This window comes from Polypterus senegalus, chromosome 16 (genome assembly GCF_016835505.1).
Source record: "Polypterus senegalus isolate Bchr_013 chromosome 16, ASM1683550v1, whole genome shotgun sequence".
NCBI classification, from domain to species: domain Eukaryota; kingdom Metazoa; phylum Chordata; class Cladistia; order Polypteriformes; family Polypteridae; genus Polypterus; species Polypterus senegalus.
Genome location: NC_053169.1, coordinates 15,766,710 through 16,055,067, shown reverse-complemented (window position 1 = coordinate 16,055,067; position 288,358 = coordinate 15,766,710). Strand labels below are relative to the sequence as shown.

Genomic DNA, 288,358 nt, shown 5'->3' with positions numbered 1-288,358 from the left:
AAAAAGACTTGAGGCTGGAATTGCTGCCAAAGGTGCATCAACAAAGTATTGAGCAAAGGCTGTGAATACTTATGTACATGTGCTTTCTCAGTTTTTTTATTTTTAATAAATTTGCAAAACCTCAAGTAAACTTTTTTCACATTGTCATTATGGGGTGTTGTGTGTAGAATTCTGAGGAAAAAAATGAATTTAATCCATTTTGGAATAAGGCTGTAACATAACAAAATGTGGAAAAAGTGATGCGCTGTGAATACTTTCTGGATGCACTGTAGAATAAAAGTAAGGTCCGATGGCCAGGGAGGACAGAAAAAACAAAAAAACTCCAGACGGCTGGAGAAAAAATTAAATCTGCAGGGGTTCCAGGCCATGAGACTGCTCAGCCCCCTCTGGACATTCTACCTAACATGTATGATCTGTCCTCATGGTTTTCAGGGTTCTCATGGAATGACTTGATGATAATGGTCATGTGGACTTCTGGCCTTTAATCCATCAATGTAAGGACATCATGGTGCTTTGATCGGGTGGTGTTGGCACAGGTCGCCACCACAGAAAACCGGGAAAAGATCAGAAGAGAGAGTAGGGGTTAGTATGGATTTTGGAGCCACCATGAATAGTAATGATAATTAATCGAATATACAGAGCATCAGGATTGAAGTAAGATGAAGTTATGAGAAAGCTATGTATAGTAAGTAATGTGTTTTTAGCAGTTTCTTAAAGTGCTCCACCGTATCAGCCTGGCAAATTCCTATTGGCTGGCTATTCCAGATTTTAGGTGCATAACAGCAGAAGGCCGCCTCACCACTTCTTTTAAGTTTAGCTCTTGGAATAAGAAGCAGACCCTCATTTGAAGATCTAAGGTTACGATTTGGAGTGTAAGGTGTAAGAAAATTCTGAAATATAAGATGGAGTGAAATTATTTAAGGCTTTGTAAACCATCAGCAGTATTTTAAAGTCAATTCTAAATGGCACAGGTAACCAGTGTAGTGACGCTAAGACTGGCGTGATGTGCTCAGATTTTCTTTTCCTAATTAAGATTCTAGCATCTGCATTCTGCACTTGTTGTAATCAATTGATGACTTTTTTGGGTGGTCCTGAGAGGAGTGCATTACAGTAATCTAGTTGACTGAAAACAAAAGCCTGAACTAATTTCTCAGCATCTTTCAATGATATAAGAGGTCTAACTTTTGTTATATTTCTTAAGTGAAGAAATGCTGTCCCAGTGATCTTATGAATATGCAATATAAAATTCAGGTCACAGTCAACAGTTACCCCTAAATTCTTTACCTCCGTCTTGACTTTTAATCCTAATGCATCGAGTTTATTTCTAATAATCTCATTATATCTATTATTGCCAAATAACTAAAATTTCTGTTTTCTCTTTATCTAGCTTGAGAAAATCACTATTCATCCATTTAGAAACACAAGTAAGACATTGCGTTAGTGAAACAACAGAGTCGGGATCCTCAGGTACCATTGATAAATACAGCTGCGTGTAATCAGCATAGCTGTGGTAGCTCACGTTGTGCCCTGAGATAATCTGACCTAACGGAAGCATGTAAATCGAAAAGAGCAGTGGACCCAGGATAGAGCCTTGTGGAAAACTTTATAGAATATCATTTGTCTTTGAGTTATAAATACCACAACTAACAAAGAATTTTCTACCTGCCAGGTAGGATTCAAACCAATTTAAGACCCTGCCAGAGAGGCCCACCCATTGACTAAGGCGATTACTAAGAATATTGTGATCAATGGTATCAAATGCGGCACTCAGATCTACGCAATTTATTTTGCGTCCAAGTGTAGTGACTCTTCAGGCAAAAGCAACTTTCATTGGCTGTGCTTCCTTGTTAAAGATTCCAGTGAGCCAACAGATAGCAGGGATTCTGTTAGTTAGAGTGAAAGTCGTCCTACATGATAACCCTCCTCCTCCTCCTCTCTCTCGTCTCCCTCACACCAGCCACAATTCTTTTCAAAGGTAAAGTGCAGGATAATTTACTTTATACTTTATATTTTGTATTAATCATTTTTATATGAATATTTTTGGGTTGTTAAACAAATCATCTGAGTTTCTAATATTTCTTATGGGGAAATTCACTTTGATATACGAGTGCTTTAGATTACAAGCATGTTTCCGAAATGAATCACACTCGCAAACCGAGGCACCACTGTATATCTTTTTTATCACTGAAGAGTGCTGGTGCAGCGTGTATGATGCATGAAACATGAAGGAGCTATGTGGTTGTGCAAATTTCCTTATTTCTAAACACAAGGCTGTTCCCGTGCCAAGATAAAGAGGGTGTGTTTAAGCCCAGGCTTGAGCAGCACCAACATGTCAGCTTTTGATTTTGCTTCATATTCAAAGTTGGCTGTCGCAGCACACACAGGAAAGGCTGCAAGCAAACTACCCTTTAAACCACAAATTGTAATCTTGTTGATTATTTTCCTACCAAATGAGCTCGTTTAGATGTGAAAACCGCAATGAATTGATAGATATCAATGCTCACATTTTCAGAAAAAATAAGTAATGCTTCTGATAACTGGAAAAAAACAAAATGCCAAGGATGAAAGAAAAATTAGGGGAAAGCTTGAGAGGTGCTTTTTACATCAATAACTGATGCAGCTTTCATAATGTATATTTATAATAGTCATCTTTCTGCACTGTCAGAAAACAAGCAAAAAAAATAGATCTAACTGATAGTATGCCCTTCTTAGAAAGGAAATGTTCTAAAAAGAACGAAAACCCCTGAACACTTTTATTTTTTGGTTGCATTTCCTGCTCCTCCTCCTCTGAGCCCAGCTCCGCAATGCTGACAATAAGGGGGAGAGTGTGACAGGATCGTTCTGGAGACAGGTCTATGATCAGTAACAAACCGTTACTGCCAATAAAGGGACACGAGGAGTTACGGGAAGTGATGAGCTTGTCTGACGCTATTTGAACGGCAATGAGTTGAGCGGAGACTTGCCCATAACTCTTGAAAAAGTGGTGTTGATGATTTTTCTGCTGCCTTGCAGTTAGGAGACCAGGGTTCACTTCCCGGGTCCTCCCTGCGTGGAGTTTGCATGTTCTCCCCGTGTCTGCGTGGGTTTCCTCCCACAGTCCAAAGACATGCAGGTTAGGTGCGTTGGTGATCCTAAATTGTCCCTAGTGTGTGCTTGGTGTGTGGGCCCTGCGGTGGGCTGGCACCCTGCCCGGGGTTTGTTTCCTGCCTTGCGCTCTGTGTTGGCTGGGATTGACCCTGTAGTTAGGATATAGCAGGTTGAATAATGGATGGATGGATGGATGATTTTTCTATGTCGCTCTTTAGGGGGGTGTCTGAAATAATTGAATTAATAATACCTGCTAAAATACTACATAAGACTTGACCAGAGATATTCTAAGGAGGGAGTAACCACACAACCAAATTTCTCTCATTTTTGAAGCCTTTTTCCACTCTTTGATCAAGCTGTGGTTAATTCCCCTAAAATGTGATGTGACTGCATGCTGTCATTTACATGTGGCAAGGTTGGATGACATGATGGCTGGTGCAACAAAGGTTGAGGTTGTGTGGTCGCATAGGAACAGTGATGTGAGGTGTAAGCACGCCTGATGTATTGGAAAATTGCCCAAACATAACTCTGTGGAGGCAATGCTGCCATTATATGTTGTGCTTGTGCAGTAACTGGGCAAACTAAGATTTGTGTAATGTATGCCAACTTGAGGTCAGTATTGTACTTGACATCCACAATGAGTCTAGAAGGAGAATTTATTAAAAAAAATATATTTGGATTTGGAGTTGTAGACAGATTTATGTGCAGAAAAAAACTTACATGGTTCTAAATTGAGGACTGACATTAAAGCCATTAGCCATTTGTCATGTTGTTATGTGTTCAAAAGTCCCATTAATATGTGTACTAGCTGTCCACTGCAGCCTCTCCCTCGTGTTAGTGAAACAGGACAGTAAAGAGAACTCCTCCTGTCGTCACTTTTCCCCCTCCCCTATGCCTGCAGCCTCTGTCTCGGATTAGCGTGAATATATCGCTCCTGCCAGCGAACTATGATTTTTAGCGCAATGAAAGAGTTGCTAAGTTAACAGAATGTTCAAGCAAATTATAGAGAAAAACCCGATCTAAATCTGTTAAGCAGTTCTCTCGTTCGCTAACTAAGCGGAGTTAAGGTTACGCCCCAAGACAGACACGTGAGTGAGGAGGGCCACGCCCCCCTCCCCACAGCCCAATGAGTCTCTCTCAAATTTGTGCTAATAAATTGGAACCGCATTCGAAATGTAATACTTAGAGCGATGAGAAAGTTGCAAAATCAACGGAATGTTCAAGCAAATTATAGAGAAAAACCCGATCTAAATCTGTTAAGCAGTTCTCTCGTTCGCTAACTAAGCGGAGTTAAGGTTACGCCCCAAGACAGACGCGTGAGTGAGGAGGGCAAACAGCCCAATGAGTCTCTCTCAAATTTGTGCTAATAAATTGGAACCGCAATCGAAATATAATACTTAGAGCGATGAGAAAGTCACAAAATCAACGAAATGTTCAAGCAAATTATAGAGAAAAACCCGATTTAAATCTGTTAAGCAGACGTTCGCTAACTAAGCAGAGTTAAGGTTACGCCCCAAGACAGACGCGTGAGTGAGGAGGGCCCTGCCCCCCCTTCCCAGAGCCTGATGAGTCTCTTTCAAATTTGTGGCAATAAATTGGAACCGCAATCGAAATATAATACTTAGAGCGATGAGAAAGTCACAAAATCAACGGAATGTTCAAGCAAATTATAGAGAAAAACCCGATCTAAATCTGTTAAGCAGTTCTCTCGTTCGCTAACTAAGCGGAGTTAAGGTTATGCCCCAAGACAGACGCGTGAGTGAGGAGTGCAAACAGCCCAATGAGTCTCTCTCAAATTTGTGCTAATAAATTAGAACCGCAATCGAAATATAATACTTAGAGCGATGAGAAAGTCGCAAAATCAACGTAATGTTCAAGCAAATTATAGAGAAAAACCCGATTTAAATCTGTTAAGCAGTTCTCTCATTTGCTAACTAAGCAGAGTTAAGGTTACGCCCCAAGACAGATACGTGAGTAAGCAGGGCCCCGCAACCCGATGAGTCTCTCTCGGATTCACGCTAAAAATCAGTACCACAAGCAAACTATGATTCTTAGCGCGATGAGAGAAGTCGCAAAATCAACGGAATGTTCAAGCAAATTCTAACAAAAAACCCGATCTAAATCTGTTAAGTAGTTCTCTCGTGAAAAGTGGACAATACAAATGGGTCTATAAAACTATAAGAAATTTCACGCTTGGATCAAGAAATTTTTAAAAGTGTTTCTTAGTGAGCACCCATGGGTCGAGGGTAACCTACTGTGACAGACGCCTGGCGTCCATGGCCAGTCAGGACGCCTCTGCACACTACATTCAGGGGGAGCAGCCCTGGACAGTGCAATACCTCCCCCTGGACGCTAGATGGCCGCCCCCCTGGGCTGGTGTAGTGTCTCGGTTTCCCACAGGGCTCCCTGGGAATTGGAGTTGGGGGCAGCCCTGTTGGGTCCCGCAGGTACCGCCAGGGGGTGCTGTGTTTGGGACTCCTGAGCCCGTGTGGGCAACAGCTTCATCACACCTGGAAGTGCCGCCGGATCTTGGTGTTCAAAAACATGGAGCACTCCCAGGTGACCTATAAAAAGGGAGCCAGCAACCACCACTCAGCGACCGGAATCAGGAGGAAGAGGAAAGGGTTGCCTGAGAGGAGTGGTGGTGCGAGGTGGAAGAGTGTTTGTGTTGGACTAAAGTGCTTTTGGGACTGTGCTAGGCCTGTGGGACACGGGGAAGACGTGTGCCCACGGTTGAAGACTGAAATAAAAAGCCTGTGTGTTTTGTACACGTGCCTCTGCGTAGTCTGTGCCGGGTCGGGCGCTATATAGCGTCTTTCACACTACATTCCAAATTTCAAGTCCCAAGTACTCACAGTTCGGGGGATTTTGTGATGAGTGAGTCCGTGGTATTTGGCTTTTATATAAATAGATTTTGTTCACATTTTATGTTATGTTGTTTATTTAGTTTCTATATGTCAAAGTACTGTCTGCTATGTTCCTTGTGTTTGTGGGCGGTTGCCATAGAGCAGGGGTGCCCACACTTTTTCGGCTTGCAAGCTACTCTTAAAATGACCAGGTCGAAATGATCTACCTCAGCATTTCTCAACCTTTAAGTATTTGCGACCCGAGTTTTCATAACAGTTTTAATCGTGCCCCCCCTAACATTTTTTTGAAATGTAGATGCATATTTTATTATACCTACTTAACGTTTATCGACATTTATCTAACTCTATATTTATTGTTCTAGTATCAGAATGTAGTTTAAGTTAATTTGTTTTGGTTTCAACAGATGTTTTTCATATTTTTGATTCTTGTTTTCTTTTTTTCTTCACGCCCCCTTTTTGTTACTTCGCACCCCCCTAGGGGGGCCCGCCCCACAAGTTGAGAACCACTGCTCTACCTACAATAAAAATGATATATCTATAAATACTGTATATATTATGAAGTCTGAATCACAATCTGATTGTATGGGTGGTTACCTGCCAGCTAACGCATGTGGTTGGTCTGCAAGTCGGCAGACATGTGCCAGGGGTGCTCTCGCATTGCGTGAAGCAGATCATAGAATGTTACATAGTTAACTGTCAAATAATGCAAAGAGTACGGGACACGTGTTTCGCCCTATTTTGGGCTCATCAGGCTTACACACTCCATTGCAGGGACAATTTTTCTTCAACCAAAGTCCCTCTTGCTTCCAGTTATTAGTACTGGTGCTATGAAATATATAAGGATTGGAGGTTTTATTATTTTTAATCAGGCTTTTAGTGGCCTGGGCCTTGTTTTATGGAGTGGATCTTCTTGATCACAAGTAATACATTAGAGGCCCACCCTTGGTGGAAATGGTTATATGATTATGTTTGGCTGCCAGAAGTAAATTTCCACTCTTTCTTGGAGCATCTCTTTAACACGCTTTTACATTCATGTGGGGGGGTCACATGACTGAAAGTGACAAACTGTGCCCCTGGTTGTAAGCCCACTGGAAGGAGCCACTTCCCTTTGTCCTTTCACTGATGTTTCCAGTCTTTTCTTGGAAAGAGAGATGTTCATGCTTTGAGGTATCTGAAGTCCATTGTTCCCAGGACAGTTCTGGCAAAGCAAACTTAGATAGATAGATAGATAGATATGAATGGCACTATATAATAGATAGATAGATAGATAGATAGATAGATAGATAGATGGATATATAGATAGATAGATAGATATGAATGGCACTATATGATAGATAGATAGATAGATAGATAGATAGATAGATAGATAGATAGATAGATAGATAGATAGATAGATAGATAGATAGATAGATAGATAGATAGATAGATAGATAGATAGATAGTGTGGTAATCGACCTGGACACAGACAGGCGGACATCGTTATAAGTCACCCAACAAGTGCAGCACACAACCCCAAAACTCCCCCAAAGTCCAGGCCTATCCAAAACGATGCCTCTCTTCTGGTCGCCTCCTTTCCACTCCTCCTGAGCTCCCATCCTTCTCCACTCCTAACTCAAGCCGCTGAACGGAGGGAGAAGGCCCCTTTTATAATCACCCGGACGTGCTCCAGCTGCCTCCCGATAATCTTCTGCCGGCACTCCCTAGTGTGGCGGAAGTACCAGCTGCACACCTGGAAGCACTCCGGGTGTCCCTGGTCGTCTTTCCCTGCGCCACCTCCACCTACTCAAAGCTTCATGATGCTCCAACAATGATGGATGGATTGAAAGGCAAAAGTCTACATGACCATCATCATCAAGCCCTTCCGTGAGAACCCTAAATCCAAAGAGGACTGTTTCATTTATGTTAGGTAGAAAGTCCAGAGGGGACTGGGCAGTCTAATGGTCTGGAATCCCTACAGATTTTATTTTTTTCTCCAGCCGTATGGAGTTTTTTTTTATTTTTTCTGTCCCCCTTGGCCATTGGACCTTACTCTTATTCTATGTTAATTAATGTTGACTTATTTTGTTTTCTTATTCTGTCTTTTATTTTTTTCTATTCTTTATTATGTAAAGCACTTTGAGCTACTGTTTGTATGAAAATGTGCTATAGAAATAAATGTTGTTGTTGTAAATCGGGTAAATCTATCCTAGTGAAAGAGTTTAATTTGTTTATAACAGAATGCTGGGGTTTAGGTGAATCCTTAGTGTTGGGGAGATATACTCTGTTATTTCTAATATCATTAATTTTTTGATTGAAAAATACAGCGATAGCCTCACAGGTTTTACTGGAAGTACTTAGGAGGCATTCCTTTGAGTTACCTGGTTTAGTAGGCGATCAATTGTAGAAAATAAGACTCTGGGATTACTAGCATTGTTATTTATAATCTTAGAGAAATAGCAGCGCCTCTCAAGACGGACAGTGTTATTGTATTCTGTTATTTTAACTTTTAATATTTCATAGTGGATAGTGAGTTTAGTCTTCCTCCATTGACGCTCAGCTCTGCGGCATGTTCTCTTTAAATCAGACACTCTTTGGGTCTTCCATGGTATACCAATGCTAGAAGATTTTTTCACTGTCTTTTCAGGTGCAACTCTGTCAACAGCAGCTCTTACTTTAGTATTAAATCTTTCCACCTTACTATTTACATTATCCTCACTATTATAGCTGGCACTATAAACGGACTGATTGCTTAAAATGTTTGTAAGTTTTAAAGCTGCTGCCGAATCAAAGAAGCGTTTTTTAACAATATGCTTCTCATGGGTGTTTTTTATCATTATTTCTACATTAAAAGTAGAAGAAAATGGTCTGATAGACCGATATCAATGACCTGCTTTATATCAACTTTCAGTCCTTTAGTAATCACTAAGTCTAATGTATGACCTGCTTTATGTGTAGGCTGATTTATGAGTTGTCTCAAATCAAAAGAATCCAGGAGGTTCATAAATTCTTTTACTTTTAGATCACACTGATTATCTATAAGAAAATTAAAGTCGCCAACTATTAGGAGTGTGTCATAGTTAGTAATTAAAATTGACATTAAGTCAGAGAATTCCTCAAAAAAAGACGCGTTGAATTTTGGAGGTCTATACACGGATAATACTAGAACTTGAGAATCTCCATGGATAACAATGGCGAGATACTCAAAGGACTTGAATTTACCAAAACTGACATCTTTACATTTTAATCGGCTCGAGTAAATGTTTGCCAAGCCGCCTCCCCTTTTTCCCTGGCGGTCTGCACGAGTAAAACTGTAATCCGGAGCGCAGATTCGATTAAAACAGCCGCGCCGTCTGAGTTAAGCCACGTTTCACTTAGTGCAATAAAATCTATTTTTTTATCACTAATAAGATCGTTGATAAAAGTTTTGTTGGTTAAAGCTTTAACATTCAATAGTGCCATATTTAATGTTTCGGAGGTGCAGAGATGAATACTATGTGCGTTATTGATATTTGGAATAGGAACTAAATTATTATTATTAGCGCCGCTCTGTGTGTATTTTTTATTTAATCTGTGATCTGTTTTTATAGTTTTAATACATTGTTCCTCTAAAATAGTAATTTTAATTAGATTATTGGAGTTTATGCCGTATTTCCTAGATTTTCTACGTGCATTGAGATTGCTTATTACAGTATTAAGGTTGTGCACTTTAACGGAAGATTCTATTAAACACTCATCATGTCCTGGCACAACAGTATCATTTCGGAAGGGGTTAAGAGCAGAGATAGATAGTCAAGAAAAACAAATTACCTTCGATATGTTTTCGGAGAGGACCGGGCAGGCCATCACGCTTGAAGAGACGCGGCCTTTCCAAAAAGAGATTCCAATTGTTGATGAAACCGACATCTTTCTTCTTGCAGAAACCCTGCAGCCAGTTGTTCATTCCTAGCAGACGACTGTAGTACTGCAGTCTGTAGAAAGCGATTTAATCACGCCGGTGATAAAGGACAAGTATTGTTTTTACAAAAGTTTTAAAGTAAAAGTGAAAATAATGCATATATAGCAATCCCCATGAAAATAACAATCTCTTTAAATTGTATATCCGGTAAACCAAACCCAGGGGTGGGCGAAGCGTAGCGAGCAGGGGCAGAGCCCCCTAGTTTATTAAAAAAAAAAACAAGAGCTGAAGTCTGTCATTTCTGTAAGTATTCAGACCCTTTGCTGTGGCACTCCAGGTTGTGATCAGGTGCATTCTGTTTGCTTTTATTGTCCTTGAGATGTTTCTAGAACTTGATTGGAGTCTACCTGTGGCAAACAGAATTGATCAAATTTCATTAAGAGAGGCACACATGTACCTCTGTATGTAAGGTCAAACAATACACGATGCAGAACAAAAACCAAATGTGAGGTCTAATGATCTCTCTGTAGATCTCCATGGTCAAATTGTGGTGAGGCATAGATGAGGCCCAGGGTATGAAACCCTTCCCAGGAGCTCATTGACCTCAATAATTATGAAATGAAAGAAGTTTGGAACTATCAGGACTGAATAACTGGGCAAGAATGACCATGAGCAAGAATCCAATGGTCACATCAATTGAGCTTCACAGGTTCTCTCTTAAGTTGGGAGAACCTGCTGGATGGACGACCATCATAACAGCACTCCATCGATTGGGTGTTTACGGTAGAGTGGATGAACGGTAGCCAGTCTTGGCAAATATTATTTAAAGGACTCTGACACCATAAGGAAAAAGAATCTCTGGTATGATGAGACAGAAGTTAAAGTCTTTGGGCAAAACTCTAACCACTATTTCTGTCAAAAGCCAAGCACGGCTCATCACCTGCCTAATACCATCCATCTATACAGTGAAACATGGCAGCGGAAGCATCGTGCTATGGGGATGCTTCTCTGTAGCCGGTAAAGGGAAATTGGTGAGAACTGAGGGAACGATGAATGCAACCAAATACAGAGAGATCTTTAAAGACAACCTGCTCCAGAATGCATAGCACCTCAGACTGGTTGCTCACCTTTCAGCATACACGGTCAAGACAACACCAGAGTGGCTTTGGGACTGGTCTCTGACTGTTCTTGAGTAGCCCAGTCAAAAGCACAGACTTAAACCCCATGGAACACGTGTGGAGAGACCTAAAGACGTCAGTTTACAGATCCTTCTCATCCAATCTAATGGAGCTTGAGAGGATCTTCCTGGAAGAATGGGGTAAATGGTCCAAATCCAGATGTACAAAGCTAATAGAACCTTACCCAAGAAGACCTGAAGCTGTACAAATTGCCAAATGGACTTCAACAAGAAAATAAAATGTAAATAAAAATGTTGATGTTTGAATGACTGTGTGTTTATTTCAATTATTTTATACACAAAATATGCAAGTTAATTGTAAATTTGCTAAAATAATAATACTAATAACCTATTTTTTTCTTTAGATGACATTATTTACATAACTAATAATGCCTTGATAAGAAATAAGTTTTGCTATTATTATTATTTTGCTGTAATGATTGCTTCGTATATTAAATTATCCTTGGGGTCCCCAGGGACCCCATTTTGGCAGTTCATGTATGTAAAATATGTCGGTAGGATGAATGTTAAAGGTCTGAATGCTGACAAGTATGAGAGATTTCAGTTTCTGAATTTTAATAAATTTGCAAACTTTCCTGAGCATACGCTTTTGTTTTGTCATTATGGGTTATTGAATGTAGATTGATGGGCAGAAATGGAGAATTTATCGATTTAGAATGAAATTTATACAATAAAGTGTTGTCACACACGTGCGAATAGAAGACAGCTAAAGGGCCTGAGTAGTGATAATACCATATGAGACCGGGGGCGGCAGGGTGTGCTTACTGTCTTTCTCAGTTCCTTGCAGGCCATTCCCAGGACATCCCACCAGGTTTTGGTGCCTTGGATGACATCACTTCCATTTCTGACGCCTTGGATGATGTCACTTCCAGTTATGCCGCTTTAGGATGATGTCACTTCCGGTTCCAGCCACGATGACGTTACTCCCTCTCTGCTCCTTTAAAACCGCCATCTTATCTCCAGTCTGGCAGTTCTGTTTTGGACTCAGTCTTGTGAATATCTCTGTTCAATTATTTTCAAACTTTTGCAGCCAGGATATAATATACGGGTGGCTGCCCCAAACCTTTTTAATGTCTGGAGAGTATTTCTTCTCACAGTGTGCAGGAAGTAAAGTGGTCTGAATACTTTCTGAATACTTTTTTTTAACCTTTCTTTGTGGATTATTTGAGTAGGCAAATTTTATGATTTCTTGCGCAAATATGACTAAATGAAAACCCTCACACCTAAATGCTACATGTGAGGAAGGTTCCAGTACGGTAGACTTTAATTTCACCAGGTTTCTTTCCATCTGCTTGTCCAACTCAGGGTCACTGGGTGTTGGTGCCTATTCCGGCTTCCATATATTTGAGTGAAGAAGCAGCCTTTGATGAGGTGCCAGTCAATTGCAGGGCACGCTACATCAAACACTTACACTCACTTCTTTTCCAATAGGATTAAAAATGTAATTTTTGCATCTGTTTGAAAAAGTATATCCAGGTATGCACCCACCACACACTGTTGTCACAAAGCTTTTCATGCGTAAAGTTCTAAGTAAAGTGAATTAGCAGTCAAGAGTGTAAGCATGCAGGTACAAACTTAAATCAGTGTTTTGAGCACTTAAGGGATTTCCCATGTGCAGTGAGTCAGCATTGACTTCATGTACTATATATATGTACTATATCGCAGGAGGTGACATAGTGAGGAATCTTTACCCCAAATAACAAATAACATATAAATAAATATGATGTCACAATGGTTTTTCTAGTGCAACTGTTAGCTGCTTGAAAATTCTAAAATCCTGGCCTGAGTCCCACACTCAGTCGTTGTCTGTGTGGAGGTTGCATGTTCTTCCCATGTCTCCAGGTATTCTGGTTTGCATTGTACATTCTCAAATGGCATGCAGTTTTGATTAACTAGATTTTTAAAAATAGCCTGATGTCAGTGTGTTCTGTGATGGACTGCTTGCCTTTTTCTTGTATTGTGTCCAGATCAGCTGAGGTAGGATCTGGCGCCCTATATTTGCTTTTTCCTTCTTCATTATAGCAAAACATGCGCATTTAAAGACACAGACATTTAGTCTATAGTTTCACCTTTTGTGAAATTTAAAAACTGCTCTTCAGAGACAAATATTTTGGAAAATGCCAGTGGGGCAGGACCACCAATAGCTCACCACAGTACACGGCTCCAGTCTTTAAAGGCAAGCTGGGAAAGAGAGTTCCTCGCAGTTTGTAGAATGAACTTTGGTTCTCTATTTTTAGTGCCTTTCACATCTATCTATCTATCTATCTATCTATCTATCTATCTATCTATCTATCTATCTATTTATCTATCTATCTATCATATAGTGCCTTTCATATCTATCTATCTATCTATCTATCTATCTATCTATCTATCTATCTATCTATCTATCTATCTATCTATCTATCTATCATATAGTGCCTTTCATATCTATCTATCTATCTATCTATCTATCTATCTATCTATCTATCTATCTATTATATAGTGCCTTTCATATCTATCTATCTATCTATCTATCTATCTATCTATCTATCTATCTATCTATCTATTCTATAGTGCCTTTCATATCTATCTATCTATCTATCTATCTATCTATCTATCTATCTATCTATCTATCTGTCTATCTATCTATCTATCTATCTATCTATCTATGATTTGATTCAAGACAGCAAAGCAGTATTTTCAACCCATTAGCGGGTCATGTTTTCAGTATATCAAGTGTGAATCAGGACTGTGACGAAGGGAGTCAGAAAGTGTATATGCAGCATGTTTGATGTGGATACGCTTGAAAAGAGGGCTGTAATCCTTTCAAGATGTAATGAAGAGCATATGAGTATTTACTACACATGTTTCATAGGAGTCCCAAAGCACTAGAGGGGGATATCACTATGAAACCCTGGGTAGTCTTAAGGCCAATCACCATATCTTTATAAAATAAAAAGTTTATTCTCAAAATGCTCTTTAATGACAATGAAGCACCATGGAGCACAAGAAGCAAAGAAATTGCCCAGAAACAGTAAGGTAATCCAATGCCTTCACAATATAGTAATCCAAAAATGTAGTCAAACATAAAGCATAAAGGTCAAGATTCCAAAGGCAGAAGCGCAGCAAAAAACACAACTTAGCTCACCATTCCCAGGCATTTTCAGAATGAACCGCCAGTAATTATGGAAGACCCTTTGGATTTATAAAGCGGAGGGCAGTTCCTGGACGTGACTGGAAGGTGGCCCTGCATCTCGGGGGACCACCCACAAAACACAAGGGACATAACACAGGCAGCTTATATATGTAGACAAATTCAAAAATAAAAAATGATGTACATAATCAATATAAATAAAAGAACACAAAATAAGCAAAAGACAAATAAAACATGATTTTGAACACCAGCTAGGAGAGGAACCCTGGCTGAGACACGACAACATGTCAAAGCAGGTACAGTATGGCCTGGCACTGGTAATGCTTTGGAGGAGACAGAATCGAGTGCAGACTGTAACTTAGGGTTTTATCCATGAAGGCTGATGTGAAAGGCCAGTACTGCATAGTAAGCACAGTGTCTGGATTTTGCTCTTAGCATCTTTGTAAAGTTTTAAAGGTCAAACCAATCCCACTCCATGCAGGCAAGTCCCTTCAGTTTCCCTTGCTCCCCATTTTTGCAAGCAGATTCTTGTCATATATTTGTTTTTTTTTTTTTTTGTTTTGTTTTGCCATCATTGTAGAGTAAAACGATATTGGCTAGAGGCTATACCACATTGTGTCAACCAATATGGAAACTAGATAATCCAGCTGGGTATGGCTCTGCATTGGAAATCAGATATTAGTGATCTGTAAATACCAATCAGCATGGGACTGCATGAGTGAAGCTACCGTATCCACCCAGGAGAACAAAGCTCTCATTGTCACCCATCTGCTCGTTTAGGTGTCTCAAGCCATCCCATTAAGAGAGCAGATACTAATCTGCACTTCTCACAGATTTGCATTGGACAGTAGCCATTGCTTGATTCATAACTGAGTGAATTCAAATCATTTCTGAGAAAGTCGTTCTATTTATTGTCATTGCGGAAACAAAATTTGAAATTGAACTTGACAAGAGAGCATGTGGAACTCTAATGAGCCACAGCAAAGCTGTGATATGGCCCTAGAGGCACCAGAGGGATTATAAATATTTTTTTTTTTGTGAAATAAAGGAAAGTAATCTTAGGCCTCATTTATACTTCACGCTCAGAATGCGTACGCACACACATCATGGCTGCCACGCGTTCCCAGCGTTCATTTGACGCGTCCTCGGAGCAGGTCCTCAGAAATGACGTGGCGCGCGCGAAGTTGCATTTCCAGCAAAAAGTCGGGGGGCGCAGTGTGCTAAAAGTCGGAACGTGACGTCAGAGTCTCTGTTTACTATCCACTTGTGACAGAAAGCCACTATGCGGAACCTACGGGATCGACGTGCGCGCTTCGATGTTTGATGAATGGTTCGATGTGGTGAAGCAAAATGCCGACATACAGATGCATTTGTGGTGCTTTTATATTCAAGCGTCGCATATTCCTGATCATAATGACACGATGATACATTTTAAATGTCTCACATACCATCTTTTGAGTCGTCTTTTTTTTCTGGGGCTTCCTCCTGACCTGACAGCAATACAGTCGTGGTCCAGGTCTAACTATGCCGATCCAGATCATCTGGATGATTCCAGTTCGGCGCGAAGGCGATTCTTCATCTCATCAGTTTGCACACTTCTCGATGGTCCGGGATTTTGCGGGTGATTTTCTATGTAATAAACTTAATAAATTATAGCATAATGAAAATTGCATGATTAGATCTGGACCACCCTATAGATCGCCACACTGAGCACATTAAATGTTTGATATTCCAACTCTCTGTAAATTTAGAATCCTTAGATTTATACTTGATATCACTTTCATGACGAAATGCATTAAAGTATGTATGTTACATTTTACAGATAAATCGTTCATTTCTTTTAAATAATGAATACTGTTAATAATTACACACATGGGGGTGACACGGTGGCGGAACAGTAGCACTGCTGTCTCGCAGGGAGTCACATCGCTGGTATTCTTTGCCAGGAGTTCACATGTTTTTCCTGCTGAGTTTCCACAATGGGCTCCGGTTTCCTTCCAAAGATATGCAGAGTTGGTGACACTAAAATGACGCCAGTCTGTGTATGTGAGTGCTTGTATTCACCTTGCGATGAGCTGATGCCCCGTCTAGGGATTGTTTCTGCCTCGTGCCCAATGCTAGCTGGAATGGACACATCCCTGGATTGATCATTAAACATTTCAGAATATATAACCTTTTCAGAGATATTATGGTAAGGTATCATTGGAATTAGACGTAGAATTACTAGACGCCACATGACCAGCAACATTGTACGTGAACGTCGCCGCCATATTGCGAGTGGCACTGCTGTGGAGTGAAGTAATGAATAATGAGCTGCTTGGGGTTGTACAAACCGCTGTACGCTCCAAACCAGATCCCGGGGGATTACATTTCATAAGCAAGGCTGAACAATTGTTTTGGTTATATTTGGCCATTAGAAAATCCCGTTTTATAATCTTAGCACTCAAGGTCACCTTACAATAAAATTAAACAACATTAGTAAAATTAAAACAAGAGAATGATAAATCAAAAGCAATAATTAGCAAACAAACAAAGATAACCGGCAGTAACAGTGCAAAATTCACAACTGGTATGCCAGTTTGAAAAGATAAGTTTTGAGGGCAGTTTTAAAATATGTTAGTGAATCGAGCTGACGGATATGAGAGGAAAGAGAATTCCCGAGTTGAGGAGCACAATGAGAGACGCTCGAGCTCCCAGTGCACTGAGTCTGATGTGTGGTACAGAAAGTCGAGCTGAAGATGAGGATCTGAGTGAGGAGAGGAGTGTCAGTCTGGAGGAGATCAGTGAGGTCGTGGAGAGCTTTCAATGTTCAGAGCGGTACTGTGTATTGTATTCTGTAGTTAACAGGGAGCCAGTGAAGTTGAGAGAGAGTAGGTGTGATATGTTCAGTGGATTTAGAACAGCAGGTTATTATCCTGGCAGCAGAATTTTGAATAAATTGTGTTTATGGATACGTTTTAGTGGGATGACAGATAGAATAGCATTACAGTAATCTATACGTGAGGTGACTCGGGCATTAACTAATACTTCAGTACTGTGTTGTGTAAGAACTGGGTGAAGTCTAGAAATGTTTCGAAGATTGAAGAATGCAGTCCGAGAAATGTTACTTATATGGGAGGAAGTATTTAATAATAATTAGTATTATCATTATTTAATAATTGCCATTATTAGTGTATAAATGGATATAAATAATTGCATGTAAACGATTTGCCAACATCTGTTGTATGTAAACGATACCGTTTTAAGCGTTATTGTTTTTTCATCAGAAAACCCGGTTTCCACGTCTACCTGTATTAGTTTAAATGGCACTTTTGCCACTCGCAAAAGGGTGGACTCGCTGACGTATCGTGTCGACTGGGCAACACAGTGAATACGGCGTCTATCTTTACATATTTTTACATATTTACATACAGTTTGTACGGTCTGGAACAGATTAATTGTATTTACAAACAATCCTATGGGGGAAACTGCTTCGGTTCACGACCAACTCGGTTTACGACCAAAGTTCTGGAACGAATTATGGTCGTGAACCGAGGTTCCACTGTATGTCTATGGCTGTTCCAGGTAATTCACAACACAGAGAAGCCGAACCTGTTCTCATCTTGATGATATCTCGCACTGCCACCTGGTGGATTCCTCCAGATTTACGTAAAGTACGCGTGCAAATATAAACAGTGAAACGCTTGTGTAGCAGGAGCGTGCATCGCGTTGCGTGAAGTATAAACCCGGCCTAAGAGTTTAAAAACACTAAAGGAAGAAAATGTATGTGGAAATGCCCGACAGATGCTAAACACCCTAAATACACACGTTTAAAATTCACACACTTTTGTTGTATTTTGTAGGTTTTAGTTTTGTTTGCTTCATGTTATGTGTCACGAGACTGCAAAGGTTTTCCCTGCCATGTCTGGGACAATTAAATGATCATTTTTCCTTTCTATTGGTTTTCAGTGGCGCTTTAGAGCACCGTGCTTTCTGATTGGTTGGGTTCCTCGGCTCCATGGTTCAGACCAGGGATCAGTCCAATTACCTCTGGGTTAAATACAGTGAAAAATTCCAAGCAAAACAAATGCGAGAGCTTCGCAGACGTTTCTGAAAACATGTTTCACTTTGTCCTTATGGGCTATCAAGTATAAACTGATGGGCAAAATTTTTTCAAAGGTATGCGGTTCACCAGGAACAATATTGTAAAAAGGGGCGTGTCCTTATGCAAATATCGTAACCAGTTTTACTGAAACAGTGATTTACCGTTTTACATTTTACGGTTGTTTACCTTCGTTATTTAACGGTTTTACACTGTAAAATTAACAGATTTTTTTCAGTATAACTGTAATGCATCAATAAACGATATTTAGCATATTTTGAAGGTAGAAAAATATTGATTTTACAGAACTTGGCTGTAAAAAATAATCAGATTTATTGTTTAAGATATACAGGCAATTTTCAGTAGAACATAAGGTAACTTTCCTTTTTTTCAGAAAAGGTCTTTTACCTTCACCATTTACAGTATTTGTACCGTTAAATTTACTGACATTTTTTACAGTGTATGTTTGTGCGTAGTATATAAACAGTGTGTTTACATACATAATTTCAACGAATCTTACCTAATATCTAAGAGAATATAAATGGTTTATGCTGTATAACTGTGTGGGAAATGTTTATAAGAGTGTGGGAGAGTTTATAAGGGATTAAAATATATAAAAATAACCATACAAACATATGGTTTTTACTTTGCAGATTTTCACCTTCGATCGAGGAGGGATTACTGTATTAATATCTGATTAAATCAGTCAACACACCGTACTGTCCAACTTCTCTCTTTGGACCTGTTGTTACAGGGTCTGGATGCACAAAACACCACATAATGTGTTGTTATCAACTGTTATTTATTCCAAAAAAGCAAGAACAAATCAAAAGATTTCCCGGACGTGTCCGTATTGGTTTTCTGAATGTTTTACTGGAATGCGGTTAACTCGGGTGTGACGTCATTCGCAGCTCCGACATCCGAATTCCGAGGTAAACAGAAAGCAGCCTCACGTCCAGAATGTATCATCCTCTTCTGTATTAAAAGGGCAACATGGTGAATATTATGTGTGCCACCTACAGAGCAGGAGTCTTCCCTCTCTCGTTACCTTGCAGTTAGTAGTAGGGTGTTGTACCGTGTTAGCCATTATGCATGTAGTGAGAAGTCAAGACCCCATTTATTGGCTAACTAAAAAGATTACAATAAAGATTATAATATGCAAGGCTTTCGCTGAGTCAGGAGACGTGTGACAAAAAAAAAAAAAAAATTTCAAAGAGTTCATAAGTATGATGGCCGAAATCCAAATCCTATCATGTAATATCATCTGCTGTTGAATTCTGCGCTGTGCTTGTAATATTTCTATTGCATTATTATACTGTATTGAGGACTGGCTGAAATACTCAGCGTTGCCCGGGAGGAAAATAAAGTGTTTTTTTTTTTGATTGTTTGAGAAAATATAATTAAAAAAAAAACACAACTTTAAAAATAAAAATAATTTAACAAACAATGAAGAGTCACTAATGTGCTTGTCTTGCGGTCTCTTGTAAGTATGTTATCATCCAATTGACGCTCAGAACCGCCCAACTCTATTTAATTTCAAAAGTAACAGGGTGTGGTGTTATGGGTCCACAGCTCGCTGAGCAAAGGCCATTTAAATAATCACCGCGCTCGCGGCTTCGTGAGGGGGCGTAGTAGTCGTAGCAAGCCGCGGGGCGATCTGCGGTGTGGGTGTTTCTCAACGAGTGCACAGGTGAGGGACTGCCCACATTCGTGATTGTACCCGTGGCTTATGTGCTGCAGCTGCTATGGCCCCTCGCAATATAAAAACAAGCGCGAGTCGGTTGGGAGAGGGGAGAAAGATCTGGAAAAGAGAAGAAAGGAAACAAAGAACGGCAGTTACAGGGAGTGAGAGAGAGAGCAAGTCGGTGAAAGAGAGAGACACACGGAGCGTGTGGATGAGCGAGCAAACGAGCGCTCATGGGCAGCTGCAAGGAAGCCTGGGTGTTAGGCCCACACCCAGGAGTTGGAGTTGGAAGTCGTTCCCACTGAGCGATTAGGTAGCGGGATTGACCAGGGAAAGGCGACTGGCCGCAGAAGAGCAGCGGGAGTCGCGAGGCTTGGAGCTGCAGTCCTTGGTGTGGGCGTCCTGGAGACCAAGGAGTCCAAGTCTCAGGCGTGGGATGAGTGCCAGACCGAAGCCAGGATCGGGAGGTCTCCAGACCTGTGTATGTGTGTATGAGAAAAGGGCTCCCGAACAGCTATGGGAGCATGGAGCTGAACCCACATCGTCACACAGGGGCGCGGTGGAGCTCAAACATAAAGAATGCTGGCAGTCACCTCCAGTTTGTCCTCTGGTGGTCGTTCCGAGTGTCAACTGGATGATAACATACAAGCATACAAGACCGCAAGATCACCCCCACCCTACCCAGAACGGGGTGGGTTATGGCTGATTTCACCCTACATTGTTTTTAGTCGACCAATGAGAAACATGTACCAAGTTTCATGAAAATCACTGCAGTCGTTCAGAAGTGATGCTGGAACATACATACACACATACATTAACACACACACACACACATTGACTTTTATTTATATAGATTACTTATGTTCTGTTCTGTTCTGTTCTGTTCTGTTCTGTTCTGTTCTGTGTATTGTGTTGTATTGACCTCCCTTTTTTTTTGACACCCACTGCACGCTCAACCTACCTGGAAAGGGGTCTCTCTTTGAACTGCCTTTCCCAAGGCTTCTTCCATTTTTTTCCCTACAAGGGTTTTTACCTTGTCTTTATAGAGGGTCAAGGCTGGGTGGGGGGGGTCTATCAAAAGGCAGGGCCTGTTAAAGCCCATTGCAGCACTTTATGTGTGATTTTTGGGTATATAAAAATAAATTGTATTGTATTGTATTGTATTGTTTCCCTGAGCAGCATGGTGGCACAGTGGTAGCACTGCTGCCTCACAGTAATGAGGCCTGGGCACGCTTCTTGGGTCCTCCCGGTGTGGACTTTGCATGTTCTCCCCGTGTCTGTGTGGGTTTCCTCCTGGTGCTCCGGTTTCCTCCCACAGTCCAAAGACATGCAGGTTAGATGCATTGGCGATCCTAAATTGTCCTTAGTGTGTGCTTGGTATATGTGTGTGTGTGCCCTGTGGTGAGCTGGTGCCCTGCCTTGTGCCCTGTGTTGGCTGTGATTGGCTCCAGCAGACCCCCGTGACCCTGTAGTTAGGATATAGCGGGTTGGATAATGGATGGATGGATGGATGGATGTATTGTTTCCCTCGTATCCCATTAGGGGTTGAACCCCAGGGGTCAGTTGATGTGGCCTGCACAACTTCAGCTTCTTCTGATCATTTCTTCTGATGACACCTGTTTTCTCTTTATCTTTTTCTTCACAAAATATGATCCAAACATGACCTAAAAATTAGAGTTATTCAAAGTCTTCCATAACTAGAGATCAAGATGAGTCTGTGGGGGATTTCTTGTACTGTTGAGTCAGGGGACGTGTGGCAAAAAAACCAAAAACTAAAGTGATTTCAAAGAGTTTATAAGTAATTCTTATGAACATAAACAGGAATGATCTCTTTTCTTAAAACAGGGGATTCTTTGTGATTTTCTTTGCAACTTCCTGCTTTCTAATGTCAGAGACTGAAGTTACAGTTTTTTCTCCATCGCTTTGATGCAATTCTCACATCAAGAACGTCATTCTCACCCTAACTCTTAAAGCAGCTCTCAAAACACTTAAGGCATTTGTCAGAACACAGACTCGCCTGTGCAAAGGACGCTAAAAGAATCCAAACCTTTTTCCTCCTGTGTCAAAACATGCAGAGTCAGTCAATCACTTACTTCAACACTAAAGCCAATGAATAAAAACCTTTCACCAAATGTTTTTATACTTTTAGCAAAACTTTACATCTTTACTGCTTCTGAAAATTGTACTGCAAAAAATGTAGGCCTAACGTAGAGCACAAAATGTTTGGACACAAAAATGAAATGTGAAGGATTTGTTTGAAACATTACACAATATAATTACTGAAACTGAGAAAAGCAAAATGATACACGTGACGTGAAAGTGTATACATCAGAAAACAGAAAGAAACAATATACAGTGGACCCTTGACTTACGAACTCAATTCGTTCACGAGGGCTGGTTGTAACTCAAGTTGGTTGTAAGTCAAGACTATTTTTCCCATAAGAAATAATGGAAATACCCATAATGCGCTCTGAACCTCCCACAGCAACACTTACTTAACCTTTTCATAATAAAAAAGGGTTGTGTAATGCGCATAATTTACCAAAACACCAATAATTTTTTAATGTACTAACCAAAAACTTATAAAAAGTGCCTAGCCTACCAGAAACAACAATTTCATACTGTACTCACCATTTAATTTGACATCTTTGGGCTGCAGGAAGGGAGGAGGAGGAGGAGAAAGAAACGGAAGGTGGTTATTGTATAGAAGGAGCCTCCTTATGCAAATCTTTTCTTTGTAAAATTATCGAGATGGTGGATTTCGACATGCTGTACATACCGTTTTTATTTCCCAAAAATTAGCATTAGAAAATCAGGTGCGCGTCATACACGAGGAAACTTTTTCTGCTTGGGCTTGCTTGCCCACTCGCGCTCTCTCTCTCTCTCCCGCTCGCTTGCTCGCCCACTCGCGCTCTCTCTCACTCGCTTGCTCGCCCACTCGCACGACAGTGCTCACTCTCTCTCTAAACGCTTCCTATACAATCACAATGCGCATCGTACACGGGGCAAAACTTTTTTCGCAATTTTCTTTGTAGATATTAGGGTGCGCATCTTACACGAGGGTGCGTGGTACATGAGTAAATACGGTATTAGCGGGATCGGTCACATGAACACCAGTCTCATGTTTCCGCACAATTTCCCTCTTCGTTTCGATTGTGATCGCTTTCTTTACCTCCGTTACCTTCTCTTCCTTCCTTAGCAATTATGCGTCTTGCTTGCCATGGTCTTAGTGAATTATATATACAGATAAATCACTGCACTGACCGAAATTACGTCCACAAACAGCTGTATCTGGGCTCCGACTGACGCTTATGAACGCTCTCGGCTGTTTGTTTACAATCGCACAAGCGGATACACGTGACCACATTCGGGTCGTAACGCAAGATGTTGGTCGTAAATCAAAACAAAAATTTTGGTCGTAAATAAAGTTGTTCATATGTCAGGCTGGTTGTATGTCAAGGGTCGACTGTACAAACTTAGAACACGGTACCCACTACTGTATAGGACAGTAAAGTCACACTTTATATATGTATGTAGATGTAAATGTCAAATTACTATAAAGTGTAAAATATGAAATCTCTTAAGGAGCACCCTGTCTCTCACATTATCGTGTTTACATCATACCTGATGTCTTCCCTTCTGAGTCACAAAGGGTAAAATCTTTTCATAGCCTTGACAAGCTTCAGGTGTGATGCCCTCACAGCCAGCATCCTTTGCTTCCTGTAAGGAAATCTGATTATGAGACTGTTGGTCATGCACCTTCCACCTCCAAGAGAAGAATTCCTCAATTGAGTTGAGGAATGGTGAATATGGTTAACACCATTACCATGTGTTAGTGGAGGTCGGAGAGGTCACAGATTCTACTATTTACAGTCTTGTTCTTTCAGTTTCTCCCGTTAGGGGTTGCCACAGCGGATCATCTTTTTCCATATCTTCCTGTCCTCATCATTTTGCTCTGTCACCCCCATTTCTTCTCTCAACATATCCATAAACCTTCTCTTAGGCCTTCCTCTTATCATCTTCCCTGGCAGCTCTATCCTTAGCACCCTTCTCCCAATATACTCAGCATCTCTCCTCTGCACACGTCCAAACCAACATGATCTCCCCTCTCTGACTTTGTCTCTAAACTATCCCACCTGAGCTGACCCTCTAATGTCCTTATTTCTAATCCTATCCATCCTCGTCACACCCAATGCAAATCTTAGCATCTTTAACTCTGCTACCTCCAGTTCTGTCTTCTCCTTTCTGGTCAGTGCCACCGTCTCCCACCCATATAACATAGCTGGTCTCACTACCGTCCTGTAGACCTTCCCTTTCACTCTTGCTGGTATCTGTCTGTCACAAATCACTCCTGACACTCTTCTCCACCCATACTACCCTGTCTGCACTCTCTTCTTCACCTCTCTTCCACACTCTTCATTACTCTGTACTGTTGATCCCAAGTATTTAAACTCATCCACCTTCATCAACTCTACTCCCTCATCCTCACCATTCCACTGACCTCCCTCTCATTCACACACATATTCTGCCTCGGTGGTCCTACTGACCTTCATTCCTCTCCTCTCTAGAGCATATCTCCACCTCTCCAGGGTCTCCTCGACCTGCTCCCTACTATCGCTACAGATTACAATGTCATCAGCAAACATCACAGTCCACAGGGACTCCCGTCTAATCTCGTCTGTCAGCCTGTCCTTCACCATTGCAAATAAGAAAGGGCTCAGAGCCGATCCCTGATGTAATCCCACCTCCGTCACTCCTACCACAGACCTCACCATGGTCTCACTTTCCTCGTACATATCCTGTACCACTCTAACGTACTTCTCTGCCACTCCCAACTTCCTCATACAATACCACAGCTCCTCTCTATTCACCCTGTCATATGCTTTCTCCAGATTCACAAAGACGCAATGCAACTCCTTCTGGCCTGCTCTATACTTCTCCATCAACACCCACAGAGCAAACATCACATCTGTGGTGCTCTTTCCTGGCATGAAACCACACTGCTGCTCACTAATCACCACCTCCCTTATTAATTGAGCTTCCACTACTCTTTCCCATAAATCCATGCTGTGGCTCATCAGTTTTATCCCCCTGTAGTCCAGTTGTGCACGTCCTCCTTATTCTTAAAAATCAGTACCAGTACACTTCTTCTCCACTCCTCAGGCATCCTCTCACTTTCCAAGATTCCATTCCACTATTTACAGTAACCAGCAGAATTGTGATGTTGCATATGATACAGAAATGTGGGATCAGATACCTGTTCTCATTTCTTTCTTTTTTTTTTTTTTTATTATTTTTATTAATTTTATTTCACTCCATACAAAGCAATCAAGTTTTTACAAAAAGAAAAATAGAGTTAAGAACAGATCGATCCCCACCCTTGAGAGAGAGAGCAAGCCAAACGGCATAAAATTTAAGGCTTTAAACATACCTAAATTAATAAATTCTCTGTGCTTCATGAACTTATTTTAAAATATTACTGATTAGATCCTGCCATGTTTTGAAAAACGTCTTTACAGATCCTCTAACTGAGTATTTGATTTTTCCAATTTCAAATAATATAACACATCAGTTTCCCACTGACTTAAAGAGGAGAGTTTGGGTTCTTCCAGTTTATCAGAATAAGTCTGCGTGCCAACAGTGTAGTGAATGCGATCACAGTTTGTTTGTCTTTCTCCACTTTAAGCCCCTCTGGAAGAACCCCAAACACAGCTGTTAATGGGTTAGGAGGGATTGTGAGTCCAAGGCTGTCTGAGAGGTAATTAAAAATTTTTGTCCAGAATAATGTTAATTTGGTGCAGGCCCAGAACATGTGACCTAGTGAGGCTGGGACTTGGTTTGCAGCGTTCACAGGTTGGATCATGCCCTGGAAACATTTTGAGAGTTTTAGTCGAGACAGATGTGCTCGATATATAATTTTGAGTTGTATAATTGTATGCTTTGCATATGGAGCTCGAGTGAATTCTCTGCATTGCTACTTTCCACTCCTTTTCTGATATATTAATTGAGAGATCTTTTCCCAGTGTCCTCTTGGATCTTTGAAAGGAAGGGATTGTAAAATGATTTTATATATTGTAGAGATGGAGTCTAACTCCTTGAAATTGAGCAATATTTTTCCAGCATGGATGAGGGTGCAAGATGAGGAAAATCTGGAAGGTTCTGTTTAACAAAGTTCCTGATTTGAAGATAGTGAAAGAAATGTGTAGCTGGAATGTTAAATTTGGAATGTAATTGTTCATAGGATGCAAAGACGTTGTCTATATAAAGATCTCTAAGCAAGTTAATTCCAAATTTTTCCAGATATTAAAACTGCATATGTTTGTGAAGGTTGAAAGAGGTGGTTCTCTTGCAGAGGTGCCACAGAAAGAAGCTTCTCCGTCTTAAAATGCTTTCTACATTGGTTCCAGATTCTAAGTGAGTGGAGCACAATTGGGTTATTAGTGTATTGCCGATAGCGTGTGTTTATTGGAGCACAGAGCAAGGAATACAAAGAAGTACTGCAGGATTTTACTTCTATTGTGGTCCAAGCCTGTGTATGTTCTTCTATTTGTGTCCAGGTTCTTATCGCCTGTATATTTGCTGCCCAGTAATAAAACTGGAAGTTAGGTAGAGCCATGCCGCCTTCTGCCTTTTGTCTTTGTAGGGTCGCTCTTTTGATGCGTGGATGTTTTGAATTCCAAATAAATGAGGTTATTGTTGAATCTAATTGCTTAAAGAATGATTTATTAATGTATATTGGATGTTTTGAAATAAAAAGGAGCTTAGGAAGAATATTCATCTTAACAGTGTTAATTCTTCCAGCTAGTGTGAGATGAATGGTTGACTATCTATGCAAGTCTTGTTTAATTTTTTCCATGCAGACGCGAAATTTTGTTGATAAAGAGCTTTATGTTTACTTGTGATGTTTACCCCGAGGTATTTAAACTGTTCTGCAATGATAAAAGGTAGGGTGTCTAATCTAATATTATATGCTTGAGAATTCACTGGAAAGAGTACACTTTTATTCAGATTAATTCTGAGACCAGAGATCTTTTGAAATTCTGTGAGTGCTGCTAAGACTGCAGGCACAGAATTTTCTGGGTCCGATATATACAGTACCATGTCATCTGCATATAATGAGATTTTCTGTTCCAGTCCTTCTCTGCTAATCCCCTTTATCTGATCAGTATTTCGACAATGTATTGCCAGTGGTTCAATGGCAATTGCAAACAGCAGCGGTGACAAGGGGCATCCTTGTCTAGTGCCACGTTCTAGTTTAAAGTAGTCTGAGCAAATGTTATTGATGCAAACTGAAGCTTCTGGGTTAGTATACAGTAATTTAATCCATGCACAAATGTTGGGCCAAACCCAAACTTCTCCAATGTAGTAAAAGGTATTTCCATTCAATCATGTCGAATGCTTTTCTGCATCCAATGATAATAATATTTCTGGGGTGTTTGATTTAGTTGGTGAGTATATTACATTAAACAGGCGTCGAAGATTTGAAGATAAGTGTCGGCCCCTAATAAATCCAGTTTGGTCTTGTGATATTACGAGGGAGCACTTTCTCCATCCTTCTAGCTATGATTTTAGAGAGTATTTTAACGTCGTTATTCAGAAGTGAAATTGGTCTGTATGATGCACATTGTAATAAGTCCTTATTTTGTTTTGGAAAACAGTGATTAGTGCTTGGCGAAAGGTTTGTGGAAGAGATTGGTTATCTCTGGCTTCTGTAAATGTTGCTAATAGGAGGGAGCTAGCTGAGCGGAGAATTTCTTGTAAAACTCTGCAGGGTAGCCCTCAGGGCCTGCTGCTTTTCCACCTTGGAGTGACTTTATAGCATCTAGTAATTCTGATAATGCCAGAGGTTTATCAAGTTCCTCCACACTAAAAGCGTCAATTTGTGGTATCTGTAATGTATCCAGAAATGCATTAGATTGTGTATTGTCTTCTTTAAACTCAGTAGTATATAGGGATTTATAGTAGTCTCTGAAAGTGTGCATTATATTTTTGTGTTCGATGATTTTATCTCCGTTAGTGTTAGTGATTACGAGATTGCGTTGCACTTCTTGCTTGTGAATTTGTTGAGCTAAAAGCTTATTAGCTTTCTCTCCATGTTCATAATAATGATGTCTGGATTTGTAAATTAGTTGTTCAGTTTCTTTAGTTGTCAAGAGGTTTAATTCTGAATGTAGAGCCTGCCTCCTCTATGTAGAGTCTCGCTTGGTAGTCTGGCATGTTCTTCATCTATTTTAGTAATTTGCTTTTTATCTCTGCTACTTTCTTGGCTTCGGATTTATTTCTGTGGGAAAGATATGAGATAATCTGTCCTCTTAAGAAGGCCTTAAGAGTTTCCCAGAGTATTCCTGCAGAGATCTCAGGGATGTATTTGTCTCTAGAAAGAATTTGATTTGTTTGGATATAAATTCAGTACAATTCTCGTCAGCTAATAGAAGCGGTTGAGGCCATCTGCGGGTGAGTGTATGGGGCTTAGTAATTTCAGCTCCAAGATCATAGGTGCATGGTCAGAAATAACAATAGCATCGTATTTACAAGATTTAATCTTAGGCAAGAAGTTATTGTCTATAAAGAAGTAATCAATCCTTGAGTAGCAATGATGTACTGGTGAGTAGAAAGAATATGTTCTTGAATTTGGGTTTAAAACCTCCAGGGATCTGATAAGTTGTGATCAGTTATAAACTTTGTAATTATCTTTGCGGTGTTAGATGCTGTTCCCCCTGTGGAGGAAGTCCTATCTAAAAGTGGATTTAGAACACAATTAAAGTCCCCAGCCATTATAACTTTATGAGTGTTCAGATTGGGAATGGATGCAAATAAATTTTGTATAAATTCCTTATCATCAACATTAGGTGCATAAACATTTATCAAAATCATTTTACAGTTAGATAAGTCTCCCATGACCATCACATATCTCCCTTCAGGATCCAATACTACATCTGATGCTACAAATGGTACTGTTCTATGTATGAGAATTCCCACCCTCTAGTTTTCTTTGTAAAACTAGAATGGAACATTTGGCCAGTCCAGTCTTTTTGCAGCCGGAACTGATCCTTGCTTAGTAAGTGGGTTTCCTGTAAAAATACTATTTTAGCATTTAGACCTGTTAGGTGAGAGAGTACTTTCTTTCTCTTTAATTCGTGATTCAGGCCTTTAACATTCCAGCTTACGAAGTTAACTGTCCCATCATGGAGACACTGATTCTGAGTTTTTGATGTCATTTTATAGTCTTAACTGGAAGTGAGACAGTTTAGGTCTTAATTTCCTATTTCCCCAAGTTGTTGCCATGCAGCTTATTATTACGTTGGTAGTTATAATTATAAAGATTGAGATGGATAGATTAGGTATAGATCAAGCCTGCTCTCTTTCTCTCCCCCTTAACCCCCACCCTCCCTTTTGCCTCCCCAAGTGAGGCTAAAACCCACTTCACATAGTCCCAGTCCTCTGACATACCCAGAGACAGAGCACGTCCAAAGCAAAACAAGCCCCATGCAGCGGCGCTTTAGGGTTAAAAGATAGAGATATCTGTTACCAATATAGTCTTTAAAAAGAAAAAAAAAAAAAAGAATTTTGCACTTAAAATATATATATAGTCTTCAGCAATTTTAGTGCATTAAGATGATACACCCAGATAATAAACCCGGTTGATGGTGTTAAAGATGTGTCCAAAATAAGCATAACAAGTCTTAATGCAGTAATAGCAATAACAATAAACCAAGGGTATGATATTGAACAGTCTTGTTTAGGGTAGAGATGAAATAATTAGAAAAGAAAAAAAAAAAGAAAGAAAAAGTAATTAAGCACAATAAAACATAAACAGATAGCGCCTAGTAATACTAAGTAATAATGAGAAAAATGAGAATATATGCTGATAAAACCCTTATTTTAAAACGAATAGATCAGACAGTAGATTATTAACCGCCATGACTCACTATTATGTATCAGAATAGTCCCGGGATCAGCTTTCTTAATTCCTTTTCTGCTTCTTCCTTGCTAGCGAAGACATAGAATTGACCCTGCCATTCCACTTTCAGTTTTGCGGATACAAGAGGCTGTATTTGACGCTGGCTTGCCGTAACGCTGTTTAATGTTGTAGAAGGCTCGCGTTTAGTAGCTGTTGCTGGAGAGAAGTCAGGAAGATACGAATGTGGTTATTTTCATATGTAATATCTTCCTTGTTTCTGAGGAGTGCCATCACCTCTAGCTTAAATGATAATCGTTCAAAACGAACTATAAAAGACCTTGGTCTGGGTCTAACGGTGTTTGATCCGCGTACGCGGTAAGCTGCTGCTATCTCAGATTCTGCTTTAAAGTCGCCCCGATTATTTTAGAAAAAGTTCAGCAGCAATTTCACAGGGTTTGAACTTTCTCGATTCTCAGGCAGACCTTCAATTCTGACATTATACCTTCTACTTCCATCTTCCAAAGCAGCCAGTCTTTCTCCGAGTTTTTTGCATTCGGAGCTGACATTTTCTGCTTTTTCTTCAGCACTGGTGGCTAAATTTTCGCTAATTCAATCCTAGTCGTGAATGTCTCCTTGAGATCCTCCAATTGATCAGTAAGCGTTTCAATTTTACCCAGCACCTGTCGGATTTCCACTTGCATTTCTTGTCGCAGCCTTTCATTTGCCTGTTGCAGCATCAGCCGTTGCGTTTCGTTTGCTTGCTGCCATTCCTGTTTCAATTCCAGCAACTCTTGTTTCAGCCTCTCATGTGCCTTTGCCCTTGCTTTCTCATTTGCCTTCTCGGTTTTCTTTATATCTTGTATGATCTCAGCGAACATCACCTCCAGTTTAGACATTTTAATTGTGTCTTCTTGTACGTAGGTGAAGCGTCAGACTCTACTGTAGCCAGTGCTCCCGCTATTCCCGGCTCGCGTGGAGTAATTGAGATCGCGGACTGTAAGGCCCCTTCCAGTTTCAGGTGTTCTCCGATCAGCGAGCTATCGAGATCTGCACTCCCGATCTTACATTCGCTCCCCTTTTCACTCTCAGCCGGCGACGATGTAGCGGACCTTGGTCCCGAAGAGTCTGTACTTTCGCCCAGCTGTTCCAGCTCTCTCTCTGAAAGGCCATATCTTGAACTAGGGCTTCCTGATCTTGGCTTGGGTGCAGCTTTAGTTTTCTTTTCTTTCGGACCCCTTTCTTGCTGGCCATATTTATATATGCTTACATATATAATGTAGCAGTGTCCTTGGGTTGAATAAATGCAGGATATCTCAGGATAATAAGCAAATAATATGAAAAATAACACCGCTGCTAGCGGAGCTCCACTTCAGACGTCCATCTCTCGCATCGGACGAGACCCACCTGTTCTCATTTCTGAATGTCCATATTATAGAGACCCCTGTAGACCGTGTCACCTGAGGCTGCACCTATCGACCAGCTTTAGCCAAACCTAGGCCATGGTTGATAACACTGTCCACAATTGTTGCCTTTATTTCATTAGACACCCTATGTAAGAAACTATTCACTCCTCTCCCTCTGCTCCTGCCCCTAACTCTTACTTGTTCTCTGTGTGTTCCTCTCCCTTTTGCCATACCACGCTTACGGACGCCACATCCTCCCACAAAAGCCCGTTTCTTGTATGCATGACATCTTCTTCCTGCTCCATTTTCAGCGTTGTTCACTGGGTGAAACATGAGCATCATGTTTACTTGTGTATAATTACTGCATTACCATGACACGCACCTGTGATACAAGATTGAGCGCATGTGTTTCTATTAGTTTCAACTAGACCTCTTCTGAGAACACGTGTTTCTGTTAGCTTTGAATTGAAGGGCGATTTACTACTACTGTAACACTGACACTGTTGGCATTGGCCTTACTCATTCATATATATATGTTGTGGTCTTTGGCCGGCTTGCCATCCCGGCCAATACCCCCAGGCCGCCAGATGGAGCCCTCCCTGCAGTATGGAGGTGCCCCAAAGACCAGCAGGGAGTCATGGACAATGTAGTTTTTATACACAGCCCTGCTGGATACCTCAGGGGCCGCAAGAGGGAGCTGCAGGGAGGACTGAAGAGTCATATGTGCCCTATAACCCGGAAGTGCGTCATAGGAGGAGCGACGACAGAAGTGACGTACTTCCGGGGTGAAGAAAAGGACTTGTACCTGACCCGGAAGTGATAAAGAATCACATGGACTGGGGATTGGGAACACTTCCGGGTCAGGGAATATGAAAGGACTGTGGGAGCTCCCAGACGGTGAGCTGAGCTGGTTGGAAGGGTGGCAACACGTCTGGGAGAGGTGGAGAGTTTATTATTGTGTATTGTGATTGATTGGATGAGTATTGTGGAGGAGAGGGTGCTTTGTGCACTGTGGCATAAAAATAAAGTCAAAATTTAGACTTTTATTTGGTGTCTGGAGTCTTGGACAGGGGTTCAAGGGAGCAATAGCGCCCCCCTATCTGTCACAATTTGAAAAAGTGATTTGATAGAAAACCCCAATGCAATGCTGGACTGTATTAAGGTGAGTGAGAGATCCGTACTTCGGACTGATGAACGTGCCAAGTGTTTTAATGAGTTGTCAGAATCAGATGAGAAAAGCATCAGCACAAGGACAAAACATCTCTAGTAGTCAAGTACGAGTGGAAACAGCAGCCATGTGAGACGCGCCAACAGGTGACCAGCTAAACTGGAACGTCAAACATCAGCCAGTTTCACTCCAACCAGTTCCTTAATGAGAAACCAGTTCTTGCTGTTATTGAATATCAGGACTTGCTGCTGCTCTCATTCCACCACAGCAGCCTGTTGATTTTTTGTTTTTTCTAAGACCACCGTCAAGATGTTTCGGTGACCTGAGCAGACCCACATTTATTTTCAGGTTAGCTGGTCATGTGGCGGCTCATTTTATGTCTCATTATTGTTTGGTTGCTCATTAAAGGAAAAAGAAACAACTAAGGGGTCTGAGTCACGTCAATTAAAATGAAGGCAAAACAAGTGAATCAGCAGCAAAAACGGCTCACTGATTAAGAGCATGGTTAGAATGAAAACCTGCAGGCACTGCGGCCCACCAGGACCCGAGTTGGACACCCCTGCTGTAGGATCTATCCAGTACTGGCAATATGAACATTTTTCTACAGCTTCAGATAGTCTGCCCCTGTAATTACGTAAGTCTGCTGAATACAGACTGAGACTGAGATTGGGATGCACTTGTTGCCCAACTTCTCTCATTGTTACGTAAGCCATAGACAAGCACCCAGTCAACCACAGTAGCACGAATATCATCTGATATTACAGTTCTTTACTTTGCTTTGCTCTTCCTCTTCCTCTTCCGACTCCCTGTCTGTTATCCATTGTAGGTTCAGCCAAAAACAGCCCCAGTAAACACACACGGCTTCATTTATAAACAGTGTGAAGCAATTTGACACACAGTGTGTTCAGATGGAGAGCAGTGTGTCGCTTGAGCGTCATTTATGACACCTTGTGCTTGATGTGAGAGACGAGTGCTTTCAGGTTGGTTGTATGGTAATAAGCGTGTATTGCCAATGGGATTTGTGATGTGACACTAAGAACAGGAACATCCATCCATCCATCCATTATCCAACCCGCTATATCCTAACTACAGGGTCACGGGGGTCTGCTGGAGCCAATCCCAGCCAACACAGGGCGCAAGGCAGGAAACAAACCCTGGGCAGGACGCCAGCCCACCCCAGAGCACACAGACACACGTACACACCGAGCACACTTGGTTCCAGCAGACCCCCATGACCCTGTGTTAGGGTTGGAAAATGACTGACTGACTGAAAGTGATTTGATTGAAAACACTAATGCAATGGTGGACACTACTATCATTTACATGCTACACCGATCCCTCTCCCACTTGGACAGAGGCAGTGGTGCTGTAAGAATTATGTTTCTGGACTTCTCTAGCGCCTTCAACACCATCCAACCTCGGCTCCTTAGGGACAAGCTGACAGAGATGGGAGTAGACTCACACCTGGTGGCATGGATCATGGACTATCTTACAGACAGACCTCAGAATGTGCGTCTCGGGGACTGCAGGTCTGACATTGTGGTCAGCAACACAGGAGGGTCACAGGGGACTGGACTTTCTCCGGTCCTGTTCAGCCAACATACATCGGACTTCCAATACAACTCGCAGTCCTGCCACGTGCAAAAGTTCACTGACGACACTGCTATTGTGGGCTACATCAGGAGTGGGCAGGAGGAGGAGTACAGGAACCTAATCAAGGACTTTGTTAAATGGTGCGACTCAAACCACCTACACCTGAACACCAGCAAAACCAAGGAGCTGGTGGTGGATTTTAGGAGGCCCAGGCACTTCCTGGACCCTGTGATCATCAGAGGTGACAGTGCAGAGGGTACAGACGTATAAATATCTGGGAGTGCAGCTGGATGATAAATTGGACCGGACTGCCAATACTGATGCTCTGTGCAAGAGAGGACAGAGCTGACTATACTTCATTAGAAGGCTGGTGTCCTTCAACATCTGCAATAAGATGCTGCAGATGTTCTATCAGACGGTTGTGGCGAGAGCCCTCTTCTACACGGTGGTGTGCTGGGGAGGCAGCATAAAGAAGAAGGACACCTCACGCCTGGAAAAACTGGTGAGGAAGGCAGGCTCTATAGTAGACATGGAGCTGGACTGTTTGACATCCGTGGCAGAGCGACGGGCACTGAGCAGACTCCTGTCAATCATGGAGAATCCACTGCATCCACTGAACAGGATCATCTCCAGACAGAGGAGCAGCTTCAGCGACAGACTGCTGTCACCGTCCTGCTCCACTGACAGACTGAGGAGACCCCACACTATGCGACTCTTCAATTCTACCCGGAGAGGTAAACGTTAACATTATACAAAGTTATTGTCTGTTATACCTCCATTGCTATCACTCTTTAATTTTTTTTTATCATCAGTATGCTGCTGCTGGAGTATGTGAATTTCCCCTTGGGATTAATAAAGTATCTATCTATCTATCTATCTATCTATCTATCTATCTATCTATCTATCTATCTATCTATCTATCTATCTATCTATCTGTAATATAGTGCCTTTTATGTCTATCTATCTATCTATCTATCTATTTATCTATCTATCTATCTATCTATCTATCTATCTATCTATCTATCTATCTATCTATCTATCTATATACATTCCCCAAAAATCCCTTTTGGTGCAGTAATACTCAAATTTCCAGTTTAAGAATCGAGGAATGTAAAACGACAAATCTAGGGTTAAGCAACAAACCTGCAACAAAGCTATCAATAAAATAAATTGGATTTTAAAGGCCTCAGTTCAGGCAACTTTTTTTATGAGAACAGCTGCTGTTATTTCTAGCCAGCAGCGCAAAAAAAAAAAAAAATAATAAAAGATAAAACTGAACGTCTCACATCGGCCAAGAAGTTTGTTCTTTTCTTTTGATCCGCATATGCCCTGAAACAATTCACTTCTCCGATTTTTGTACTCACTAGACTGCTTTGCATAACATTTTAAGGAAAAAATCAACAGATATATTATTAATTGTAACTGATCTCTATTTTAAGTATGTAATTTAGAGTTGAGTATGTGAAGAGATACGTGATATTTCAAGGAGAGCTTATTATTCTGTTCTAAATTACAAACTTACAGCAAGAACCTAGTTATTATTGTAGCTCTTGCAAAACCTCTCAAACATAACTGATGTGAAATCAATAAAAAGCATCAGTTCTATCAAACAAAAGGATGTCATTTTGGAAGGAAGGGACCAACTGCGGGCAGGACAAGGGGCCTGTGGAGGCCATTCCCAGTCTAACTTGTTGAAATGCCACCTCACAAAGCACCATTATCTCAGGTTGATTTGATGAACATGACAGTAACTTGGGTTTGCTCCAATGGCCAGCACAGTCTGCACTTCATGATCCAGCAGAGTTCCTTTGAAATGAGGTAGAAGCATGAAGGAGCAGCTGTTAAATCTGCAAGGAACTGCATGATGCTGTTGACTCAGCATGGATGAAAATCCCAAAGGACTATTTCTAGGACCTTGTTGAACTTGAACCTAGAATAAATGACAGTTTTTTTCTGAAGGTACGCAGTGTGCCTTTCCTGGTGCTGTATAAGTGGACCTAATAAAATGGCCAGATATTTAAGAGCGACTCCTCCCCAACCCCAGTTTTGCTAAATAAAACTGAGGCTATAAACAGTCAGTGCAACACACTTACTACATTAAAAGGTGGCTGATGAAATTTAATGTCAGTAAATGTCAAATATTACACATAAGAAGTAAAAATGTTAGGTTTGAATACACAATGGGTGGTCGGAAAATTGAGAGTACACCTTATGAGAAGGATTTAGGAGTCGTAGTGGACTTCCAGACAGTGTTTAGAAGCCATTAAGAAGGCTAACAGAATGTCAGGTTATATAGCGCCTTGATGTGTGGAGTACAAGTCGCTGGAGGTTCTGCTCAAGCTTTATAACACACTGGTGAGGCCTCATCTGGAGTCCTGTGTGCAGTTTGGGTCTCCAGGCTACAAAAACGACATAGCAGCACAAGAGAAGGTCCAGAGAAGAGCGACTAGGCTGATTCAGGGCTACAGGGGATGAGTTAGGAGGAAAGATTAAAAGAGCTGACCCTTAAGGAGATGAAGAGGAGACCTGACTGAAGTGTTTAAAATAATAAAGGGAATTAGTCCAGTGGATCAATACGGTGACTTTAAAATGAGTTCATCAAGAACACGGGGACACATGTAAAGGTCACCATATGAGAAGGACTTAGTGTCGAGTCCACTACGACTCCTATCAACTGCCAGACAGTGTTTAGAAGCCATTAAGAAGGCTAACAGACTGTCAGGTTATATAGCGCCTTGATGTGTGGAGTACAAGTCACAGGAGGTTCTGCTCAAGCTTTATAACACACTGGTGAGGCCTCATCTGGAGTCCTGTGTGCAGTTTGGGTCTTCAGGCTACGAAAAAGGACATAACAGCACAAGAGAAGGTCCAGAGAAGAGCAACTAGGCTGATTCCAGGGCTACAGGGGATGAGTTAGGAGGAAAGATTAAAAACGCTGAGCCTTAAGGAGATGAAAAGGAGATCTGACTGAAGTGTACAAAATGATGAAGGTAATTAGTCCAGTGGATCAAGACGGTGACTTTAAAATGAGTTCATCAAGAACACGGGGACACATGTAAAGGTCACCATATGAGAAGGACTTAGTGTCGAGTCCACTACGACTCCTATCAACTGCCAGACAGTGTTCAGAAGCCATTAAGAAGGCTAACAGAATGTCAGGTTATATAGCGCCTTGATGTGTGGAGTACAAGTCACAGGAGGTTCTGCTCAGGTTTTATAACACACTGGTGAGGCCTCATCTGGAGTCCTGTGTGCAGTTTGGGTCTCCAGGCTACAAAAAGGACACAAAAGCACAAGAGGAGGTCCAGAGAGGAGCGACTAGGGTGACTCAGGTACTACAGGGGATGAGTTATGAGGAAAGATTAAAAGAGCTGAGCCTTTACAGTTTAACCCTTAAACTGCCACATACTTGGGGGTTAATGCACCCCTGGGAGCCAAATACTTTTTTGCCGCACTTTTTAAGGAAACATCACAGTTCACCAAGAAAAGTGAAATATTAATGGAACCCATTTTTTTCATGCAAAGCGCATCACAATTACTGTACCACTGATCATTTTACAAACTGCCAATGAACTGTAAAAACTATAAAATAAACTATTTCAATGATCTGTTATTATATGTACAAGGTGCCAGTGACGCCATTGATGAAATTGAGTAAATCGCCCATCACTCTATAATCAATAACCCAAGACAAAGTGAACACCTTTTTATCAAAATGGTTTTGAACCAAAAACTGAAATTTCTCATTTCTAGAATTATTCAGACTATTTTCTGTGGCACGCCATATTGTGCTCAGGTGGTCCTGTTTGCTTTAACTCCTCTTGAGACGTGTTTAGAATTTGATTGGAGACCACACTGAACTGATTGGACATCGTTGAGAAAAGCACACGTATACCTGTGTATAGGAGATCCAACAATTCACCCTGCATGTCAGGTGAAACACCAAGCCATGAAGTCCAAGGAACTCTCTGTGGACCTCAGCCATCAAATTTTGGTGTGGCATAAATCAGGGCAAGGGAATAAAACCATTTCTACAGCTTTGGGTTTTCGCGGGAGCACCGTGGCCTCAAGAAGTGTGAAATGGAAGAAGTTTGGAACCTCCAAGTCTCTTCATGAGTTGGCGATCTACCAAACTGAGTAACCAGGCACAACGTTATATGGTCAGAAAGGTGACCGTGAACACCGTGATCACACTAACAGAGCTTCAGAAGTCCTCTGCTGGGATCCTGTCAGAAGGACAGATGGCCATCTCAGTAGCACTTCCATCAATCACACAGAAATCACTCTTGAGGAAAATGCATGTGACAGGCCACTTGGAGTTTGTCAAACACCATTTCACGGAATCTGGGAACATGAGGGAAAAGATTCTATGGTCTGATAAGACAAAAACTGAATTTTTTGGGCAGAACTCCAAGCAATATGTCTGGTGAAGACCGGGCACTGCTGATCATCTGCATTATACCACCCTGCAGTGAAGCATGGTGGTGGAGTTTGTATTGTCATGCTATATGAGTGCAGAGGCAGGGAGCCTGGTCAGATATGAGAGAAGGATTATTGCTGCCAAATACGGAGATGTCCTTGAAGAAAACCTGCCACCTCAGACTGGGGCAAAGGTTCACCTTCTGTCATGACAATGACCCAAAGCATACAGCCTAGACCAGGGGTGGCGAACTCCCGGCCTCGAGGGCCGCAGTGGCTGCAGGTTTTCATTCTTACCATCTTCTTAATTGGTGACCAGTTTTTGCTGCTGATTACTTCTTTCAATTAACTTCACTCAGGCCCCATAGTTGTTTCCATCTACCCATCCATTGTCTAACCCGCTGAATCCGAATACAGGGTCACGGGGGTCTGCTGGAGCCAATCCCAGCCAACACAGGGCACAAGGCAGGAACCAATCCTGGGCAGGGTGCCAACCCACCGCAGGACACACACAAACACACCCACACACCAAGCACACACTAGGGCCAATTTAGAATCGCCAATTCACCTAACTGGCATGTCTTTGGACTGTGGGAGGAAACCGGAGCGCCCGGAGGAAACCCACGCAGACACGGGGAGAACATGCAAACTCCCATAGTTGTTTCTTTTTCTTTCATTAGCAGCCAAACAATAATGAGACATAAAACAAGCCACCACATGACCAGCTCCCCTGTGCCCATCACACAATATCTGAAATTAAAGAGAGGTGATGGTCTTGGTAAGGCTGATCATTTTGACATTGGTGCTCTTAGAAAGAACCGAAAAGCAACAGTTTTGGAAATGTGGGCTGTGGCAGAATGAGAGCAGCAACAAGCCATGGAATTAAAGAACGAGATTAATTAACAGCAAGAATTGGCTTCTCATTAAGAAAGTGATTGGAGTGAAATTGGTTGGAGTTTGAAGCCCCAGATTAGCTGGTCATCTGTCAGCTCGTTTCATATCTCATTTCTGTTTGGCTGTCATTTAATGAAGAAATGAATCAATTCAGAGGGCTGAACTCCTCTAACAGGGCTATTAAAAAAGTTAATTAGCAGTGACAACTGATTAGGAAAAGGGTTAGAATGAAAACCTGTAGCCACTGCGGCCCACCAGGCCTGGAGTTTGCCTCCCCTGGCCTAGACAATAATGCAGTCTCTGACTGCCCTTTAGTGGTCCATCCAATGCCCACACTTACTGTAAATGCTATAGAACTCCTGTGGAGAGACAAACAGGTACATCCCATGCAATCTAACGGGGCTTGAGAGGCTCTGCCAGAAAGAATGGGATTATCTGCCAAAAATCCAGGTGTGCAAAGCATGTAGAGCAGGGGTGGGCAGATTCAGTCCTGGTGGGCCGCTGTGGCTGCAGGTTTTTGTTCCAACCCAATTGCTTAATAAGAAGCTCTTATTGCTCAAGTATCACTTCTGCTTCACTTTAGTTGTCTCGCTCGTTAAGATTTTGAACCCTTATTACTTATTTTAGTCTTAAACAGCTGTAGTCTTGGTTTTTAATGGCTCCTTATTAGCAACCAGTAAACCTCTGATTCTGTACAGAATCGGAAATCCAAGAATGGCAATCACTTTCTGTTCCCTCTGATCTTTACAGGGATGAAAAATCATGGAGGCTGGGAGCGTCCTGGGAAAGTTTTCATTTAATGAAATAAATATATTTGTACTAAAATTAACCAATTTATTAAAACTAAAATTGACATTTAATTGTTATATCATTTAAGTCCAAAATGTGTGTTTGAGTTGCTGCACTCCTAAGTAAAAAAAATATCGGAGTGCAAAGGTTTAAATGAGGTAAATTGGAAATAAAAAATTAATGTTAGGAATCATAATTGAGCTTACTTTTAACACTGAATTACCCTAATGTGATTCAAATAAGCCACACTGACTGCTGGCACTGTGGAGTAGCTGACTGCTGGCACAATCAGTAGTCACCGCTACTTCAAGTTTAAATATGTCACCATGGCAACTTGTTGGCGTGCATTGTTTACCTCAAGTTTAGTTTACAGGTTGTGTTGTGTTGTTTGGGCGCCACCTACTGACTCTGGGCTTGTTTCTGGCCTCTGGCATCCGTGCCCACGGCTTGCTTCTGGCCTCTGGCATCCATGCATATATACAACCTTCGGTGTGTTGTGTTGTTTGGGCGCCACCTACTGACTCTGGGAAGCCGCTGGGTTTGGCTCTGGGGCGCTAAGGTGCTGTGCACATGCGCTTCCGGCACGGCTTGCTTCTGGCCTCTGGCATCCGTGCCCACGGCTTGCTTCTGGCCTCTGGCATCCGTGCCCACGGCTTGCTTCTGGCCTCTGACATCCGTGCATATATACAACTTTTGGTGTGTTGTGTTGTTTACTGGTTGTGTTGTGTTGTTTGGGTGCCACCTACTGACTCTGGGAAGCCACTGGGTTTGGCTCTGGGGCGCTAAGGTGCTGTGTGTGTGCGCTTTCGGCACGGCTTGTTTCTGGCCTCTGGCATCTGTGCATATATACAACCTTCGGTGTGTTGTGTTGTTTGGGCGCCACCTACTGACTCTGGGAAGCCGCTGGGTTTGACTCTGGGAAGCCGCTGGGTTTGGCTCTGGGGCGCTAAGGTGCTGTGCACATGCGCTTTCGGCACGGCTTGCTTCTGGCCTCTGGCATCCGTGCATACAACCTTCAGTTAGTAATATAGATAAGATGGAAATGACAAAAGAAACCAGCAGTCCTCCATTTAGCTTGTTTCCATTTACACCTCTGTGTGTTTATCGTTCACTATCGGGTTTGATTAAAAACTTGGAAGGAAAGTGAAGAGAAATAAGTGAAGCACTGAGAATAACTCGTCTGTTTTAGACATCAAATCATTTGGATGATATCCTTAGAAAGGAAAAAAAATCTAGGATATGAGAATGACCTAACATGGCAAAGTTAAAGCACTAACAAGCCATGAAATTAAATTATTGGCAAGGATTGTTTTTTAATTAAGCAACTGAGTTGGAACAAAAACCTGCAGCCACTGCGGCCCTCCAGGACTGAATCTGCCCACCCGTGACGTAGAGACCGAGAATATGTGAAGCAGGAATAGCTACCAAAGGGGCTTCTACAAAGTACTGAATTAAGGGTCTGAACACTTAAATCAATGAGAGATTTCAGTTTTTGATGTTTAATAAATTTTCAAGCGTTCCTGAAAAAATGTTTTCACTTTGTCATTATGGGTTATTGAACGTCGATTGATGGGCACAAATGACAAATGTATCCATTTAAAATGGAATCTACAACACAATCAAGTGTGCAGAAAGTGAAGGGGTCCAAATGCTTTCTGAATCCATTGTAATATTTAGTCAGCAATAACCAATTGTTTTATATGAAGTATAAAGATATAAATGCTGCCATCATAGTGACAGTGTGTGCTGTTGACCAGTAGGTGGCATTGCAGTACCTACACCGCAGGCACAACCACGCAGGCACAAGTCCCAGGTCCAAATGTAAAGTACGTTATAATAAATTACCTTACAAATGGCTTCCTTGAAATAGTGGCACAAGCCCAACACAATTATTTTTCTCGTCTCTCTTTCTTCTCCTCCTGTACCCCTCCTAGGTGAGTCTTTTCCATTCTCCGTACCACCCTGATGAGGTCAAGCAGCTTCTTTTATCTTAGGCCCGCCTGCATTTTGGCATCTTTTATCAGTCTTCTAGGGTGGGTCGGGAACATCTTCCTCTTCTTTGTGACCACTCACTGCTGGAACCTGATGTGGATGCCAACACACACCTGCTGTCACAGCACAAACACACATGACCGTTTAAGCAGAGCATTACTGATAGACCTAGACGGCTGTAGACGGCACTACTGCTGATAAGTGTGGCAGGCGAGTGTGTCTGTTTAACCCTAGGAATTGTTTTCAGCAACTGTTAAACAAGTACTTATTCGTAGACCATCGGAAATGTGGCTTACCATGACCAAGCTCTTCTTTTACTTTCAATAATGCAGTAGTTCTTTGAAGTACGTCCTTTTTCCCTGGAAAAGGGATGAACAGAAAAGAAAAAAAAGCATAAGTTACGTTTACAAGAGACACCACCAGCTTTTTATTTTTATGACGCTTTTCCACAGTGAACACCATAACAAGATGCTTTACAGTGCAGGACTGTAGTTAAATTATTTCCTGATTGCTGCGATCGGAAGCTTAGCTGGTTATGTGACTCATTTTGGGTTCCACGGTGAGGCAGAGGTGGGGACTGAAGAGGGGCTTTCTACAGTATAGCACCTTCCCTTGTAAATACCTTCTCTCTATTAAATAAAAAAATCTTGGGACGAGATGAGAGATGTAGAAAAACAGCAGTGACAGGCACCTGTTGGGCTCACATGTGCTCCCTTCAGGGTAGCACAGTACTGTCTGCCTCACTCATCTTGTGCCTTTTCACTGCGGTTTTATGTCCGATCAGCAAGACTAAGAATGTCACACGCATTCATTAAAGATATTACGCTGCCACACCTCGTGTTTATCCTTATTTGAACAGGAAATGTGCCAATTCAGTGATCTTGACTTTAAAAATGATCAAAGTTATTGGAATCATACAGAAAATAAATTTACAGCACAGACCAGTGGACAAATTTACTATATGTTATCATTATTAGTTTTTTAGCTTTTCATAATGACAGGTGAGGCTCTGCCCCACCTGCCTCTCCTGACCGCACGTCCCTGCTCGATATATAATTCTGAGTTGAATAATTGTATGCTTTGCGCATATGGAGCTTGAGTGAATTCTCTGCGTTGCTACCTTCCACTCCTTTTCTGAGCTGTTGATTGAGAGATCCTTCCGCACTGTACTCTTGGATCTTTGAAAGGGAGGGACTGTAAAATGGTTTTATATATTACGGAAATGCTGTCTAAGTCCTTGAGACTGATCGATATTTTTTCCAGCATAGAGGGAGTTGGGAGGTGAGGAAAATTGGGCAGGTTCTGTTTAACAAAGTTTCTAATTTGAAGAAAGTGAAAGAAATGTGTTGCTGGGAAGTTACATTTGGAATGTAATTGTTCGTAGGATGCAAAGATGTTGTCAATGTACAGATCTCTAAGTGATTTAATCCCGAATGTTTTCCAGGCATTAAAAACTGCGTACATTTGAGAGGGTGGAGAAAGGTGGTTCTCGTGTCGAGGAGCCACAGATAAACGCTTCTCGATCTTAAAACACTTCCTACATTGGTTTCATATTCTGAGTGAATGAAGCACAATTGGGTTGTTAGTATATTGGCGATAACTTGTATTTGTTGGGGTACAAAGAAATGAATATAGAGAAGTACTGCAGGATTTTATTTCTATTGCGGACCAGGCCTGTGCATGTTCATCTATTTGTGTCCAGGTTTTTATAGCTTGTATATTTGCTGCCCAGTAATAAAACTGAAAGTTAGGTAGAGCCATGCCTCCTTCTGGCTAAGGTCTTAGTAGGATCGCCCTTTGGATACGTGGATGTTTTGAATTCCATATAAATGAGGTTTATTGTTTCACTTTCAGGTGGTGTGCAGGACAACGAAGAGCAGCAGGAAGTTGTACCGCTTTGGATGGACCATTAGTAGGATAGGGAGGTTTTCTTAGTCTTCATCTGGACCTCACCACCAACCTTCCTACCATGGGTGGCCTTACCAGGAATACATGACACCTAACGGCTTTACTCAGGGGTCATTGATCACGCAAACCACCCCGCCATGTTAAAGTGCTGACTCAGAGAGAGGGTCAAAGACAACAAATAACCATAAAATACAGAAATACATGTACCTTGGTATGAGCTTTGTTGACACGAATAGCTTGTTCTCATCAAAAACTGTTCTAATGTTCTCACCTCAGTGTGCACAGGTTCTGGGCAGACATGAGTGCCAATTTCATATACTGGCACTAGAGCTGACTCATTGCAGAGTGCAGATGATCCACAGGGGTTACGTTCCTAGAGCAACCGCGAATTGTGAAAAAGCGTGAATTTTGGATGTGGTCAAACAAATGTCTATAAATGCCTATTTTTATAGTTTAAACCCTAGATTTGCCCCCAAAACACTTTCATTTCATTTCAAACTCGGCTTAATACATTACCCTAAAAAAGTATTTAAAGGTAAACCCGTCTACTGTACAGTACTGTACTGCTGTGTCTCCCGCAGTGCTAGAATGTAAATTACCGATGTTACCGCTATATGTACTGGAATTCATGCAAGCACGTTTTCTTTGGTATGCGCTGTCATTCTCTTTGGTATAAGTAGGGTAAATATGTAATAATTGAATTTAATTAAAATACAGGGGGTCCTCAGGTTACGACACAGATCCATTCCTACAACAGTGATTACAATATGCAAGCTTTCGAGGCAACTCAGGCCCCTTCTTCAGGCAAGATGTAATACAGAAACTGAAGTTTCCTGTGTTTATATCCACACACTAGGACAAGAAACAACAATGGTAAATTTTTAAATGAAAACTCTTAAATGTAAAAAATTAATAGGTTCATTCAGGCTAAGATTAATTTAACAGGAGATAGAAGAACAATGTATGGTCAAGATCTTTAGATAAGATAACTGTCCAACAAAGTCCTTTGAAGTTTGTGATGAGTTTTTCAAAACAATGCAGATCTGTAGTCAGGTTGTCTGTGTCAGTCTGAGAGATGCAAACAGTCTTCATATCTGGCCATAAGACCCATGTCTCTGTTCAAGCCATGCTGTAATGTATTAAATTTTAACATGAGCTTAACTTCCCATTCTTTTCTCTCTTGCTGCGTTTTGAAGTTGCCCATAAGCACTGTGACTTTAAAGTCCCTGTCACAGTGTCCATGGCTGTTGAAGTGGGCCGCTACAGGAACATCTGTGTTGCCACGTCTAATGTGGAATCTGTGTAAATTCATTCTCTGGCAGAGTGTTTGTCCAGTTTCTCCCACATAGAGTGAAGTGTCAGGACATTTCATGCAGAGAATTAGGTAGACAACATTCGATGATCTGCAGGAAAATGATCCCTTTATGTGATGTTCAAGTCGGGAGTTTGGTATAACTATACGGTCTGTATTGTAGATGTGGGCACACATTTTGCATCTTTTCTGTAGGCAGGGAGATGTGCCATTTTCTGTTGGTTCATTTAGGGAGCTTCGGACAATTAGTTGCTGAAGGTTTGGTGGTTGTCTGTATGCCAGGAGGGGAGGTTCAGGAAATACATTTCTCAGTGTTTGGTCATTGTTTAGTATTGGCTGAAGTTCTTTTATAGTTTTTCGAAGTGTTTCAAGATGTGGGTTGTAGGTGACAACAAGGGGGATGCGGTTCTTGTTGTCTTTGTTTTTATATTCCAGAAGGTTCTCTCTGGGTATGGCAGTAGCTCTTCGTATTTGAGTGTCTGTTGTTTTGGGGGTATAACCTTGTCTGAGCTCCTGCAGTTGTTGATCCTGGTCTGTCGGGTCTGAGCAAATACGATTGTACCGTATTGCTTAGCTGAAAATAATGATGCGCCTTATATGCTTGGGGTGGAAGCTATCACTTCTTACATAGGTCCGTCTGTCTGTTGGTTTGTGAAAAACAGAAGTTACATGGGTGTTGTCTTTCAGTTGAATGGTGGTGTCAAGGAAGCTGACTTCTGTTTTTGAATAATTCAGCTTCAGCTTTATGTTGGGGTGAAAAGAATTATATTCATTATGAAAATGGAGGAGGCCCTTCTCACTGGCAGTCCAGATTATGAAGATGTCATCTATGTAACGGAGATACAACATTGGTTTTAAGATGCACATTGACATGAAATCTTCCTCCAATTTTGCCATAAAAAGGTTTGCATAGTGAGGTGCAAACCCACAGCCCATTGCAGTCCCCATTTGTTGCAAGTAGCAATCTTGTCCAAAAGAGAGTAGATTATGTGTCAGAGTGAATTTTATCATTTCTATTACTGACTTTGTGGGTAAATCATGTTGTCCGAGGTACGTTTCACATGCCAGTATGCCATCATCATGGGGGATGTTTGTATACAGGGCCTCAACATCCATTGTGGCCAGTAAGGTTCCCTTAGGTAAGGGGCCCAAAGCAGACAGTTTTTTTAAGAAGTCAGTGGTGTCCTGGATGTAGCTGGTTGTGTTGCGGGCGAGAGGTTTAAGAATATGTTCCACCCAACCTGAAACCTTTTCTGTCAGGGTTGCCAATTCCTGAGATGATGGGCTTTTCTCTACATTCATAATGGCTAACACGGTACAACAACCTAGTACTACAACAGTGATGTAACCCGAGTTTTGGTGTAAGTCGAAACACACCATAGCCTAAGTCACTTACCTATCCTAACACATTTGCAAAATTATAATCTAGAACATAAAAACACAACTAAGCCACAGAAAAAGGAAAAGGACATAAATATACTGTACTGTACACTGTACTGTAGTAACAGAAAAATGACAAAAAATGAGTGTAAAAATAAATTCCTTACCTTTATTCCTTTTGATCTCTTTACAATGTCTAATTTCACTTCCATCATGATGGCTTTCCTTTTCTTCGAAACACTACCATCTGAAGACTCTGACTTTCGTTTAGGAGCCATGATAAGGGACAAAAATCGCCAAACAAAGCAACACAAATAGAACACTTCCTCCGCGTGCAACCAAACTAGTTCGCCAGCTCCCTTGCTGTGTTACTTCGTATTCTTCCACTGCGCATAACCAAACTAGTTTGCCCATGTAGTCTGTAAATACGCATGGCATAAGCCGAAAACACTCATGTCTCAATTTTTTTAAGTTTTTATGGGAGTGAGCGTTGTAAGTTCGACTCCCTCACTCATACACCGCATACTTTCACTTTCACAGCATGCAACAAAACTACTGTAGTGCGCAAACTCCCTCACTCATATGCCGCGTACTTTCGGCACCCGCAACCAAACTAGTTCACCCCCCTAAGTCTGTAAGTATGATGCTAACAGCGTAATCTGAAACACTCACGTCTCAATTTTTTTTTTAAAAGTTTTTATGGGAATGAGCGTCGTAAACTCGAAACGTCGAATGTCGCGACGGTGTAACCCGAGGACCCCCTGCACAGTAAAATGTACGGGTTGGCACAAACTCCACAGTCATAGTAAGGTTTGGGGCAGCCACCCGTATATTAATTTCCTGGCTGCAAAAGTTGGAAAAATAAATGACAGCACTGATGTGCACAAACTGGAGTCCAAAACAGAACTGAGGAAATAGGGGACAGGTGGAGGCTTTTAAAGGTCAGGATACAATACAGTTTATTTTTGTATAGCCCAAAATCACACAGGAAGTGCCGCAATGGGCTTTAACAGGCCCTGCCTTTTGACAGCCCCCCAGCCTTGACTCTCTGAGAAGACTCCCAAAAAACCCTTGTAGGGAAAAATGGAAGAAACCTCTGGAAAGGCAGTTCAAAGAGAGACCCCTTTCCAGGTAGGTTGGGCGTGCAGTGGGTGTCAAAAGTAGGGGGTCAATACAATACAATATACAGAACAGAACAATTCCTTAAGACAGCATAATAATAAAAATTTTAGAAGTACGGTTTAACAGTAGATGATATGACATAATTAGGTTTGGATATTTTTAGAGTCCTGGAGACCTCATCCATCTAGCTGCCTCCCCATTTGGCCATGCCACGGCTGAAACGTTGCTCCGATGAAAGGACCCCTCTTTCCCATGATTCCTGTGATCCTCCATCAGGGATGACTTTACCATAGGCAGGCAAACAACTTGGCAGGTGGGCCGTGGCACCAATTGCCACATTTGGGTACCGAGAAAAGAAACAGAATAGGTGAGGGTTAGTATTCAAATATAATTATCATGTTACTTATGTTTTAGTGCTAATGACTAACAACAGAGATGCAGTCTGTACAGTTAATCAGCAGCTCTAGTCAGGGTGTGCTAAACTGAAGTAGTGAGTCTTCAGCCGGGATTTAAAGGCTGAGACTGAAGGGGCATCTCTTATGGAAGCAGGAAGACCATTCCACAGTTTAGGGGCCCTGTAACTAAAAGCTCGACCTCCCACTGTTATTTTATTAATCCTTGGAATCATAAGCAGACCGGCATCTTGAGATCTTAATGTGCGCTCAGGTTTGTAAGTCATGATAAGTTCAGACAAGTAAGCCGGACCTTGGCCACTTAATGCTTTATATGTTAAAAGGAGGATTTTGAAATCTGCCCTAAACTTAACTGGGAGCCAGTGTAAAGATTTAAAGATTTAGGATAGGAAGTGACGTCAAAGGGGCCGGGATCGGAAGGGTCTTCAGCCATAGTCTCGAGCCCGGATGTCACATCAAGGGGGCCGGAGCTGGCAAGGCCTTCCTCTATAGGTCTGGAGCCAGAAGTGACGTCAACAGGGCCAGGTGGATCTTCCTGTAAATGGTCTGTAAGAACGCGAGAAGAAGAGTCAGTGCACTCTGCCCCATCCTGGTCGGATTCGGAATTGCCCTTACAGGGCACTCACCAATAATGAATGATATTGATTGAAGATATTGATGATGATGATGAATTAGCTGTGCAGTACGATGAAGGTATGTAATGAAGATAACGACTGCACAGCAAAGCAGAGGATTTACAGCTCCTCCGGTGGCTACTGAGACATAACTTTTTAGTTCCGGGAGCAAATCCAGTAGTTCAGCCTTCTCTTTGAGTGTCTTAAACTTTTTCTGGCGTTTAGGTTCATTGCCAGAAGCCTTAGAAGGTTCAGGGCGTTTGGGCGGCATCGAAATGAAAAAAACGCTCAGCGAAACACTCGAGAGAGCTACACACGGTAAACCGTTATGATACAGGAAGCATCAGATGTGTCACAGGGCAGCAGCCAATCAGCAGCAAGGAGAAATGAATACTTTCACTGAAGAAGTCAACTTTCATCATCACAATCTGTCTTTTCCTCTACAGTTGCTTTGTGTTCTCTCTACAGTACAGTACAGTATCCATACTGTATATCCTAACTACGGGGTCTGCTGGAGTCAATCCCAGCCAACACAGGGCGCAAGGCAGGAAACAAACCTCGGGCAGGACACCAAACCACCGAAGGATACTCACACAACAAGCACACACTAGAGACAATTTAGGATCGTCAATGCACCAAACCTGCATGTCTTTGGACTGTGGGAGGAAACACACGCAGACAACATGCAAACTCCACGCAGGGAGGACCCGGGAAGCGAACCCAGGTCTCCTAGCTGAGAGGCAGCAGCGCTACCACTGCGCCACCGTGCCACCCACAATACAGTATTGCCATGAAAAAAGCAATAAAAAAATTGCAGAGGATATTTGCGGTTTCCACTAACAATTATTAGTTAGGTTCTAAAGACAAATCCGCGAACGACTGAGGTTGTGAACTCTGAACCGTGACGTCGTGGGGGTCTACTGTATTTGTATTTTAAAAACAGTCTTCCAAGAAACCAAAATAAATGGTGAATAATCTGGCAGTAAATGACACTATAATTCAGGATAAGTGAAAGCAGTTCAGTGCACGAGCTGAATTTTTCAACGCAGCTTCATTTCCTCATTTCTCTTCCAATGCCTGCAGCAGACCATTTCCACAAGTCTCCTAAACAGCTCCATCTATTGGTCATGGTGTGGAATTACCACATTTAAAACATCCATCGCTCCATTTACTAAACCGGTTTCAGATTCCCAGACCTATTTAACTCAATAGAGAGTCACTGGGAGTTGGCTCCCATACCTGGAGCACTGGACACAAAGCAGGAAACAGGTGTGGTGACAGAGGGCAGCCCTGGCGCAGACTCACCCTCACCAGGAACAAGTCTGACTTACTGCCAGCAATGCAAACCAAACGTTCGCTCTGGTTGTAGGGGGACTGGATGGCCTGGTAACCCATATCCTCAAAGCACCTCTCCCACCCGCTCAGGACACATGCTGACTGGTTGGTCATAATCCCAAAATCCCTCAAAATCCAGGTGAGGATAAAAAAGATGGTCTAGTGTGCCGAGACCAGGATGCATGGTCCCTACTTGATCCATCGTTCAACCAACAGCAGGGCCCACCTTCCCAGAGCCCTTCCCAGGGAGGCTGAGAAGTGTAAATCCCCTAAAGCTGGAACACACCCTTCTGGTTCCCTTTCTTAAAGGTGGGGATCACCACCCCAATTTGCCATTGCAGATGCACTGTCCCCTAACTCCTGCAATGCTGAAGAGGTATGTCAGCCAAGAGAGCCCAACAACATCCTTTAAGCCTTTAACTCAGGGTGACTATCATCTGCCCCCAGGTCCCTGCCACTGAGGAGTTTATTAATCACCTCAGCGACCTCAGCTCTAGTGATGGACGAGTCCTCTTCCAGGTCTCCAACTCTGCTTCCTTAAAGGAAGCCTAATACAAAGTGGCCCAGAATTACTGTGCAAAGTGGCTACTTTGGTTCAAGAAACCCTAAATTCAGGATCAAGTCAAGTCATCTTGGGGAGCAGGCACTGGTACAGCGTGTTGCTGCACCCACTACACAATGAAACCAATCGGGGTCACGGTTTGCAACCCCCCAGGTACACCAGTCCCACCCTCCGGCAATGACCCTCTATCTGCCACAGCCAGGTGTTACGTGGACGACCCCTTGGCCAGGTCCAGCCACTCGGGTCCTCAACAATGAGGATCTTACGAGCCGGATCAACTGCGGCGAAACGCGCCACATGGCCGTAGTGTCGTAACTGACAATCCCTCACAATGCAGGTCATGTGCCTCATTCGGGACTCCATGAGCAACACAAAGTCAAACCAGCGGTACACAAGAGTTCTCTGAAGAGACACAGCACTGAAGGAGTCCAGTCTTCGTCTCAGGTCACTGGATGGCGTCCATGTCTCACAAAGAGGGAGCACCAGGACTCTAAAGACTTGGACCTTCATCCTCTTTCATAGATATCAGGAGCGCCACACACCCCTTTTCAGTGACCTCATGACCACCAATGCTCTCCCAGTCCGTCTACTGACTTCATAGGTAGAGTCACCAGACACATGAATGTCACGGCTGAGGTAAGTAAACCTCTCAATGACGAGGTCGACACTCTCTCCGCAGACAGACACACTGCTGATGGCCGTGCCCAAGAGGTCATTAAAGGCCTGGCTGTTTGGTTTTTATCAGGAACCTCACCAGCCCAGACACTCAGACTCCTCACTCAGTCTCTTGAGCGCCCCGATCAGAGCCTCCATTGACTCTGTGAAGATCACAGCATCGTTAGCAAAGTCAAGATCCATAAATCTTTCTTCACCAACAGACGCCCCACAGCCACTGGACCCCACGACCTTGCCCAACACCCAGTCCATACAAGCATCGAACAGAGTAGGAGCAGAACAGACCCCTGACAGACCCCAGAATCAACTGGGAAAAACACAGAGGTCCTGCCTCCACTCTGCCCAGCACTCACAGTACCAGTGTACAGGCCGGCCATGATATCCAGCAACCTCGAGGGGATCCCACGAAGTCTCAGGATGTCCCACAGGGCAGCTCCATCAACTGAGTCCAAAGCTTTACGAAAATCGGCAAAGGCTGCAAAGAAACTCTGCCGATATTCGCGTTTGCGCTCCATGAGAACCCTCAGTGCCAGGATGCGGTCGATGGTAGACTTCTTAGGAGTAAAACCAGACTTTTCAGGCTGCTGGTAGATGAGCAAGTGGTCACGAATCCTATAGAGGACGACCCCAGCAAGGATGAAGAGTTTTTAAAGTGTCTCCTGTAGATGTGGCACCTGATGGCCAAAGGTTTGCATCCACTCGACTGATGATTCACCAATCATAAAAGAGTATATGCTAGAGCCCGCCCTCTTAACTTTGACGAGTGAAAGTGACAGTTTTCATTTCAGGGTTCATTTTATGTTACGTGCAATGCCATGGAAATAAATACACGAAGAAATAACTAAATGCATAATGAAATAAGTAGCAAAAATATATTTTGTCAGTCATTGTCCAACCCGCTATATCCTAACACAGGTCTAGAAGGAGGTGGTGACACATCTGATGGAGCGTTTTACACCCTTCTTGACAGTTGTCTTTTGGGTTAGTTTGCTGCCATCCATCCATTATCCAACCCACTATATCCTAACTACAGGGTCACGGGGGTCTGCTGGAGCCAATCCCAGCGTGCAAGGCAGGAACAAATCCCGGGCAGGGTGCCAGCCCACTGCAGGGCACACACACACCCACAGGACAATTTAGGATCGCCAATGTACCTAACCTGCATGTCTTTGGACTGTGGGAGGAAACCCACGCAGACACGGGGAGAACATGCAAACTCCACGCAGGGAGGACCCGGGAAGCGAACCCGGGTCTCCTAACTGCGAGGCAGCAGTGCTACCCACTGCGCCACCGTGCTGCCCGATATATATTTTGTGACACATTTAATTTTTTTATACTCACATTTCATGTTGTTATTACTTATTGATTGCCACATTTCACAATCCTATTATCTATTTGCATTTTTTTTTTAATTTTGTCCAAAATATTCCTCCATATAAGGGCTCCCTCTTGTGGCATCTGCCTATTAGCTTTCTAGTAGCATTGAACGTCTTAAATTCTAATAGTAGTAACGTTTAAACTGTACCTCAGCCAGGTTTCCTCCCCTGGCTGGGGTTCAATGTCTTCTTTTACGTCTTTTTTGTTCATTGTTGTGGTATTTATTTCTGTTGATGTTACTTTTGTTAATTACCTACATATTTTCTTTGTCCAGGTTATGTTTCATGTGTTTTGTGGGTTGGGACCCACAGCCATTCACCAGCAGGAAGTGCCCTCTGGCCTACAAGTGCAGAGGGTCTCCTACAGTACCTCGAGGTCCATTATGAAGGTGCTCTGAAGAAGATAAGATTACTTATGTTTATTGTTAGTGATTTTATTGGATTTCTGGATTTTTGATGTTCTGCTCTGTGTTTTGACTTCGCTATTGGAAGTTGTTTGGTTTAAAATTACCTTCATGTCACAGTCAATTCCATTTTACCTTAATTCTCAGCAGAGTTTCATTGTGACTAGAAAACATTGTTTGTGAATAATACTTCTTTTATTTTATAAAGCTTCTATAAGGCCCTTTTGTGTCTGCTCAGGGTTTTTTATGGGATTGACCCACGCTGCATGGACAATTTTGAAAGTGCTTTAGGGACTTACAGTGGTGTGAAAAACTATTTGCCCCCTTCCTGATTTCTTATTCTTTTGCATGTTTGTCACACAAAATGTTTCTGATCATCAAACACATTTAACCATTAGTCAAATATAACACAAGTTAACACAAAATGCAGTTTTTAAATGATGGTTTTTATTATTTAGGGAGAAAAAAAATCCAAACCTACATGGCCCTGTGTGAAAAGTAATTGCCCCCTTGTTCAAAAATCACCTAACTGTGGTGTATCACACCTGAGTTCAATTTCCGTAGCCACCCCCAGGCCTGATTACTGCCACACCTGTTTCAATCAAGAAATCACTTAAATAGGAGCTGCCTGACACAGAGAAGTAGACCAAAAGCACCTCAAAAGCTAGACATCATGCCAAGATCCAAAGAAATTCAGGAACAAATGAGAACAGACTTAAGTAATTGAGATCTATCAGTCTGGTAAAGGTTATAAAGCCATTTCTAAAGCTTTGGGACTCCAGCGAACCACAGTGAGAGCCATTATCCACAAATGGCAAAAACATGGAACAGTGCTGAACCTTCCCAGGAGTGGCCGGCCGACCAAAATTACCCCAAGAGCGCAGAGACGACTCATCCGAGAGGTCACAAAAGACCCCAGGACAACGTCTAAAGACCTGCAGGCCTCACTTGCCTCAATTAAGGTCAGTGTTCACGACTCCATCATAAGAAAGAGACTGGGCAAAAACGGCCTGCATGGCAGATTTCCACGCAAACCACTGTTAAGCAAAAAGAACATTGGGGCTCGTCTCAATTTTGCTAAGAAACATCTCAATGATTGCCAAGACTTTTGGGAAAATACCTTGTGGACTGATGAGACAAAAGTTGAACTTTTTGGAAGGCAAATGTCCCGTTACATCTGGCGTAAAAGGAACACCGCATTTCAGAAAAAGAACATCATACCAACAGTAAAATATGGTGGTGGTAGTGTGATGGTCTGGGGTTGTTTTGCTGCTGCAGGACCTGGAAGACTTGCTGTGATAGATGGAACCATGAATTCTTCTGTCTACCAAAAAATCCTGAAGGAGAATGTCCGGCCATCTGTTCGTCAACTCAAGCTGAAGCGATCTTGGGTGCTGCAACAGGACAATGACCCAAAACACACCAGCAAATCCACCTCTGAATGGCTGAAGAAAAACAAAATGAAGACTTTGGAGTGGCCTAGTCAAAGTCCTGACCTGAATCCAATTGAGATGCTATGGCATGACCTTAAAAAGGCGGTTCATGCTAGAAAACCCTCAAATAAAGCTGAATTACAACAATTCTGCAAAGATGAGGTTGCCAAAAGTCCTCCAGAGCGCCGTAAAAGACTCATTGCAAGTTATCGCAAACGCTTGATTGCAGTTATTGCTGCTAAGGGTGGCCCAACCAGTTATTAGGTTCAGGGGGCAATTACTTTATCACACAGGGCCATGTAGGTTTGGATTTTTTCTCCTAAATAATAAAAACCATCATTTAAAAACTGCATTTTGTGTTTACTTGTGTTATATTTGACTAATGGTTAAATGTGTTTGATGATCAGAAACATTTTGTGTGACAAACATGCAAAGGAATAAGAAATCAGGAAGGGGGCAAATAGTTTTTCACACCACTGTACATTCAATGGGACACCCAGTTCATGACAAATAACTACACTACAATACATTCATCCATCCATTTCCTGACCTGAGTATTCAGTTTGCGGTCACTGGGAGCTGGTATTAATTATACATTAACTTTAAATCCTTATTGTAACAAAATATAGCAAAAAGAACGTATGCTATGAAATATGAAATCCGGGAAAAAGATGTCACCAGTGCTGATGTGGGGCACTGAACAGTGCCAACCAGGATCACCCAGAAAAACAGAGAGAGGGAAAGACACAGGTATCCTCACTGGATGAGACTGGTATCTCTGCAGCCCAGAGCCTCCACCCTGGAGCTCTAAGTACCTGAAGTTGATTTAATCCACAGTCGTAATTATTTGAGTCAGATAATCCTCACACAACACTAATCTTAACAATACTGTAACTGAACAGAGCTCTGGAGGTCTGCAGCGAGATTGCTATTGGAAGTCAACATCACCTTTTGATCAGTAGGGAGCTCCTCTGCACAGTGTGCAAAAGACAGGTAACCTTGTGTTTAACTCTAACCGCACGCTCATGCGTATTGAAAGCATCTTTCATCGCACATTCCCCGATACTAAGGCATATTAGAAAGCCAATCACTCCGCCGTCCGGCAGGTGGCGCCATCATTTTTACGTACGGAGTTTTCAGCTGTCAGTGTACACTCTTGCACTTCCTACTCTTTGTAGAGACGTAGTAACGGTTTGTTTTGTGTGAAGTTTAAAGTGCCAGTTGAAAGCGTTACCGCTCTTGTAGGCGCCGGTGCAAACGAACACTGAAAACAGACTGGAAGACCAACCAGTAGCCGGACTTGTGTATGTGACAGCTGAAGAAGTCAAGCGACTGGGAGGTTTTGAGAAACATCCACCGAGATATTGGCAAGTGTTCGACGGCTTCTTACTTAAGGTGTGTTTGTGTAAAATTGTCTCATTGGATTGTGTTAATTTATGTGTTTATTCTAACTGAGGCCGACGTTGTTTATAGCAACATTTCCTATAGCGCTGCCTTCGTGTCATGTTCCTTTCAGACAAGTGGGCACCAAAACAGGAAAATATCTGTTTTCGTAATAACACCGCTCAGTGCTAACGTTACGTTGAAGAACGGCTCGGTCGAATTTTATTGGCCGTTGTTGTTAATTTGAGTTTCCCAGAACGTGACAGTGAGAGAATAAAACCAGTAACACATCTATTGTTTAGTTTCGGAAAGCCAGCCGTTTTTTTGTTCGTGCCCAGGTGCTGCTGGGCTCCCAGGTGACATTTGGCCTCAAATCCCCCGATGGTAATTACTGGGCGTCAGCTGGTTAAAAAATGACAGTCCGCGCTGGATTTTTAAACGGCTCGTTTCTCGGTGTTTTGCAGTCAGCTTCTCACGTTTTCTTTTCTGCACATTTTGCTTGTACATTTAACGGAGAACAATTTGTAAAGCACAGAAGGGTTTTCGATGGATTAAGTACATTAATTGTCCAGTTTAATTTCTAATATCTTTGTGTGTGTGTGTTTTATAAATATTGATAGAAATGTGCGTTGACGTGACTAGATGCGAGTATAAGGAGTGCACGTACTGTGTACAGTACCAGTCAAAAGTCTGGAATCGTCCAATTTTTAATTTTATTAATCCCGAAGTAAATGACTTGGTATTTCGCATACCGCGCGCCATTAATAATAATTCTTTGCATTTATATAGCACTTTTCCCACTACTCAAAGCGCTCAGCAATTGCAGGTACGGGATTCGAACCGGCAACCTTCCGATTGCCAGTGCAGATCCGTAGCCTCAGAGCCACCACTCCACCTGTGCATTATACAGTGTCCCAATTGGACACAATTGGAGGTTGGCCCAGCAGAGTGGCATCTCTTTTGGCAGTGATGGGGATTCGAACCGGCAACCTTCGGGATACCAGCTAGCCTCAAAGCCACCACTCCTTGCTCATGTTTGTGATAGAAAGTTATACTTTTATACTTTGTTAATCAAGATACCATAAAGTTGATTTGAAAGTATTGCCAAATACATTACTGGTGCTGCTTATTGGCTATTACTTCATGAAATGAATTTTTAATTTCTTTTTCGCATACGGCCGTAAAGCCTCCTTTTCAGCAGTCATTCCTTCTAATGGTCACCTCCCTTACTTATCCTTAAAATAGTCGAGGGTTAATATTAGAGAAACCTTTGCAGTTGCATAGCACCACTGACACCTCTTCTTCTGTTCACCTCGGTTGCAGTGCACTGTCATATTCATAAAGGTCAGTTCTGGGTTCAAAATGGATAAAATGAAGCAGCTTTCTCAAAAAACATGTTGGCCCTACTGTTTTGGTTTGCAAAGCAAGGGCCATTTCATATTACAGTTTGCCAAGAACCGGAAGATTTCACACACAGGTGTCTGTTACTTTCTTGAGGGAAGTGAGCAGACTGGGTCGATCGAGGACTGAAAAAGAAGAGGACGGCCGGATAGGCAACTCTATAAAAGGATAAGAACATCAGTCTGTAGTTTGAGAAACAAATGCCTTACTGGTCCTACTTTGGCTTCTTCCTTAAATATGCACTAAATACCAGTATCGTTTCCAACATCGGGTTCCTCTCTGGTCAAACCAGAACAAAAAACTGAGGCCACAGTGGACACTGGCTCACCAAAGGTGGACATCTGAAGACTGGAAGAATGTAGCGTGGTCAGCTGAATCTCCATTTGTGCTGAGGTAAGGTCAGAATGTGGCACCACCAGCATCACTCCGTGGACACAACCTTCCTTGTGACGGTAATCCTAGCTGGTGGTTGTGGTGTAATGTTTTCTTGGACCACGTTGGCCACAGTAATACCAATCAATCATCACTTGAATGCCACAGCCATTATGGGTATTGTTGCTGACCACGTGCTTCCCTTCATGGCCACAATTGACCCATCTTCTAATGTCAACTTCCAGCATGATAATGCACCATGTCTCAAAGCAAAGGTCATCTCCTCCTGCTTTCATGAACGTGGCAACAAGCTCGGTGTTCTTCAGTGAGTCGCCAGATCGGAATCTAAGTGAACACAGGATGTGGTATAATGAGAGACTTGAGGCGCAAATGTGCGGCTGTGAAATCTGCGGGAATTGCATTATGTATTTATGACAGCATGGGCCAGAATCTCAAAGGAATGTTTCCAGCATGAAGAATTGAGGCTGTTTTGAGAGGAAAAGGAGGCCCTCCTCGGTATTCGTACAGTGGTCCAAAGAATGTGGTGTGCATATATACAGGGGCATCTCAATAAATTCAAATCTCATCAAAAAGTTAATTTATTTCAGTAATTCAATTTAAAAAGTGAAACTCAAATATTATATAGACTAGACATTAAGCCCGTTAGAATAACGGGCGCTAGAACCGTAGTGCATAAACATTAGTAGGAACAGTTTATATTAAATGGCAAGGGACCTTGTATGTGGCTGTAATATGCGTCACTGTATTGTGTGCCTTTAATTTACTCTGGTTTGTATTTCCGTAAAAATGTCTGTAATTTTCAGTTGAACTTCGGTTCACAACCATAAATCGTTCCAAAACTCTGGTCAAAACCCGATTTGGTCGTGAACCGAAGTATAGTAATCCCTCCTCGATCGTGGGGGTTGTGTTCCAGACACGCGATAGGTGAAAATCCGCGATGTAGAGACCATATGTTTGTATGGTTATTTTTATATATTTTAAGCCCTTAGAAACTCTCCTATACTGTTTATAAATATTCTCCGCACAGTTGTACAGTAAACCCTCGTTTATAGTGGTTGGTCCGCTCCAGACAGATAAATGGATTTCCAAGAAGTAGGATTCTTTATTTATAAATCTAATATTTTTGCAGTTAGAGCATTGAAAACCTGTTTACGACCTTCTAAATATGTTTTTTAACATCATTAGAGCCCTCTAGACATGAAATAACACCCTTTAGTCAAAAGTTTAAACTGTGCTCCATGACAAGACAGAGATGACAGTTCTTTCTCACAATTAAAAGAATGCAAACATATCTTCTCCTCAAACGAGCGCCGTCAGGAGCAGAGAATGTCGGAGAGAGAGAGAGAAAAGCAAACAATCAAAAATCAATATGTGCTGTTTGGGCTTTTAAGTATGCAAGCACCGCGATAAAGTGGCGCAATGAAGGGATCAACGTGAAGGTAGCCTTTCAGCATTTTTTTACAGGCGCGTCCGTATCTTCTAAGCAAACAGCCACTGTGCAAACAGCCCCTCCGCTCACACCCCCTCCGTCAGGAGTAGATAATGGGGCCAATCATATGCCGCCCTGATGGTATTGCACGATGGATAAGTATCTGCCTGTATTTCTCAGAGAGAGTGAGACACAGAGAAAAGCAAACAATGAAAAATCAATACGGACTGTGAGCGCTTTTAAGCAGCACGCAGGAAGCATCGTATATCATTGAGGAGTTTTAGTTAATACGTAATACATGCTCTGATTGGGTAGCTTCTCAGCCATCCGCCAATAGCGTTCCTTGTATGAAATCAACTGGGCAAACGAACTGAGGAAGCATGTACCATAAATTAAAAGACCCATTGTCCTCAGAAATCCGCGAACCAGCGAAAAATCCGTGATATATATTTAGATATGCTTACATTTAAAATCCGCAATGGAGTGAAGCCGCGAAAGTCGAAGCGCGATATAGCGAGGGATTACTGTAATTTTCCCCCATAGGATTTTATGTAAATACAATTAATCCGTTCCAGACCGTACGAACTGTATGTACATATATATATTTTTTATGTTTAAGCACAAATATAGTTAATTATACCATAGAATGCACAGCGTAATAGCAAACTAAATGTGTGTGTCTCTCTCTCTCTCACACGCCTGTGTGTGTGTCTCTCTCTCTCTCTCGAACACATGCGGCCCTGCGCATGCGCATTTCACCAGAAGACACACAGACAGACACCTGGACACACACAGGGGATTTATTAAAGAGGATTCATTACACACAGAGTGATGCATTTCAAGTATTTATTTCTTTTAATTTTGCTGATTATGGCTTATAGCTAATGAAAACTCAAAATTCAGTATCTCAGAAAATAAGAATATTGTGAATAAGTTCAATATTGTAGACTCCTGGTGTCCCACTGCAGTCAGCTAATTAACCCAAAACACCTGCAAAGGGGTCCTGGGCCTTGAAGGGGTCACTCAGTCTGGTTCAGTAGGCCACACAATCCGACTGCTGACTTGACGCTTGTCCAGAGGACAGTCATTGACACCCACCCTCCACAAGGAGGAGAAGCCACAGAAGGTCATTGCTAAAGAAATTGGCTGTTCACAGAGTGACGTATCCAAGCATATTCATGGAGAGTTGAGTGGAACGAAAAAAATGTGACAGCAGAAAAAGGTGCACAAGCAACAGGGATAACCGCAGCCTTGAGAGGATTGTGAAGCACAGCCCACTCAAGGATTTGGGGGAGATTCCCAAGGAGTGGACTGCGGCCGGAGTCGGTGCTTCAAGAGCCATCACACACAGACATGGGTACCTGGGACTTGGGCTACAACTGTCACAGCATTCCTTGTGTCAAGCCACTCCTGAACCAGAGACAACGTCAGAAGCGTCTTACTTGGGCTAAGGAGAAAACGGACTGGACTGTTGCTCAGTGGTCCAGAGCCCTCTTTTTCAGATGAGAGTAAATTCTGCATTTCATTTGGAAATCAGAGTCTGGAGGAAGAGTGGAGAGGCACAGAGTCCAAGTTGCTTGAGGTCCAGTGTGAAGTTTCCACAGTCAGTGATGATTTGGGGAGCCATGTCATCTTCTGCTGTTGGTCCGCTGTGTTTTATCAAGTCCAAAGTCAGTGCAGCCGTCTACCAGGACATTTCAGAGCACTTCATGCTTCCCTCTGTTGACGAGATTTATGGAGATGCTGATTTCATTTTCCAGCAGGACTTGGCAACTGCCCACACTGGCACCTGGTTTAATGACCACAGTATCACTGTGCTTGATTGGCCAGCAAACTCTCCTGACCTGAACCCCATAGAGAATCTATTGAGGAAGACGAGACAGCAGAGCCAACAATGCAGATGAGCTGAAGGCCGAGATCAAAGCATCCTGGGCTTCCATAACACCTCAGCAGTGCCACAGGCTGATCACCTCCATGCCACACCACATTGATGCATTAATTCATGCAAAAGTATTGAGTGCCTACATGGACATGCAGAAATATTGGCCTAGTGAAAAGTATTAAAAATCTCTTTTTATTGGTCTTATGTAATAGTCTAATTTTCTGAGATACTGAATTTTGAGTTTTCATTACCTGTAGGTCATAATCAGCAAAATGAAAAGAAATGAACGCTTAAAATATATCGCTGTGTGTAATGAATCTATATAATATGAGTTTCACTTTTTGAATTGAATTACTGAAATTAAAATAGCTTTTTGATGACATTTGAGATGCACCTGTGTGTGTGTGTGTGTGTGTGTGTGTGTGTGTGTGTGTGTGTGTAGATATAGATCTATCCACCTTAATGAAAGCATAAGTGTCTGTGTGTCCAACCAGTTGCTATATCTCTGTCATTCCAAAAGATTTAGTAAAGTGCACTGCATTTGTCATGCCAACAGATGGCGCATCACAAACATTAACACTGCTTCTATAGCCTTTGTATGGCATGTTGCACTGCAGCTGTTAAAGCTGAGGTCTACTGTATGATAAATCTCTATCTTTGAAGGGTAACACAACTAGCGTGTATGTGTGTATAAAATGAGAAGTGTTGATTTATGAAAATCTGTATTGGCCCTAGTGTGGGCTGTTGGAAACTGGATTTTCCTTTAAAGTTGGTGGGAGTAAAGCAGAAAACCCTCTAAAACAAATCTTTAATAAATTTGCTTTTACACAGAATTCCTTCCCTTCCTCTTTCTTTCTAGAATGTCATTTTTTTTTTCTTATGATTTGAGCTATTCTTTTCACATGTCATGGAAATATAAACAATTTATGATGCATTGAGAAAAGACCGCATGTAGTAAGCCACCCAGTCCAGTTTGTGACCTCATTAGGCCCTTCTACATTTTTGGTCAGTGTGCATTGATTTTGTGGATGACTTTGGCATATCGTGTTTGTCAAGTGTAGTCCTGTGTCCCAACAAGCTATGTAATGGCTACTGAATCAAATAAAATGTCTCTGTTGTTTGTCATATTTTCCTTTGCTTACTGTATCTATAAGGAATAGTGTTTGTGAGAAGTCATAATTGTTTTGTTTTAATCGCCTTCAGTATTGATCTTGCTAACGGTGTGTGTTTTGTCTTTGTCTTGCAGTAAATGGATGAATTTACCGAGGAAGATGTTAGGGAACAGTTGGCCCTGCTTGGATATCATAATATTCCAAGGCATCGTCTTCTAGAGTTCAAGCAAGGTCAGTTGTAAGCAGTGTATTTATTAACTTTGATTTATACCATAGGAACCCGAATGAGACTGATGTTCTCCCTCAAACCCTCGTGTCCTACAGGAGTTTGTGAGCATTGTGTGGCTCCCTTAGGGTACTGTTTCTCCAAGTGTTTTGGACCACGGTCCATTTTGTCAAAATCAAAGCTGTGGTTTACCACCTGTAGCTGTCACATTCTCACTGTCATTAACACAAGAATTACCAGAGCCTACGAGAAAACTCATAAATCCGGCCCACCTTAAATCTGTTCGCACCTCTCTGTCAGCGTCTTTTGTCCTGTAAATGTGCAGATTAAGGCAAGCAGCCTGCTATTTCCATCCTCCCACCGTCGCAGAGCGTTCAGAGTTCTCCCAGCTCATGCCTTGTTTGATTATCTGGGAGTGAAGTGGAGTTTTAGAGTGGAAATAATAGATCGTTATTTGGAACACACGCATTTCATGTGTGTTCCGCTTCTAAAGTAATCTGTGTAAACACATTGTTAAAACAGAAACTTTTTCATATTTTAGTAATAAATGTTACAAAACGTAGGCATAAACTACAACCCTAAATCAGAAAAAGTTGGGACAGTGTGGAAAATGTGAATAAAAAAATAAAGCAGTAATTTACAAATTTCCCTTAACTTTTATTTCATTGCAGACAGTATGAACACAAGATAATTCATGTTTTTGTTGGTCAACATCATTTGATTTGTAAATAAACATCCATTCTTGCCTTTCAGGCTTGCAAGACATTCCAAAAAAAGTTGGGATGGGGGCAATTCGGGAGTAGTAATGAGGTATAATAACTAAATAATGATGTAATTTGAAACTGGTGATGTTAACAGGTGACTGCAATCATGATTCGGTACAAAAGTAGCATCGAGGAAAGGCCTACTCTTTTAGGAGCAAAGATGGGCAGAGGATCGCCAGTTTGCCACCAAGTGCGGGCAAAAATCTTTGAAATGATGAAGAAAAATGTTTCTCAAAGACAGATAGGAAGAGATTTGGGCATTTCTCCCTCTACAGTGCATAACATAGTGAAAAGAATCGGGGAATCTGGAGAAATTACCGTGCGCAAAGGCCAAGGGCGCAAGCCTAAACTGAATGGCCGTGATCTCCAAGCCCTCAGACGGCACTGCATTAAAAACCATCATTCATCAATAAATGATAGAACTGCGTGGGCTCAGGATTACTTCAGGAAGTCCCTCTCAAGCACTACAGTACGTAGTTACATTAGGAAATGCCAGCTAAAACTGTACTGTGCCAAAAGGAAGCCCTACATAGTGTCCAGAAGCGCCGTCGACTTCTCTGGGCTCGGAGACATCTGGGATGGGCCATTGTGCAGTGGAAACGTGTATTGTGGTCAGACAAATCGGTTTTTCACATCTTTTTTGGAAGAAATGGACGCCGTGTGCTGCGGACCAAAGAGGAAAAGGACCATCCAGACTGTTACTAGATAGAAGTCCAAAAGCCAGGGTCTGTCATGGTATGGTGTTGTGTCCGAGCCTTCGGCAAAGGTAACTTGCACTTCTGCGGTGGCACCATCAATGCTGAGAAGTATATCTCAGTTTTGGAGGAACAAATGCTGCCTTCAAGACGACGTCTTTTCCAGAGACGCCCATGCTTATTTCAGCAAGACGATGCCAAACCACATACTGCGCGCATGACAAAGGCATGGCTGCGTAAGGATGAGGGTGCGGATGCTTGACTGGCCTGCCTGCAGCCCTGATTTGTCTCCTATAGAGAATGGCGCATTTTGAAACGAAAAGTGCGTAAACTAAGACCCCGTACTGTTGCGCACCTAAAATGTTGTTTGCAGGAAGAATGGGACAAACTAACATCTGCAACACTTAGTCACTTGATTTCTTCAATGCCTAAATGTCTCTTAAGTGTTGTTAAAAGACAGGGGAACTGTACAAAGTGGTAAATGCTGTACTGTCGCAACTTTTTTTGAAATGTGTTGCAAGCCTGAATGGCAAGAATGGATATTTATTTACAAATCAAATGATGTTGACAAAAAAAAAAAACATGAATTATTTTGTGTTCGTACTGTCTGCAATGAAATAAAATTTGAGGAGAATTTATAACTTGCTTTTTTCTTTTTTTATTCACATTTTCCACACTGTCCCATCTTTTTCTGATTTGGGGTTGTACATAATGTGTGAAGCCTGAAGTCCAAAGATCCTTTAATTCTGGCCAGAGGACTGTTACCTGGCTGTAGTAATGATTAGGACTCTCCTCAGTCCAGTCATCTCGGACATTTTTTGTCCATGCCTTATTCACTACCAGGTCAATTTGGAAGCTGTAGTTTTATGGATATAGGAGGATATTGGCGCACACAATCATAGAAGAGCGCGTAGATCCCATTGATCAGGGAAAGAATCAACCCGGAGTCCCTGCAGCTGATTGGCAGCTTGACCTTAGCATTTAAAGATCCTCCTTTTGTACAAGAAAGCAAAGTGTCTTTAAGAAAACCAATTCTTTTACAAGCACATGTGTAGGATTTTACATTGCATTTGGACATGAAACAAATTTAAAAATAGATTGTATGAAGTTGGTCTTATTTCTAGCCTGTCCTCCTTCTTTACCCCTGAATAACGTGCTTTCTCTGGATAAACCTGCATGATTAGATGATCTTGTGTGTAATGTTTGTAAAAGTTGACATTTTAATGCATTCACTGTCATTTAACATTATTTGCATTTTTAATGTATATAATTTCTTTTTAAGACCTTGAGAAACTCATCCAACGTGAAAAGGCAAAGAACCAAACTTCATGTGAGAGGGATTCTTCGCTGCCCACTAGCAGTATAAGCAAGGACTCTTTGCCACATGGTATCATCTTCATAACAGAATTGTTTTATTGTCACTTTGATTGTTAATGTACAGTTTGTCTTAATTCATTTTCTTGAATTTAGACCAGTGAGTAGCTTAAGTTCAGTCCTGGGGGACATCTGCAGGTTTGGGTTTGTTTTATTTAAATGGACTCCGTCCTTAAATAAGCACATGCTGCTGTTTTCCAATTTCTGCCTTAACTTGTCAAAGCAGAATTTAAAAATTGGGTTTCTATGAACGTCTCATAGGAATATAGCATGTGCTTGTGTGTGGTTCAGGAAGGTATTTTTTCTTTTTTGAATTGTCTTTTTTTTATATAGAGGCAATTTAAATTTTTGCTGTGATAATGGACACCCAAGTAAATAAGACTGACCAAGCCATTCTCCTTTGGTGTTGACTGCCTCTTTGTCTGCTCTGCTCTTTATTACTCCAACTTAAAAGAATAAGCATCTGTGTATCTGTCCATTCCGGTTGCTGTGTCTGTCATTCCAAAAGATGGCTTATCACAACCATTTTTGGTAATAAAATGCATTGCACTGGTCATTCCAACAGATGGCACATCACAAGCATTAACACTGCTATTATGAATGCCATACCAAATGACCTATAACAGAGACATAAGTATTATATGGTGCACTGCAAGCGTTAATACTGAGCTCTACGGTGATTACTTCGATTTCCGCTTGTCTTGGATGTGGTGCTGAGGTGTCACCCGTTGCATGGCTGCACTTGGGTCCTAATCTGGGATCCTGAGTTGGTTTGTCATGTGGTGGGTGCGGCAATGTGCTAAATCAGCGTGTGCTCCTAACCTCCTTCTCCAATGGGTAGCACAGCTAGTAGACAGTAATGGGATGCAGTTAAAAGACAAAACTCCTTAATTCACAGAAAAGTGAATTAAACAGAAGAAAACTGCAGAATAGCCTTTAAATGGTACAGGAGATGATTCAGATACAACTCTCGCACTGCAGTACTGTTCTCAACACAGAATAAGGCAAGATCACTAACAAGTAAGAATGACCCCTTATTGCAAAACTGAGATATTTTGAAAACCTGCAGCCACAGGGTCTTCCAGGACTAAATTTGAGGACTCCTGATTTAGACTGTTGATCAAGAAAAGAGGAGAGCTTGTACATTTTTGGATAAGAAAACCCTATAATATAATTCACCTGCTTGTTGCATCCATAATGTTTCTGATTGAAAAAGAGTTTCAAGCTTAATTTATGTCCATTAAAGGAATACTACAACCACAAATAATACATTTTATTTGTTCCTTACCCCATATAATTTGTAGTGTTGGCCAAGAAAAAAAAACTTTAGTCTGTTTTCATGCAGAATGGAGATTTCAAAGTTGATAAATATAAGAAAGAAATTTTGGGGGAAATCTTGCGTTAATCATGTTGCACAATCCACATGTCAAGTTATCCAGTTGAATGCTCACAATTTACCCAACATATGTATTTCCATCTATCCATTATCCAACCTGCTATATCCTAACTACAGGGTCACGGGGTGGGGGGTGTGGGTCTGCTGGAGCCAATCCCAGCCAAAGCAGGGTGCGATGCAGGAACAAACCCCGGGCAGGGCACACGCACCAGGGACAATTTTTAGAATCGCCAATGCGCCCAACCTGCATGTCTTTGGACTGTGGGAGGAAACCCACACAGACACGGGGAGAACATGCAAACGTCACACAGGGAGGACCCGGGAAGTGAACCTGGGTCTCCTTACTGCAAGGCAGCAGGGCTACCCACTGTGCCACCATGCTGTCCGGAAAAATAAACCACTTCTGGAAAACGCTCTCATGAACTAAAACGGAAGAAGCTGAAATGCCAACAAGCATTTGAACTGAAGAGCTGCCTCCCCTCCTCATTCATTGGTCACATGTCCAGCCCACTACCAGCTTATTCATTGGCTAACGTACTTCATGTGAAGTCGACACTGCAAACTCGGTGTGCATTGCCGCACACACCACAAACCAACTCAGGATCCAGATTAGGACCCGAGTGCAGCCCTGCAACGGGTGAAACCTTCTGCACCACACCAGTTCTGATGTAGTGGAACAGTGTAAGGTTTTTTATGGTGGTTGGAGTGCCAATTCTGCCACCAACCCCCAAGTTTTTCCCTGCAGGTTGGTGGGCCTACATGCAGGGCTGGATGCAGATTAACGTCATACTCGGGACGGAGCAATTACAGATTAAGGGTCTTGCTCAAGGGCCCAACAGAGCAGAGTCCCATTTGGCATTTACGGGATTCGAACCGGCAACCTTCCAAATGCCAGCACAGATCCCAAGCCTCAGAGCCATTTTACAGTCATTTCATTATTACTGTATATGAAAACCTGACCAGTACTTGACGGGGGAATAAAACAAACACCTTTATCTGTGTTTCAGTGGTAAAAAAAATACAATATAATTAATTTACAGTTTTCCATATGAATGAAGTAAAATTTGTCTTTAAGGTTTATTTTGATTCTTATGATGATTTTTTTTTCTCTCTCCCAGAGGAAAACACAACTAATTTCTTGAGTGAACAGCCTCATTGCTCTAAGGATTTGGATCAACATACAGAGAGACAGGTACGGTAAAACTAAAACTTCATTTCTGGTTTGTAAGTCAAAGGAGGGAAATGGAATAACTGGAAACCTTCCCAGATCCTCTTGCTGTTATTTTGTACCTTCTCCTTCAGGCTTGAGTAAGTTTGATGTTTTTAAAGTCAAAGTTATTTCTTCACAAAATGGTGCACATGCATTTGCCATGCAAAACTGAGTTCCTAAGTTAATGGTTCTCTCTACATGTTTAAAAATATCTTTGCCCGCACTGGAACATTACATGGAAAATAAAAGCTTAAAATCTTACCTCGTACGTCCAGGACAATTGTACAGTACTGGTCCGCATCTTGTGATTATATATACACACACACACGTATTATAAAATAGTTCAAACGTCATTTTTTGAACAAAAATACTAATGTAATGTGATTCGGCCATTTTAAAGGAAACCAGCTGTGCATGCCATCTCAGCATTTGTCATCTTCCGCACTAATCCGGGGGTGGTGTTTTCCTTTTGAAAGACCAAATCACAGTAAACTGTTTGTTTTGATTTACTTCCACATTTATGTGAAAACGTGCACAGCGAATAGCAAACCTTTTTCCTTGAGGTAAATAGCACTCTGTATATGTGATAAAATGATTATCTGCAGATCCCTTTTGTTGACACAAACATGCAAAAACATGGAAGGCTTGTTTTCTTATATCAAAACTTTTTCCGCTTACGTTTTTTTTACGCCTTTATTTCTCAGTGATACCCAATTAGCTTTCATTGTAAAGTGCCAGTGTGGGCAAGATTTTGTTTTTTTACATTTATAGAAAACCATTTAGCTATAGAACACAGTTTCACATAGCAAGTGTATGTATAAAATTTTTATGAAGAAAAAACTTTTGACTTGAGAAATCGTGAAATTCTCCTTTAAGGCTACTCCTCTGTATCGGACATGGTGCTCAATACCCTGGACTTACTATTCAGCACGAGGCATCACAGTGTTGAGACTAAGTGACAGCCGTGGTGTTGTATTGGTAGGTCTACAGTGTGGAGCCCTGTTATAAACATTCATTTTAGGAATGATGTAATTGGATGAGCATGAGCGCATGACTAACATCAGTGAGGCACTGTCTCCCCATCTAAGGCCGTGTTGTCTGTATCTGCTGGATGGCTGCTTCTCTCTCAGATCTCTTGTAGCTTCTTCATTGACTTGTCTGTAATGCCCATTAAGTGACCACTTCTTGGCATACAATATAACGTTTGTGAGCGTGCAGTCTTCACGAAATTCCCCATTATGGATTGATTTGTAATAAACGTATTTCATAAGTTTGTGCATCTCACACATGGAGGTAACGTTCACATACTCACAGCTTTTTGTAACCTGGAGTAGTCTTTGCCCAAATCCTGTCGGGCTTTCAGGTTCAAAGTGCACCAGCTGAACTGAACTTTCATTGGCTATGAAGTCAAACTGTTTAACCATTTCCTTTTGAAGGTCCCGTGCTTTCCCGGAATGAACAACACTCCTGCAGAGCTTGATCCGTATGTTAGACATTCCGTTGCAACAAGATACACCCGTCCCAAGTCTGCACCTAACATGTTGGGTGTGGAAGACAGTCCAAGGAGCAGCGATGGCAGTGTGGAACCGGACACGAGCAGATCAACAAGTCCAGACAGACCACAGACGAGTTTTAACAAACCAGTAATGAAGAGGAAAGTCTTAAGGTAATCCACTCCAGCTATACAGCGCCCATAAAAAGTATTCATGTCCTTGGAAGTTTTAACATTTTGTTCTTATACAACATTGAATCCCAGTGGAGTTAACTTCAACAGAAGAAGATTCTTTAATGTGAAAGTGCATGCTGATCTCGGTGATGTAAATGAATTTAAAAATGTAAAACACAAAAATAACGGATTCCATAAGTATTCACCCCCATGAAGTCAGGATTTAGTAGATGGCAGCCATGACACAGCCTTGAGGGCTCTCTCTTTTCTTTCAGCTCTGCCATTTTACGTCCATTGTTCTATGAAAAATCGCTCCAGTCCTGAAATGATTCTCTCTTCTTTGTGATTTTATTTAAAGATTTGTTCAGGCTGTTGACTCTCCTCTCCCTCTCTCTGGCAGTGGGCTGAATTCAGATTTAAGTTTGACTCGATTGTACAGAATTTTTTTTTTTTTATGCTAGGGACTTTGCCCCCTCCTTGCTTTACTCTATTATAAAGGGAAGTCCTGGGACGAGACTTTTTTTGGAGATAATTTCAGGTCCCGCGAGATGAGACTTTTGACCAAGCGATTTCGACAAGTCCCACCCTCCTCTCAAACATTTTACAACCACGCCCACGGTCCAATCACTTCTTATTCGTGTGAATGCTATTGTCAGACACAGTTCCTGCACTATCCGCTCCAAGCGGGGGTCAGAAATAAAAGACAAAGAGTAGAAGACAAAGTAGAACGTCGTAAAGAGGTTCAAAAACGTTGGCGCGATACACATGCAGAGCAGGTTAGAGATTATGAAAGGACTAAAATTCAAAAGTCTCAAAAAAATGATAGTGAAGCTTGCATTAGTGCAAACAAACAAATTATTACTCTGTGAAATAACGGAACAGAGAATAGTGATCTAATATATGGACACAGGTGATATGACAGTACAGTAATCCCTCCTCGATCGCGGGGGTTGTGTTCCAGACCCCCCCGCGATAGGTGAAAATCCGCGAAGTAGAAACCATATGTTTGTATGGTTATTTTTATATATTTTAAGCCCTTATAAACTCTCCCACCCTGTTAACATTATTAGAGCCCTCTAGACATGAAATAACACCCTTTAGCCAAACGTTTAAACTGTGCTCCATGGCAAGACTGAGATGGCAGTTCTTTCTCACAATTAAAAGAACGCAAACATATCTTATCTTCAAAAGAGCGCCGTCAGGAGCAGAGAATGTCAGAGAGTAAAGCAAACAATCAAAAAATCAATATGTGCTTTTAAGTATGCCGAAGCACCGCAATAAAGCGGCATTTTGTAGAGGAGCGTCCGTGTCCTCTGTGCAAACAGCCCCTCTGCTCACACCTCCTCTGTCAGGCAGAGAGAGCGAGAAAGATAGAGAGAAGCAAACAAGCACCGCGCGGGAAGCATATCGTATATCATTAAGGAGTTTTAGTTAATATGTAATACGTGCTCTGATTGAGTAGCTTCTAAGCCATCCGCCAATAGCGTCCCTTGTATGAAATCAACTGGGCAATCAAACCGAGGAAGCATGTAACCTAAATTAAAAGACCCATTGTCCGCAGAAAGTGGCGAACCAGCGAAAAATCCGTGACATATATTTAGATGTGCTTACATTTAAAATCCGCGATAGAGTGAAGCCGCGAAAGATATAGCGAGGGATTACTGTATGTAGATATTGTTTGGATTTAAACTTTCATTCGGAGACTTGTGGATCGTCTAATTCTTGTTGCCATCAAGGAAAAGTAGTGTTTCTTCCCAATGAATAGGCCTATTTGTGAGAATTAATCACACATTAATTAAGTGAAATCCATACATGTGAGCAGCAGAGACGTGAAGTGGCTGGTGTGTAGCGCAGGCTGGGTGGTTGGCGAGCGAAGCCCCCTAGTCTATACAAAAAAAAAAATTGCTCCACTCGTGTCAGGTGTCATGGTGATTGTGAGTGAACAGCCTTTTTCACGCCCAGCCACAAATCCTCAATTGGATTGAGATCTAGACTCTGACTCGGTCGCTCCAGGACATTAGCATTGTTGTTTTTAAAGCCGTTTCTCATTTAGCTTTGGCTTTATGCCTGCAGCAAATCTTCTCTCAAAGTTCTTCTTTTAAGATTTCTCTGTTTTGCTGCAGTCATTTTTCCTCTCACAAGCCTCCCACAGAATAATGCAGAGAGGCATCCCCACAGCCTGATGCCACCTTTACCATGTTTCAAGGAGGGGGTGGTGTGTTTGTTTAACTACACGTGGCGTTTTAGTCCGATGACCAGAAAGTTGTTATATTTTGATGTCATCAGAACCCAGCTGACTTCAGAGTCCCTCACATGCCTTTTGCGGAGTTGTGCTGTGTTTTTCTTTTCTTTGCCACTCTCCTGTAAAGCTGTGACTGATGAATTACCCAGGCAACTGCTGTCTCCTGCCCAGCCTCTCCAACCTCATTCACTGCAGTCTGTAACTCCTTCAGAGGTCTCTCGGTGGTCTCCCTTGTGAACTGCCCATTCTAGCGGATTTACACCTGTGCCATACTCTTTGATTGACCCAATGGCTATACAGTAACTTGTCTCCAACCCCTAACTTGTGCGTTTTCATGGAAGTTGCTTGGAGTGTTCGCTTGTCTTCATTGTGTGTGTTAGTTCACCATACTGACTCGCCAGAAGGTGGCCCTACAATCAACTGAACCCTCAGATAGGTGGTCTTCATTGAACTCGTTCTGTGACTTCTAAAGCTAAGTGGCTGCACCAGTGATGTTTTAGGGGTGTCCTAATACAGGGGGTTAATATTGATGAGATTTTTATATTTATGAACAATTTATACTACTTTGCAGAGATCGGTTTTCACTTTTGTTTTTGTTGGTCTACGTCAAGAAATCCAAATCAAGTCCACTGTGATTCATGGTTGTATAATAAAGTGAACATTTCCAAGGGATTGAATATTTTTTTATAGGCCATATGCATTATCAAAATACATTTTGTGCTTTTTTTTTTCCCCCCTCAATGAGTTATAATTAAGACCACATTTGCTCACCCAGGAAGCAAAATGGACGGGTTCTCGTTTGTGATGAATCAACTTACAGTGAGGGAGACTCAGGTAATTTAAATCTTCGCCGCCTCAATGTCTGTGTGCTTTGTAATGTGCCCGTTTTTTAGGATTTTGTTCCCAGGGTCAGTATGTAAAAAGACGCATCAGTGAACTTTAGAAATGTTGTGATGAGAACAAGCTATTCAGCTCATCAAACTCATTCATCTCATTCTTCTCGATTGTTGAAAACAATATCAAGTTGAGATCTGAAGATTCTAAAATCCCACACTACTTGGTATTTTATTTGTGTGAAGAAAAAAAACTTTATAACGTTGTCATAGTCGTCTTCTTACCCCACAAAGGTGCAGGGTCCTCATGTTTGCTCGCCTTTCTCCACTTGACCCATCCTTGAGGGATGACATTCATGTGCTGCATGTCTTCTCTTAACCTGTCTATCCAACACTTCTTTGGCTGGCCAATGCAAGCTGTAACATCGGTTCTAAATCTGCCCTTAACAAGTTTCCAACCTTGTCCTCATGTTTTTGTTTCAGAATTTATTTTAATGTAGCAGCTGAGATCCTTCCATCCTTCCATCATGTCCCCTCTTAATCGTGTTCCAGTCCTTCAGTCTCTCCTCATGGCTCATACCACTTAGAATCCACCAAGTCTCTCTCTTCTCTTGACTATCTCTAGTGTTGTCATTTTTTTTTTTTGTAATATGCACACACAGTACTCCAGATGAGCCCTCGCTATTAAGCATGTTCTCCACACGTCGTGAGATCTAAGTTGGCATCCAGCACTGCTTGTGGGTGAATGTGCTCAATACCTCCATTTACCCCAAGTTCCACGTCAATAACTTTGATTCCATTAATATGACCAGATATGTGCACATGTCTGTATGATCTCCACTCTGCCCTCAATTCATTCATTCTTTCTCCTGGTTGAAAATGTAGCTGAACATGAAAAACATCTTAAGGTGTGTTGACTCCTTCCTTTGCTATGTACACTGTATTGGATGCCTGCCTTAACACACACATGGACTTTAATGACATCCCATCCTTAATATGGAGTTGGCCCACCCATTGCAGCTCTAGCAGCTTCAGCTCTTCTGGGACAGCTTTCCACAATATGTAGGGTTGTGTGTTTATGGGAGTTTGTGACCAGGAGAGCATTTGTGATGTCAGGCACTGATGTTGGATGAGAAGGCCTGGCTCGTTCGTAGTCTCCGCTCAAATTCATCCCAAAGTTGAGGTCAGGGGAGGCCATTCAAGTTCCTCCACACAAAACTCGCCCATCCATTTCTTTATAGGCCTTGCTTTGTGCACTGGTGCCTGCGCAGTCATGTTGCCATCCCCAAACTATTCACACAAAGTTAAGAGCGTTAAATTGTCCAAAATGGCTTTGCATGCTGAAGCGTTAAGAGTTCCTTTCACTGGAACTAAGGGGCCAAGCCCAACCCCACCCCCACCCCATAATCCCCGCTCCATCAAACTTTACACTTGGTACAATGCAGTCAGACGAGTACCGCTGTCCTGGCCGGACTCGTCCATCAGATTCACATGCACAGCTCTAGAGTCCAGTGGTGGGTGGTGGGCTTTACACATTGCACTTGGTGATGTCGGGCTTGGTTGTAGCTGCTCAGCCATGGAGACCCATTCCATGAAGCTCTCTGTACTGTCCTTGAGCTTTTGGAGGTCTGTAGCTGTTGACTCTGCAGACAACTGGCGACTTCTGCACACCTCAGCATGCGCTGTCCCCACTCTGTGATTTGACATGGCCCACCACTTCGTGGCTTAGTTGCTGTTGTTCCCAATTGCTTCCACTTTGTTATAATACCACTGACAGTTGACCGTGGAATATTTAGTAGCGAGGAAATTTCATGAATGGACTTACTGCACAGGTGGCATCCTATCACGGTACCAGGCTTGAATTCACTGAGCTCCTGAGAGCAACCCGTTCTGTCACAAATGTTTGTAGAGGTCGTCTGCGTGCCGAGGTGCTCGATGTTATACACCTGTGGACATGGAAGTGATGGGAACACCTGAAGTCAATGATTTGGAGGGGGGTCCCAACACGTTTGGCAATATAACATCTGGACTCCTGTACTTGGCCTTTCCGAAGTATAAATATCTATAAAACATAAAGGCACTGGAATATAAACCACAAGGTTTCCAATTCAAGTTCCTCCTTGGCTTCACGTTGTGACTGATCCAATCATTTAACATGCCTGGGCCCAAAAATGTAAAAACACATGGAAATAACGGTGCTGGATCTTCACCTTGTAGTTTTTAAATTGCCTTGGAAAATGGCATCGGCTAAATAATCGGTAATTACTGACTGTAAACGTTCCATTCCCTGTACTCTAAAAGCACACCATGAAATAGAGAAGATAAAAGGAGAAGTTGGAATAAAGAGAGACTGAAGGAGGTGAGCGTTTTCAATTTAAGCAGATGGAGATTAAAAGGTGACACACGTGAGCTGTTTAAGTTATAATTAGTCCAGTAGATCGAGAAGGTGACTTAAAATGAGTTCAACAAGAACACGGGGACACAGTTGGAAACTTGTTAAGGGGAAATTTCACAAAAAACATCAGGAGGTTTTTCTTCACAGAGAACCACATACACTCGGAGTAAGTGACCAAGTCATGTGGCGGAGAGCAGAACACAAAGAAGTCCATCAGGCACTTGAGGACCGCGAGCCGTTAAGAAAAAGCTGTTAGGGGCCTTCACATCGCAGCTTGATGGTATTTTGGACAATTTCAGTGATTAGGATGGATGAGCTTGTTGGCTTCTCATTGTCACAATTGTTGTAATTTTTTAGTTTTGTGAATGTCAATAATAAGATGACATGAACCTAAGCTGAGCTCTCTGAACTACAAAATGATTCCAATAAGGCATGTCTCCATGTTGAAGTGTCTCCTCCCAATTCTCTTTAGTTTGTATTTATTTATTTACTTATTTACTAGGGGGTTTGCCTCCTGTTTGCTTCGCTTGCCAACCCCCCTTGCCTGTGCTACGTGCCAGCCATTTCAGGTCTCTGCCGCTCATGTTGTAAAGGGGGCTGAACGCACCCCAAGGATATGTGGTCACTTCTCTGACAATCCCTCTTAAATGGTGATACAATGGGGAAACAAATTAGTGGTTTTTTTTTTTTGTTTTTTTTTACCCCTTGTTAAAGCGCTTTAAACATTGAAAAGCCTGCCCTACTCTTTGTCTTTTATTTCCGGCCCTGGGTGTGGTTAAATCTCAAAGTCTCATCTCGTGGGACGCAAGTTCTTGATATTCTTTAGTTTATAATTTAAAAACGGAATAAGAATCTGAAAATCTAACCACTAGTGATGAGCGAGCACCAAAGTATTCGGGTGTTTGTTCCGAACACATCGCGATGTTCGTGTGCTCTACCGAGCACCCGAGTATAATGTAAGTCAATGGGAGACAACCAGGCACCCTCTGCTCTGAAGAGGGGAGGGTGCCTGGTCCATTGGAAAAGGTCAGAAAGTGACAAACACCACCCAAATGGACCGGGAACAGCATGGGGACAATGTCTGGATGCATCTTGGACTCTCAAGTCACTGCTGGGAACCAGTTTGTCCGAGTTGTACGCTACTTTTACAGACTGACAAAAACCTGCCCAAAACCCCCCAAAAAATCAATTTTACAAGAAAAATGACGCTCTAAAACATTATATGCCAGTGCCTGCAGGTGAGCGGATGCTCTAAAACATTATATGACAGTGCCTGCATATATAGCACCCGATGACGTGTTACGGCCAGCCAATCACTGTAATGCCAGCACCTGACATAGCTATTGGCATTACAGTGAGGGCAGTACTTACCTGCCCCTTGATTGGCTGTCTCCAACCCGCGAAACGTGTAGGGCGGAGACTCGAGCATGGCGCACAAGCACATGTGGTGCATGTTCGGCTGAGCATGCTCGCTCATCACTGCTAACAACATCACATTACAGTTAGATAAATTCTGAAAAGAATGATACCAAACATATTTGTAGGTTTTAAAATATGTCTGATATAAAGCGTGACAAATGTGACGTAAAAAGTCACATAAAATCGATGCACTTTTAGGCTTGGGATTTTATATACACACATACATAGTCATATGAAAAAGTCTGGGACCCCCTCTTAATTCTTTGGATTTTTGTTTCTCATTGGCTGAGCTTTCAAAGTAGCAACTTCCTTTTAATATACGACATGCCTTATGGAAACAGTGGTACTTCAGCAGTGACATTAAGTTTATTGGATTAAAAGAAAATATGCATCATGACAAAATTAGACAGGTGCATAAATGTGGGCACCCCAACAGAGATATGACATCAATACTTAGTTGAGCCTCCTTTTGCTCCTTTGAGCCTCCAGACGCTGTCCTCCTACAGCCTGTGATGAGTGTCTGGATTCTGGATGGAGGTATTTCTGACCATTCTTCATACAAAATCTCTCCAGTTCAGTTACATTTGATGGACAGCCTGCTTCAAATCATCCCATAGATTTTCAATGATATTCAAGTCAGGGGACTGTGACGGCCATTCCAGAACATTGTACTTCTCCCTCTGCATGAATGCCTTTGTAGATTTCGAACTGTGTTTTGGGCCATCGTCTTGTTGGAATATCCAACCCCGGCGTAACTTTAACTTTGTGACTGATGGTTGAACATTATCCTGAATAATTTGTTGATATTGGGTTGAATTCATGCGACCCTCGACTTTAACAAGGGCCCCAGTCCCTGAACTCGCCACACAGCCCAACAGCATGATGGGACCTCCACCAAATCTGACAGTAGGTAGCAGGTGTTTTTCTTGGAATGCGGTGTTCTTCTTCCGCCTTTTTGTTAGGACCAAATAACTACATTTTTGTCTTATCAGTCCAAAGCACTTTGTTCCAAAATTAATCTGGCTTGTCTAAATGAGCATTTGATACAACAAGCAACTCTGTCTGTGGCGTGAGTGCAGAAAGGGCTTCTTTCTCATCACCCTGCCATACTGATGCTCTTTGTGTAAATTGCGCTGAATTGTAGAACGATGTACAGATGCACCATCTGCAGCGAGATGTTCTTGCAGGTTTTTGGAGGTGATCTGTGTGTTGTCTGTAACCATTCTCACAATCCTGCCTCTGCATATGCCGCTCCTGTATTTTTCTTGGCCTGCCAGACCTGCTGGTTTAACAGCAACTGTGCCTGTGGCCTTCCATTTCCTGATTCCATTCCTTACACTTGAAACTGACAGTTTAAACCTCTGAGATGGCTTTTTGTAGCCTTCCACTAAACCACGAGACTGAACAATCTTTGTTTTCAGATCTTTGGAGAGTTGCTTTGAGGATCCCATGCTGTCTGTCACTCTTCAGAGGAGAGTCAAAGGGAAGGAAGCACAACTTGTAATTGACCACCTTAAATACCTTTTACCACTCATGATTGGACACTCCTGTCTATGAAGTTCAAGGCTTCACGAGCTCATCCAACCAAGTAATCAGCATTGAGCAGTGACAGACATTCAAATCAGCCAAATGACAAGGGGACCCACATTTTTGCACAGCCAGTTTTTCACATTTGATTTAATTTCATACAACTAAATACTGCGTCTCTAAAAATCTTTGTTCAGAAAACACCGCAGTACTCAGATGTTCCAAGGAAATGAAAGACTGTTATCTTTTTTGTTGAAAGGAGAGTCAATTATTATGCAGGCTGAGAGGGGTTCCCAAACTTTTTCATGACTGCATATAATAGTGAGAGAGAGTAGATTTATTTATTAGCTGTGTAAGCCCATGTTGTAAAAAGCCTGGGCTTCTAGAAACTATTGAAATTATCAGAAAAAAAATTGAAATGCCGAGTCGGCGGTTACATTTTGCTAATGTGCTCGTCTCTGTTGTCCAGCAGCGGCTTAAGGAAGTTTCTCTCCCCTCTAAGGTTTCATTTTGCCGATGAGCTTGCCTCGCTTGTGTGTCATTGGCTAAGTGAGTTTGTCTTTCCTCTGAGGTTTTGCTTTGGTGACAGAGTCGTTTTCTTTCAGCTTTTGCTGTAGCCTTGCACTTCCAGGCCGGGGAGACACACACACACACACACTCTTCCACACGTAGACTTTTATTTATAAGATTGTTGTACTTCAGTGGATTTTAATCGCCGTGCACTTTTCAAATAAAAGCTTCTTGCTGCTAGGGCCGTAATCTTCTTAGTGGCTTTACCTTCTTGCATTATTGCTTTAGCATCTGCTTACTCCTGTTATTCGCGTCTTCACAGAGAACTTGAAAGCAGACCAGAAAAAAATAAAATGTATCGCACGCTTGTATTCAGGGGTCAGCAGTGGAGCAGTGAAAGTGAAGGAGAGGGGGCATTTTCTTCTTTTTGGTCTGAAAATTCAAGTAATGGCGAGCACAAACACAAAGAAGTCCATCAGGCACTTGAGGACAGCGAGCTGTTAAGAAACGACATCCCAGGGAAACAAGAGGATGAAATGAAGAACATGGGTTTGGAGCAAACGGAATGCAGTGCCACTGGAAAAGAAAACATTCAATGCGATTTGGATATTGCAAAGATTATAAGCTGTGATAACTTCAGGACTATCCGGAAGAGAACAAGCTATGGTACATTACATGGAATGTAGAATGACGTGGCGTAAAAGATGTATGGAGATCTGTGTAGAGGGTAGAGAAATGAATTACTGGAACATCTTGAGCACATACGGTAGACCTGTAGTTAGGCAATTCTGCTGCTGCTTTAAATATCATTGTATTCCTATTTTCTACATTTCATGCTACAGCACACTGCCACGTATTGTGAGTTTACCTTGACGTACGTTCAGTTAGTGCTGCTGTGTAAACTCTGAAAAGCAACCCGTGAAGGTTGGACAGAGTGAATACGCCTTTATAGTGCCTCTCCATGACTGACTGGCGAACTGCTCGTGCATCATTAGCAAAGTTGAACGCTTTCATCTATTTTTGTAATTCTTGGTGTGAGGAGGAGGAGGAGGCTGTCACTGTTTATTATTACATTTCTTGAGCTTCCGTAAAAAGTTTCGGTTCCTCTGAGAACAAATAAAGTTCTGTCAGTAACGTAGCTACAGCTACATCTGTCTGTGTTCTAGTGCCTCTCGTGTCTGTCTGTCTGGCTTTAACGTCTGTCTGTAAGGTAGTGGTTCTTGTTGTCCGTCTGTCCCATCTATCATATACTGCTGCCTGTGTCTGTCTCTGGCACTTTAGTATTTTTGCGGTTTTATATCTTGGAGCAGATTTTCCGGTCTGTCTGAAATGGTGCCTTTATTATAACTTCTTTATTAATGCTTTTATTGTGATGCTTTTGTATCTCTCCCCCCATTCAGTGAGTAAACTGGAGGAGGGGATTAGCGCAGTGCAAATCGGCTCTGAAGACGACGACTCCCACGTGGACAGTGAAGACACGCAGAGCTCGAGAGCCGATTACCACAGGCCGGAGAGGGAAAGGCCGCAATCCGCCTTCCAGTTGTACAGGAGGGAGCTCGTGAGTGTCCTCTCAGTTCTCTGCATTGGTACACTGCTGGTGGTAATCCAGTTACATTTCATGCCACACTTTGTATCTTGAATCGTTTCATTGTCCGCTGTGTATTTTTCATTAATGAATTTGTGTTTCTTTTATTATGTAACTGGAATATACCCCTGCATTCTGTAATCCAAGGTGAAGGTAAAGGCTCAAACCTAAATAAAAAATGGGAAGCTGCCTTGCAGATCCCGTGACCTGGGTTTGTATTTCATTCCCAGGCATGTACGTGTTCAGCGTCCCTCAGATTAGGCCAGCTGTCCGTGTCTGCCCTGCCTGACCTGTGCAGTTATATGGTCCACCTTCTGTCTAATGCTGCTGCTGTGGGCACTGCACTGCTCTTGTGATGATGGATGACTAGGGGTCACCAGCTCTGGTCCTGGAGGACCACCATGGTTGCAGGTTTTCTTAATGAGTGACCTGTTTTTGCTGCTAATTCACTTCTTTTGAACTAATTTTAATTGACTTGCTCTTGACGGCTCAAACCCCCTTCATTGTTTCTTTATTCTTTAATTAGCAGACAAACAATTAATGAGATGTAAAATAAGCCAAAACAACTAGTGTCCATCATACAATATCTGAAAATAAAGAAAGATGAAGGGCTCTGGGATGCTGATCTGCTCAGGTCCACAAAAGAGAAAATCCACAATTTCAGAAATGTCTGCTATTGCATAAGGAGAGCAGCAACAAGCCATGGAATTAAAGAACAGGTTTAATTAACAAGACTCGGCGCCTAATGAAGCAACTGGTTGGAGTTTGAGGCCCTGACTTAGTCTTATGTTGGTCACTCACTTCACATTTAATTTCTGTTTGGATGGAATTTAAAGAAAGAAATGAAGCAATTCAGAGGAACAGATCTTAAAAAAGCAATTCAATTAAAATGAATTCACACGAAGTTAATTAGAAGCACAAACAGGACACTCCTAATCAAAAGGGTTAGAATGAAAACCTGCCGCCATGGTGGTCCTCCAGGACCGGATTTGGCGACCCCTGCCATAGACAACCAAGAAGGTTTCCACAGTGTGTGTGACGTCTCCTTTCCCGATGACTGAGGCTCAGCCACATCTAAGCAGTTCCTCCTTTGCGATTTCTAAACTTACTGTAAATACCTACATCAATAAATAATTAAACTACTAAAATACCGCTGTCAATAAATTATTAACCTGATAACATTCCAATCCTGCCCTGTACGAGACTATTCCGGCGACCTCTGAGGGACTCTGATCGGAGCAGTGCTGGACAGGCCTGGACTTTCTTGCATAAATCACCTAATAAACCTCCATTCTTGCCATTGACAGCATTTAAAAAAAAAGTTGGTGAGCGAGGACATGCAGGTGGTGGGGGTGACAAAGCAAGATGACGAGATGGGACAAGATGATCCGCTGTGACAACCGCGAATGGGAAGAGCCGAAAGAAGAAGGATGGCATAATGTAGGAATGATAATTAGAAAACAAAATAATGATGTGAGGAGAAACAGCTGATGTTCTCGTATTAATTCTTTAAAAGCTGCAGCCAGGAAAGGTCTAATTTTTTTTAACAGCAAAGATGGGTTGTGGTTTAACAATTTTTTCCAAAAATGTGTGAGAAAAATCATTCAAAAGTTAAAAAGAATTCTCAGATCAGGAGGGCTTTGGGCATTTCACCCTCAACAGTGCATAGTATAATGAAACGTTTCAAGGAATCCAGAGACACTTTAGTGTGTAAAGGGCAAGAAAGCAGGCCTAACCTGACTGCCAGTGATCTCTGATCCCCCAGAAGGCACTGCATCAAGAACCACATTCATCGATAAGCGATAAAACCACAAGGCCGTGGGGTACTTTGGCAAAACCATCATAAACAAATGTTGTATACAACAGTATTTTGCAAAAAAGGAAGCCATATGTTAACATTGTCTGGGCCCACAGGCAGCTGGGATGGACTATCTAGTAATGGACTGTGCTGTACTGTGGTTGGACAAATTAATGTTTCAGATTTTTTGGAAGAAATGCAAGTGGTGTCCTCTGGACCAAAGAAGAAAAGTATCATCCAGACTGTTAGCAGCTACACGTCCAGCAGCTGGCATCTGTGATGGTATGGGGTTCTGTCCGTGCCCTGGGCAACTTGCCCATCTGTGAAGGCACCATTAAGGCAGAGAAGTACAAAGATTTTGGACCAACACGTGCTGCCTTCAACAAAACATCTCGCATTACAAAGACACGACTGCATAGGAAAGGGGGGGGCGGAGCTCAACCGGCCTGTCCCCAGTTAGAGAGGGGGTGCATTTTGAAACTCAGAATGTGATGAAGACCCCCTAATGTTGGAGACCTTGAAACTTCTTTGAAAGACGAATGGTTCAAAATTACACCTGAAACACTAAGGGGTGTGAGAAGGGAAGACAATATTACGAAGTGGTAAACTCTTTACTGTCCATACTTTTTAAGAATAGTTTACAAGTGTCAAAATCAAAATCAATCTTCATTTTTGAAAAACAAACAAAATAAAACAAATTCCTTAGTTGCAACATCAAATAACAGGATGATAAACTGTTTTCAGGTCAAAGATTATTTACTAATCACTGCTTTCTGTTTTTATTTGAATTTCCCAAACGTCGTTTAGACTGTTAATGTGCCTGTCTGACAGAGATGAGTATCTTCTTTTGTTACGGTGTAGCGGGCTGATCCTCACTACTTGCACAAAGATATCCTCAGAGTTTAAAAATGAACTGCTGCTGCCGCTTTAGAGGTCTCTCTTTACATCGAAGGAGTTGATTCTTACACATTCTGGGGGTTTAAGATTCAGTCACTGCTGACGCTGGGCTTGGCCGACTTTCATTAAGTGCTTCAGGCATCATTTTATCACAATAATAATAATAGTTTGTCTTTAGATAGTTAAAAAAACAAAAAAAACAATCCACTATTTTTTGTTTTTAACTTTACAGTTGAGATCTGCAGATACTGATGGCTCTCACCATTTAAATCGACCAAAGTCCTGTAAGTATTCACTTAACTCCAGCCAAGCATAGCATTGATGCTGATGCCAAACCTACTGACATGTGCATCTGTTCTAAGTTATCAGACCACAACTGGATCATCCACACACCAGGAATATCAAGAAGACTGATCCTGTTGCCAAGTAAGTAAAACAATTATTCTTATTTTTTCCTTTTTTAAAATTTCTGTGCTTCCAGTTAAAAAGACGACCAGCCTCCCAGCACGACTGAAACGGCCTTTCACACAGACGCACAGGAGTCCTTCGCCTTTTGATTCAGAATCAAGTGGTACATAAACTCAGTAAAACATTTTCTAAAGTAATTGTGGGCAAATATCCTGACATATAAAATTTTTTTTTGTCCCTCCTTTTGTTTTAAATCTCCGTAGTTTTAGTTTGTCATTTGGCAGTCATGCATGAGTTAACCGCTCAGGTCACAGGTGCCCAACTTAATATGGCTATCATATACACCAAGATATCCCGACTCGGATTGATTGGTGCCATTTGCATGCTGCACTTTTCACTAATTTAAATAATTAACATTGCAATATTCTTCTTTCTTGTTTTAATTTTCAGCCTCATTTGCTGCCATTTATCCATTTTGCACACTTGGGACGCTCATTTCAACTCTCTGATCACACCCTGTCTGGCTATTTTGTCAATCGCACAAACACATCTGCAGTAAATTTGTCATACTGGTTATCGTGGGTCCGACTTAAAGTACAGGCTGTGTGCCACTTTCAAAAATTTCACTGGGGGTGGAATTGAAGGGCAACCCTAAAACCACTGCATTATCCCAAAACGCCTGGGTCGATCGATCTTTGCACAATTTTGCATGTGTATTCAGTTGAAGTTTATGAAATTCTGCACGAATATTATTGTTGATACAGGGTAACAGTTTGACTTGAAGGCCTTTTAAAGTTTCCAGCAAGACATGGCGGGTGGGGGCTCATAAACAAAAATACATTATCATGGCAAAACAGTTCAGTTGGTAGTCATGAATTTGGCATATTGTTTAGGTTTGGCCCGTATAGGGAAATAAAACAACAAATTCTGTACTCTGGAGAACAAAAGCAAATTACTGTGTCATCTCCAGTACTTCTCTATCAATGACAAAGCGTTAACATTTAATCCATTATGAAAATATGTGGGCATCACCCAGTACTTTGGCTAGTCCTTAATAACAAAAAACTACTATCAAACCTTTTTCTTTTGCTATTTTAATGGGTTTAAAACTTACCAATTCAACGGTGTTCCATCAACGGGCACTTTCACGCCAATCAAATCGGTTGTCGGAGGAGAGTCCCGACTAATTTAGGGCTCGTTGACTCTTTATCAGTGTAGATAACCTTGACGGTCCTCCTCGTCCAGTGTATTAGATGCCATTAAGTCCTAAACAATGAGCTGACATCATCCCTTCAGAAACTCTGAACTGTACATCTCATGTCTGGAAATATGTGCATTGTGGATTTTTTGCATTTTGTCTTTTCATTCTCCCCCTCCACCCCCAGGTATTTCCAGTACAAACAAGACTGGGAGACATTCAGGCCACCTGGAGAAAATGACAGGAAAGCTTTGCGTTGGGGCATAAAGGTAAATGACTAAAAATCTAGAAAGTACTTTGCTAGAACCGGCACTGCTAACGCGCTCAGAGTCGACACTTCAGTGCACACTTAAGGGCCTTTGGAATCAATCGACAGAGAAAAGACTGTGGAGTTCTGAAGAACACCTTCTGGTACTTCAAGCTACAGTGGCAGGGGGTCTGCAAAGTCATTCCATCATCAAAAAATTACAATGAACTGTTTAAAGCTATAGGTGGGGGAAATACAAATATTTGAATATATTTTGATGTATACATGGAAATTGCACACGACTGTGATAAACAATGAGACTCGCTACCAATAAGGTAACGACTCCCTAATAGAAATGTGGTTGAAATGAACAACTAATACAAACATAAAAGTGCGCTTTACAAATCATGGGATGTTTAACTTTTCTTTAATTCACTCCATTTATGCTTTTACTGAAGAGTCAAGTTTGACCCAAAGACATTTTCTTTTGCAGCGAATTTTAAAATACAATTACACAAGTAATCTCTCTCTCTTTCTCTCTGTCTGTCACTTTTCTTTCTGCCGTTATCTTTAGGAGCAAATGCTGTACAAGAGTCAGCCTGTGGTAAGTATGTTCATTGGCACAAGTTAACAAAAGAAGCTAATGAAATGGCTCACCGTAACTGCTTTGTAAAATGTCTTACCGCCACTTTTCTCATAAGATTTACGCCTTGCATTTAACAGAAACCACAACGCATCTTTGTTCCAAACAATTATGTGGTGCCAACAGAGAAAAAACGTTCTGCACTGAGATGGGAAGTGCGCCATGACATGGCCAATGGTGTGATACCACAGAAAATGTTCTTTCCAATCTAACTGAAGAGAGACACTTTTAAACCCGTGCCAACTGTATGCATGTCGCTAATGCTTGCTTTCATTCAAGGGCCACCAGTAAGTTGTACCCCAAGTGTACTGTCCCAGAGGATCAAACCTATAAGCTGAAGGCACAGCTGTTTTCTATCACGAAAATCCAGTTGTACTGCAGTTACTATTATTTAATCACTGACCGTTTTTAATGTAAATACAGAATAAATTTTTATTTTTCCTGAGAAGTGTGTCATAATTCATGGAAAATCATTGTAGGGCAACCTAAACGGGTAAAGGGGAGAGTATCTGTGATCATGCCAAAGCAGTTTCTTCTCCAAGAAATTCACTGCGTCCACGGTGAGGAGAACAGTTTCGTGTTTTAGCATGCTGTACACATTCAGCCCTGTTTAAAAAGAAAATGAACATTCATGAGATGGTAACAAGTTCACACAGCAATTGGAAATGACGAAAATGTAGGATTTATTTACAGGAATCAGATGTAAACTAAAACACTAGTAGTGCTGTATGGAGTCGTGTTAAAGATTGTACTTACCAATGACTGGCATCAAATTTATGGTCTTCAGGTTGGCTGTAGCCTTCAAAATATTTTCTGGCATGTCTTCATGGCTGCAGTTTTAAAAAGACAAGAAACAGCAGCACATATTAGCCTCAGCATAAAAACAAAATTCCTCACAAATTCAAGGCCTACCTAAACTGGCAGCACTAGACACAGGCAGCAAACAACACTGGTAAGGGCAAAAGCCCACTGCAGGACCCACTCACATAGACAACATTAACTAACCCCACAAGTAACCTAACCTACATGTCTTTGGGGATGCAAGAAGAAAACCAATGCAGACACAACATCTGGGCAAAGGATTTGAAGTGGAGGATTCCTCAGACAGCAGTACTACCCACTGCGCCACCGTGCTGCCCTCCTGTCTCTTCTCTCCTCACATTTATTTACCATTGTGGTTGTATTATTTAAGCAGACATACCATCCATTGTATTTACGCCAAATCAGATATCAATAGTTTGGCCTCAAAGTTAATAAACACCTGAGCAACTGGAGTTCAGACTGTAGGTCTTAATATCTCACACACTATTAAAAGGAATAGGAAAAGCAAGAGGACTTCAGTACTTCAACCCCCATTACTTAAATAGTCCTCATGAGAGGCTTCACCAGACCTGACATGTGCCTTCATTTATGATAACCCTGACAACAAGTTGTGCTACAAATTTCACTATAAGAAAACCATTATAGAAGAACTAAAATGTTAGTAGCCAAATAAAGACCATGACAAATGTATATTAATGCTGTCCAAAACATTACTAGATTAATTATAAAATGTTACATGTAAAGAAAAATACAACAGCGTTGTGCTGCTGGCATCCCAAGTACTTTCATTTTAACCCAAGTAGTGCCAGGACTGCAGCCTCGCCAAACACTTACACATCGACAATCAGCACAGATTCGCCCCACTGCCTCTGCTTGGCCAGGTCCAAAAGGTACTGTGGCTCTGGGGTGGGTATCTCAAGAGAGTCGATGATATGAAGATAATCCTAAAAAGATGAAAATGTTGTCACTTCATGGAAGAAAATGCAGAAAACTGTTAAAATAAAACCCTTTACCGACTACTTGAAGTGAGCTTTTCTTCATTAACCGAACAAAGAAATATAACGTACAGGACAGGACTGATCCTTCATACCTGAGCAATCGAACAGACTCCGAGCAGGATCTTTGATGCAGCAATGGGTACTGCTTTATGTTTAAACAATGTCTCCCCCGCCAGGTACACACAATACATTAACAACATTCACAGAAACCAGCACAACGGATAGCAAGACAGGTGCACAAGTCCGATCTAATATGGTGGGATTGAAACGTTTCTGTTCATTAATGACATATACATGAATTAGTGTTGCATGTTTTGCTAAGGTTTACGGATGTGGAGAGAGAGGACATGCAGGTGATGGGTGTAACAGAACAAGATGATGAGGACAGGAAGAGATGGGAGAAGATGATCCGCTGTGGCGAACCCTAACGGGAGCGGCCGAAAGAAGAAGAATGTTGCATGTTTTGCTATTACAGAAAGGCAAATATTAGAAGGAGTAAATGTTTACAAAAATATTGTACAGAATAAATACTACTATATTGGTAGTTAAGGGAAACAAAATTCTATTTTATAGACGCCTTCCAAACCAAATTGAAGAATATGTTTGTTTTAACAGCTGTGAAATGTTGAAAAGCCAGTAGACAGTGGAGACACTTACCTGAGCTAACTTTGTGCTCAAAGCTACTTTCAGTCCCAATACACGCACTTTCATGGGCAACATGTAATAGTAACTAGTAGGCCCTCTTGGTCCATGTGCAATACCACCTTTAAAAAAAAAAAAGAAGAATACTTTAGATAAACGGACTTTTACAATGCCAGTAACACTTCTAAGTTGCATTTGGAGTGTGTCATTTGTTTTTGACGCACACACACACATCACTGCAACATTGGTGAAATCATTCACGGCTACTTCAATTCAGTAAGGCTATTTAAAAGTCAAATTCAGAAGTTTGAGCCCATCACAGTGTTTTCCATAATTTATACACAAACACACACTACAGATAACTGAGCATTATACAGTGTGTACACACTGTGAGTACACTAATACTATACAGGGGGAGCCAAATAAAAGGACCACATTTCAAATGTTTTTTCTACAAAAATGCTACGACATAAAATGAATTTCATGACGACACAAGAAAGGGGATGCAAAATAGATATTGTTCACCGTGTTTTAAAAACGATGTCTTCAAAGTGGTGGCCATCATTAGTGATATGCTCTTTGAGACGATTTCTAAAACACTCACATGACTCGTTCGGCCATTTTAAGGGGAATAGCGTTGATTTCGTGCCAAATTGCATCCTTGAGGGCTTCAAGGTTCTGAGGTCGGTGTGCGTGTATAACCTTTGACTTGAGAAGAAATTGCACAGAGCGAGATCAGGCGAACGTGAAGGTCATCTGACATCACCGCACAAGGAGATCAGCTTCCCCAGAAACATCTCCCGTAAAACATGCATGGATCTCCGCGCGGGCCGTGTGAGCGGTCGCTCCATCCTGTTCACACCAGGCATCCACCACATCCATTTCTTTCAGTTGGGGCTGCAAAAACGTTCTGCAGCATTTCAGTGTAACGTTCTGAAGTGAGTAAGGGCCTACAATACTAAATTTTGCAACGGCACACCAGACTGTAACACGCTCACTGTGCGGGGGTCTCTGATGAAGTTCACGAGGGTTGGTTTCAGCCCAATAGTGAAGGTTTTGCTTATTTACGCAACCACTCAAATGGAAATGTGCCCCATTGCTGCATATGAAGATGGCATCTTGGTGAACGGTTTGCAGAATGTTGGCGCACGGCTCTCCCAGCGAGTTCCTGCACTACCATCATTATGTATGGATGGAAATTAAGGTCCTCATGCAAAATCAAAGACGTGTTGGAAATGCCAAAGGCAGAAGCGCGCTGAACGTCTAGGAGACTGCAAAATTGATGCTCTTACTGCTTGGATGTTTTCAGGTGTTCATACAGTTCTGTTTCTATCTTATACCCGTCTGTCTAAGTTTAGCCCCCCACTGAAGAATTACTTTCCCGATTTGGGATGTCATCGTTAGGAGGAATGCTGAGATGTGATTCGTTGTTTTTGAAGAACGCCTTGTCAGTGAAAGCACGGTGTGCACCGGACCAAGGCATGTGGCAGACTGAAAACTACAAGGGATCGCCTAGCAAAGGACCCCAACCCCAACCCACTCGGCTGCCTCTACCTCATGCAGTGTCCTTGAGAAATGTGGCTCTTCACTTTGACTCACCCCGATATCCATACACACACAGACACAGCCCTACTGTATAATGTAGGGAAACAACAAAAAAAAAAAGACCAGCCATTAAAAAACAAGGCTGGACTTTATCATTTGTTACAGAAATTAACCATGTATCTAATAGAACTGCATTCGAGAGAAGACAGCCATCTACTGCACTCCGTATGCAGTGTGGACTCCAAGGTATGAACAGTGGCCATCAATTTACTGAGACTATACACAAAGTTGAACTCCCCTGTCTGCACATTGATATGGCTAAAATTGTTGACCAGCCTTTATAAAACATCTTCGACCAAGCAAGCATAGACTAGATCCTTGCTGAACAGACACGGACAAAAATAAGACGCGTTCAGTTATTTTTTAGGATGACATCTCACCTCCTCTCCATAATGGTGAGCGAATGCTGCCATGCCGTGCTCTGCCACTTCCTTTCTGCTGCCAGGGTTTCCTTCCTCCACCTCTCACTTCTGCTCGTGTCTTTACTTTAGCATGGCTCTACGATAACAGGAAATCTCAATTGAAAGAAATATCTCATTGTCGTTGGTTTTAAAAACAGTGCAACATTTTCATTTCTTGGTTTGGAAAATTCTAAATTCATCTTGCATCTTGCTGCAAGTCAGTCCCCTCTTGGACTTGAATCTCCAACCCTGTGCTTCCAAGACCATAAAACAGCGTGCTGTACTGAAGTCACTCCATAAGTGTGTTACACCAGTGTTTAGCATGACAAGTGACATTATTATTAATACTGCATTAGGCCACACGCCAACCAAGAATAAAAACAGGCAGTTCGGTTAAAGCTGTTAACAAAGTAGTATATCTCTATATATCGAGTAGGAGGCAGCTAAAGGGCTTGAGTAATTGTAATACCACATCAGACCAGGGGGTGGCGGGGTGCACGGACTGTCTTTCTCAGTTCCTTGCAGACCCTTTCCAGGAAATTCCGCCAGGTTCCGGCACCTTTGATAACGTCACATCCTGTTTCAGCCTCTCTGATGACGTCACTTCCTCTACGGGCCTTTAAAGCTGCCATCTTGCTTCTAGTTAATCAGTTCTGTTTTGGACTCAGTCTTGTGAACAACTCTGTTTGAAATCTTAACCTTTTGAAGCCAGGGCATATTATACGGGTGGCTGTCCCAAACCTTAATATATAAAATCCAACGCCTGTCTGCTTTTCACAAGAGAACTACGTAAAGGATTTAGATTGTTTTTTTTTTTTTAATTTGCTTGAACAATCCGGTTGATTTTGCGACTTCTCTCATTGCGCTATGCATCATAGTACGCTTGTGGTACCGATTTATTTGCGCAAATCTGAGAAACACGCAGCAGGCTGAGGGGAAAGAGACAGGGCCCTCCTCACTCACGTGCCAGCCTCTGGTGTTCCTTACATCCGTTTAGCTACTGAATGAGAGAACTACTTAACAGATTTAGATCGGGCTTTTTTCTATAATTTGCTTGAACATTCCGGATGATTTTGTGACTTCTCTCATTGCACTAAGAATCATAGTTTGCTTACAGGAGTGATATATTTGCACGCATCGGAGACAGAGGCTGCAGGCCGAGGGGAAGGGGAAGCGTGTCGTCAGGGGTCCTCCTCACGGTCCTGTTTTACTACTATACAGGCGGAGTTGCGGCTAGTCTGAAAAATAATAAGACTTTTTAACTTGCATAGAGGTAAGGTGGGTGGTATTAGAGAATTCAACATCAGCCAAGATTATCACTATAGAAAACTCAATTTCACAATTGGTCATTTGACTCAACCTGATGTCAAGAGTGGAGTGTTTAACACAATGTGACCATCAATGTCTAGATGACAAATAACAATACATACGAAATGATAAGAAACATAAACCCTCTTAGACAATCAAGCATTGCCTGAGGTGGCACATGTTTTACTCCCTTTATGTATACTTTTGTAATTTCCCTTCATAAATAAATGAACACTTGCCACAGTTCAGCACATATAAACATAAAGATTTATCTACTGCTCTGGACTGTAGGCAATCGACAAGAGGTCTTGCTATGCAAAACACCTAAAACAGAATCTTCGAATGGCCCCATTTGTTTTCACTGTTCAGACTCCATCATAGAGCACTCCATCTTTTATAGTCCATGATGTCATCTTTACTTACAATTCTTTTGAAATTCCTCTGCCAGACAATCACTTCGTGAAGTATATCCAGTCTGTTGATGGAGAGAAGAAAAAACAATACATTTTAGCAATTGGGTCTTACAACTCCTACTAAGAAACACATTATAGGTGTCTGGCTATTAGAAAGTTCAATAATGTAGAGCAGGGGGTTCTTAACCTGAGGTCTGTAGACCACTAGGGGGTCCAAGGATGCGTTTCATGGGGTCAGTGAGGGTCAGATAAAAAGTAACATTTATATTCACTATACAGCCCGGTACTGCTGATTTAGAGTAGATGTAGTAGTAATGGTAGTAGAAAACATAGTAATAGTAGATCGCTTTTAATTTGCAGAAGAGGATTGTATTTCATAATTATAATGAGTAGTCATTAGTTTTTTTTAGCTTGTTTACTTAAAAGTTTAATAATACTTTGTGTGTGTCATATATGTATGAGACAATCAAATCTCAATAAATAAAGCACATTATATTCACTGCATGCAAAGTTGTGTTTATGTGAATATTTCTGGGGAAGGGGGCCCATAGCTTTCATCAGATTCTTAAATGGGTCCGTGACTCAAAAAAGGTTAAGAATCACTGATCTTGAGGTAACAATCCCACAACACTAGGGGAAACCCCTACATTAGGCCCACTGGATCTTGCCACATAAATGACTGCTTGTTCTGAGACTTGAGCATCACGTGTGTAATTCCGAGTCAGAATCATCGGGCCTAAATGTGTTTTCACAGCATGGGTGTTAGAAGGACAGCCACACTGCCACAGGTGTAAGGAGAATGGGCCGCTGCCCCCAATACATCAAGGCAGCTGTGGTCCAGTGTCAGAAACAGATTCAATGACAAATGTCAGAAGAGACTGGCACAAGTTGTGTCAAGTAATCGATGGTCTACACGCAGTCAAATGACAGCACACTGGTGCCAAACAAAGTCTTCAAAACACACGACTCACAGACGGCCAAGTTCCAATCTTGTTGTCACAAAAGTGGGTGAAAGGAGCTCAAAATGAAAGATTGGAAAAAAAACTTTTTCCTGGACTGGTGAATGCCAATTTCTCTTAATCCTTATATATAATTTGATACTATCCGTATGTATGGTGTTCGCGTCAATACCTCGACTCAATACAATTTAGAACCATGCAAAGGGACTCTGCCTCTGTAGTTAGAACATCGCATGGCAAACGCGGACGCAGTATTGCATGATTGGCTAAGAATGTTCGAATGTTTCAGTGACGCCGCTGGACAGCCGAGTATAGTAAGTCGGTGTTGGTTCGAGCAGATAATAGTAAGTTCGGTTACTTTTTTGGAATGTTGGTTTGGTGGGGCGTACTTTCCAGGACGAACATTGTCGACTGACTTAAACTCTTCGACAGCTCCAGAACAGTAAGTAATTTAGAACGTATCGCCATTTGCTTGGTACGTCGGAATCTATCTTTGGGCAGTTCAGTTTTGGCATCCGTCCTTCTGACATATATTGGCAAAATGAGTAATGACGGCTGGGTATTAACAACAGTCACTGTTTAAATTTTAGCCGATCTCAGATCTATTGACCACGCCAACATAATTATTACTCCGATTCTGATTAGAGTCGTAAAATACGGCTTGTTTTGAAAATTTGTTTGCCAGAAAAAATCAAATGAGCTGCGCCGAAGAGCTGAGTTCACGTCTCGCAGCGCCGTTTAAACAGGAAGCTCTTCATTACATCGGCCGTAAAGGTCTATTTTAAGCACAAATCAACGTCATGATAACAAAATCATTTCAAGGACTTAAAAAAACAAATAATTCTTTGCAGAGAAAGTATGGATGTCACAAACGTAGAATTTATAGCCTGATTCGATCGGGCTCCCAGTCGCTATTCACTCTAATAGGCGCACAGAATCCCCTTCAGTCCACTTAAGTCACCTCGCAGTTTGTGAACAATTCAGTTGGTGGCAGCACAATACTGAAGGATGTTGCCTTCATGGTGCTTACTGGGTTCTTCAAGATCAACTGAAAAACATCAGTGCTGATCACGTGCAGCTCTTCATGACAGCAGCATACCCAATGTATAAAGCGCCATTTTTTTTAAAGGGCTAATGCTTCATGCCATAAGACCAACTACTATCTAATTTATAGAACCTATGGGACACGCTTGTATGAACACCTTGATATGGACCAGCATTCTCATGTCACACTTTGGACACTGGTAGGTAGATGACCCCATGAACACCATCCATCCAGGTTTCTAACAACATCACAAAAATAGACAGTCTGCCTTGACAGAACTGGGCATAAAGTAGGGGTCAGTACTAGATTGGAAGCCAGTCAATTTTACACACCAACATTCAGATCATTTACAGTCATCAATTACCCTATTGGGCTCATCTTAAATATTTTGTCATTCTTGTCCACCAATCTACATTCAATAACCCACAATGACAAAGTAAAAATATGTTTACAGGAAAAGTTTGTAAATTATTATAACAAAAAAACAAACAAAGAACTGAAATTTATCATTCATAGACATATTCAGAGCCATTACTGTGGAACTCCTCCTGTGGTTTAGTGCATCGTGTTTGCTTAAATTATCCTGGAGATGAATCAAGAATTTCGAGTCCACCTGTGGAAACTGTTCGGACATCGTATAGAGAGATACACACCTGTGTATACGGGATAAGGTCCCACAATTTACACTGTATGTCAGGACAAAAACCAAGTCAAGAAGTTCAAAGAACTCTGAAGATCTTCATGATCAAACTGCAGTGAGGAATATGCATCAGACTAATGCATTAACTCTTTTGAGGCGGGTGACGACATATAGTGGTATCTTCACGTAGCTGTTGGCCGCCACACGAATGCGCTAAGCAGTAAGAATAGCTGAGGACCCGACAGCTGATGCTGGTACGTCACTTTCATTTTCAATCTCCACATAACATGCATCAAAACCGGAGTGCAATAAGTCAGAGTCTGCACTGATAAGCAAAACATGTCTGCAGAATATTTTGCTTTGTGCATTAGCTTTGCTCTCTCACCTTTAGCTCCGGCAGCTGGTCTGCTGCACGTTTCTGATGGCCACCGAATAAAAATATTCAGTCCTCAAAGAGTTAAAATACTTCTAAAGATTTGAGTGTGAAATGGAAGATGTCTGGAAAAAAATACAACTCTTCCGAGAGTTGCCTGTCCAGCTAAACTGAGTAACTGGGCAAGAACGGCCATAGTCGGGGAAGGTAACCAAGAATACAATGACTACTCTAACAGAGCTTCAAAAGTTTTAGGCTGAAATGGGAGAAACTGTGGTAGGACAACCATCTTGGCAGCCCTCAAATATTTATGGTAAAGTGGCTAATGTCCATTTGGAATTTACCAAGTGGCATTTAAAGATCTCATGAGGGGAAAAAGACTCTTTGATCTGATCTGACGTTTTTGGGAAAAATTCCAAGCACTATGTATGTATGGCAAAGACCAGGCATCACTCATCACCTGCCCAGTACCCTTCATTGAAGCATTATGCTATTGGGGTGCTTCTCAGTAACAGGGACAGGGAGACTGGTCAGAATTTAGGGAAGGGTGAATGCAGCCAAATACAGAGATGTCCTTGCAGAAACAACGCTCCAGGCTGGTGTGACAGTTCACAATGACCCGACGCATACAGACAGCCAAGACAATGCTGGATTGGCTTCAGGACAAATCTCTGACTGTCCCTGAACCTGGCAAACCCCACAGAAAATGAGTGGAGAGACCTAAAGATGTCAGTTTACAGATGCTTCCCATCCTATCCTGTCTTAACAGGGTTTGACAGAAATGGGATAAACTGCCAAAAATCCAGGTGTGCAAAGCTTGAAGAGACTTACCCAAGGGGCTTCTAGAAAATAATAACTTAATACTTGTTTAAGTGACAGTTTTTTAGTTATTCATTTTTATTAAACCTGCAAACATTTCTGAATACGTTTTCACTTTGTCATTATGGATTAATGAGTGGAGCCGGATTGGCATAAATGTCAGGTTTATCCATTTACAATGAAATCGCCAACACAATAAAGTGCGCAGAAAGCAAAGTAGTTTGAATACTTTGTGGATCCATTGTATATGAGCTGAATGTGTGGTAATAAAGAAAACAGGAGTGATATATAAACAAATTGTCACTCTCATTCCTTCAATTAATTAGCTATTTATGCTATAAATACAGAAAACATCACACAGTCAGAAAAAAAAAAAAAACACTTTACCGGGGAGGCACAGCAAACACATCAGGATGCAGTTCGACTAGTCCCAATGTGTCGTCTTTCAGGGACTCCAGCCACGCTTGTTTAGCACTTAGCTGGGGAGGAATTTCAATCTCACATTTTCTGAGAACAGGCAGTCCTGAACCAACCGGGCTGGGCCTCTCTGTAAAAATAGAAGAGGACAACAAAAGACAAATCGGTTGAAAAACTATCACCAAATTATCCGAGTGCTATTTAAAATAACATTCCCAAACCGATTTATTCCATTTTGTAATCCCGAGATGCTGGAGCCAACTCCAACAGCACTGGTTACAAGGATGAGGCACTGCTGCGCAGAGGGAGCCACTCACACCAAAGTAACTTTGTATGCACTTTTGCCTGAAGTTTAAAATTTCCTGTATCTTCAGTAAACTGGACTTACTTTTACATTTTTGAGGTCTCTTGAGTTCTTGGTGAAGCATATCACATAAAATACTAGAATCATCACTATTGCTAATATGCTGGTAAATTATAAATGAAAAGATTCAAAAGTAAAGAAAATGTATAAGCCGAGAGCAAAACAATGTAATTTATAGTTGGTATTATGTATTAAAAAAAAAAAAAAACTACTGATACATAATCTGATACATTTAATCTGTTTTAGATGGTATTAAGTAGTTTAAATAGTGTTATCCATTTTCTGAATTATTTTTTTCCTTTACAAAACAGCCAGGAGCCAACATCCTTTACTGGACACACTGACTTACTCACACAGGTACAATAGGGAGTTATGAAATATCATGAACCTTGAAGCTTCAGGACCCTAAAAGAATTATACAAAAAGTTTCCTAAAATTTCTATTCCAAAAGCAAGTGTGTTAAGTTGTAAACAAGCCTCGTGGTTGTGTTTGCATGATTGTCTCTGAGACCAACTGATTCTCTATCCAGATTCGGTTCTTGTCTTGTGTCTTATGCTGTTGGAAGAAGCTTCAGTCCACCATTTCCCTGAACTTGATTAAACTGGATTTAGAATGTTAGGTTATAGGGCGGCATGGTGGCGCAGTGGGTAGCGCTGCTGCCTCGCAGTAAGGAGGCCTGGGTTCGCTTCCCGGGTCCTCCCAGCGTGGAGTTTGCATGTTCTCCCCGTGTCTGCGTGGGTTTCCTCCCACAGTCCAAAGACATGCAGGTTAGGTGCACTGGCGATCCTAAATTGTCTCTAGTGCGTGGGTGGGTGTGTGCCCTGCGGTGGGCTGGTGCCCTGTGTTGGCTCCAGCAGACCCCCCCTGACCCTGTAGTTAGGATAATGGATGTTAGGTTATAAAGAAAAATAGTCCCCCACAGTAAATCTTAATTAGCAACACCTAATTCACAATCACTTTCTCCTTATTTGGTGTACTACTGCTATCCATAAAAAGTGAACAACTAACTTCTTCCACTACAGCTGTCATGCAGCACGTAGACAATAAATCTGCACCTTTGTGCTACCTTCAGTCACACGTACAGCCATTTGCTGGCTCTCTTTCAAAAGGAAAACTCTTAAACTCAAAGAGCTGCTAAATTTCTTATTCTTCTTTCAGCTGCTCCCATTGGGGTCGCCACAGCAGATCATCTTCTTTCATATTTTCTGTCCTCTCCATCTTGCTCTGTCATCCCCATCACCTGCATGTCCTCTCTCACCACATCAATAAACCTTCTCTTAGGCCTTCCTCTGTTCCCCTTCCCTAGCAGCTATATCCTTAGCACCCTTCTCCCAATATACCCCTCATCTCTCCTCTGCACATGTCCAAACCAACACAATCTCACCTCTCTGACTTTGTCTCCCAACCTTTCAACCTGAGCTGACCCTCTAATGTCCTCATTCCTAATCCTGTCCATCCTCATCACACCCAGTGCAAATCTTATCATCTTTAACTCTGCCACCTCCAGCTCTGTCTCCTGCTTTCTGGTCAGTGCCACCGTCACCAACCCATATAACATAGCTGGTCTCACTACCATCCCGTAGACCTTCCCTTTCACTGTTGCTGATACCCGTCTGTCACAAATCACTCCTGACACTCTTCTCCACCCACTCCACCCTGCCTGCACTCTCTTCCACACTCTGCATTACTCTGTACTGTTGATCCCAAGTATTTAAACTCATAAACCTTCGCCAACTCTACTCCCTGCATCCTCACGATTCCACTGACCTCCCTCTCATTCACACACATGTATTCTGTCTCGGTGGTCCTACTGACCTTCATTCCTCTTCTGAATTTCTAAATTCATACATACGGTAATAACTATAAGTCAGAAGCATCAGTATGGCTTCCAAGTCAGCTGTCACCTTCAGTTCTGTAGATGCAAACATGTGTATATCAAAAATAAAATTAGTTGCGGCTGAATGTGAATGAGTGAAGATTATTATTTATTTAGTACATTTATTCAAGTCAACTTACAAATGCAAACTACAATGAATACAATTTGAGTCATTACAAAGTTAGCAAATGATTGAGAACAAAGGTCAAAAATTAAGCACAAGATACATAGTAAAATGAAGCTGAGGTGTTTTAAAAGCATCCAACCAATGAATGCTAACATCCAAGCAGTCAGTCATTTTCTTCCTAATCTGTAAATTCAAAAGGGCGCCTCATTTTCTGTGAAACTTTCACTACTTTAAGTAGGAGAAGTCACCTGAAAGCATTCCCATAAACGTCACACAATCCGGCTTTAAAAGGAACAATTCTTTTAATAATTTGATGAGAATAAAGGGCTTTTCTGGAAACGAGGTTGGAGGCATGCACAGAAAGAAAAAAAAAAATGTCACACGGACAGTAGCAATCTCAGTTGAAGGGACTCTGTATCTTTACAGTAATCCGTTCCAGAACCCCCCGTGATAGACGAAAATCCACGAAGTAGAAACCATATGTTTGTGTAGTTATTTTTATATATTTTAAGCCCTTATAAACTTTCCCACATTAACATTATTAGAGCCCTCTAGACATGAAATAACACCCTTTAGTCAAAAGTTTAAACTGTGTTCCATGACAAGACAGAGATGACAGTTCTTTCTCACAATTAAAAGAATGCAAATAGATTTTCTTCTCTACAGGAGCAGAGAATTTCAGAGGGAGAGAGAGAGAGAGAGAGAGCTCGCAAAGAAAAGCAAACAATCAAAAAATCAATACTTGTGCTTTTAAGTTTGCCGCGGCATTTTTTGAAGGAGCGTTAGTATCTTCTAAGCAAACAGCCTCTGTGCAAACAGCCCCTCTGATCACATCTCCTCCGTCAGGCGCAGAGAAAGTCAGAGAAAGTCAGAGAGAGAGAGCGAGATTAAAGCAACAATCAAAAAATCAATAAGTGGGCTTTTGTGCTTTTAAATATGCCGAGCACCGCAATAAAGCGGCATTTTTTTAGAGGAGCGTCAGTATCTTTTAAGCAAACAGCACCTCTGCTCACAGCCCCTCCGTCAGGCGCAGAGAACGTTAGAGAGGGTGAGAGAGAGGCAGAGACAAGCAAACAACAAGCTCCGCGCGGGATGCATATCTTATAGCATTGAGGAGTTTTAGTTAATATGTAATACGTGCTCTGATTGGGTAGCTTCTAAGCCATCCGCCAATAGCGTCCCTTGTATGAAATCAACAGGGCAAACAAACTGAGGAAGCGTGTAGCATAAATTAAAAGACCCACTGTCTGCAGAAATCCGCGAACCAGCAAAAAATCTGTGATATATATTTAGATATGCTTACATTTAAAATCCACGATAGAGTGAAACCGCGAAAGTCAAAGCGCGATATAGCGAGGGATTACTGTATTCAGTCGGTCAGTCATTATCCAACCCACTATATCCTAACACAGGGTCACGGGGGGTCTGCTGAAGCCAATCCCAGCCAACACAGGGTGCAAGGCAGGAAACAAACCCTGGGCAGGGTGCCAGCCCACTGCAGGGCACACAAAACACTCACACACCAAGCACACACTAGGGACAATTTCGAATCGCCAATGCACCTAACCTGCATGTCTTTGGACTGTGGGAGGAAACCGGAGCACCCGGAGGAAACCCACGTGGACACGGGGAGAACATATCTTTATTCAACTGAAAGAGAAACAGTAAAGCTTAAGACAAATTTTATGAAGTGCCTCCATATAAAATGAGAAAGAGGTTAGAATGAACGACACCAGTACCTGACAGAACAAAGAAAATGCACAATTAAAGAACACAACTTCCATACAGGTACCAACGGCACAATGGATTAACCAGATCTAAATGGGAACGCAGCCCATTGCAGAGTACACTCTCCTATACTGGGCTGACTCAGAGTCACAGATCAATCCTAAACTACATTTTTTAGATCAGGGGATGAGCCCCAGAGACATTTCACCTGAAAACATGGAGACTGGGTGAACAGAACACAAGCAGTGACTGATCTGGATTTGTAGCCATGACTATAAAGCTGTGAAGCAGCAGGCCTAATCTGTGGCTCACAAGTATCAATAATTTCAATGCTGTGTGATATTTTCTCCATGTAATTGGGTTGAATGATTTTTATTCATATTGTATTTAGAATTTCTGTACAAGTGTTTTTCTAACCTGTGTAGTCCTGTGTGGGGGTCACGGGGGTCTGCTGGAGCCTATCCCAACTAGCACAGGGCATAAGGCAGGAACATGCCCTGGACAGGCTGCCAGTCCATCGCAGAGCAAACACACACACAGGCCAATTTAAGACTTGCTTTATAAAGCTAATAATAAATTGAACTGAGAAATACATTTTAAAAAGCGAACAAAATTACAAGAAGTACTGACACAAACCTCGCTTTGCAGTGCTGATTAGATTTGGAGGAAGTTTCAGATTGCTGGGTAGTCCAACATCCTCTGGCAGTGTTGATAAAAACTAAAAAAAAGACAGAAGAAGTAATTCATGAGCAATGCCAAAGAGACTATATTTTCAAAGTACTGGATAAAATATTCAATGGCTGGAAGTCATATGCCCAGAGGAGAGAGAGATGGGGGAAAATATGGAAGGAAACAAAGACAGCGAGGAAAGATGGATGAAAAGCTGAAAAGGATGTAATGAGGGACGACTCTCTGGTCTCTGGAACTGCTGATCAGAATTGAAAGGCTGAAATACCGGGTTTGGTATCTGGACCTTAAATGCAGTTATTTTCTTTAGGAATTCACCGACAAGCACATTGTGGGCCGATACAATTAATCAACCTTTCCTCTACTATATCCACCAATTCTGATATTAATACTGTATATCAAGCCATGGACACCCCAGGCCAAATGACATGAACTGTTGACATTTCAGGTATGAATAGTAAATACAACTTTGAGAGTAAAGAAGCTGATACAATTGCATTTTTATGAAAATGTGCATGCAGTTACGATCTGAACTGAAAAAATATTAAAAACATGAAAAAGAAAATGTAGCACATGCAAAAGTTTGGATCGCATTTTGTACACGACCAGTGATTTGTTGTTGTATAATCACTTGCTGCTTTTAAAACAAAATCATTATTATTCATCATAAAACTAAATTCAATTTATAAAAGAAGTTCCACATTTTTCAAGTTGAAGTTATTTCTTCAACACCATGGTATGCTTACATTTGCCAAATAAAACTGTGATCTAAAAGTAAAGCATTTCTGTTAAATACATTTTAGAAGTACCTTGTCAATTCTTGCAGCTTACAATAGGGGTAAAAAAAAAACCCCAAAAGGTCCATAAGTGAATGCAAAAGCCTTAAAACTTACTAAACACGTCTGCTTTGAAGCATCACTTCTGTGTTTAGGAGGCATCCTTGTGATAATGAAAGGAAGCAAGAAATAATTTTTGTATTATAGATCCTTGGAGTTTTTTTTGCATGAGGTAAGACGGTCTTACCTCACGGTACATAAGAATTTACCAAGTGAAACTGTGTTTCAAAGTCCAGTGATTTCTATCAATTTAAAAAATATCTCATCCCCATTCACATTTTAAATTGGAGATAATGGAGAACAGGTATAGCTGGAAAACAAAAGCCTTAAAACTTACTGAATATGAAGGTAAGTCAGTTGTTGAGTTTTGATCTGCATTTTGTGATTACACACAAATAATAAACTACTAGCGGTCCCTGCTGCTCTACCCACATAGTAGTGAAACAGGACAACGTTTAAAAATCTCTCTATTATAAAAAAAAAAATCTTGGGAGGGAGACTAGGGAGACGAGACGTGATCTTTTCCGAAGACAATTTGACGTCCCATGAGACAACATTTAAAACAAGTCCATGGACGTCTAACCTAGCAGTTGTTAGAAATGCTTTTGGCAGACAGACATCATTTGCTCCCAGCTCTTAAAACAACGACAAGCGACAAGCAGAACATGCAGCTCGCCAGCAGCAGCAAGCCAGCAGATGATCCGACTGCTTCTCCTTAGCGTGTGTTCAGCAAAACAGACCCCAAATTCACAACATGAGTGGCAGAGATGCAAAGTGGCAAAAGGACAGCTGCTGTACAGGCTTTGAAATGATCAACGCACAGCACGCCAGCAGCAGCAACAGGACAGCAGATGATCCAACTGCTTCTCCTTAGCGTACGTTCAGCTGCCCCCTTCACAACACGAGTAGCGTTATACGTCCTGCGAGAAAGAGATTTAACCACGCCTGGGGCCGGAAATAAAGGACAAGTATTGTTTTAAAGTAAAAGTGAAAGTAATGCATATGTAACAATTCCCATGAAAATAACAATTTCTTTAAATATATAGATATGAATATATGTATGTATGTATATCCGGTAAACCAAAACCGGGGGTGGGCGAGCGAGTTGAGCCCCCTAGTCAATTTTTTTTTAAAAAAGTAGTAATTTGTATTGAGAAGAATTTATATTGATAGTGTTCGTTATCCGAGGGCCTCTTGATATACAATATTTTTGATTTTGCTATCGGGGCGAAAATGTAGCTGTGATCCATCCATCCATTATCCAACCCACTATATCCTAACTACAGGGTCACAGGGGTCTTCTGGAGCCAATCCCAGTCAACACAGGGCGCAAGGCAGAAAACAAACCCCAGGCAAGGCGCCAGCCCACCACAGGGCGCGCACACACACACACACCAAGCACACGCTAGGGACAATTTAGAATACCCAATGCACCTAACCTGCATGTCTTTGGACTGTGGGAGGAAACTGGAGCACCCTGAGGAAACCCACACAGACACGGGGAGAACATGCAAACTCAAAGCAAGGAGAACCCGGGTCTCCTAACTGCTAGGCACCGTGCCGCCCTAGCTGTGATCTCTTCGCCAAAAATGTAAAAAGGTACCTCTGGCCAAGCGGAAGGTAGGTACACTCCAACGTCAAACATCGCCACTGTATCTGATCGTGTTCACCTCTGACGGGACAGCGTCCCCCACGTGGGGAGAAAGGCATGTGGTTGTGATATCTCTGGTAATCAGCAGCTACCCTCTAAAACACACGTAGCTGTGATTTCTCTCTCAAAAATGTCAAACGTTACTGCTTAACAATCTCTAGATGATGATGTCTGCTGAAAAAACAGGTATCGCTGGCTAAGTGGAGGCATGGTGCGCTCCAACAAGTGGCGAGACGTAGAGTGAGTGACGCGTGAGTGAGGAGGACCCCACTCAGCTCCCTACTCCTGACATCACACTTCCACCTCCCCTCGGCCCACAGCCTCTCTCTCGACTGCGTGCAAATAAATTGGTGCCACAAGTGAACTATGATACTATGAGCAAAATGTTCAAGCAAATTAGGGGGAAAAAACCCGATCTAAATCCATTAAGTAGCTCTCTCGTGAAAAGCATATGGATTTCATATATATATATGCGTGTGTGTATCATTTCTGAACGAAAAAAAAAAAGCCCTCCAATTTTATGAGATTCAGTCAATTTAAAAGAAAAACAGCTGTGTGTGTGTTTTTAGCACTTGTAGTCTTCTGCTAACTTTTCACTCCCCCCCATGGTTTCATTCTTGAAAGACCAAATCACAGTAAGCCGCTCTTGCCACGTGGCTAGTTTTGTTTTGCTACACTTCTGTATTTCTGTGCGTACTCACACAAGTGATTAGAAAAAGTATTCCTACCTTGAGAAAAATGGCACCAGGGATATGCAATAAAAGTATTATTTCCAGATCCCCTTTGCTGTCAGAAACACGCATCAGGAATATGGAAAGCGTGTTTTCTGTCACTAAAACTCAAAGAGGATGCATTTGACAAGTTTTAGGCTTTTAGATTATGGTGGTGCTTCACACCCCATTGCCTCTCTTGTAAAGCGTCAGTTCGGGATAGATACTTTTTAAAATGTGTAGAAATTGCTGGACTATGTAATACAGTTTTATGTGGCAAATGCATATATACCATGTTTGTGAATAAATAACTTTTGACTCCCTTAAGCCCAATTGCAATCATCAAGAACAGACAAGGTATTTTTAAAGTTTACATGTCACACTTCACTTTAGAACACTATTTTATGTGTTATGTGCGCATAAATTAATATATACAGTAACTGTGAAGAAATAACTTGAAATTGAAAAACATCAAACTTATCCTTTAATTCCTGTTATTTTTAGTTTACACAACACAGTAACAAATGGACGTTCCAACTGGCAGTTTGCATCACGTTAATATTTTATCCAGCAATTTCTGGAATCAACAAGAAAAAGAAACGTGTGCTTGTTTTGTAACATTTTTGCTTAAATGAAATTGGATTTCAGCAGATGTGGTGGGCTGGCGCCCTGCCCAGGGTTTGTTTCCTGCCTTGCGCCCTGTGTTGGCTGAGATTGGCTCCAGCAGACTCCCGTGCTCGTATAGTTAGGATATAGCGGGCTGGATAATGGATGGACGGATGGATTTCAGCAGATCTCAAGTCAGCTGTGACATTTTTGTTGTCCACAACCTACACACGGATTTAAATGCTCATTCCAAACTGACTTGGTGTGAACAACGGCGGGGTTTGGACGTAACAACACGGGGTCACGTTTGAAAACCTGTTAAATGTAAATCAATCCATCCATCCATTATCCAACCCGTTATGTAACACAAAATGTTAGAACGTTTTTTCTTCGCAGAAAGAACTACTGACACATGGAATAAACTACCACGTAGGGTGGTGGAGAGCAGAACTTGAGGGACCTTCAAATCAAAACGTGATGAATGTTCTAATTGGCATTCCATATCATTGGATTCTCCCCACTTGCATGGAAATACCGCTTCCATTGGTTACGGTCCCCATGTTAAAGTGTTCCTTTATCTGTCTCTACTCACCGTCCAAAGCCTGGTATTGCCAGACGACTATATTTCATGTTTGTTGAATATAATGTGATTTCTCTTTCAATGTTGACTGCGTTCACGTTCGGCTTAGCTCGTACGTTTAAATCGTGGCGGACACTAAATGTCAGGGAAGAAAAAATGTCTACTTACCGTCTTTCCAATCTGTCTGCAGCACACAGACAATGATCTACGAAACATAACTGCAGCCAAAACAAGACATTCATAGACAGTCCAGCTCGCGTTGCAGAAGGTCAGACGACGAAGACGAGCCGCGCGCCTGTCACCGCCAACAGCATGCCGTCGCGGGATGATGACGTAACACGCCCGCCTCCTCGTCTTCTTCTTGTTTATTGGCGGGTAGCAAATCAACTGTAGAGGTACATTACCGCCACCTTCTGAGGAGTCAGGATAGTGCACCCAATATCTACCTTTCACACACACGTACAGCCTACATGATACTATTCCAGTGAAGGTAACGAGCGATGGCCAATGAGTGGCCACCTTATTGTTAGCCGGCAAGAGAACGCGGAGATGCCGTAATTGAAAGACGAAAGTAAAACTGACATGTGGTTTTAGTGTTTTATATTGAATAAATGTTTGGGATTGGTATCGGAATTTTTCTTTCTCAACTGCATGTGTATTTAGCGCATATGGCACAACTCAGTAAGTTTCAAGTATTTCAATATGTTTTTATGATTTTTTTCACCTCCTTGACCATAGCCAACCAAACTATCCAGCGTGATGTGTTTATTTCAGTTTCAGGGTTTAAACCAGTGTATCACATTTTGATTCGGGTTACTAGGATTTCTTTCTCCCTCCAAAGCGTTTTAACAGTTTTCTGGATGTCACATAAATGTCTGCCTTTTATTTGTGTATCTCACAACTTCTGCCAGAGTGCATGAACATGATCTTTAATTAACACCTTTCCCTCCTCCATACTTTGAATTTTTAAACTTCATTGACTATTTGGCCAGCGCTTTCTGACACTGACCCTCTCTGTTGCCTTGGGACCGGCAATACGTCGAGCTGGTTCGCCCCCTGGTGGCTGCATTTCATCTGCACATGGTGTTTATTGATTGGAGAAGGTGTCACATCAAGAGGTCTGGAGGTGCATAAGGGAAAAAAGGAGGAGCACAGAAATGTGTGAGGATTGTCCAGGATATGTATGAGGGAGTGAGGACTTGTGTCGGGGTAACAGACAAGATCTCATTTAGAGGAGGTCTGCACCAGGGACCCCCTTTAAGTCCTCACCTCTTTGAGCTGGTGATGGATGTGTTGGGTCATGGGATGGAAAAAACAGCCCCACCTGGTGTAGGCTTTTTGCTGACAACATTGTGTTGTGCAGCACCAGAACATATGAAGTGTAGAGGAAGCTAGAAGAATGAAGAATAACGTTGGGAGATAGCGGGTGGAAGATAAATAGAAAGAAGACAATATGTGAGGTTTAATGATGATCAGGATTCAAAAGTTAGCCTGCAGGGAGAGCCATTGAAAAGAGTGGAGAAGTTTAAATATCTTGGATGAGTGGTAGTTCAAGATAGAAAATGAAATGCTGAGATAAACCATAGAGTGCAATGTGGATGGAATAACTGGAAGAAAGTATCAGGAGTATTGTGTGATAACAACCTTCCATTCTTGATGTTCCTAGAAATCTGTTAATACCGGTACATTCTTAGTTGTGTGGATATTCTGAAAACCATAAAGATGTACCCGATAATTCATCGACATTTGTATTCGTCTGATTCTTTTGGGCAAACCCCAGCAACACTGGAGCAGCACAAGGAACGGGCCTGTCTCCTTTTCTCTTCACTCTGTGCATGATCAACTACTAATATATCACCTGGTCATGTCACTTGCAAAAATTCTCAGATGATTCTGCACTTTTGGGAAGTATTGGTTAGAGGGACGAGGTAGAGGAGAACTTTGTTTCTTGGTGCAAAGAGAACTGTCTATATCTTGACTTCAGCAGAACCAATGAACTGCTTATTGACTTTCACTTCACCAAAGAGCTTCAAAGTCCGGTCACTATTCGGGGAGAGGATGTAGTGGTGGTCAGCTCCTACAAGTACTTGGGGGTCCACATTAATGACACATTGAATTGGTCTTGTACATTATTTTTCTTAGGAGACTGTGTTGCTTCAATATGGGACGTTACATCATTCTATAACTCTGCGATGGCCAGTGTGGCGTGTTGGGTTGGTAACATCACTGCAAGAAAGGCCCACCAGAATCAAGAAGCTGATTAAAAGGGCAGGCTCAGTTGTGGGACACACTCTGGACCTCCTGGAGGTCATAGCAAAGGAGAGAATGAAGAGAAAACTGAGGGTCATTATAAACAATGCTACACATCTGCTCCCTCTGACACACTAACACTGAGGACTTTCAGCCAACAGATCATTTAGCAGAAGTGTGTCAGGAAATGCTACAGAGGGCTCCTTTATATCAACAGCAATATACCTGTATAGTGCCACACTGAGACTGGGGCTGCCAAGTCAAAAGTTTCCTTTCTTTTACATTTTCTTGCTTTATTTTCATTCTGGGTGTGTATATTTATCTACATATTGTGAAATCGATGCTATATAGCACCCGACCCGGCACAGAGTCACCCTGAGGCACGTGTAAAAACACACAAAGACTTTATTTTCTTCAGCTGGAGGGCACGTCTTCCCCGTAATCCCTCCAGCCACAACACAGTCCCAAAAGCACTCATGGTAACAAACACAACCCTTCTTTTGGCACCACCACTCCTCCCTGGCAACCTCGTCCTCTTCCTCCCGATTCTGGCCCTGAGTGGTGGTTGCCGGTCCTTTTTATAGCCCACCAGGAAGTGCTCCAGGTGCTTGATTAAAGGTTCCTGATTGCACTTCCTGGCGAGGCTGTAGAGTTGTCCAGGCTGGCTCCGGGATCCATCCAGCACCCACTGGTGGCTACCCCACATCCCAACAGGGCTGCGGAGAACTCCATCTCCCATGGAGCCCTGTGGGAAACTGAGGCATCATCGTCTGCCAGGGAGGCTGCCACCAAGCGTCCTGGGGGAGGTACTGAAAAGCCCATATGTAGAACGGGCTTGCTTCACAGCCGGGCATGGGACCCGGTCGCCCGCCACAATATTTATTTATCAATTTATTTAAAGAACATCTGTAAAAAACAAATTTCCACCTGGGTACAAATAAATCTATTATATAGTGCCTTTCACTACCTATCTATCTATCACAATGGGCATTTGTCCCATTTCCACTTACAGGGCAGCAATAAGGGGAGACCTTATAGCCCCAAAACACAGATGCATGGCTTATCTCATTTTTTCAAAGTGGATGCTGCACCAGATCCATAAGCAGCACCATCATAATCTATTGATGGTTATTTTCTTCTTTTGTCTTGTTATGGCATTTAGCAGACCCACTTAGGGGTCTGCCAATATCCTCATAAGATCTGTTAACATCCTTTTTAGCTAACCCCTCTCATTCTTTTCAACATCCTAAGATCCAGGAACTGACACAAAACACATATAATATACACAGATCAGCCTTAATATTAACAGCACTGCCATTAATGCAGCATTTCTTAACCTTTAAGTATTTGCGACCCGAGTTTTCATAATAGTTTTAATCGCGCCCCCCCAACATTTTTTTGAAAGGTAGATGCATATTTTATTATATCTGCTTAACTTTTATCGACATTTATCTAACTCTATATTTATTGTTCTAGTATCAGAATGTAGTTTAAGTTAATTTCTTTTGGTTTCAACACATGTTTTTTCGTATTTTTGATTCTTGTTTTCTTTTTTTCACATCTTCGCGCCCCTCTTTTGTTACTTCACGCCCCCTAGGGGGCCCGCCCCACAGGTTGAGAACCACTGCATTAATGACACCTGTCAAGGGGTGGGCTACTGTATATCAGGCAGCAAGTGAACAGTCAATTTTTAACAGTGGTGTGATGAAAAAGGGCAAGCCTAAGAGTGTGAGCGACTGTGACAAGGATCAAATTGTGATGGCTAGATGACTGGTTCAGAGCATCTCCAAAGTGGCAGGTGTTTTGGGGTGTTCAGGGTATTCATCTTGTGGAGGCTCTTTTGAGAGGTAAAGGAGGTTATCCCCAGTATTAGTCGAGTGCTCTTAAGAATTTGCTCTATTTATATCTAGCCAGTATTTTTTTTTAAACCTGCTTCATGAAATCCTCGCTCCTCCTCCAGAGATGTTATGCCATGTTTGAAGGCCCAAGAGCTGTTGATTGTGGTGACTCGGATTGAAGGAGTGCTTGGTTGGCTGGCATGGACATGACAGACACTAATTGAGTCTGGAGATATACAAGGACTTTCTGTTGAACGTGAATTTGACTGAAGGCAGACAGTAGAGAGAGCTGGAGAGAATGGAGATGAGAGGGAAGGGCTTTGGTTTTACTTGGCATCTCAACTGTGTTATGTGTCAGCCTGGGTTTATACAGTATGTATTTTCTGATTTATTGTTGTTTTTTTATTTTTGAATAATTATTTTTTATAATTTTATGTAATTTCTATTATGATTTTTTAATGTTTATCTACCATGTCTTTAAATGTTCTTATGTTCCTTGAATTCTGTGGGTGGAAGCCCCCGAGAGGCGACGCCACCCCTGATGTCAGTACTGCTGGGTCTACCTTCAAGATTTATATGCCTGCCAGCATAAGAAGCTCAGTAGAGGAGCAGTTAGTTTGTGAAACAGTCATTTGTAAGTTACGTTTGTTCTGATTTTTTCACTTTTTTTGTCTTCTTTCTTTGGATTTTGCTTTTGGATTGTGCATTGGGATTTGCTTGCTTTGGATTACCCTTAAGGCAATTTTTTTTTTGTTGTTTTGAACATGTTCCTATTTTTGTTAATACATTTTCATTATTGCCTTTGTTCAAGCCAGGTTTACAGTCGCCCTCCCCACAAAGGGCATTTTCTTGATTTATTTTGGGGCGTATAGTGTATGTTTGAGTTTTAAAAGCCTTTGCCCATTGATAGGCCTGTCTACACCCGAAGCCAGTAAGTAGCAGTTGGGGGACTGATTTGCTTTTGGTGTGAGCCTCTTCAGGGTGGTCAATAAAACACCTGGTCTGCTTTTGTGGCTTATTTTAGAGGTCTCACACCCTTCCACCATGTTTGAGGCTCCATCTCATAACAAACTGCAAGACAGAACAAATATCTAGGCCAAGACAACCAGCACATTTCTGTTTTTTACTTTGTGTTCTCTCTCTTTTGTGTTTAATTTAAAATAAATACACACCTTTTCTATATATTGTGTCTTAGCTATTATTACTCATGATATATTATTGATATAAATGGGTAAAAAAGGCCTAATGTAGACCTGGTAAGCACTCCATGAGAAAACAGCACGTGTGTCTGTGAATGTACAGGTGGTTGGCAGTTCTGCTGCTTTTTATACTGTTGTATCAAGGACACACTTCAGAAATGGCCCATGAATTGTTGGTGTCGTCCTGTGATTAACAGCCGGTGAATCACAGCAGTGGAAATGTTGCAGCATGGGGCTCCACTACAGAAAGAAGTTTCTAATCAGTTACTTAATAACTAAATAAATAAACAGGTCAGTAACCATAAAATAAAGTAATAAACATACAGAATTAAACAAGCAAGTGCAACAGCTAGGGTTTTTTCCAATGCTGGTTCACTTTGAGAAAAATATTTTCTAGTACATTAGTCACATTCAATGAGCTGTACTCAATGTACTGAATTTGTTTTATGTAGTATATATAAGAGATGCAAGCAGTAGTACAATTTATTATAATTTATTATTTTGTAGAAGGCAGCATTTTATATGCCAAGCTTTTAAATTTCCTTTAAAGTATTCATTAGGAATAAATAGCAAAATATATATTTGTAATTTTCTATATATACAGTAAAATATAAAGGGATTGCCACATTATTAGATTTCATTTAAATATTTAGCAAAATATAACATATAAAAGGGATGCATTGTAGCAAATTATTATGCTATTTCAGATTTGTTAGACACCTTTCTACTGATTAAGCTCACATATCAAGAACTGTAAAAAGATTCTAATGCCCCTACTGTTGTGAATTTTCCAGGCTCACTTCTTCTTATTTCAGCAATTTAGTTAGGATTACATTTGCATAGTTTGTTAAAATATATATCAGTTTCTGCTCACACCAATAATTTTGCAAGCTCATGTTAAAATTAAGATGCAATAAAATTGTTAAATATTTCCACATTTAAAATCTGCAAATAACGTTTTCTTTTTTTTTTTTATAAAAATGTATTTAAAAATTATATTCATTTTAGTGGTAATACTATATCTACAAATTTAGCCTAGAAACAGAACAAGAAATTGTTTAGCAAGATAAACAGAATATCTACAGTTCTCATTTCTCTGTTTCAGTGTTTCCCAATGTTGACAATGCAATGATGGCTCCCAACATCAAACCACTTCTGTTATATCAGGGTTCTGGTAGCTTGTAGTGACTGGGATGAGATCCTCCCCGAACATATCCAAAGCTGCTTAATATAATTCCAAGTGCATAGTTCACTGTAGATGCCACCTCCTCTGTCTTTCCTAAATTTGGATTGACCTCAACAAGATCTAATACAGAAAGCAGTCCTGAGAAAATATAAGCAGAGTGCAAAGATGATGTCGTATAATACAATACTATCTTGTGATGCTGTTCTGGTGGTGGAAATGACAAAGCAGACACTCTTTATTAAGTAATTGGTGCTTTTGTTTCCCCTGCAGCTTCTGACTGACTGTCTTGGTGTCAGGCCCGTTTAAACCGTGGCATGCTTTTGTATCATCTGTCGGCTTCCAAACGACCTATGAGTGATGATGGATATGCATGTGACCTCTGGGTTATCTCTCTTTGGAGTGCTGCACAATGGGTAAGTGCTGTTACCACCATAACTATTTATATTATAGTGATTTGTTATAAACAGCTATAAAAATCTCTGTAAATTAAATTACGGCTTAGATTATTGCATACCATCAAAGATTAAAACATACACTAAGGAATATTGGCAGAAGGAAGGTACCTGTGCTAGTCAACTGATTGATATTTTTAGCTAATATTCTGATTTATTAATATTTCTAGGGCAATAGAGATGTGTAATCATACACCTTTCAGTCAGTGAGTTTAACACAATCTCACTCTGCACAGTTAAAATAAAAAATGTTTTGTCTTTTTACCAGTTTTGTAGATTTCTTCAGCCAAGTATACACCTTCCCTGTAGGTCAAGCCCCCCACCATAGGCGTCCCAGTTGCAGGTGCCAAAGAAGGATCTATTGCATCAATGTCAAAACTGAGGTGGATTGGCCTCTTCCCTTTGCTTTAAAAAAAATAATAAACAAATACTTTCATTCAGAACAGAAAATGCGCATGCATAAGTCTTAATAATGTAACCAGATTTTATTTAATAATTAAAATCAATCATACGTAAAGAAAGGGCAAGCTAGAACTTCAAACCAAATTCTGTATACTGTGTCAGTCAGACATGAACAATCTACAGAAATAGTTCATTATTTTTTACATTTATTTTGTAAACTTTATTTTCTGTTTTAATGATAAAGTTGTTACATGTTGTGTCGTTAAAAGCGAGGATTGTGAATTGCAGCCTCATCTTCAGCAAGTTTGACCTGAATTTATTGAAATGTTAAATTCCTTTAAATATAAACCTGTGGGGGAACTGGACAGAACTGGGCAGAACAGGCACCGATCTTATCCATTTTACTCCCACCTACAAGCTTGGATTAGATGACAATAGCTCTGTTATTATCCAAGCCAAAAGTACTTGTGTGTGTTTGTGGGTTATTGTTTGTTACAATATTTACATTTTCCTTGAACTTCTGTACAGTCTCAGTTTGCCATGGTTGCGAAAACAGTATCTATCTATATATCTATTTATCTATCTATCTATTTATCTATCTATCCATCTATCTATCTATCTATCTATCTATCTATCTATCTATCTATCTATCTATCTATCTATCTATCTATCTATCTATCTATCCTGAAAATAAAATGATGAAATGAGCACACTGGGTTAAGCATCGGTAAAGATACACCATGTTCTTGTGATTTCAGAGGTTTGGATATTGCTAGGTTTTATGTGGCATGTTGTTTTATGTGCAAAGGCCCCACCTCTGATTACATTCTAGCAACACTCTTTTTCATTTGTTATAATTGTGTATTTCTTTGCTGATTTCAAGAGGCCTTAAAATGCTTAACTATGCTAACACATTCCTTTTGCAAATCATTTACATGTGAAAGAATAAACCAAGCAGACCTTAAAAAATAAGTGGTTTGTACCATAAGAGTGATTACCTTCTGACTGATTGAAAGAGCTTCTTCTTTTTTCAACAAATTTATTTCATCATTATATTGAAATAACATTAAAGACATCATGTGAACATTAAGACATTTGTTCGCTAACACTACATAGTTATGCAAGCATATTCAGAGCATTGTCAGAATATTTAATTACTTTGAAGTGAAGATAATAGACAAAGTAGATATTTACACATTTTTGACATTTACTTTTTTGTAGTTTTATGTCATCTCTGGCTAAATCCACATTCACATTGCTGTATTCTCAGGTATTACATTGCACAGTATTTGCTGTATTTTATATAATGGTGGAATGCTACTTTTTGAGAAGCATATAATGAAAGCAAGCTCAAGATAAAATTAGGGCTGTCTGATAGAATAATTAATTACAATTCTTGCCAAATACTAATATTAAAAAGTTGCTTTAATTTGAGAGAACTTAGATTTTTGTATAAAAAATTAAAAACATTGAAAGCTAAATATTTTTTCCAGGCTGTTGAATTATTTACACATATTTAAATGTGAATGTAATGTAGGTTTGTGTGTGAGAGTCTCCTGTGGTAAACTGGCACCTCATCCATGGTCATTTATTGCCATGCATCTAATGCTGCTGGAATAGGTGTCATTGAACTGGTTTAAGCAGGCTGGGTAATGGGAGAACATACTGACAAGTATAACAAAAAAATGGATGCAAACATATACCAGAATAAGAAAAAACTACACACAAAACAAAGCAAAATGTCCCTAGTGTAAATACAGTGACAGTGCTCTCAGCAAGCAAGAGCCTGACAGGGACAAGGGTGCCACCAGGAAGACACAGGATAGCATAAGGTCTACCCACAACAAAACTCCACAGAACAGAGAGTGGAAGCAAAGTAACGCATTCAAGTGTCATGGGCAGGGAGGAATGGCAAAGACATTAGTGTTCTCCTTTAAAATTGCTGCAAGCAGGTAGAAGAGGAGTGGGACAGTGTTGATCCAATGGGCTGCTGATGAGGGTAAAATCGGTAGGGTAGGTGACTTTCAAGGCTCTTTAGAGTCTGGGCAGTCTCATGGTCTGGAATCCCTACAAATTTTATTTTTTGTTGTTTTCTCTGTCCACCCTGGACATCGGACCTTACTCTTATTCTATGTTAATTAATGTTGACTTATTTTATTTTCTTATTGTGTCTTTTATTTTTCTATTCTTCATTATGTAAAGCACTTTGAGCTACTTTTTGTATGAAAATGTGCTATATAAATAAATGTTGCTGTTGTTGTTGTTGTTTAGGAAGAGCAAGTGAAGCATCAGGTGTCTTGTTTTGTAATTTATTTTATACTTTGTGGTCTACCCTTGTTAATTGCTTTCTGTGTGTCATCTTAAATAAGCACATCAAGTTTATAGGTGAGACACCTGTTGGTACGATGGTGCCAATTATTGTTACAAGAGGTAAAATCTTCAAGAGGAAAATGCAAAACTGTTTTATTATTTTAACTAACTGACATTACAGGTAAATACCATATTTAATGTATTTGTTTTCAAAGAAAACTCTGGACAGGCACATTACAGTAGGAGAACGTACTTGGTTAACAGATAGTCACATGTCTCCTCCATAACTCGGCTGATTCCAAGGTGGTCCAGTTCCCACATTGAGAAGGACTTGATACCATGATGCTGTATTATGTAGCTAGTATTTGTATTTAAACACACAAGAGAAATTTGATCAATAATAAAACATAACCTAGGTAGCTGAAACAGAAAACTCTGAATTGGTTATGACACAGTCACTTCTGTGTACATTAAACTATAAGCAGTAAATACAGTCAGATGAGGAATAACAATGATATGTAGAGTGATAGAAAAGCACAATGTACAATGGGCATATTATCAAAGCAAAAAGCAAATTCACTTAAGTTACATAACTGAAAGTATTTTTTAATTAAATGTAAATTATTTAAGAAACTATTTTTGTGTAGAATTACTTCCTACTCATATGCAAGTCCCCCTGATTGATTGATTGATTGTAAAGATACTTATTGTGCATCAACCTTTTTAGCAATTAAATTCTACATTGAATATAATCTTTCATGGCCTTCTGGCTGCAGTAAGTTAAATGTGGAAACAAAAAATAATTTACGAAACAGATAACAGGTTTAACCCTGGAGGCTCTAGGTTGTATTTTTCTGAAATACTGATAAGAATGTTACAAAATAGTAAGGATCTTTTAAACACATAGATAGATAGATAGATAGATAGATAGATAGATAGATAGATAGATAGATAGATAGATAGATAGATAGATAGATAGATAGATAGAAAGAAAGAAATATATATATATATTTCTCCCAAGAAGGAAAGTTAGTAACATAGTATATCATTCCTAAATCAGCCCATTCGGGGTTGTGGGGGCGGTCCAGGGTCTAACACTGAAGGAATAAGTCATTAGTAAAATTAAAATAAACACTGAAACATTAAATACAAAATAAGTTTATTTGCATGAATGTATTACATTAACTTTTGCTTTCATTTAATGTTTAAAACAAAGGAATTCATTAAATTACTATACTGTATACTAATCAGCAAAATTTCCTTCAGAACTTAAGGATCTGGACATAACCTAACGAGTTCAGCAGTTCCTGCAAGAAATGAAACTAAAACAAATGCATTACAGTACACCTAAAGACTATTCAATATGGTTGTGATTTTGTAAACTGTACTGTATTATACAGTAAATGCTCCTACAAAAACCACTGGTTCAAATCCTACATGTAAGTAAGTACAAGTGGGAAGCTTTCATTTAAACTCAACAACCTGAATGTATCATGTTCATGGTGTGTAATTTATATTAAAAGGCATTTAGTTAACTTGATTTTGTCTGAAAATAAGAAACACCTACTGTTCTCCTGGGTCAAGATCTCTCAGTCCAATGTATACAATGTCTTTGGCTGATATGCAAGGTTTGATCCAGGAAAAACCAGGCATCACTGGTATCTGTTTAAATAAAGCACTGTTTAAAAATGTAAGCTTAACTATGGGTAAAACCCAAATTCTCTTAACTTGTTTAGTCCTAATTGCCTTGAAAGAACTACTTCTCAGATTACGCTCAAGAAACATTTAAAAATGGCTCACATGTAAAAATGAGTTTATCTAACATGTGACCACATTTTTCATTTTACACAGGTATAATAGTAATTACAGTAAAAAGTTCACTATGGTTTAATAGCAGCATACAAGACCTTATCAAAAATAATATACAGAACATGAGCAACCAAATTGCAGGTATACCAAACAGCAGGAAGATAATGAAAAGTAGAATGCTGCTCTAAATCCTATTCCAAGAAAATAGAAATAACGTGCATTCTTTATTTAAATCAGTGGCTAGTTCAATATGTAAGAAATCTTCACAATCATACAAAATGAATCCTAACATTGTAAGCACTGGTTTTGTGATTTTTATAACAGATGGCTAATGATAAGAAAGCAGTCACAGTGAGGCATTATAAAGGTGTATTCACCTCTGCTGAATAATTCATTGGTTAAATGTACTTGTCATAGAGAGGATATGCAGCTTTGTTCATAATGGCCTTTAGTTTGGTCTAAAATAAAACTGTGGAAATCACTATAATGTGCTTTTCTTAACCCTCTTCAATTCTGTATTTGTTGTTGCTATCCAGATTCTGGTTGCCATGGAAAAAGACAATGTAATGTGGCGTAAGCAAGGTTAGTGTCTAGAACTTTCTAATGAATTCACCTGTCCCAATTTTCTTCAAGGTCTTTGCTTGCCTTTAGTTGTCCTCTATTTATCTTCTTATATATCACAGAAAATTATTTCAGTAATTATGGATGTTCCAATTTATCTGCTGCAGATATGACTGCAGTTTTAACTCTTTGAACATCATGTATATTCATATTAATCTTTTCATAGAATTAACCAAGAGAATTAGCAATTGAACAATATGATTTTTAAATAAATGTAATTAAAGAAATGTAATGAAAATTAAAGATTTAAATGCCTCTTCTAATTGGATAGCATATTATTTAAAATCAAATCCATTTAACTGCAGCTGGAAAGTTTTACTAGAGATTGCATAGTTATATTTAAGGTGTACAATTTTGTTGTATACTGAAGACATGTCTGTTTGCATTTTTATGATATTAAATAGAGGATGCTACAGAACTAGCGGACAAATCCCACAACATACCAGAATTTGAATTCTTGTATTTTGTGTTTGAGTGTAGTTGCTTTATCTATAGGCTTCAACTTCCTATAAAGTAGACAGATGGATTGATTTCACATGACTCTAAAGGGTAGTCATCTGGCTGAGAGTGACAAATAAGTTATCTAATAAAACATTTCTCCATCCATTCACACGTTCACTATCATAGCTACTTGCACATGTTCAGTTCAAATTAGTAATATGAGCAAAATGGCTGTGTTGTCACAGTTTTAAAATTTACCTTGGAATGGAGCTCTTTGAGAAGGTAAGAGACAGGCTGCCCATGAATATTACCAGTGGGAGTAGATAGTGGGGTGTTAATATCTGCGTGGGCATCAACCCATACTACACACAAATTGTTTTGGGATCTTGCATGTCCAGATATAGATCCAATCGCCAAACTATGGTGTAAAAGGAGACACTGGCAATCAATCTTCACTCTATATATAGGTTAATTTAACTTATGGTGACAAAAACATATAAAAGATTCCATTCTCATTATTTATTAAAAAACATCAAGTAAGTAACAAAGATGCTTTAGAAATGATTCAGAGGCTTGTCAAAATGTGACACTGAAATGGTTTTAAAACTGCATTAAGGTCAGTGTCATACTCAGTCCAAAATGAAGGCTCACTTGGCAAGATGAACAGCAGAGGGATTAAGGGGAGAAATAGATACAGATGCAGGGTTTGGAGGGAGGTGGAAAACCGAAGTACTTTGTGGCACATTTAAAATAGGGAAGTCACCTCACCTGGTAGACTGTGTTCAAGACATATACTGTTAAACAGAAGGCAGTATATAATATGCAGTGCTATGTAAAAGTATAGGCACCCATCTGAGGCTGCATGATAATTTGTTCTGTCTTCATCAGAGAATATCACAGCAATATGCCATTTTTTTCCTACAGAAATGTAGACAAGGGGATGTTTATCAGACCAAAATTCTCAGTGTAGAATTATTGAGCTGTATGAAAGAAAATAAAATGTAAAAAATGGGATGTGCAAACGTTTGGGCACCCTTTTAATTACATTAATTTGAAGACCTGTAGTCATTTAATGCTGACAGGTTGCAGCACAAAATTGCTTTGATTAGCTCATTAGACCTTAAACTACAAAGACAGATGCAACCAATCATGAAAAAAGTTATTTAACATAGGTGAATTCCTAGTTGTGTTTGTCCTTGGTTCTCTGTTAGAGAGTGGCAACATGGGAACCTCTAAAGAACTCTCAACTGACCTAAAAACTAAGATAATTCACCATTATGAATTAGGAGAAGGGTACAAGAAATTATCACAAAGGTTTAGACAATCTGTCTCTACAGTCAGAAATGGAGTTAGGAAATGGAAGGCCACAGGAAAAGTCTTTGTGAAGGAAAGATGTGGTAGGCCAAAAAAAAATTATTGACGGGCACAGCCGAAGGCTGGTTATAATGGTCACAAACAAACCACAGACCACCTCCAGAGAGCTACAAGAACATCTGGCACCTGATGGTGTCACTGCACATCGTTCTACAGTCTAGCACACTTTGTACCGGGAACAGCTCACTGGAAAGGTGATGCGCAAAAAGCCTTTTCTGAGTACTCAATACAAGAAGAGTCGTATGAGGTATGTAAAAGTGCACCTGGACAAGCCAAAAACATTTTTTAAAAAAAGAGTGCAGACAGATGAGACTAAGGTACAGTTATTTGGTCACAACCAGAGGTGCTATGCATGGCAATAAAAAAAACACACAGCATTCCAGAAGAACTTGCTACCTACTGTAAAATTTGGTGGGGAGTCCATCATGATATGGGGCTGTGTGGCTAGCACAGGTATTGGAAACCTTGTTAAAGTTGAGAGCCACATGAATTCCTCCCAGTATCAGCAGATTCTTTACAAGAATGTTCAAGAGTCAGTCACGAAGTTGAAGTTATACCAAGGTAGGATGTTTCAGCATGACAATGAATCCAAAGCACCGTTCAAAATCTACCAAGGAGTTCATGCAGAGGCACAAGTACAATGTTCTAGAATGGCCATCCCAGTCCCCAGACCTGAACATCATTGAAAATGTATGGATTGTTTTGAAGAAGGCTGTGAACTGCTCGGAAGCCATCAAACCTGACTGCACTGGAGGCATTTTGTATGGAAAAATGGTCCAAAATACCACCAGAGAGAATTCAGGTACTTGTCAGTGGCTATATGAAGCGTCTATATGCTGTTATTTCAGCAAAAGGGGTCTCTACTAAATATGGATGAGATTTTTCCTTTGGGGCACCCAAATTTATGCACCTGCCTATTTTTGTTTAAGTGCACATTAATTTGGTTCTGTTGGTCCAATAAAAAATATTTCACTACTGAAATGTTTCTGTTTCCATAAGGTATAAAATATGTTAAAATGAAGTTGCTGCCTCAACAGCTTAGCAAGTTATAAACTGATAGTGATTTTTATCAGAGGTGCAGAAACTTTTACATAGCACCGTATATAAGGTGTACAGTATATGTGTCTATCATATACAGTACATTATATACAGTAGAAGAGCAGTAGTTTTGTTTTTTGCCATGTTTATTTGGTATTTGTGTTCTCCCTTGTTTATTCCACCTTTTGTGTTTAAATTTGATAGTAAATGCACTCTGTCTGATAATCCTGGCTCATTGACTGTTATTCTGTCACTGCAAGAGTGCCCCCTACTGTTCTGCCATCTATAAAATTGTTAACATTTTAAATATAAAACCTTAAGACAAAATCAAGCTGGACTATATAGTTGTCAGGAGCTTCTGTGGGTACACAAGGACACACCTTCTTTTTAAAGTTCTTTAATTTGTTTTATTTTTGATAAGATATAAGAATTACAAACACTAAAAAATAATATGGTAATCTTCTGTATTTTGACACTTCTCCTCTTCCTTCAAATATGAAGTAGTTTTGAACACATAAAACTAGTTCAGCTCTTGTCAAAGTTAACTCTTTTAAACCATTGTAGTGTTTTGCAATAATTCTTACTATTAAATTAGGTATGCAAATTAAAGATCAATTAATATAGAGTCTGCGGTGGGTTGGCACCCTGCCCAGGATTGGTTCCTGCCTTGTGCCCTGTGTTGGCTGGGATTGGCTCCAGCAGACCCCCGTGACCCTGTGTTCAGATTCAGCGGGTTAGAAAATGGATGGATGGATGGATTAATATAGAGTTCAAAATATTTTTAGAAGTTGGAATTACTAATATGATAACAAAGCTTGTTCTAAAAACAAATATCTATTAATTAAATGTGAGTAGTAAAATATTGCATACCACATGAATTATTACCATTAAAATCTTGTTCTTTTATCCCTGTCTTATGAGGAAACTTCCAGTATTTTATTTTAGAACAAAGAAATTTGTGTTTACTGTATTCTGATGTATGGCATCTTGGCTTATCTTCAGATGTTTTCATTTTAGCTTCATATTTGAAAGTGACCAGAAACTGCCATTTCTAAGTATGTTCTCTTTAAGTTACATTTTCATTGCTGTACCAGCTGACACTCTAATGCTACTCTCAAGAGTGACAAAAAGAGACTAAATGGCATATTTTAAACATTGACAAAACGTGATTCCAAGAATGTAATTTAATATGCTAAAGCTACATTAAAGTATGTGCTTTCTTTTATAAAGAACCACTAAAGCAAAGTATTTAGTGATCCATTCAAGGTGCAATTCAAAATACAGTGTTTTGACCTTCTGACAAAGCATAGAAATGGGATTCTGGGTATCATTCAGGGGACAGCCACAGAAGGAGCTTGTCAATTGGTCATCCCAGGCAAGGAAAAGGCCTCTTGTATATGGTTTAGGATATGGGTAATCACCTGGGGGTACAACTCCACTTTCTTTTATTTTTCAATCCAATGAAAGGTGTCAGTCCTTGTAACTTGGGATAGCTGAATGGTCCTCATACCTTTTCTATTTCCTTTCCTGCTGAAAGAAAGCTAAAAAAGAGAGTGGCACTTGCTGGTTGATGCTGTGACATGTAGGGGATTATTAAAGGATAATAATATGAAATTTTAACTGGTACAAGGATCCTATAAGAGACAGAGATATTTTGGGACTTCAGATATATCAGAAAACCATGTAACAGAATTATCTGGAAAGACCAATTATACATTTGAAAAAGTGATTGTAATATAGCAATTACCAATGAGCTACAACTTTTTACTAAGCAATTACTCACGCATTATGGCTCATTAAATTTCACAGGTTACTAAAGAAATTCAGCATGCAACAAATAATAACATACTTTGTACAAGCTCTTAAATTTCAATTCTTTTTTCAGAAAAGTATAAGATATGGTTTAAAAAATATTTCATTAGACCATGTATGTAATGGATATGAAATAAACCTGTGATCCCCTCCAAGCACAAGGCAGGTGTGTCCATCTTGCTTCACAGTATTCACCACATTTGCAAGCTGTTCGTTGGCCCGACCGACTGTTTTGGGCATTTTCACAATTCCAAAAGGCTTCTCATCAGCAAAAGTCTCAAATTTTAAGTTACCATAATCCTGGACACGACATCCTTAGTAAAAAAAAAAAAAGAATAAATAAATATATGCAGTACATATAGATAGATAAGTAAATAAAACTTACTCCTGAAATAAGCTTTCATCACAGTAACATTCAGATTTGAACCCAGTTATGCTTTCATTTCACTCTTACGCTTTATGAAATTTGACCGATAAATTTGCTAAAGATTTTGTTTTTTTTCATACCAGATTACAGGAGGATATTAACAAACACAAAAAAAGAGAAAATAACATGCTGATACTAAAATATATGAAACAATTTAATCAGCTGAAGACGTTATTTGGTTACTATATGACCCTGGGGGTGCAGAGACATTGTAGGTTCTTACGAGTGTAATCAATCATCTCGATATATATATAAAAGCCAACGTCTGTCTGTCTGTCCGGTTTTCATGAGAGAACTACTTAATGGATTTAGATCAGGTTTTTTTTAATATAATTTGCTTGAATGTTCTGGTTGATTTTGCAGCTTCTCTCATTGTGCTAATTAACTAATCTGAAACAAAGGCTGCGGGCCGAGGGGAGGAGGAAAGCGTGACGTTAGGAGTGGGGACCCGGACGGGGCCCTCTTCACTCATGTGACAGTCTCCATTCGAGTCAGTCCACCTCTCACCAAGTTTTGGAGCGTACGTTGCCTACATTTAGCTAGTGATACCTGTCTGTTTATTGATTTTTAAAGTTTTTCCTGTTTCACTACTACTCGGGCGGAGCTGTGTGGGACATCTAGTTATTTTATATACTGAAAATGCATATATGCAGAATACTAAATGCATAATTAACAAGATTAGGAACTACAAATGGTCAAAATAATGTAAAATACAGTAGAAATAGTTAACTAAATACAGAGAGCATCAAACACAGATACATGAGCGCTTCTGAATATTAGCATCAACAGACTTACTTTTATAAGAGTTCAGCTGTAATATGAAAAGTGTGGGTAATTACACTGTGATATTCTTCTTAGTTTCATGAGAGCTTTAATTGTTCTAACATAATTTAACAAAATGGTGATACATATTTCAAATGTGTTCTGAGTGACAAGGGATTAAGGATTATCCTAACATCCACGAACTTTATCTGGATCTTACTGTACTTCCAGATGGGCTTAAAGTGGAGAAAGGCAAGCAAACTGTGATTGCCTTTACTACACTATTAGCACGTAGACTTGTCTCGCTCAAATGGAAGAATCCTAACTCGCCTATTTTAAGTCAGTGGGTAACTGATGTTATATACAGTGGAACCTCGGGTCAAGAACGTCTTGGACCACGTACAAATCGGGTTACGACCAAAATGTTTGCCAAACTTTTGCATCTGTTCACGACCACACACTTGGGTGACGAACAAGCCAGTTTCCCTTCTGGTTCGTACACGCCGATGATTTCCGCACGTGTTCAGTCTCTCCCTGTGCAGCGAGCGAGAGCTGGCCGCGTAAGGCCAAGAAGGCAGTTAAAGAAGGCTTGTTTTTAAATCGACTGATTCGAGTATTGTTTTAACCTCGTTGTACTTAATGAAGACTTTTTGCTATTGGATTTTAACCTCCACTTCACTTCTGTTTACAGTGATCGGTTTGTAGCATGCATTGTTGCAATGTTACTTTTCTTGGTTCTTTCTTAAATTACGAATTTTTCAAATGTTCATGTTTTCCCTGTGCTTAAAACTCATTAAAAAAAAAGTGTTTACAACATATTTCAAATGTGTTCTGAGTGACAAGGAGTTAGGGATTATCCTAACTTCCACAAACTCTATTTAGATCTTACTGGGTAGACTAATATTTAATATTTTACAGTTTAATGTATAAGATCCCAGAGAATACACAGAGAATAGCAGCAGGTAGATGTATTGTAATCGACTGAAGTTTTTATTTATTGGGATATAAAAAGACTCATTGCAACAAATGGAATTCTGTTCATCTGGTCCTGTTTGCATTGTAACTGTGACATGACTACTGCAGTCAATGTGAACAACCTAGGGGCAAACATTGGGTAGGAATCACTGATTGTAACAACTGGATAATTCATCAGCCATTTGAGACCAATAATTTTAAATATATTAGTAAAACTTGGAAGTGGTCTGCAGAAATTGTATGTTATCTTTATGAATTCACACATTTCAAATTTATTTCATTTGACAAAAAAAACTTTCATAAAAATGTTTCCAAAACTAAAATATGTGTATTAAAATTAAAACTTCAGCTGCAAAGTAGCACAATAAGTAGTGCTGCATCCTTACAGCACATAGATTCCAGTTTGATCCTTAACTACACTATATGACCAGTAGTTTGTGAACATCTGTCCATCACACCTATATGAGCTTGTTGAACATCCTATTCCAAAACCATGGGCATTAAAATTGAGTTTGCCCCCCAGTTGTGGCTATAATAGTATCCACTCTTTTGAGAAGGCTTTCCACAAGATTTTGGACAGTATATGTGTGTATTTTCACTCATTTAGCTAAAACTGCATATTGAAGTTGTGTACTGATGTTGGACGAGAAGACCTGCATTGCAATCAGTATTTAAATTCACCTCAAAGATGTATAGTAGGGTTGAGGTCAGGGCTCTGTGCAGGCCACTTGAGATCCTCCATTTCTTTATGGATCTGGCTTTGTGCACAGGAGTACAGTCATGCTGGAACAGAAAAGGGCCTTCCCCAAACTGTTGACAAAAAGTTGCCACTTGCATTAACAGTACCCTTCACTGAAACAAAGGGGCCTATCCCAAACCCTGAAAAACAATTATCTCTCCTCCGCCAAAATTCACAGAGGGCATTATACAGTTCAGAAGGTAACGTTCATCTTACATCTGCCAAACTCAAACTCAGATTTGATGATCTGACTGCCAGAGAGTGAAGTTTGATTCATCAATCCAAGGAACACAATACCACTGCTCTAGATTACAATGGTGGAGTGCTTTTTCACCACTCTAGCTAACATCTATCACAGCACATACTGATCTTAGGTTTGTTTTTGGCTGCTAGGCCATGGAAACTATTTCCTGAAGCTCCCAATGCACAGTTCTTGTGCTAATGTTTCTTCCTAAGGCTGTTTGTACTCTGTTGCAAGTGATGCAACAGAGGATAGGTGATTTTTACATGCTATGCCCTTCGGCACTGGGTAGTCCTGCTCTGTGAGTTTTTATGACTTATTCCATTTTTCCTGGGGGTCTCTTTTGCTATTCTGAGCTCAGGAGTCATCTTCTGCACACCTCATATTAGTCACAACATCTACTGGGACATATATAAATACACCCATACATACAGGGTTGGTTTTAATTCCAGTTCCAACTGTCCTAGATCAACTCTATTCCAAAAAGTAATATTCTGTAGGAAAACAACAATTTCATTTAGGTAGAATTTTCACATGAATGTATATAAAATAGGGCGGCACTGTGGCGCAGTGGGTAGCACTGCTGCCTCGCAGTTAGGGGACCTGGGTTTGCTTCCCGAGTCCTCCCTGTGTGGAGTTTGCATGTTCTCCCCGTGTCTGCTTGGGTTTCCTCTGGGTACTCCGGTTTCCTCCCACAGTCCAAAGACATGCAGGTTAGGTGCATTGGCGATTCTAAATTGTCCCAAGTGTGTGCTTGGTGTGTGGGTGTGTATGTGTGCGCCCTGCCCGGGGTTTGTTTCCTGCCTTGCATCTTGTGTTGGCTGGGATTGGCTCCAGCAGACCCACATGACCCTGTAGTTAGGATATAGCAGGTTGGATAATGGATGGATGGATGTATATAAAATATTGTAGTGACCAGTTAAGTTCAGGGTTGTTGTCTTAACTACTCAAATGTTCATGGTGACTTTTACACCTGGTATAGTTATCCTGGTTGTCATGCACAGCAAAAAACGCACCTTAGTTGATTGCTCATAGGCTTGGTGTATGGATACATTCTAAAAGCAATCCATACTCTAAGTCAGAGCAACAACCTGTTAGGCAGCATCTGTTTCATTAAATTCAATGTAAATTTACTGCTGAAAACTCCTGGATACTGTGCAGACAATTATTAAAGTCTTCCTGATGGATATCTTTGTCGTGGACCAGTTTTTACACATGCCGCACATACAAGTATGACAATAAATTAATAGTATATACAGTATATTGCGTGGCATGGTGATGCAGTGGTAGTGCAGCTACCTAGCGATAAGAATACTGGGTGCTCTCTACGTGAAGATTTTCATGTTCTCCCCATTCCATGTGGGGTTCACAGAAGGTACTTAGCAGTCCAAAAGGTAACATTCAACTTGCATCTGCCAAAATCAGATTTGATGATCAAGCTGCCAGATAGTGAAGTGTGATTCATCAATCCAAAGAACACATTTCCACTACTCCAGATTACAATGGTGGAGTGCTTTTCACCACTGTAGCCAACATTTAGCATTGTGCATACTGATCTTAGGTTGGTTTTTGGCTGCTAGTCCATGGAAACCATTTCTTAAAGCTCCCGATGCACAGTGCTTGTGCTCTTGTTGCTTCCTAAGGCGGTTTGTACTCTGTTGCAAATAATACAACAGAGGATAGTTGATTTTACGTTCTATGCCCTGCTCTGTGATTTTGTGTGGTATACTACAGTACATTGTGGCTGAGCTGTTGTTGCTCTTAGAGATACTTCCACTTCATTACATTAGCATTTACAGTTGACTGGGGCAGATCTAACAAAGCAGAAATTTCACATACTGACTTGTGCAAAGGGTGGCATCTACTACTTTTAAGGTGCACTTGATGAAAACTATTTTGTCCAGCCTTGCTTTATTTCTCTTCACTTGCCCTAATCTTGAATACTTACTTCAGTATTAGGCCATAAATGTTCCTTACCTGTACATTACTGTATGTATGATGAAAAAATGTTTTTAACTTTTTTCTAAATATTATTTAATTTTTATTAATAACAACTTGAGATTGGCTTTTTTATTTGAGCTATGGAGTTTTATTGTGTTAACAGATTGGTGTGTTTTGTTTTTGATATATTGTCTCTTCATGTGTATTCTGAGGTTTTTCCTTTTGTAAAAATGAATACAAGTGTAAATCGGTACAGTACAAACACATGCTGTGTCCATCCGCTTATGTTTTATTATCCTTTTCTGGGCTGGGATAAATCATATTCAATTGGGCAGCAAAAAGCAAGTGGTAGAAGTCAGTTCTGAAAACTGCATATTTGAAAATGGATAGATGTTTACTATTTAAAATGAACATACTGGGAGACAGCTGTGTATATCTGAATTCTATGCAAGTAAATTAAAATAATGTTGTTCTGTTAATGTACTCAAATGTTTCCAGTTTGCTCTAAAAGGCTTCTGTGTTTATTTTTGGAACCAGGATTGATAAACCAGGGTCATTGTCATCCTCACTCTGTGTACTCAGACACTGCTTGCTATTTACATTTCAAAAGGCAGTGCATTTCACTTAATGTACTGAAAATAATTTATGGGGATAGTTGGCATATGGAGAAACAGACAACTCTTCTCCAGTAGTACCACATGCAGACACAGTTCAAAGATTTTCCTTTCTTAAATTATTTTCTGAAATCTAAATAGTCATCCTACTAATTTATTTTCATTATCCAGTTAATTTCAGTAGAGACTGAGAGGACACAAACAGGGAATATCCTGCCATTAAAAGAGACTTGAGGTAACACTCTTGAGACAGATTCAGTGTTCTTTTTTGTATATTGTGACTGTAGATATGATTATTTTTTATTTACTGTAAAATTCTTGGAATTTTAGGTGTCAATAGATTAACAAAATAAACATTGCCTTTTCAGAGGAGCATTTTATTGTATACAGTATTTTAGTCTCTCATTTATGTATTTATGTGAGGGATTCAAAATCCTTTTGGGTTGATTGATTTCAAAGGACTTTAACCTGAAATGTGTTGTGCATGACTTAAAGCTTAAATTTAAAACCACTCTTTAACTAGACAGCACAGTACAAGAGATAATCTTTAACTGTGCAAGGAAAACATATTGAAAAAAAAAAATCTTTAAACTTGTGAGTTTTTTTTTTTTACATTTGTTTGGTAAATATTCTGTCAGTGCTTTATTCAGCTACTAATATGTTCATGAATATGGCTATTTATTTATGTATTACTTCATTATGAAAGCACTTCATGCAGAACTGCATGTAAGTGTGGAGGATCCTACTGTTTACTACTATGAACTGATCAGCATACTGGTCTGCTTCATAAACAGCATTCAGTTTCCTTGTTCAACATAATTATGGCATTGGTTCTTGTAAAATAAATCTAAGAAAAGCGATCAGCATTTGATAAAAATTATTCATTTAGTTTTTAAGTTTTTTAACAAAAATGTCTTCTAATTAAATTCATATAAATACACCAATTTCTAAAAATGAATAAATTATGGTATTATTGTTGACGTCTGTGAACATTCTGAACAGGCAAAACACTTTTGTGATTTAAATTTTGTACTCTGTAAATGCCTATCACAACTTTATGTATTAGTAACTTTGCAAATTGTAACTGCATTACCACTTTACAGGACATTTATACTAAATATGATATATACATACACAAATACACACACATGGTGTTTAAATATCAATGATATACTTGACAAGTTAATAGATAACTCTGAACTGAAGCAACTTGAGTCAGTGTGGGTGTGTGTGACAACCCCAGCCAGGATTGGTTACTGCATTTGTGGGATTTGTGCTCTCTGACCGTTAAGTTCTGTACTGGTAAAAGCTGGTTTAAAGACTAGAAATTATTTGTGTGTGTGTGTGTGTGTGTGTGTGTACATGAGCACACCACGAGTGACACAGGATGCTGTAAATTTAATTATCTAAAGATAGGCAGAGTATAAAATGGGCAAGCAAAAATCCTAGAAGTCCACCCTCTTTCTTAATCCACTTCTTCTAGTTAAAGAATTAAAGACCTAACCCATCAGCGCTGCAGCACACGCTAACAGTTACATGCATGCATATTCTCAAAAACTGAGACTCTTTAAAGGCATGTGTTAACATGGCCCCTTTATTTTAAAATTAACAAAGAAAAGTAAAGTCCTACATAAATTGACAACCCTAATAATCATGCAGATTTATAATAAATTAAGTTATTTTTTAAGTACTATACAGAAAAGCAATATCTACATGAATAAGACACACACCTTGTTTCTTAAATTAACAACCCTAATAATCATGTAGATTTATAAATTATTAAGTTATTTTTGAAGTACTATACAGAAAAGCAATATCTACATGAATAAGACACACACCTTGTTTCATAAGCTTGTCCACCAATCCGGCATTATATAGGAAATCTGGACCCTTTTCAACACCAGCCTTTCCCTGTTAAAAAAAGATGTTGTATTGTTCCCAAAAAGATACTTTACACATAAAAATCCAATTCAGTAACTTTAAGCATTGAACCCGTTTCATCCATTATAGGGATACTGTATAAGAAAACTACTGCTGCAGTACTGGAAGCACAAGACTTGGATGTTTTTCAGTTATATTTGAAATATTTATCAACTTACACATTTTTGCAGATAATCATAAAATAAGCAAATATAGCAGAACTGCTGCTAGAAGCAATTTTAACATGTTTTGCATTATATTTACATATACTACAAGAGCCTTTAAAAAATAAAATACAAGTGACTATATATATGTGTGTGTGTGTGTGTGTGTGTGTGAAGTGTGATTGCTTGTTTTAAAGTACATATATGTATTTACACTTAGCATGGTTTTATCTTGACTACAGAATATATGAGGGTAGCAGAGCATGCAGCACAGAGGTTAGCTTCTTAACAACTCTAATGCCATGGATCTGAATCACTGCCATGTCACAGTCAGCGTGGACTGTGCTCACTCTCCCGGGTGTCTGCATTTTTCCTCCTAAATGTCAAAGAGATGCAGGTTAGTTTAATTAGCAGCTTCATTTAAGTGAGTGTGACCTGTAATTTTTTGGCACCTGACCCAAGGTTCATTCTTTACTTGCACCCGATGGTGCTGAGACTCAGGCAGGCCCCATGTGGACCAGGGCCATCTTAACAGCATTATCGGCCACCGGGCAAAGCAGTGCAGTAGGGCCCCTACTCAGCAAGTCACAACATACATAGAGTAGCACGGGGCCCCTATGCTTGATGGGGCCTGAGGCAACTGCTCAGCCTGCCCATGCATTAAGACGGCCCTGCTGGGGACTCTGAGGTGGACTTGATGATTTTAATAATGCTTTAATAATTGTGTTTATTTTGCCTTGCTTGAAACAGAAAAAAGAATTTTCCATCCATCCATCCATTTTCCAACCCGCTGAATCCGAACACAGGGTCACGGGGGTCTGCTGGAGTTAATCCCAGCCAACACTGGGCACGAACCAATCCTGGGCAGGGTGCCAACCCACCACAGGAAATAAGAATTATGATATGTAAAAATAAATTGAAATACATCATTCAGCTCTTTAACAGCGTGTGCCATCATAAGCACACAAAAATACATTTCAAAGTAAAAGAAAACCGTAAGATTCAATACAAGATCATCCTAATTCAAGATAAATATTCATATTTAGTATGCCTATATTTTACGCAAAGGACATATCGCACGCAATCATAAAAGAATAAAGTTCAGATTCACCGTAATTGTAACTATTATAAAATACACTTTCTTTTCATAATAATGCTTATAATACACGTGTGCCGAGGACCGCAAAAGAAAGCAGTAAATCACATTCACTTTCTAAAGCTGGCATTTCCTATACAAAATAAAACAGTACAGATGTCTATCAAATATAATGCACAGCTCAAGTCATATTAAGCAAACTACATACATTGCTGACTGATCAAAATATTTAACATACATTTTTATATTGTACTGATATGAATGAAAGAAGTAATTAATTCGATTGTCGGCTGTTATCGATCCGATATACGTGTGTGTGATTCTAAATCCAGTCATGTGCCTGAATGTCGTCCGCAATGCTGCTGTCTTCCTTGCGCATTTCGTGCAGTTTTCGGAAATTTGATGGTTGAGGGTATAAATCTGTAAATCAGAGAGTTCTGTCTTAACGGAGATGAACCATACGAGTGCCTTAAAATAAATAAATGAACACATACTTTTCTCGCAAGAAACTAAATGTTTTGCATGATTCAAAACTCTTCTAAAAGAGTCCGGTCACAACTGGAAACAGTATAAAGGACATTAGAAATAGGAGACAGGAATGCATCCATCCTTTTAAAAGCTGCCTAAAACTAAGCGAGGGGTTTGGTGTAAAAAGACAAAAAATAAATCCCAGCTCCCGTGAGGGATGCAGGTAAGGCTGCGTCACCTGCTATATGCTCACCTGCCCTTGAGAGATCGGCACCCCGACGACTCCTATGGAGTGTTGACATCTCCCGCCGCTGACGAACCGCGCGGTCCTCAGCGCCCAGCGCGTCGTGCGCAGCAGACGCAGCATCCCGCCAAGTGGAGACGCAACTCTAGGCGGCGGGGCGAAGGCGCGCACTTAGTCTCTCAGGGGCCGGAGCGGAGGCGTCGACGGAGAGCGTCACACCGGAAAGGTGGCAACCACTTGAGATGTTCTAAGGTAAAGCTGTTTGCTGTTTATGAAAGTCAAAGAAAAAAGGGAATTAGTGTTGTCGAAGATAAACTTTATGACGTGACCTAAAGTGATCCGCTTGGCAAAGTTGCGATGGAAAACATAGCGCAGTGTGCTGTAATTCTGTGAGCTGCTAGTATCCAGTTAGCAGCAATCATCAATCAATGTTTATCACCGCGATACTCAAGTTTTTAACGTGCTCACCAAAACACTGTACATTTTTAGTTTATTACATCGTTGTGAGGAAGATAACACAAGTGATGCTTGCGTTTTCTTCAGGAGGCGCGAGGCCAGCAGCACATCCACACAGATGCGTAGGCACCTGCTAACGAAACCCCGCTGACAAGCACGCACACTTGGATAAGGACTGAAGTCGCGCTGGAGTTTTTAACGGATCACGACTGGGCGAGATCTTGGTTGCTTAGCAACACATCTGCGTTCCCTTCGACTTGTCCCCGTTGCTCTTGGTCTGCAGAACGGGACCAATAACAGATGCCTACTCTGCAGCAGTCATAAAAACTGAGAAGGGTATTGCTGCAGACCGGAGACATTATGGGTGGATGTAGAGGCAGGATAACTGTGAAGCAAATTCGACTTCAGCAAATCATATTGTGCCAATTCAGAACTTCAACGAATGAGATTGTCGTTACCGTGTGACAATCAAAACCTCACCTGTGCAATTATCAACTTTTGATGTTGTCTATCAAGTGTAAAGGTAATTGACCGCGACATTTAAAAATTACGATTGTCTGACGTACACAAATTTAATATTTGATTGGCTGAAGTCGAAAATGATATGTCACGCCCATTTTACTCCGGTCTGCAGCAATATCTACAGGTAAAAACTCGTCACTTTTCCAGTCTTCTCATTAACTTCGCAGGAGTCTCGTAATCGGTAAAGGAATCACCCAGCAAACTGAAGTGAGGAACTGAAGTTACTTCTGTGGAACAACGCGCCACTGCCCCCTCCCCGAAGCAAATATGTTGCAGCCTAGTAAAGATGCTGGGAAGATGACGAGAGTTCTACAAGAGCATCTTGTTAATTGAGACATATTTCATCCACTGTGGAATGCCCCTTTGGCATGGGAGGGTGGTTTGTATAATGGGAGTTTTTTTTGGCCTTGAAAACTCACAGGGACTCTGCTTTGTTGAGCCCTTGAGCAAGGCCCTTAACCTGCAATTTCTGAGCTATTTGAGTAGTGAGACAAGCGCTATATAAATGCAAAGAATTAAAAGAATTAGCTATCTGACATAGTTTGCATAGTCTGCAATTATATTGGACATTTGTTCTGTTATAAATACCTCTCCTTTAGTTTTTACTTTCTTTTTGTTACTATGTTTAGCTATTTATATTGTAAAGCATTTTGAATTAGTTTCACATATTAAAATGTGTTATAGAAAATAATTGTTGTCGTTGCTTGTACATATTCTATGTAGTGTTTTTACACCTTCCCCAACATATGTTGTAGTTATGAAGTAATATGTCAGACAACACTGGCAAATTATCCGTGGAGGGGACGCATACAGTCAAGTACATAAGAAAAACAACAAACGAGAGGAGACCATTCAGTACCTCAAACTTATTTTTTACCTTATAACTAAGCTGCCCCAGTATCTCTTCCGGATTAATCTTAAAGGTTGTCATGGTTTCGATTTCAATGCAATGTCTTGGTTTGTGTCAGATCCTCACAACTCTTTGAGTAAAGAAGAGCATCCTGGCTTCATATACACTTCCCCTTAATCTCCACTGGTGTTCTCAAGTATGCGATTCACCCTTAAGATGAAAGAATTACAATGGATCTATTTTATCAATGATTTTAAGGATTTATGTTAACCTGGAAAACTTGGATTAGGTCCCCGCATAGTTTTATACATTTAATTCTCTGAGTCTGTCACAGTTGGACATGTTCTTAAATCCTGAGGTGCACCCGGTTGTTCTCCTCTGCACAGCTTCAAGTGCTGCTATGTCTTTTTTGTATTGAGGTGACCAGAACTGCACACAATAGGGTTTTTTTGTTGTAATATTTATGCACACACACACACATACATACATTATATATTCTTTTTTTCTTGAGCTTCTGTAAGGTTATAATTTCCCCTTGGGGACAACTAAAGTCTATCTATCTATCTATCTATCTATCTATCTATCTATCTATCTATCTATCTATCTATCTATCTATCTATCGCTACTTGTGTTGTGAAGGGGGCAGCTGAACGTACGCTAAGGAGAAGCAGTTGGATCATCTGCTGTCCTGTTGCTGCTGCTGGTGTGCTGTGCGTTGATCATTTCAAAGCCTGTACAGCAGCTGTCCTTTTGCCACTTTGCATCTCTGCCACTCATGTTGTGAATTTGGGGTCTGTTTTGCTGAACACACGCTAAGGAGAAGCAGTCGGATCATCTGCTGGCTTGCTCTGCACAGCTTCAAGTGCTGCTATGTCTTTTTTGTATTGAGGTGACCAGAACTGCACACAATAGGGTTTTTTTGTTGTAATATTTATGCACACACACTCCGTCTGGAGTTTTTTTTTTGTTTTTTTCTGTCCACCCTGGCCATTGGACCTTACTCTTATTCTACAGTATGTTAATTAATGTTGACTTATTTTATTTTCTTATTGTGTCTTTTATTTTTCTATTCTTTATTATGTAAAGCACTTTGAGCTACTGTTTGTATGAAAATGTGCTATATAAATAAATGTTGTTGTTATCTATCATATAGTGCCTTTCATCTATCTATCTATCTATCTATCATCATGGATGGACACCTCCATGCTGAAAGGACTGGGGGAACAAGTGTGTCAGAGCATTACCTACCCCGGAATGCTACATGGCAGCCCCCCTGGGTTGCAGTGGTGCCTCGGACTCCCACAGGGCTTCATGGGAGTTGCATACAGCCCTGTTGGGATCCGGGGGTGCTACCAGGGGGTGGTACAGCTGCTCCTGAGCCTGTGATCGGCGTTCTTTCACCACACCTGGAAGTGCTGACGGAAATAGGTCATCAAGCACCTTGAGCACTTCTGGGTAACGTATAAAAGGAGCCAGCAGACACTACTCGGGGAGCCAGAGTTGGGAGGAGGGAGACAAAGCTTGCCGAAGAGGAGAAAGAGAAAGAAAAGAATTGATATATTGTGTGCCTGTGCTTACTGGAGCTGTGTTTGTGGGATTGGGGAAGGAGTTTCCCACAAGGGAAGAAAAGAAAATAAAGTCAGGTGTGTTTTATAAATGTGCCTCCTATGTCTGTCTGTGTTGGGTGACTGGTATGCCCCCTAGAGTTGTCACACTATGTATCTATCTATCTATCTATCTATCTATCTATCTATCCTTACTAGTGCATTATATTATCTAAGCATAACATGCCTTGATTTACCTTCAACAATATTTACAATATAACCTAGCATTTTTTTGCCCATTTTAATTGCTACTGTAAATTATTTAGATGATGAAAGCATTGTGTCAACATAAACCCCTAAATCATTTTCAGAGGTTGCTTCCTGTAGGTCAGTATCTCCCATTTTGCATTTATAACTGACATTACTTTTTCCCACATGTAGCACTTTTCACTTTTCTACATTAAACTGCATTATCGAAGTGTTTGCCCAGTTCTCAAGATTGTCCAAGTCTTTTTTATTTTTTTTTTGTGCTACCTCCTCAGTGTCTGCCATTTCTCCAATTTTAAATGTGTTCTAAGAATTTCACAAATTTTCTAACACTACCAGAATCAATGTCGATATTAATATGAAAAAGTAACCGTCCAAGAACAGACCCCTGAGGGACTCCGCTGATGACCTTATCATCTCATCTTATCACAACTTTGCACAAGCCTATGAGCCACAGCCAAGCAAAGTGCATGCTCAAAGTTGTAACTCTGGGCATCTGTGTTGGACACAAGAGCAAGAAAAAGTTGTCCAGAATTCCGATGTGAAGTAGCAACTTTAATTCAAGATGCCCAAATTCAGCGCCCTCTCAGGAGATTGCATTTATGTTTAGTAATCAAAATTCACTCAAATCCACCTTTTCAGCTTTAGCAGATGAAAGTCAGTCAGCCAATTTCCAACCTGCTATATCCTAACACAGGGGTCTGCTGGAGCCAATCCCAGCCAGCACAGGGCGCAAGGCAAGAACAAACCCCGGGCAGGGCGCTAGCCCACCGCAGTCACGTGAAAGTGACAGTTTTCAATTCATTGCTAATGTTACCAGCCTCAACCCTAGGGGGGACCCAGGGCCAGGTGCAAGCCACTGTTTTGCTACAAGGTGCTATGCTGTCAAAAGCATAAAAGAAGCAGGCAGCAGTCACAAGTCTCAGACCAGACTTCTTTGTTTTATTTTTATCCTCATTTACCCAGAAATATATACTGTAAATGTTTCAGTCTCTGCCTAGATCAACATGACAATCAGTTAAACAATGGTGCATGCCAATTTTCTCCACAGAACAATTGTGTAAACACTTTTATTTTGATTCAACAATAGTTTTGCTGTCAGCTATCAAGGAATACCTGATTAGAAACCAATGTCCCCAGAACTCGTTCATTTTCAAATGAAGCAGGCAGTTCTGTGTCACCACATTATATGTGGATGAAATAGTAATCAAAACAGTCTGATTGTTCAAAACAGGTGACTCTTTTGCAAGACATGTAAATATTTATGTCCTGTAGATAGCCATCAACAATAACCTGTTGCAGAATTTTCCAGGAATTTTGCCTTTTCTTTAAAACACTGATTTATAGCCCATTACACTAAGCAACACCCAGAAATGTAATTTAATTTAAAATGCTAAATTCTAGCTCATTACACAATATGTGTATGTCACTGAAATGAAAGGAAGGAATAACAGTGGTCTGCATCAAAATCGTCCTGCATAAATGAATGGGTGTACTGTATAGATTTAGGCCTACTGAATCCCATTCTGAAATTGGAATTTCTCTACCACAACTTGTTTCTGCAAGATATTTGTTTCAGTGCAAAACGCTGTTTTAGTTTTGTAAGCATAAGGTACTTTTGTTTTATGACACAAGTATTTTAATATTCAGAATAATATTTTAAGTAGATTCCTTAATGAAAAATGTCAGTTTTCTTTGATCTTAATGTTACTTGATATTGAAACAACCCAAAATCAAGTATTTGCTACAAATTGTTTTGCTCTCAGTATTTTTTCTCTATCCTTTATTATTCCTTCAAAATAGACAGGAGTTTATATTCAGAAGGTCAGACAGATGCCATTTTACTGTTTGTTTAAATGTTTTTTACAGAAATATGTAAGATCGGGTTCAGGGCCAGTGCTAGGTTATTTTTGCGTCTAGCCTGTGCGGCTGGATTCCACCATTGACACACACACCCACCCCCTGCTTAGTATCTGCATCCTGCATTCGCCCTAATGGTGGTGCCAGCCCTGATTAAGTTGATGCATCTATTTTCTTGACCAGGTAAGCTAATGGTAAAAGAATACTCACCTTTCCTTTATTGAGGCAACAAAAGTTACTCAGGTCCGTTTGGGAAGCATGGACTGGTATAGCGCGTTGCAGCACCCACCATGCGACAAAACAGCTCAGATCATGGTTGGATCCTCTAACTACCGCAGCCAGGTGTTACATGGGCGTCCCATTGGCCTGGTCCACCCGATTAGGTTCTCAACAATGAGGATTCTGTGAGCTGGATCACCCTCGGGTAATGGCGCCACATGGCTGTAGTGCCGTAACTGACACTCCCTCACAATGCAGGTCATGCGCCTCATTCAGGACTCCGTGAGCCACACAAAGTCAAACCAGTGGAACCCAAGGAATTTCCGAACAGACACAGTACCGAACGAGTCCAGTGTTCGTTTCAGGTCACAGGATAGCAACCATATATAGTAAGACCGGAGGCAGTCTGTCTACTGACTTCATAGGAAAAGTCACCAGAGATGTGAATGTCGCTACCGAGATAAGTAAACCTCTTGATGAAGTCGACACTCTCTCCGCAGACAGACATACTGCCAATGTCTGTGCCCAAGAGGTCATTAAAGGCCTTTTAACAAAAGTTACTGGTTTTACAAATTTCTGAGAGGGATAGATTGAATTTAAAAGGAAGTGGAGAGTAATCCTGTCAAGCAAACTAAACCCTAGCTTTCATGAGGCTCAGTAGCACCTCAGTTCTCTGACGGTGGAAGTCGTTTGATTTTTGAAGTTACTCAAATTGAGAGACGTTATTATGGAAAGTGGAGTAAATCTATGTTAGCAGACAATTACTGGTAATTCAAGAGTGAAGCACCTGCAGAGGATTAAGAGCACAGAAAATACCAAGTGGCACTTTTTGTAGGTAATAATTACATAAAACAATCATGTGTAATTCATATTTTTAAGTCAAAATAATTAATTTAAAAAATGTTTCTTCTCTTAAAATATAGAATTTTTCATTTTACACCTTCATCTTTTAAAACTGGATGTGCAATAATTCTCCATTGATTTACCAAGACAAAACATATCACTGCTTAAAGTCCACTCTTGCAGACAACTGCATTGCTTTTTTATTTGATCAAATCTTGCCTGAAGAAGGGACCTGAGTTGCCTTGAAAGCTTGCGTATTGTAATGTTTTTAGTTAGCCAATAAAAGGTGTCATTTTGCTTGACTTTTCACTACATTCATAATGGCTAACACGGTACAACACCCAAGTACTACGTTCATTTGATAAAAGTAATGCATAAAATTAATACAGTACATTATAATATCAAATGTGCTTAATACCAGTTACTTACTGTATATCACGTGGTTCTGTTTTGTTAAGGCAGTCCAGATGTCTCCTGTAATTGTCACATTTTGTCATTGGCAGCTTCACATTTGTGACTGTAGCTACATCTTCATAGTGGCTCTCCCATTATTGTACATAACTCTATACAATCGCTCAAAGTCTTCCTCACTGCCGGCAGTGGATGTTTGGAGCGCAGTTTATGGACCTTTGCAGGTAATAAAATCCAGCGCCACTCCATTCAAATCGGCTTTATCAAGGACAATCACAATTGAAGTGACTGTGATTTTTGTGATGATTTCTGGTCTCAAGATATTACTTGTGCCCATGAAAAGCTTGTTTGTGAAAAACTAAGAAGGTACTTATTTTTGTGACGTCCAAAGCTGCGTATAAGAAAACAAATGCTTACCACAATATGCTTCTTTAAATTTGAAGGCAAATAGTTGAAAGCAGGGATTTCTTTAAGTGCTGGTAGGCACAGAATTATATATATATGATTCACCTTTGCATTTTACAGATTTGAATATAGTGTTCAAATACGACCCAAGGGAAAATGAACATTTAGTTTCTATGTGTTGACAGTGAACAGACATGGAAACAACCTACCAAATCGGCAGCAGAAGGCGCACTATGGCACCTTTATTTGAATGATGTACCGGTATGTCTGACCAATGCAGACAACACACCTGATAGGTTTGACCAAAAAATGTAGTGGGGTAAAAGTAGCCCTGAATGAAAGGTACTCAAGTAAAATACAAATGGCTGAAAAATGTTCTTTAAGTAAAGCAACAAAGTAGTTGACCAGGCATAGAAGCTGTTTGGTGCCATTTTCCCCCATAGATGTTTTGTATCTATGAACTGATTAGGTTTCTGCCACATCCTTTTCCTTCCTTCAGGAAAAACGTGAACTAAGTGGATTAGTTAAACCTGTTACAATCCTTCATTGTCCAAGTTAAACCCACTGCAACCATACCTTCTTGCTTTTTTTGCAGACAGAATTCTGTTGCATCCTCTGTCCCCATATTTCACTTGTGACTGAATACTGAAGATTTTCCCTTTGGTATACTTTTCTAGTCAGCTTTTAGTGGACTGACTGTAACTTGTCTAATACTCTGTACAATTCATGACATCCTTCCATGTTCCATTTCTTTCTAAACAATGGACTATTACTCTTTGGATGCATTTTATTTGATCCAACTGTGATAAACAGTCATGTTTGGAAACCGCAGAAGGGTTGTTGTGACAAATGCACTCAAGCCAGCAAAACTGGCACTCGCTACTAATCATTTTGTTTAGACTCCATACTGATGTACATCAATCCTGAAAGGTTCTGCCTATTCACTTTAAATAATATTGATTGCATTACATGGGTAGACAAAGGCTCAGTTTTCTTACAACAAAATCACTATATTTAACGGATACCACTTCAAAAAAAGGGGTATTATCATTAAAATGCACAAATAAATTGAGAAAGCACACTGGAAATCATCTCTCGGTTAAACATTTAGCAATTAGTTTTTGGTTCACATTTTGATGACTTTTAACAATATAATGTTTGCAAGGAAAAATATCAAATTATCAATTGCTAAAAATTTAGTATACTTTTTGTAGATACTGTTTGTTCTAAAAGAAGACTATATAATATTTGCAGTAAGAACAATCCTTCAGCTACTTCTACTGGTCAAATTTTTAAAAAGTAAACGTATTAGTTGTAGCTCGTGGTGGGGTGATCCGTTGTCTTTATACATCAACCTCTTAATTTTCTGAGGACAATCAGCCAGTTACCTAATTTTATGTTTTAGAGCTCCTAGGCCTGCTAAATTAATGGATTATGCTTTCAACATTGTGGTAAACTATATGAAAACACAACCTTCTTACTAAATGTATTTAGTGTGAAAAATCAAGTACATCCTTAAAAATTTAGAAACTTATTTATATGAGAAAAGATTCACAGGCTTTTTTGGGTCAACAAAGGATACAAACATACATGTAATTACTAAAGTCTTGCCAAGACATTGGTTTCATAAAAACTCTGTCCAACACTTATATAATAAGCTCAATAACTGTACCATTTTTGCATTATTCAAATGATACTTAATGCAATAAAATACATACTGTAATACAGTTTAATCTAAGAACGTATGAATATTACCATCTGACTGCTGTAAATATTTACTTTCAGATAATACAGAATGGTCCTTTAAAATCGCGGGGAAGATCAAGGGTGTTAAATTAGGTAAGTACCTTCAAAATCAGACTGATATTCAAACTATTTATGGCAGTGAAATGGCAAACATGAACAGTAAGTCAGGATTATGTCTTTAACCAACAGACTATTACTTTAACATATTCATGTAATAACAAAATGGGCAACAGTTTAAAAAGTAAATGTGCTTACTGTACGTGAAAAGTGTCTCATAAGACACATGACACTACATATCTATAAATACCTATTCAACAGAAAATGTTAACAGAATCATCACAAGAGGGATGGCCAAATGGATCTCTTAAATAATGTAAAATGGCATGGAAGATACAGAATTTACTGTATTTTTCCTGACACTTCATCACTTTATACATACATAAATACATATTTTTTTAATAAAAAAATTTAAAAAATAATTACAAATAAAAAAAAAAAAAACACACAAAAACAACTTCACTCCTTTCTTGTTCTTTTGCAGCAAACAGTCATAGAAAAACGTTTCTAGTAGCTGTTCAACGCTACATTTAAGAGGTTTTTTATGTCAGAAGGGGTATCTCAATGTTTGTTCTTCAATAATTGGACAGTTGTAGCAAATTATCATGTGTGTTCTGTTAGAAATAGCTTTGCAGAGGCTCTCCTAGAATGACCTCCAGCTGCTGGATAACTTTATGACATTGCTGTTCCACTTCCTCACATTCATCTGAAAAAACAGGGGAAAAAAAAACATTGGTTTCACAAAGTAATTTATCCGGGAATTTTGAATATTTTCAGAAAAAAAAAACTACACTAAGAAAAGGTTGCTTATCTGTTCTAATCTACAGAATCTCTCAAGCTCTACTTTCTTTTTATTCTTTTTCAAAGACTGAAAGAGTTAAGAAACAACATCCAGATATAACTAGCCGAATAAACTGTTCATCAGATGATAAAAGTACTTGCATCCTTATTCACTTTGTTTCCACTTAAATAGATTCCTGGTTTACATTCAGAAGATGGTCTTATTTTCCATTTTGCTCTTTGAGTCGTACACATATAAGCACACACAGAAGGAGGAGCTGAGGTGCGTTTTTCAGTAAGGAAAGCATGGTTATCATTCCTTGAGTCAAGATTAATTAAATGTACTACTAATACAAGCAATACATTTCTAAAGATTGTCCAAAATGCAAATGTTACTAATATTTGTTATTGAAATGTAGTGCCTCAAAAATAACAATGTGTTTACTGTAGATATTACGTAACAGCATAACTAATTTTATTTAATGTAGTTTCACCTCATGGGACAGACACAATTTATGTATACAGTAGTACATTATTTTGGAAACATACAACAATTTAAAGTATCGCTATCCTATCAGGATTGAGTTTGTGTTGCAGAATATTTAGGACTGCATATAATTTTCTATCTTTTCATCTATAATACTGAATAACCTTGATCTATTAAAAAAAAATGCTTAAAAGAAAGGTACATACCTTCCATGAGTTCTGCCAGGAAAGGAATAGTTTCTGGAAGCAACACCATATAGTTTTCCCGTAGTTTACCAGCAAGTTCCATCAGCATGATCAAAGCAGCAAACCGGATCTTTTAAACAAATATACTGGTGTAAGATTTTCTACTCTAGTTGTATAATAAATATTACCTTTAACAAACACTTTTGAACACAGGAGCATTGGGTTTTGAATAACAAGAACAATGGACATGGGTATTGCAATAAAACAGTGGATGGTACCACTGGAAGTAAAGCTAATTTAAATATATGGTTTACAAATGAAAACATTCACCATCTCACCTTTGGAAGGCTGTGCCTGGTCTTTAATAAAATCTGATAATTAAGCTGTTTCCATTGTGCATCATCACCAACAGCTACAGAGAACTGAGCTACACAAGGAATCAGATGTTCAGTGACCCTCGTCTGGAATGATTCTTCTCCTCCTAGCATGTTCTCCAGCTAAAGAGACAAAAAAAAAACCAACTTCAGTACAAAATGTGACATGAACAGTTTAATATAATGAAAATAGAATTCCCAATGCTAAGTACACAAAACAAAAATTGAAAATACTGAAAAATATCAGAAACTTTTAGGAAGGTATTCAATTTCCGCAGAGGATCAGAAACATGTAAAATGAATGATGCTGTCTACCTCTATCTAAAAATAGTACTCTAGTGTCAATTGTTAAATTAACGTAAAAGATATATGCAGTGCTCAAGCATAAACAAATGAGGAGCCATTTTGCTGCCTTTTTATTTCACAGCATAGTAAAATGGCTAAAGATCTGAACAAAAACTAAATCATATAAGCCATTTTCAGTACGCTTTCACAACCTTTCAACAGTGTCTTTCAACTGTGACTACTCTTTTCATCTTTAACCACATCAGAAGTTTTTTCTTTGTTTTTTAGTAATTCTGGTGTGTATTTGAGGAGGTGGTTGTTTGTTTGTTATAACATTTATTAATGAAGCTTCAGTAAAAAGCTAAATTTTCACCTTGGGGCAAATAAAGTGCTATCTACTCACAGAACTGTGTCAATCAATACTTTTTTAAATCAGCTAAACGGAAAGTAAATCAGAAAACTAAGAATTAATGTAATCTATCTGTAAAAAGTAAAATCACACGTGGCAACATTAATTTATCTAACTAGTGAAGGACTGCATATTGAAGAAACAAGATGATGACCACATAAGTTCATAAATCAGTTCAATTTTCCAAGCAACTTTAACTTACTGTAAGGAGTTATTCCCTGATTTAGATAACCATGCATTCTAATGGTTGTGTAATACACCACATGTATGTTAACGTATTTTATAAAAAGGACCATTGCAGAACACATATAACTGAGGCATGTTGAACACAAGAGTGAAATTGCAGACCCTAATTATATGATTTTTTGGCAAATAGGAAAAAATGAGGCTTCATATTACTTCAATGTGGAAAAAGATTACGGCATGCAACCTTTTTTCTCTAGCATGCAACAGATTGTTATAACTCAGTTTGAGCACATAGATTAGATTTACATTACTGTGGCTAGTACACCCCTTCCCAGAATGCATATGGAGATGGCAGGTATTGGGTTCAGGGGAACTACTAGTATTAAAATAATGTACATCACTCCTTATAGCTAACAAAAATCAATAGTTTACCTGATCAATCAGCGGCATCATGAGGAATTCTGCTCTCTCTTTGCTAACAAATTTCCGAGTATCATACAGGAAAATTTTGTGCAGACAATCCAAGATATAATGAAGCATTAGACAACTCTTTTCAGTATTGTCTTCAGAGTCAAAGAATGGTTCATCTGTAGAACAAAAAGAAATTCTGCATATAACAATATATATTGAATTTGTTTAAGATATGCATCCTTAAGATTCAAACTATTCTTATACTCTTATATTCATATACTTTCATTAGTGCTATATGAGTATCTACAGATCAATTTTTTCCTTTAATTGTGCTATGTTTGATATTGCCTTGACTGACATTTATTTTATTTTAGTATTTACAAATGTAGTCTTACAAAAACTGCTAATAATGGTCATATATGCAGTCATGCGCAAGAAATGAAAAATGCATTGAGCTATTACGACTGTTGTTCTTTATCACATTTTTAAAATTATGTTCTCTCTCCTTTACAATACTTTTCTGCTTCTGGAAAATACATAATGAAATCAAGGATATACTTAATAGAGAGTAAAATGAAGAAAATACAAGTTGAACAAGTCATTTGCACTGGTGGCTAGTCTAAGTAGAGAATTGTCAGCTGGCAAAAAGTGAGACCTAATGAGTTAAAATGATCAGAATGTTTTTATATGTTTAATAAAACAGTAAAATACTGGCTTTAATATTGATGCATGAGGACAAACAAACATTTCAGATATGTACATGGGGTAGGCAGTAATAATAAAATGCACATTTAAATCGATTTTTTGCTAACACTCTGACCTCTGAATGAAACTCAACAACATGGAGACGTGAAACCAGACTTGCAGTATTTGTCTAATGAAAAAAAGTATAGAGACCCTCACTGTTTACCTGTTTTTGATAGGTTTGTCTGATTAAGGAGGTTTGAGAAAGGTTTCACTAAATGTCCAGCAAAAAGTAAGAACAACCCCTTCAACTTGTCAGCTATGCGGTCAGCAAGACGGCAGAAGGTCAACAGACGATCCTTAGGAGCCCCCTCAGTTTTGCACCAGTCAAATAGCTGTAAATTCATAAATTAATTTTATAAGAAAACAGCAAAAGGGAAAATTACATAAGAGGAAACATTCTCTGAAAAAAAAACAAGGAATTAAGAATTGAATAATACAGTGGCTTAAATTTAATGCATGTTACAGATTCTTTACCCTGAAGAAAAGTGGTCTGAATGTGACTTCAGAAAGCTTCATGACCATTACGAGTAGGCAGTCAACCAGATGACCCTCAATTTCGCAAATCTGGTCCAACGCAATCTGTTAAAAAATAACAAAAATAAAACCTTGAGTATTGGAGTAAATATTTTAATTTCAGACAAGATCAGCTTTAATTTAAACATCAGCTAAACAACTGTCAATGAATACTTCTCTTTAAGGCTCGTTTCTTAGAGAAACCCCTACCAAACATCAGCGGCTACCTTATTAGATCCTCCATGTATACAGTACATATACAGTATTATCTAATCCTTACTAGTTTAGTTAGTAAATAGACAAAAAGATTGCCTATAGTAATTTAAAATGTGGAATAACTAGTGGCATAGGCAGTATCAAGACATGACCACTACACTCAATTCTTCATGCATCATCTGTAGCAGAATTGCTGGCAAAAGCTGACTGGCATGAGAGACCACGGGGAAGCACAAGAAATGTACTGCAAACTTAAAGATGTGCAACAGTCATGAAAATGATAGGACAATATAAAATCCATTTCACCCAATTCCAGCTGGTATGTAGCAACACATCAGCTCTGTTGGTTTTACCACTACTAGCAAAAACAAGAAGCTGTGTCCATATTGCACACAAAAACAAAAATGGTATACTTTGGAGCAGAAAAATACCAACTTCATTTGAAAACTCAGAGGTACTAAAATCAACTGGAGAGGATCAATGCTGCAGGCTGGTAAGGAGTTTATGATAATTTGGAAATGGTCTATTTCTTGCACATTCTAGCTTCTTTGATATGGGTTAATTAACATTTGAAAGTAACAGCTTAATTAAATACTGATGCTATTGCTCTGTCATTTTATGGCCATTAACATGTTTATTAACAGTTGAGTTGTGCAAAATGGCTTTACTAAGTGATCCGTTCAGTCACCAGATTTCAATCCAAATAGGCACCAGTTGAGAGATGTGGAATGTAAAGTTTTCAGACACAATCCATTACTGTTCAATATGGAGAAACTGTTCGATACAGTTATGAAAGGTACAGTTACCCAGATGGCACTCTTGGGATGCCTAATGTGTTTGATAGTGTAATGAATTCTAACTTTTTGATGAGAAATAACATTTTATAAAAATAACTGAAGGATAAAAAGAACAATAAAAAGCATTTTTCTTACTTAGAACAATTTTTATTTAAATGTACCACTGAGGAAGCACTTGATGCAGAAACAACACAAATGATTTAGTTTAAACCAGGGCTGTGGAGTCAGTAGATGAATCCTTCGACTCTGACTCCTCAGTTTCAGGTACTTCGGACTCTGACTCCCCTGTATTTAATATGCTAATGTATTTTCCATGTTGATTGAAGGAAGGCAACATAAACATCATTTAACCACAGAACTACTGGATAGGCAGCTGACTCTCTACTGTATTGGCCAGTTTAAACAAAAGACAAGAACCCTTGAACACACATCAGGCCATAGCACCCACCTCCACCTCCATCATCACACTTGTTTACACTCAAATGAACTTCAAAGTCAAAGCGAACTTTATTGTCATCTCAACCATACACAAGTATAGAGAGAGACGAAATTGTGAAGCTCAGGGTCCACAGTGTAACAACATGAAGTGCAAATAATAAATTAAAAATAGAATTAAAATTTAAATTTAAAATTATAATGCAAACAAGACATTATGCAAACATATTATATCTGAAATAAAATGAAAACACTTTTTGTAAATTACCATAATCCAGATTACAATATGTGAATGTCAGGTTATATAATCGCTCGGTTGAACTTCACACTAGTACTAACACAACTCTGCACTCGGCTTTATTCTTACATCAGAGAAGTACTTAATTATGACTATTGTTTGTGAAATGGGACCTTTTAACTTGCTGTATTTTTTTTCATTACAATTTAAATTTATTAGGAGTCGGAATCGGTACAGTTTTGCCGACTCCGACCCTGACTCCAGATACTCAAAATTGTCTCCGATCTGACTCCGACTCCACAGCCCTGGTTTAAACACATCTGCAAAAGTATGTACTATTATGGAATCTTAAATATATTTAATATGACAGTTTTACATATCAGCATAATTGATCTTTTTAGCACTTCCATCATGGATAAGAAAATAAATGGCAATAAATGAAATGTTCCTTAATTTTTTCTGTGTCAGTTACAGAACTACCTAAAGCAAATATATAGTAGCTTTATTATTAGAACTGACTTTAACTCTTTCAGGGCTGATGTCGACTTTTGTCAAAAGGAGGGGTTGACGATGGTAATCAACTGTAAACTGTGACAAAACCAACCATTATGTTTTAGTTGGACTTTCGTTGTTAGAAGGAAAGTTAGATTCATTGGTTTGATCAAGATTCCCTTCACTCTTGTGAGTAGCAAGGCACACACAACAGCAAAAATGGCACTGACATCTGGCGAGAGATCAAAGCAAATGCGTAAAGCAAAATACTCATTGCATGATGTTTTGCCTATTATCTCTGAACTGGACTATGACTTGTCGGACTCAGTTTTTGCTACAAGTGATTGAAAACGAATGTGGGGTTCCAGTTTCAGCTGATCGGTCCCCAGCTAATTGTGGTACTCACAGTGTTCGCCAGGGAGGATGGCCACATAACAATGATAAGAGGTAGAAACCAACTTCTAATGCACTGCGACTGTGATCGCTGGTGCTGTCCCAGCCATGCGAGGACAGCCTGGCAGCAAGCCTGCCGAACATTCTTGGCAAACTGGCAGCCGCAGCATGCAGCAACAGACGTTTTATGTTGATTTTTGAGTGAAACCATTGTTTTTTGGAAAAAATATCCAGCCCTCAAAGAGTTAAGCAATATTCAACAATCAAACCCAAACACACAGATATACAATTAAAAATTCACTACACGACATATCATTTTAAATTACCTCAGAATGATCAGATCTGAAGTCCAGGGCTTTTAGGAAAAAGTTTGTGAGCTCTGACTGACTCGACTTCAACTGCTCACTTTGCATGTATTTGATATGATCTTGAAAAATCTCCATTAATGGACCAATATGGCTCTAAATAAAATAAAAAAAGAGATTGTTGTCTGAATATGTACAATATTAATCTTCTTAAACTCATATTAGGATGATGGATATTTAGACCTTAAGTAACAAAAAGTAGCAAATTTATGGTTTCAGATGGGGAAAATACTTTGTTCTGGCACAGGCTGAACCTATACCACTGAATAAAAGAATAAAAATAAATAAATAAATAAAACATTCAATTTCAAGATTTAATCTGCCACAAATGTAATAAATGGCTTCATACTAAAACATAATTTCAAAAAGGATGTTACAGTAGCACCATACCATGCGACTATCAACCAACTTGCTGTAGCACTTAATGAAGATGGGCAGCAATACACGGGGGGCCAGTTTTGTCACCAATGTGGTCTGCAGAGAGGTCAAACGAGCATTGAACTGAATGCAATGAGCAGTACTCAGAGTAATCTTCTTTAATCGAGCCATCTATAAAAGAAGAAAAAAAAAAAAAGAGAGAAATAAAAATCCAACCAATAGCTTGGTAGCCAAGGTACAAAAAGCATGAATGGATTTTAGCAGGTTCTTTGTGAGATGTCCACTGTTAAATGTCCAGGGTCTACCTGCAAGTCACCCATAACTGACTGCTCAATCAATGCTAGCACTGTATACATTGAACATTCCATTGAAAGTAGGTAGGTAGGTGTGTACCAACGGCATTTGAGAGTGTATGAATGTACTATCCACAGGGACAATGGGTAAGATTAAAGATTTAAATGGTTCTAGTACATAGCATGCTAGTTGGCTCAAGACAATCCCCCAAGAGCACAACAAAAAGGCCTTGACTGGAGATCTACCATTAGCTCATTTTCAACGGTTATGTGACATTATGAAGTCAGCATGGTCCATTCACTATATTACAATTTGATTCCATGGTAAGTCTATACTCCAAAGAATACAGGCAGTCAGAATGGCAGACAGGGCTATGACTCCGTATGAGGTGGAGGTGCTTAACAAATGAGCCACTCACTGTATGCTGCTGCAGGCTATGGTGCAATGGTTTTCATGATAATCAATTTCTTTTAAAAAGACATTGACATTTGCATTAATGATTACACATTGAGTAATAAAAATTTAAATAAGCTTTTATAACATTAATCTAGAAATAAAGGTCATTATTTGTATCAATATATCCATGTATAAAATGACTGAAAAAAAACTACTCTTGATTAAAATCATTTGTGTAAAATACATTCATAGTGAGGATAAAACATGCAAGACAACATGAGACTGTAAGCACACCAATTGTCAGTGATAAAGGAAATACTGAATATTTTCAACATATCTGAAAAATGTCTTTTTACTTTTAAACATTAGAATATTTGTGGTTATGATAGTATAATTATTTAATTATTAGACTTACCAGCAGTATGATATCCATGAGATATGGGCTAATAAAATGCGGCAAAGCTTCTGAGACTTTCTGTAATGTCGTGACCATGCTCAGCAAATAGATCTCATTGGATAGCAACTCTTTCCTGTCTTTTAGTGACTTTATTACAGCAGGCATTAACCTTTAAACAAATAAGCACAACAAAGGTATCAATGTTTTCTTATAATTATTTTTTGTTATTAATTCTGAAGACACTTACACCACCAGAAATAGCTTCCAATTGAATTACTACTTCTGCACTGTATTAAATAATAGTACTGTAGCATTAAGCTGTTGTTTTCCACAAGGAGTAAGTGAGAAGGCAACCAAAATGACACCTTTAATTAGCTAACTAAAAAGATTACAATATGCAGGGCCGAGATGCCTCAAAAACTTGCATATTGTAAACTTTTTAGTTAGCCAATAAAAGGTGTCATTTTGCTTGACTTCTCACTACATCCGTAATGGCTAACATGGTACAACACCCTTGTACTATGAAAAGTAAACTAATTGTTCTAAAAGACAACTATATAATATTTGCAGTAAGAAGAATCCTTTAGCTACTTCTATTGGTCAAATTTTTAAAAAGCTAACGTGTTAGTTGTAGCTCTTGGTGGGGTGATCCGTTGTCCTTGTACATTAACCTCTTAATTTTCTGAGGAAAATCAGCCAGTTACCTAATTTTATGTTTTAGAGCTCCTAGGCCTGTTAAGTTAATGGATTAAGTAAATGCAGAAAACTCTCCATCTAATTTAGTAACACTTACCTTGGCAGTTCAGGGATTGCTAGTGCCTTGACGACACTGGTGACTTCAGCTATACAGAGAAGTGCACTTCCCAAGACGTTTTTCTCCTCCTCTCTTGACATTACAAGGTCAACCACACTGCGCAGCACTGGCACAAAATGCTGCTGATGCTCCGCTCCAAAGCATCTACACAGCAGCTTGAGACTGTACAAAGCAGTCTGTCTGTTTATAGCTTGTTCCTCCTCCATATGTTGCTTACGCTGAGCAATCAAAAGCAGGTCTTCACTTAGTTCCAAGAGATGAATCACCTGTGGAAGCCAGAGAGAAAGGTTGTTTTTTTTGGTACTTCACGCTGGTATTACATTCTTCTACAAAATGTCTGGTTCATATACTAAGATAATAAATGAGTTCCAAAAATGTTGGTAAAGTTTTGAAGAGTTTAGTTTCAGTAACGTCAAAAGTGAGGAGAGAAGACCTATTGAGTTACACTTAATGTTTAATATTAAAATAATAGTTTTTGCAGCATTCTATTTTAATATTTGTATTAAAAAGACATGCACAGATAACAGTAGCAAATCAACGGATATTGTGTATTTGTTGATAGATATGTTCTCAGTTAGGATACTTCCAGCTCCTTATATTTTGCTTTCTAATGTATTTATTTTCTTAAATATAACACTTCCAAAACAGTCAATAAACAGGAAGCCTGGCTCTCTTCTACAGTCCTGCCGTGACTCACTGTGGTAGCAGGGCTGCTATGAATGTCTGACTCTATGCACGACACCATTGTCAACAATAAGATGCTTTGGCAAGAAAACACTGCGCTCTGACCTTAAAAGGTCATCCAAAAAAGATAATTTCCCCTTGGGGATTAATAAAGAATATCATCATATTTTCCTACAAGTTTAATATGCTAATTACATGACAGACATTATTTATTTACTAGTACACAGAATTATATGCTAGACTCAATAGTTTAAGTGGAGAAGTGTCAGCTAATTCAAATAAATTACCCACTGCTGCATGCTGCCAAACTTTTGGCAGTTCACAAAATGGACCATCTGTGCCAAATGCTTGAATGACAAATATTGTTTAATGGATTATTTTATTTGACTTGTGTTTAAAGGAATAATAAATTTTATTTTCAATGTTTTGTTTATGGTAAGCACTCTGCTGGATCATTTAAAGTTTTTAACAATCACAAATACTTAGTTCCTACTATCAGCTATGACAAGTAATGGCCTTCATCTGCTAACACAACAAGCCATGTCAATAGCAACAGCCAACTTTTTCACTGCTTTTGCCAATAGGGCTAACCTTGAAAATAGCCAGCCAACTTGGCCTAGCCTGGGGTCACTCTGTTTTAACAGCACACTGACACAAATACACTGAGGAAGTAGTCTTTGGAGGTGGCCCAAATGACAGTGTTGACGATTTTCACTGAATATTTAGGTTAGTGTTTTTAAAAAAAAAAAAAAAAAGAGGGCAATGTTTAACAGTAATCTGTGCTTCTCTATTCTTGCCCTATTCTTGAGTTCCTATCTCATCCATTTCTCGAGCTGTATTCTCTCAAAACAGGCTTGCCTGCAATCACCTTTCAGCTGAATTAGAATGCAACCATTTTGCTCCTTGTGTTGAACTGTTATTTGCAGAAAGCCAATGTACCAATAGCATATTAATCCTAAAATTCGCCTTACCCACTTTACACTTTTTCAACATTCAGTCTATGACTTGTGCACACAGATAATTTGTGTAAAAGCATTAATTTCAACAACATACTGCACAAGTAAACAAAACTAATAACCATACTGTCATGCTGTATCTGAATCATAGTCAGTTGAAGGGCACAGTTATGGCTCTGCTCCTTAGTGAAAATGGGCCATTTGTAATAAAACAAGCACAAGGGTAAAAAGTAAGGCTGTGAAAAGCCACTTTCACCACTGGAGATAAGAAGTTCTCAAAGCTGTTTTCGATGAAAGTAAAATAAAAAAAAATAAAATTAGAGCATTAGTTCTTTATTAGGGTTGCTGGAATGTGCATTCTGGTACTAATTGGAGCAAGAAAATAATTATGGTATAATAGGTCACTTTATTTCCTCATTTAAGAACATGCCCACAGTCACTCCCATTAAGACATTAAATACAGATCCATTTATTTCCCTCAGAGAGTTTAAGTTCACATGGCACCATGGCTAAACCATGTGGCTGTAAGAAAGTGAACCACCACTCTACTGGCTAACCAATTACCACCATTTGCTGCCTGTTAAGCCACAGCTGCAGTTTGTATTTTCATTGGCAGTTGGCGAAACTAGATCAGAGAAGTGAACATCTGCTTGTTGAAACACCTTGGATAAGCACAAAAATACAAGCAAACTTTCCATCTGAACATGTTTTCACTCTCTTAACTTTCAATCTCCAATTGTACAGCTCTCTCAGACCATGCTCTGCAATGTTGATACTACATGAAGAGCCATGGCAGCCAATGATGGAGCTGTTACTGGGTAAGACTCCTGACCAATGATTCAGGAGAATCTTTAACTAGTCAGCTATAGATGGATTCCAGGATGAAGTTTTGAGAAAATCATATTAACTAGTATGTTAAAAAGGGTGAAAACATGAACACCTTTAAATAAAAAAAAACCAAACAATTTCCATGTAAAAGGATGTGCTTTTCTGTCAGTATATTAGTGTTAAAAGGTAATGTATTTATGTGTGGACTTGTATGTGAACTGTGTATAAAACGTGTGGCTAGCCCTTTAAGAATATTACCTAGTGTGATGTGTGGTTCAGCCTGATTGACAAGTTGATCCAACCAAGAAGGATGACTGGAAGAAGGTGTGTTTTGTGCTGTGCCTGTTTTCAGCAGTAGTGTGGGCAAAGGAGAGGGAAGCTGTACTTTTAATGTTTCAAAAGAATTAAAAAACCTATAATTAAATCTGAGTAGCACAGCAGCCTCAAGCATTTTTATGAGTATGAGGCATACCTGTGTGCAAAATTAAACAGTAATAAGCTGGCTTTAAAAAACAAAGTTTCAGTTTGAAAGTATAAACAGATGCATTATGCCAGTTTTTACCGAAATTGTTATTATGTTGTGATAGGAATGTTTGGGAATATCACCCATTCTTATCATCAACTTAAAAGCTTCCTCCCATTGGAATGTGCTTTTCTGTCATGCATAAGAGTACTTTCCAAAAACAGTTTACTTAACAGTATTTTTGCCAAAATACGTTTGGGATTCTGTGCGTATAAGACTAAAAAAACATGATCTTTGGATTATACAAGTAATAAGAGTTTTTTTTTTTTTTTAAATATATAGATGGTGGGAGGGACGGCCAGGGGGAGACAGCTTATGTAGGGCAATCAACACCCCGCTTTCAGGATGCTAGATGGCAACAAGACCAGGCTCAGATCCCCGCATGGGTGCCTGCAAGGCATGCCGGGTACTGTAGTCCCTGGGGACAGTCTTGTTGGGTCTTGTGGGGGCCGCCAGGGGGAGCTGTGGGATTTGGGAGTCCCTAGTCCATACGGCTCCTACCTCACCCTGAAGTGCTTTGGAGCTGCAGTGTCATATCACCAGAAGCACTCCCGGGTAATGGATAAAAGGAGCTGCCTGCCTCACATGAGTCAGGAGGAAGAAAGAAGAAGCTTGCGTGGAGGAGGCAGAAAGACAAAGAGAGAGAGAGAAAGAGAAAAAACAGTTGCAGACTGCTTTATTATTGTGTGCTGCTTTGTGACTGTGTCTGTGGTAGGAAATGCTTTAGGGACATGTTTCCCACGAATGAATCCACTTGGTTATTTTATACTTATGTCTGAGCCTTTGTGTTGAGTATTTGGGGAGCTGGAGCACCCCCTGGTATCCAAAATGGTTAAATATTATTTCTTGTTGTATAAGTTGGATCTTCATTGAATGCAAAAAGTATCATTTTTGGCTAGACTGTTCCTTTAAGCTTACAACAATTTGTCACTTGCAACAATAAAAGCTAAAAGGCCAAACAAATTGTTTCATACATTATATACATACAGTATTCACTACATCTTCTGCTTCTCATTTTTTGAAATGACATACTACTCTTGGGCTTGATTAAACTTTAGTACTTTTATCTGTTTTTTGCGGATAGAGACCATAGGCTTTGTCTACTTAATTTTTGCATTATGTTAATGGAATAAATAAAACATTTAAAGGCTTATTTTGAAAGTGTTACCAGGCATAAAATAAAAAAACAGTTTTGGGAAATATGACAAAATGTTCTTCCATAAACATGTTAAATTCCTTGTCTTAAAACAAGTATAGAAAATATTCTAATTAAAATAGTAATTAATTTGGACAGGGCATTCAGGCTGTTTTATTTTTTACCTGTTCATCCTGCCACTGTACACGATGCTGCAGTTTGTTATTGAGCAGATCCATTGCTTTACGTCGGACAGAAGGTAGCTGATTACCCATGAGGCCTTTGATAACTGGGATGAATGCATTATTAGGCAGAAGTGAATTCACCTGAAACACACATTTCAACCTGGATTAAATCTCATGTACCTTTAGCTACATAAGCCCTTATTTTATTATTAATTTTATCCAAAAGAGCTGAAAAAGGAGAAAAACAACATACCTTATCTAAAACATCATATGATTTGTTAAGCAGTGCCCTCCAGAATTTTGCTGTCGGCTTATCAGAGTTCTTTTCCACAGAGGCAGCGACACTATTAATGTACCTTAGAATTTCCTCTAAAAGACTAAATACCAAAAACCAGTTATGATAATACTCAAGAATGATTCCAAGTTTTACTTTCGATAAGAAAGAATAATTCAACAAAATATTTTTCTAGCCACTCTAAAATAAGGATTCCTAACCGTGCTTGTAATAGTGCATTTCTGATGAATTTTCATCAATACGTCACACTCCTAAATTTTCAATCAGAACCAAAAGGCCAAGAGACTTTGAATGACCACATACAGAATGCCAATGCAATTCCAAATATCAATCCCTTTTTTGGGCTTTCAACAACAATTTTACAATGATATTTACATTATCATATGTAACAATGGGAAACATTACTAAACTGCTAAGCCTATTAACAAGACCGCTAATTACTTGAGCAAGTTTACCAAACTCATTTTAATTAAAAACAAAATAATAATAAAGTAAGAACCCATAAGGTCACAATGATATCCCTTACCTTTGTTCTAGTCTTTGAAGAGTGTCCTGCAAGGATTCGCCAATGTCTGCAACCTGCACAAACAGTATAAAGTAGGAAATTATATACTGCAGGTAACCCTTATGTAATTCTCCTGAAAAGTCTTTGTTTTCTTATCAACTATTTTGAAAATATTACTACTTTATCAAGAAGTTGAAATGACAGCATTTCTGACCCAGGAAATGAAGTACAACATGGACGACAAATTAAGTATTCCATAAAATGATCAAATGCAGACATCAAGTCAACAAACCTAAAATGCTACTGTTTAACAAATAAGCATGTTTAATGCATAATCTGGCCTAGTGCTTATTACTGACTATCCAGGGTTTAGACACTGCTACAAAAAAATGTAAAACCAACAATTTAAAAGTAAAAAGGTCAGAAGTATGGATGTACTACTTTTTGATAACCAGTACAGAGTGCTTGATGTTGGCTTACCGTGTTCATGAAGTACTCAACAAGAAAAACAAAAATACACAAAAACATGCATCCCAACTGCAATTTTTCACAACTGAAATGTCTACCTTAGCAGTAAGCATTTAAAGATTAAATGTATGTTGGATTAAAAAAAAAAAAAATAACACCAACTCTCTTACAGATCAGTCTGTTTCTTCTTACATCTGTGAATTCTGAAACCACTAAAAAACCACTGTCCAGACTAGAACATAGCGATGACAAACACGTTTGTACTGAAGTAGCCAAGGAAGGAAATCAGACTATCCTGCTTGACCAATAGTGGAAAACACCATCTAATCTTGGGATGTCAGGTTCAGATAGCTATGTCTGCACTTCAAAATCAAGATAGCTGTCATATGTGTATAGTAGAATGGAATTCCTACTTGCATGTCTCCTTTGAATAGTGACAGTATTATAAACCAGCGAAAGAGAAACATGAACATTTGTACTTGCTTTTTTGTATTATCAATAATTTCTAGACGTGGTGTGTTTGTCAAGCATGACGTGCTTATGACTTGTACACTGTTGCTTAAAGCATGCATGTGAAAACTAAAGGTGACATTTGAAAACACTGCCCTTCACAAGAATGTGAAACTCTATACGCACAAAATGACTTAACCAAAGAGAAAATATTATGACATTTTGTCCTACTTTATCAGCTTGCCCTACTGTCGAAAATGTTTAGGTTTACCTAAGCTCTTACATATAAATTAAGATACAAACTGTTTTTTTCGTACTTTACAAATGAACTGAATATATCAGTGGCTGCTTTGTAATATTCTTTAAGTATTTCCTCTTCTTCATCAACATTATTAATGATGATAAAAGGTAAACACTCAAAATACAAAAATTCTAGAATTGATGAGAATTGTATGTTTAAATTGCCAGTGTTAACATTTATAAAATCGGCACCTATTCCTATAATTTGTCCATCACATAAATGACATTTTGTAGTACTGAGCACTTTGTTTATCTGAAGAACGTCCAGAAAAGTGGACTTACCTTTTTCCCCATCTGAAGCATATTGAAAGTCCAACCGGCAGAGAATTACAAATAGTGCAAAAATGTATAGAAGGATTTGGGGCTGACACTGTATGTTGTAAATTAAGGATAGCAGCAATTCAGTGCATATAAGTGTTATATGTTAAATAAATGAACTGTCACATGTTAAAAAGGTGCCAATACCTTCACAGTGGGAATTAGCATAGTGGCATTTTGTGATTAAGAAAGTGAATTTATTTTTATATTAATTTTTAAAAATATTATTAGCATAAGTACATGTTGGTTGCTTTTTTATTAGTGGGGTCTCTGCATAAATCTTGGCCCAAATCAGCCCAAACCTGACAAAGCACCTTGCAGCACAAGCTGGTCTTCCAGCAGATGACATGAAGTGTCAACTATAATAAAACAAAGCTTTGTGGAATATTAAAAGAGTATTTAAAATGTATATTCTAACTTCAGATTTATATGTGACAGCTGTAGTTAAAATAACCTTTGTATCAGGAATAACAGCATAAACACAAAAATCAAACCTGTGAGAAAATCTGACTGGTATGTGAAACCACGTGTTTAATTGGGCAAGCCAAAGAAAAAACTAACCTACATTTTTCCAATACATCACATTGTTCCCATCTTTTGTATGAGGAGATACCAGTCACTTACTAATTTACTTCAATCCACCTTACAATTTTGTAACCTTATTGTATTTAACATCCAGTCCTTATTTATACAGGGTGACACAGAAAAATGGGAACTTTTGAAAAACCCAATAAAAATAGAAGAAATCCAACAAAAAAATTTATTAACAGCAATTGAACCACTACAACTTGCCTATTAAGAGACAGTAATCCAAATTATCAATGTCTGAAAATGACGTCCTGTTGACGGCGTCCTCCTGTACGTATGCACTCTGCTGTTGAGGTTCCCCATTGATCACTACAACATCTCAGCTGGGATACCACGAATTTCATCTTGAATTCTTTGTTTCAATTCATTCAGTGTCCTTGGCCGAGTCGTGTAGACCCGACTCTTAAGGAAGCCCCACAAGAAAAAATCACAAACGGACAAATCCGGTGATCTTGAGGGCCAGGGAACGTCACCGAATCTTGAGATGACACAGTTACCGAACAATTCTCACACAGCTGCCATTGATTGCCTTGCAAATGATTACTAAATTACTAAATGGCGAGACTGTTTACAGCTCAAGGTCCCTGTTCTGCAGTGCTGCCAACTGTACCCGGCTGCCACCACGCATTTCACAAGTTCCCGTTTTTCTGTGTCACCCTGTATTTTCTGCTGCCTGACCTTTAAGTCCATTGTTCGGTTTGTGCTCATAAAATGACATGAGATGAAGTTGACACCAAGTACAGGTTCTTGAGGAGCAGTATCAGAATGATGTCAGTAACAAAGAGATGCATCAGTGTGTCCCTAGTCCAAAGTTAATTTAAATAATGCAGGAATGGCTATGCGAGTTTAACGTTTTGGAAATGTAAAAAAAAGAAAGTAGTTAATGTCAGCTGTTAGTTTAGCTGAACCAAAACTAGATAAAAATGTTTCTGCAAAAAATAACAATAAAATTCAACACTCACAAAGAAAAACTTCACCGTAAGAATTGCAAACATAAACAATGTAAGTTCATCCTGCTATCCCAGCAATCTGACAACCAACTGTATATTGCGATAACATGCTAATGTACAGTATATGTTGGGCTAAATAGATCATAACTTTATATGCATTGATTGCACATTAATGCTATATTTGACATAAAGCACATTTAAAGTTTATGTAAGATGAAAGTACCTTTCCGATAAAGCTGCTTGAAGCTAGAAGCTTAGCAACGAATGACACTGTAAGAAACTTATAATGTCGGAGCTCTTTTCCACTGTATTCTTCTGTATTGAACAGCATGGTCACAGTTTCCCCCAAATCAGATTTCTTCTTTGTGTTCCTTGTTTTCCCATTGCCTGGAACACACCAGGAAAAATAAAATGTGATAAGAAATCAGCTAATCTCATGTTATTTACATCCATTCAAATCTTATCAATATACTCAGTAAAATTAAACAATTAAAAACTGCATTTAAAAAATGACAGTGATTTAATGCATAAAGAAGGGTTTCTGTTGGTGTCAAGACATTCAGGTTAGTAAAGGTTCAAGTTAACATCTTAATGGAACTTAAAGTAAACATCTATATATTGTGGCATATGGCCCGGACCCATGCCCTGTCAGGACGCCCCTTTGACACTAGATCCGGGGGAGCAGTCATGGGATACACACTATGTCCCCCGGAACACTTGTTGGAAGCCCCCCTGGGTTTCATCAGGGCCAATAGTTTGGAACACCGGAGCTCATTCCTTTTGGGCTGTGTGGCCACCGCCAGGGGGAGCTGCATGGCCTAATGAGCCCATCTGAGGGGGGAATGCAGTTACACCGAGAGGTGCAGCCGGAAGTAGGTCAACGAGCACCTGCAGCACTTCCTGGGTGGGCTATAAAAGGGGCCAACAGTCACCACTCTGCACGCTAGAGTTGGGAGGAGGAGGATAAAGAAGCCTTGGAGGAGTGGAGTAGAAAGAAGAGTATTTTGTGGAGTGGTTTATCTTTTCTTTAGTGGTTTTGGGGACTGCGTTGTGCCTATGGGACATGGGGAAAACGTGCCCCACAGGTGGAGAAAATAAATCTTTTTGTTAATTTTTAAACGTGCCTCTGCTGTCAGTCTGTGTCGAGTCGACGCCTATAGAGTGCCACAATATATATTCAAAAAAGTCAATGCATGTGGGTGTGTATGTATGGATGTTATAGCATAACGTCCATGAAACTTGGTACATGTTTCTCATTGATTGACTAAAAACACTGTAGGGTGAAATCAACCCTAACTCACCCCCTTCTGGGTAGGGTGGGGGGTTTGATCTTACAGTCTTGTATGCATGTTATCATCCAGTTGACACTCGGAACAACCACCAGAGGGCGAAATGGACGTGACTGCCAGCATTCTTTATGTTTGAGCACCACCACTGCACCCCTGTTGCTTCTGAAATTAAATAGAGTTGGCCAGTTCCGAGCATCAACTGGATGATAGCATACATACAAGACCGCAAGACAAGTACATTAGTGAGTCTTCATGGTTCGTTCATTTATTTTTATTTTAAAGGTTGTGTTTTTTTTTTTTTATTATATTTTTCTCCAACAATTAAAAAAAATAAACACCTTATTTTCCTCCCAGGCAACGCTGGGTATATAAACTGGGTTAAAATTCAGCAGTTCTTTAGTTGTGGGTCATAAGAACACATTTTGAAAATGCATGGTCACATGATAAAAATTCCTATAGTGTGTAAAATGTATAGTTATATATAACACAGAATAACAAAAAAAAAAAAAGTTACTTATGTGTGACCTACAGACTAGTGACAGTAAAGAAGTACAAACAATAGGCAATAAATATAACAACATACACTAAACACAACATCAGGCGATATAAACAAGATACACTCATGAAGTTGTCGATTTGAGTGACTGTTGAGTAGTTTTGTGACCTGTGGATAAAAAACTATAGATTCTACAGTGGAAAGACCTCTGCACATTGCCAGTGTGATAACACACTCTCGTTCAAGGAGGTAGCATTCTCACAAAGGTCAAGAGTGTAGGATTACCAAAATAAGAACTGCTGTTAATACTGTTTATTGGCTGACAAAGTATCAGTTAGTGCAAGAAGACTGCTTGCTTTTTGCTGGTCCTATGAAATCTTACTCAGTAACAGGAATTTTGGAAATAAAAACATAACACCAGTTGTTAAAAATAACATCAAAGTCAGTTAAGAAAGTCATCTTAAATCATACCTTCCTCTTTGTCATCTGGTAAACTGGGCAAGTACTGCAGAATCTTGATCACACTAATCAGCTGTTCCTGAACTTGAAAATCTGAGCATAATGAAATCCAAAACTCTACATCTCTTTCCAGGGCTGCATCCTAATGGACAGAACATACTTAATTATAAACCACTTCACTGGAGGAAAGACTGATGTAACCAAGATTTTTTTTTAATTGTATAACCTTCTCCTCATTTGTTGCAGAAGAAACAGTTTTAGTAACATGTTGCTTGAAGAGAAGCAGAAGCAGCACCCACAGAAATCTTTCTGGACCCACAGTGCTAAGAAGATGGCTCAAGATGGGTAACCTCCGGTGCTCCGGGACATGAGGCAGGGCATCCACAAACACATTTATAATATTATTGACCACATTTTCTATGTTACCAGAGTTCTCAGGTAATGCTGTGTCATTGGCCTGGAAGGAAAAAACACAAAGAATTTCTTAATATAAACCATGTGTATACTACTACTCAGGGCCATGTAAGACATATCAAAACAGAATGTTTTGACATCAACAGCGACAAGCACAGCACCATCATATTATACTGTAAGTTATGATTCCTATACACACCTCATGATATTGAAGGATGGTCCATAGATCAAGGTATGCAGTTTGCTTAAGTCAGTTCAGTCCTTTTACTTATTTCAAAGCACACAGAAAACATTAAAGAATGCTTAAATGAAGTTTGTTTTCCTCTTGCCCATTGTCATCTGGTTAGAACTTTCAATTGATTATTTTCTTTAAGCATTTATGTCAAGTTTAGGGGTCTCTCCATTACTGCTCACTTAAATAGAAGTGTCCATATGTTTGCATGCAACATAGTTATATAGAACAGTAACAAAATACATATGTATTAATATACATGTAGTGGTGGACAGCCGGGGCACTTACCCGCGACCATAAAAGGTCCGGGGGAAGAAGGATTTCTGTAGCATTCCACAGGGCACTAGAGGGCAGCCTCCCTGGAGTGCAGTGGGACCACAGGTTTGGAGCATGGCAGCTGAACTCTGTTGTGCCCGTGGCCACTGCCAGGGGGTGCCTGGAGAACTTTGAGCTCTTTGATGCAACATTGCCGCCACACACGGGAAGTGCTGCTGGAAATAGGTCAGCGAGCACCTGGAGCACTTCTGGGTGCCTTATAAAAGGAGCCAGCAGCCCCTGTTCTGAGAGCCAGAGTCGGGTGAGAGAAGACGAAGCTCGTCAGGAGGAGCGGAGAGAAAGAGAAGAAAAGGTAGCGTGCTGAACTGTATTTAGTGCTTGTGACTGTGTTGTAGCAGTGGGAAATGGATGAAGGAATTTACCATGGGAAAAAAATGGAAAATAAAAACTGTGTGTTTTTGCACTTGTGTGTAGCGTCTGTCTGTGTCGGGATGGGGCAGCAGTCGTGCCCCCTGATGGTCCACAACGTGTAAGTCCTCCAAGCCTATTTTCACAGAGCAAAATTAACAATAGACAAAATGGAGCAGTTTTATTTCTGCTATATAAAGGCAAAGGTTTTCCATCCATCTAAATAACATTTACTTGTAATTTGATGAGTGGAAGTCATGCCTAAATAATGTTTAGGCTCACAAACTGCAGAAGGTTGGTTTCTTTATTTTACATATTTTTTTAATGTTCAATGCTGTTTGATTCAGCAGAGATATTTCACTCAAACAAAAAAAAAAAAAAATCAGGATCTAGATATTTTGGAATTTATTAAATAAAAACATTTGATTTTCCTTAGAACCTACATTATTCTAAATAATCAGATACAGACAGGGGTCAGTCTTGTTGGCAGGTGCTCCATTTTCAAAATACAACAACAATTAGGTTTAATATACTGCTGCTTTAAGAGCATATTCTTACCTGTATAAGGGCTGGAATAACAGTGTGTACTGTTTTAGTAATGACCTGGAAACTGTAAGTGTCATCAAGCCTCATAATATTTGCACCCATGAATGTAAATATAGGCATAATATTGTGAAGAACTTTTTCCTGCAACATAAAATTATGAATTACCACTTTTGTAAAGAAGTTATTCTACTTATATAGTAAAACCAACGAATGACAGAAGTGCTTACAGGAAACATCCCAGCTGCAGTTCCTAGGAGTAGTAATGCATGGTGATGGGTCTGAGGAACACTGGAGCTTCTGATACATTGCACAATTAACTCCACATTAAACTTCTCTTCGTCCAACACATCTAAATATGAATAATTGCATTGTTATACCTACTGTAGTTAAAAACTTACAAACAGGTTGATAATAAGATGCAAGGATCACTGAGAACTTATTTTTACACTTTTGATTCTGAAGTCTTGAGGCAAATATAAACTCCAAAAAGGTCTTGCCTGTTACACTAAACGTGCCTCTTTTCTTAAAATGGAATACCACTACATCTGTTAAGTTGAAATTAAATCTTACACCTAGATTTCCCCCCTCCAATTTAACTTTAATTTCGCGCCCATCACCTTTATCAACACGTCCTCCTTCCGGAGAAAGTTTCTGACAGATGTTTGTTAAACAGCTCAAGACTAGCTGTTTTGTGTACTCTAGATCCTCCTCCTCTGGGGAACAATGTTCTGAGCACCTGTGGAGAACAGCAAAACATCTACATTCAATAACTGCATTTGAGATTAATATAAGAGTTAAGGCCATAACGGATTAAAAATCGCTGTCTGTAGATGATGAAACAGATTAAAATGTTTCAGCTATGAAAATGGCAAATCTGTTTTGGGCAACAGGATTAATATTAGAATACAGACCCAAAGACAACATGACACTACTATGCAGTGGTGAGCTGACTCAAAGGAGAAGTTGAAATAATTTATAACATTGTGTGTTTTTTTTAAGCTATTAAGATGTTCTGAAGTCTTTTTCAAAGTTACATTTCATAAAAACTGGTTCTTTGGTCTGTCCAAGAACATAACTTTTTGTAAAGCAGTACAGGCGTATAGATCTGATCAGCACAGGGCCAGTACACGAGAAGGCAAGACACTAAACTCTATTAACTGTTCTTCTAATTTGAAGAAACAGTGCTGTAGAAGGAACTCACTTTTAGACTTGGAATGAAATAACAAAAATAGAATTATTAATCTCTCAGAGTTCCTTTTGAAGATTAAACAAAACAAGTTTGGTCTGAAGTGTTATATAGTCCTGAAGGACTGGACTCGCCAAACTAATTTACTATGTAGTAGTGTGTTGTGCCTCCTTTAACCTTCAGAAAAGCATAAATTTGCCAGGGCATGGATTCTATAAGATGCTGGAGGCGCTGTTCAGGAACATTCTATCATGTAGAAATTAGTGTGTTGTACAGTTGCTGCACATTGTATTGCCAAACAGCCCTTTTTACTTCATCCCTGACATGCTTGATAGGGTTGAAATCTCTGGACCGTGCATGTTGATCAAACAATAAAAACTCACTATCATCTTCTGGACAACATTCATTAATGTTATACAGCATGCCTTGTGAGATGGTGCATTACCCATGTTGAAAATGTCTGTCCAAGTATGGATAAACTATAGCCATAAAGGAATGAACTTGGTCAGCAACGATGTTCAGATATGTTTTGCAATTCAGATTTTCTGTAATGGGCAGTGGGGGGCCTAATGAGTGCCAGGAGAACATTCTCCAAACTATCACACTGCCACCACCAGCCTGTACTGCTGACACTATATAAGATGGCTTATTAGACTCATGTTGCTTGAGCTGAAGTCTGACACCCCCCCCTCAAACTGATACAAAATTAACCACTGCTCAACAATCCAGCTCTGATGTTTCTGTGTTCACTGCAAATGCGTTTTCTTGTTTTTTTGTGTAAATCTGCACCAAACACGGTTTTCATCTGTTGTAGCCAACTTGGTGGTGTAATCCAAGATAACAATCTGGAAACCAGTGTTGCATTTAGATGCAATTTTTCTATTTGTGGCTCATCTATTTCACTGTACAAATCTCACTATTCTCCTTTGACACCTTAAATCCATAAGCTGTTATTGTCCACAGGATCACAGACCACTGGTATTTTTTGGTACTTTTAGCACCATTCTCAGTAAACTATTTAAAGCAGTTGTGTTGTGTTGTAAAGCCAATGAAGACTACCATTTGGGAGAAGCTTGGACCAACCACCTAGTTCAAACTATTAAACTTTTATGCCAGAGTCACTAATATTACTCATTTTGTTAACAAGGACCCGTTATCAACAGATATAGGAAATGTTTGTAAATGGCTTACTATGAAAACAGCACATTATGGACTTCTTTCTAGAATTATACTCCTCCTTTGGAGGCCTGAAACTGTATTAAAAGTTTGAATTTACTCAAACAAATACTTATTTTAAGATATGAACATTCAAATCTCAATTAAGAATTCAAATAGCAATCATACTATGGAAGTTTACATGATAACTAACATTTTTGCAACATCACATATTACATAGAACATTCCAATGCGTATAACAAATCAAGGTAAGAAGAGGAAATCTTTTTATCAAATTATTACCTTGAGAGAAGAACAAATAGGGAAGGAACCAGTAACTGTGGTCTCTTTAATTTCTTTTTGTGTTGAAGCAACTCCAGAATTAGGGTAACCCTTTGCCAGTTTACCTCATTGTCTTCAGGTACCTGTGATTTTCTGTGGGAAAAAGAATTCGGTAAAAAAAAAAAAAATCCAATGTAAGAATTTTTCAAATACATATGAAGTACACTTCAACAACAAAATTTATTTAGGACACTGTAACAAATATGAGGAGACAAGGCCATTCAGCCCAAAAAGCTCATCCATTGTAATCACCTATATTGTCAAAAATTACATCAAGTCAAGATTTGAAAATCCCTAAAGTCCTATTCTCCTCCATACTACTTGGTAATTTATTATGTGTCTATAGTTCTTTGCTTGAAGAAGAACTTTATAACATCTGTGAACTCTGCCCTTAAAGTTTCCAAACACGTCCTCCAATTCTTTGCCAAGGAATTTATTTTAATGTTAACAACCGGGATTCACTGTACCAATCAATTCCTTTATAATTTTAAACACTTAAATCATGTCAATGAATTGTGAAATGTATTGACCTTTTCAATCATACTTTAAATGTTTTAAAATCAAAGTGTAAGGCATAAGTTATCTTTTCTTCTTTCAAGATTTCCTTTCAAAGTAATTTTTTAGCAATGTCTTTTTTTTTTAACATGAGTATTTTATTTCCTTTTAATTTTAAATTATATGCATGCAATACCAGATCAGTTTTGGGCTACTTTAACATACTGCCAAGTATAAACATAATAATTCAGCAGTATTTTACTATCTGGAACAGTGTATCAGATTCTTCATACTAACAAATTTGAAATTGGGCATTTTATAGTAGTCCTCACAGCATATTTTCTAATACTGATTTAATCATTTGTCTGCAAATATTTAAATTTTAAAAGTCGACTTACACTTATTTTCAAGTATCTGTTTTAATGGCTTTTTCAAACTTTCTGTAACTAATTTACTATGATGTGTATTATCAATGACAGTTGCTCTCAAACACTTCATCTCTCACCTCTGCTGCTGCATTTTTTGTCTCCTGGTTTGCTGAACAGTTGTTGTTTTAGGCTTTTCCAAAACATAAAGTTCATTTGCTATAAGTTCAGCATCAACTGTGATCTGCAGGGTAATATAAAAATACAGGCATAAATCAAATTGTCAAATGTAAAGTATCGGGAAAACAAAGAAAAGAGAGAAATTCTTACAGCTTTGAAAACACTGTTCACTGTTTGGACACACTGTGGGTCTTTACAATCAACAAGCAAGTCGAACATAACTCCCAGCAATCTCTGCTGTATTCTCTCTTCTGGCAAAGATGCAAAAAACTCTTTTGTTATCTGTATATAAAAAAAGAATGAAAATATGAAAACCAGAACACTTACAAAATGATTTAATAGTTCTACAGTCAAACACAGGACATATTTAAGTAAGTAGCAGAAAATGTATTACTTGTGTTTGATGTTTTCATACCTGTTCAAGGGCAACGGTCTGGAACTTTGGAAAACCTTGATATACTTTAGCTGTAGCATTCATTGCTTTAATGAACAGCTCCAAACTCTTGTCATTCTTAATCAGAAGAGGTGAAGAATGTTTGTTGTATTTTCCCAGAATGAGTTGCAATACCGTAACTTCATCCTTCAGTAGCTGCTGACTAGAATTCAACAACAACCTCTCAAGGGCAGGCAGCAGCGCTGACAGTATTGCCTTATGAGAAAAATAAAAACCAACAACATGCAACCATTAAAATAGCTTTAATATTGTTGAACTGTTCTGATTATGCATTCTATGTGTCTGAATCACATCAGAATAGAAACGAAATGCAGTTGATCAATCTTTAAAACATTTGATGAAATGTCATACATAACAAATGTAGTAGGCACAAAAAGAGAACAGCACAACACAAATAACCTAATGTGAGAAATGGCCAACACTGCTACTTGTATTTTAAAATCATGCATATATTCTTTGAAGCAAACACACTGGCTATACTGATTTGATAAAACACAAGCCTTTAAAGCAATTTATATATATATATATATACATACATACATATATATATATATACACACATATATATACACATATATATACATATATATATATACATATACAGTACATATACATATATATACATACACATATATACATACACACACATATATATATATATATATATGTATGCATGTATGTATGTGTGTATATATATATATATATATATTTATATATATATATATATATATATATATATATATACACACACACACATACATACACTAGCCATCCTCTGCGGCTCCGCCCGCCTGCGTGTTAGTGAAACAGGACAGTGAGGAGGGTCCCGCCCAGCACCCCACTCCTGACATCACTTTTCCCCTCCATTTAATCATAAAAACTTCACTTTTTATTTCAAATTAACTTATAAAAAGCATTTGGGCAGAACCTACATTTTTAATATAAAGTGTCTACTATTAATATATTGATGATGCAAAAATAGGGTTCTTTTAATGATTAACCTGTCAAGTGTTTCTTTTTCTCCACTTTAATCTTGAATCACAAACAAAGGCAATGCTACATTTTGAAATCAATGCTATATTTTGAAATTAACACCTTTATACAGTCTTAAAAGAAGCAAAATAAGATACCAGCTCTGGGAGTAGAATAAATGATAATAAAAATCCCATACCAAACATCTTTACTGATAGTTCTGAGCAGCAAGAACAGGGCACTACAAAATGACTGCACTTGCACATACAAATGTGTTAAAGTAATGTGAAACACTATACTAAGCAGTTTTTTTTTTTAAATCTAGATTTCTAACAGTTTTTTTTTTTCAAGAAACTGGGTTTCTGAAACACAAAAGAAAAACAATCAATGATAAGATAAAAAAAAAAAATCACCTGTTAACACTGTGTTCAAATTCCACAAAATCTCAATGTAAAAAAAGAAAGAAAGATCTTTACATATCCAAAACACTGTCTTAATTAAAAGATTCCCTGGAGTAAAAAAAAAAGACAAGAAAGCATGCACTCAAATGTACCTCACTGTTGACCTCATTCAGGAGCTTCAATAAAGCTCTAGCTACATACGATGGACAATCAGGGCTGGAGATGCATTTCAGCAATTCATTCAGTGCTGTTGCCAACTTCTTCTGATGGGATTTAGGTTTCTGACACACCAGATCCTCCTCAAAAAGGGCTCCAATTGCCTATAGGAATTATGCAGAAAATATCCTTTAAAACAAGCCCATTCATTTATTTTCCTAAGCCACTTATTTCAATACACAGTCATGGCTTGTTTAAATTAAGCATAAAATAAAATTCTGCAATATGTGGTTAAACAAGACAGGCTGCATCAAACAGATTCCAGAACTGTCACTCTGTAAAACAGTCAATATACACTGAAACATGTTGCTAAAACGGCAACTCAACTCACCTACATACAAATATTATTGATTTTAGTGGTAATCACTCTATAATGAAATCTAACCCTGGTCTCTGTACAAGTAAGATCAGAGATATTTTGATTTTGTTTTCTTAAGACAGTCATTGGAGTGCACAGGCCTGAGTTAGGGGTGTTCTATTCACTTGTTGGGGTAGCTGCCATTTTCTGTGCAGTACCTTGCAGAGTATAAAGCACTACTAAAGGAACACTACACTGAACTCAAATAAGGACGGCATACTCATTCCTGGGATTCAGAGTGGATAAGCCACCACAGACAATAACACGCATTCACTTCAAACCATTCTGGCTAAACAGAAAAGCACATTTGGCAATAGACTGATCCAGGAGGCAAATTGAAACAACTTGTGACAGCAGCCATTACACTTTGTAACAAGTTCCCTTACTGATGGGGTGGCGTTGATCTCTTACACTCTGACTGATATTGCATTGTTGTTTACACATTCTAACTGGTACTTGCACTTTTTTTGCTATAATGTGTCATATTATGGCTGGTGCTGAAACGTTTGAAATTTTCTTTGGAATTAACATTTCAATCTTTTTATCCATCTGTCTAAAGAAGAGCCGACTGATCATGTGCAAAATATTGTAACTCCTCAAAACAACAGCTACATGTTTTCTACTTATCATCCACACATCCATTTTCTTATCCTACCTATCCATGGTAGGGTCTTGGGATACCCGAAGCTCATCTCAGTTACAAATGAAAGACAATATGATCGCGCTTAAACACTTTTTGCTTTAATTACCAATACAATGTACTTGACTTTTTTCCAGCTTATTCAGTCAGCTGACCAAATTAAGAAAAGCAAAATCAATTAAAAAATATATCTGAAGGGAACACTTAAAATGTAATCTTGAATGCCATACTTTAATGGATAAAATATTGAGAAGAAGAAAGCTGTACTACCACATTATAAAGGAGAATAAAAAAAAAAAAAAGTAAGACAAATTGGACTGTACCTGAGTCACATGGGAAGGATCAGCAGTTATTTCCTCTGTACATTTAAGGATTTTCTCAATCACAGGGAAAAAATGAGACCCTTCCTGTTCAGCCATTGCCTGGAAGCAAGCAATCGAAGCTCGTCTTACTTCTCTAACTGGGCTGCCCAAGTTTACCAGCAAAGATGGCACTAGTAAATACAGAACACATGTTATTAGCAAAGGATTTGTGGTGCGGCTAACAGAAAATGAATTTTATATTGCCTGTGATTAAAATGCATAAGACATTTGCACCTTTTTAACGTGGAGTCTTAAACATTTGAGTTCATAACATGACATTCAAGTGGAAAAAGCATACAGAGGGCAAGGCTTTGTACAGTCTACTCACAGTCATAACAGCAAATATCTAGGCTGGATTAATTGCAGCATGTTAAAGCTAATACTTTACTTTTAGTTGTTTGCTAAATACAGTATGGAAGGTAGACATATTTATTTCCATGGTGTGGAAATCTGACATCTGGCCTGCATACTGCATTTGGACATTGCTTTCTAAATATTTGTACTTTTCTTTTGGCATTCTAAGTGGGAACAGTTTGGGCAATAGGCAAACCGGAGACTGTCATGTGATATATTTGAAGTCATGTTCTTAGGTGGCCTGTGCCATTCCTTCTCAAATTTGTAACCATGGCAAAAAGAAAGTCCACACAGCAAATGTGACAATAAAATACTACATGACTACAATATTCAGAAAACATTTGATAAAAAACTAAATCTTTCTTAAAGGGCAATCCAATAAGATATTTCTACAATGCCAACAAGACTGAAGACTAAAGATATTACTCAAGATATGAAAAGCCCTATGCAGGTGGTGCTTGAGAATAAAAAGGGTTGGGAGCATGTGGTTTTATTAATATTGTGAAATATGTGGTGCAAAATGTAACAGGTTAAGGCACAGAGGATCTTACCTAGGTATGGTGCTGAGGCAAGTTGCTTCATTGTACTGACAGTCTGTGCACCCAGCAATGCAGAACCCACATACAGAGCCTGTGTCTGTAGTAGAGCAGGTAATGCATAACTAAGTGTGTCTGTCAGACTGAAGTTGTAAGTCCACATCAATGATAAGAATCTGAAGAGATCTACAGGATCACCAAAATGACTCTAAAACCAAAACATAAATAAACCTGCTAACTCACTTTGTTGCAATGTGTTCCATTCTAAAGTGCTTATGCTTTAACAAAAGGGTAGTGGGTCTCCACAATTAACAGTTGGGGGCCCAGAACACATACCCTTTGAAACATTATTGTTATTATTTGGCTGGTGCCTTTATCCAAAGCAAATCTACAACTTTTGAGAAATACATTTGGTTACATTTCCTATGTTTTTTCCAATTTGAGTACATACAGGTGAAATGACCGGCTCATGGTCACACAGTGTTAGTAGCAGAATTTTAATCCACAACTCGTAAGATTTGAAGTTCAAAACCAATGCCATGTTCTTCACAAGTGGTAAATATGCATAAAATACAATTTACAATTATACTTAATATAACCATGAGATGAAATATATCAGAGAACTTTATTCAACATTCAAGATTTCAGAAAGTCTCCAGCAAACTGCTCTCAATCATTCTCAATACAAAAGGGGTAAACTGATTTGTGGTAATAAAATGAACTAGGCATGGAGCTATACAGATATATGTTAAATGATCTGTTATTCCCTTCAAGAACAACTGTGGACACCTTGTATAAAAGCTTTATATTTCTGCTGTCAGCGGTTAGGTTTCTTAGTACTAAATGAAGTAAATGAGAGAATGACAAATCCCTTCTGTTTCTAATCCTCTCATTACTAAAGAGATTCATGTCTTGTTCTACATCTATTAAGAGATGCTTTTGAATTGCATACCACACAATTTAGGATCTGGTTGGGATAATAAATGGGCCATTAGTAATACTTGGTTTCTTTTTAAAAGTTAAAATCTATTTTTTTGTCCATTTAGGAGAGATCAAAAAATTTGGAACCTGAACTGTAACAGTGCTGATTTTGAAAGTATCCTTATCCCTGCTACAAAAACCTTTACTTTGATTTAAAGATAATGCATATGCCATTTAACAGGCAACTATTATAATAAGCGTAAAGAATTGTTTTCCCTAAGAGTCTGGTGTTTCAGCACTGCAGAAGAAAACACATTGTGAATGGCATATATTTGAAGTATTTTACATCCAAATGTACTTGGAATAACAACCAAAACACTTCTCAGGACAGGGTAGGAACAGACCAGCTTCAGGTCATTTTATGTACCGACTCAGAACTGTACAATTTAATCCTAACCTCTCAAACCTTGTGACATGGGCTTTAAAACGTGAGAAACTGCACATGCACGATGCTGTCATATATAGCACCTTTAAACTGAAGTACACTGGAACAAGGGACTCCCAAGGGACTGTACACATACATTAAGAGGACAGTTTAAGCCTTTAAAAGTACATTAATTCCACCTCCCTCAAAATGTTGTTAATTTCATCTCACAATATTTGATTTACAAAGTAACCATCTTAATAGGAATAAATATTTCTTTGTCTTATTTGCTCTTTGCTCATGATAAGCAAACTTTACAACTAATCATACCTTGAGGAGAAGCTTCATTAAATTTCTGAAAGCAAAGGCCCCCTCTCCTTGGCTTGCACCACTAATAACAACATCAAATATTCCAATGAGTAGTCGCATGTAGCTGCAGCTTTCTGGATCATTCTTTTCAGGATTCAACCAAATCATACCTACATAAAATAATAAAATACTGCCATTGCATCTCAGCCAAAAACACAATAAAACCATCACCAATCTGTGTGTGTGAACCACACTCAATTTGAGTTAAAAAGTGTAATACGGTACTGAATATGGAACTTTGTAGTCACTAATATCCAAGTCTGAGTATCAATATTAAATTCTTGGGAAGTCAGCAGTTTATACTACCTTTGAAAAATGACTTGGGGCTCTTGAGAGTGGACACAAAGAAGCCAAGTAATGAAGTCAGCAGAATACAACTCTCTTGTTCAACATGTTCTCCTATTTTAATTTTAACCAAGTAGTCATGTAGAATCTCCCCGGGAGGAAAACTGCTTCCTGAGGAGTGGGGCATCACACTCATGGGACACTCCTAAAATATCAAAAAGAGTAACACAACGTATTAGTGTGACGTCCTTCACAGATCTTTCACTACCACCGCTAAATGTTATGTTGAAGACACTTGCTGTAGCAAAGACAGTAGGTTGTTCCGTTTGCAAGGAACTGTGCATAAAAAGAAACAATTAAATAAAAAAAACTTACTAGTTTCCCCTTTATAAATTCAAATTCTGATTTCTCACTTATATTTACACTGAACTAGATATTTTACATTCACCGTCACTACTATTTACACTCACATTTGACCTAGCATATTCAATTTATACAGGCCATACTTTTAGATGACAGGCACTGTCAAACTAAACAGAAGCCAAGACAAAATGTGTCACATTTAAGACAACAGCACAATGAAGTTATCTGTGTAAAAATAAATAATAATGGGGTACTATGATAATGAATCTATGATTCCTTTAATGTTATTCATACTAGTAGCTATTTCTTCCAAAATGTGTCACTTCTGGCACAACTATTTACTTTTGTTTACATAGAAGCATCCTCAAAAACTATAGAATTAAACATGTCTCCACCTTATGGATCCAATTAACTTTTTTCCAATGACAAGTTCTTGATAGGTTTATGTACAAATAACACCAGTTTTCAGTTATGTCACACAGAAATTGACAAACACAATTTTATCTTCTCTTTATATAAAATATGTAAAAGTGCAACGATTTTGTGCAACGTTTTTTGTCACGCTTTAAATCGGGCTTATTTTGAAACCTACATATATATGTTTGGTATCTTTCTTTTCAAAATGTATCGAACTTTAATAGGATGTTGTTAGATTTTCAGATTCTTATTCTGTTTTTAAATTACAAACTAAAACATCAAGAAGGTCGACTTACGATGACCTATTGCATACCAAAACTTGAAAGTTGGGGGTGCCAAACAATTAAAAAGTATTGTTAATTCAAATACATAATGGAACAAGTGTAAATGGGAAGTCCTTAAATATAGCAAATTCCAACTCTATACTACATTAAATGTAAGGTAGTTGATGTACAGATGCATCTGTTGTGTCACACTAGCCATCGTCAAAGAACAAGAAAATAAAATTTGTCACTCACCATGTACACAACACAGAGAGGTTATCAAAAGCTCAATTGGGAAACACATTTAACAGAAATAAAAATGGCTTATGGATAGATGGGTTATTCTTTGTACGTTAGTAATTGCTACATGTGAAATGAAAAACAAAAACCTTACACAAGAATTAATATCATGATCCACTTTGCTTTCTTAACACATTTCTCAAACTTACCAAAAAGTCTTCTGAAGCAAAAAGCTTCCTAAGATGTAATTCAATCAGGCCAAACACTTTTGATGCTCTTTCCAAATGATCATTTCCATTTAAAGCTTGAATGCCTTGAACTATTATGTACATGAAAACATAAAATGCAGCTCTTCCCTGTAATCCAGACTGCTTCTCTGAAAGTTGGATAAGATCATCAAGCTAAAATAAAAGACATAAATACAAAGTTATCTTGCTGGTAAAGAGAAACGGCTGAGAAGTCTTAATCTTTTTGATTGAACGCAATACAAATACGGTATTATTACTTGTGCCAATTTCAATGCAACCTTTACTGAATTTCTGGATAAAAGATTTTTCCTAATGGTTAATTACACCATATACACTATATTGTGTATAGGCAATAAAAGTGAAGATAGCCAGCAGCAGCAACCCTAAACTTTGCAAATTAAGTTATATAAAAAGAATGACAAATGAGCAGAAAAATATTGCTCATCACATCATATAGTAAAATACTTAAACAGAGTCATCACAAACTACATGCTTCACAACAGTGACAAATTATAGCATTATGCAAAGTAACGTGTAATGCAATTTATAGTCTTTCTAAAATTGTACAGGACTTTATTATTAGTAAAATGTGTTAGCCTCATAAACAAATAGAAATAACAGCCTACCCAAAAAGGCAGGCTAGGAAGTGGTGTTTGGTGGGGGTTGGGAAGGAAGGGTTCTTGTTTGGGTTTAAAGATACTTGATCATTAACATAACTACATTTTGATAAAATAATACTTTTTTTCAGTTTCAAAGTCTAATTATAAATTGCTGTTTAAATAAAATTTGAGCATAGGAAAAGTGCTATAAAAATAATAAAAATGTTTTACATATACAAGTAATCAGGCACTTAAGGTATTTAAAGTTTCAAGTGTATGTCTTATGCTTTTTAAGTTTGCACCCTCCGAATGTCATTAAATATTTGGCAGCATCCAGCCTGCACTAATAAACTATGACATAGCAATGCTCAGAAGCTAATTACACACTTCATCTTCATAAAGATGGCACAAACTATGAGGGTGTAATACAATTTGGGCATGGATGACGGTGCGTAGTGAACATTTCCTATAGTGTAAAATTATTGAAATTTTCTTCAATTACTTTTAAATTAGTTTGCTAGAAATTTTACAATTTTCGAAATTTGTTGATGAACAAGTAAGTTCAAACAAAAAAATGCAGTCTATTTATATCTAAACATGCATGTCTTCTCAGCAGCACTGAAACAGAAGATTCTTTCCATTGTTTCTGAAACTCTCTTTTACCTCTCAATTAGTAAGTACAGTGCAATGATAACAATGTAGTGTGAGCAAGCAGCAAGCCCAAAAAGGGGAACATTTAAGTTTATTTACCATTAATGTGTGTTGTGCATTTTTTGTGCCTTTGATATTCACACATCAACTTAAATTCATCATAATTTTAGTGCTTGGGCACTGGAATTTCCCCAAATAGAATTTAGGATGGAAGTGGACTAAATATAAATCTTTTGAAATTGCATTTTTTCCATTTGTTTCAACTATCCATATTACTTATAGATCGTGCAGTAACATTAATCAATTTCTGTTACATTTACAATAACAAAAAACATATCCCTTGCCCCCACCGCTATATTAGATAACAAATACCTCAAATTGAATTTTCTAGACTCACCATTTTTAATTTGGAAGATTCCTTCATCAAAGACAAATTTTTTGCAAATGTTGTAATCATTGTAATGCTGGCTGCACCCACAACAGATATTGAATTATATTTTGAAAAGACATCCTCAAGGGCTAGAAAAACATTATAAACTGATGTTAAGTTTACTGTTCATAATCACAATGGGAGAAATTAAGTCAGAAGAAAATAATTTAATAACATCTTGAAATGTTATGTCAATGTAAAACGTCTTGCTAGTCACCATGAAAAAAAATGTGAAATATAAATCTTAAAATATAAAGAATTTTATTTTGTCAATTATCAAGAAGCCATGCACTCCAGTGATCCACCAACCAGCAAGATTCCATTTTACCTATTCTATCATACAAAAACTTGTTCATAAAGTATGATAATGTGATAGTAGTAAGGAACAAAAGTGTATGGATTAGCCTAGAACAAGCAAAAAAAATTAAGAATGGTTATCTTGATGATGATGATGATGATGTAACTTAAAATTAATAAATTAATTTTGTTTAATAGGAAAATGAAATTTGAGAAATTTAGCAATGCAGTTTCATATTCCAAGTCTAAGTTGGTGCTATTTGAAACTTCAAGTCAGTTCACTTTTTGTCTTTTACACAACTCACTAAGCATACACATATATTTTTTCATTATCAAATTTTAGCATGCAATTTTAGAATTAAGTGTTTTAACTAAAGAAAGAAGCAAAAGTAGCAGCTTAGAGACACAAAGGGACCAAAACGAAAAAAAAAGTTAAGAGAAAAAGAAAAAAAGCCAAAGCCAAAATAAACAGAAAATATTGAAGTACTCCTCTAAGACAAAATAAGAGTAAGAAATAATTTTAAGAAGCTTCACAGATGCAGAAGAAGAAATCACTGATAAAGAGAGCAAATAGCAAATAAAGACAAAATAAATTGTTCAGGCATTTGTAGACGAATAAAACAAACTGAATGCTTCAGAGGATAAAACTAAAAACAAGCTCCCAGTTACAAAGTTTAGAAGCAAAGAGTTATGCCTCAAATCCCCAATGCACTTAGGGCTAGTGTTGATCTGTGAAATTCGCCAAAAGTGTTTTTCAGAGTGAATATCCTGTGTTGGCAGGCAAGTTTGTTCACTGACTGGTTTCCTGGAAATTCACCTTGTTGCAGGCTTAGACAAACATTTTTTCCCCAGTGCTTCCTGATGATTTGCAAGGCCAGCATGATGTCAGTGTTGTCACTGCCACGTGTGTACTGTAAGGCTGTTGCCCAATCTGATTAGTGCATGCATGATGTTACAACCTGATTTGGCCAGATTTGCACTCACATACATTAAAAAAACAATAAACTAGCAGTATTGTCATTTGCGGGGTACACTAGCTAAATATAATGGAAATACTGTATGTACTGACACGGACACAAAACACTGATGTCTGTGCTTTGACTCTCTACTGCAGCATGGCTAACTATGCATTAATATTTACCCTGTCATGCATAGCAAATCTAAACAAGCCTTACAGGAGCCCACCCCCTTCCCCTCTGTAAGTTAGAATGACAGAATGTGAAATAACAACAAAACATTTATTACTTTGTACAAGAAGCTTCTATAGTCTTGCTGTGCCCAGGGCCCTGATTGCCTCTTTGTGGTATGGCTAATGTGTTTCTCAAGATAGGAATTCTGTCAGCACAATGATATATATATATATATTTTTTTTTTTTTTTCTTTTTATATTTATTGTTAGTTTGTGGTCATGTGTTGTACTTTGTGGTTAAAGTTGTATCTTTTGTTGTGCAACTGCTGACTCACTACTCAGATCATAGTTCTCTCCACAATAATTTGTCCAAAAGAGTTGGCAGACGTTTCTCTAGCCCTCTGGGACACTTAAAAGAACTAAAATAACACTGAACCATTATAATACACTCAAAAAATAGTTTAGTTCCTTCTTCCCTATTGACTTCAATGCATTATGTTTGTGGCGATTGGTGAAATTACTGAACTTTTCTGTGATTTCGCCAAACTCACGACAAGACAAACTCTGCAGGGTTCACTCCTCACTACTAAGGCTAATAAAAATCCTCCAGGCCTGATGGGATATTTCCAGACATGCTGAGAGAAACGAGGACTTTTATAAGCCTTTATTAAGGATTTCCAACAGTTTTTTGTCAGAACTGACACCTGGAAGACTGCAAATGTGAGATGTTAGACTAAATGAATCCTACTAATTGCAGACCGAGTAGAAGTAAAGCCATCATACAGAATTATGGAACCTATTAACAAGAAATAAATCAGAAGAAGTTTATGTGAAAATAATGGTTTATTAAAAGCTATTATGAGTTTATAAGATGAAGATACTGCCAACCTATTTTGTTAGACATTGTTGAACGGATAACTAGGCAGAAGTGAAGCATAAAACAAAATTTTATTTTTCAATTGGCCATTAATAACATTTTATAATAAAATCATTTTGAAATTAAAAGACTTTCCAGGTGGTCAATTGCCAAGAGACAGACAGAAATTACAGCTAAGAGGAGCCATACAGTGTTCTGTCCTTGAACTAACGAACTAACTTGTGAATTACATTGCTTCTGATATAATTACCGTATATATTCGTGTTTAAGTTCTCCCGCAGATAAGTTGGGGTTTGATTTTACTGTACAATTTCTGGTATTGTATAATATCGGCCATATAAGTCAAATGCGTTATTAGTCCAAGAGATTATCATATGCTAACGCCCACCGGAGAGAGTAACCACAGAGTACACAGCCTTTATATTTCTATGTATTGTGCCTATGTGACCACATGGTAACACCCAAACTATTCTGAAGTAATGTTTTCATGGTTTTGTGTTTTTTGTATCTCACACCCTCATACACCTTTATTGTAAGAGCATCCCTTATCTAAGATGGAGTGTTCGATCAGACGAAAATATGAAGCTGGTTTTAAATTAAAAGTCGTTGAAGTGGTGAAAGAAATTGGTAACTATGCTGCTGCAACAAAATTCTATGTGTCTGAGAAACTGGTGCGAGACTGGAGAAAGCAAGAAGATGTAAAAAAATAAATAAATAAATAAAATAAAATTAAGGGTCACATTTTTGAACGGGTGTATAACTTGGGGTCTGATTTTATGATCGATTTTTTAGGTTTCAAGACCCGACTTGTATGCAAGTATATACAGTACGGTAATAAACATTAAATTCACACAACACTAAAACTGTATGGACGGTGGATACTAAGGAGGTAACAATACTTCAAAATGATCAGGACAGTCCTCAACACCCTTAAGACAACAGCAACCAAGAACAATTTAGGGATATAAGGCATGTCCTACTCTGACCTCTATCTTCCTTAGACTTTAGGACCTAATCTATGTCTTCAAAACCCTTAAAGGCATTGATAAAGGTAATCCTTCTTTCGATTAAATGCTGAATTCCATACTTGTGGACACCAGTGGAAATTCAAAGTAGCGCATTTGGTGCATTTTTTTTCGGTGGGTTCATGGAGTACTTGTGAGAAGATTAACAAGACCTTTGCAAGTTAAGCACAAGTTCTTCGAAAGGGGCTTCAAAAATGTATATGAAATGTTTTACCTTTTGACCAGCCTTTTACAAGGGGGTGCTCTCCTAATAACTTTGTCTTGCTAAGGTATGAAGAAAACTGTTGCTCAGCTGATTCCATATGTGGACTTGTGATGATTAGATAAGGCAGGAGCTCCACTGCAGCTTGATTTCTTGAATCTTCATTTTCCTTTAAAAGTTCATCACTGTCTAAGATTCTCACAGCTTCCTTGAAAACTGGCAACCTGTTAAAATTAAAATCACAAAATAATTCAATAACTTAAAGTAGTTTTTAATTTTTTCACATTTAATTAGAAAGCCTTAGACATTTGGCAATTAAAAAAGAAGCAACCCTTTCCCCGGAGGTTTTTAATTATAACCATAGGGAACTAGTCCAAAATTGAAACCAACATCTTATAACTTAATAAATAAGCCCACTTTGGAAAAAAAAAAAATGTTCCTACATACAGAAACTGCAAATGCGTTACATTTTTCTAAAAATACTATGGATTAAGTATTTTTTATTTTATTTTTGTGAGACTAACATTACTTAAAGAAGTCCATGTGACCTCATCACTATATTGTATTTTTCCAGTTGAACATGTGGACATGGTTACTGATAGCTAGCTTGATGAAAGCCAATGTTATACTGGTTTGTTCCCATTTTTTTTTTCTTTTTTAATTGTAACTAGCTGAAATACCCGGCGTTGCCCGGCGAGGAAATTAAAGTTTTTTTTTTTTAAATTGTTTGAGAAAAATCCAATAAAAAAAAAAAACACAACTTTAAAAATTAACAAACAATGAAGATTCACTAATGTGTTTGTCTTGCAATCTTGTATGTATGTTATCATCCAGTTGACGTTCAGAACCGCCCAACTCTATTTAGTTTCAAAAGTAACAGGGGGGCGGTGGTGGTGCTGAAACATAAGGAATGCTGGCAGTCACCTAGAAGTTCACCCTCTGGTGGTCGTTCCGAGTGTCAACTGGATGATAACATACAAGCATACAAGACTGCAAGACCCCCCACCCTACCCAGAAGGGGGTGGTTTAGGGATGATTTCACCCTACAGTATTTTTAGTTGACCAATGAGAAACCTGTGTACCAAATTTAATGAAAATCGCTCCCGCCATTCGGACGTGATGCTGGAACATACATACATACATACATACATACATACACACGATGTAACAAAATCACAGGATTTATTAAGTTTGATCTAAAAAACCTGCTGCAACACTATACAGTTCATTGGAATGTTGATATTCAACCAAAGCACTTCCAGTAATTGCATCAAAGTGCCAAAATTATGAAAATAGACTGATTAAAGTCGATGTATATGATCTGGTTTTATATCCTGGGTATGCACATTTACACACCATTTTAGTTATAATATTACTTTGTGTGAAGTGTTACAGAAGCCTCTTTTCTTTCTGAACTATTCATAATCGTCAACAGACTTCAGCTCCACTCATCTGCATTCATTACATTTATTTCTCGACATAAAATCTCTGCCAATACAACCTCAGCCCTTACCTTGGAAAAGGGAATAGTAAACTGGAGCTATTACCACATTAAAGTGGACTTTTTTTGAAAAGTTCTAAAAGTTTAATTTGCCCCCTTGACCGCAAGCTGCCTGTGGTAACAGATTTTTTCTTCCTTTTAATGGTCACTAATTATGGCTTCACTTTAAGACATTATCTAGGGAAAAATGACTGAAGGCTACACAAAATAATTTTTAAAACAAGTTTAATCTTTTAGGAACCATCTAAAACAGAAATTTCAAGCTTTACATTTAAGGACATCAATAAAACATAGAAGCAGTAATAAAGGTTTAAGACGTGTAATTCCAGACTTCATGCTTTCCACTTTGAGCCTATTGCTGCCCGGATAGGCTCTGCCCCTCACCCCATCATGATCGTGAACTTGATAAAGCTGGTATGCAAATGATATGTTATATCACCAGATCTGTCACAGATTTGTTTCAGACTGACTGAAGTTAATGAGACTGTCCTAAGATCTGTAAGTGATAAAACTGACACAGTTCACAGAACATTATCTCCAAAAAAAGGGTAAAAAGACTGCTATGGAAACATATGCAGTAATTAACACAATAAAGTCTTCTTTAATTCTACCTTTTCTCCCAATTTACATACCACTGTCCTTTTCTTGCAAGATCCACTCGACCAAAAAGAGACAGAAGACTGGATACTGTTGTCTGGGGACCAAGATGTTCAACATACATCTGTAACAGTGAAAAAAAAGAAAAAGAAATGAAGTGAAAACAGACTTTGTCCAGTCTGCAGTAGTCCACAGCTGGTATCTCAAGGCCCTATTTGTCCTTTAAGAAATGGCTTTCTTACTGCCACTCGCCCTGTCAAACCTGCAGTACAAAGTCTCCTCTTCACAGACTGTTGAGCTGTGCTTGAAGCTACTGTGCTGTGAGGTGCTGATCACACAAGCTGGTGACCCTCAGAAACTCATCTTCCGATTGGCTTGTGACTTCTGGTCTGCCAGATCTCTTCCTCTCAGAATTTCTTCCAGTTTCAAGTTTTCAAAAGATAGCTGAACTTACAATCAATTTGAATAAAACTGTGCTTTCTCTAGAGAATTCTCTAGCACACAATATCAGACTAGACACCTTCCCATTTATCTTAGCAGATCAGTTTAAATATCTAGGGGTAAATATCACAAGAAAATATAAATCAATTTTTCAACAAAATTTAGCTGTCTACGTGGAAAAAATTAAACAAGACATGAATAGATAATCTACCCTCCATCTTAATTAGCTGGGAGAATCAACAGTGTTAAGATGAACATCCTTCCCAAGCTTCTCTTCCTATTTCAAAGCATCCCCATACACATTAACACATTTTGCTTTTGATTTGTAAAATTTGACTTGACTGCACTGAATGTCATCTGCTTCTAATTAAAATAAAAAAAAATACAATTACTTTTGGATTGTGTAGGGCACCACTGTACTCACTGACAATTCGATTAATTTTGCAGTTTCTCTAAATGAAAGGCCTACACTTCTAAAGGCAACAATGCAACAACAAACAATGGACAACAAACATGAATACACTACAAGAGAAAAGTTACCGTAAATTTGGAAATACATGTACCTTCTTTTCTTGTGAGAAAAAGGCAAGAGTGGAAGCCATAGCAAATAATTTCATCTTAAACTCACAGTGAAAGCTTGCATGATGAGTAGGCTAACTACAATTAACTGTAGGTGAAACAAAATACTACTTAAATATGTTACTTAACTATGGAGTGCAGCACAAAAAGGTTATGAGATTTTTGTTTGTTTTAAAACGTGCCCTACTATGAAATATGTCTGAATGTTTATACATTAATACAAACCTCTAGAGCATTCAAGGCAGTCATGACAACTTCAGGGGTCTCATCTTCAAGACGACTCAACACTGCTTCCTTTAAGAAAGACTGGTCAAAACCCTCCTGTAAAAGGTAGTGAAAACAATTGCTATTTTAATGTGAAACCAAGGATTAAAAACAGGTTTAATAAGAGCTGTGGCATTAATAAGAATACCTTAGTACATCAATGTAGACTCATTCTTAAATGCAACTGTATGTCTCATGATGTACATATTAAGGATAAAACGTTAAAATATTCTAAAATAAACAGCTAAAGATACATTATATTTTTAAACAACTGAAAAATAAAACATTTTACAACAGCCAAGTGTATTAAATTTAATTTGGATCAGGACACCCCGATTCTGTAGCAATGTATTAGCTGCCAATCCTCATCACCCAAGTTTCTTAATTGGAAAGCAACTGTTGCTGTTAACAAAGCATGTTATTTAAACCAGTATTTTTTATCTTGATTTCTTTTAACCAAGTCAGAATTTTATGCCATTATTTCATGGAAATGAAAAGAAAAATATCATGAAAATATTCTGTGATCAAAATGGAATTAATATCTTTCACTAGCTGAAATACCTGGCAGTGCCCGGGAGGAAAATAAAGTTTTTTTTAATTGTTTGAGAAAAATATAATAAAAAAACCGACAACTTTAAAAATAAAAATAAATTAACAAACAATGAAGATTCATTAATGTGTTTGTCTTGCGGTCTTGTATGTATGTTAATATCCAGTTGACACTCGGAACCGCCCAACTCTATTTAATTTCAATAGCAACAGGGGTGCGGTGGTGGCGCTCAAACATAAAGAATGCTGGCAGTCACCTCCAGTTCGCCCTCTGGTGGTCGTTCCAAGTGTCAACTGGATGATAACATGCATACAAGACTGTAAGATCACCCCCCACCCTACCCAGAAGGGGGTGGGTTAGGGTTGATTTCACCCTACAGTATTTTTAGTTGACCAAAGAGGAACATGTGTACCAAGTTTCATGAAAATCCCTCCAGCCGTTCGGAAATGATGCTGAAACATACTGTACATACACACATTGACTTTTATATACATTGTAATAAGGCACTATATAAGCGCCTGACCCGGCACAGACTGATGCAGAGGCCAAAAGCACAATTACACCAGAACACTCTCTCCTTCTTTACCACCACTCCTCCTCAGGCTTAGTCCTCCTCCTCCTCCCGACTCTGGCTCCCTTGAGTGGTGGTGGCTGGCCCTTTCTATAACCCACCCGGAAGTGTTCCAGGTGCTTGACCACCTGGTCCTGATTGCACCTCCGGGTGGGGCTGAAGATTCGTCCAGCCGGGCTGCTGACTCCATGCAGCTCCCTCTAGCGGCCATCCAAGCCCCCAACCAGGCTGTGGAGGACTCCATCTCCCACGGAGCCCTGCAGGTGGTTGGGGGGAATCACCGTCGGCCAGGGAGGCTGCCACCAAGCATCCCGTGGGAGGTATTGAACTGCCCATGGTGGCTCCCCCGGAACATAAGCAGCAGGGGCGTCCCTGCCGGGCATGGGACCCGGCTATCCTTCACTCTATATATATATATAGATAGATAGATAGATAGATAGATAGATAGATAGATAGATAGATATTTCTTAACTTTTCTTACTCTTATTTATTCCTAAATATTTTTGTAAAACTAATATATATGTTAACACCTTTAAATATAGTAAGGCAAAATAATCAAAATATGGGAAGTAAAGTGTGCACTAAATCTGAGGCTGAGGACTGCATCTTTCTAATATAAAATAAAGTTCACTGTTGGTAAATTCTGACAATAAGACAAGCTATCTAGTTATAAATACTGTAATCTCAGTTAATATTAAAGAAAATAGTTTAAAAGAAAATCTGTTGAATATCAGGGGTATCTGGTTCACTCATTTTAAATTTTAATAATAAAATAATATATCCTGCTACACTGTGGTGGGCTGGCGCCCTGCACAGGGTTTGTTTCCTGCCTAGTGCCCTGTGTTGGCTGGGATTGGCTCCAGCAGACCCCCGTAACCCTGTGTTAGGATATAGCGGGTTGGGAAATGACTGACTATATCCTGCTACAGGTGTTATTTTTGTCAACATAGCTCAGATCCATAAGTCAAGCACGTAACCTTTCAATGTATTTGAATAACAGCTCTAATTTGACTTCTTCTAATAACGACAAAGTAAAGATATCCAATAATATACAAAAAGAGAAGACTGATCATACTACCTGCAAATGCAGAAAACTAACAAAATGTATCTGTAAATTGTAACAAATACTGTAATAAAGCACCAAATATCTTAAAGGTTAGAATGACAGCAGCAAGTGTGTAATTAAGCCAGAAAATAATGAGCAAGAAATTACATTTTGTCAAAAAGATGACTGAATATGGAAAATTTGCAAGAATAAAGTAAGCCCATTCATTCACAAATATAAAACAAAACAGTTATTTTAGCTCTTTTATTGTACCTTTGAAGATGCAATTATTTCCTTGAGCTGTCTGGTGGCGAGATTCCTAACTGTAGACTGTGGATGATTTAAACTGAGGAGCAATGAAGTGTTCGAATCTGTCAAAATCTACAATTCAGGAGAAATAAGGTTAGCTTATTGCACATCACTGCACAGAATCATTTCATCAATCAAAAAAGAAACCTTCTGTAATGTAATAAATCACGTTTTCTTTGAACATATCCATTTAATTTGGTGTACATTTCTTCCAAGTGTTACATTCATTACCAGAAGATTTAGACAGTTCACCATAGAAAGACACAAAATGCAGTGATTTCAGCATGGCACTCTAATCCCACCAGTTAATGGAGTTTTATATGCCGCACACATTTGTTTGCAATGAACCTAAAAATATGTGATGTGGACAGAAGGAAAATGTAAATACATATTTCACAATATAAAGCTCACAATATTGCTTATACTTCTGCTTTTCATCTGGGTAATATCAAAATTATGCACAGAACAAGATTATAAAAATTTTATTTTGTAATATATTTCAACTGCTGCTGTGTGGTTCACAGCTCAAAATGTAGATGTGAAGTCTAATCATCATTTCTGTAACTTATTGACAATCCGTGTTCCTTTAATGATCAGCAAAAACAGAAAAAAATGGTACAAATCTGCTATATAAGTGGTGAAATGTTCATTCTCTTATAATGTATATTTCTTGGTACAATGCAGATGTATTTACAAGGCCCCCACAATGCCACACCAGCATGAACCAAAGATTCACAGAGGATTTTTTTTTTTTAAAAGTACCTTGTATTTTCCAGTACTCATGGATAGTGAAATAAAATGATGAAATAGTTCCTGTTCCTTTTTTCCATCAATGTCCTTTAAATATCCCTCTAGAACACTGTCAAGAGCTTTGGAATACCTAAGCAATACGAAATAAAAAAATATGAGGATAACAACAAAAAATTTCCACAATTTTTTTTATAAAATAAATAAACTTTTAACCTTACTTTGTCTCAACCAATCGGACAAATGGTTGAATCTTGTCATTAAGTTGAGTGGTACTTTTGTTTCCACTTTTTAAGCCAAATGATATGTATTCCTGGAGAAACACCCTAATAAAGATTGAAATTAATACACTAATAAAATATTTATTTATGTATTAAAAGTAATGTTTAAAATACAAACATTTATTATACAGTATTTCAGGAACTAAACTGGATTCTGTGAAGACGACAGTATTTTTAAAATAAATTAGCCCAAGACATCCTAAGCAAGTATTAGTATTTAAAATCCTGTACACAGAAAAGATAAATTTGCATTTTTATGTCAGGATGGCATTAGAAGCAATTGGTGCAATCAGGTGTAAAAGATAATATTTCTTTCAGTTAAATTTGAAGTTCAAGGTCCAAAGCTTTAACCACTACTGCACACTACCAACCAATAATAATAGCCATTGGTAAAAAAAATAAAATAAAAACAAATATCAAATACAGAAAAGTATTTATTTGGTTATATAGTACTTCTGATACACCCAAAAAAGCTGATGGTACTATAAGTGAGGCCCAATGCCTAACAATAGGTAATTAATCTGCAAACACAGCTAGTCGTATGTATAAAGGCAAAGAAATAAACCAAAAAAACAAAAACTGACTGCATTAAGTTACCTGGGAAGTGTGTTAGCTCACATTATTTATATACCCTGCAGACTGATTTATCAAAGCTTGTTAAGAAAAAAGAGAAAAATATTACATTTGCATGTGAAATGAACTTTAAACATACATACTTGGCAATTAAATGATCCAAATCATTCTCCAGTGTAAGATTGTGTAAAATGGAGTCTAAAATATCAGAAAAGGTAACATCTTCTGAAGAATCATCCTGAGGGATAGTCTCTGTAAATGAAAACCAAAGCATACATCATGTAGTGTGCCATTTAAAAACTAATGTATGTCATGTGCTTTCATTTAAATACCTAATCCACAATGAAAACAAACAAGCAAGCAAATGAGCCAACTAAAAGCAATCACAGCTAAAGCATTTCCTTGACAAAGGTTCCAAAAGAACTAACAAGCCCCCATAATACTCTGATGAAATGAATTGCAAAGGCATATTTTTCTTTATGGAGCATTTCAGTGTTCATCTTAATTACTTTGCTAAGGTCATAAAAATACTTTCCTCCAAAATCCCAAGACTTACTTCTCATGTTTTATTTAAATAAACTAGGGGGCTTTGCCCCCTGCTTGCTTCGCTCGCCAACCCCTAGACATTTCCCGGATCTGCCGCTTGTGACGAATCGTGCTGTGCTTTTGGATAAACACGAATATCAACTCTGTCTTTGATATCTCTGTCTTTCAAAACTATTGTTGCTGACAATTCGTCACATGTTGGTTTATTATATATGCAAGTGTGATCTTTTGGATTCATATAGAAATCCAAGAAAACTTCTTTGCCATGTTTTTCAGATAAATTTTGCATAAAATGCGATACTTTTGGACGTTTGGATTTGTATCAATTATTGGCTATACAATTTCTAATATGTCTGATCGTTTAACTCTTTCGATTCTATGTTGCATCGCTTCTTTGTTATCATAAATATAAACCTGACCGAATTGTGGCTTCTTTGAAATGAAACTTGTAGTAGCTCTAATAATTGCAAGACCACAGATTCTCATAGCATATAGTCCTGAATCGTGTAAATCTATGTTTTGAACACTGAATGATGCGAACATGAACAGATTATTATAGATTTGGATATTTTGCCTGTAGTGTTTGTGGATTTCACTTTCTCCAAATAACAAATCTTTTATTTCTCGCGGATACCCCACTTCATTGAGAAGAAACACGACTTTTCCCTGATGGCAACATGAATTAGACAATCTACAAGTCTCCGACTTAAAGTTTAAAGCCGAACAATATCTACACACTTCTGTCATATCAGCTATGTCCATATATTCAATCTCTTTTTGCTGTTCTGTTATTTCAGAGTAATAATTTCCATTTGTAGCACTAATGCGATCTTTACTATAAGTTTTTTGTGAATTCCGAATTTTAGTACTTTCATAATCTCTACCCTGCGCTGCATGTGTATTGTGCCAATGTTTTTGAACCTCTTTACGACCTTCTACTTTGTCTTCTACTCTTTGTCTTTATTTCCACCCCCACTTGGACCTGTTAGGTTTTCAATTCATCTCTTGGCATAAAGTCTCATCCTGCAGGACTTGAAATTATCTGTCTGAAAATGTCTTGTCCCAAGATTTTTTTTATATAATAAAGACATGTTTACATTTTACTAATCTGAGACAGCAACAGTAAACTTAAGTAAAATTAGTTCTAATTACCTCTTGTCTTGCAAGCAATAAATGTCACCAAAAACGCTATTAGTTATGTTGCATCTTTCATTATTGGGACTTATTCATTGTAAGAACTGAAGCCTCCGATTTTACAAAAATCTACAGATAACAAACATACCTTCTCCTGAGATGACAAATCTTATTATGTTTGGAAGGAGGTATGACAGCAGAGAAGTGCTATCATAGGATTCTGAAATACTCTGAAGAGTCGAGACTAAGTCAGGAACTGAGCACAGCAAAAAACATGATCTAAAACCAAAAAGATATTGCAGCACTGAAGTACAAAGAGACACAAATTGAAAACAACAAAAAAGTTGAATCACTATTTAAAAATAAGCATCAAAAACACATGAAAAACAATAAAAGAGAAAAAAAACAAAGAAATACAGAAGTCTTCTTCTAAAAAGAATAGTGTAATTATAAAGATTTGTATATGAGACACTACATTTACACAATGAAAGCTGCTTACACCATATAGCAAAGCAATTTGAAACTTTAGACTCACTTTGTATCCACTCTGTCTGTTTTCTGATTCTGAAGCAGAACAATAAGACATCCTATTCCTTCTTTTAGCAGAACTGGTAATTTTTTTAATGACTTGCTGATTTGAACCACTAGATTGTTTACTAAGGTCCCCTCCATCACAACTTTGATTGCCAGCTGACATATAATCATGTAAGTTGCAGCCTTATAATCTTCATGAGAAGACTTCAGACCCTGAGAACAGAATACTCTTAAGTGAATTATCATTGCTTAGGGGCTTGGAGAGAGGAAAATATAAAAACAGACAATGCTTTGTACCTTCTGTATGTATGGCAATAGCTTTGCAATTACTGTGTCCGTTATTTTTTCAGAGGCATCAAGAGCAGGAACAATTGTGGATGCATAAAAGGAGAAAAGGACTCTAAGCTGGGAATTGCTTCCAGTATGACCAGAATATGCCTAGGAAAAGAGCAAATACATGATATGTACCTTAATTTATTCTACAAATATGAGAATGGCTTTCCAATTATACTTCAAATCCACACACTCTTCAACAGCTATTTGATAATTATGATATTTATATAAATAAACACAATTTAATTAAATGCAAGATAAAAAAAATTGTACGGCTAAAATTATTTTGAGAACATATTAAGCCACACCAAGTTGAGAACAGTATAAATAATATTCTCAAAAATACATTAAATACTGCTAGAATATAACAAACACCTGCAAACAAACTTTACTATCTTTGCCATATATGTCTAGTAAACCTGATTATCTACTGCTAATACATATTTCAGGAATAACAGTGTATGTGTGAAAATAAAGTGCATGCAGACACCGTAACCCAAACCAACCAAATGTTATTTGCTCTCACACCACACCTATTTATTTGAATAGCCTCCTTACAAAAAGCATTTAACACAATACAGTTATCAACCCTAACTTGAACAGCATAATTTACTGCATCAAGAAAGTGAATCAAAAATGTTTAGACAACATACACAAATTAAGTACACTATACTGAAATAAATAGGAAATTACACCAAAATACAAAGATACACAGAAGAGGAAAATTAATGTTTGTTTTGTTTCTTTTCCAGAAAAGCTTATTTATAGTAAAGTATCTTGAATATAAGTAACTGGTTCATAAGATGGATGGAAGATTACAGAATTAAAAAAACAGGTAAAAAGGCTCATATATACAATATCTTAATTTACACAACAAAGAACTTAAATTATAAAACAACATTAAACACACAAAGACATATACCTTAATAGATTTGGTGATAAAGTTGCAGATAAAATCCATGAAACCTAAATCTTTGTAACAGTGCGTAATCAAAGTTCCTCTTGCCAAAGGGACACCATTTTTCTGCAAGAATTGCACACAAAAATCAAAGTGTTAAACTTTTTTGAAAGACAGCAGTATGATCCGACTTTTTATTGTCTGCGATAAACTGCTTTTAATTCAAGAATGGTAGATAAATATTAGTTTCTTTTTATTATATTATTTCCAAACCTAGTCAGCCTCAAAATATACACACAGTAACAATTTCAAGCAGACGATAGAGTTCACACCTGGAATCACAAGGAAATCTACATCTTCATCTAAAAAAGTCTGATATGTACAGTGTATGTTTGTAATATTCATCTACAAACCTCTCTGGTGTGCTTTTAGTTAAAAATGTCCTCCTTGTTCTAAGCAAAGGAGTAGTAACCAAACGCAGGCCTTTTTGTAAGGCTTACAAGAATATGCCACCCAATTTATTTTTTATGTTACTTGTCCTATATACTGTAGTGTGTAGTGAAGGCTTACAGTAGAAAAAAATGTATTCTTAATTTTTCAGCAGAGAACAGAGATAATGTTTGTGATAGAATAACAAGACAAGGCAACTTTTACTGTCATTCATCCACATGCTTAGTATTTTGGTTGAATGAAATTCTGTTCCTTATAGTCCCTGGTGCATAGGCAAGACAACGTACATTTAAGATACTCCATAACATTATCAAAACCAGTACAACAATACAATGCAACAAAACAAAAGATGCAGGACTATGAAGCTCAAACAATGCTCAATATCCATAGCCAAGTGCAGAGTGTAGAGTAATGGTACATATTGTAATTGGGGGGAGTGTTTTAGGGATATGGTAGTTTGGCATGTAGAAATTCAGAAGTCTGACGGCTTGGGGAAAGAAGTTATAGGACCTGGCTGTGCTGGTCCTAATGCTATGGTATCTTCTACCTGATGGCAGGAAGTCAAACAGTACATGTGACAGGTGAGAGACGTCTTTCATAATGGAGGAGGGTCTGTGCAGAGAGAGTGTCTGAAAAATGTCCTAGATCGAGGAGACAGAGACCCTTCAGCTGTCCTCACTACTCACTGCAGAATCTTGCGCTAATGGGCTTTGTGCTCCCAAACCACACAGTGACGCAGTTTGTTAGGATGCTCACCACAGTTCTTCTGTAAACGGTGGTACGAATGGGTTGTGGCATGCTGACTCTCTTCAGTTTCAGAAGAAAAAAAAGGCATTGCTGTGCCTTCTTGACAAAAGAGTTGGTGTTGATTGTCCAGGAGAGGTCCTCAGAAATATACAGACCAATCCCTCCTAACCCATTAACAGCTGTGTCCGGTGTACTTCCAAATGGGCTTAAAGTGGAGAAGGACAAACAAACTGTAATTGCCTTTACTACACCATTGGCACGTAGACTTATCTCACTCAACTGGAAGAATCCTAACTCTCCTTTTTTAAGTCAGTGGGTAACTGATGATTTTAGATTAAACTCTTAAAGCACTGAGGAAGCAGATTCTCTTCCCATTTCATTTTCTTCTCCATTTATCTTTATCCTCTTATTAAACTGTATCAATTTACTTATTTTTACTAGCTTTAAGTTTTACTCTATTGGCCATGCTCTCTTTCTCAGGGGTGGGGGTTGATTGATCTATTTGTATGGAATGACTACGATAAAATAAAAAAAAAAAAAAAAGGAAATATACAGATCAAGAAACTTGTCGCTACGGACTCTCTTCATAGCAGAGCCATTGATGAAAAGTGGGGAATAGGCCGAAGCCCTTACCCAGCTGGGACACCCTGAGCATGGAAGGACCAGGGGAGAGAGTATTTGCAAGACAGTTTCACCCCCCCAGCAAAGGGTAGCCTCCTTGGCTTGCAGCAGGGCCACGGGTTGTGAGCACAGAAGCTCAACCCTGTTGAGGCCCATGGCTACCACCAGGGACAGAATGGATATTTTCAGGGTCTTATTTGGCCACACTTCCTCCACACCCTGCAGTACAGCCGGAAGAAGCTCTTTGGGCACCTGGACTCCTTCCGGGTGCCCTATAGAAGGAGCCATTTATCACCACTCGATGGCCTTAGTTGGGAGGAAGAGGACGAAGCCTGAAGAGGAGTGGAGGCAGGAGGACTGGCTGCAAAAGGGACTGTGTTATGCTCTGTGGTTTGTGTGCTGTGGAAGACAACACTGTGAATAAACTGTGTGTTGTGTGCTAAACCTGTGTCCTGCTTGTCTGTGTTGGGGATAGGGTGGCTGTACACACCTTTCGGAATAACATCAGCCAATGTCCTCCTGAAATTGACAAGCATCTCTTTTGTCTTATCGACATTTAGAGACAGACTGGTGAGCAACACTGGACAGCTGTAAGCAATACTAGAAATGTCCATGAAACAAATCTCACATTATTGATGTTGCATAATTCACATATCAAGTCACCCAGCTGTAATGCTTACAATGTGCAAACCACATACATTTTTGGGAGGCTACTCCTCCGCATCGAGAGGAGTCAGATGAGGTGGCTTGGACATCTGATCAGGTTGCCTCCTGGACACCTCCATGGTGAGGTGTTCCGGGCACATCCAACCAGGAGGAGGCCCCGGGGAAGACCCAGGACACGGTGGAGGGACTATGTCTCCCGCCTGGCCTGGGAGTGCCTTGGGATTCTCCCAGAAGAGCTGGAAGAAGTGGCTGGGGAGAGGGAAGTCTGGACCTCTCTGCTTAACCCTATAACGCCGAGTGCAACGTTTTCGTAACATTTAATTAAAACGTATCTGGTGCAGAAATTATAAAGCTTTTGGAGCCGACGACGATATCAACGAAATCGTAGCACTTCACTAGTACAAATGCATACCGCTAGTGACGATTTTAGCAGCAACCTGCTTGAATAGGGGCACATGTTTTGACCGATTGCGCTTGAGGTTAGTGGTCGCTATGCTCAGTGCATTTTACGATAATTTTCAATCTAGTGAAGTTTTAGTGTTGATATTTTTTATATATGTTCATAAAACTGTAGTTTTTATGTCAAAGGTGTAATACGCATAAAAAACATTATATTTATTATATATTTCTGTTTTTCAAAACGTAATCGAATTCGTTACGTTCGTCTTTTGAATCGACGGTGACAAAAATTATCACAGCATGGATTGTGGTTTGTTTTATGAGAAACGGCGAATTTTATGACCTAGATGGAAGTGGTACAGACTCAGACAAGGAACCAGATGCTAATAAGGATGAAACTGGTAAATAAAATGTGTATTATATTTAAAAATTTTGATTTTACTATATAAAATTTTATTTATATTGCTATTCAAACTATTTTGATAACAATATTTATTTTATCCCATGATAGGAAGTGAATATACGCCCGAATATTTTGATTTGGATGAATTAGAAGACCTCGTAGTTAGTAATGATAATACTAGTGAAGATGAGTTAGAAACTTCAGTTGTTGAAGTTGAAGAATCAATTCCAATAACTACAAGTTCAAAGCCATCTACATCAAAAAAGCAAAGAATTCCTGTTTGGCGGCACATTTCTGGAGACGGTACAGCTAGACCTGTGCCTGAATGGTTAGGACAAATAGATTCTTCTGGGATACTAAAACGTCCTGTTGAATATTTTAGACATTTTTCTCAAGGATATCATTACTCATATTGTTGACCAATCAAATCTTTATGCAATCCAGCAAAATCCCAATAAACCTCTTGCACTGAGTAGCCAGGAACTTGAGCAATTTTTGGGTACACTGCTTGCTATGTCGATGGTGAAGCTCTCAAATTCACGTTTATATTGGAACAGCAAACTAAACTGTCCTATTGTATCGGAAGTGATAAGTAGAGATAGATGGGAAGATATAAAGTCCAAGATTCACTTCAATGATAATTCACAAATTCCCTTACCTAATGAGAAAACAGATAAATTATTCAAGATCCGGCCTTTGATAGACCATTTACAAAAAAGTTTCGGAAATACCAATGCCCCAAATGCTATGCGTGGATGAACAGATGGTTCCATTCAAAGGTAGATCAAGCATAAAATAATATACACCCAGCAAACCACTCAAGTGGGGATACAAATTGTTTGTTCTTTGGATGACAAAGGCATCATGTATGATTTTTTCATATATTCAGAGAAAATTAAACCGGTATTAGGAGAACCCGACTTGGGAGCTAGTTCAAATGTAGTACTGAAATTGGCCCAATCAATTCCTGTTGGATTGAACCATTTATTATATTTTGATAACTGGTTTACGTCACTTCCTTTGATGACAACTTTAGCAATGAAAAAAATATTTAGCTTGGGAACTGTTAGAATCAATCGCTTGCCTGGCATCCCACTAATCAAGGACAAAGATTTAATGAAAAGAGGCAAAGGGTCCCATCAAGAAGTGACTGCTCTAGTTGAAGATACTGAAGTACGTGTAGTGAAATGGGCAGATAATAGAGTTGTAAACCTTATGTCAACTTTTGCCTCGCAGAACCAAAGACCAACTGTGTTTATATGACAAAAGACAAAACAAACCATCACAATCGATTGCCCGCTATTGTGAAAACCTACAATCAGTTTATGGGAGGTGTTGATTTGATGGACTCGCTAATTGCACTGTACAGAATTACATCAGATCGAAAAAATATTATCACAAATTATTTTTCATTTTATAGATGTGACTGTTGTGAACTCTTGGCTACTTTATCGTAGAGACTGTGAGAGCCTTCAGTTACCAAAAAAAAAGATCCAAAGTCTGCAAGAGTTCAAAATGAGCATCACAAGCTCTTCTTCTTGAAGGAAAAGTAATAGACCAACAAAAAGAGGCAGACCTTCTACTAGCTCTACTGATGTTGAGTTTGCTAACAAAAAGAGAAGAGGTCCTGCCACCAAAAGTATCCCTGGAAGAGATACCCGTTTGGATGGTCTTCACCATTACCCTGAGGTCACAAACAGAGGAAGATGCAAAAATGTAAATTGCAAGAGTGCACCAGTATTTGTCTGCAGCAAATGCAAAGTTCATCTTTGTATCACAAAAGAAAAAAATTGTTTTGTTCAATTTCACACTAACTAAAATTATAAACAAATACATTTTGTATTATATTTTATAAATAAAATAAGTTTTCAGTTTGTTTTTTTAAAGTTCACACCATTAATACTGTAATAAGCAATCTCAATGCACGTAGAAAACCTAGGAAATACGGCATAAACTCCAATAATCTAATTAAAATCACTATTTTAGAGGAACAATGTATTAAAACTATAAAACAGATCAGATTAAACAAAAATATACACAGAGCGCTAATAATAATAATTTAGTTCCTATTCCAAATAACAATAACGCATATAGTACTCATCTCTGCACCTCCGAAACATTAAATATGGCACTATTAAATGTTAGAGCTTTAACTAACAAAACGTTTTTATCAACGATCTTATTAGTGATAAAAATAGATCTTATTGCACTAAATTAAACTTGGTTGAATTCAGATGCCGCGTCAGTTTTAATTGAATCTGCGCCTCCGGATTACAGTTTTACTCATTCAAACCGCCAGGGAAAAAGGGGGGGCGGATTGGCTAACATTTACTCGAGCCGATTAAAATGTAAAGATGTCAGTTTTGGTAAGTTCAAGTCCTTTGAGTATCTCGCGTTGTTATTCATGGAGATTCTCAAGTTCTAATACTATCCGTGTATAGACCTCCTAAATATAACGCGTCGTTTTTTGAGGAATTCTCTGACTTAATGTCAATTTTAATTACTAACTATGACACACTCCTAATAGTTGGCGACTTTAATTTTCATATAGATAATCAGTGTGATCTAAAAGTAAAAGAATTTATGAACCTCCTGGATTCTTTTGATTTGAGACAACTCATAAATCAGCCTACACATAAAGCAGGTCATACATTAGACTTAGTGATTACTAAAGGACTGAAAGTTGATATAAAACAGATCATTGATATTGGTCTATCAGACCATTTTCTTCTACTTTTTAATATAGAAATAATGATAAAAAACACTCATGAGAAGCATATTGTTAAAAAACGCTTCTTTGATTCGCAGCAGCTTTAAAACTTACAAACATTTTAAGCAATCAGTCCGTTTATAGTGCCAGCTATAATAGCGAGGACAATGTAAATAGTAAGGTGGAAAGATTTAATTCTAAAGTGAGAGCTGCTGTTGACATAGTTGCACCTGAAAAGACAGTGAAAAAATCTTCTAGCATTGGTATACCATGGAAGACCCAAAGAGTGTCTGATTTAAAGAGAACATGCCGTAGAGCTGAGCGTCAATGGAGGAAGAGTAAACTTACTATCCACCACGAAATATTAAAAGTCAAAATAACAGAATACAATAACACTGTCCGTCTTGAGAGACGCTGCTATTTCTCTAATATTATAAATAACAATGCTAGTAATCCTAGAGTCTTATTTTCAACAATTGATCGCCTACTAAACCCAGGTAGCTCAAAGGAATGCCTCCTAAGTGCTTCCAGTGAAACCTGTGAGGCTGTCGCTGTATTCTTCAATCAAAAAATTAATGATATTAGAAATAACATAGTATATCTCCCCAACACTAAGGATCCCCTAAACCCCAACATCCTGTTATAAACAAATTAAACTCTTTCACTAGGATAGATTTACCTGATTTACAAAAATAATATCTCAATTAAAACCCTCCACCTGCGCCCTTGACCCGATACCAACAAGGTTTTTCAAAGAAGTATCAGGCGTGCTAATTGATAATGTTCTTGACATAGTAAATTGTCACTAGATACTGGGGTCTTCCCAGACTGTCTTAAGACTGCTGTAGTTAAACCCCTACTTAAGAAACATAATCTTGACCCTCGCTCTTGAAAATTTTAGACCCATCTCTAACTTGCCCTTCTTAAGTAAAGTTCTAGAGAAGGCAGTCATTATGCAGTTAAATGACCACCTAAATAAACATGCTATTCTTGATAAATTTCAGTCAGGTTTTAGAACAAATCACAGCACAGAAACTGCACTCGTTAAAGTAGTAAATGACTTGCGGTAAATGCAGACAGAGGCCATTTATCTGTTCTCATCCTCTTAGATCTGAGTGCTGCATTTGACACCATTGATCACAACATTCTTAGAAATCGCCTTAGTCAATGGGTGGGCCTCTCTGGCAGTGTCTTAAATTGGTTTGAATCCTACCTGACAGGGAGAAAATATTTTGTTAGTTGTGGGAATTACAACTCAAGACACATGATATCCAATATGGTGTTCCACAAGGCTCTATCCTGGGTCCGCTGTTATTCTCAATCTACATGCTTCCGTTAGGTCAGATTATCTCAGGGCACAACGTGAGCTACCACAGCTATGCTGATGACACACAGCTGTACTTATCAATAGCACCTGATGACCCGATTCTATTGATTCACTAACACAATGTCTGACTAGTATCTCAGAATGGATGAATAGTAATTTTCTCAAGTTAAATAAAGAGAAAACTGAAATTTTAGTGATCAGCAATAATGGATACAATGAGGCTATTAGAAATAAACTGGATACATTAGGATTAAAAGTCAAGACGGAGGTAAAAAGCTTAGGGGTGATTGTTGACTGTAATCTGAATTTTAAATCACATATTAATCAGATCATTAGGACAGCATTTTTCACTTAAGAAACATAAGTAAAGTTAGACCTCTTTATCACTGAAAGATGCTGAGAAATTAGTTCACGCGCTTGTTTTCAGTCGACTAGATTACTGTAACGCACTCCTCTCAGGACTACCCAAAAAGATATAAATCGCTTGCAACTAGTGCAGAATGCAGCTGCTAGAATCCTAACTAGGAAAAGAAAATCAGAACACATTACTCCAGTTTTGATGTCACTACACTGGTTACCTGTGTCATTCAGAATTGACTTTAAAATTCTGCTTATGGTTTATAAAGCCTTAAATAATCTCCCCCATCTTATATATCGGAATGTCTGACACCTTATATTCCAAATCGTAACCTCAGATCCTCAAATGAGTGTCTCCTTAGAATTCCAAGAACAAAACTTAAAAGAAGTGGTGAGGCGGCCTTCTGCTGTTATGCACCTAAAATCTGGAATAGCCTGCCAATAGGAATTCGCCAGGCTGATACAGTAGAGCACTTTAAAACACTGCTGAAAACACATTACTTTAACATGGCCTTTTATAACTTCATTTTAATCGTAATTTAACTTAATCCTGATACTCTGTATGTTCAATTCATCATAACAACTATTCATGGTGGCTCTAAAATCGGTACTGACCCCTACTCTCTTTCTGTTTCTTTTTCCGTTTCTTTGTGGTGGTGGCCTGCGCCACCTCCACCTACTCAAAGCTTCATGATGCTCCAACAATGATGGACGGATTAAAAGGAAGAAGTCTACGTGACCATCATCATCATCAAGCCCTTCCGTGAGAACCCTAAATCCAAAGAGGACTGTTTCATTTATGTTAGGTAGAATGCCCAGAGGGGACTGGGCGGTATCATGGTCTGGAATCCCTACAGATTTTATTTTTTCTCCAGCCGTCTGGAGTTTTTGTTTTTCTGTCCCCTGGCCATTGAACCTTACTCTTATTCGATGTTAATGTTGATTTATTTTTTTATAATTATGTCTTTCATTTTTCTATTCTTTAATATGTAAAGCACTTTGAGCTACTGTTTGTATGAAAATGTGCTATATAAATAAATGTTGTTGTTGTTGTTTTTATTTAATAATAAAATAAGATGAAAAATAACATAGAAATGAAGGTGCATTTTTTATTCTTGTATTATCAATCCATGGACGAATGTGACAATTTGGTTACATTTAAAAAACATTGCAAATTTTATGTTTTTTTTAATATATTTTGGTTGTTATATATATTGACAACTATGAAAGTAAAGAATAAAAACAAAAACATTTTTTTTTCCTAAAATTAAAAATTCAGGCGTTATAGGGTTAAGCTGCTGTTGCTGATGACAAATTAATCATACAAAAACCTGCTTTTCATACAGAGTGTTCTCACATCATATATAACAGAGCTCGACATCTGTGCTAGTAAACTGAAACCCTACCAAGGATTCTCTATATTGTTTTTTATTATCATTAAATTCATTGGGTATGTATATGCCCATTGTTTTCCATAGCAGATTATAGTAGTCAAAACAAAATTAAAATATAAACCTGTACATCTTGAAAACAGTTACTTAAAAAATAACAAAAGTGTTATAACTAGAAATCAAAACAAGCATTTGAACAGGTATTTTTAGTTTAGCTCTCAACTCCAGCAATTTGTACCTACCTGATAAATGAAAGGCTACTGAGAAATAAAACCTATTAATTTTAACAACACAAAAAGCTAACCTGAAAACAGGAGACAGAGCTGGAGGTGGCAGAGTTAAAGATGCTAAGATTTGCATTGAGTGTGACAAGGATGGACAGGATTAGAAATGAGGACATTAGAGGGTCAGCTCAAGTTGGATGGTTGGGAGACAAAGCTAGAAAGGTGAGATTGTGTTGGTTTGGACATGTGCAAGATGATGAGGGCAGCAAGATATGGAAGATGATCCGCCGAAAGAAGAAGAAGAAGAAAAAGCTAACACGAAAGAAGAAGAAGAAGAAAAAGCTAACATATTCATGCATTGGTTAAAAAAAAATTCTTGTTGCACTACTTTCTCATTCTTCAAGACAAATATTTTCTCTCAGGGCACATTTGTCCAAACCAATGTTTTCAATAAGCAGATAATGTAAAGAGACTGAACGTGTCTGATGTAGCTGACTATACTCCTGCATCATGACTGAACAGTGCTATTTTCTCTAGTTTGGTTGCTCATCCAATTTAATAATTTTACATACTATGGTATTTTACTTTATTTTAAGCTTAATTACTCTATACTTTCCCTTTGAAATAGATTGGATTAAACTTCTATTGAAATAATGTTGTTTTTTTATTATATTATTGCATATAATGAGTAAGACACATTAAAAAATTTATTTTAGACTGATCTGTTGTAACAGCTAATAACACTGATAATGTACATAAATACCAGAAACAGCAACTTTTTTCATGTACCAACAAAATAAATACATTGTATTTAAAATTGATTTAATGTGACAGAGAAACCCACTCAGGCAGTTGCTTAGCACACTGCACTCTAAATATTATTACATTATATATGAAACAATACCTGAGACGGCTCAAGCCAATTCCACTTGCTCGTAGGATCACTGAGCGTTAAAAGCTGAATAACTCTCACAAATACTTTCGTCTCATGATATGGTAAAGCACAAGCAATCAGACTGTCTTGGTTGTAAAGATGAATATGGAACCTAAAAGCCAAAAAATACAAAAAAATGTAATAAATGAAACTGAACTACTAAGCGCTGATTCAAATGAGAAAGTATACACAAACATTCTTCAGGTTTATTTATTATTTTTTTTTTTTACCTGTTAATAAGCCATTCGAGGCATTTATGTGCAGGCTTCAACATGAAGTATGGAGACAGCAGTGTCAAGAACAGGGAGATTTGCTCATCCAGTTGCTTATTTACTTCCTTGGACTGAACGCTACGTTCCAAGCTCTTAGAAGCCTGGCTAAACAAGGTTTCCTCAAACTGTTCAAAGGCATTCTCAATTCCAATGAGCTCTTCCAGGCCTGTGCACCCTGGAGAAGGAAAATCACAGATTTAACAATTTCAGTCTGGGGTGGCAGAGTTTTATACATATAAAAAAAGACATTTCAGCTTCTTGTTATTTACTGTGATTTAATGAAATTAGACAAAATTCAAAAGAAAATAGAATGTCTGTAAACACAGATATAAAGGCAATTACAAAAAAGGCACCTTTACACAATAACACATGGCAAAAAATCGTCCACAGGGAGAAACATTATTACGTTAAGTAAAAAAACCAACTGACTTTATTTTTTTATATTTGCCCTTAATATGCAAGCAACCATACAATACACACAGTACCGTAAACATCCACAACTCATTACATCTTATTCTCAAACTCAGTAGGCAAATATGTGAATTTCCCCATGGGATTAATAAAGTATCTATCTATCTATCTATGAAGGTGGTGCAATCGCAGCAAGGAGATCATGGATTTGCATCCTGGGTCCTTCCTATGTGGAGCGCTTTGAGTAGTGAGAAAAGCGCTACATAAATGTAAAGAATTATTATTACTATTATTATTTGTTTGATTTAACACAGAGTTGCAGGTTGCTGGAGACCATCTAGACCAGGGGTCTCCAACTCCAGACATGCAGAGCTACTGTGGCTGCACGTTTTCATTCTCTTTTCTTAATTAGTGACCAGTTTTTGCGGTTAATGAACTCTTTCCCTTTATTTTAATTGACTGTTCTTGAGACTCTGACCGCAGAATTGATTCTTTTTCCCTTAAACGGCACCTAAACATAAATTTGATGTGAAGTGAGCCAACAGATGAGCAACTAAGTTGGGGCCTCAAACTCCAACCAACTTCACTTTATTCAGTTTCTTAATTTGAAGCCAATTCTCATTGCTAAATAAACCCGTTATTTAATTCCATGGTGCTCATTTTGCCATGGCAGACATTTCGAAAACTGTTGATTTTCTTTTTTAAGAGTGCTGGCTGTCAAAATGTTTTGTGGACCTGAGCAAATCGACATTACTGAGGCCTTCACCTTTCTTTATTTTCGGTTATTGTGTGATGGACACAGGTTATGTGTTTGTACATTTTGTGTCTTAATAGTGTTTGGTTGCTAATGAAGGAAAAAAGAAATAATTAAGGGGCCTGAGTCTTAAGTTTCCCTTAATTTTAATTGATGCACAAGAGCGAATTAGCAGCAAAATCCGGTCGCTAATTAAGAAAAGGGTTAGAATGAAAACCTGCAGCCACAGTAGCTCTCCAGGACTGGAGTTGGGGACCCCTGATCTAGACCCTAAATTAGGACTGGTGCAAGGCCAAGAAACACTGACAGGGCCATTTGCAGACTAATGCAGGACACACACACACACACACACACACACACAGGCCAGTTAGGAGTTACCCATTAATCTAACCTGCACAGTCCACAATTTCACACACATAAAAAATGCCTCAGTATAGTAATTAGACGCGGAGTGTTGGCTCTGAGGCTACAGATTTGCACCACCAATCAGAAGGTTGCTGGTTCAAATCCTGTAAAATGCCAGAAGTGACTCTACTCCATAGAGCCCTTGAGCAAAGCCCTTAACCTGCAATTGCTCCATCCTGGGTATGATGTTAATCTGCATCCAGTCCAGTCCAGTCCAGCAAGCAGGTCCAAAAAACGTACAGGGAAAACCAGGGGGTTTGTGGCAGGATTTGCACTCCAGCCACTGTAAAAAAACCTCACACTCTTCAGTGTGGTGCTGAAGTGTCACCCATTGCACAGTAGCACTCGGATCTCAATCCGGGTATTTTGTCTTGTGGTGGGTGCGGCAACACAGTATAATCAGCGCATGCCTCCACTCAAATAGTAATGAGTAAAATGTTCTGTAGTCATTCAGGACTGAGTTTGATGTTTCTGTTAGACATGTTTCAGTAAAAAATGCTCTTAAAATTCTTTAAATCAAACTGACAACCACCTTCAACAATTTCAGAGGCAGACTCAACATATTTGTTACAGTTTTTCACATTCTCTGACTATTATTCGTTTAAAAGAAAAAAGCTTAAATAAGCAGCTTATTACATGGTATTTGAAGTTGGACATTACACACACAAAACCAAGCACTTAAATTCTAATGGGCTGACTTGCCTTTCTACATAATGCGTAAGAGTATTACAAGCAAATATATCAATTGGAATTACACATTTACTTGTTTAATGTTATACATTTCTGAAATTTTAGCTCAAAACACTTACCTAGTGCGTAGAAAGTGTCTCTGTCAATACTAGCAGCTTGTTTAGGGTAAAAGAGTAGAGATGCAATCTCTTTTCGACAGAGGAGAGTTGAATCATTCTGAGGTAAAGCCAAACGTTTTAACTGGTGTGCTAAAGAAGTCATCTTGTCATTTATTTTGGTGTCTCCTGAAAACAGAATTAAAAGGGGTCATTTTAAAACTATCCTTCATTTAATACACAGTTGTACTTTGCAAATTGATTTTTACGTTCTGCCTTAGAACGTGGATGTGTACGCGAGTGTGCCCTGTCCATGGCAGGTTCGCACTTTGCGCTCAGTGCTGCTGGGATAGACGGTAGCTCCTTGTAGTCTAGAAGTGAATAAGCAGATTAGGAAATGGGATTTAATTGTGTATTGATTATTTACAACGTATACGGTTTTTATACCCTGACATTTCTCACGTGTTTTTGTTGCCTGCACTTTTCATTCCTTTTCTTGATCAATAGTGTTACATTGAAGTGGAATGCAATGGAGCACAAAAGAGGTGAGCACAGTATTTAGCATTCACATCCCCATATTTATTTGGATTGTCTCCTCACGTGCATAATGTTTTCGACAAAGTACATCTGTTTTCTTCCCACATTTCAAAAACAGGCCATTAGGTTGAACGGTGACTATACACTTAGTAAGCAAATTATTAATAACACCTCTACATCTGCTTATCCATGCAGTTACAATTATCTAATCAGCCAATCACATGGCAGCAGCACAGTGCATAAAATCAGGTCAGGAGCTTCAGCTGATGTTCACCTCAAACATCAGAATAGAGCAAAATATGCACTCAGTGATTTAGTGCTGGGCGATATGGAAAAATCATATATCACGATATGGATTATTTTATATCACAATAACGATATATATCACGATATACCACCCACAATAAAGTACGTTTCCAGTTATTCTCTGAAAAGTTTGACAAAAATATCATTGCATACTTTTTTTTTGCAACTTTATTTTGAAGTGACATTTAACTGAACTGTCACAAAACCACAAGATGGAGTTTCTTTGCGAAAAAGTTCATTTTTATTCTTGATTATCACTTATATAAAGGGTAGAGTATGCATTGCATAGCGACAAGACATTATCATTCATTTGTCATAGCCTATTTAATGCAATACTTTCTTTAGTAATTGATAAAATTAGGTTAGAAACGATAGAAGAGAAATAGGACGATAGACACTTTTCTATCGTCCCCACGATATATATCGTTATATAGCCCAGCACCACAGTGATTTTGACCATGGCATGATTGTTGGTGCCAGATGGGCTGCTTTGAGTATTTCTATAGCAGTAGAGTGTTGCACCGTGTTAGCCATAGGTTGATACAGGAGAAAGTAGGGTGAAATTACATCTTTTATTGGCTAACTAAATATATTACAAATGCAAGCTTTCGAGGCAGCTAAGGCCCCTTCATCAGGCAAGTATTTGAGTATTTCTGTAACAGCCAATCTCCTGGGATTTTCGCACACAACAGTCTCCTGTGTTTACTCAGAATGGTGCGAAACCAAAAAACATCCAGTGAACATTAGTTCTGTTGATGGAAATGCCTTTTATGATGAGAGTAGAATGTGCACATTTGTTAGAGCGGATAGGAAGGCCATGGTAACTCAGATCACCACTCTGTACAACTGTGGTGAACAGAAAAACATCTCAGAAAGCACAACACGTCAATGACGTGAATGGGCTACAACAGCAGAAGACCATGTCGGGACCAACTCCTGTCGGCCAGTAACAGAAAGCAGCTAAGGCTACATTGGGCACAAGCTGCCAAAACTGAACATTTGAAGACTGTAAAAATGTAACCTTGTCTGATAAATCTCGGTTTGTGTTGAGGCACTTAACAGGTAGAGGCAGAATTTGGCGACAATAGCATGGATCCCTGAAGTCAACAAGCTTTGTGTCAACAGTCCAGGCTGGTAATGGTGATGGTGTAGTATTGGAGTGTGCAATGTTTTCTTGGCAAACTTTGTGCTCGTTAATAGCAATCAATCATCGCTTGAATGCCATTGTCAATTTGATTATCGTTGCTAATCACCATGTGCATCCCTTACGGCCACAACTTACCCGTCTTCTAATGGCTAATTCCAGCATGCTTATGTACCATGTCACAAAGCAAAAGCTGCTTTAAACAACAGGATAATACATGACAATGAGTTCAGTCTTCTTAAGTGGCTTTCCCATCCACCAGATCTGAATACCACAGAACACTTTTGGGATGTGGTAGAATGGCAGACTCGCAGCATGAATGTGCAGCTGACAAATCTGCAGAAACTGTGTGATGGAGTCATGTCAACAAGGAGCAGAATCTCAGGGGAACATTTACAATATCTTGTGAAATCCAATCCATGAATAACTGAAGCTGTTTCGATAGCAAAAGAAGGCTCTACCCAGCATTAGAACAGCGGTCCTAAGAATATGCTCAGGGAATGTACATTTATACTACAATTTGTATAATCATGGCATTACATAAATGAACATAATACCCAGCAAGTGTGGGTTTGCACTTGTTTTTGTTACCTTAAACATTTCATTCCATGATTAAGAGTGTCAATTAGAAATGAAACACCCTGAACAACATAAAAGGTGGTGGGTACAGTATTTAGGGCACTTGTGTACTAAACAGACGGTATGACAAAGGAAAACCGAAGTGTTCTGATGAATTCATAACATATTTATTGGGATAAAAAAAATATATAGAAATTTACAGAACTTGCATTATAGAAATACGTACAATTGTTTTGATGAATTCATAACATATTTATTGGGATAAAAAAAAAATATACCCATTCTAGTGTTGAGCTCCATGAGGGACGTTTCACTGCCGTCTGTTTAGTACACAAGTACCGTATTTAGCATTACCACCCCTCAGCTCCAGTTTTACTTGAATAGTCTCCTCATGTGCATAAAGGTTTTACCTGAAGCTCTGCTCACATTTCATTAGGCTGAATGGTAACTATACCGCTCAAAAAAATTAAAGGAACACGTTTTACTCAGAGTATATCATCAAGTCAGTTTAACTCCTGGGCTATTGAACTGGTCAGTTAAGTAGCAGAGGGGCTTGTTAATAAGTTTCAGCTGCTTTGGTGCACAAGAGGGGCAACACTGAGACGACCCCCAAAACAGGAATGAATGTTTTAACAGGTGGAGGGAGACCACTGACATTTTTCCCTCCTCATTTGTTTTTTTTCACTCATTTTGCATTTAACTACGGTCAGTGTCATTACTGGTTGCAGAGCTGGCACAGGTAGTCCAACTTCTCCAGGACAGCACATCAATACCATGTGCCATTGCCAGAAGGTCTGCGGTGTCTCCCAGCACAGTCTCAAGGGAATGGAGGAGATTCCAGGAGACAGGCAGTTACTCTAGGAGAGGTGGACAACGCCCCTTGTAGAAGGTCCTCAACTCACCAGCAGGACTGAATGGTATCTGCTCCTTTGGGCAAGGAGGAACAGGATGAGCACTGACAGAGCCTACAAAATGACCTCCAGCAGGCAGGCCACGGGTGTGAATGTTTCTGACCAAACAATCAGAAACAGACTTCATGAGGGTGGCCTGAGGGCCTGACGTCCTCTAGTGGGTCCTGTGCTCACTGCCCGCCTGGCACCATGGAGCTCGATTAGCATTGTCAGGTCCACCACTGGCATCCTGTGCTTTTCACAGAGGACAGCAAGTTCACCTGGAGCACACGTGACAGACGTGAAAGGGTCTGGAAAAGCCGTGGAGAACATTATGCTGCCTGTAACATCGTTCAGCATGACCGTTTTGGTGATGGGTCAGTGATATGCATGGAGGGATGCACAGACCTCTACAGGCTAGACAACAGCACCTTGACTGCCATTAGGTATTGGGATGAAATCCTTGGGCCCACTGTCAGACCCTATGCTGGTGCAGTGGGTCCTGGGCTCCTCCGGGTGCATGACAATGCCCGGCCTCATGTGGCGAGAGAATGCAGGCAGTTCCTGAAGGATGAAGGAATTGATACAATTGACTGGCTCCCACGCTCACTTGCCTGACCTCAATCCAATAGAACACCATGGGTGTGACATGATGTTTCGGTCCATCTGACACCTCAGAATGTCCAGGAGCTCAGTGATGCCCTGGTCCAGATCTGGGAGGAGATCCCCAGGATACCATCTGTCATCTCATTAGGAGCATGCCAAAATGTTGTCAAGCATGCATACAAGCATGTGCTGGGTTGCCATACAAACTACTGAGTATGATTTGTAGTTGCTGCAATGAAATTTTGGCGAAATAGACTAGCCTGGTGGCCGCATAATTTTTTTCCCTTTGATTTTTGGGTTTCTTTGAATTCAACCCTTCTGTAAGTTGATCATTTTCATTTCCATCAAACAATGTGTCATCCTTTCGTTCCAAACCCGTCACCCAGTCCATATCAATATGGATATCCAGCAGGATTTTTTTCCCCTCTATTGAGATCTGATGTGTTTTCAAAGTGTCCCTTTAATTTTTTTTTGAGCTGTTTATATACCGATTCAGTATGAAGGAGGGCATATGCATCCCATCCAATTCTGATATAACTAGGATGACCCAATAATTGGAATGAGTTGGCCTGGAACACAAATGTATGATGACAAGTTTTTTTTTTTTTTAAAAACATTTATATTTCTGTTCCATTGTCTTTCTTAAATGTGCACTGTCATATTTGCCAAACTGATAAAATGATCAGACCCGGAAAGTGCGAGTTCAGAAGGGATACATAAATCAAGGAATACTCAAGAGAAGACATGCCATCATATTTCAAACTATTCAACACATCACATTTTCAATCCACGTGGGGTATCTACTGTAAATAATTTCAAACAAATCAAAACATTAAAATAATAATACAATCACGATGTACAGTTGGCATCACCAGCTACCCCTCTATTCCATTTGCATTGCTTAAATTTTTTGGCATGGTCAGTGCGTCCACTTATGTTTTCATGAATTGTATTCTGTCCTTTTTGTTCGGTTTCCTCCTGCACTTCTAGTAACAAGAAATACTGTGGTTCAACGTCCCGTCCAGATTTAGCTCCTTTCTTGCAGCCAGTGTTTTCAAGGCCAGACAAGATCTTCCTGCAAATCGTCCAATCCAAGAGTGGCATTGCCTTCATGCAAGATGAATTACAACATTAAATATATAATTGGTTCCATTTCTCTTGGGTTTCCACTTGGTGCACAGGCAGGTGATGCGACTTGCTCGTGTTCACAAAGTGTTAGCAGTGGGATTTGAACCACAACCTCGGGCTTTGAAGTCTAAAGCCATAACCACCACGCCACACTATGCAGTGTGGACGAACAGATACTAGAATTCGTGGCTTTCGTTTTAACATAACACGTATGAGTTTCAACACATGTGGCGTGGCCAGCCCACCGAGAAGCACGTATAAGTAGATATCCAGTCGTCCATTTCTGACCCACTTATCTGGCTCAGGCTCACAGGGAACCACGGCATACTATGGGAGCGATCGTCACAACAAGGGAAACAATCCATAGCTTGGTGCAGCCATAATCACGCGCTGCCAATAAAAACGTCTCCTACGGAGTCTAAAAACATTTCACAAAGCAAAAAGCGCTTGTGTCCGTTCACAATTGTAAAGCACCAAGTGTCACATAAGTGATCAGTTATGAGTAACTAAAATCAACAAGTAAACTAGTTTAAGTTACCACGAAAACAAGATTACAAGTAAAACTCAAGCGCATTAATGACACGTTGTACAATACAGAAAATCACACGCGTCACACAAAGCATTTAAACGGCGCTTAAATACTATTATATAAAGAGAAAAAAAACTCGCTCTCACCTCCTTTTAACCAGCGAATGTTTCCACGTGCTCACTCAGCATGTCTACCCTACGACCCGGAAGGCAAAATTTCCATTTAACCCTTGAGGCGAAGAGTGACTGAGGAGTGGCGCGCGCATCGCGCCCTCGGCTGGCTGGCGGGAGAATTCGCCTGTCATTCTGCAAGTAGAAAGATGACCAAGAGCACACGTCCGTTATTCTTAACGGATTAAGAAACATGACATTGTTTTAATTGGTTTATAGGTAGTTAATAGTTAATAGATTCATATACATCCTAACCTTTGTTGAAAATCCTGTGATACTATCAAAGTATTTCGTTGTGATGCTCAGATTTGCGAATATGTTATCTAGTTAATGAGCGAACCTTGCAATAGGCTGACACCATAAGTAAGGCTGGTTCCTGTTTTGCACCAGATGTTGTTCTTCTCTTACTCGCTGACTCAGATGTGTGTTTCTGAAGATAGATAGATAGATAGATAGATAGATAGATAGATAGATAGATAGATAGATAGATAGATAGATAGATAGATAGATAGATAGATAGATAGAGGGTGGTCCAGATGATCTGGATCTGCATAATTATATCTGGACCACCCTGTAGATAGATAGATTATATGGCCAATAGTACGTGAATGCCTGACCCCCCACCTGTATGAGCTTGTTGGACATCCTATTCCAAAACCATGAGTATTAATATGGAGTTGCATGGTCCTCCTTTTGTGGAAATAACAGGATCCACTCTTCTGGGAAGGCTTTCCACAAGATTTTAGATATTATCTGTAGAAATGTGTGCCCATTCAGCCAAAAAGATCATTGTGTGTGGTCAGGGACTGATGTTGGATAAGAAGACCTGGTATTCCAATTCATAGATAGATAGATAGATAGATAGATAGATAGATAGATAGATAGATAGATAGATAGATAGAATGGCATAGATGTGTGCTGATTTTATACACGTGTTAACAGTGAAACACCCAAACTCAATAATTTGGAGGGGTGTCCACATACTTTTGGTCATATAGTCCAGACAGACAGATAACTTTATTTGTACCAGAGGGGGAAATTTAGCTTTTTACAGATGTTTAAGAAATGCAGCATTATAACAGACAACTCCCATGCCAGGTCACAGGCTCTGTGAAATTTGGATACGGAAAAGAGACAAAGAAGGAGATATTAAGACGACTTACCCATTAGATAACCAAGTGAGCTCAGGGGAATCAGTGATCTCCTCTCATCTGTCAAGACTTTTTTATGCTGTTCTTGTTATGACTGTCTTAGTCTCATCCAGAAGGCTTACAGAACAGATTAGGCTTTCTGCTTGATGTTTAAATGTTTTATGATCTTGCTTTATTCAATGTTATTATTGTGATTAAATATATCACTCACTTGTATGTCTTTCTGACCATTTTAACAATGGATTTTGCAGTGACCCTGATGGAAAGTGCATTTCAGGATGGGAGGGGGAGATTTAGCTTTTTACAGAACTTTAAGAATTGCAGCAATTGGAACAACAAACCTCATCAAATTCACACAAGAATTCAAAAAAGATGACTAGAGTAATGATAAGAGAGCAGTCACAGTGAGGCATCATTTTGTTATTGCGTGAAGGAGCCCCAATAGTGTTTCTTGACAAACATGTCTGCTGAATAGTCGGCTAAAAGTCCCTAATGCTAGATGTATGAGAAGGAAGCACAGAAGATTGTGGAATATCTTTCACCTTAAGAATACACCTAAGCTGCAACCTGCAAGTGAAAGAAAGAAAAGGAAGTGGAGACATTTTAAAAGGACCTCAATGACAGGAAAGACCACAGCCCAGAATCACCATAAACATCCTTGAGTGTCAGGATATTCAACAACAACAACATTTATTTATATAGCACATTTTCATACAAAAAGTAGCTCAAAGTGCTTTACATAATGAAGAAAAGAAAAATAAAAGACAAAATAAGAAATTAAAATAAGACAACATTAGTTAACATAGCTGCCTCGCAGTTAGGAGACTCGGGTTCGCTTCCCGGGTCCTCCCTGCGTGGAGTTTGCATGTTCTCCCGTGTCTGCGTGGGTTTCCTCCGGGCGCTCCGGTTTCCTCCCACAGTCCAAAGACAGGCCGGTTAGGTGGATTGGCGATTCTAAATTGGCCCTAGTGTGTGCTTGGTGTGTGGGTGGGTTTGTGTGTGTCCTGCGGTGGGTTGGCGCCCTGCCCGGGATTGGTTCCTGCCTTGTGCCCTGTGTTGGCTGGGATTGGCTCCAGCAGACCCCCGTGACCCTGTGTTCGGATTCAGTGGGTTGGAAAATGGATGGATGGATGAATAGTTAACATAGAAAAGGAGTAAGGTCCGATGGCCAGGGTGGACAGAAAAAAAAAAAAAAATCCAGAAAAAAAAAATAAAATCTGCAGGGGTTCCTGGCCACGGGACCGCCCAGTCCCCTCTGGGCATTATACCTAACATAAAGAAGACTGAAGATTCCAATGCATCCAGAACAGGAAAGTGACAGGGTTGCCACTGGAGCATTTTACTTTTAAACCTTTTTAGGCCAAAGTAAATTTGGGGTCTGACCTTACATCATTTGAACAAGTTCAAAACACTGTATAAAGTTCTTTTCTTGAGTACCACATAACCTGCTTGTAGAGGATTATTTATTCCTTTAAAAAGTGAGATATTTAATGTACAGTAGGCCACCTAGCAGGCAACAGACAGATTAGGAAAACCTGGACTTCCCCAGTGTTATTATATGCAGCAAGAGTACTTTTAAAATCATGACCCAAAATTCACAGATCTGTTACCATTCCTGGTTATTTTCCATATTGTTACAGATATAAGTACATAAAGATTCTCCCTTGGACCTTGATGTGGATGGGCCTCTTGGGAACCAAAAATCTTTCCCTACTGTATCACTTTGAAGAACTACTCTAACGCCTTTATTTTAAAAAAAGTGGACATACAAATATAGCCTAACATACACTGGGGCAGTAGAGAGGCGCAGCAAAGCTGACTGCATACCTTTGGAATATAAGAGGAAACTGAAGTTTACAAAGAAAATTCACAAAGCTTCTGCCTGGCTATTAAAAGTAATGGTGACCTGAAAAATGCTAAATCAATTGCGTGAACCAGAGAAGGCAAGATATAGCAATGACAAATAAAGACAGAGTTCTGGTTGTTGTCTGAACTGTCAACACATACTTGAACCAAAATGCCATTGGCCTTCAACTGCCAAATTGAGTCTCCCTGTAATGCACTTCCTCCATTTATCCTGATTTACTTCCAAAATAAGAAGTCAACCATAAAGTGCCAACAGCAGGGACCACATGTAGATGATAATTGGGTACATCATTGCTTGAATAGATAATGTTACTGGCAAAAATGTACAAACTCAGGTACAGGAGAATTTCCAAAGCCCAATGTATGTTCTTACAGGCCCACGTTAGAAATAATTCTTACTCAACAGGAAGAAATGTGAACATTTGATAACTGAAACTAAGTTTTATTTTCCAAAACTCCTCTCAAAAACAAAAGTTGTGTTATTACAGTTCTAAAAATAACATACTTAGAATCTCCAAACAGATACTGAATTCTGGCACCTAGTCCTCTTGGACAAGTTATTCTTTAATTTTCTGTCTTTTTACATAGAATGTTTAGACCTGTTCACCAACTATCTTCTAAAGGTATCATGGTGCTGAAAATAGCAACTAGTTTAGAAAAAAAAGATTAGTGACGTGGCGTTCAACTGCCTATTTTAAATATTTACCAGTTTTCAATCTGGTATGTACCAAACTGGCAATTTCAGAAACATGCAGGATAAAAACATGCATTCAAGGACTAATTAGTTAATGTCTATGAAGGACTAGAGTTATATACAAGATTAAAGTGCACACACACCCCAACAGTCCCTAAGGTCTTGGCCAATAGCACACAATGCCTTCACTCTTCGGGCCGCCTCCACTCTCGTCTCCTGCTTCGTCCTTCTTCCACCCGACTCCAGCCTCGAATGAAGGGAGGCGGCCCCTTTTATCCGCACCCGGATGTGCTCCAGGTGCTCCACGGCAATCTCCCGCTGACACGCCCCAGTGTGGCGGAAGTGCCGGCTGTTCTCCCAGAAGCTCTCCGGGTGTCCCTGCTTCTCTTCCCCCCAGCACTTCCTGGTGTGGCGGAAGTGCTGAGGTCCAGGGTTCCCAAGGCATTGGGGCGCCCCCTGGCGGTGACCACGGGCCCCTACAGGGTTGGGCTTCCAAGCCCTCTACCCGTGGCCCCCAAACCAACCAGGGTGGCGGCCCCCACGTGATCCAGGGCGGGCGTAGACCCTCTTCCAGTCCTTCAGGGCGTCCAGGCCGGGTCGTCGCCCCTGGCATCCCTGACAATATATATATATATATATATATATATATATATATATATATATATATATATATATATATATATATATAAATAAATAAATCACTTGTAGCTCACAAACCATTTGCTGTATTGACCACATATACTACGTGACCTCTACTATCCAATTTTGGGGTGATGATTGACCTCCAAGGTTATTCCTCTTTTTCTTTTTTCTTTAATTTTATTGTACAATCAACTCTCGGCAGTAGGCATATCTTAAATCATTCTTGAGGCAGACTGAGGACTTAAGTGCCAGCTTAAGTGAAAAATTAAATAAAACATATTAAGTAATTGCAACATAAACTCTGACTTAATCAGTTTTAAAGCAAAAAGATGCCAACAAAAGAAGAGAAGAAGCAGGCTGTTAGGGTGGAGAAAAGAAGAGCTGCTCAGGAAGCACCAAGTGCATCAACCTCTGAGCAAATGAATGATAAACGTACAGAGAAAGAGGATGAAAACTAGGAATGCTCAGTTCAAGTGTATTCACTGCATGTTATCATGCAGTGCGCCGCTACTGGTATATATATATATATATATATATATATACTAATAAAAGGCAAAGCCTTCACTGACTGACTCATCACTAATTCTCCAACTTCCCGTGTAGGTAGAAGGCTGAAATTTGGCAGGCTTATTCCTTATAGCTTACTTACAAAAGTTAAGCAGGTTTAATTTCGAAATTCTACACGTAATGGTCATAACGGTCAACAACGTCTGCCATGTTGAACTTTCTAATTAATGGCCCCATCTTCTTGAAATTTGGTAGGCAGCTTCCCTGCGCTAACCGAAACCAATGTACATACTTGTTTCGGTGGTATGACGCCACTGTCAGCCGCCATATTGAACTTTCCAACGTCACTAATTCTCCAACGTCCCGTGTAGGTAGAAGGCTGAAGTTTGGTACTTATTTCGATGATATGATGCCACTGTAGGCCACCATATTGAACTTTTAACGGAAACCGATGTACGTACTTATTTCGTTGGTATATCACCACTGTCGGCCGCCATATTGAACTTTCCAGCGTCACTAATTCTCCAACTTCCTGTGTAGGTAGAAGGCTGAAATTTGGCAGGCTCATTCCTTACAGCTTACTTACAAAAGTTTAGCAGGTTTCATTTAGAAATTCTTCACGTAACGGTCATAACGGTCAACAACGTCCGCCATGTTGAGCTTTCTTATTTATTGCCCCATCTTCACGAAATTTGGTAGGTGGCTTCCCTGAGCTAACCGAAACCGATGTACGTACTTATTTCGGTGGTATGATGCCACTGTCGGCTGCCATATTGAACTTTTCAGCAGTCTTTGTTACTTATGGGCCCATCTTCAAGAAATTTGGTACACGGGTTCCCAACGCTAACTGAATCCTACTTACGTACATATATACGTCCATAGCCTGCACCTCGGTCACCGTGTGAGGTGGCGTTGGGTCCCCCATCCCAACGCCTCCCACGTTGTTGGCTGCCTGACTATATAAGGCCGTCTGTCACTCTGGTCTCTACATTCCCTTCCTTGCTTTGCCACAGGATTCACGTCTCCCTACTGATAACTACAGCCTTTTTGTTTAATCCACGGCTTCTCCGCTGTTTTATTGTTTGTTTATTACAATTATAGTTATTGTATAGGTATTTTGGACTTACTTAACATTGCTCAGGTACCCATTTCCTTTATCATTCCAACCCCCATTATCATGTCTATCGAGGTGATCACCATCGATCAAAGAACTGTCACTTACCAAGTGGTTTCCATGCCCGGAGATACCACCTACCTTTTCCATTCTCTTTGTTACATATTGCACGGCCATATCAGACTCACTCTTGATATCCGGGGGAACAGTCTTATGTATTGAATGACTGGGACTGGTTCAAGGTGTGGACTGATGACGGTACAGGAGATAATTATACTACACAGGAGCACTAGAAGAGTGAAATGCTTAAGCTCTTCACCTATGGTTCTGCATGTGAGTTGATGGCTGCCGCTGAATTGTTCGGTTGTCGCTTTCAAGTGTACCGAAATGGCCAAATATTTTACACCTTTCGACAACCGCCAATGCCTCTTAAACATCTTAGATTCACAGGTGACGATTTCAGTAGTGGACACTTTGATGTTTATGAATGTTTAAACTCCCAAAAGCTGGATGTGATTTTATCAATGAAACCCGTTGTGTGCTTACAACGCTTGACAGATGCCGAATGTCACTTCAACACAACATATCCTGCAAATACCGTCGTAATTGAAACAAACCATGAAACTCAAACCGATTATGACAGCAGCAATCCAAGCTGTGAGATTTGAAACAAGATTACTGTTCACATGGCCAACTGTACGTTGCATGCTCAAGAGTAAACTCAGCGCACAGCTTGGTCATATTACAACCGGAGGGCCGAACTCACAATGTGGTATACAAAGAGATCCTTAACAAATAATTATTGGTATATGTTCTCTCAGTTTAAAAAGGTTTAATTTTCTTCTTAATAAAAATTTTAATGCAGTACTTTGCCGCTGCGAAGAGTGGGTATTTTGCTATATATATATAGTATATATATAAAGTATATATATATATATATATATATATATATATACTTTGTATATGACAGCAACACTCATAAAAGTGATAAAACAATTTCATTGACAATCATGTTACGTTATTTTTAAAATGTTTCCTTTTCTTTTCATAACTTCTTTAACACACTACTTCTCCGCTGCGAAGCGCGGGTATTTTGCTATATATATATATATATATATAATGTACACACACGTACACACACAAACACACACAGTACTTGTCGGAAGTTCTAGAACACTCCCATTTTCCTGGTTTTATTTGAATTTAAGCATTTCATGTTTGGTGAATAACATAAAATAGTACAAAGGTAACCATAAGCTGCCTGAAGTAAAAAAAAAAGTTTAGGTTGCCAAAAACAAAAAATAATGTAATTTTCCTAGTTTTACAAAAAGGCCTTTTCAGGGAGCAAGTAATGAGTTAACAACTTCCAGATTTTCTTTAGCAACAGAAACTACTTGAGCCTTGAAAGTCGTTGCTAACAATTCCTGCTGGTGTCTCGACTTTTGTTGATTACTTACAAATCCTCTCTTTGAATAAAAGCAGCATTGGAACAAACTGTGTTGTGTCATTCACTAATACCTCAGAATCTTTATAAAAGGTTTTATTAACAAAAATATAAAAATTGTGAGAAAGGGAAAGAATAAGTCAAAAGGGATTTGCCTTAAAGGCAATCCAGAGCAGCCATATCCAAAAACATAATCCAATAAATAGAAACCATAAAAAGAGAAGCAAAATGTAAGAACACCAGAAAAAATCAGTACTCACTAATGCACTCTAGAACATCAGACAGTCAGCGGACCCCTGCTAAATTCTTCCTTCTTACCTCAGTCTGAAGTCAGAGGGAGGACACAGCAGCAGTCACATCAGGGCAGCCAATGCTACCGGAGGTTCCACCCCAAAGTGCACACAATGGCTACACAGTTAAAGATATAGAACCCAAATAATGCATACTAAGTAAAACACAATTTTAATTATAAAGAAGCATGAAAAATAATTCAAATTTTTTTTGGTATTTGGCATACTGTATTAATCCCCGAGGGGAAGAGGTCATAGCTAAAGTGATATAAGCCTGGGGGAAACACAACAACAGAGAGCTAATGGATTTAACTGGGACTTTCTCATTTTTCGAGCAACTGGGATATTCTCATTTTTTGATTAAGCAGCACATGTGTGAAACACAACCACAATCCACTGTAATTAATATTTCTATTAACGTAAGCTGCATCCTACTAACTTTCACTGGGACATTGTGTTCCATACCTTACATATTTGTTGCCTGTGTGGTGGATGGCCGGCTTCATATTCTGGCACTCACCCCCAGGCTGCCAGGAGGAGCTCTCCCGACAGCATGGATGTGTCCCGAGTTCCAGCAGGGCATCATGGACTCTGTAGTTTTTATACTCAGCCCTACTGGATACCTTGGGGACCACAAGGAGTCGCTGTAGGAAGGCTCATGGACTCGTATATGCCCTATAACCCAGAAGTACGTCATAATCCCGTGACAGGAAAAAATGACGTACTTCCGGGGTGAAGATAAGGACTATTTACCCTGACCCGGAAAAAATAAGGAATTGTGGACTGTTAGGCAGGAACACCTCCGGGTCAGGGAGTATAAAAGGACTATGGGAGCTCCCAGACTGCAAGCTGAGCTGGGTGTTAGGAGGGCAACGCGTCTGGAAGTGGAAGATTATGAGTTATTAGATTTATTATTGAGTATTGTTATTTATGAGTAGTGTGGAGTGGAGGGTGCTTAGTGCACATAATTCTTATAATAAAAATAATAATTATTGCACTTTTACCTGGTGTCTGGCGTGTTACCTGACGGTTCAAGGGAGCGATAACGCCCCCTACTGTCACACCTGTCAAATTCCTTCTATTTCTGTCTATTTTTATGGTCCCTGGTCGTATTAGTCACTTGATTATGTACACTTTGTATACTGAGATCTTCCTGTTTTGGCCATGTCTTCAGTTTCTTCTGTTACTGGTCTCCAATTTCAGGGTACCTCATTTACAAAACATTACATGGATTCAAGCATGAAAATATGTGCATGCCAAAAAAGAAATCAAAATATATAAAACTTGGTATATGCATATTTCTACCCAGTTTACTCTTTGTAAATCACAACGTGTGCATGTGAACATGTCTCAAGCTCTGCTTGGTTTGTCACCCTGAACTATCCATATGTGGCGCATGCTAGTCAATCTCATACACATGCAATCACAATGCTGTAGAAATGCATTGGCTGGTAACACATCAAGACAGCGCCACCTGCCTTCAAGAGTGTCTGGCTGTGCTCTGCAACTGCAAAAGATTATGTGCAGAATTATAGCACCTCTCCTCTGCAATCTGGGGGTCAGGAAAAGGTGTAAAGTGCCAGTGTCTGAACAGGCAGCCATTTTTACTTGCCACGTGTAAATGATATGATTGCTGTTACAAAGAATAGTACAGACCATTAGAAACACTGGGGGTTCAGCCAGTTACATTACCAAAAATCCAACCACCACATACAGCACTGTCACGCTTGCCAATGCTACTTAACCTCTAAATAAATGCATCACAGGTTAATTCATGTCACTGAGTCACAACATTTGCCAGTCACATCATGGCATCAGAAATGACTTATGCATTAATGGAACGTCACTGCTCATGGTTAACAGAAGCAGCTTCATTCTCGCTAGGCGTCCTTATTTTAATACAAGTGCAGAAAATTGCTGTGATTACGTTAGTAGAACTTGACAGGTCTGCAAATTGCCTTTTGAATGTTTGTAAAAACATATTTTGTTTAAAGTATGTGCACCCATACCATGTGAAAACTGATGATCAGTTAATGGCTTCCAGCACAGTAGGAATGATTAAGTGAGGCTTGACTGAGATATTCCTGATCTGTCGGCCAGTTCCTTGAGAAGTCACAACAGGTAGCCGATATCTCTCTATTATAAAAAAAAAAATCCTGGAAAGGAAAAGCAGGGTGACGAGACGTGATCTTCTTGGAAGTTCTTGAAAGACACTTAAAAGACCCGCGAGACGCAAACAATATCAAATAAGAGCACGGCCAGCAAAACACTCAGTTGTGTAAAGGCACGTAGCACACACAGATCCTGTGCTCTCAGCACATATAATGCGTATAAGGACAACGCATTTGAGACGAAACGTCAACGACTAAGCAAAGAAGAAAGAGCAGCGCGGAGAAAAGAGACCCAAAAGCGTTGGAGAGAAAAAAAGGCAGATAAGAGATTATGAAAGCAGTGGAATTCGAAAGGCTCAAACAAACGATGGCGCGATACACATGCAGAGAAAGGTAAAGAATATGAAAGCAGTAAAATTGGAAAGTATTGTAGCGTCCCAGCCAGGTTGAAGCCTTTTTTGTTTTTAGTGACTGTTAGATCCGATTGATGGAGGGCAGAGTACAGCACGGAAGACTGATAGCGGGGTATTGATTGATGCAATAAGGGGGTGCGAGACCCGGGGGATGAGGGGTTGGAGATTGTACTAGAAAGTTGTGTTTGGGGTTTCGAAGTCGGTGATTGTTCAAGTAAAACTTTTGTGACACTTTATTACGTCAGTCGCTACAGTATCAAAAAAAAGATAGTAAAGATCGCATTAGCGCAAACAAAAGGACATTAATCATCAGGAACAGGTGTAATTGAAAAAACAGCAGGACAAAGCAAGGTCAGAAATAAAAGGCAAAGAGCATAAAACAAAGTCTTTTCGCCTTTGCATCATTCAATGCACAAAACGTAGATTTACACAATAATGGACCATACGCTATGAGAATCTGTGGTCCCGCAACTGTTGAAGCAACGACAAGTTTCATTTCAAAGATTACACAATTCGGTCAGGTGTATATTTATGAAGACAAAGAAAGGTAATGTATATATTCCGTGAATAACATCAGACACCGAAGGAGATCTTGATATGCCATTCGTATTAAAATGTTTACAGTTTCCCGTGAGAATAGCTTTTGCTATGACAATTAACAAATCACAGGGACAAACATTACAAAAAGTCGGATTATTTATTAGAGAAACAGAAACAATATTCACTCACGGGCAGTTATACTCTGCGTTGTCACAATGTGTCTCCAAAAACGGAATCAAAATTCAATGCGATCTTGAAGAAAAGGTAATTCGAAATATTGCTTTTAATGAAGCTTTAAAGTAAATGTGCAAATAATGAAATTGAAACAATTCCAAAAAAAAAAAGCTTTTAAAATTGTATATCCGATTAACCAAACACAGGGGTTGGCAAGCGAAGCGAGCAGGGGGCAGAGCCCCCTAGTAACCAAAAAAGTTCTTCAGCGCAGATATGCAGCATTGACCCTCGTAAAATGAAACTAAAACAGGGTCTGTTGATCATATTCATCACTTCTAAGGTGTACTATATTTGTCACCCTAACACACATTATAATAATAGCTCAGTTATATGAATTATTATGCGTGCAAGTCATCCTTTAGCTGGTCTGGCTACATTTCTCTGCTTGAGAGTGTCACATTTCCCAGCTTCTCCAAAATGTCGCATATGCAAGTTGTCATGAACATATGCGCGTTCCCCCATCAAGTTTTCTTTCATAAATCCTGACATTTGTGTGGGGAGTTGCGTATGCACATTTTGAGCCTTTTCTGGTGTGTATGCATGCAGGTTTTATAAATGCCATAGACACTTCATAGGTGTCTGTGGTATTTGTCTCTTCTGCTGCATGCGTCCATCATAGCCCTGTTGCCCATACAATGAATAGCATTAGGTTATCAGTATCTCATACGTGATGACACTTGACAGAGCATGTGCAGCTTTGTCAGGAAGAACGGGGAAACATGGCAGTGACCAGATGTGCAAAGCTGACGGCGAGAAGGAAAGAGATCTGAGCAAGCAGACTCAAGATTCTCGCAGCTGCCAAAGGTGCATCTACTAAATACTGACTTGAAGAGGAAGAAGACTTATGCAATAAATCATCATGTGTTTTATACATGTACTTAATTTAGGCCAATCTGTTGTGGATTTAATTTTAAATGAAGAAGTTTGCCATCAATCTACACTCAATAGCACATAATGACAAAGGGAAACGTGTTTTCAGAAAGGTTTGCAAATTTATTAAACACAAACACTGAAATTTCTCATTCAGGTAAGTATTCAGACCTTTAATATGGTACTTTGTAGAAACACCCAAGTCTTCTTGGGTAAGTCTCTACAAGCCTTGTACACCTGGATTTTGGCAGTTTATCCCATTGACCTTCCTGGAAGATCCCCTGAGGCTCAGTTTGACTGGATGAGATGTGTCTGTAAACTGTAACCTGCAGGTCACTCCACAGATGTTCTATGGTGTTCAAGTCTGGACTTTAGTTGAGCCACTCAAGGACAGTCAGAGACTTGCACGGAAGCCACTCCAGCAATGTCTTGGCTGTAAGCTTTGAGTCATTGTCATGGTGAAGGGTGAACTGTTGACCCAGTCTGAGCAGGTTTTCTTTAAGGATATCTCTGCATTTGGCTGCATTTATCCTTTCCTCAGTTCTGATCATTCTGTTTCTGCGCCCCCAATAGCATGATGCTGCCACCACCATACTTCAGCACCAGGCAGGTGATGAGCAGTGCCAGGTCTTTGCCAGACATAGTACATGGTGCTCTGTCCAAAGATTTCAATTTTTGTCTCATAAGACCAGAAAATTATTTTCCACATGCATTAAGAAACCTTTAAACTGGTGAAATGCCTTTACTCAAGGATTGCATCCTATGGCTCATGCGCATGCTCACAATTGTGTGCACGTTAGCTAAGAGTGCAATAAAAAACTTGCCAAGAGTTACTTCGTGAACTTGGGAACATGCGCTCATGCGCATTGCCGCACCCACCACACGTGCAGCCGTGCAACGGGTGACCCCTCAACAGATGGAACAGTGTGGGTTTTTTTACAGTGGCTGGAGTGCCAATCCTGCCACCAACCCCCGAGTTTTCCCTGTACGTCGGAGGACCTGGTGGCTACTTTACTTCAAGAACCTCCGAATTTATCATCGGAAGTCTGCGCCGTCGACGATTCACCAATCAAAAACAGCACTCGATTGAACCCGCCTTCTCAACTTTGACGAGAGAAAGTGACAGTTTTCATTTCTGGGCTTATTTTATGTTGCGTGTGGTATCATTGAAATAAAATAGATAAATAAGTAAATATTATGATACATTTAATTATTTGTACTCACATTTCACGTTATTATTTTATTTCACAGTACTTTATATATGTATATATGTATGAATGTATGTATGTACGTATTTATTTAATGTTTGTCCGAAACACGGGTAATCTTGTGGTTTAATCATCCAAGTCCCTACACACTGCGCAATACTCAGAAGAACTGCATGCAATTTATGGAAACAAATCAAGTAACCTGCACTGACCTAACCCGTGTTTCCACGAAAGTCCGGAGTTACTAGTTTGTTGGGAGCATGCGCTAATATCGCGACCTGGATTGGGACCCGAGTGCAGCCGGTGACCTTACAGCACCAAACTGGAAGAATGTGAGTTTATTTATTTATTTTTTTTACGGTGGCTGGAGTGCCAGTCCTGTAACCAACCCCCAAGTTTTCCCTGTAAGTACCACTCCACACAAATGAACTCTGGGGTAACCCCTGCGCAACCGTACCCACCGTATTCTGTTAAAAGTGTACACATTTTTAAGGACGCGGTTACCTAATGCTCAAACACAATGCTTTCTTTATTTTAACATCTGGGAAACTGTGGTTCTTTCAAATTTTAAAAATAAATTTGAAGTACTGAACAAATAAATGTGCAGTATGAGAGCGCTGTTGAGTAAAATTCAGCTGACAGGCGTGTGTGTGTGTGTGTGAGAGAGAGAGAGTGTGAGTAAGTAAGTAAGTACTGTACTTGGCGGGCTCCGCCAATGTGCGACTGCCTGTCACGTCACACCGACTATTAATTGATTTGTCCGCCACTCGCGCCGAGTTCACTCCGATAATCCAGACGGCAGAGAGGAGAGAGCGGCCGACAGCACGGCGCTATAGCTCAGGTCATACCCACCACACGAGTGCAACATCTGTAGAGAACTAAGCAGCTGCATTGAAAGACGTCGACGGCGTTGGTTACCTGCATCTTTAGTCATCGTGACATCCGATTAAGAGAAAACTCGGAAACGCAATGACCCACATAGAGACCACCGTGATCTATAATGACCAGGAGTACGACCAGTATGAGTATATGATGCAGGAGGATGAGTGGGACCGAGACCTGCTTTTGGACCCTGCCTGGGAGAAGCAGCAAAGAAAGGTAAGAAGGAGAGCGAATCGGGGTTTCTCTAATTCTCTGCACTGATGCCTGTTAACTGCTACCCCAAGTTATAGGAAAGCCACCATTAGTGCACTTTATCCCGGCGCTGCAAGCTCCTTTGTTATTTTTTGGATTTGGAATTCATAATTTCTTGTTCTTACAGTATCAATATATAATGTGCAGGGCTCCACTATAATTATTTACTTATAATCATGCTATAATCCTTTTAGAGAATAGTAAAAAATGAATGAATAATAAAAATGGATACTAATGAATATCATCATGCAAGTTTCATAAAGGCGTGTCACTAGAAACACAGCTGACTGAAGCCCAAGGCCAAAAGCAGGAGCTCAAAAGGCGTGCAACCTGAAACTCATCTCAATTATCCTAATTGTCAAAAAATAAGGATAAAAATCATTATCATCACCATCATGATCTAGTTAACTAGGTAAATGTGCAGCAGCTGAAATCCTCTTAATGCAGTAATCCCCTTTCTAAATGAGTAAGTTGCCCCCAAGATTTAATAGCTAGCCGAAAGGTTTTCTAGACTTGTACTTTTTCAGGCTGGAGTTATCATTGAATATAAGAGATGCATTGGCAGCAGCTAACAATGGGGCCTCTGCAGACTGCTGTAATTCTGATGATATGTGAGGTATGAGAGCTGTCAACAGATGCTGGTAATAGACCATGACGTGCATAAGCCTAGAATGGACACCCTACACCTAAATTTAACCACAGACGTAAAGGTTATTATAGACGGCTAATCCGCTGTCCTTGGTGAAGAATTCCATTGTGTAAACAAAGAAACATGCAGCTATCCAAAAGGGACAATGCTGGATGTGAATGGGGATGAGAGGAGACATGGAATTAGTGGAAATAGTTGTGGCATTAGCGGAATAAGAAGACACTGTTGTAATATATATTTATTTATATATACAGTGCCTTCAGCAAGTATTTAGACCTCTTCACTTTTTACACATTTTGTTAGGCTGCAGCCCTTTGCTAAAATCAATTCAATTCTTTTTTTTTGTCCCTCGTTAATGAACCCTCAGTACTTAAGAATGACAATTTGAATCTTTTGCAAATTTAATAAAAATAAAAAAAAACCTGGAATATCACATTCAGATCCCTTATGCAGTACTTTGTTCAAGCCCCTTTGACAGCAATTCCAATGCGGGGTCTGCTTCAACAAGCTTCTGGGTTCTTTTCTGCAGATCCTCTCACGCTCTTTCAGGCTATTTTCAGGTCTCTTCGGAGATGTTTGAGTGGTTGAAGTCTGGGCTGCTCAAGGATATTCCACACAGTTGTCCCTAAGTCACTCCTTTGTTGTCTTTGTTTTCCTGTTGGATGCCCAGAGCGCTCTGGACAGGGCTTTCTTAATAGCATCATAGGACCCCGGGCAAAGTAGTGCACAGAGGCCCCTGTTTGGACAGCATATAAGAAGCATGCATAGGCATCAGAACCATCGTGGGCCCCAATGCTTCTGGGGCCCCCAGGCCAGTGCCCATTGTGCCCATACATTAAGACGGCCCTGACTCTGGAGCAGACCTTCGTTGACGATCTCACTTTCCTTTGCTCCATTCAGCTTTCTGCCACCCCTGTCTATTCTCCCCGACCCTACATCATGATGCTCCCATCACCGTGCTTCTCCGTTGCACAGGTGATGAGCGGTGCCTGTCGTCCTCCAGACGTGATGCTAATCTTTGTTTCATTAGACCAGAGAATCTTCTTTCTAACAGTCTGAGAGTCCTAAAGGTGCGCCATGCGGGCTTTCATGTGTCGTCTGGCCATCCTGGCATAAAGCCCAGATTAGTGGAGTGCTGCAGCGGTGTGGTGACTGTCGTTCTGGAAGTTTCTTTCATCTCCACACAGGTTCTCTGGAGCTCAGCCAGATTGACCATCGGGTTCTTGATCACCTAATCCCCTATTGCTCAGTTTAGTCGGGCAGCCAGCTGTAGGAATAGTTATGGCCGCTCTAAACTTTTTCCATTAAAGCATTATGGAGTCCATGTTGCTCTTCAGGACCTTCAGCGCAGCAGCCTCCCACAGATCTGTGCCTTAGAGTTTTTGCTCAACTGTGGACCTTCTGTAGGCAGATGTGTGCCTTTTCTAATCATGTCTCATCAATTGAATTGACTACAGGAGGACTCCAAACAAGATGTAGAAACATCTCCATGATGATCAATAGAATGGGACGCTACTTTTCCAGATTTTATGTGTCAAGGCAAAGCAACCTGAATGCTTGCGATTATCTGATAATTCAAATTTTTTTTTTTTTAATCTGCAAAAATTCTGAAAACCCAGTTTTTCGCTTTTCTTTCTGAGGTATTGAGTGTTACTTGATGAGGGGAAAAAACTGAATTAAAATAATTTTAGCATAAGGCTGCATCATAACAAAATGTGAGAAAAAGGTGAAGGGTTTTGAATACTTTCTGGAAGCACTGTAATGTACAGTATGTGTGTATATTTACAGAAAAATGTATACCTTGAAAGGGTGATTGTGAATCATTGAGAGAAGATTCCATATTCTATGAAATTATGATGAGGTTGCCAAAAGATTCAATGAGCTTTAATGGGTCACCTAGTTCTAAGACTGCTTGCTTATGGAAATACTGACGCATTCTTGCTCACACTTTGCAAAAAAAAAAAAAGACAACTTTATAAAATATGTATATGTTTTCTCACATTTGGAAAGATATTGGATCTAAAAGTCCCAACCTGAAACCTTTCGCTGCTTTTAAAGACCTCCCTTTGGTATTGCTGGCCTTCTGCCAGACATGCTATCACTTCTTTGGTATCGGCAGTACGACATCTCACTTCTACTTAACACAGACATCCAGCCTTTCATTCATTTTCTTAATCTTCTTAGTCTAACACAGAATCCCAAGCCGACAGAGTTTAGGCCTCAAGCAGGAGGTGGGAATTGGCCGACGACAGGTCACTGGCCCATCAAAAGGCACACTGACATAAATCAAGCAAATTTAGAGATGACAAATAATTTAACACATACATTTTTTTAAATTGTTGGAGGAAATAGAAATGCCTGGAATAAAATATACATATTCAGAGACTGGGCTGGGAATCGAGCCTTGGGATCTTGGGGTAGGACAGCATCTCACACAAGTGTGCTACCATGAAGTACCAAGAAACACACAAATACGAGATTAAGGATTCACTTTTGAGTTAACCTGAGTTTGTTCCAAAAAAAAAATTTTTTTTACTAAAAGTAAGTCAAATACAGAAAGAATGAAATTCCAAGATAGTAAGATAAGATAAAACACTGCCCACCCACCCCAATCCTGTCTTGCTGATCCCATCCCCTATATTGTGTCACCCATTCCTATCTACAACCTTTTGTCTTATTCTGACCTAACAGTAAAATGTAGTAGCAGAGCCACTGGACTTTAAACTTCAAGTCTGCTGCTTCAGTTTGTGCTTCTGCCTGACTGTGTGTGAGCCTGCTGTGTGTCAGGGGTAGACGTGACCTGTAAGCTGTTGCAGTGAGTCCTAAATTTGTAAGATGCCTTGGATAAAGGAACAGCTTATTAACTTTTACTGCACCAGAGAGCTCTTGACTTCTGGGTCAGCACTTAGTGGTCTGCAGGAGCCCCCACTAGCAGCACTAGGTTTTCCTGCAAACTCCCCTTTTCACAAAATGTGATTGGGGAAGGTCAGACTGTCTGTCCTCCCCAGTACTCCTGCAAATCTAACACCCAGTGGTCTAGTGGTTTGGGGGACATTAACAGCAAATCTGTCAAATCTATCTATCTGTCTGTCTATTATATAGTGCCTTTCACTCCTATCTATCTATTTGTCTGTCTGTCTATTATATAGTGCCTTTCACTCCTATCTAGCTGTCTGTCTGTCTATTATATAGTGCCTTTCACTCCTATCTATCTATTTGTCTGTCTGTCTATTATATAGTGCCTTTCACTCCTATCTAGCTGTCTGTCTGTCTATTATATAGTGCCTTTCACTCCTATCTATTTGTCTGTCTGTCTATTTTATAGTGCCTTTCACTCCTATCTATCTATTTGTCTGTCTATTATATAGTGCCTTTCGCTCCTATCTAGCTGTCTGTCTGTCTATTATATAGTGCCTTTCACTCCTATCTAGCTGTCTGTCTGTCTATTATATAGTGCCTTTCACTCCTATCTAGCTGTCTGTCTGTCTGTCAATTATATAGTGCCTTTCACTCCTATCTAGCTGTCTGTCTGTCTGTCTATTATATAGTGCCTTTCACTCCTATCTATCTATTTGTCTGTCTATTATATAGTGCCTTTCACTCCTATCTATCTATAGTAATAAAATGACTCCACCACCACAGTCCATTCTTCATTCTAATGAATTTAATATTTATTGAACCTATTTATAAACTATTATTATTATTCATCATATTCAATTCATTCCCTCAATCCATGTCATGATTTGTACAAAAAAAAAATCACAAAGAATGATAGAAATATCGAATATTAAGGGAATTTAAAATCATGATTTCAAGCACCAGCCCAATCTCAAAGAACCTCTATGCTCAAGAAACAAAATAAAATAAGCAAACAGAGGGGAGATGTATTTTTAAACAGAAAATGTAAAGAAATCAAAAAAGAGAAAAAATAAGTGCATTGCAATATAATGATAAATATAAGCAAGCAAAAAAATAACAAAAAAGTAACCATCCTGCTCTTCATTAATAAAGGGGTCACCTTTTTTTTTTAAACCCATCACTTGGAAGGGCAGTCCACGTTGAAGCAGATGTCCAAATGCAGTAAATGTTGGGTCAGGGAAGATTTCCTGAGATGATCCGGTCAAAGGGATGTACTAATAATTTAGAATGAATGTACAAAAAAAAACCAAAAAGAGCAATGGAAGCTGTGGATCACATTCTTAGTTGGATGTATTTCGATATATTATATACTGTACAGTGTATATTCTGCTAGAAGAGGACTACAAGGTGAAACATAGTCAAAACCAGAAACAAGTCCAAACTGTGAAGATAAAACCTTTTGCACCAAAACCGAATCACTAAACAGAAATTAAAATTAAAAAAAAAAAAACCCTGAAATTCAGAAACCAGAAATTCACACAATATTTGAGTTTTCTGTTGAAATCACGGCTATAAATGAATTGTTACCCCGGTATTTAAAGGATTGAGCTGATGACGTAAGATGCTGTGCTTTCCAAAATTAAATTCCTTGATTTTTGTTTATCTGGTAAAAGTTTAATTTAGATCCTATCTACTTTTTTGGTTGTTTACGCTACACGTTTTAGATTTGTCATGTGACCGTGAGTGCCATTTCTTTGATGTTATGGAAGTGACTATTATTATTATTATTATTATTTTTTTACTGACTCCTTTACTTGTGACTAACAGCACAATTTCAGTAGCAGGATTAGAAGTCGTTAACCTTCACCACTATGCCACACTGTATAACACCATTGTAACAGAATCTCCAGCACAGCTGATTCAATGCAAAGCAGGCTCTTTCATTAAGTTTTACTTTAGTTTGGATGTTTCTTTTTGCCTCTGACTCTCCCTCAGACCTGTAAATGGAGGCTTCGGTATTATAGTAGCAGTGGCGACCTTAGTATAAGACTTATTTCTTATCACTTTGCATCTCATCTCCCATTTCACTTACTCAACTCAAGTCTTACAGCTCACGGTGAACATCCAAAATGGACAAAAACATTATTTATTTAGTTGCAGAATAACCAGCACATTTATCCTGCGCTTAGTGATAAATGGAGGAACCGTTACCAGCAGCAAAGTACTTTTCCAGTTCTGAATGGTGGGGTTATTTATTTCTGATTGGGCACAAATAAAATGTCACATTCTGTCCTTGAAACCAATTTGATGAGACCTTATTGACTCATTAAAGATTCATGTAAATTGCTTTGGCTTTTATTCCTGGCTTTTCTTCTTTAATGTAATTGCTGGGGAAACACTTTTACATTTGTTTTGTCCATCAAGTGCCGTCATTAAAGAAGCAGAACATTTTGTAAATTTCACACAGCACACTTGTTTGGGACTGTGAGTGCTGTGAAGAGTAGAGACAGACCCTCTGTGTTTTTTTCCCAGTTGATTCTGGGGTTCGTCAGCGGTCTGTTCTGCTCCATCCGACTCTGTTCAGTGCTTGTATGGACTGGGTGTTGGGCAAGGTCATGGGGTCCAGCGGCTGTGGAGCATCTGTGGGTGAAGAAAGATTCACGGATCTTGACTTTGCTGACGATGCTGTGATCTTCACGGAGTCAGTGGAGGCTCTGATGGGAGCTCTCGAGTGGCTGAGCGAGGAGTCTGAGTGTCTGGGCTTGCAAAGGTCCTGATAAAAACCAAAGAGCCAGGCCTTTAATGACCTCTTGAGCACGGCCATCAGTAGCGTGTCTGTCTGTGGAGAGAGTGTCGACCTCGTCGAGAGGTTTACTTACCTTGGCAGTGACATTCATGTCTATGGTGACTCTCCCTATGAAGTCAGTAGACAGATTGGGAGAGCATGGGGGTCATGAGGTCACTGGAAAGGGGTGTGTGGCGCTCCCGATTGTTTTGATTTGGGAAAATGGTTCAAGGGATTAAAACATAAGTAGGCAAGAATCGGAGAGAGAAGGTCCGATACTTCAATAAAATTTACTTATTCAATTATAACATTTAAATACATATAATGCAGTATAATGTAGTAGCGATAGATTATAGAAACAAATATATGCTTACAGTAATATATTTAAAGAAACAAACTTATGCTTACAGTAATAAAAACAAACTTATGCTTACAGTATATCAAATGAAACAAAGCTATCATCCTAGACCAGTAGACTGAGGGAGCCCGCATGTCAGTCTCATCAGAGGATCAACTCGTGCCTGGTCCCAAATACCAAACAGGTGTGCACATTCCCCACGGTTGAGCTTCCAAAGAAACTGAGGGCGGAACCTTCCCTTATATACTAATTGAGTGTCCTTGCCCCAAAAGCGGCCTACGTGCAAGCAATGCATACAGAAGTGATCAGTTTCAGTACACACCCTTCCACGGGACACGGTATTGTTTTTCTTCTACTTGGCCCTGATTAAGGCAAGTGCCTAGCACTAGAAGACACAGTAATATGCTTACATGTGAAAAAAGACTCTCGAAGTGAAAAACAACTCCTTACATAGCTTTGGCTTTATCTTTAGATCATTCCCGGCTGTTTTTCCCAAAACATTAGTCTTTGCAGCTGGCTTTGCGCTGGAGCGACCAACGCCCATCTGCACTCCTGATTCCCTTCCTCTCTTAAATTCACCTTAGCTTTTTACAGAGAAAAATCCTTCCATTACATCGATATCTCTGCAAAAGGACGAAGGTCCAAGTCTTTAGAGTCTTGGTGCTTCCTGTGTTGCTATATGGTTGCGAGACATGGACGCTATCCAGTGACCTGAGATGAAGACTGGACTCCTTCAGTACTGTGTCTCTTTAGAGAATCCTTGGGTCCCACTGGTTTGACTTTGTGGTGCTCATGGAGTCCTGAATGATGCACATTACCTGCATTGTGAGAAAGTGTCAGTTACGGCACTACAGCCATGTGACGCGTTTCCCCGAGGGTGATCCGGCTCGTAAGATCCTCATTGTTGGGGACCTGAGTGGCTGGACCAGGCCAAGGGGTCGCCCACGTAACACCTGGCTGCGGCAGATACAGGGTCATTTCCGGAGGGTGGGACTGGACCGTGTGTCTGACTGGGGGGTTGCCAACTGGGATCCCGAGTTGTTTAGTCGTGTAGTGGGTGCGGCAACGCGCTGTACCAGTGCATGCTCCCCAACTTGACTTGACTTGAGACTTTGTGACTGTCTAGTAACTCGCATACATACATAAACAGCCAAATACAGAGAGGGTCCTTGAAGAAGACGCCCAAATCCAGGAGTGCAGAGCTTGTAGAGACTTACCCAAGAAGACTTGAAGCTGTGATTGCTGTGAAAGGGGCTGCTTGCGCAAAGTACTGAATTAAGAGTCTTAATACTTATATGAATGAGAGATTTCATCCATCCATCCACTATCCAACCCACTATATCCCAACTACAGGGTCACGGGAATATGTTGGAACCAATCCCAGCCCACTGCAGGGAACACTCACACACACACACACACACACACATTAGGGACAATTTAGGATTGCCAATGCAACCTGCATGTCTTTGGACTGTGGGAGGAAACCCACACAGACACGGGGAGAACATGCAAACTCAACGCAGGGAGGACCCAGGAAGCGAACCCCAGGTCTCCTAACTGAGAGGCAGCAGCGCTACCACTGTGCCACCATGCTGCCCATGAGAGATTTCATTTTTGATTTTTAATAGATCTGCAAGCCTTTCTGAAAACATGTTTTCACTTTGTCATTGTGGAAAATTACGTGTAGATTGAATAGGCAAAAATTGCAAATTTTTCATTTAAAATCAAATCTACGACACAATAAGGTGCACAGAAAGCCATTTAAGCAAGGCAGTGAGACCCGCAGGGATGGCGAGTATCCATAAGTAGTTTATCTGACTGCAAGAGAGAAGTCAAGTAAAATGACCCCTTTAATTGGCTAACTAAAAAGATTACAATATGCAGGCTTCTGAGGCAACTCGGACCCCTTCTTTAGGCAAGAGAGAGACTGGAGTTGCCTCGAAAGCCTTGCATATTGTAATCTTCTTAGTTAGCCAATTAAAGGGATGATTTTACTTGACTTCTCACTACATCCATAATGGCTAACACTGTACACCACCCTACTACTAGGGTGCAAGGTAACGAGAGAGTTAAGACTCCTGCTCTGTAGGTGGCACGCATAATATTCACCATGTTGCCCTTTTAATACAGAAGAGGATGATACATTCTGGACGTGAGGCTGCTTTCTGTTTACCTCGGAATTTGGATGTCGGAGCTGCGAATGACGTCACACCCGAGTTAACCGCATTCCAGTAAAACATTCAGAAAACCAATACGGATACGTCCGGGAAAACTTTTGTTGTGCTTGCTTTTTTGGAATAAATACCAGTTGATAACAACACATTATGTGGTGTTTTGTGCATCCAGACCCTGCAACAACAGGTCCAAAAAGAGAAGTTGGACAGTACGGTGTGTATGTAATCAGATATTAATAGACAAATATGGTAGGCTAATTAGCAGTGTGACACTACAGCTTTCACTGAAGTTTGGGGTGTACATACATCGCCATTTTGGACTGACGTCACAATCTGAAGTCAGACAAACTTCTGAGTAGGAAGTATGACTTGTGGAGGCATTCGAGTTGAAAATTCTGACTAGGTACTCAGGAATTCCGATAAGCCCTTTCATTGCGGCCTTTTAATGAAAGTCAAGCAAAATGACACTTTTTATTGGCTAACTAAAAAGATTAAAATATGCAGGCTTTCGAGGCAACACAAGCCCCTTCTTCAGGCAAAAAGTAATACCAAGACTGGAGTTCCCTGTGTTTATATAGACCAGTGATTCTTAACCTTTTTTTTGAGTCACGGGCCCCTTTAAGAATCTGATGAGAGCTATGGACCCCCTTCCCCAGAAATATTCACATAAACACAACTTTGCATGCAATGGGTAGTGCTGCTGCCTCGCAGTAAGGAGACCTGGGGTTTGCTTCCTGGGTCCTCCCTCCCTGCGTGGAGTTTGCATGTTCTCCCCGTGTCTGCGTGGGTTTCCTCCCACAGTCCAAAGACATGCAGGTTAGGTGCATTGGCGATCCTAAATTGTCCTTAGTGAGTGCTTGGTGTGTGTGTGTGGGTCCGTGTGTGTGCCCTGCCCATGGTTTGTTCCTGCCTTGCGCCCTGTGCTGGCTAGGATTGGCTCCGGCAGACCCCCGTGACCCTGTGTTAGGATATATCGGGTTGGGTAATGACTGACTGACTATTGAGATTTGATTGTCTCATACATATATGACATACACAAAGTATTATTAAATTTTTAAAGTAGCCAATTGAAAAAAAAACATTCCTTTTTATGCAAAAAGTCAAGGTCATTATAATTATGAAATACAATCCTTTGTGCAAATTAAAACTGATCTACTACTACTAAAGAAGAGGGACCCCTCACGCCTGGACAAACTGGTGAGGAAGGCAGGCTCTATTGTAGGCCCGGAGCTGGACAGTTTGACATCTGTGGCAGAGCGACGGGCGCTGAGCAGACTCCTGTCAATCATGGAGAATCCACTGCATCTACTGAACAGGATCATCTCCAGACAGAGGAGCAGCTTCAGAGACAGACTGCTGTCACCATCCTGCTCCACTGACAGACTGAGGAGACCCCACACTATGCGACTCTTCAGTTCCACCCGGGGGGGTAAATGTTAACATTATACAAAGTTATTGTCTGTTATACCTGCATTTTTATTACTCTTTAATATTGTTTTTTTTTGTATCAGTATACTGCTGCTGGAGTACTGTATGTGAATTTCCCCTTGGGATTAATAAAGTATCTATCTTATCTATCTATCTCCATTACTACTACAACTACTACTAAATGTACTCTAAATCAACAGTACCAGGCTGCATAGTGAATATAAATGTTCATTTTTATCCGACCCTCACAGACCTCCTGAAACCCATCCATGGACCCCTTAGGGGTTCACAGACCACAGGTTAAGAACTCCTGATATAGACACTGGGACAGACACAGCATTGGAAATCGTTATGTGGGTCATCTTCAATATAAAATATTAATAGACCTCTCCAGGCTAAGAGAGGAGAACAATGGATAGTGAAGATCTTTTGATAAGATAACTGCCCAACAAAGTCTTTTGAAGTTTCTGATGAATTTTTCCTTACCGTGTAGGTCTGTATTCAGGTTGTCAGTCCGAGAGATGCAAACAATCCTCATATCTTGTTATAAAACCCATGTCTCTATTTAAACCATGTTATAATGTATTAAATTTAAGCATCAGTTTAACTTCCCATTCCTTTCTCTCTTGCTGTGCTCTGAAGTTGTCCATAAGCCCTGTGACTTTAAAGTCCTTCTCACAGTGTCCATGGCTGCTGAAGTGATCTCCTACAGGGCCATTCTTAATGTAGAACCTTTGTAAATTAATTGTTTGCCAGCGTGTTTGTTCAGTTTCTCACACATATAGGACAGGGTTGGAACATTTCATACAAAGAATTGCAGTAAGTAGACCACATTAGGAAAATGATCCTTGTATGCGATGTTCTAGCCAGCAGTGTGGTATAACTACACAATCTGTATTATAAATGTGAGCACACAATTTACATCTTTTCTGTAGGTAACCTTTTAGAAGGCTTCACGCATTCCTAGACTAGGAAGGATTTAACAGCGCCTGTGTAGTATTAATGTAAGTTATAGTTGTATTTTTGTCTGTTCTGGAGTTATGATACATAAGGAACTCTTTCTAGTGCCAGTTCCACTTTTTACTTGAAATATAAAAGATGATTTTTGTCAAAGCCTTTTATTTACACAACTCTGTTTTGGAAGTGACGTGATCTGGATCATCATCCTAATGACGTAACAGAAGTTACGCTATACATATGCTGATAACTGCAATGTATCTACCTTCAGTAGATGCAAAACTTTTAATCATCATAGTGATAGTCCGCTTTTTTCTAAGTAGGCCCTAATGTTAGGATTTTGCGTTCTGATTGCGACCCTTTTTTGAATCAGACTTTCAATTTCATTACGCCCTTTGAAACCTGCCTACTCATTCTCATTTGGCTCCTCAGGTAACTCATCTTTTGACCAAGATTTCTCATTTCTTAATCATCTCCCAGATATTTATGACTCACAGAACTCATTGACTATTCAGTGTGTCCCCAAATGGACAAAATAGGCCAAATTTTAAGATCTGTACAGACATCTAAGACAACCAGAGAGAGCTCTAGGCTGCAGCCCCTATTAGAATAACCCCATAACCATGAAATAAATTCTGTGCTTTGGTTTGGAATTAATTGCGGGAGGTGGTTTAAAGGTGGGTGATGCCAGACCAACTGTAACTGTCCAGCTGGGAGAGAAGCTGGGGCAGAGGCTCGCTGGTGGGAGAAAAACAAACAAAATGCAACAGAGAGATTGGAGATGAATGAAGAATGAGTGCTATGGTGTCTTTCTTTAAAATGAGCAAGTGATTGAGCCATTCCACCATATAAAGGGGGCCTATCTAAGGAAGGTCCAGAAAGTTTTTTTTTTTTTTCATCCATAACGATGATGTTATCAATGTGTGTGCCATGATCCATTCTAGGGAATGTTGCCATGGAGACTGCAAATATACTTAGAGATGCTCTTCGGTAAAACAAAACAGCGATGCAGTAAAATGTGGTAGCGGTGCTACATGATTAACGTCGTCTTACATGTATTGGCGTCTTTCGTAGCGTTATCCTGTTTACATGCTCTGTGTGTCTGTGTAAATATTGTCCCCTGGAAACAAAGGGGGAAGGATAACGCCGTGGAACTGTGGGTCCCTCGTGATAGTTTGTCCTGTCAATCTCATCATTTGCATCTGAGCCATTTACTACTTAAACAGGAGGACGAAAAGAAGGAAAAACTCCGTGTACTACACTGACACTTCATCGCATCGCTAAGAGAGAGCATCGATCGAATCGCCTACACCTTCCCCTGCTTGCCGCTTTCAATGCCAGACTTGACAATTTCACCATTACAACGCAAAAAAAACCCTGGGATACCGGATTATGCTGAGACGCTGAGGATAAGAATGGTGAGACTGTCTTTTTGTCATTTGGGAGAGGAGCAAGCCATCATTTTCATTCGTGTATAACTGCCGTAGGACGCTTTTCCAGCTGAACAAGGTTCACAATCACTATTCATCCTTTGTTTAATGTCCTGGACGCTTATTTGCGTTTCGTGTTACCGTGTGTCGTATTTGTTTCATGTTCAGTTTGGGGTCAAGGGAGGGCTTGTGTTTTGTATATTACTTTTACTTTTTATTATTATAGCTACTTTTTGGGTTGGGTGTGATGTGGGAGCTTTGGAGGGCGTGAATTATATGTTGTTCTGTTATTTTGTTTCTTATCACTATTAATATATTGTCACAAAAATGACTAAGAGACATCAGAAAGGTTTGGGGCAGCCACCCGTATAATATGCCCTGGCTGCAAAAGGTAATAGTTGAGAGTTGTTCACAGGTCAGAGTCCAAAACAGAACTGATTTAGATAGTCAAAGATGGCGGCTTTATATGCTGGGAATGCTATTAAAGAACTTTTCTTAAACGAGAACCTTTCTTTACATTGCAATATCTATTGTCCTCTATTTTTGTGTGAACTGTTTTATTTCGACTTGGAATAATTTCGGGGCGGCACGGTGGCGCAGTGGTAGCGCTGCTGCCTCGCAGTTAGGAGACCCGGGTTCGCTTCCTGGGTCCTCCCTGCGTGGAGTTTGCATGTTCTCCCTGTGTCTGCGTGGGTTTCCTCCGGGCGCTCCGGTTTCCTCCCACAATCCAAAGCCATGCCGGTTAGGTGGATTGGCGATTCTAAATTGGCCCTAGTGTGTGCTTGGTGTGTGGGTGTGTTTGTGTGTGTCCTGCGGTGGGTTGGCACCCTGCCCAGGATTGGTTCCTGCCTTGTGCCCTGTGTTGGCTGGGATTGGCTCCAGCAGAACCCTGTGACCCTGTATTCGGATTCAGCGGGTTAGAAAATGGATGGATGGATGGAATAATTTCAATGTGTCACACTATTGCTAGAATCCCATGAAGCAAACTAAAGCTGCAGAACTTTGGTCATTTTGGGAAAGCACAGCTACACAAGGATTTACAGAACTATTGAGGTGATTAGCGTTTCCTGAGCCTCAACCCGGAGCATTGCAGAGGCACCGTGATTGCACTACTGCTACACTGTAAAAAGTACGTTCATCCACACATCTGGAGTGTAGGGTTTATCCCTGGGTGTACTGGGTGCAAGACAGGAACCAACCTTGTATGGGGTGCCAGTCCCTTGTAGTGCTCAATTACAAACATACCCACTTTTATACTTGTCAGCCATAATAAAAGGATAAGTATGTGTGTGTCCGTCTGGTTGCTATGTTTCTGTCAATTTTAAACATGGCGCATCACAAACATTTGAAGGAATAAAATGCATTGCATTTGTCATTCCAACAGATGGCACATCACAAACATTGCATCATATCAATAGGTTCTGAATCTACTGACACGTCTTATGTTATGCCTTTCTAGCCTTCATGATATATATTTTTTGATAATTATTGCAAATAACTAGGGCTGATAGTTTTTTTTCAGTTGGCTCACGCTTTTGTATTTCTTTTATTATTGTTTTTATTGTTTGCTGTTTGATTATACTGTGTTTGTGTATTTTTTTTAATTGGTACTTGTTTGTTTGCTCTTGTACAACAATTGCAGTATTTTCTTGTATAGTCCGTTGGCATGTGTACAACATATATTTTTGCAAATTTTAGTGTATTACATGTGGACTGTTACATTTGGGTTTATAACTAGTTTGTGGGAACCTTCTATTTTTCCATATATTGATTGCATTGTGTTCTACTTTTTGTAAAGTTTTTGTTTTATGCACTATCAGTAACGGCGGACTGCACGATAATATGCCGTGAATACACCTGACTTATAGTTTTCATGTCAGTGAGGGCTTTGCCTTTTATTAGTATATATATATATATATATATATATATATATATATATATATGTATATATATGTATACCAGTAGCGGCGCACTGCATGATAACATGCAGTGAATACACTTGACTTATAGTTTTCATCCTCTTTCTTTCTCTTTACGTTTATCATTTGTTTGCTCAGAGGTTGATGCGCTTGCTGCTTCCTGAGCAGCTCTTCTTTTCTCCGCCCTAGTGGCCGCTTCTTCTCTTCTTCCATCGGCATCTTTTCGCGTTAAAACTGATCAAGTCAGTGTTTGTGTTGCAATTACCAGTACGTTTTTCATAATTTTTCACTTAAGCTGGCACTTAAGTCTTCAATCTGCCTCAAGAATGATTTAAGATATGAAGAGGAAGGGGAAGTGACAGTGAAGATGGTAGGGATGAGAACGGTGCCCGTACGCATGCGCCACACGGCTGCCCGCTGCCGAGAGTTTATTCTACAATAAAATAAAAATAAGAGGAATAACCTTGGAGGTCAATCATCACCTCGAAAGCGGACAGTAGACGCCATGTTGTATACGTGTACCAGATTTCAGGTCAATCGGTCAAACGGTTTGCGAGCTACAGGTGATTTAAAATCCTGGACAGACAAACGGACAGCCACGGTAGCGTATTATATAAGAAGATACTTCCTTCTATAATAACTGCCTTTACTTAATTAAAAATTTAGAGTGAGAGTGGAATTATATACTTTGACAATTTTTTTTCCTTTATATGCATTTAAAATACATAAAGAAACTTCTTTTGGGTTGTCCTTACTTTATCCCCTGATGAATATTTTTGCAGTAGTAGATGTTCTGCATCACAAACGTTAACATTGCATTTACAAATTCCGCACTAAGTACAACATACGTATAACAGAGAGGTATGCATTGCATTTGTCATGTCAACAGACGGCTCGTCACAAACATCTGAAGTAATAAGATGCGTTTCAGTTGTCATTCCAACAGATGGCACATCACAAACATTAACACTGCTTTTACAAATCCCATACCAAGTATAACATACTGTACGTATAACAGAGATATATGCATTGCATCTGTTATGCCAACAGATGGCACATCACAAACATTTATAGCAATGCATTTTAACATTTGCTGTAATAAAATGCAGTACTAGACATGTTTGTGATGCGCCACCTGTTGGAATGACAAATACAATGCATTTTATTACTCTGCATTACAAAATACATTTCAATAGACGTTGATTATTTAGATTTCAACCTGTATTTAAATTATTGATTATTTAGATTTCAAGTGTATTCAATAAAGAATTACAAAAACTGCCCCAGTAATTTTTAAACTTCTTTGTGAAAGTCTTCTATTACCTGGTCTGCATAAAGCAGGGTATCTCTAGAAAGGCAGAGAGGGCATCTGAAGTACAGGGGAATCAGACCCCTTCCATGTTCTGCACACCTTATTGTGTTGAACATTTTATTTTAAACAGATTACATTTTCCTATTTTGCCCATCCAGCTACACTCAATAACCCAAAATGGCAGAATGAAAACATGTTTTCAGAAAGGTTTGCAAATCTCTCTATTATAAAAAAAAAAAAATCCTGGAGAGAAACAGTAGGGCTTCGAGATGTGATCTTCACGTTAAGATCACGGAAGACACCTTTCCAGATTTTCCTCATCTTGCACCCTCATCCACGCTGGAAAAAATATTGCTCAATTTTAAAGAATTAGACTCCATCTCTACAATATATAAAATCATTTTACAATCCCTTCCTTTCAAAGATCCAAGAGGACACTGGGAAAATGACCTCTCAATTAATATATCAGAAAAGGAGTGGAAAGTAGCATTGCAGAGAATTCACTCGAGCTCCATATGCGCAAAGCATACAATTATACAACTCAAAATTATGTATCGAGCACATCTGTCTCGACTAAAACTCTCCAAAGTGTTTCCAGGGCGAGATCCAACCTGCGAACGTTGCAACCAAGCCCCAGCCTCACTGGGTCACATGTTCTGGGCCTGCTCCAAATTAACATTATTGTGGACAAAAATTTTTAATTACCTCTCAGACAGCCTTGGACTCACAATCCCTCCTAACCCATTAACAGCTGTGTTTGGTGGTCTTCCAGAGGGTCTTAAAGTGGAGAAGGACAAACAAACTGTGATCGCATTCACTACACTGTTGGCACGCAGACTCATTCTGATAAACTGGAAGAACACAAACTCTCCTCTTTTAAGTCAGTGGGAAACCGATGTGTTATATTATTTGAAATTGGAAAAAATCAAATACTCAGTTAGAGGATCTGTGCAGACTTTTTTCAAAACATGGCAGGATCTAATCAGTAATATTTTAAAATAAGTTTATAAAGTACACAGAATTTATTAATTTAGGTATTTTTACAAGCCTTAAATTTTACACCTTTTGGCTTGCTCTCTCTCTCAGGGGTGGGGATCGATCTGTTCTTAACTCAATTCTTTTTTGTAAAAACTTGATTGCTATGTATTGATTGTAATAAAATTAATAAATAAAAATTAAAAAAAAAAAAAAGATCACGGAAGACACTTAAAAGAAACTGCGAGATGAAAGAGGTTGGCCACGGAGTGTCTCGCGGGGACCTTAAACACGAGACTTTGTGCCAAGAGATTGACCCAGGAGCGTCTCGCGATGACGTAGAACATGAGATTCTTGCAAGACACGCCCTACTTACAAATAAATAAGAGCACGGGCAGCAACACACTCAGTCGTGTTTCGTCTTTGAGCAGACGCAGATCCAGGGCTCTCAGCGCATATAAAGCATATAAGGACAATACGTTATAAATGAAACATCGCCGACTAAGCGAAGAAGAAAGCAGCGCAAAGAAAACAGACTCAAAAGCGTTGGAGAGAAAAAAAAGGAAAAGAATAACGTAGGAGCAAATTCAGAAAATAAGGAAAGTAATTATCAGCCTGGAACAAGTGGAATTAAAAAAAAATAAATAAATAAAAAAAATAAAAGCAGGTCCCTGCGGTGGGTTGGCACCCTGCCCAGGATTGGTTCCTGCCTTGTGCCCTGTGTTGGCTGGGATTGGCTCCAGCGGACCCCCGTGACCCTATTCGGATTCAGCGGGTTAGACAATGGATGGATGGAAAAGCAGGTCCAATCAGGACGTTGGCGCTATACACATGCAGAGCAGGTTAGAGATTATGAAAGTAGTGGAATTCGAAAGATTCAAAAAAAAAAAAAAGTTGCGTTACACATGTGGAGAAAGTTAAAGAATATGAAAGTAGGAAGATTTAGAAAGTATAAAAAAAAAAAAGTAAAGATCGCAGGAGAGCAAACAAATGGAAATTATTACTCGAAAAATGGAAAATAATCACCATGGACCAGGTGTCATTGAAACAAAAGCAGGATAAAGCGAGGTCAGAAATAAAAGACAGAGTAGAAAACAAAGTAAAACGTCATAAAGAGCTTAAAAAACAAGGGGGCCAAACACATGCAGAGCAGGTTAGAGAAAATGAAAACTGGAATTCAAAAGACTCAAAAAAAATGTAGGCGCGAAACACATGCAGAGCAAGATAGAGAATATGAAGGCAGAAAAAAACAACAGTGTCAAAAAAAAAGAAAGTAAAGATCGCATTAGTGCAGACAAAGAGAAATTATTACTCAGAGAAATAACGAAAAGGCGAATAGAGATCGAATAAATGGACACAAGTGATATGTCAGAAGTATGCAAATATTGTAAGTCACAGAATTTCAAAAATGGAGTTTATCTCACATGCATTTATTGGGTTACTTTGCAAAAAAAAAATAAAATTCTTAACTGCTGCTGATGAAGATCGTTTCGTCTGTGCTGAAATTCCAAACAGAGAAACCTGTCCTGAATTATGATACAAAGTCATTAAACACACGTCTCACGGAGCTCATTAAAAAGATTCAGCACGTTGGGACTCAAAAGATTCCAAATATTGTTTTTATAGAAGTTCTGAAATAAAAGTGAAACTAATGAAACAGCAACAATTCAAAGAAAAAAAAATAATCTTAAAAGTGTGTATCTGGAAAGCCAAATACGGGGGTTGGCGAGCAAAGCGAACGGGGGGCAAAGCCCCCCTAGTTTAATAAAAAGCTCAAAAACTGAAATCTTTCATATAAAAGTTCAGAAAATACATATTTACATCTTCCAGCTATTGAGCTATAGATGGATGGGCAAAAAGTGACAAATTTATCCTTTGGAAATTAAATGTACAAGACAGTAAAGTATCCAGAAAGTGAAGGGGTCTCAATACTTTTTGAATGTATAAAGCCACTACTCGCAGTGCTTGATGCAAATTAAATGTCACAAATGTTAAAATGCAAGCTGAGCCCCGGGGTTGGATAAATTCCCACATTCTGAGAACTGCTCGGTTTACAGAAAATGACAGAAGGCATGCGCCTTGAAAATGTGTAACCTTTACCATCCACCCCGAGTACCTTCAGCAATGGTGACAGCAACAGGAAACCAGTCACAGAAGTATGAACTGGCTCATTCCCCCCCTAAATTCCCCCAATATCTGCCACTTATTTCAGTTTCCCCTCATCATCTGTCAGCCCCGTGGAGCTAAGAGGCGTCCTTGAAGATCATCAAATCCCAGAACATCCAGCGTGGCAGGCTTTTCTCGGAACGTAACGTAGCTTGTTTTTGGTTGCACCTGACTTTGATGGCACATGTGGTATATCTGGACATTGGAATGTAGGGTTCTTTCCAAGACCTGCACAATTGTCAGACAAATATAGACTAAAGCTTCCTGTTGACAGGAAAGATTATCTGTATTCCCAAGTACCTTTTATGTGTGGTTCAATACGGGGCTCTATAATGGGCAAACTGGAGTATTCCCATCCCAATCCCTGACTTAAATAGAAAGCTTACTCCTTTGACATGAGGGATTATTGGAATTGATATCCGTATTGATTTTCCAGGCCATCTTCATATTGTTTGTTGGATTTTTAATAATGTCTGTGTGTCACCTCGGTAAAGCTTATTATCACAGAGATGAGAAATTTATTGAAAATCTCATCCAATTAAAATCTAATCTCAAATCTCATCTGTAGTAATAACAGCAAATGGAATGCCAGCATTATATTAGCAAAAAAAGTAATGTGTTTAAAATGTCAACAATTAATGTAAATGCAGTTTAACCCGATCATCTGTTTCAGAGTAAATCGTGAGTATCGCCATTTGTTGCTTTTACACTTTTAATTTGCTTTCTTTCTATTTTTATTTTTCAATTTCTGAATAGTGTGTTGGAACTTTTTCGCCTTATGATTACCTTTCAGGCAACTCGTTTTTTAAACCATTTTCTTGTATTTATATTATTTGTAACTTAATCCCGATTAAGGAGGGACCTGTCACTACACAAGCCAGAGTTTTCACGGTTCTCTCTCTTGAGTCGTTTTTTTTTAGTGTTTTAAGAATTTAAAGCAGTTTTAAACATTTTAAAAGCCTGTTTTTCATTTTTTGGGCCCTTTCAGGACTGAAGCCTCATATTTTCTTAGAGTCATTCTTGCCTGGTTGAGACCTATTTTAGGGCAGGCCAGGGACGATTCTGGCCTGCTTTTAAGAATCTTTTCAAAGCCTCGCCTGGTTTACTATTTTGTGGCATATCTTCTTCTATAATACGCTACCATGGCTGTTCGTTTGTCTGTCCAGGATTTTAGAGATCTGTAGCTCGCAAACCGCTTCACCGATTGACTTGAAATTTGGTACACATATACTACGTGACATCTACTATCCGCTTTCGGGGTGATGATTTTTATGAGGCTTTTTATTTTGTTTTGTAGAATCGACTCTCGGCAGCACACAGCAGGGCGGCCATGCGGCACATGCGTATGGGCACCGTTCTCATTCCCTATCACCTTCGCTAACCATTCTTGAGGCAGATTGAAGACTTAAGTGCCAGCTTAAGTGAAAAATTAAAGAAAACTAAGTAATTGCCACACAAACACGGACTTAATCAGTTTTAACGCAGAAAGATGCCGACGGAAGAAGAGAAGAAGCGGGCTGCTAGGGTGGAGAAAAGAAGAGCTGCTCAGGAAGCAACAAGAGCATCAACCTCTCAGAAAACGAATGGTAAACGTACAGAGAAAGAGGATGAAGACTATGAACGCTCAAGTCAAGTGCATTCACTGCACGTTATCATGCAGTCCGCCGTTACTGGTGCATATATAATACATAAGAGGTTGAGATTCGGTCTTCTGAAAACTAAAGGCATGATGTTCATCCTAATTTAGATTTGATTTGATTTTTCCCTTCAGTTGACCTGAGTTCACTAAATTAGAATTTTATATCAAACATAAGCATTTGATATGAGAGGTTTGGCATCAAACTGAAAGAAGTGGGAGTTCAGGGCATGATGTGCAGGTGGATACAAAATTGGCTGAGACACAGGAGGCAAAGGGTTAAAGTGTGAGGAGCTTAATCAGGATTAGGCGACAAAGTAAAGACCCTCGGGGGTCAGTGCTGGGGCTGCTGCTAATTTTAATATCGTATATACTCGTGTATATGTCGGGTCTTGAAACCTGAAAAATCGATCATAAAATCAGATCCCGACTTATACGCCCGTTCAAAAATACGACACTTACATTTTTTTTGTTTTTTACATCCTCTTGCCTCCTCCAATCTCTCACCAGTTTCTCAGACTCGTCGAATTTTGTTTCAGCAGCACAGTTACCAATTTCTTTTGCCACGTCAACAAATTTTAATTTAAAACCAGCTTCATATTTTATCTTACGATAAAAGTGTATGAGGGTGTGAGATACACTCAATTAAAACTTGCGCTATTGGTCCAAGAGATCGATATGCTAACGTCAGCCTGAGAGAGAAACCACGGAGCGCGCGGCCTTTTTCTTCTCTCTATTGTGCCTATGTGACCACAGGGTAATACCCGAATTATTCCGAAGCAATGTTTGCACTGATTTATGTTTTTGTGTATCTCATACACCTTTATCGTAAGAGCATCCCTTATCTACGATGGAGCGTTCGATCATCAGAAAATATGAAGCAGGCTTTCAATTAAAAGTCATTGAAGTGGCGAGATTGATGACGAGGAGGAACACGAGCATGAATTAAATGATTGGGATCCCTATGACGAAATGCTATATAAATGAGGATGAACCCGTTTTCAGAGATGTTTCAACATCAGAGGATGAAGATTAAATACGATAAAATACCTACCGGTACCCAGGTATTCTGTTGCAGTTTCGTGTGCTTTGTAAAGTAAAGTTTATTTATGATAAATATACCCATTTTTTGTAATAAAGTTTTGTTTTGATGAATTTATTGTACCATACCTATAATATGAATCAGCCGTTACCTAACCTATATCTAGAACCATTCAAAAAATGTAAGTGTCGTATTTTTGAACAGGCGTATAAGTTAGGGTCTGATTTTATGATCGATTTTTCGGGCTTCAAGACCCGACTTATACGTGAGTATATACGGTAGTAGTTGCTCTCCTGTGGATTTCCACCAGCACAACAACAACAACATTTATTTCTAGAGCACATTTTCATTCAAACAACGTTGCTCAAAGTGCTTTACATGATGAAGAAAGAGAAAAAGGACAAAATAAATTAGAATTAAAGTTAGGGAACACTAATTAACATAGAATAAGAGTAAGGTCCGATGGCCAGGGAGGACAGAAAAAAACAAAAAAAAAAACTTTAGACAGCAGGAGAAAAAAAAAATGAAATCTGCAGGGGGTTCCGAGGCCACAAGACCACCCAGCCCCGTAAAGGCATTCTACCAAACATCAATGACCTCACAATCAGTCCTCATGGTATTCAGGGTTCACATTTGAAGAACTTGATGATGATGGTCATGTGGACTTCTGGCCTTTAATCCATCAATGTAGGGACATCACAGTGCCCTGATCAGGTGGTGGGGATGCAGATCAGCAACACAGAAAACTGGAAAAAGAACAAAAGAGAAAGTAGGGGTTAGCACAGATTATGGAGCCACCATGAATAATAATGATAATTAATTGAATATAAAGAGCATCAGGATTAAACTAAGATGAAGTTATGAGAAAGCCATGTTACACAGTACAGTGATCCCTCGCTATATCACGCTTCGACTTTTGCGGCTTCACTCTATCGCGATTTTTTTCTCATACACGCTTACGTCACTACGCATGCACTTTCTGAGAACTTTTATCTAAGCCCTATGATGGCTCCTAAACGTGCTGCTTTTACTAAGCCTTCTGACAATAAAACTAAGCGCCGGAGGAAGATGCTTACTATCCAGGAGAAGGTGAAACTCTTGGATATGATTAAAGATGGCAATACCCTACAAAAGCCTCCTCACGCATATGAAAAGACCGCGCCAGCAACTGCCTATCAAGATGTTCTTCAGCCGCGCATCCAGACACCCACTGCCTAGTCCTGGTATTTCTTCACTGAAGACAACAACGCACCTGCTGAAGATACTGCACCACCTCTGAAGACTCTCCTACTGAGGTCGTGCCTTCATAGGTTAGTGGTTGTGTGCAATTAAATGTACAGTACAATAATCTACTATAGAAAAGCGTTCGGGATTGTCCTTCCGTCCCGTGAGTGCAAAGCGTAGCTTATTACAGACTTACTACTTGCGGCTTGAGGTACGAAGCGACGCGATGTGAGCAGAGTTCTGGTGCTGTCACCGTTCCCTTGCTTTTGTGCGTGATGCGCTGGAAAAATAGACAAAATTATGTCTCTGGAAATAATTGATGTTGATGGAGTACAAATGCCTCACCGTGTAGTAAATATCAGGGGAGATGGTGCTTCCTTATTCTCATCTATAGCTTATTTAGTGCATGAAACTCCGTCTTTAGCGGTGCAGATTTGGGCTGACATTGTACGACTTTGGACAGGCACTTGAGGGGATAAAAAAAAAAACTTAGGTTTTCGGGAGATGTTATGAATGAGCACTTTGATGTTCTCATTCCCTACACTTACATGCCTGATGTACACATGGAGCGCACAAAAACTGAGGATAAAAGTTGGTCGCCTTAAAAGGCGAGTGCGCCTAGTAATATGATATTTGTAACGTCTAATATGTCTTATTTTCTCTTATTTTGTCTAATATATTGGGTAATGCGAGTGTAATGATGACTAAAGGGTGTTATTTCATGTCTAGAGGGCTCTAATAATGTTAAAAAATGTATTTAGAAAGGTCGTAAACAGGTTTTCTATACTCTAACTGCGAAAATAATCGATTTATAAATAAGAATCCTACGTCGCGAAAATTCATTTATCACGGTAGAGTCTGGAACGGATTAACCGTGATAAACGAGGGTTCACTGTAATGTGTTTTTAGCAGTGTTTTAAAGTGCTCCACTGTATTAGACTGCCGAATTTCTATCGGTCAGCTATTCCAGATTTTAGGTGCATAACAGCAGAAGGCCGCCCGCCTCACCACTTCTTCTAAGTTTTGCTCTTGGAATTCTAAGCAGAAATTCATTTGAAGATCTAAGGTTACGATTTAGAGGGTAAGGTGTAAGACATTACAAAATATAAGATGGAGCAGATGATTGAAGGCCTTGTAAACCATAAGCAGTAATTTAAAGTCAATTCTAAATGGCACAGGTAACCAGTGTAGTGACGCTAAAACTGGCGTGATATGCTTAGATTTTTTTTTCCGAGTTAAGATTCTAGCAGCTCCATTCTGCACTCGTTGCAATCTTTTGATGTCTTTTTTTGGGTGGTCCTGAGAGATGTGCGTAACAGTAATCTAGCAGCAGCAACTAGGCTGACTTCAGGACTGTAAGGACATGAGTTATGCAGAACGATGAAAAGAGTTGAACCTTTGTAGTTTAGGGCGGCACGGTGGCGCGGTGGTAGCGCTTCTGCCTCGCAGTTAGGAGACCCAGGTTCACTTCCCGGTCCTCCCTGCGTGGAGTTTGTATGTCCTCCCTGTGTCTGCGTGGGTTTCCTCCCACAGTCCAAAAACATGCAGGTTAGGTGCATTAGTGATCCTAAATTCTCCCTAGTGTGTGGTGGGTGTGTGTGTGCCCTGTGGTCGGCTGGCGCCCTGCCCGAGATTTGTTCCTGCCTTGCGCACTGTGCTGGCTGGGATTGACTCCAGCAGACCCCTGTGTTAGGATATAGCGGGTTGGATAATGACTGACTGACTTTGTAGTTTAAGTAAACAGAGGTTAAGAAGTGATTATGTGAATTTCCCTTTGGGATTAATAATGTATCTATCTATCTATCTACGTATCTATGTATCATATAGTGCCTTTCATATCGATCGAGCCATTTTGTTTGGTATTGTGGAAGTGTACTTTTTTCCCCCAAGTTAACCACTGTTTGTCAAGCTTGATTTTTCAAAAGTATTTGTAATTACAGTACATGTTGTATATTTGGCAATTTTATGAATACGCATAGTTCAGTCTCAAACTTTTCTCTGCCTTCTTTTTCCTGTGGCTGCTCCCATTAGCGGCTGCCACAGCAGATCATCTTCTTCCATCTCTTCCTGTCCTCATCATCTTGTTCTGTCACACCCATCACCTGAATGTCCTCTGTCACCACATCCATAAACCTTCTCTTAGGCCTTCCTCTGTTCCCCTTGCCTGGCAGCTCTATCCTTAACATCCTTCTCCCAATATACTCAGCATCTCTTCTCTGCATTTACATTTATTTATTTGGTCTTTGTCCAAAGCAATTTACAACTTCAGAGATAAAATTGGCTACTTCTTTTTCGTTTATTTTCCTAACTGGAACACAGGTAGGTGAAGTAACTTGCTCAGGGTCACACAGTGTCAGTGGTGGGATTTGAACCCACCTTAACCGCTGTGCCACACTACCTGCGTTTGGATGGATGAAAGTATAATAATTTGTAAACGGTTTCGTCCTGGAAGCTCTTGTCTATAGGCATTGGGTTTAGTTGTTCTTCACAAAGTGCTTTTGTCTCAGTTACTTCCAGCAGATGGTAAACTGCATCAGTGCCATTCTTTGTTGTGAATTTGTTGATTTGCTTTTGTTTTGTGCTCTTGTCAAAGCGGTCCGTCTTTCAATGCAGAGCCTCATTTTGTGCTGTGTGGAAGAGTAGGGTGCTGTCCTGTCCTGCATTGTTTGGGTGACTTAAAAATATTTGTATGCTGTTAAAATTTAATGAGTAGTTATTTTAAGTTTCCTTTTTCTGTGTACGTCAAAAATGTAGTTCTACATACAATAGTTAAAGGAGCAGAGCTGTAGATAATCCATCCATTATCCAACCTGCTATATCCTAACTACAGAGTCACGGGGGGTCTGCTGGAGCCAGTCCCAGCCATCACAGGGCACAAGGCAGGAAACAAACCTCGGGCAGGGTGCCAGCCCACTGCAGTCTGTAGATAATGTCCAGAGAAATGATAAATCATGTACAATTTGTGTGCAGTAACTCTAGACTGGACCCATGAGAGTCAGTATAGAGGGGTTTGAAAACGTCTTGTAATGGCCTGGCAGCCCGCTTTGGGTTAGCCTGATCCTGATGCTGAATCGGATCAAGTTGGCTCACTTCATTAATGAATGGATAGAAGTAGAGCAGACCAACATGGACTTGATCAATTTCATCCATCCATCCATTATCCAACCTGCTATATCCTAACTACAGGGTCACGGGGGTCTGCTGGAGCCAATCCCAGCCAACACAGGGTGCAAGGCAGGAAACAAACCCTGGGCAGGGTGCCAGCCCACCGCAGGGCACACACACACACCAAGCACATACTAGGGGCAAATTTAGAATCGCCAGTCCACCTAACCTGCATGTCTTTGGACTGTGGGAGGAAACCCACGCAGACACGGGGAGAAGTGAAGCGAACCCGGGTCTCCTAACGGCGAGGCAGCAGCCTTACCCACTGCGCCACTGTGCCGCCCCTGACATATTCAATATTTCTCAATATTTTTTTCAAAACACCATAAAGATTGAAGATCAGCTGCTTATAGATGTTGTGATGAACCAACAGGCAGAAAGCGGTGGTTCCAAAACACACATGTTTATTTTGCAAAACTTTCCCGCACACAACGCCGTGTACCTGCACCAAACACCCTCTTTAAGTCTGGGCCCTTCAGTAGTCGTTCCTTCACCGCCTCCACTCCTCGCTTTTTGAATGTTGTCTTCTTCTTCCTGACTTCGGCTAGTGACTGGAGGAAGACGGCCTCTTTTATATCCACCCGGATGTGCTCCAGGTGTTCAAGCCCTTCCGTGAGAATCCTAAATCCAAAGAGGACTGTTTCATTTATGTAAGGTAGAATGCCCAGAGGGGACTGGGCGGTCTCAAGGTCTGGAATCCATACAGATTTTATTTTTTCTCCAGCCGTCTGGAGTTTTTTTGTTTTTTCTGTCCCCCCTGGCCATTGAACCTTACTCTTATTCGATGTTAATTAATGTTGATTTATTTTGTTTTATAATTGTGTCTTTCATTTTTCTATTCTTTAATATGTAAAGCACTTTGAGCTACTGTTTGTATGAAAATGTGCTATATAAATAAATGTTGTTGTTGTTGTTGTTTTGTGACGATCTTCCTGCGGCACATCCTGGTGTGGCGAATGTGCCGCATGAGTACACGGAAGCACTCCAGGTGTCTCTGGTATTCCTTCTGGCACACGGAGGTGCTGACGTCCAGGGCTCCTCAATCCTCTGGGCACCCCCTGGTGGTGGCCACGGGCCCGTGTAGGGTTGACTTACATGCTCAGATCCCGTGGCCGCCCTCTCATGACCCAGGGGAGGTATGATTCCTCTCCCGGTCCTTCCAGGCATCCCGGCTTGGCATAAGCCACCAGCCGACCGCCACAATGTGTATATTTACATGTTACATGCAGAAACGGAAATCTGTTATATTCTCTCCCAGTAATGAAATATTAGGAGTGTCCATTTTTTTTTTTCAGCTCCAAGAACTTATTTTTTATCTCCTTGTTTTTGCAGTTTCGTAGGGTGTATTGTGTTCAACACCTTGACTGTTTAGCCAGTATCTGTTTCTGCCGGTCACCATCATCTCAGTTACAACAGGTCTGCATTGGTTTCGGTGTGTCTCATTAAATCATTCGTGCACACAGTACTGTAATGTCAAAACGTCTGTCTGAAGACATGTTGCTATGGTGTTTGGATATAAATAAAATACGGTGTAATGCATTGTTATCAACTGGTATTTATTCCGATGGAGCAAGGACAACAAAGGTTTTGCTGGATGCTCCCATATCAGGTTTCCAAATGATTTGCTGGAACTCGGTCAACACAGATGTGACATCATTGCCAGATCCAACATCCAACGTCCGCGGTAAATCCCACCAATAGCCCGTAGCTGTAGATGAGACACTCTGAAGCTTCAGGCTCATTCAGTGACCTGAGACATTCTGAAGTCCATAAGATGAGACCCCCCTGTCGTCAGCATTCTCTTTAGACCCCGTCCACTCTTCAGCAATCTTAGACTTTATCATGCCTCAAAACAAAACGTTTACTTAAACGTGACGATATGGTGTCATATGGGTCATCCGATTCAATAGCTACAAACTTTGTTTTAAAAGTAACACTTAAAAGTAAGACAATGTCTGCTTTTAAAGTAAATGAACATATTATTTGCTGTTGTATTATTACCTGCAATAAGAAACTGTCTAACTTTATTAGATTAGATAAAACATTATTAATCTAATGGAAAAATTCAAAAATAAATAAAGGTAAAAAAAAATAGATAAAGGTAGATTTTTGTGTCAAGAATAGCATCATATAGTAATGCTGACTGAACGCTTAGGTGAGGACAACTTTGACATACAGTCATATGAAAAAGTGTGGGACCCCCTCTTAATTCTTTGGATTTTTGTTTCTCACTGGCTGAGCTTTCAAAGTAGCAACTTCCTTTTAATATCTGACATGCCTTATGGACACAGTAGGATTTCAGCAGTGACATTAAGTTTATTGGATTAACAGAAAATATGCATCATAACAAAATTAGACAAGTGCATAAATGTGGGCACCCCAACAGAGATATGACCTCAATACTTAGTTGAGCCTCCTTTTGCTCCTTTGAGCCTCCAGACGCTGTCCTCCTATAGCCTGTGATGAGTGTCTGGATTCTGGATGGAGGTATTTCTGACCATTCTTCATACAAAATCTCTCCAGTTGAGTTCAATTTGATGGACAGCCTGCTTCAAATCATCCCATAGATTTCCAATGACATTCAAGTCAGGGGACTGTGACGGCCATTCTCATCGTCTTGTTGGAATATCCAGCCCCTGCGTAATTTCAACTTTGTGACTGATGCTTGAACATTATCCTGAAGAATTTGTTGATGTTTGGTTGAATTCATCTGACCCTCGACTTTAACAAGAGCCCCAGTCCCTGAACTAGCCACACAGCATGATGGGAGCTCCACCAAATTTGACAGTAGGTAGCAGGTGTTGTTCTTGGAATGCGGTGTTCTTCTTCCGCCATGCAAAGCGCTTTTTGTTCTGACCAAATAACTCCATTTTTGCCTCATCAGTCCAAAGCACTTTGTTCCATAATGAATCTGTCTTGTCTAAATGAGCATTTGATACAACAAGCGACTCTGTTTGTGAAGTGAGTGCAGAAAGGGCTTCTTTCTCATCACCCTGCCATACTGATGTTCTTTGTGCAAATTGAGCTGAATTGTAGAACGATGTACAGATACACCACCTGCAGCGAGATGTTCTTGCAGGTCTTTGGAGGTGATCTGTGGGTTGTCTGTCACCATTCTCACAATCCTGTCATATGACGCTCCTGTATGTTTCATGGCCTGCCAGACCTGCTGGTTTAACAGCAACTGTGCCTGTGGCCTTCCATTTCCTGATCCCATTCCATACACTTGAAACTGACACTTTAAACATCTGAGATGGCTTTGTGTACCATTCCCCTAAACCATGAGACTGAACAATCTTTGTGTTCAGATCTTTGGAGAGTTGAGGATCCCATGCTGTCTGTCACTCTTCAGAGGAGAGTCAAAGGGAAGGAAGCACAACTTGCAGTTGACCACCTTAAATACCTTTGACCACTCATGACTGGACACTCCTGTCTATGAAGTTCAAGGCTTAACGAGCTCATCCAACCAAGTAATCAGCATTGAGCAGTGACAGGCATTCAAATCAGCACAATGACAAGGGGACCCACATTTGTGCACAGCCAGTTTTTCACATTTGATTTAATTTCATACAACTAAATACTGCGTCACTAAAAATCTTTGTTCAGAAATCACCCCAGGACTCCAATGTTCCTAGGAAATGAAAGACATAGCACTGTTATCTTTTATGTTGAAAGGAGAGTCAATTATTATGCAGGCTGAGAGGGGTTCCCAAACCTTTTCATATGTCTGTATACAGGCAAACGTTTTCCATCCTTCCAGAATGAACGCTTGTGTAATAATAAGCTTCTGTTTGCAGGCTTCACAGTGCCTGAGGTGCGTGGATCTGTCCAGAGGATAAAAGCGGTCCTTGCTGCAGCTGGATTCTTCTTGAAATAAATGGAATGTCACATTAATACCAGCGGACAAACCTTACCAAATTCTCCTTGGTCCTAGTGTCCCCTGAGTTACATTCAGTTGTTCATTTGACTTCATCCAATTTAAAATAACCTTAACAGACCCCAGCAGACTGGAGGATAAAGATAACATAGACAAAGTATTTATAAACATTACTGAATACTGAACGTGTATTTGTGGAGTATCCACAACTATTGAAATTAGGAAGCGCAACTCACTTGCTAAACAAATGATACAGCCTCAAAACAAAAATAAAACGACCAGTAGTGCAGTTTACCCTTTAATGGACACACGAAGACTGAATAACTCATACAAAAGAAAATTCTGAAAGCTGCTGTTTTCATTCCCACTTGTAACGTTTCAGTACAGAACGAAGATCACCTGAAATGAATAGGTGAGGGCTTACAATGTGTGGACATGTCACATAAGGTGTGAATTACTGGTTTGTGAAGTTATCTGTTTTAGGGCCCTAGTTAAGCATGCAGGCTGTGCTTTTCAACATGGAAAGTTACTGCAGCTGATCTCCTGCCAACTGCTGCTTGTCCGCTCATACGCCATGAAGCACAGCAGCGAACATTTTAGTGGAACTCTGCTTAGCAGTGACCCGTTTAGCAAGGTGCGTGAGATCATATGGCAGATACATAGATGGCCTCTTCGTATACAATAACTTGGGGGCTTTGCTCGCCAACCCCCGTGCCTGCACTACGTGTTGGCCTCTTTGCGGTTTTGCCGCTCGCATATGGGGATGCAGATGTACAATTTACTATTTTACATTACAGTGAGTAATTAACCATATTAAAAAAAAGAGTAAAATGTAATAATTTGAAAGTAAATTATGTTTCATGTTGCGTTAGAGTTATTTGTTGCGTAATACGATTTTTTTCTGTTTGGCTTTCATATTAACACGTAAAAACTTTTTAAACTTACACTTCAGTAAAAACAGATTTTTGAATTAAATTTTTGTCAAAATGCATTGAATTATGATGTGTTTGGACTTTCATTGTGACAACGCAACGTATCTCTGCCCGTGATTGAATTTCGTTTCTTTCTCTCTCTTAAATAAAACGACTTTTTCGAATGTTTGGCTCTGAGATTTGGAAATTGTCTTTGCAAAAGCTATTCTAACTGGAAACTGTTAACGTTTTAATACGAATGGCAAACAGTATCAAGATCTCCTTTGGTGTCTAATGTTATCGCCTGAAGATGTACTACATTACCTTTTTTGGATGCAGCCTTCTTTCTACAGCAATTTGGAAGACTGGACAGTGTTAACGGTTGTAGATATTCTACGGGATATTGTAAGCTGATTTTTTCATCTTCTGCACGATCACCACCAACTGTTTCAGCGTAGTCTATTGTTACGCATTTAACCAATTTGCCATGTAACTTATCGACAATTTTCACGTTAATTCGTTTGACTTCACCGTTTCTCTGTGCTAGGATTGCCCGTGTACTCATTTCTTCTGTTGATAACATGCAAATACTTTTAAAACATATACTTTTACTGTAAAACTTCAGTAAAAACAATATTTGGAATTAACTTTTCATCAACGTTGCATTGAATTTTAATTCCGTGTTTGGAGTTACATCGTGACAACACAACATATAACTGCCTGTGAGTGAATATCGTTTCTTTGTCTCTAATAAATAAACTGACTTTTTCTAATGTTTGACCCTGTGATTTGTTATTTGTCATAGCAAAACCTATTCTCACGGGAAACTGTGAATGTTTTAATATGAATGGCATATCAAGAGCTCCTTTGGTGTCTAATGTTATCTGTGGTAGATGTACTACATTACCTTTCTTGTTGCCTGTTAAAATGTTACACGTAATAACATTACGATACATCCTTCTTTCAACAGTGGTGTTTTGATCTTCTGTACCATCACCCCCAACTGTTTCAGCAGAGTGTATTTATATGCATTTAACCAATTTGCCATGTAACCGATCGACATTTTGTGTGTAAATTCGTTTGACTTCATCGTTTCTCAGTGCTCAGATTGCCTATGTACTTATTTCTTCTGTTGGTTACCCTTCGAGATAAAATTCTTCAGTGAGATTTGGACATAATACGTCTACTTTTATTGGGAACTTAGCTGAGAGCACAGGAACTGTGTCTGACAAAAGCATTCATGCCAATGAGAGGTGAGAGGACCGCGGGTGTAGGCTGTGAACCGGAAATGGTTGAGAGGAGGGTGGGACATGAAAAAATCTCTTGGCAATAATCTTGTCTCAAAATTTTCTTTTATAACAGAGAGATTTATTTACTGTGGTATGGTGTCCAGAACTACACACAACTCCAGGTGTGGTTGTCATATGTATTTTATGAAGTCTTAACATAACATTCTGTTAAATATTTGTGACTGATTTGATAAAATATACCGTTTTATTTACCTATTTCTTTCCCCCTTCATTCTACTCTCTAGAAGTGGCTTTAGTCCACATTGCTGAAAAGTGTTGGATGTCTACTGTATGAGAAGGGATTTTGAAAATAATAATAATAGTGTAATTCAATACAATATAATGGTTAAAATAAGAATTAAAAGGTTATTAAAATGTCATGTAGGCTAGCCCTAAACAAAATAACACTGAAATTAAGAATATTTCATTTTAAATATATTGATGGGAAAGGCATCTATACTAATAAAAGGCAAAGCCCTCATTCACTGACTCACTCACTCACTGACTCACTGACTCAACACTAATTCTCCAACTTCTCGTGTAGGTGGAAGGCTGAAATTTGGCAGGCTCATTCCTTACAGCTTACTTACACAAGTTACGTAGGTTTCATTTCAAAATTCTACGCATAACGGTCATAACTGGAACCTACTTATGTACATATATACGGCCATAGCCTGCAGCTCGGTCGCCGTGTGAGGTGGAGTTGCGTCCAGCATCATCACGCCTCCCACGTAATTGAGTGCCTGCCCATATAAGGTCAATATTCGCGGGTGAGGGTCTGTGCTTATGCAAACGAAGATGAGATGGTCTAGTGTTTGGCACAAACTTAGTGAAAGTGCGAAAGAAACTTTTAAGTGCCGGGTCTTAGCTAACATTAAATAAAGCCGTGGACATCGCAACATCACACAAGAGAGCGGCTCACGTGAACTGACTGTGAACGCAGTACGTAGAGAACAAAGAAGAGCTCCAAAGAGCACTGAACAAAAAACGCATTACACAATTGAGAAGGCAGCAAAAGAATATGAAGCGAGTGACACATACAAGCATATTCATAAGTGCAGCAACAAGTTAACTTTAAATTAAGTTCATAGACAGGCTGCTACTGGCGTTTGTCATGCCTAAGACGAATACGATATTCGCGAGATACAAGTTTAATGAGAGGACGCGGGGTATAAACGACACTTTTGATCACTTTGTAACTAAATTAAAATTGCTGCTGAAGGACTGTGCTTATGCAAACGGAAATGAGATGGTCAGGGATAGAACAGTGTTTGCCACAAACTCAGCAAAAGTGCGACAGAAACTTCTAAGTGCCGGGTCTGAGCTAACATTAAATAATTGCTAGTGAAGGACTGTGCTTATGCAAATGAATAGAAAGCAAATGTTACATTATTTTTAAAATGTTTCCTTTTCTTTTTCATAACTTCTTTAACACACTTCTCTGCCGTGAAGCGCAGGTATTTTGCTAGTTATATAAATAAAATGCATTAATATTATTATTAATATAAAATAATTTATAAATAATTTAAAGCCCTTTTAACATTTATGACAGAAATTAATTTTTACAAAAATGTTTTACTTTCAGCTAGCCATAATAAAAAAAAAAATAAACCATATTTTGTTGCTTGCAGTAAAGGACATCATTTTGGTAACTTTATATTGACACAAGTAACCTTATAAAGGGCAATCTGATTGGACAGTTTGGTTTTGTTCACACAACAAAAGAGGATGCGCAAGAGTGAGACACACAAGGAGGATTAACGGCGTATTAGCCACACAGAGAGACTTGCCTTCAAGTATAAAACCAGACAGGAGGTGAGAAAGGCGCCTCACAGATGATAACGTAGTTGGAGACATGGGGCATCAGTGACATTCACACATGCAAGTTCAGAGGAAAGGCACTGACGGTACACGTAGGGCAAGAGATAACCACAAATAGTTTTTTTTAACTATTCTGTTTCCTTTCTGTAACGGGCACCGTGGCTAGTAAATAAAATAACACTAATGACTAATATTGTACAGCAATTTTAATGAAAATCTGAGATGTAGTGGTTACATTTAAAAAAAATTTCTGGAGATCTGTCACGGAACAACCGCTTTGAAGAAGATAACAGTGGTTACCCAACCCTTTTCGCTAGTTGAGTAGGGGCCCCCATAACAGTTTAAGTGTCGGCGCCCCAAAGATATAGGCCTGCCAGAGGCACAGGCAGAGGAAACAAAGCAGACAATAAAGAAAAGTAATGTTAATTACCTCAACGACTCAAAATTGATCACAAACGACATTAGACACGACTTTGAACCCCAGTTAGGGGAGGATCCCTGGCTGAGATGTAGCAGTGACGCCATTTGGATGTGCTTGTTCAACTGGGTAGTCCTCCATTGTCACAAATACCTGTTAGGTTTGGTTGGTAGGTTGAAGATAGCGAATCGGTCCTGTATTAGTGAACGGGAGTGTATAGAGATGAGTGTACCCTGCGATGTAAAGGTGTCCTGTCCAGGGCTGACTTCTCATACTCAATTCTACGCAAGTATGAATTTTGTTCTAATCAAATATGCAGATTTAGGAGATTAACAAATCCTAATCTTATGGTAAATGAGTTAGATGCAATAAATTATTCATAAAGTGTGAGCTGATTCTGATCTAAAGCCACAGTGTGTAACCTCCGTTATCAACCAAGTGTATGCAAATGGTAGTGGAGTGGGAACGTTTGTACCTTTTAATAAGAAACAAAGTTAACAGCTTCTGGGCAAATGAGTTACACATATCACAGGTGGTGTTATGTGGGATAGTATCAAAGAGGCCCTACCCGAAATATAAATACAGGTTTGGTTAGCTTTAAATTTGTATAAAGTGGAAAATTGCAAAGTGGAAAACATTAATTTTTAAAAGTCACAAGACAGCTGGTAAATCAAAAAGCAAATCTGGCTTGAAGCTACCCAGCTGCTAATGGAGAGGTCCTCTTTGTCTTCTCCCTCGGGCCTTTGATTGTTTGACTGTGCATTCATATTGCTGAAGCAAGTCCCGCTGATGGAGGGAGAACCTGTTGCATGCGATTTTCTTCCCTTTATTCTGGCACTCAAGACTAATATTCCCTCGGAGACTGGCGCCACTTGTGAGAACGGACTTTTTGTGTGTGTGGGCAAGTGCGGCTGACAGCAGGGTTTGTGGTTTAGATTCCAAAAGATGAGTCTGGCAACTGCTGAATGAGGAGGCATGGGTGAAATGAAACGCAGGCTCATAAGGCTGATTTGTCAAAATGAAACCATTTAAAAGAGCGTTTGATCAGAAGAAAATATCCATCCATCCATTATTCAACATCCTAACTACAGGGTCACGGGGGTCCGCCAGAGCCAATCCCAGCCAACACAGGGCAGGAAACAAACCCTGGGCAGGGCGCCAGCCCACCGCAGGGTGTGCACACACACCAGAGACAATTTAGAATTGCCAATGCACCTAAATTGCATGTCTTTGGACTGTGAGAGGAAGCCGGAGAGCCCGGAAGAAACCCACGCAGACATGAGGAGAACATGCAAACTCCACGCAGGGAGGACCCGGGAAGTGAACCTGGATCTTTTAACTGCGAGGCAGCAGCGCTACCCACTGCGCCACCGTGCCGCCCCAGAAGAAAATATTTTAAATATTTTGAATTTAAATTAAATGTCGTTGAAGTGGTGAAAGAAATTGGCAACTGCGCTGCTGAAACAAAATTTGTTGCGTCTGAGAAACTGATGCAAGATTGGAGGAGGAGATGATGTAAAAAAAATTAAGTGATTAAGTGTCACATTTTTGAACAGGCGTATAAGCCGGGGTCTGATTTTATGATCGATTTCTCAGGTTTCAAGACCCGACTTGTACGCAAGTATATATGGTACCACTCTTTTTAAGGTAATGTACTTTATAACTCCCCACCTTCCCTTCTACATCTATAACCTCAGGCAATTACACGGAATTAAAGACAAGCAGGAGTTAAGTTACAACTTTTTAATAATGTATTATTGATATTATTCATAAAATAATAACAATAAGCAATGTACAAGTGAATATTAGCAAGTATACAACCTGATAAATGCTGATGTGTAGTTTCAGAAGGCACACAGACTTGTAGTTACTTAAATATCTCTAGTTAAATCAACATTTTTAGTCACCTTTCTTCAGGACAGGCCGCATGAATGTCTCAAAATGGCTGCCGAGCTGTGCTTTCTGCTTGTTCTTCTTCTTTTCATGCCATGGTGTGGAAGAATTGGAGGGGAAAAACGACCAAATGTATACATATTCTGTCCAAATCCTAAGGCCAATAGGCTTTAAAATTCTGCTTATGGTTTATAAAGCCTTAAATAATCTCGCCCCATCTTATATATCGGAATGTCTGACACCTTATATTCCAAATCGTAACTTCAGATCCTCAAATGAGTGTCTCCTTAGAATTCCAAGAGCAAAACTTAAAAGAAGTGGTGAGGCGGGCGGCCTTCTGCTGCTATGCACCTAAAATCTGGAATAGCAGACCGATAGGAATTCACCAGGCTGATACAGTAGAGCACTTTAAAACACTGCTGAAAACACATGACTTTAACATGGCCTTTTGATAACTTCAATTTAATTTAATTTAACTTAATCCTGATACTCTGTATGTTCAATTCATCATAATAACTATTCATGGTGGCTCTAAAATCCGTACTGACCCCTACTCTCTTTTCTGTTTCTTTTTCCAATTTCTTTGTGGTGGTGGCCTGCGCCACCTCCACCTACTCAAAGCTTCATGATGCTCCAACAATGATGGATGGATTAAAAGGCAGAAGTCTACGTGACCATCATCATCATCAAGTCCTTCCGTGAAAACCCTAAATCCAAAGAGGACTGTTTCATTTATGTTAGGTGGAATGCCCAGAAGGGACTGGGTGGTCTCATGGCCTGGAATCCCTACAGATTTTATTTTTTTCTCCTGCCGTCTGGAGTTTTTTTTTGTTTTTTCTGTCCCCTCTGGCCATTGGACTTTACTCTTATTCTATGTTAATTAATGTTGACTTATTTTGTTTTCTTATTGTGTCTTTTATTTTTCTATTCTTCATTATGTAAAGCACTTTGAGCTACTGTTTGTATGAAAATGTGCTATAGAAATAAATGTTGTTGTTGTAGTTGATGTTGTGGCACAGAATGGCTTCTGATTCAAAACCAATCCCTAACAGTCATGCTTTGGACCACAGGAATTAAACTTCGGTCTTGGAGGGCCACAGTGGCTGCAGGTTTTCATTCTAACCATCTTCTTCATTAGTGACCACTTTGTCCTGCTAACTAACTTCTTTCACCTTAATTTTAATTAACTTGACTCAGACCCCTTAGTTGTTTCTTTTTCCCTAATTAGTAGCCAAACCGTAATGAGACACACAACCAGCCACCACATGACCAGCTCACCTGTGCCCATCACACAATATCTGAAAATAAAGAAAGGTGATGGTCTTGGTAAGGTTGATCTCTCAGGTCACCAAATCATTCCAATGATGTTCTTAGAAAAAAAAAATAAAAATGAGCAGTTTTGGAAATGTCTGCTGTGGCAGAATGAGAGCAGCAACAAGCCATGGGATTAAATAACGGGGTTAATTAACAGCAAGAATCGGCTTCTCATTAAGAGATTGGAGTGAAGTTGGTTGGAGTTTGAAATCCCAGTTTAGCTGGTCACCTATTGCCTCATTTCTGTTTGGCTGCCATTTAATGAAGAAAGGAATCAATTCAGAGGACTGGATCCTTAAAAACACGGCTATGAAAATGAAGGGAAAAGGAGTTAATTAGGAGTGAAAACTGATTAGGAAAAGGGTTAGAATGAAAAACCTGCAGCCACTGCAGCCCACCAGGCCCGGAGTTGGACATCCCTGCTTTAGATCAATGGAGGAACACAATTTCTTTCACACCAAACGCACCCAACATCCACCACCCACCAAAACAACCATTTGCCCCCAAATATTTGCGGAGTCCAAGCTTTCCAGCTAAGTGGCCTTCCATTCCTGCAGAAAAAAATTCTACATCCTGAGTCCTAAAGACTGTGGGGACAGGAGTTAGGATAGACATGAAAACTTTGCTGTTCTCATCAATGAAATAACACGCTAATATTATATTTCTGACTTACAAATAAAGACATGCAAAATATTTATCAACTTGTATACAGATTTTCACACCACAACACAGTCAGTTTAGGTTGATGTGTGCCATGAATGCTCCCAATGATGGATTCTCGTCACACCCAGAAGTCGTTTCTGCTGTGATAGACAGTGGCACCTCATGATCCTGAAATGGAAAAAGTTGGTTTAAGAGAAGAATATTTGGCACGCAGACACACTGCCACCTCCTAATTCTCATTCCTTGTTTTTTTTTAGACATTCACAGCATGGTGCAACTCCCATTTGAGAAAAGCAGGAACTCAGATTGAAAATATTGAAGAAGACTTTCGCAATGGATTGAAGCTTATGCTCCTCCTGGAAGTTATCTCAGGTATAAAGCAAACTGCGTGAACATTTTGACATTCATGTTTGACTTCTAGTCATATGAAAAGGTTTGGGAACCCCTCTCAGCCTGCATAATAATTGACTCTCCTTTCAACAATAAAGATAACAGTGGTATGTCTTTCAATTCCTAGGAACATCGGAGTACTGAGGTGTTTTCTGAACAAAGATTTTTAGTGACGCAGTATTTAGTTGTATGAAATTAAATCAAATGTGAAAAACTGGCTGTGCACAAATGTGGGTCCCCTTGTCATTGTGCTGATTTGAATGCCTGTCACTGCTCAATGCTGATTACTTGGTTGGATGAGCTCGTTAAGCCTTGAACTTCATAGACAGGAGTGTCCAATCATGAGTGGTAAAAGGTATTTAAGGTGGTCAATTACAAGTTGTGCTTCCTTCCCTTTGACTCTCCTCTGAAGAGTGACAGACAGCATGGGATCCTCAAAGCAACTCTCAAAAGATCTGAAAACAAAAGATTGTTGAGTCTCATGGTTTAGGTGAAGGCTACACAAAGCCATCTCAGAGGTTTAAACTGTCAGTTTCAACTGTAAGGAATGGAATCAGGAAATGGAAGGCCACAGGCACAGTTGCTGTTAAACCCAGCAGGTCTGGCAGGCCAAGAAAAATACAGGAGTGGCATATGAGCAGGATTGTGAGAATGGTGACAGACAACCCACAGATCACCTCCAAAGACCTGCAGGAACATCTCGCTGCAGATGGTGTATCTGTACATCGTTCTACAATTCAGCGCAATTTGCACAAAGAACATCAGTATGGCAGGGTGATGAGAAAGAAGCCCTTTCTGCACTCACGCCACAAACAGAGTCGCTTGTTGTATCAAATGCTCATTTAGACAAGCCAGATTCATTTTGGAACAAAGTGCTTTGGACTGATGAGACAAAATTGAGTTATTTGGTCAGAACAAAAGCGCTTTGCATGGTGGAAGAAGAACACCGCATTCCAAGAAAAACACCTGCTACCTACTGTCAAATTTGGTGGAGGTCCCATCATGCTGTGGGGCTGTGTGGCTAGTTCAGGGACTGGGGCCCTTGTTAAAGTCGAGGGTCGGATGAATTCAACCCAATATCAACAAATTCTTCAGGATAATGTTCAAGCATCAGTCACAAAGTTGAAGTTACGCAGGGGTTGGATATTCCAACAAGACAATGACCCAAAACACAGTTTGAAATCTACAAAGGCATTCATGCAGAGGGAGAAGTACAATGTTCTGGAATGGTCGTCACAGTCCCGACTTGAATATCATCGAAAATCTATGGGATGATTTGAAGCAGGCTGTCCATCAAATTGAACTGAACTGGAGAGATTTTGTATGAAGAATGGTCAGAAATACCTCCATCCAGAATCCAGACACTCATCACAGGCTATAGGGGACAGCGTCTGGAGGCTCAAAGGAGCAAAGGAGGCTCAACTAAGTATTGATGTCATATCTCTGTTGGGGTGCCCACATTTATGCACCTGTCTAATTTTGTTATGATGCATATTTTCTGTTAATCCAATAAACTTAATGTCACTGCTGAAATACTACTGTCTCCATAAGGCATGTCAGATATTAAAAGGAAGTTGCTACTTTGAAAGCTCAGCCAGTGAGAAACAAAAATCCAAAGAATTAAGAGGGGTTCCCAAACTTTTTCATAGAATGTATAACTATTTCATGACTTGTTTCTATCCAGTAAGCTGGCTATCAAAATCGGAGCAGAAAATGAATGTTGATCAGATGCTCTTTTTAGGGATTCCACATTGCAGTACTAATGGGCCAAGGCTTTCAAAAGTGAATGGAGTGTCATAAGAAATCATAGCTTCTGCAAGTGTGTTTTTCTGCGGACAACTGAGGACACTCAGAATGTACAAAAGAACATTGAAACATAGTCATATTGTAACACAGGGGGAAAAAAACTAAACACAAAGAGCTTCATTCTTGGATATAAAGAGCAATGTGTTAGAATATAATTATATGCATTGCACAAAACGTATTCTTCTGTCCACCATTACAAGTGACTTTTAGAAGTGTTTTCGGCGGAGTGGTGCCTCTGAGGCTAGGGATTGCATTGTGTCAAACGCTTGGGAGAGCTGTTGCCCCGTTAAACCCAACAAATAGACGTAGACAAGGGGAAAATGCAATAAGAAGATCTTTAATTCTTCTTCTTTTAAGCAGCGCCTCCAAAGCACCCCAGCCACAATAAACAGGCAAGAGAATCTATATACTGTATATAATTCACTAAGGCAAGACAACCATGGAAAGCATGCCAGAAGGGGCGTGGATTCACTAAACCGCCGACAAGTGAGACACCTATGGCGCACGCAGGAAGGAGCCACACCCACCAACTCCATGACCATTGGATATGACGACAACTCGCAGGGCCATGCCCACCAACTCGGACGCGACGACACAGAAAAAATGGTGTCATTTATATTCGCCTGTTGTAGAGGCCACATGCAGTGCAGGTCAGGTTAATGTAATGTGCATGTCATGCACCTCTGAGCTACGTTGACTGTTCATAGAGGCATGTTTCTCGTGGAGGTGAATCGCCATATGCAGCGTGTGAAACGGTTTGCGAGGGGTATCCCATGGGATCCTTAAAACAATCCTTTACAACTGAGGTTAAAGCACAATGAAGTAAGCAGTCTTTAAAAACCGACTTTTCGGTTACGACGCATGACCGCGTGCACCATAGCAAACCGTTTTACATGCTACATACAGCTATTCGCATCCGCGACAAACATGCGTCTTCTTAGATGCTCCTGCAGGAACACGGAAGACGTTTTCCTGCCCACCAACACACCTTTTTTACCGGCCGGCGTCTACCCTCGCTCTCTAGGCATTCACACTGCCTGCCCATTTGCCCGGACGCAAAAACTCACGACCACCCAGTTAGTCCCTTTCGTCTGTGGTAAGAGTCCGCATGCACGTCTGAGCCACGCGGTGTTTGTTATGCCGCGGGTTCACTATTGTGTTGTATTTTGCACTCTCCAGAGTTCCATCTTTTCATTCACTTACTGCTGTATTCTCACACCAACCCGTTTTAGACATCCGTGTCTTTCCAGAAGTGTTTAGCATTCAATAAATAATTATGCATGAGATTAACTGTGTGTCTACGCAGCGCAGAGAGGCGTGGGTAAGCCGTTGAACCCCATTCGGGCTGCAAGCCGTGGAATTCCCACTAAATGTGACTCATACGCTCCCACTCATTACGTCCCTACCCTTTGTGCACACCCCCCTCCTACCGTGGTCGGGTATCTTGGTGGATTATATATAGAAAAGCAGCCAAAACCGAAGGGTATCCCATGGGGTCCTTAAAACATTCCTTTACAACTGAAGTTAAAACACAATGAAGTAGCCAGTCTTTAAAAACCGAGTTTTCGGTTACGACGCACGACTGTGTGCACCATAGCAAACTGTTTTACACGCTACATACAGCAATTCGCATCCGCGACAAACATGCGTCTTCTTAGATGCTCCTACACTTTGTTCACACCCCCCTCCCACCTCGCTACTACTGTGGTCGGGTGTCTTGGTGGATTATATATATAAAGGCAGTCAAAACCGCACAAAATGAAAAGTCTAGAGTTCCATCTTTTCATTCACTTTCTGTTGTATCCTCAAACCCTCCCTTTTTAGACAACTGTGTCTTTCCAGAAGTGTTCAACCATCAATAAATAATTATGCGGCGTTTGTTATGCCGCGGGTTCACTATTGTGTTGTATTTTGCTCTCTCCAGAGTTCCATCTTTTCATTCGCTTACTGCTGTATTCTCACACCAACCCGTTTTAGACAACCGTGTCTTTCCAGAAGTGTTTAGCATTCAATAAATAATTATACATGACATTGAGCGTGTGTCTACCCGGCATGGGTAAGCCGTTGAACCCTATTCGGGCTGCAAACCGTGGAATTCCCACTAAGTGCGACTCATACGCTCCCACTGGTTATGTCCCTACCCTTTGTACACACCCCCCTCCCACCTCGCTACTACCGTGGTCAGGTGTCTTGGTGGATTATATATAGAAAAGCAGCCAAAACTGCACAGAGCAATGAAAAGTCTACGTCAGTCACAGGTACATCTGGACTGTGTAAAGACGACGACTCAAGTGACGTGCATACTGAACGAGAAATCAGCAGACTAGCATGATGGACGGAGCTGAATGGACGTCCTTCTCTCCTCCCGTTCCACACTCCGCGCTGTGCACCCCCATCACTCCGTCTGGCAGGAGAAGGCGCGAGGACGGTCCGCCAGTTTTCAGTCACGGACGATTGTGTGTTGGTTCATTCCGCGCATTGTTACAATGTTGTTTTTCTTGCTGATTTATTACATTACCGATTTTTCAAATGTTAATTTTCTCCCTGTGCTTAAAAATCATTAAAAAACCGGCCTGATTATGCAGCGTATGGTACGCCACGGGTTGGCTAGTATACAATAATAATAATAAAACACAATGTCTCCTCCACACCTCCCAGCAAGCTCTGTTCTACTACTCCCAACTCCGGTTCCCTTGCTGGGTTCCCATCAGTCCTTTATATAGTCTTTGACCTGAAAGTGCTTCTGTTCTTCCTCCCACGTGACTTGCCAGCACTTACGGGTCAGATAGAGAATCCCAATTCTTTAATCAGCCCAGAAGTACTGTGGGGGTTCCGTCCTCATGACTTCCTAGTACTTCCGGGCTGCAAGGGAAGCATGACTCCCCAGGTCACCCTGACTCCCTGGCGGCACCCACGGCACCCAACAGAGCTGAGAAAATGGTCTCCAGGTCCCAGGATGCCCTGCATGAATCCGGGACACTGCTACACTCCAGCGGAGCTGCCATCTAGCGTTTTGGGGGAGGCAGTGTCCTGGAAAAGCTGTCTTTCCCCCATCCTTCCATCCTTTGGGCGTCCTGACTGGGTTGAGCTGCCGGCCCTCCCTCACAACTGGCAAACGGAAAGGTTGCTGGTTTGAATCCCGTAAACGCCAAAGGTGACTCTTTGTTGGACCCTTTGAGCAAGGCCCTTAACCTGCAATCTTTGCATCCTGGGTATGACATTAATCTGCATCCAGCCCTGCATGTAGGCCCTCCAACCTGCAGGGAAAAACCTGCCACTCCAGCCGCCATAAAAAACCTCACATTGGTTCCATTCCATCTGAACTGGTGTGGTGCTGAGGTGTCACCCATCTGTCGCATGGCTGCACTCGAGTCCTAATCTGGGTTCCTGCGTTGGTTTGTCATGTGGTGGGTGCGGCAATGCGCCATATCAGCTTGAGCTCCAAACCTCTCTCCTCTTTAGAAGACCTACAATCCCAACATTTGTTGCAAAGAGTAGACCTAGTGAAAGTGAACGGTAAATTCTCCATGTGCTTCTAAGGAGCTCTGGGACATGATGATGCATAACATCCCATCAAATGTGTCATCAGATGATTCAATTTTAAGAGAGCATAATTCATCCATTTGATTTGTAAGATCGCAACAACACTATGTGATCTGTTTACAAACACTTTTTTCTTTGTTTCTTGTTTAGGTGAAAGGCTACCAAAGCCAGATAGGGGGAAGATGCGTTTTCACAAAATTGCAAATGTCAACAAAGCTTTGGACTTTATTGCGAGCAAAGGAGTGAAGCTGGTCTCCATTGGGGCTGAAGGTATCTTCTCTCGCTATGTATTTTCTCTGCTAGTGAATTCACTTATGCATGGGTTAAGTTATTTTTGTGGGAGAGAACCTTCTGATTTTTTTACTTTTGTCTTGCACACCTTATACCCAATGTGGAAATTTAAAATTCTTAAGGCTCCAGGTGGGATTGGCACTTTGGTTTAACTCTGTTGTCACCTCACAGGTTCATAGACCTGAGGTCAGAAATAGTGTCCTACAGCTCCATGGAGCCATATTTCACGTTTCTCTGAATGCTGTGAGTGTGGGATTTACATGTGTTCGTATTTTGTGGGTTTCTGACCTCCTCAAAGACGTGCATTTTAGTTTAGTTTGGTTCTAATTTAGCCCAGTTGTGGCATTGTGAGCCCTGAATTGGACTGACATGCTGTTCAAGATGGATCCTTCTTTGTGCTTCATCATTTTTCTCTTTGCAGTTCTACAATGGTATACTTCACAAAAATGGATGGATGGATGGATGCATCCCTTAGGCAGCAGTTCCGCCCACTAAACCACCATTCTACCTCACCATTACATTTTATTATTCATTCATTTTCTAACATGATGTTAACTAGTTTACTGTCACAAGTGCCGAACCCATCAACACTGGGCACATGAAAAGGGCAATGCATCATCACAGGACACATTCAGTCACACACACCAACATTTACTGCTAATTTAGAGTATCTAGTTAAGACAACATCCTCATCTTTGGGGGGGAAAACCAAAGTACTTTGAGAAAAACTATACAGTGTGTATTACAACATAACATTTTCAAACTCATTAAATAAGATTCAAAGTTATGAGGGGCTATAAGCTGGTTAAGTTTGAAGATGCTACCAAAATAGGAGGATTTTGGCAGATCTGTCAAAATTATTACAGAAGGACTTGGACAGCAGACAGACTTGGGCAGATTTGTGGCAGATGAAATTAAATGTCAGTAAATGTTAAAGAATTACACATAGGAAGTAAAATGTGAGGTCTGAATACACAATGGGAGGTCTGAAAATCGACAGTCCGCCTTATGAGAAGGATTTAGGAGTCCTAGTGGACTCTAAGCTATCGACTGCCAGACAGTGTTCAGAAGCCATTAATAAGGCTAACAGAATGTCAGGTTATATAGCGCCTTGATGCATGGAGTACAAGTCACAGGAGTTTCTTCTCAAGCTTTATAACACACTGGTGAGGCCTCATCTGGAGTCCTGTGGGCAGTTTGGGTCTCCAGGCTACAAAAAGGACATAACAGCACAAGAAAAGGTCCAGAGAAGAGCGACGAGGCTGACAGTGGATGAGTTATGAGGAAAGATCAAAAGAGCTGAGCCTTTACAGTTTACCACCCTCTTTCATTGCTTGTGTACAACAAGCCTAATGGAGTCTTGAAAATTTTAACTGGAAGGTAATGAGATTCCTTAAATTATGATCCACATTCGCTGTGCCATTGCTAAGTTATTTTAGGCCATGCTTATTAGTGTGTCAACTGACTGTTCGGTAGCTAACCTGTACGGCTGGGTTCCCCCCGCCGTTTATGATCTACGCCCCTAGGCGAATGCCTACTTTACCTTAATGGTGGCACCAGCCGTGCACATTCAGTATCATAACCTGAGTTCTCAGTGATTTCTGCATAGACAAGCTTGGCTCTGTAATCTGCACAGAGTGTAGAACTGTCTTGAGGTGATGTCACATTAAGTGACCTCTGGTCATAGGGTACGTGACACTTGCCTAATTCAGTTGCTGATGTTGTCGCTGGATCTTGTCAATTTATATGACCTCGAACTGAAAATCCACTTTATGAGAAGAATTTAGGAGTCATAGTGGACTCGACACTATCAATAGGCTAACAGAATGTCAGGTTATATAGCGCCCTGATGTGTGGAGTACAAGTCACGGGAGGTTCTTCTCAAGCTTTATCACACATTGGTGAGGCCTCCGCTGGAGTCCTGTGTGCATTTTGGGTCTCCAGACTACAAAAAGGTCATAACAGCACAAGAGAAGGTCCAGATAAGAGCAACTAGGCTGAGTCCAGGTCTACAAGGGATGAGTTAGGAGGAAAGATTAAAAGAGCTGAGCCTTAAGGAGATGAAGAGGAGACCTGACTGAAGGGTTTAAGATCATGAAGGGAATTAGTCCAGTGGATCGAGACGGTGACTTTAAAATGAGTTCATCAACAACACGGGGACACAGTTGGGAACTTGTTAAGGGTAAATTTCACACAAACATTAAGAAGTTTTTCTTTATGCAGAGGACCACAGACACATGGAATAAGTGACCAAGTAATGTAGTAGACAATAAGACTTTAGGGAATTTCAAAACTCAACTTGATCTTTTTTGTTTTAGAAGAATTAAGTGGATAGGACTGGCGGGCTTTGTGGGACTGAATGGCCTGTTCTCGTCTGGAATGTTCTAATATTATATTACCCATCCATCCATTTTTGTAATCTGCTTATGCAGTTGTGGGGAAGCTGCAGCCTGTCCCAGCAATCATAGGACAACAACAACCCCTGATTACAGGGTTGCCAATCCATCACAGAGTGAACATACAGACAATTTAGCAATGACATCCCACATAACATGCATGTCTTTGGACTGTTGGAGGAAACCAGAGAACCAATCCATGTGGTCACAGGGCAAACATACAAACTCCTTTCAGGGAACATCCAGGACATGAACCATGGCCTCTTTGTTGCAGGGCAGCAGCTGTACCATTGCTCTACCGTGCTACCCCATTTCAATATCAATACTTATATTATTTACCAATTATGGGTAACACTAATTATTTTCTTATTCATGGCTGTGGAGAGTTAGAGGCTACTCTGGTAACACGTGGCACAAGGAAGAAATACATGCTGGACAGAGAGCTTATACTACTTAGGGCACACAGACCCCCAGTAGTTCATATATTGCTTGTCCATCAATCTACCCACTCAACAACCAACCAATCCTTCCTTCTATTCATTTATCGATTTTTCAAACCTGCTTAGTCTATTATAGGGTAGTGCATAGTCATAGCCTAGCCTGATAACAACAACGCAAGACCTTACCCTTGTTGCAATTAAGAGTCACAAACATATCAAATAAATGTCATTGTGAGGCCTCTAAAATGCTTCACATCTTGCCCAGAAGAGGCTCACCCCAGTCCAACGTACTCTAACTGCTAACTGCTGGACCTGGCCTAGCAAGTCCCATCATTTGGAAACTGGCATTAAATAATTAGAAAAATCCCAAAACATATCATACCTTTGGCATGTGTACAAAAGGGCAAAGAAAAAATCTTTAAATGATTTATTAGACAAAAAAAAAAAAGGAAAATACAAACTAATGTTCAAAACAACAAACACAAAGAGGAGTTGCCTAAAAGGCAATCCTAAGCAAGTAAGCTCCAAAACGCAATCCAAAAGAAATCCAAAAGTCAAAGTCTTTAAACAGAAGAAAGTTACAAAAAACAGTAATTTTCCAAAAAATATTCCAAACACATGCACAGTTAAAGGGATGATACACATTTATGAACATAACGGAATATACATGACAATATGCTAAATAATAATACACATAAATACCAACTATTACATGCGTAACAACCCTGAAGAGACTCCAGCACATAGCAATGCACGTTCACTCACACAGGACCAATTGAGCATAATTAATTTAAATTAAAATGTGTGAACACGAGAAGAATATGCAGACCCCACACAGACCGTGACTGGACCAGGTTTCTGCAACTATAAGAAGACTGTGCTAAGTACACCACCACAGATGCAGCCACAACTCAATTCAAGTCAGTTTTATGTATTTCATAGTATGGACGCTGAAGTCAAAAACAACGGGAGATAAACACCAATTTAAAGTAAAAAGCAATTTCTTTATTCTTGGTGAGCAGAGAGGCTGCCTCCACTTGCCAGCTCAATTTGCCACAGGCAGCAGCCTTTCACTGACAGTCAGATCAGACAGCCTGCTAGCAGGAAGGAGAGACTTCCTTTTAAAAGATTGTTGACGAGAAAAAAAGAGGAAACATAGCAGTTCATCTTGAGGTTATACATAAATCATAATAGCTTACGACTCCCTGAATTGGAATGTGTACATTGCTTCTTTCAGATAAAGAAGTTATCAGGGCATTCACCGTTTTAAGAAATATGCTAAAATAATTGCAAGCAAGAATTCAGAAACTGTCACATTGATTTATAATATCACAGGGTGTTCGGTTAGCATCAAGAGGTCAGCATTTTCCCATAAAAGAATGCAAGTTTAGTCCCTTATCCTGTGCACAAGCTTAATTCTTTCTATCTGAATCAAGAACAAATCATATAGAAATAATGAATCTCTGCAGCATGATTAATACAAAATACAGTACTTGGTATTGTGAAGTATAGTGGTGCTTGAAAGTTTGTGAACCCTTTAGAATTTTATATATTTCTGCATAAATATGACCTAAAACATCATCAGATTTTCACTCAAGTCCTAAAAGTAGATAAAGAGAAACCAGTTAAACAAATGAGACAAAAATATTATACTTGGTCATTTATTTATTGAGGAAAATGATCGAGTATTACATATTTGTGAGTGGCAAAAGTATGTGAACCTCTAGGATGATCAGTTAGTTTGAAGGTGAAATTCGAGTCGGGTGTTTTCAATCAATGGGATGCCAATCAGGTGTGAGCGGGCACCCTGTGTTATTTAAAGAACAGGATCTATCAAAGTCTGCTCTTCACAACACATGTCTGTAGAAGTGTATCATGGCACGAACAAAGGAGATTTCTGAGGACCTCACAAAAAGAGTTGTTGATGCTCATCAGGCTGGAAAAGGTTACAAAACCATCTCTAAAGAGTTTGGACTCCACCAATCCACAGTCAGACAGATTGAGTACAAATGGAGGAAATTCAAGACCATTGTTACCCTCCCCAGGAGTGGTCGACCAATAAAGATCACTCCAAGAGCAAGGCATGTAATAGTCACAAAGGACCCCAGGGTAACTTCTAAGCAACTGAAGGCCTCTCTCACATTGGCTAATGTTCATGTTCATGAGTCCACCATCAGGAGAACACTGAACAACAATGGTGTGCATGGCAGGGTTGAAAGGAGAAAGCCACTGCTCTCCAAAAAAAACATTGCTGCTCATCTGCAGTTTGCTAAAGATCACGTGGACAAACCAGAAGGCTATTGGAAGAATGTTTTGTGGATGGATGAGACCAAAATAGAACTTTTTGGTTTAAATGAAAAGCGTTATGTTTGGAGAAAGGAAAACACTGCAATCCAGCATAAGAACCTTATCCCATCTGTGAAACATGGTGGTGGTAGTATCATGGTTTGGGCCTGTTTTGCTGCATCTGGGCCAGGACGGCTTGCCTTCATTGATGAATTCTGAATTATATCAGAGAATTCTAAAGGAAAATGTCAGGACATCTGTCCATGAACTGAATCTCAAGAGAGGGTGGGTCATGCAGCAAGACAACGACCGTAAGCACACAAGTCGTTCTACCTAAGAATGCTTAAAGAAGTATAAAGTGAATGTTTAGGAATGGCCAAGTCAAAGTCCTGACCTTAATCCAATCGCAATGTTGTGGAACGACCTGAAGTGAGCAGCTCATGTGAGGAAACCCACCAACATCCCAGAGTTGAAGCTGTTCTGTATGGAGAAATGGGCTCAAATTCCTCCAAACCGGTGTGCAGGAATGATAAAAAGTTACCAGAAACGTTTAGTTGCAGTTATTGGGGGGTCACACCAGATACTGAGAGCAAAGGTTCACATACTTTTGCCACTCACAAATATGTAATATTCGATCATTTTCCTTAATAAATAAATGACCAAGTATAATATTTTTGTCTCATTTGTTTAACTGGTTTCTCTTTATCTACTTTTAGGACATGAGTGAAAATCTGATGATGTTTTAGGTCATATTTATGCAGGAATATAGAAAATTCTAAAGGGTTCACAAACTTTCAAGCACCACTGTAACTTCTTATAATCATTACAGTTAATGTTTTTTTTTTCTTTCTCAATAGCATACACTTTTTCTTTTAAATTGGCTTCTTCTATAGATTTAGAGTGACATTATTGTCAGGTTGAACCTTGTAAATGAATACAAAAAACAACATGAAAAGTTTGGGGATCCACCTCGTGTACTTGAAATAAGGTTTGTGTAGAGTAGGTCTTTATAGACATGACACAGAATTGAAAAGAAAACAAAATGGCTGCCATATATGCGGTAGATGGCAAGTGATGTAATGGGAGAACGGTATTCTGGGAACCGGAAATGACATCAGAAGGAGGTGGGACCTTGAGAACTGGAAGAGGAAGTGATGTTGGTTGTCTTCTGAGGACCGGAAGTGGCTTTAGGCTGAGGGCAGGGAGAGAGGAGAAAGAGTTGGAGGGCAGCGCCAGGGGTCTGGAGGGAACATACACTTTTTTAAGCCCATAAACTGTCTCCCAAGCACACGTGTGTGACAACCTATTATAGTAGTGAGTAGAACTACTTCTTTAACAGAAAAAAGCTCACAACACATTCTGTTTTCTGGTTCTTAAACTTCATATATTCACTTAAATCCAAAGAAATGTCACTCCAAAATATGAAGTGGAATAACAAAGTAAAATGTTTAGTGGCATAAAAGCAGAATGCGGTTTATAGCTTGAGGACGTTTAACGTGCGGAGAAGCAATTCCTCTTTTGGAAAGGCCTTCCTATGAAATTCATTGCTTTTGCTTGAATTGCAGAAATTGTGGATGGGAATGTGAAGATGACTTTGGGTATGATCTGGACTATCATCTTGCGCTTTGCCATTCAGGATATTTCAGTGGAAGGTAAGAACTATGCAGTCATTCTTATTCAATTCAAGACCATTATCTCTGTCTTTGCTTTTTTGCTTTATTATTAAAATTTGCACATTGATGGCACCTGCTGATAATTACTATATTCTAGCTATTAAATAAAATCTCTAAGTTTCATTCCTTTTTTTTTTTTTACTGTAATAGTTCACAAAAATATTTTTTGGCTGTTTAACAATATTTTAGTAAAAATGCATGTGTTTGGGACGTTGTTAGCATACAACTGGATGAGTAACAAGTAATATGAGATTTGTTCATGGACTTTTTGATGTTGTTTGCTGTTAGTTCAGCATTGGTCACCATAGACCTCTACAGTATATCAGGGTGGCCTATATTTATGTATATGACGTTTCACAGGCTGTAGCATTTAAACTACTGCGTGGAAAGTATCAAGAATGGCATCACCATGTAGCTTGGGAATGTGATTAACGATGTGTTGGACCGGGCAACCCCTGCTGTGTTCGAATAAGGTTCTTAATGTTCATGTTCCATAATGTTATTTGATAATAACTTTGGTAGTTTCCTGACAATTGTGATAGCCAGCCTGACCACAGACAGACAGACACTGTCTTAAGTCCACCACACACGATTTATTTACAATGTCTACAGTCCCGCACAGCACACAGTGCTTCCCGCACCAAACGCCTCTCTCTCTCTCTCGACCTTTAAATGGTCATGTTAAGGCCGCCTTCTCCCACTCTCCGAAGCCTTGTCTTCTGCCACCCGACACCAGCTCTCTGACATTGGGAGGCGGCCCCTTTTATGCTTCCCCGGATATGCTCCAGGTGCCCCTTGATGAACTTCCACCGGCACTTCCTGGTGTGGCGTAAGTGCCGGATGAGCACCCGGAAGCACTCCGGGTGACCCTGGAATACCTTCCACCAGCACTTCCTGGTGTGGCGGAAGTGCTGGCTTCCAGGGCTTCAGGATCCAGTACACGGCCCCTGGCGGTAGCCACAAGCCCCTATAGGGTTGAGCTTCTCAGCTCGGTTCTTGTGACCCCGTAGCAACCAGGGCAGCTGTCCTCTCATGGCACAGGTGCTATATATGCATCCCAGCTGGGTATGGCACCCAGCCGCCTGTGACACAATAAATAAGGTTCTTAATGTTCGTGTTCCATTATGTTACTTGATAATAACTTTGGTTGCTTCCTGACAATAACGCCTTTTCAATCATATACATAAATATGGGCCACCCTGTGTATAAGAAATTTGCTATCTCTGTTCTGCATGATATTCAACCATTTTTTGGTCATGACTGCAAACTATCTTGGGCAAATAACATAAAAAAGATCACTTTTGGGTGGGGTGTTGCTTTAAGCCTTATCCACTAATTGGGATGCACTGCTGATGCACATCAAAAATAAAAGCTTAAACAGAAAAATGAAAAACAACCTCATCTTAAAGGAATACCCCACCCAGGAATGATATTTTTCGTATGTTGCTTAGCCCATGTAGTTTGTAGGGCTGGGCAACAAAATATTTTAATCTTATGTTTTCATACAGAATGGAGAAAAAAAAAAGTTTATGATATAATAGAAGCCAATAGTGCCCAATGTTGTACAATGGCAAAGAAAGTACATGTGATAAGTAACACATATAAAAAATATATAATTTTTAAGTGGAGGATTTCTGTAATGAATACAATCATGGTAATAAATCCTAATTATACAGTAGCTTTGATTTACTAAATCACTCTACAGTGATTTGTGTTAATCTTTTCGTAATGATGTATAAAAACAAATACTGTATATTTGTATATAGTGACTTTCTATAGTCTGGGGTGGGCTGGCGCCCTGCCCGGGGTTTGTTTCCTGCCTTGCGCCCTGTGTTCGCTGGGATTGGCTTCAGCGGACCCCCGTGACCCTGTAGTTAGGATATACTGGGTTGGATAATGGATGGATGGATGGATGGATGGATTTCCATTATCCAACCTGCTATATCCTAACTACAGGGTCACGGGGGGTCTGCTAGAGCCAATCCCAGCCAACAGAGGGCGCAAGGCAGGAAACAAACCCTGGGCAGGGTGCCATCCCACCACATATGTACAAAATGTGCTATATAAATAAATGTGGTTGATGTTGTTAATGAAATGGCAGAAATGCTGTATAGTGACAAAGCAGCAAGATTGCACAAGAATGTAACAGAGTAAGGACATTCTAGTAATTTAATCATAACTGTACAATCATCAAATGCATTTTTTTCCTTTCTTCTATGAAAGAACTGGATGGACTTTCTGTAGTGCTTAGCAACCCATAGAGTTTTATAAGAGCTGATTTATTACACAGATGATCATATCTCAGCAGATGTCAATAATATGTAGACTTTAAAACTCATGCTGTACTCTAATCTTTCTAGAAACATCTGCCAAAGAAGGCCTGCTACTGTGGTGTCAGAGAAAGACTGCTCCATACAGGAATGTCAACGTCCAGAACTTCCACGTGAGGTGAGGCCATCCACACCATTCTTGCTCAAGAGATTAGCCTGAGACGGTCTCATTTATAGCACCACAGGCTATGGAAGTTCCTGACCTGTTCAGTACAACAGATCACTTCTGGTCACCGGAAACGTTCCACTGCTAGCTGTTAAGTAAAAGCTATGGCCCAACGCACAGCCTGCTTAGCTGGTTAACTGAGGTCCATTCTTGATGAACAGTTAAACTTCTATTTTAGGCCCAATAATGGGATTTGGGTCTCTATCTCTCTCCCTCTCCCTTGTTATAGGAATTGAAAAGCTTTGAAAATGCAGATGCAGACACTCATTTCCAGCCTGAATGCAATTCCTGATGTTACTGCACACCATTTATTAAATTGCTAGTAGTGAACTGCTTACATCTTTCCACTCTGTGAAAACAAATCACAGAGCAACAAATTTTTGTTTTTTTTTTGTTTTTTTTTGTAGCATTTCCCAGTTATAAAATTGTCCATCATTTTTAATTATAATTATAGCACATTAAAGTATTTCATTGAAGCAGTGCCACATAAAATGCACTCCTGAAATTTAAATTTAAAAAATGAGTGACTCCAGTAATTCATCGGGATTGATTACACCGGCTTGTTCAACAGTATAAACCAGGCTCCAATTTAATTATCATTAAGAAAGACGTGAAACTGGACGCCTGCTGATCATGAACTTCATTACTGGCGTACATCACTGAAGGACAGGCGCAATTTGTTGAAAAGCACTTACGTATCAGCAGAATATGAGTAAAATGGAGCGAGGGTCTTAATGCTATTATTTATGATGGGTGGTATGCATTTTAAAGTGTTTCATTTAGTTGTATTTGCTTTTACTAAATCATCATTTCATTATCATTCCTTATCAAGTTTTAAATGTAATTAATTGTTTGTTTTTTTTCTCATTGTGAAGCTGGAAAGACGGTCTGGCATTCTGCGCACTTATTCACCGGCACCGACCTGATCTCATTGACTACTCTAAGCTGAACAAGGTCTATAGTGTGTATGGCTGCATGTCATCTTGATTTGCTTTCCTTCACAGCATGTGTTTTGTCCACAGCATGCGGCCCCCACTTAGACACTAGGACAATGTATAACTCTGAACTGGGTAAAGTGTCTCCAGTGGACACGCTAATCATAAGAATGGAATGTGTAAAGTTTTACACATGGAAATAAATAGATGCTGAGATATTGTTTCTTCGTTCATTTTCTGCAAATAAGTACGCCAAAGGAACTGTGTATATACCAGGGGCGGGCAATGTCGGTCCTGGAGGGCCGCAGTGGCTGCAGGTTTTCATTCCAACCCAATTGCTTAATCAGAAACCAACCCTAGCCAATCTCAGACCTTATTTAATTTGATGGCTTGTTAGTCTGCGCCATGTAAGGCTCTTGTTTTTCCTTTCCAAGGATATCATCCAAATGAGTTGAAGCCCAAAACGTATCATTTTCAGTCTGTCACATTTTTCTATTAAGTGTTTTTTTTAAATCAAACAGAGCAGGATGAACACACACAGATGTAATTGGGGAAAAAAGCTAGCTGGAGAACTGCCGGCTGCTTTGTCTTTTACATCTTATTGCTAATAAGGAGCCATTAAAACAGTGAATGCAGCAGTTTAAGATTAAAATAAGCAACTAAGGGTGAAGAACTTGAACAAGCGAGACCATTAAAATAAAGCATCAAAATGTCACTTAAGCAATAAGTGCTTCATCAGCAGTAATTAACTTCTCATTAAGAAACTGGGCTGGAACAAAAACCTGCAGCCACTGCGGCCCTCCAGGACCGACATTACCCACCCCTGGTATATACAGTGCCTATAAAAGGTATTCACCTCCTTGGAAGTTATCACGTTTTATTGTTATACAACATTGAATCCCAGTGGATTTAAATGAACTTTTTTTGACAGGGTACCTTTCTCCACATGTTCTGGGAGCGTCCAACTGCTGCTGTTCTTTGGGCTTCACTTACTTTGGTCCTCTCCTCTGTTCTATCTATCTCTGTTCCTTGCTCCCCTACTACTCTACACTCCTTCTGTTACATTTCTTTCTCTCTCTGTCTCTCTCTCTCATTCTGTTTGCTACCAGTCCTTCAACTCATTTGCCAAAATAGCAGTCAAACAGTATAATAGGTTCCCAATGGAAAAATCGCAAACCTGTCACTTTCTCTGTCTGGAAGTCCTCTTTTTACAGTCTTACTTTATTAGAATTGTCAGCTGCGCAGATTAATGGGGTACCTGCATCTATAGGGTGGTTCAAATCTAATTATGCAGATCCAGATCATCTGGATGACTCTGATTTATGCTGGGACGATTCCTGTTCAGCGCGAAGACGATTCTTCACGTCGTCAGTTTGCACACTTCTCGATGGTCTGGGATTTTTCGGGTGATTTTCTATGTAATAAACTTAATAAGTTATAGCGTAATAAAAAAAATTGCATAATTAGATCTGGACCACCCTATACTGTTAGTAAATGGTGTAAACAAGGCGCTATATAGCGCCCGACCCGGCACAGACCACGCTGAGGCACGTGTTCACACTCAAAGGCTTTTTATTTTTCTTCAGCTGTGTGACACGTCTTCCCCGTGCCACACAGCCCAAACACAGTCCAAACACACAAAAAACCAAACACTTTCCTGCTCCACCACTCCTCCCAGGCAACCTCGTCCTCTTCCTCCCGATTCTGGCCTCGATTGCTGGGAGGCAGGCCCTTTTATGCCCCACCCGGAAGTGATCCAGGTGCCTGACCAGCTGGTTTTAATTGCACCACCGGGTGGGGCTGATAAACCGTCCAGTGTGGTGGCTGGATCTCTGCAGCACCCCCTAGCGGCCACCCCATCTCCCAACCGGGCTGCTGTGGTGGACTCCATGTCCCATGGAGCCACGGGGGAGATTGAGGAGGAATCCACTGCCAGGGAGACTGCCCCCAAGCGCCCCGGGGGAGGTATTGCAAAGTCCATGATGGCTCCCCCGGGACGTATGCATCAGAGGCGTCCCAGCCGGGCATGGGACCCGGCTGTCCGTCACAATGGGAAAACACTACCACCCTGATCTAGACATGGCTGACAGCGTACCCCGATTTCAGTTTGATTTCTTTTTATTTTTTAATATTTTTTTGAATTTATTAAAATCAAACAACATTCCATACAAGCAAGTCAAATTTTACAAAACTAGGTTCAACTCAAGTCAACCCCCCAGCCATGAGAAAGAGAGCTAGGCCAACAGAGTGAAAGTTTAATAGTGGAAACGATAAAGTAAGTAAATAAACAGAATAAAAAGGGGAAGAGAATCTGCTTCCTCAATTTCAATGCTTATTCTAAAACTAGCTGTGCAAGCTCATGCTGGAAAAGGCCCAGGCTTCTTAAAACTAATGAATCGTCAGAAAAAAGATTGAAATGTAGAGATGTCAGGTTTGATGTCAGACCTTATTTAATTTGATGGCTTGTTAGTCTGCACCATGTAAGGCTCTTATATCGTAGATTTATTTTTCCTTTCCAAGGATATCATCCAAATGAGTTGAAGCCTAAAACGTCCGGTTTGAAAGGAACTACTCTGGGCATCTCTCTCCTAGGAGGTTTCGTATTGCCGACTTGGTCGCATCGTTTGTGCATTAGTGGCTAAGAGACTTTCTTTCTTTGGAGGTTTCCTTTTGCCAACGTGCTCGCCTCGCTTGTGTATTCGCTGCGGGAGGAAAAGTAAAAGGTATACCATTTTGCTTATGTGCTCACTTTGCTTCTGTATTAGCAGCTAAGCGAGTGACTATTTCTTTGGAGGTTTCGCTTTGCTGATATGCTGGCCCCGGTTATGTACCCTCAGACATGAAGCCCTTACCCCGACTGCACCTCTCACTCTCTGCGGGCCAGACAGACGCACACTCTTTTACGCATAAACGTTTATGTCCCTGTATTATAGTAAAAAAATACTGGGACGAGACGTGACTTTTTCAGAGAGATGCTTTCACGTCCTGTGAGACGAGACTTTGTGCCAAGAGATTTAGCCACGCCCATGGCCAGAAATAAGACAAAGAGTAGATGACAAAGTAGAACGTCGTAAAGAATTCAAAAACGTTCGCGTGATACACATGCAGAGCAGGTTAGAGGTAATGAAAGTAGCAAAAAATTCAAAAGTCTCAAAAAAACTGATGGTAAAGATCGCATTAGCGCAAACAAATGGAAATTATTACTCGGTGAAATAACGGAACAACGAAAAGAGATTGAATATATTGTTTGAATTTAAACTTTAAGTCGGAGACTGATTGGCTAATTTGTGTTGCCATCAGGGGAAAAGTAGTGAAGAAGAGAAATTCATGAGAATTAAAAGATTTGTTGTTTGGTGAAAGTGAAATTCACATACTCGAGCGGCAGAGACACGAAATGGCTGGAGCATAGCGCAGGACTTGTTGGTGAGTGAAGCGAGTAGGGGGCAAAGCCCCCTAGTATAAGATATTATTAATTAAATCCTGCCAAGTTTTAAAAACGTTTTGCACAGATCCTGTAAGTGAGTATTTAATTTTTTCCAGTAGTATATAACATCAGTTACCCAATGACTGAAAAGAGGTGAGTTAGGATTCTTCCAGTTGAGCAAGACAAGTCTATATGCCAATAGTGAAGTAAAGGCATTCCAGTTTGTTTGCCCTTCTCCACTTTAAGCCCATCTGATAGCCCACCAAACGCAGATGTTGGTGGATTAGGAGAGATTGTGACACCGAGGCTGTCTGATAGGCGTTTAACGATTTTTGTCAAGAATAATGTTAATTTGGCCCAAAACATGTGACACAATGAGGCTGGAACTTGATTGCAACGTTCGCAGTTTGGCTCTCGCCCTGGAAACATTTTGGACAATTTTAAATGAGGCGGATGCGCTCAATATGTAATTTTAAGTTGAATAATTGTATGGTTTGAGCATATGGAGCTCGTGTGAATTCTGTGTATTGCTGCCTTACATTCCTTATCTGAGATGTTGAGTGAGAGATCCTTTTCCCACTGTACTCTGGGATCTTTGAAAGTAAGGGACTTTAAAATGTTTTTATGTGTTAGAGAAATACTGTCTGAGTCCTCAAAACTGATCGATATTTTTCTGGAGTAGAAGTAGGTGGGTGGTGAAGAAAGTCAGGCAGGTTTTGTTTAACAGAGTTTCTAATTTGGAGGGAGTTTGATTTCTTTGCTTAGCCGGGTGTGTATGTGTGTCTCAGGGTCCTGTCAGTGACCTGCGTGTTTTATTTATTCTAATTGAATATGATTTCTGAAATGGCTCTGTGGTGGGGTGGTTGCTGGCTGGGGGCTTTTCTTCGAGATTTTATTCATGAAAATTTCTTATTGAAAAAAATTACTATTTGTTTTTGACATCAATAAAAAATTGATTACAAACACAATAGCTTCTTTGATACTAACCAACAGAGAAAGGCTCTTTAATATCAAAGTGAAAACAGATCTCTGCAAAGTGGTCTAAATTAATTACAAATAGGTCATGTCATTTTTTCTAACCCTTGTGAAATAAATAGCCTCGACAAACAGAATAAGGTTTGGGGAAGCCACTCCTGTACTTGAGCCCTGGGTGCTAAAAGCAAAATTATGTGCACTGATGTGTACAGATTTGAGTCCACCATTGAACTGAGGAAACGTAGGAAGTGGTCTGGGTTTTAAGGCAGGGAACTGGAAGTGTCATCATCGTAGCCAGACCTGGAAGTGATGGAATGATTTATCTGGTCTCTAGAGGGTATTCAGTGACTTGGATATTTTATTGATAGATAAATAGATATGAAAGGCACTATATGATAGATATATACTGTAGATAGATAGATACTTTACTAACCCCCAAGGGGAAGTTCATAATTGTCTCCATTCTCTGTCTTGAGCTCCTTTTCATGGAGTTGCTTGAAGTTTTATTTTGTCTCCATCGTGTGCTTTAGGCCTGGGGTCCCCAACTCCGGTCCTGGAAGACCACAGTGACTGCAGTTTTTCATTCTAACCATTTTCTTAATGATTGACCTCTTTTTGCTGCTAATTAACTTCTTTTGAATTTGAATTGACTCAGACTCCTTAATTGTTTCTTTTTCTGATTAGCTGCCAAACAATAATGAGACAGAAAATAAGCCAAAACAGGAGCCACAAACTGAAATGTCTGCCATTGCACAATGTGAGCAGTGACAAGCCATGGAATTAAAAAACGGCGTTAATTAACAAGAAGACACGCCATCTAATTAAGTAATTGGTTGGAGTTTGAGGCCCTGACTTAGGTGGTCTCCTGCTGGCTCCCTCACTTCACATTTCATTTCTGTTTGGGTGCCATTTAAGGAAAGAAATGAAGCAATTCAGAGGAACGATGAAGAAATTCAGGGGAGCAAATCTTAAAAAAGCAAGTCAATTAAAATGAATTCACAAGAAGTTAATTAACAGTGTGGACGCGGCCCGGACACAGACAGGCAGACATGTTGTTAATCACCACCACACGTTTATTTACAATATTTACAATAAGATCAGGTGCACACAAACCCCAACCACAATCCTGGCCAACACACAATGCCTTCTCCTTCGGGCCGCCTCCACTCTCTGTCCTGCGTTGTCCTGCTTCCACCCGACTCCAGCCTTTGACTGACGGGAGACGGCCCCTTTTATATCATCCCGGATGAGCTCCAGGTGTGTCCCGGCATTCCTCCCTGGACACGCCCCAGTGTGGCGGAAATGCTCTCCCGGAAGCTCTCTGGGTGTCCCTCTTCTTCTTCCCCCCAGCACTTCCTGGTGTGGCGGAAGTGCTGAGGTCCAGGGTCCCCAAGGCATTGGGGCGCCCCCTGGCGGTGACCACAGGTCCCTACAGGGTTGGGCTTCCAAGTCCTCTACCCGTGGCCCCAAAAGCTAACAGGAAGGCAGCCCCCACGTGATCCAGGGTGGGCATTGACCCTCTTCCGGTCCCTCAAGGTGTCCCGGCCGGGTCGTTGCCCCTGGCATCCCTGACACAGCAAAAACAGGCCATTAATTAAGAAAAGGGTTAAAATGAAAACCTGCAGCCACTGTAGCCCTCCAGGACTGGAGGTGTAGACCCCTGCTTTTAAGTTACCATTCTGACTCTCCACAAGACACGTGGTCTCCAGTTCACAGAATCTGTGACTTTTCAAACAAATGGGCTGCAACAGTGTCAAGTGGTTTAATACTTATGTAATCAAACATATTGTTTTATTTCTGAAAGTAAGTTAGACGACTTTGCAGAGATCAGTTTTTACTTTGATGTTAAAGTGTCTTTTTCTGTTGATCTGTGTCAAAAATGCTGCATTAAACCCACTATGTTGTATAACAACGAAAATGAAAATTGCCAAGGGGTGAGTACTTTTTAAAGGCACCATATTCAAGAAGCCTGAAGATTTAACCCTATATTAGACTTTTATTTAAGGTTATTGACACCATGATGCCTTTCATTACATTTAGCCAAGAAGATCCTACATGTCCTATTTGTTTCAATTTTGTACTCTTAATTATTTTATGAATTTGCTACCCCTCTGAGTTAAGGAAAGCTTCACAAAGATGTATGAAAAAGCATATTTGCAAGAATATTTATATTTATTAGGCAAGCCCAGTTGGCTTGGAGTGTAGCTTCCCTGAAGTTAATGCACTGGCTGAAGAGTGAATGCTAAATTTCATCTGCTTAATTGACTTTTCACTTTCTTTTTTCTTTGCTTTCTTTCTTCACTGCATGCTTGCTTAAATTTGTGATTGCTGTTCTGGATGTTCATGCAGCTGGAAGAATGGGCTGGCATTTAATTCTCTTATCCATAGACACAGGCCTGACTTGCTGGACTATGACACTTTAAATGAGGTATTATAATAAATAAACATGATAAATAATTTATATGAGGTATGATAATAAACATAAAACAACATATTTAGACAAAAAAAGAATTAATTTTTTTTAACCTAATTATCTCAGTGCAAGGTATTTATTTATTATATGCACAAAGAAATGTAGAGCAAAATGAATAGAAAATTGAATAAAGTGAACAACTTCTATAATATTTAACCCATTGGGTCAAGTGAAGTATACGCGCTGCACAGACAGACAGATTGGCACTGGAGTGGCTTAATGCCTCTGTGCACATCACCCTTTACAGATCTGGTTTGCGTTTGTGTTTGTGTGTTCATTTCTTTTCCTTCATCATCCAGCGTGTGCTCTGGTCAGGCAAACCAGCTGTCACTTGTGTCACTTGTGTTCACTTTTAAATTTCTGAGTGTTCGTACACATGCATACGCTGGTGTGTGCTTTCATGTGAGCTACAGTACATGCAGATTGAATTTAATTATACATCTCATAAACCATTGTCACAACAAGAACACAAAGGAGCCACAAAAAGGTTTGGGGTAGCCATCCCGTATATTGTAAAGCAACTGGATACATGGAGTTCTAAACAGAATTGATGTATAGGAGGAAAATAGTGGTATTTAAGGAGAGGTAGAGGAACTGATGTCTTCTGGGCCAGGGAGAATTTCCCGAGAATGATCTGCAGGAGAAGAAAAGAAAGGTGAATGCACTCGGCCGTCCCCCTCTGGTTCGGCAGGAAATTTCCTTCATTCAAGCCGTTTAGCTGCCTCCCATGTGCACTTGTGACACTATATATGCAAAAATTTTTTAAATCAATAGGCCTGGTCCAATGACTAAATAGAGCAGACAGCAAAAATGCTGGTTAAATTAAACAATTTCTAAGGCAGTTATCATCTTTCTCTCTCTCTCTCCATATATATATATATATATATATACAGTAATCCGTTGCGTTCCAGACCTCCCCGCGATAGGTGAAAATCCGCGAAGTAGAAACCATATGTTTGTATGGTTATTTTTATATATTTTAAGCCCTTATAAACTCTCCCACCCTGTTAACATTATTAGAGCCCTCTAGACATGAAATAACACCCTTTAGCCAAAAGTTTAAACTGTCCTCCATGACAAGGCAGAGATGTGAGTTCTTTCTCACAATTAAAAGAATGCAAACATATCTTCTCTTCAAACGAGCGCCGTCAGGAGCAGAGAGATAGAGAGAGCGTGACAGAAAAGCAAACAATCAAAAAATCAATACGTGCTGTTGGGCTTTTAAGTATGAGCACCGCGATAAAGCAGCCGCAAAGAAGGGAGCAATGTGAAGGTAGTCTTTCAGCATTTTTAGAGTAGCGTCCTAAACAAACAGCCCTTCTGCTCACACCCCCTCCATCAGGAGCAGAGAACGTCAGAGAGAGCGCCCGCAAGATTAAAGCAAACAATCAAAAAATCAATACGTGCTTTTGGGCCACCGCGATAAAGCGGCATTTCTTAGAGGAGCGTCCATATCTTCTAGGCAAACAGCCCCTCTGCTCACACCCCCTCCGTCAGGCAGAGAATGTCAGAGAAAGACCGAGAAAAGCAAACAATACGCTCGGGAAGCACATCGTATATCATTGAGGAGTTTTAGTTAATACGTAATACATGCTATGATTGGGTAGCTTCTAAGCCATCCGCCAATAGCGTCCCTTGTATGAAATCAACTGGGCAAACAAACTGAGGAAGCATGTATTTTAAATTAAAAGACCCATTGTCCGCTGAAATCCGCGAACCAGCGAAAAATTCGTGATATATATTTAGATATGCTTACATTTAAAATCCGCGATGGAGTGAAGCCGTGAAAGTCGAAGCGCGATATAGCGAGGATTACTGTATATATATATATATATATATATATATATAGATATATAAAATCCAACGTCTGCCTGTATGTTTGTCTGTCCGCTTTTCACGGGAGAACTACTTGACTGATTTAGATCTGTTTTTTTTCTATAACTTTCTTGAACATTCTGGTTGATTTTGCGACTTCTCTTATTGCGCTAAGTATCATAGTTCGCTTGTGGTCCCGATTTATTTGCATGAATTCGAGAGAGACGCAGCAGGCCGAGGAGAGGGAGGCGGGGCCCTCCTCACTTACGCGTTTGCCTCGCCGTGTACCTTACTACATTTCACGAGAGAACTACTTAATGGATTTAAATCTGTTTTTTTTTTTCTATAATTTGCTTGAACATTCTGGTTGATTTTTGCGACTTCTCTCATCATGTTAAGAATCATACTTCTCTTGCAGGAGCGAGATATTTGCACTAATCTGAGACAAAGGCTGCGGGCCGAGAAGAGGGGGAAGCTTGACGTCAGGAATGGGAAGCCAGGCAGGGCCCTCCTCACTCATGCTCTAGCCTCTGTTTGAGTTGGTCTACCTCTGTGTTTTGAAGTGTACCTTGCCTCTGCTGAGCTAGCGATATCTCTTTGTTTATTGATTTTTAAAGTTTGTCCTGTTTCACTACTATGCAGGGGACAGCTAGTAGGACATAAGTCAAACAGTTTTTAATGGATATGGAGATAAGTACTGGACCAAACCCGACCAAAAACAGTAGGCCTTGAGCCCGTAACATGACACAACTTATACAACTTGTCAACTAACCTTTGTTAGTTGTTGTTGTGGTTCTTGTCTAGAATTACCAAGGCCTACGAAAAAATTTGTAAATCTGTCCCACCTTAAATCCCTTCGCACCTCTCCATTAGCGTCTTTTGTTTTGTAAATGTGTCGATCAGCACAAGCAGCAAGCAGCCTGCTATCCCTCCCGTCCCAGCTCAAGTTGCCAAGAAGAATCTCAGTGCTCAAATGGTTTATCTGGGAGTGAGGTACCTAGAATTGTAGAGGGTAAATAATATATCGTCATTTGCAATACATACATTTCATGTGTGTTCCATGTCTACATCGATCTATGTAAACACATTGCTAAAACAGAAACACCTCTCCTGGGATTACAAGCTTTTTCGTAGGCTTTGGTAATTCTAGTGTTAAGGTAGATATCTTGGAAACCACTTGTTCTAAATTTTTGCATCTTTGCTAGGCTGTAGTCCTTCAAGAGTTGTGCATAATACAGAAAAATGCATTATGTTACAATGAAAATTGCAAATTTAAGGTATACAAATCAATTTTACACACCGGCACATGTACAGACACCATGCCAAAATGAACATTTCTCGATAGATTCGGAATCTGAAATTAACTTCATTGTGAATTTTTAAGCTCATTGCCATACTTTTATTGACATGGAAGTACAGCAGTACTCGCTCGAGTCCTCCCTCTCAACTTTGAAAATGACAGTTTTAATTTCATATTGTGTTTGGTGTCACAGAAATTAACAAGCATATAAACAAACAAATACAAGAAGAAATGAACAGCAGAAAAAATATATTTCATGAAACACTTATTTATGCCCCCATATAATTGTCTTTTTATTCATTTATTGTCAAAGTTTTGCATATTTATTTATGTATTTAATTTTGTCCATACATATCATCTCAGTTGAATTTTCCTATTAATCTTTCCCTATTCACAGCTGCATGGGGACATAACAGTTTTGGCAACATACACCTTGGCTCTGATGTCTGTGAGGATTAACACCACCATGAATGATAGTTTTATTGGGTAATAAGGTATCTCTGTAGTCGTCATGCTTTAATCATAATAAAGAGCCAGAGTGGTTTAATCTAAAAGGCGACTGGTGGATTTGGGTTAATTCATGGAAGTGACCTTGTATTTTAAATTTAAGACCAAAGGCTGTGTCAGCGATGTCCCTTTGGGTAGCAAATCTGTTGCACAGCTGTCTACTTTGGCTCTTGTTAAATGTGCCCGGGCTGTTCGAAAAGTTCGGCATACCAGAATGTCTCAGTTGCAGCAGTGATTGTGCTTGTGTGGGGTTTGAGTGCTACTAAAATAAGACAACAGAAGGGATAGAGAATTGGCTTGCGGATAAACTACATTCAGGCCAACACAATACAACTTTCAGTGCCCATTGTACTTTATATGTAAGTCAATTTTGAGATTAAAATTCAGGAACCACCTTCTGGTTTTAACCTAATCATAGCAGCCACTACACTGTTGTCCAAGTGCACATATGAAAAGCTGCATAA

The 288,358-nt window shown here is 39.7% G+C and overlaps 5 protein-coding genes across 7 annotated transcripts in view; 2 read left to right on the top strand and 3 right to left on the bottom strand.

Moving 5' to 3' along the window:
- Positions 1–55,802: 55,802 nt before the first annotated feature.
- On the top strand, positions 55,803–85,690 carry si:dkey-23f9.4 (hydrolethalus syndrome protein 1 homolog). Of its 2 annotated transcripts, none has more exons than XM_039737842.1 (12): positions 55,803–55,984; positions 62,352–62,448; positions 65,185–65,289; positions 67,791–67,864; positions 69,319–69,548; positions 72,566–72,624; positions 79,875–80,032; positions 82,987–83,038; positions 83,117–83,180; positions 84,548–84,629; positions 85,182–85,211; positions 85,331–85,690. In XM_039737842.1, the coding sequence occupies exons 2-12, from the start codon at positions 62,355–62,357 to the stop codon at positions 85,460–85,462; spliced, it is 1,080 nt and encodes a 359-aa protein (XP_039593776.1). In that variant the 5' UTR covers positions 55,803–55,984; positions 62,352–62,354; the 3' UTR covers positions 85,463–85,690. The 2 variants fall into 2 exon arrangements, with proteins under 2 accessions (XP_039593776.1, XP_039593775.1); XM_039737841.1 differs by having other exon boundaries at positions 55,803–56,012.
- mrpl4 (mitochondrial ribosomal protein L4) lies at positions 85,669–105,198 on the bottom strand. Its single transcript, XM_039737843.1, has 9 exons — positions 105,026–105,198; positions 100,424–100,505; positions 95,663–95,822; positions 91,450–91,501; positions 89,698–89,815; positions 87,728–87,834; positions 86,907–87,016; positions 86,007–86,080; positions 85,669–85,856 (listed from the first exon to the last, which is right to left on the bottom strand). Exons 1-9 carry the CDS (start codon positions 105,071–105,073, stop codon positions 85,711–85,713), a joined length of 897 nt encoding a protein of 298 aa, XP_039593777.1. The 5' UTR covers positions 105,074–105,198; the 3' UTR covers positions 85,669–85,710.
- Positions 105,199–110,621: 5,423 nt separating this feature from the next.
- On the bottom strand, positions 110,622–131,339 carry arg1 (arginase 1). 2 transcript variants are annotated; one of them, XM_039738462.1, is made up of 8 exons: positions 131,190–131,339; positions 129,127–129,199; positions 121,729–121,903; positions 117,624–117,783; positions 116,062–116,156; positions 114,748–114,852; positions 112,048–112,187; positions 110,622–111,468 (listed from the first exon to the last, which is right to left on the bottom strand). In XM_039738462.1, exons 1-8 carry the CDS (start codon positions 131,301–131,303, stop codon positions 111,308–111,310), a joined length of 1,023 nt encoding a protein of 340 aa, XP_039594396.1. In that variant the 5' UTR covers positions 131,304–131,339; the 3' UTR covers positions 110,622–111,307. The 2 variants fall into 2 exon arrangements, with proteins under 2 accessions (XP_039594396.1, XP_039594397.1); XM_039738463.1 differs by lacking the exon at positions 114,748–114,852.
- Positions 131,340–140,072: 8,733 nt separating this feature from the next.
- On the bottom strand, positions 140,073–208,688 carry heatr1 (HEAT repeat containing 1). The gene is made up of 45 exons (XM_039738141.1): positions 208,638–208,688; positions 202,797–202,961; positions 200,376–200,592; positions 200,116–200,257; positions 189,941–190,042; positions 188,983–189,123; positions 188,687–188,898; positions 188,300–188,430; positions 186,615–186,723; positions 185,839–185,943; positions 185,633–185,750; positions 184,835–184,942; positions 182,357–182,452; positions 181,147–181,235; positions 179,026–179,237; positions 175,451–175,572; positions 173,765–173,956; positions 172,294–172,477; positions 171,949–172,097; positions 170,289–170,481; positions 169,345–169,514; positions 167,960–168,127; positions 166,396–166,629; positions 166,131–166,262; positions 165,941–166,044; positions 164,902–165,033; positions 162,875–162,993; positions 162,485–162,606; positions 162,270–162,398; positions 160,608–160,838; positions 160,394–160,523; positions 158,361–158,524; positions 155,085–155,137; positions 154,517–154,640; positions 154,264–154,404; positions 149,932–150,218; positions 149,157–149,307; positions 148,064–148,222; positions 147,635–147,769; positions 144,699–144,803; positions 144,388–144,556; positions 143,499–143,653; positions 142,151–142,309; positions 141,834–141,942; positions 140,073–141,066 (listed from the first exon to the last, which is right to left on the bottom strand). Exons 2-45 carry the CDS (start codon positions 202,936–202,938, stop codon positions 140,978–140,980), a joined length of 6,435 nt encoding a protein of 2,144 aa, XP_039594075.1. The 5' UTR covers positions 202,939–202,961; positions 208,638–208,688; the 3' UTR covers positions 140,073–140,977.
- Positions 208,689–222,494: 13,806 nt separating this feature from the next.
- LOC120516954 (alpha-actinin-2) overlaps positions 222,495–288,358 on the top strand; it is a 155,165-nt gene continuing 89,301 nt past the window's right edge. Inside the window, exons 1-6 of the mRNA XM_039738993.1 lie at positions 222,495–222,843; positions 261,402–261,516; positions 267,034–267,153; positions 273,862–273,948; positions 276,330–276,417; positions 277,341–277,419. Coding sequence (XP_039594927.1) covers positions 222,715–222,843; positions 261,402–261,516; positions 267,034–267,153; positions 273,862–273,948; positions 276,330–276,417; positions 277,341–277,419 — 618 coding nt within the window. The 5' untranslated portion in view covers positions 222,495–222,714. The remainder of the gene's footprint in view (positions 222,844–261,401; positions 261,517–267,033; positions 267,154–273,861; positions 273,949–276,329; positions 276,418–277,340; positions 277,420–288,358) is intronic.

Coding starts and splice junctions, on each gene's coding strand:
- heatr1 (XM_039738141.1), bottom strand. CDS start 202,938: ATGACTTCTTTAGCACACCAGTTAAAACGTTTGGCTTTACCTCAGAAT. Junction 169,515..170,288: donor TGCCTCAGCACCATACCTAG/GTAAGATCCTCT, acceptor TGTATTTACTAG/TGCCATCTTTGCTGGTAAAC. Junction 155,138..158,360: donor CAAGCAGCTTTATCGGAAAG/GTACTTTCATCT, acceptor CTGTTTGTGCAG/GTTGCAGACATTGGCGAATC.
- si:dkey-23f9.4 (XM_039737842.1), top strand. CDS start 62,355: ATGGATGAATTTACCGAGGAAGATGTTAGGGAACAGTTGGCCCTGCTT. Junction 67,865..69,318: donor ATCAACATACAGAGAGACAG/GTACGGTAAAAC, acceptor TTCCTTTTGAAG/GTCCCGTGCTTTCCCGGAAT. Junction 85,212..85,330: donor TGTACAAGAGTCAGCCTGTG/GTAAGTATGTTC, acceptor TGCATTTAACAG/AAACCACAACGCATCTTTGT.
- arg1 (XM_039738462.1), bottom strand. CDS start 131,303: ATGCTGCGTCTGCTGCGCACGACGCGCTGGGCGCTGAGGACCGCGCGG. Junction 121,904..129,126: donor GGACAAGCTTATGAAACAAG/GTGTGTGTCTTA, acceptor TTTTTTACTAAG/GATGTCGTGTCCAGGATTAT. Junction 111,469..112,047: donor TGAAGAAATCTACAAAACTG/GTAAAAAGACAA, acceptor ATATTTTCTCAG/GACTGCTTTCTGTATTAGAT.
- mrpl4 (XM_039737843.1), bottom strand. CDS start 105,073: ATGTTTCGTAGATCATTGTCTGTGTGCTGCAGACAGATTGGAAAGACG. Junction 87,017..87,727: donor TGAGCACAAAGTTAGCTCAG/GTAAGTGTCTCC, acceptor TCATCTTTTTAG/GATTATCTTCATATCATCGA. Junction 86,081..86,906: donor TCTGTGCTGATTGTCGATGT/GTAAGTGTTTGG, acceptor TTAAAACTGCAG/CCATGAAGACATGCCAGAAA.